Source organism: Saccopteryx leptura, chromosome 2 (genome assembly GCF_036850995.1).
Source record: "Saccopteryx leptura isolate mSacLep1 chromosome 2, mSacLep1_pri_phased_curated, whole genome shotgun sequence".
In the NCBI taxonomy this organism is placed as follows: domain Eukaryota; kingdom Metazoa; phylum Chordata; class Mammalia; order Chiroptera; family Emballonuridae; genus Saccopteryx; species Saccopteryx leptura.
Genome location: NC_089504.1, coordinates 53,035,538 through 53,323,895, shown reverse-complemented (window position 1 = coordinate 53,323,895; position 288,358 = coordinate 53,035,538). Strand labels below are relative to the sequence as shown.

Sequence of the window (288,358 nt, the reverse complement as noted above, 5' to 3'; positions counted from 1 at the left end):
GCCAGGAGTTACAAAGAAAACAGAGACTGCCTGTTGATGATAGCTGCCAAAATTATAAATAAGTCGATTTGTTGTTCCACCTATCCGTGCCATCATTGGTTGGTTCCTGTACGTGCCCTGCCTGACTGGGACCAAACCCGCAGCCTCGGCATGTTGCGACGGCGCTCTGACCAGCTGAGCTCCCCAATCAGGGCCTAAGCTCCTGTCTTTATCTCTTGTGTTGCTTTCCCCTTGCCTCATGGTTTTGCTTTTGTGTATCAGTATCTCCTTCCAGCATCCTTGTCTGGTGTTAGTTTCTGTTTTTATCCTCCGCGGGAGACTCTGAGAGTGTGGAGGGAAGGGAGGAAATCTCGTCATAAGTGGAACAGACTGCTTGCTGCCTGGACTGGGGACTGGGTGGAGGGCTCTCAGGTTTCTGTGCATGTAAATCAGACACCAGCGAGGGCAGTCACAGGACAGCAGAGCGCACAGAAATTGGATCTCAGACCTCAGCACTGTTGCCTGCTTTATGAAGTATCTGCCTTCTCCGGTCACTCTGCCCAAGTGAAAATAAAATTGTCTGAAATGTGACCACCATGTTGTGCCCAATCAGGATGACGTCTTAATAAAAAGGCTGCCTGAGTGGCGGTGCGGGACTCTGGACTCGGGCAGCGTCCTCATACATGTTGGGAACAAAAGCCCGGTATGACACGCCCAAGGCAGCACTGTTTCCAAGTAACTCTCACTTTCTGAATAAAGATTGTCAGGTAATTAAAAAAAAATTATAAATAAGTGACACAAATAACTTTGAGATAAGCAAAGTCACCAAATGAATCCTTAGTCATTACCTTTTTTACTTTTAAACATATGATCCACCAGTTACAGAGTAATGAGGAATATACCAAATATATAACAAATGCTAAAATACTGATTTCACAGTGAAGAATAAACACATCTGGGTCCCTCTTGCTTGCTAAGAAACATATTCTCTCTAGGAACCCATGTCTAAAGAAAACCTACTGAATAACTCTACCAGGGGAATCTGCCCAACTGATCCTACCTACCCAAAGTGCAGCTTTAAATGAATTAACCCCCTTCCAGCAGACCCATTGCCATTGTAACTGTGTGTGTGTGTGCATGATAAAACAGCACAGAAAAAGTGACCAAATTCATTAAATTTCTTCAAAAATTCTAAAAAGTTAGGATGTCTTGGAACAGAACACCGGTTGGGCTTCTTTTTCAGAGAATACAGTTGGGATTCTAGGTTGCAGCCATTCTGATAACATGTACACAGAATAATAATACAGCCACTCTTTACCCTGTCAAATCACCAGGGCTAATTTTAGAGACCCAGATTTCCTGCAGTGAACATTTAGAGACCCCATAACATTTGAAGGCCTTCTGTCACATCTTATTTTTCTTGAAAGAAAAGGTACAAAGAGGAAAGATACATTAACCAAAATAATAATAATAATAATAAATAATAATAATAATGTGTTCTGAAGAATACAAATTGTTATTTAACCAGAGGGTGAAAATCTCCAAGGAAGCTCCTTAAAGGAAATGTTTACATTCATTTTTTTTATATAAAAGGATTCATCTAACAATGTATTACAAACAAAGCCCACAACACTGTTGATGATCTCAGCTGGAGTGAAAGGATAGAATGCAGACCAATTTGTTGCCAACTGGTTTAAAGAAGTTCTAGGCCGAGATCCAGGGGGGAGGAGGAGGGAATGGCTTCAGGGCACACAAGGTAGGAAACACATTTTCTAATCAGCAAATACGAACAAACTTTGTGCTTGACATTTACAGGAAACATCTTATTTAATCCTAAAACTAACTTTCTGGTAAATAAACTGAGTATGTTGTAAAAAAAGAAAAGTGAATCTCAAGGAGTTTAGCAAATTGATGAAGGTGACACAGCTCCTAACAGATAGGCCTTTGTTTTTCTGGCTTCAAAGCCAATGAGAAACGTATAAAGAAATTCACCAGAGCACTTTATACATTTATTTCAAAAACCAAAAAAGCATAAATGGAAGTAGTCATTTTAAGGTTCCGTCTCCTGTTCCTATATAGTCACTCTGATAATCATTTACAAAGGCTAAATACGCCAGTCATATGATTCAATTGAAAGTCAATTTAGATTGTTAGGCTAGTAGGTGCGTTATCTATGGCTCTTTCTGACCCTGATCTATATTTCTGACCTTGAACATTTATTTACACCAAGTTTAACACTGTTAGTAGTTCACAGTCATACAACAGGCTGAGAAAATTAAATTGAAAAAACAAAACAATTGAGTCTGACCAGGCGGTGGCACAGTGGATAGAGCATTAGACTGAGATGCGGAGGACCCAGGTTCGAGACTCCAAGTTCGCCAGCATGAGCACGGGCTCATCTGGTTTGAGCAAAAGCTCACCAGCTTGGACCCAAGGTCACTGGCTTGAACAAGGGGTTACTCGGTCTGCTGTAGTCCCACAGTCAAAGGCACATATGAGAAAGCAATAATGAACAACTAAGGTGTCGCAACAAAAAACTTATGATTGATGCTTCTCATCTCCCTCCATTCCTGTCTGTCTGTCCCTAACAACACAGGTTTTTCACTTCAATCCCACACTGTTTCACTGTGTCCCCTCAGCAGCACACACAATACCAGGCCCTCCAGACGTCTCCCACTGTGCACACACCTTTGTTATAAATGACCAATAGGTTTTAAAGAACGTAAGTCATGTGGTTTAAGACTAAGTTTTGTTAACTGCCATAAAATACTCAAACTTATTTTCGTCAGGTGAGTTAAATATTTCAAACTCCCTGAAGAAAGTGTTAAGGATTACATGCACTAATAGTAAAATTAAAAGATTAGCCTCAGTGTTTATAAACAGGTAGGTAGTAGACCAAATCTAGCCCTCAGACCTGTTTCCTCCAGTCAGAACTGGGTTTGAATTTGACAAATGCTGCCGTCTCGAGTTTGCTATAGGCTTTGCTTTCCTTCTCCCTGTGATCTTAAACCCACTCAGATCCACAGATTCATGTTACCTGCCTGCCCCTTGGAGGCATCCGAGACTGTAATCCCCCGATACAATGCTGCAGAGAGTTTCTTCCAGCCCTCGTAGTCTATGATTATTTGATTTAGAATTACTGAAATATGTACCCAGATTCATTAAAATTCTAACTCACAACTTGCTAGGAGAGAAAAAAAGAACTTTTCCTCCCCGATCTTCAGAAGACATCAATATTGATGGGAAAGGAAAACAGGAATGTGGCATCTCCTTAGCCTTTAACTGTAGTGAAATCTTCATGTACTAATCGCATGCCAAGCAATCATGAACGTGTCTGTTTGACATCCCCCACGTCACGGCACTAAGCTAGACATTGAGAAACGGACAATGGGGCCTAACTCGTTGCTATCATCACCCAAGAGGATGATTTCAGAATTAACAATACCATTAAATTTATTATGTGCCTGGGTCCTGAAAAAGTGGCAAATAGATTTTAAAATGCTAAATCACAATTATGTTCCCCTAATAAATAAATAAAATCAAAGAGATACATTTGGGGAAGTTAAAAAATTGCCAGGTATGTCTCTTTTGGCCACACTAAATTAAATGAACAGCAAAATAAATGGTTTATGAGAAAAAAGGATGCTCTAAGTTTATCTATGAAATAAGGTCATTCACTGTGCCCCAAAGGCTCAGATGAGTTGGGCATGCAGTCATTAACTGTTTTATCCTCCTTCTTCTCTTTGTTATAAGAATTCTTGTCCAGAGAGTCACATTTTCCTCTAGGTTCCAAATGTAGTTTTCTTCTAATGTTGATGGTATCAGGCAAAACTTGTCTCTCCTGTCACAAAGCTAAAGCTTGTGACCAAGGCCTGTAATCTTTTGATAATGTACCTGGTAATTGCTATTCAATCAATTAATTCAAGAACAATGGCAAATACATAATAAGTGCTGAATAAATACTAAATGTTTATAGTTTTTATCATCATCATTATTTTTGTTTAAATTGTAAGAGCCTACTTCTTCATTAGAAGGCTCCCAGTGTTGCTAACCAATATTTTCCAATATGAGTTCACTTTATAGCTAAATACTGGGGAAACCTTAAAGTTCGCAGTGGGGAAAAAAAACAACCTTAGATTATTGAGCAGTATACATGCATCAAAAAAAGTGGATACAGGCCAAGAAGACGGTTTGTGTGACTTACAGGATAGCACTCTACCCGCTTAGTTTGTTCCTGGACAACTGAACTCCATAGCAGCCATAGGTCCTTACATGTTGTAGTACTCAGTTTAAATCTATCGTCTTAAAATTAGCTCACAAAACCACTAGAAAGTGTCCATTTCTCCTTTTATCCTCCAAATAGGAATATTTAAATCTTAAATAAATTGGGAACCAGATATAAAGACAGAAAGTGATTGCAAATATGGAGTGTGGTAGAAGCAGGAGTTTACGAATGAAACTGAGTATCAAAAACAGTTGATGTCTATTGATTGATTCCCATAACCCCACGTGCTTCCATTTGTTATCACCACTGTCATTATTCAAGTTCACCGTCTGCCTTCCCCACTGTTTTGTTAGCAACTTGGCTGTAATTTTGCTCACTGGGAAGCCCCAGACCTTGCAGAGAGGCTAGCACATAATGGGCTAGTGGTACATCATTGTTGAGTAAATAAATAAATAAAATTGCAAGTGGTGTATTCCCTCTTTAACTGTGAATCTGACTGACCTTGTGAAAATTCATCAGGACGAAAATAGTCTCATGAGCTCAAAATCACTATTCAGCAAGAAAGTCCTTGATATTTTTGAGATCTCTCCTTTTATCCAAATCATCAACTATATACCCTGACTCTGAAAAATTCTCTACACTTTAATTTTTTGGAACACATTTATTAAAGATTTTCATTTGGATTACCATAAGCATTAAGACCTATTGTAGTTTCAAAGTCAGAAGGGAGCGTGTGATACAAGCAAGGCTCTTGCTTCATGTGTTACTTTTTCTCACACTTACTATAATACCCTAAGTAAAGCAGTGTGATCCCATTGTGCATATGAGTAAACCGAGGCTCAGAGTGGTCAAGTTAGTCTGAGGTTAAAAAGCTAGTGTGCGGAATAGCTGAACTTCAAACCAGATCTAATTTCAAAGCTCTTCCTCATGTCATTTCAGGCGAAAATATACCAATGCAGGTTTATAAATTTTAAAAAAAGGGAATTCTGGCCCTGGCCAGTTGGCTTAGCAGTAGAGAATCAACTCAGCATGTAGAAGTCCTGGGTTCGATTCCAATCAGGAATCGGCCATCTGCTTCTCCCCCCTCTCCCTCCCCCTTCTTTCTCTATCTCTCTCTTCCCCTCTTGCAGCCATGGCTCCATTGGACACATCAGCCCAGGTGCTAAGGATGGCTCCTTCGAGCCTCTACCTCAGGCCCTAAAAATAACTTGGTTGACAGTGGCCCCAGGGATTGCTGAATAGATTCTGGTCGGGTGTATGCAAGAGTCTCTCTCTCTTCTCCCCTAATCTCAATTATAAACAAACAAACAAACAAACAAATAAATAAGAGAAAATTCTGACAAACATACCATCTAATGACTTAAAATCAAATCCCACCTTAAAATACAAAATTCATTGGCTTTAATTCAAATTATTATTGCTAAATTACCTCATTGCCAATGTGAAAGTATTTTTCCACAATCTGAAAAGTCCAGTTTTGTAATATAAATGAATAGGATGTATTGTTTTTTTTCTACAGTAACTTTAAAATTATTTTCTCCACATTTGTTTTTTGAAAATAATCTCTTCACAAGGATAGCATAGAATGACTTTGTATTATGTTTTCAGGTGTAACAAATCAGCTATCATAATTTTAAACTGCCAATATTTACTTCCCGATAAGGAAAGAAAACAATTTCTTCAAATATGCTTTCCCTAGAACAATCTCCGAATTAGGAAGTATAAAGAGTTTTTAAAAGGTTGGGAGGTGGTAGGTTGAGGAATGACAAGACATTAGAGTTAACTATGTACCCAGTGTTTGGATAAAGATGCTACATCTGCAGAATGATGGGAGTTGCGACTATAATAATTATTGAAAGATGTCCATCACCTTCTACACTGCAGAATCCTCTATTGAAATCCTGTTCAGAGAATTGTCTGTGTTCAACTCCCCCACCCCTGGGAATTCCTGCAGCTATATTTCTACAGAGGCAATATTGTGCTTACCCACGGAAAAGAGGAAGTTAATCTGCTGAGCTGTTGTCCTGTTCTTTAAAAATACCAAATCACTGACAGTATTGATTTTTGGCTCTTTAGAGAACTTTAACTCTTCAGAATTTAATATGGAGACACTAATGTTGAAAAAATAAAGACCCTTCTTTCTGGACAACCTCAGTGCTTGAAGGGTAAACAAGTATTTTGTAAATTGGTCCACTGAATGACAAGCCAACAGATTTGAAGCCAGCTGTCACCTTTTATTAGTTACACCCATAAATCTAGCCCAGTACTAGGATTGTTCCCAGTGTCCCTACATCACAGACAAGTTATTGAAGGGAGCGCACTGAGGGAGGGTGCCATTTCCTTCTTTTTAGAGCATTTTATTTGGAAGTCTGAGGGGACTGCCTGTGTTCTGTTGATTGATCTCCATACAAATTTTCATAAGGGGAAATTGATGACATATATTATTTTTGTTTCTCTCTCTCAAATTGTCCACCTTTCAATCATCTCTTCAGACACCAGTCCTGACTAACATTTTACATCTAAAATTCATCAGCCCCCATCAGTACAATACTCCTCTGTTGTCCCTCCTCCCCAAAAGGAGTTCTACCTTCTATAATAGTTAATAGATCTTACAGGTTCGCAACATTACTAAATAACATATAATAACCATAGCAGAACCTATATGTTCTACCATCAATATGAATTTTAAAAGAGTGTCATCAAGAAAATCATCTTCAAAGATATTTTTCTCCGTGCCTAAGTACCGCTGCAGAGATGATGCTGGAGTGACTGCCACGGCTCTGCCATCCCGGGCGTCTTGGAGTTCAGATTCTTTCCTCACTAGTGGAGCCAGTGAATCTAACACTCGGATTTGCTCTGACAGGCTGACAACCAATATCACACGACCACAGCTAAGGGTGGTTTATTACTTTTAGTGGGATTTATTTAATTCAGCCTCACAGCCCGAGGGTGGGGTAAAGATTTAACTGGAAATTAAATTCCAGCAGGAGACCTTTTAATATAAGAAAAATGGGCAGCAGGATAAATGACATGCTCAATTGCAGTGATTTTTTTTTAAAGCCTATATTTAACATGGAGGAAAAAAAGAGTCCCACAAAATCATTTCAGTTGTTTGACAGATACGGAGAGAAAAAGTGCAGATGAACTGGTAATAATGATATAATGTAAAAGAGAATAATCTAAAGGGAAGTTTTGGACACACTAGAATTTCTTCAATCCATCCAGGAAAAAAAATTTTCCATTTATGAATGCTTTCTGTCAATGTCTAGATAAGTTGATAAGAAGTCCCAAGCATTCTTCTATGGGTTAACATTCAAGTATACAGTAATTCTGGATGAAATAATAGAGTTTAAGCACATCCAGGGCAAGAAATTACTCTGATTTTTAACCTGAACACAGAGAATGTCAACACCCAAAAAGTTGGTACATGAAAGTGCTAGTCATTTGTATTATAAGGCTAAGAATAGTGGAGTTATATCCTAAAAAGTAACTGAGACAGGGCCTTGCCAATTAGAATACTTAAGGCATATTGGATACTTAACTCTCATGGTCATCTGATATCACTTCTAAGGAGAAATGGAGATATTTCATGGTTGATACATAGCTGAACATATTTTTCTTCCTATGGTAATATTTTGTTGGCTTAGACTTCCTATAAGGAAAAATAACTTTCATACAAGTGAGGCTTTGGGGAAATCAATGCCAAAGAAAGGGTAAAATAAAATAAACAGAATAGCCATTTGCCTTACTATGTATTTAAAGACATTCCAATTCAGTCCAAGCTTCAGATATGTGATTCCAGATCACACTAGGCCCAGGGTCAATCAGCACAGTAACAAGCATAGCCTTGGAAAAAATTATTAAGGTCATGACCTTTTTGTTCACTAATCTCATTTCACTGTTTTGCTTCCTCTTCCCTTCCGGAATCGGAAGGTTTCCATAGCTCTCCAAGGAGGCCTTCTTGAAACCTATACCTACTTCTAAAAAGTTGATCTGCTTCTGGGTTCCTCATGAAAATTTGTGCTGTGTTAATAATATCTAAGTGATTAAAGTATTGTTAAATGATTTACAAATAAGTGATAATAGCTTAATGCAGGAGTTCTTATATTATCTTGGTTTATGGCAGCCTTGGGCGAATTTAATAAATAAATAAATAAAGACCCTTCTAGTCCCACTTATTAAATACTTCTGCCCAAACAACTTAACAAGATTTATGTTTTAAAAACTTAGCACCTATTATTACATAAACTTCTCAAATCATGAAATCAGATTGGACTGCACTACTCTTATTGAAAGGAACAAAAAAAAAGTTAGAAATATTAACTACCTTGAGCTGATAGGTCACATGATGTCCAACAGATATTACTGTACTTTTCCTGAATTTTAAAATACCTTGCAGTTCCCCTTTGTATTTGCAATGGGATCCCAGGTGACCTCAGAGCTCAGTTTGAGAGCTATAGGCTTAATATGCTATCTCTGTTAATTCTGCATTTCAACAGAGATGTTTATTCTTCATGAACTGACAGTGGTGCCAATTTCATATAAGATGGTAGACTCAGCTAGGAAATATGGAGACAGCAATTCTTTTGGTACCTCTATCTCACCACTCACAAACTTCTTAATCCATAGAATGATGATTAAACCCTGGTCAGACTCTATCACATTTTTATTGGTTTATCCGAACACCTAAGACCTCAATAATTTGAAAGACTTTCAATTATTGACACTATTATTTATAATCCTACTGTAATTTCTCAATGACTTTTTCTTTAGAAAGAGTCTAAGCAATGATAGTCAAACCTCTTACCCAATGTATTAATAAGCCCTCCTTAATAATTAAACCACAAAAATGGCCATGACCATTTGGAGGACAGATATTAACATCTCTGGCTCCCAATATTTCTCTTCCTCTTTTTGCCTATCCATTTTATCTGGAAGAGATAGGATACAATGCAATAAACATTTTCTTTTGCTAGAATGTGTTTCTATGGGGCTTTTTATCCCTCAGTTTCCCCAGTATGATTCCTCTACCAGTGGCTTTATCTAGAATTTTGTTTGTGTGAATTAAAATTCCTTTGGCTCCATGTAACCTGCTACAAAGTTGCCTCAATCCAATGGCTCTTCATCCTTGCATGAGCTTTTGTCTTGTCTTCCTAGGTGAGCTTCAGCATCACAGTGGTATCTGCAATGCCTATTGTGGCACTAAACGTCATGACCATGATCAATATTTCCCACAAGAAGAGAGAAAGGGTCATTTCCAAAAGCTCTCCCAGAAAAATGAGTAAGAACTTTCTCAAAAGCCCCTAGCAAACTTCTTATATCTCACTTTATTTTTTCGGCACAATGATTTTTCCACCCAAAAACACACTAAGTAAATTCATTCAGTGATATTTCAGACAAAAGGTGTTTTTTTGTTTACTAATATTTTTAAGTGCATGTTAAAAGTAGGATAACCATCAGCCAGTCCCCAAAATGAATAAAGAACTAGTAACTAAAATGGTGCAGAAAGAAAAATGGCCTTTGAAAGAAGGATTCTTTCCGTCTCTACTCACCGACCACCAACCACTTGGAAGTCTCATTTCTTTGATGAATTATTACATTACATTTAATATACAAACTATATTTGCTTGCTTTTAAGTGATTTTCTACTATATAAAATTGGTTTCATTGTTCAAGGAGATTTGTTTCTATTTGTGGTTTGAGATGAAAATTCTCATAAATATTCCTATCATTCCTATCATAATTAATAGAATATAATTTCATTTAATAGCTTTGTACTTAGTGAGAGTTGGGATTTTTGTTTGTTTTTTGATTTTTTTTTGTTTTTCAGAAAATATTTGAAGTTATTAAAGGAATAGGTATATATTCAAAGCAATTTACTTCTTAGGTGACTTGATAATTGAGATATCACCATAGTTTTTTCCTACAGTGAAGTTAAACTGAAGGTCCATCTGCTGATGATTAGCATAAACAGATTTTAGGTTAATTAGCTCCCAAGTGCCCTATATGCATTTATACCATCAAAAGATCAAAAGGTATACATTTGAGTGTACCTGAAACCAGAACTTCCTTCTATTGAAATCAAGTGTATGCATGTTACTGAGCCCCCCTCTCTGCCATGTACTAGCCAAATGGTAAGGTGTGATTTCAGAAATACGGTACGTACCTTCTATGGAAATTTTTGTGTTGAAAGTTATAATAAAGAGTGTGTTCAACATGTTTTCTTATCCTCAAATTCCTGATGATAAATAATTATGTCTTCTAAAAATCTTTATATTGAAACACCCTAGAACATAAGCTATTTGAATGAAAGCAATGAATCTTATATACAGAATATGAATTTCAGACCAAAAATTATAATACACAAAAAATGATTTTTGATTTATAGTTCAACTCAACTTTAATTGTATTTCAAGGCCCTTTGCATTCAAGCAGGAAATAAATTAAATTTTATTTATATCTCCAGGAGTGTGTCAGGATGGGGGGGGGGCAGTATTCATTGCCAAGATATTGAGTGGAAGGGACAGATTGTGTCCTTGTATTTTCTAACCATACATTTCTGCTAACATCACCATCATCCCAATACAGGAGCTTTACTGTGCCATGCTGAGGGGCAGAGGAATCTTTTTGCAAGCACTGTATATGACATCCTGAGTCCCCTTGCTATTGACTGAAAATAATCTTATCTTTTCCATGCCATGGCTGATGCATGAAAGTGCCTCTGTGGAAGGTTTGCCACATAGCTTAAGACTGAGCTCTTATTAGAATGCAAATATACTTAATAGAAGAAAGAGCTGTAAAAAAGATAGCCATTTTCTTATGGTGTGAGACAGTGCTAGTGTTTTTCTTAGGAACATGCTCAGGCAAGGAAAGAATGCAGTACCAGGTTTCTAAACATAAAACAAGCTGCCCCAAAGTGCTGGGCTTCCCACATACCACAATTCTCATCCTCCTGGTTTTTTAATATACAACTTAGGATTTTTATTTAAAGCCTAATTAACTGCTGAATGGGGATTGTTTTATGTCCTTTTGTCTTTTTTTGAGTGTGAGGGAAACAGATAAGGACAGAGAGAGGAACAGATAAGGACAGACAGACAGGAAGGGAGAGAGATGAGAAGCATCAATTCTTCGCTGCGGCACCTTAGTTGTTCATTGATTACTTTCTTATATGTGCCTTGACCAGGGAGCTACAGCAGACCAAATGAGCCCCTGCTCAGGCCAGGAACCTTGAGCTCAAGCTGGTGAGCCTTCCTCAAACCAGATGAGTCTGCGCTTAAGTTGGCAACCTCGAGATTTCGAACCTGGGTCCTCCACATCCCAGTCCGATGCTCTATTCACTGTGCTACTGCCTGGTCAGGCTCCTTTTGTCTTTTTTTTTTTTTAATAAATTTTTATTTTAATGGGGTTACATCAATAAATCAGGGTACATACATTCAAAGAAAACATTTCCAGGTTATCTTGTCATTTAGTTCTGTTGCATACCCATCACCGGAAGAGAGATAGTCCTCCGCCACCCTCCATCCAGTTCTCTCTGTACCCCTCCCCCTCCCCCTCTCCCTCCTTCCCTCCCCCTACCCCCCGTAACCACCACACTCCCGTCCATGCCTCTTAGTCTCACTTCTATGTCCCACCAATGTATGGAATCCTGCAGTTCCTGTTTTTTTTCTGATTTGCCCATTTCACCCCACACAATGCTACCAAGACTCCACTATTCTGCTGCAAGTGATCTGATGTCATCATTTCTCCTAGCTGAATAGTATACCATAGTGTATATGTGCCCCATCTTCTTCATCCAGTCCTCTATATTATTTTTTACAGTGATTAAAAGCCTTTAAGCAAACTCTTGGCCAATACAGCAAGAATCCCTAAAAGAGTAGTGTCCTTAACATGTTCACCAAGTCCAAGTTGGCCCCATCACCATGCCAAATCCCTGAAAAATGCAACCCAACCACAGTTCAGTCTGTTAGGAGCTGTCACAGGGAGCAGGAGTCCAGGAAAGTTCCCCACAGGAAAAGTCCGCATGGCACTGGAATTGTTGTCACCATTCTATACTTTGCAGCTCATGTCCAAGTCCCAATGACCGCTGCTTCCAGCTGGTAATGATTCAGGTAGACTGGAAAAAGCCATTTGCAGCATGCGTGGATATGGAGCTTCTGTTCTCCTCTGCCTGGAGAGTTGAGACCAGGTTGCTTTTCCCTGGAGCTCTGCGACTGTGGCATGATAAAGAGAACCTTGGGATACACTAAGCTGGGTGGCAAAGGTAAATTCATAATACAAGTTGGCAAAAGGAGGAAAGAGAGCTTTAAATTAGGAGTAGGTCCCAGCCTGAAATATGAGTGGGGCATTGAGGTAGGAGGGATAAAGGAAACACTATATATTAAGCAAAGCAGCAGAAAATAGGACTATCAACACCCACAACAGAGATCTTTGAGGGAAGAATAAAAAACCTGACTATTCAGGCAAAACATAGTTAAGTGGCCCTTGTGCGAATGAGATCAGTTTACCTGCTTCTTGGAATAAATACCCTAGGCTCATCCACAGTGTCGTAGATGGGGCCGACGGCCCTGGGCACCTTCAGCCTTCAGTGGCAAACCCCAGCTTTCTGGGCAAGGTTAGGTCATAGGTGGCTGGAGCAGGGCTGGAAAAGACTGAACCCTCCCTTAGAGGAGCGAGGGGGAAGCCCACCTTCCAGTGTCCCTGTTTCCTCACAACAGAGGTGTGTAAGCCTGGCAGGTTTTAGCTCAATGACCTTCCTTTCCACTATTGAAGCAGGACCCAGATGGCATCCTATGAGACCCCTTTGGGGCGTTGGAGGCTCCTTTTGTCTTTATGTATGTTTTTAACAGAAAGTTCTTAACATAGAAGTTTCTACATTTAATTTATATGGCTATTGTGGTGTAATCAATTCTTAAGGAAACCCAGTCATTCAAATAATAAATAATGAGCCTCATTAATACTAATTTCAGTAGAATGTCGTTTCTAAATTTTTCAAATGTTTAAGTTTGTTTTCCTTATGAAATGGCCTACCCATGTATAAGATGCATCCTTTTGTGAAAAATTTGAAGTCTAAAACCTGGGTGGGTCTTATACAGTGGTTGTGGCATTTCAAATGCCATAGATGGAACTGAGGATGAGACAACATATGAAGGCAGTGATTCATCATCAGAGACAGATGAGGACAAGCTAATAGATGGGAGTTTTGACAGTGATGAGGAGTTGTATGAATTTTATGATGAATAAAACTTGAGTTCAATAACTTTATGTAATACATTTTTTTTTCAAATTTCGGGCCCCAAAATTAAGGTGCATCTTATACATAGGGAAATACGGTAATTCTTAACACACACACACACACACACACACACACACACACACACATTCTCTCTCTCTCTCTCTCTCTCTCTCTCTCTCTGACTCTCTCTCTCTCCTCCCCAACACTTTTTCTCTCACTCAGAAGCCATAAACTAAGAGGTTAAGAATTAACCATGTGGAGATAAATGTGAACATGTTTGTTTTTATAAAGGAACTGAAGCAAAGAGAGTAAGTTATGTATTGCAACTTGCTTTCACTAATGGAGTATTTTTGACTGAAACAGAAAGCAAATCATCTAGGGTACCAGTTGCAATTGGAATACAGTGGAAATCCATTTTGAATAAGTCATCAGAAAAAGTAAAACAATGTGCAAAAATAATTCATGTTTTAATGTAATATTGCATTTACCTATTTTTTGCAATTCATACCAGTTATATATATTTTTGCTATACCCTGAAAAGACTCATTAAGTCCTATGATTCTCCCTGCCATAAGTTATCTACGTTCAATGCAGCACGTGGCTGGAATACATCTGCCAGAGGGTGGGCAACCTCAGTGTGAGCAGCAAGGGAGATCCACCTTATCACAGTGCTGTAAGCATCACTATTGATTTCACGTTTTTTTCCTTCTCTTGCCTCATTTTTGCAGCCCAAAGATTCTTTACACCTTCTGAGCTACTTGCTTATAAGCTTTAAATTAAAGTTAAGTCAATAATTATTTTCTTCATTTCTGTTATACACCCCTACTAGAATTTTGTCTCAAGTTTCTCTATTTTTCTTAAGATTAGGAAAAACAAGTAAAGTCTGTGGAACTATGTGAGAAAGTAATCTTGAAATTAGCTACTCTCTGATTTGGGCTCCACCATGGTGCTGAGCAAGCCCAGCCCACAGCTGTAATAAAATCATAGGCAACAACACTCCCTAGTGAGGGATAGGTTGGCTAAGAACCAGGTTCAGAATCATCTGGGGGACATGATGCATTGTAACATTCCAGTTACATGAGTGTGTGTTCTAGAGTTATAGCTTGAAAGTGTCATTACCTTATTGGCCAATTAAAATTTAAATATTCCAGGAACATAAAGGCAATAGCCAAAACAGGCAAATTTTATTTTCAACATGAAGCTAGGTAAAAGGATGGCTCTATCTACAAAAATGTTGATGAAAAAAGGATGTGCTATAACTCAAGGACATATTGAGGAAAGGCATGTCCAGATAAAAGGCTAGAATACAGAGCTATGTACAAGGCTCCAAGGTCAAGAATGGGGAAGTAGAGAAGAAAATGATGGATAAGCTTGACTGAGGGGGCTGTGGTGTCACAAGATAAAAGTCTGTATCTATGCCATTTCTTCATTGAAGCATTGTTCTTTCTGAGCATGCCTGGTACCATTGATGGTCTTCATTGGAACTTTTATTAGCTGGATCTTGATACAGCCCTTGCCCCAACCCACCAGCTTGCTGTGCCAAATACAGTGAATTAACTTCGCTTTCAATCTCCTTCCCAGTGTATAACAGCAAAGTATTTGTCATTTCAAACTGAATATACCACTGTAGTAAACTCAGACTGTGTAAATCTAAACTTACAAAGAGAAGCAGGATTTGAAGACCAGAAGGAATTTCAGGGATACTCTTTTCCTTCAATCTAACTTTTACTCAGAACTTTTCTAATAATGACATTCTTCCAGTAACCTAGGAAAGAAACTTTGTAGTTCTCACTATTCTTTCTTTCTCACCATCCAAATCAGTTGTTATGTTTCAAGTCTTTTTGCATCTGACTCCCCAATATCTCTTACTATTGTCATTGTTTTGCCATTCCCAGTGAATCTACTCTGGTTTAATTAACTCATTCTTGCATACGTACCTAACTTAGTAAAAGATTAAGTTTTTTTCGAATTAAGTAAATTGGAGTCAAATCCCAACTCTTACACTTGCTAAGTGTATGATCCTGGGAAAGTTTGTTCATTGGTCCAAAGTTAAATATTCTCATCTATAAAATGGAAATGATATGTTCCTATAGCATTGTTAAATAGGTTATAAAAACTATTTGAGATATAGTCTGTATTCATGTTAAATAGCTTCTGGAGTGGATCTTAAAATACTGTATTAATTTTATTACTTCATTTTTCAAATAGATGACATTATTCCCAAATTACTTTGAAATAGCCTCCCAGCTTCCTCCCTTGCCATCCTAGCTCCTTCACAAAATGTTCCCACTTTCCTAGTTAAGGTAAACTTTCTTTATTCTTCCATACCAGCCTTCAGCTACAGCCAAAGTAGAGTTCTTGTTCTCTCCAGTGTTCAACAGCCTCAATCTGTGAAAGCCCAATCATTTTTTATCTCTAGAAAAAGAAAACTTTCTCTTTCTTTCTCCACTGCCAATTTCTAGTACACATTGCAAAACTTAGTACTTCCAGAAGTTTTATTTCTAGATTAAATGTTGTTTCAATCACTGTAGACTCAAGAATAGTCTTTCTTGGCCCTGGCCAAGTGTCTCAGTGGATACAATGTTGACCTGATGCACCTGAGGTAATGGGTTTGACCCCTGGTCAGGGCACATATGAGAGGCAATCAATGAGTGCACAACTAAATGGAAGAACTAAGTGAAACTACAAGTTGATGCTTTTCTCAATCTTTCTCTCCCTTTTCCCCTCTTTTTTCTTTATTTTCCTGCCCTCTCTCAAATCAATGGAAACAAATCTTAAAGAATATTTTTTCTTTAGTAACTAAATTTTCAATCCAGTGTAATAATCATATGACACTCAGTTTGCTTATCTATTTGAAAAAGTTCTCCCAGTTACCTCTAGTTCAAACCTGACTAAAACTAAAATATAAAAATTCTATGATACAGAAGGGAGAACCCCAATCATTCTGTCTGAATTATGAGAAAGACTGATTGGCAAGTCCTCAATCATTCTTCAACATCTGAGACCCTTAGTTTATTTAGTTGTAACTCTAAGACAAGATGTGAGATACATTGTCATTGGAAATACAATTGTATTGGTTCCTGGGTGTGTGTGTGTGTGAAATTCACACTGAAACCAAATGGATACTACCAGGGCTTTCCAGTTTCAGGAGGAATCCACTGCCTCCAGAGACAGCAGCATTCATTCTCCACTGGAAGGTGAGTACAAGGCTCTCCAGGGCTGTTACCTGGCATGAACGTGTAGCCTGAGCATTAACAATATTACAGCAGCCCCAGTAAGAACTGTAAGACATATAGACTCTGGTAAATTTGGAAGTCAAAGTTACCTCATAGGTCATGGTTAGAAATCCAAGACCACTGAATTTATAGTAGAAGGACAAATCAATCATCTACAAATTTAGTTTACAATACATCTGTAATCTTTCATCAACACTAGTTCAAATCTTTAGTTTTTGCCCAAATATTAGTGGTACCTCTACATTCACAAACTCTGAATATCTTGTCTAAAGGTAATCTGTGAACTTTTTATTTAAGGAAATAATAGCCATCAAGGTTGTGAAAGTGCTAAGCCATGTTCCAGATACTGCACCAAAATATTGTTTTTCAAACCGTAAAAGATACTATTTCTCAACCTAGACCTCCTGTTATACCAAAAACTGAAGGATAAGCCATCATTTGCCTCATTCCCAGAAGCTGGCTCAATTCTGGATAATCAACTACTATATCCCATGCTTTGTGTCTTTGTGTTATACAGCCAGTCTCCAACATGCCCCAGAGAATCTCTGGGGATTACAAGTTTTTAATAGAAAGAAAGGGTGGTTATTGCTTACGGCTATTGACAGAAATTTAATTTAAATCAAAGAAAGAAACTGTCACATGGCATGTCACATTTTCATTCATTTTCTCTCAGAAGGTTTACAATAGCTTAGACTTTATTTCTTTCAAAAAATAAACTCTCTGACTTCCATGTTGGGTTCTTTGACTCTCCCTAGGGGTTTGCATAGCCTTCCATTAAAAACTCTAATTTAGAAAACAATAGTGTAGATTGTAAATATTTGTTTATTTATCACAATCTCTGAGACTTTCTATCTTTTCTGACTAGCATTTGAAACTATAATCTTTGGGGGACTGCTCCAGTTAGCTATAATTATGTATTAACAACTATATTGTATATATAATTAGCTGTATAATAAAACACTCCAAAATTTAGCAACTTAAAATTATAACCATATTATTTTCTCACTATGACATGTGTCAAGAGTTTGGACAAAGGTCATCTAGGCTATTTTATTTATTTATTTATTTATTTATTTATTTATTTATTTATTTAGGCTCTATGTACGAGAGCTGAACTCTTGCTGGTATTGACTGGTGGGTGATAGGCTAGTCTCGAGAATCCAAGCTAACCTCTTCTTTTTCCTTTTTTTTTTTTTTTTTGTATTTTTCTGAAGTGAGAAGTGGGGTGGGGGAAGGCAGAGAGACAGACTCCCACATGTGCGCCACCGGGATTCTCCCAGCATGCCCACCAGAGGGTGATGTTCAGCCCCTCTGGGGTGTTGCTCCACTGCAGGGAGCCTTTCTAGCGCCTGAAGCGGAGGCCATGGAGCCATCCTCAGCACCCGGGCCAACTTTGCTGTAATGGATTCTTGGCTGCAAGAAAGGAAGAGAGATATTTAGAGAAGAAGGAAAGGGGGAAGGGTGGAAAAGCAGATGGGCGCTTCTCCTGTGTGCCAAGGCCAGGAATCAAACCTGGAACTTCCACACGCAGGGCCAACACTCTACCGCTGAGCCAACTGGCCAGGGTTGGCTGGCCTCTTATTTGTCTGATGTCTTGGAAAGGATGGTTGAAAGCCTAGTTTCAGCCTCAGGAGTACTTATAAATGGCCTCTCTGCACAGTGGTCTTAGGCCACGAGGATGTCTCAGGGCTCCCAGAATAACTGCTTAAACAAGCAGAAGGAAAAAATCCATGGCTTGTTATGACTTAACCTCATCAATCCCAGACCACCAGTTCCATCTCATTGTCTTGTTCAAGCAAGGCACTAAGTCCAGGCCAGGTTCAAGGGGAAGAAACTCAGACTACACCTCTCAAAGGGTAGAAAATAAAGAATCTATGATCATTTTTAAGAACTTTCCTTTATTTATTGAAGTCCCATATAGTTACTTATTGGAACCCCCTTTGTGCCACGCATTGAGTTAAGCAATGGGGATAGAATAGTGAACAAGAATAAAAAAATAAAAAAGAGCTGCTCCCCCATTGCTCTTCTGAAATTCTCTGCACTCTAGCACCAAGAAAAATTTATGGAATATTATAGATGCTCAATAAAATTTTGAAACATGTAACAGGGGTTGTATAGCTACAGGGATGAACAGCTCTTCCCTTCAGGAGTATTGAGAGTGAGGTGACAGAGAGGGAAGAATAATCCCAACTTTATCATTTTGACCCTTTCCAGACAGTTGGCACATCTTTTTTTTTTCTTTTTTTTTTTTTTTAACAGAGACAGATAGAGAGTCAGCGAGATGGATAGATAGGGACAGAAAGACAAAAACGAAGAGAGATGAGAAGCATCAATCATTAGTTTTTCATTGCAACACCGTAGTTGTTCATTGATTGCTTTCTCATATGTGCCTTGACCAGGAGGCTACAGCAGACCAAGTAACCCCTTGCTCAAGCCAGCGACCTTGGGTCCAAGCTGGTGAGCTTTTGCTCAAACCAGATGAGCCCGCGCTCAAGCTGGCGACCTCCGGGTCTCAAACCTAGGTCCTCCACATCCCAGTCTAATGCTCTATCCACTGCGCCACTGTCTGGTCAGGCAGTTGTCACATCTTTTAATGTGTTTAACATTAAAACCCAACCATGTCCACGCTGAAAGTTTGCCATTCCCAATTTATTACCTATTATAGAGTAATGTATATCTTAAAAACATCTTTGTGCTTTAGATAGAAGGAACATTTGACATCCAATTCTACTCTCATTTTTCCAAGACTTAACTACCTTTGTTTTAGTGATTACATTCAGAATGTTTATGAAACCTCTCCTCTTCAGGACAAAATCACCAGAGTATTAAATCATAATGATAGCATTCCTATCTACCTGAGAGAATAAACTGTACAAATAGCCTATTTTAGGGTGTTCTTGGTGTTTTATTTGTTTTATTTGTGAGACTTATCTTAGAATGACTTGGGATAATTACATACAGTTTGGGGAACAAGCTCTCAGTTCAGGTTCCTTCCATATTTTTCTGAAATTATATATTTCAGTGATAATACAGTCCCCCCCCCCAAAAAAAAAACCAATTGCTATGACAGCATGGACTCAAGACACAACTTTAACCATTTTGCAGGGTATGATGGGATGTATAATATAATGATAGTAAATTACAAACCTTTTCATAAATGTCACATCATCATTGTAAAAGATTATTTTGAGTAAAACTCTTTCAAAAGGAATTTAAAAAAAGCAATCTTTTTATTACAGTAGGGTTTCTTTATATAGGCAGTTTTTTTCCATATAGTGAGCTGTTACCACCAAAGTAACACTCAGTTCAATCTAGCTCCTCATTTATATATTTAAGACACACTTGCAAATAATAATAAATGTTGACAAGGTCAGTATATATACTTTTTTTTTAAGTTGCTAGTAGATTATCTAGTATGATGGACCTTGACATGTCTTCTTGATTTCTTTTTTCTTCAAAAAGCATATGAATCTAACCAAATTAATTTTTCTAAGAAAAATATTTGGGCATTTAAACAGTTTGTCAAGTAGTGATGCACTTTTCCAAGAGAAAATAATATTCTATTTTCTAAATATGCTCTTTAAAGAATGCAAAGAGAAAAATCTAGTGTTAAAAGCAAGCTCTGCAAAAATGGATGTTCAAAGAGCTTTGATTTATAAAACCATATGAACAAGATTGCTTCAGAGCCATTCAGACTTGTAGTAAATGAAACTGTATATATATTTTTTCTCTATTTTAACAACTCCATTTTACTTTTTATCAGCTTTATAGAAATATTTTAGTAGGTTAATAACTTCAAAGAAGAAAAAATGATTATTTTCAGAAGTTATAATTAACTAGAACCAAATGTAATGCAACAATATAATATATTATCATTCATAACCTCTATTACTTTACCTCTGAAAAAAATGGAAGTAAAATAAAGTTCTGTTCATTTTATTTCAGTTTTGTTTTGTAAGTTTGCAGCAACCTAGAAGCCTCGTATAAATACTATGAAACTTATTAGGTTAATTCCCACTATACATTTGGCATGAAAATTGTAGACAGTAACAGATAAAATAAAAAAGAATTTGAACTTTTGTTTATGAAGAATTAAAATACATGTTCAACTTTACAGAAATACTAAAATTAAGGTCTTGTCACCCATAAACGTTCCAAAAGTATCAATAAAGTTTGTCCATCAGCAGAATATAAAATGAACACAAAGAAGAAAATAAAATAATAATGTATAATCACAGAACTTTTTAAAAATGTGTTGGTAAATTTAGTCAAACGTTCACTATAAGGAACAAATATGTTCGTAATTAAAACATTTGTTCTTATAAAACATGTGGAGAAAGTCTAAATAAGATATAACATGTTATTTATTTAGTAGTTAAAACATAGAACATTTCTTATATTATTCAAAAAGATGAAGATAATTAATAATTTTGGACCTTGTTAAAAGTGTAATAGCTAATTGTGTATGCAAAAAAAATTAAAGTACTCAGTTAAAATATAAACTATCTGATTTCCAAATTAGCAAGTAAATGGAAAAGAAAAAGTATCCATCCAAATTAACTATGAAGATATTATATATCTTAAATATTATTATAAAACAATTATTTGGTAGAAATAAATTCAAATATGCATCAGGAATCTCAACATATTTAAATGGATTAACTCATTAATAAAAATCATAAAATGATAAGACTATCAGCTTCATTTTATAAAAATCTAGTTAAATTTTTATAAGAATCTTACATAAAACAACAATGTTAAAATTTAATGTGGTATAATAAGTTATAAAAAGCAAATGTCAACCAAAAGAAGATTTATGTAACAAGAATTACAGAAAAATGGAGTCTTTTTAATTTTTTTTAGACAATTAAATTTAAAGGGGTGACACTTATCAATAAGAGTACAAAGGTTTCAGGCAAACATCTATAACATTTGAACTCTTTATCATGTTGTGTACCCATTACCCAAAGTCAAATCATTTTCTGTCACTGTATATATGTCCCTCTTTATTCCTCCCCACTTTTCTCCCCCTGGTAACCACTTCAGTTTTATCTATGTCTGTGAGTCTTAATTTTATATCCCACCTATGTATAAAATCATATAGTTCTTAACATTTCTGATTTACTTATCTCATTCAGTATAATGTTCTCAAGGTCCATCCATATTGTTGTAAATAGTAATATGTCATCATATCTTATAGTTGAGTAGTTTTCCATTTTTATATATGTGCCACATCTTCTTTATCCAATCTTCTATAGAGGGATACTTTGATTGTTTCTATACCTTGGTCCCTATGAATAATGCTGCAATGAATAGGTGGTTGTATGTGTCTTCACATACCAACGTTTTTGAGTTTGAGGGGGGGGGGGGTAAGTACCCAGTAGAGAAATTGCTGAGTCATATGGTAGTTCTATTCTTAATTTTTTGAGGAATCAACATACTGTCTTCTACAATGGTTCTTCCAGTTTACATTCTCACCAGCAGTGAATGAGGGTTCATTTTTGTCCACAACCTCTCTGACATATGTTATTATCTGTCTTGTTGATAATAGCCAATCTAACAGGTGTGAGATAGTATCTCATTGTAGTTTTGATTTGCATTTCCCTAATAGCTAGTGAAGATGAGCATATTTTCATATGTCTGTATAGCTAGCCTGAAGAGGCTTGCTTTTCTGCATTGTGTGTTTTTAGCTCTTTTGTTGAAAATTTGTATGTCCTCTTGGGAGAAGGGTCTGTTCAGGTCCTCTCCCCATTTTTTAATTGGATTGTTTGCTTATTTGTGCTGATCTTTGTGAGTTCTTTATATATATTTAGATATTAACCCCTTATTGGAGCTATTGTTTATAAATATCACCTCCCATTTGATTGGCTGCCTTTTTGTTTTGTTGTCAATTTCTTTTGCTTTGTAGAAGTTTTTTAGTTTGATACAGTCTCGTTCATTTATTGTTGCCTTTACTTCCCTTGCTTTTGGGGTCAAATTCATAAATTATTCTCTATAGCCAAGATCCATAAGTTTAGTACTGGTGTTTTCTACTATGTAATTTATTGTGTCAGATCTTATATTTAGGTCTTTGATCCATTCTGAATTAATTTTTGTGCAGGGGGTTAAACTATAGTCAAGTTTTATTTATTTATTTATTTTGGCATGTGGATTTTAAATTTCCCCAGTACCATGTATTGAAGAGGCTTGCTTTTCTGCATTGTGTGTTTTTAGCTCTTTTGTTGAAAATTATTTTGTCCATATCTATGTGGTTTTATTTCTGGGCTCTTAATTCTGTTCCATTGGTCTTTATATCTGTTTTTCTGTCAACACCATGCTGTTTTGATTATTGTGGATCTGTGTTATAATTTAAAGCCAAGTAGTGTGATACCTCTGGCTTTTTTTATTTTTCTCAGGAATACTTTAGCTATTGAGAGGTTTTTATGGTTCTGTAAACCTGGGGACTTTTTGTTTTATTTCTTTAAAAATGACATTGGAATTTTGGTGGGGATTGCACTAAATTTGTACATTGCTTTGTGTAACTATGTTGATTTTTCTAATCCATGAACCTAGAATATTTTTCTATTTCTTTGTGTCTCTTTTAATTTCTTTCAATAATACTTTGTAGTTTTCAGTATTTAGGTCCTTCACAGTCTTTGTTAAGTTTATTCCTGGGTATTTTATTTTTCTTTTGTAATTATAAAAGCAATTGTTTTTTTGAGTTCATTTTCTGAAGTTTCCTCATTTGCATATAGAAAAAGAGTAGACGTCTGTATATCCATTATGTATCCTGTGATTTTACTACATTGGTTTATTGTTTCTAATAAGTTTTTGGTAGAGTTTTGGGGTTTTCTATATACAGGATCATGCCATCTGCAAAAATGTGATACCTTTACTCCTTCTTTCCCAATATAGATGCCTTTTATTTCTTTCTCTTCAATGATTGCCCTGGATTAAAGCTTCCAGAATCAGGTTGAATAGAAGTGTAGTGCCTGACCAGGTAGTGGTACAGTGGATACAGTAATGGCCTGGGACACTGAGGACCCAGGTTGGAAACCCTTAAGATCACTGGGTTGAGCATGGGGACATAGTCATAACCTCATGTTTGCTGGATTGAGCCCAAAGGTCACTTTCTTGAAGCTCAAGGTTGTTGGATTGAGCCCAAGGACACTGGCTTTAGCAAGAAGTCCCTGGCTTGGCTGTAGCCCATCATCTCTGGTCAAGGCACATATGAGAAAGCAACGAATGAACAACTAAAGTGCTGCAACTATGAGTTGATGCTTCTCATCTCTCTCCCTTCCTGTCTGTCTGTCCCTGCCCGTACCTCTCTTTTTCGCAAGAAAAAAATTGGCAATAGTGGGCATCCTAGTCTTATTCCTGATTTTGGAGGAAAAGCCTTGATTTTTTCACCATTTAGTATGATATTAGCTGATGGTTTGTCATATATGGCCTTTGTTATGTTGAAGTACTTTCCTTTTAAACCCACTTTATTGAGTGTTTTAAACATAAAGGCGTGTATCTTATCAAATGCCTTTTCTGTATCTATTGATAGAATTGTATAATTTTTGTTCTGTTTTTTTGATGTGGTGTATTATGTTGATCAATTTACATATGTTGAATCATCCTTGTGCTTCTGGAATGAATCCCACTTGATTGTGATGTATTATTTCTTTAATGTGTTGTTGTATTCAATTTGCTAGTATTTTGGTTAGAATTTTACATCTCTATTTATTAGAGATATTGATCTGTAGTTTTCTTTTTATGTGTTGCCCTTGCCAGGTTTTGGTATCTGGATTATGTTCGCCTCATAAAATCTGTTAGTAAGTATTGCTTCTTCTATTTTCTATAAGACTTTGAGAAGAAAAGAAACCAACTCTTCTTTGAATGTGTGGTAGAATTCACTAATGTAACCAACTGGTTCTGGACTTTTGGGGGGAGATTTTTGATAGTCGTTTCTATTTTTCCCTGCTTATGGGTACATTTAGGTTTGGTTTTTTTTTGTTTGTTTGTTTGTTTTTTTTTTTGTGACTCGGTCTAGGAAGATTGTATAGTTCTAGGAATTTATTTATTTCTTCTAGATTGTTGTGGGTGGCATATAATTTTTCGTAGTATTTTATTATGATCCTTTATATATCTATGATGTCTGTGGTAATTTGTCTTTCATTTCGGATTTTATGTATGAGTCCTTTTTCTTTCTTCCTTAGTCAGTCTAGCCAAGGATTTGTCAATTTTACTGATCTTTTTTAAAGAATCACCTCTCTGTTCTATTAATTTATTCTGTAGCTTTTTTTGTTCTCTATTTCATTTAATTATGCTCTAATTATTACTGTTTCCTTTCTTCTGCTGACTTTGGGTTGCCTTTTTCTTCTTTTTCTAGTTCTTTACTATGTGATATTAGGTTGTTTACTTGAGATCTCTCTTGTTCCTTGACCTAAGCCTGTAATGATATAAACTTCCTCTAATTATTGCTTTCACTGCATCCCAGAAATTTTGTTATGTCACATTGTCAATCTCATTTGTCTATATATATATCTTTTGATCTTTGTTTTAATTTCTCCTTTTACTCAGTCATTTTTTAGAAATATGTTCTTTAATTTCCACATTATTGTGGGTTTCTTTACTTCTTTTTTACAGTTGAATTCTAATTTCAAAGGCCTATGGTAAAAACAATATGCTTGGTATAATTTCAAATTTCCTGAATTTGTTGATTTTAGTTTGTGGCCCAACATATGACTTGTCCTTAAGGATGTTCCTTGGGCCTGACCAAGTGGTGACGCAGTGGATAGAGCATCAGACTGAGACACAGAGAACCCAGGTTCAAAATCCTAAGGTGGTAAGCTTGAGTGCGGGCTCAGCTGGTTTGAGCAAGGCTCACCAGTTTGATCCCAAGGTCGCTGGCTTGAGCAAGGGGTCACTCGGTCTGCTGTAGCTCCATGGTCAGGGCATATATGAGAAAGCAATCAATGAACAACAAAGATGCTGCAACAAAGAATTGATGTTTCTCATCTCTCTTCCTATCTGTCTGTCCCTATCTATCCCTCTCTCTGTCTCTCTCTGTTTCTGTCCCCCCCAAAAAGGGGGGAATGTTCCATGGGAAAAGAATGTATAATCTGATTTCTGGGATGAAATGTCCTGTAAATATCTATTATGTCCATTTGGTCTAATGTGTCATTTAAGGCTGATATTTCTTTATTGATTTTCTGTTTGGATGATCTATCTAAAGCCATCAATGGTGTGTTGAAATCTCCAAGTATGATTGTGTTTTTGTCTGTTTCTGTTTTTAGATCAGTTAGTAGGTGTTTTATATATTTTGGTGTTCCCTGTTTTGGTGCACATATATTAAGAAATGTTATATCTTTGTGTGTGTGTGTAATGCCCTCTTGATAAAATATCCCCTTTATCATTATAAAATGTCTATCTTTGTCCCTTGTTATCTTCATCATCTTGAATTCAGCATTGTCAGACATTAGTATGTCAACACCTGCTTTTCTTTGGATATTATTTGCTTGAAGAATCATTTTCCAACATTTTCACTTTAAGCTTACTTTTGTCCTTGAAGCTTAGATGTGTCTCTTGAAGGTAGCATACAGGTGGATTTTACTTTTTGATCCAGTCTGCTACTCTGTGCCTCTTATTGGTGAGTTCAGTCAATTTACATTTTGGGTAATTATTGATGTTTAAAGATTTCCTACAGCCATTTTATCTTTTGTTTTCTGGTAGCTCTGTGTCTTGTTTGGTTCTTCTCTTTAGTGTTTCTGTCAGTTGTTGTTTTTTATAATATTCCATACTTTTTTCCCTTGTTTCTTCTTTGTTTAAACTATGTGTTTTAGAAGTGGGTATTTTGTGGGTGGTTGCCATTTGGTTATTAGGAGAAAAACTGTCATATGTACAAAAGTCATTTGTCTTATGAGTGCTTTGGCACTCCATCCTTCTTTGCTGCTATAGCTTTTTATCCTCTTCTTTTTGTTATTGTCACAGATTCTTCTTGTTTTTATTGTGATCTTCTTGGAGCTTTTATTTATATAAGGTCTACCAGAAAGTTCTGTCCATTTTTATCACAACAAATTTTGACACATAAGCACATGTTTAGTTGGCGCATGTGTGTCTCTCTATTTTTATCACTTAATGTATACATACTGACATAGCAAATTAACTAAAACAAAGTTGATTCACATTAGTCTTATGTGTGAAATGATACTGTACCCATGGCTACTGATAAAGTTCATTTACACTACTGTAATTTTTATGAATTTCAACAAGGAAGAAATGCTACAGAAGCATGTAGAAATTTATTGAAAGTGTTTGGTGAAGGAATAATACTGACTATCACTTGTTTTTGTCCTTACAAAATTTTTTGAAGGGCAAAAAATTCAAAAATGAAGAAGATATCAAACAAGCACTAGTTCAATTTTTTTGCATCAAAAGATAAAACATTTTTCAAAAATGGGATATACAAATTGCCCTTACGCTGGCAAGAAATCATTAATAATAATGGCAATTATATTATTTAATAAAGTTTATTGACAGTAAGAAAAATTTGTGGGCCTGACCTGTGGTGGCGTAGTGGATAAAGCGTCGACCTGGAAATGCTGAGGTCGCCGGTTCGAAACCCTGGGCTTGCCTGGTCAAGGCACATATAGGAGTTGATGCTTCCAGCTCCTCCCCCATTCTCTCTCTCTGTCTCTCTCTCTCCTCTCTAAAATGAATAAATAAAAAAAAATTAAAAAAAAAGAAAGAAAAATTTGTATTTTGTTTTATTCCAAAAATGGATAGAACTTTCTGGTAGACCTTATAGTTTTGATTTGTTTTGTTCTTTGTATCTGGTCAAATAACCCTCTTGAGTATTCCTGCAGTGGGGGTTTTCTGGTGATAAATTTCCTCAGCTCTGTATGTCTGCAAAAGTTCTTATTTCTACTTTATATTTCAAGGATAATTTTTATGGCTATCATATTCTTACTGGTAATTCCTCTCTTTCAATACTTTGAATATTTGGGTCCGCACTCCTCTGGCTTATATAGTTTCTGCTCAGAAGTGCAATGACAACCTAATGGGTCTTCTTTTATATGTTCTGTTCTTCTTTTCCTTAGCTGCCTTAAGGATTCTTTCTTTGTCATTGATTTTTGACAATTTTATTACTATGTGCCTTGGAGAAGGTCTATTTGGGTTGAGGTAATTCAGTATTCAATTTGCTTCTTGGATTTGAGGCTCTAGCTCTTTCTATATGCTTGGGAAGTTCTTGTCAATTATTTGTTTGAATAAGCTCTTCTTTCCCTTCTCCTGCTTTTCTTCTTCTGATCTACACATTATTTTTATATTGCTTTCTAATGAAGTCATATATTTCTTATAGAGCTCTCTCATTTTTTAATCTGTGAGTCTCTCTCCTCTTCTCTCTGAGGTATCTCTTATTATCTGTCTTTAATGTCACTGATTCTCTTCTCTATCTGGCTTGTTTTATTAGCTGAACTTGCTACCTTAGTTTTCAATCCATAAATTAAGTCCCTCATCTCTGTTTTTAAAGTTTCAGTCTATTTTGGTGAAGTACTCATTTTGCTTATTAATTCATTTTTTGAGCTTAATAAATTGCCTATTAGTGTTTTCTCACATCTCACTGAGTATATTTAGAACTTCAGTTTTGAATATTCTATCATTTAACTCCAAGGTTTTCATATAATTGAGCTTGCTTTCTGGTGATTTTTAATTTTTTTTTGAACTATGTCTCTTTTTTGGGTAACCATGGTATTTGATTTCTTCTTTATTGTTGGCATTTGAGAGTCATATTGTTAAGAATTCTAACAAAAAAAACTTTAGTCCATTTAGTGCATGGATTTTCAGGCAGGCCTGTGAGCCCAGCTGGAGTTGCTTTGCTACATTATAGTTGTTCACTTTGTTGAAATTTCAAGGGGAAAGATTGGGGTATCTTTCATGTGGCCATTATTCTGATGCCATCTGGATTTGTTTTTAAAAGCAATAAAGATAAGGAGAGACAGTAGGTTGGGCAAACAAATGGGGTATAATTGTGTTAGGCTTGCTCACTTGTACTTTGACTAATTGACGTATGAGCATGCCCCAGCACCATCTATGTATAGTCTATGTAAGATTCCAGTTGCTTGGCTTCAGGGCAGCAGATTGTAAATTGTGGATTTTCTGATGCTGTGGGAAGGGACCATTGTTTGCTACTATTTGCTACAGAAGGGTTTTTTTCCCCTGGCCTGTTTTGATTGTGAGTCCTAAGAGAGAGAGAAACAGTTTGCCCCACCTGCTTGCTTGTTCATTGTGAAACTCTAAAACAAAAGGCCCACAATCCTCAGGCTCCAGGGTTCCTTTACCATCTTCCCAAATCAAATGGGAAATTGCATGGTCACAACCACCAGCTTTACAAAGTATTAATAAAAAAGAGAACAATCTACCAAAAAGGTGTAACCATTATGAATTCATGTATACCTAAAAAAATTGATTTAAGATATTAAATTGGTTTAAAATATTTTTTAAAAATGATAAACAATAATATTGTAACAGTACCAAGAATTTATATATAAAGCAAAAAGTAAATAAATAAAAATATAGAAGATTGAAACAACCCAATTAATAAATTTTATTTACTGTGTACATAACAACATAGCAAACAATTAAGAATATAGCTGTTGTTTTTAAACTTACACGAACAATTATAAAACATGAGTATAAATCAAGACTTAACAAAATCTAGCCTGAACTGTGGTGGTGCAGTGGGTAAAGTGTTCACTTGGAAGGTTGAGGTCACTGGTTCAAAACCCTGGGCTTGCCTGATCAAGGCACATATGGGAGTTGATGCTTCCTGTTCCTCCTCCCCCCCCCTCTGTGTGTGTGTGTGTGTGTGTGTATCTTTATCCTCTATAAAATGAATAAATAAAATCTTTTTTAAAAAAAAGTCCAGAGCCCTGGCGGGTTGGCTCAGCGGTAGAGCGTCGGCCTGGCGTGAGGGGGACCCGGGTTCGATTCCCGGCCAGGGCATATAGGAGAAGCGCCCATTTGCTTCTCCACCCCCCCTCCTTCCTCTCTGTCTCTCTCTTCCCCTCCAGCAGCCAAGGCTCCATTGGAGCAAAGATGGCCTGGGCGCTGGGGATGGCTCCTTGGCCTCTGCCCCAGGCGATAGAGTGGCTCTGGTCGTGGCAGAGTGACCCCCCGGAGGGGCAGAGCATCACCCCCTGGTGGGCAGAGCGTCACCCCTGGTGGGCGCGCCGGGTGGATCCCGGTCGGGCGCATGCGGGAGTCTGTCTGACTGTCTCTCCCCGTTTCCAGCTTCGGAAAATAAAAAAATAAATAAAATAAAAAAATTAAAAAGTCCAGAGGATCACTATCATATAGATCACATTCTCTTATTTTCAATTTTAAAACAATTAAAATAGCTGAACTTGCCAATTAAATACAGGACATCTAGTAACATCTGAACTTCAGATAAGCTACTGCTTCAGATAAGCTACTGTTAGGATAAGCATGTTCTATGTGGTATTTGAGATATGTTGTAGTAAAAAAAAAAAGGTCTTTGTTTATCTGAAATTCATATTTCATTGGGAGTCCTGTGCTTTTATTTTTTTTATCTGGTAATCCTAGAAGTATTTATTAATAAAAAACCAAAACAATGTTAAAAGGAGACTTTTTTAAACTAAGAAAATTACTCCCAATTAGCAATTAGCATAGGGCCAAAAGAAAATAACAAAGAAAAAATAAAGTATCTGAAGGTAAAGAAAATGGGGTGGAAGGAGAAAATATTGTCTTTACCAGATATCCTAACCATTGTAAGGTTATTTGTTTTTTTTAAATAAAAAAAAAGGAGAAATGGTAGTATTGTTGCAAAAATAGCCACTTACGAAAGTGGAGAAAAATTCACAAAAGATGTATTCCTTTTGTGAAGGTTTGATTCTTAGAGAGAGGGTATTACAAATCAAAGTCAATAGATGAGGTATTCAGTTAAACTCATATTGACAGTTAACATTCTAAATGAAAAATAAGGCTAGGTTATTTCTCAATGCTATATAAAAAATTTTTTAGGAATACTGAAAAGAAATTTTAAAAATTAAAACTTAGAATATATAAAATATATATTTGAACATAGGTTAAGAAAGAATTGTCTTATGTAAATTACAAAAATAATAAGCATAGAAAAAATATTAATAACATCTATACTGAAATATATTTATAAAAATTAAATTAAAAACTAGCAACTGACTTTCATTATCTATAATCAACTACTTTCATTATATATAATCAACAAGAAATGATTAGTATCTGAAGTATATAATGAACACCTACAAAAAAACAAAAGCAAGTAACTCAGTTAAAAAATAGGCATATATCAAAAAACAATTCAATGGAAAGGAACTTAAATTGCTAGTAACTGAAAAGATGTTCAATCTCACTAATGTTTAGGAAAATGCAAGATAACACCTATGTTATAGACAAAGACAAAATTTTTTTTTCCGAAGTTAGAAGCAGGGTGGCAGTCAGACAGATTCCTGCATGCACCAGATTGGGATCCACCCAGCATGCCCACCAGGGGGTGATGCTCTGCCCATCTGGGCCATTGCTTTGTTGCAGCTGGAGCCATTCTAGCACCTGAGGCAGAAGCCATGGATCCGTCCTCAGCACCCAGGCCAACTTTGCTCCAATGGAGCCTTGGCTGCAAGAAAGGAAGGGAGAGAGAGAGAGGAAGGAAAGGAGAAAGGATGGAAAAGCAGATGGGTGCTTCTGCTGTGTGCTCTGGATGGGAATCGAACCTGGGACTTTCACATGTGGGGTTGACACTCTACCACTGAGCCAACTGGCCAGGGCCAAAATAAATTTTTAATAAAAACCTGCAAATAAGTATTGTCTCATTTCAAAATCTAACTTTACCACTTATTAGTTATTAGACTGTAATAAATCATGTAACCTTGGTGTCAGTTTTCTTATCAGTAAAATGGAAATATTATGTATGCCAAAGAATTATGATAATGAAATGTGTTAATATTTCAAAATTTTTAGAACAGAACCTGAACACTCTATTATATAAATTTTTGTTAAATAAAATAAATATTGGCATGGATGTAAGCAATCAGAACTCTCTATTACTGTGAGCAAAGGTATGTATGGAACCCCTATATTGCAGAGCAACTCGGCAACATCTAGTAAAGGTTGAAATGTGTATATGCAATTTGCATTTTTAACAAGCAGAATGTGTCACAAAATAACTATGTTTTCTCTCTTGTGACAAGTTTCATAACTCAACTAAACATTCCTGATAAAACTAAAGTCTGCTGGTTAATTTAAGAAACAGAGACGATGACATTTTGTATTTAATACTTGAATACTGTACACTTTCTACAAAGTTATTTATCTCTTTTATCTGAACTCCAACTCTAGCCTATTGTACGGGAGGAGACTGCAATGGAAAAAGAAGAACTTGACCCTTAACTTCTTTTTCTTTGTTATTTTCTTTGTTATTTTGTTTCTATGCTTCCTCCCTCACTACCCAAATGACAAGGGTATTTTTTCTGGGAAATAGCTTTGTACTATTGGGGTTGAAGGGAAGAGAGACTGACATTTTGGGTCCCATGGGAAAGAGAATCCAAGATAGAGTTGGAAATCCCAAAGATGTATTGGGAATAACCCTTGTGAAAGATTAAAAAAGAGAAGAAGAAGGGGTAGGCATAAAAAAAATGTTTAGACTTTAATGTTAAAAAATATTTTTAAAAGACAAGGAAGAGAAAAAAGATTGAGAAGGAAGCGATTCAAACCCTGGTGGGGATCTAAAAACATCTTGGCAAGCCCAGTAGAATGCTCTAGCAAAAACCTGGCTGTTGATGAGTTCCTCTATAGCAGGGGTCAGGAACCTATGCTTCACGAGCCAGATGTGGCTCTTTTGATGGCTGCATCTGGCTCACAGACAAATCTTTAATAATAAAAAAAAACCGTTAAAAATATAAAACATTCTCATGTATTACAATGTGGGTGGAGTGCAGAGCACATTCCTAGCAGCTGTGGCTGATGCAATGCTGTGAGAATACTCCAGCTCCCAGAAGCCTCCTGGGCATACCCAGGAGGAAGCTCGCTCACTATAAGGAAGTGACTCAGCACCAACCATACAGCTCCCTGATCTTTTCAGCCATTGGCTATGAAGGACATGCTGTTAACATCCTATTGGCTGAAACCATGTATATAAGCTAGCTTACTTCCTGAATAAAGTGGATCTGCATCACTGAACCTGGTCCCCAGAGTCAGGTCTTTGCGGCTCCATCGTCCTCACCCCCGGCAGGACTTGTCCACATTACAATCCATTCATTTCCTACTACTCATGTCCATGGTTGCGGGTGGCTGGAACCAATCACAGCTGTCCTTTGGGACAACACCAAATTTTTTCGAATAATGCCCCTCACATGGGTTGTTGTGAGGTCATGAAGTAAACTTCCTTCCTTTTAATCAAGTAGTCAGCAAGCTAATTGCAGAAACCCTTTTGACAAAGAAGATAGCTAAAAGAAAAAAAGATGAGTATCATACTTTTCAGCAGAAATGGACAGAGAAATTAGCCTTTGTGGAAAGAGCAGGTTCTGCAGTGTGTCTAATATGCAATGATAAAATTGCATCAGTGAAACAGTCAAATATAAAGCGGCACATCAACACACAGCATACTACATTTGCATCAAAATGTCCAGCAGGGGACAGCAGGAAGAAAGCATGTCAACAGCTACTGTACAGAGTGCAAGCTAGTCAGCAGGAACTCTGTGTTTGGACACAACAAAGTGACTGGAATTCGGCTAACTTTGCTGGTGCTTTAGTAATTGTAAGAAACGGAAAGCCATTCACAGATGAGGAGTATGCCAAAACATTCATGCTTGATTTTGCCAGTGAACTTTTTGACAACTTTTCAGATAAAGACAAGATAATCAAACGAATAAAAGACATGCCTCTGTGGGCAAGAACTGTTCACGATCGTACCATCATGATGGCAAATCAAATTGAGGCAACACAAGGGAAGGACATAAAAGCAGCACCATTCCTTTCTCTCGCTTTGGATGAGTCAACAGACGTAAGCCATTTATCCCAGTTCAGCGTGATTGCAAGGTATGCTGTCAGTGACACACTATGTGAGGAAAGTCTTGCTGTTTTGCCTAGGAATGAGACAACAAGAGAGGAAGATTTATTCAAGTCTTTCACTGAGTTCACTAAAGAAAAAAATCTACCGATGGAAAAACTTATTTTGGTGTGTACTGATGGTGCTCCGTTCATGGTGGGGAGAAACAGAAGATTCATAGTGCTTCTTCGTGAACATGAATAGAGACCCATCCTAAGTTTTCACTGCATTCTACATCAGGAGGGGTTTTGTGCTCAGATGTGTGGTGATGTCGCTGGTCATTCAGGTGGTCAATTTTATTGTTGCCTGAGCTTTAAATGATCACCAGTTTAAAACACTGCTGGATGAAGTTGAGAATAACTATCCTGGTCTGCTTCTGCACAGCAATGTGCGTTGGGTGTCAAGAAGGAAGGTGCTCAGCCATTTCCCAGCTTGTCTGGGTGAAATCCAGACTTTTCTTGAAATGAAAAACATTGAGCATCCTGAGTTAGCTAACATTGAGTGGCTCCTGAAGTTCTACTATCCGTTGACATGACTGAATATCTGAACCAGCTCAATGTGAAAATGCAAGGCATCGGAAATACAGTCTTATCCCTTCAACAAGCAGTGTTTGCATTTGAAAACAAGCTGGAACTCTTCATGGCATTGAAACAGGTCATTTACTATGCTTTGAAAAACTGGGAGAGTAAAGATGCATGCACAGAAAGTGACCCTGCTCAACATCTTGATCTGCAGCAGCTAGCGGGCTTTACATCTAATCTCCTGCAGTCATTTAAAGCACACTTTGGAGAATTTCGTGAGCGCACTCATCTTTTTAAGTTCATCACCCATCCACACAAGTGTGCAGTGGACAGCGCCAACCTGAGTTACATCCCTGGTGTCTCTGTCAGAGATTTTGAGCTACAAGCTGCTGAACTCAACGCCTCAGACACGTGGGTGAATAAGTTCAAGTCACTGAATGAAGATTTGGAAAGACTTGCAAGACAGCAAGCAGAGTTGGCGAGCAAACACAAATGGGGAGAAATGAAAAAACTTCAACCCGCAGACCAGCTGATTGTCAAAACTTGGAATGTGCTTCCTGTCACATACCACACACTGCAGCATGTGAGTATTGCTGTACTGACAATGTTTGGCTCTATATATGCATGTGAGCAGTCTTTCTCACATCTAAAGAATGTTAAGACCAACCTATGATCATGTTTAATGGACAGAAGTCTCAATACCTGCATGAAGCTTAACCTCACCATGTATCAACCAGACTACAAAGCCATCAGCAAAACCATGCAGCACCAGAAGTCACATTAATGGTATGAAGTACTTTATTCATCATTGGTTAGCAGCAGCATAACAACGTTATTAAAAAGAATTCAGAGACTTATTGTACTTTAAAAGTGTCAATCTTACATAAAATGCACACATTTACTTGTATTTAGTGTTAAACATATTGTATGGCTCTCACGGAATTACAGTTTAAAATATGTGGCATTCATGGCTCTCTCAGCCAAAAAAGGTTCCCGACCCCTGCTCTACAGCAAGGCTTCAGCTCAGATGCTGTGGGAATTCTGAAGACAGTGCAGCTCAAGGCTGTCATCTAACTGTGCTTCTCACACCAAGTTTCTCTGGAAAAAAGATCTGAGGAGACAGATCTCTATCATGACTCCAAAGAGGGGCCAGAATTGGACTTACTTTACTAGTACCATCATGCGTTGTCATCCATGCTCTCTAGTCTACACAAGCAATTAAAGTTAACTCTGGTTTTTTGGGTTTTTTTTGCATTTTTTTGAAATTGGAAACGGGGAGGCCGTCAGACAGACTCCCGCATGCGCCCGACCGGGATCCACCTGGCATGCCCACCAGGGGGCGATGCTCTGCCCATCCAGGGCATCGCTCTGCCGCAATCAGAGTCATTCTAACGCCTGAGGTAGAGGCCACAGAGCCATCCTCAGTGCCCGGGCAAACTTTGCTCCAATGGAGCCTTGGCTGTGGGAGGGGAAGAGAGAGACAGAGAGAAAGGAGAGGGGGAGGGGTGGAAAAGCAGATGGGTGCTTCTCCTGTGTGCCCTGGCCAGGGATTGAACCTGGGACTCCTGCACTCCAGGCTGACGCTCTGCCACTGAGCTAACCGGCCAGGGCCGTTAACTCTATTTTTCATGGGAGCTTTTGTGAGTTCATCAGAGACCCTCATGATGGTACTGTTCATCAGCAAGTCTGTTGTCTTGGGACTTCATCCTATGCTGAGATAGCAAAAAGTCCCATTTAACATCCTCTTCCATCTATGCTTCTTACACCTAGTAATTTTATTTCCAGAGAAAACATGTCCAAGAGTGTTCATTAAAGCATTACTTGTAATATTGATAAAATGGAAATAATCTAGTCATGAATATGAGTGAATAAATAAATATATATGATAGAATAGTATGTAGTAGTGGTCCTTTAATTTGAACATACACATCACCTGGAAGGTTTATCAAAACACAGATAACTGGGCCCCAGCCCCTGAAGTTTTTGATTTAGTAGGTCTGGGATAGGATCTGAGAATTTGTACTTCTAACCAGCTCCCAGTGATGTTAATATTGTTGATTCAGGGTCCATATTTTGAAAACCACTGTTATATGGCAATTGAATAGAAAAATGAGATCCCTCTGTACCATTATGAATAAATATTAAAGCCAACAGGTTTCAAAATGATGCATTTAGTCTAACACTAATTATTTAAAGTTTAGAAACAAAGTAGTTTTATAGGCACACAAACATATAGCAAAATAAAAAACACAGTCAAGAAGGACACATGCCAGCTTCATAATAGTAGTTATCTGAAGGGATAGGATATTGGATTAGAGACAAGTTGAAAATATCGAAGGTTTTACATCATTTGTAACTATATGCAAAGGTTAATATTTGATAATACTGAGTACAAAGGAACTTGTTACATTCTTTCTCTGTGGTTTTCTCCACATTTGAAATATGTCATTAAAAATAACAAAAAAGATATGAATTTATTTTTTAAAAAACAACCTATTTTATTCACAATTTCTTCATTTACTCATTCATGTATTCACACCCTATCTTGTTCAAAAGGGATTTAATGCAGTTGATACATAATGAAAGTGTATAACAGCAAAAAATCATTTAGTATTTTGTGAAATAAATAATTACCAATTATGTGGAATCTTATTTAATTTGAAGGAAAATTCAATAAAACAGGCCAACTGAGTTTATTATGGAAATATTTACAATCGTATTTAAGTAATTGAAAATAATGATGATATTGCCATCATTACTAATATTAATATTAATAATATATATCATTAGTTATCCTTTTAAAACAGTTCCATAGAGATGGGGCTGGGGCGGGGGAAGCAGCAAGTATCACAAGTGGAATGCCTAAACTTTAAATTACTTTGTTCATACAGAGATAAGTTTAAAGAGTCTTTCAAAATATGAAGTTGTTCATGGTTTCTTTAGATTATTTATTTTAATGGACAATTGCTGAATGGCAACTCTGTCAACAGGAAAATTAAACTTAAAATCACTGACATTTATTACTTGAAGCACATATTTTTATCAGTGACTGCAGGAAGATCTGGGAGTATCAATGGCAAACAGGCTTGTTTGCTCTAAAACTGTTATGTCTTTACCTTAATGTTATGGATGGTGAGAAGTAGGGGGATCAAATTTCTGAAGAGATGGGTATATTTTCTAATTTTCCTAATGATACTGAAGCCTTTAATATTTCTTTAGAAAGGGGTAAATGTACAACCTCTTTCTGACTAGGAGTGTGTATCTGAGAAAGCTAATCTACATCAATCTAATAATGGCTGTGACACTAAACTGCATATGCTGTTATTCATAGCCCTTTTAAAATATGAATAAGAATTCATTAACTTTTTCAGTTATAGCTATATCTATTGCATTATGTCAATTTCACTTGAGAATACAATTTAGTGGACGAGTCTATCAGAATCAGTGGTTCACCACAATGTATTTAGTTATTTGTATCAAACAATTTGTTTACTGGCATCCTGGAGACCTAGTCAATTAGAGATTTTTTAGTGTTAGGTATCTACTTTTCCCATGGAAAAGAAAAAACAAACTCATCAGACATAGCAATTTAATTAAACACTATTAAGTACTAATTCTTTCTAACTGAAAAAGTAATTTTTAGAAAAAAAATGTTTATAAATAGATGACTTCTCACTTAGCTTGCAATGAAGCCACATTCAGTACTAATAACAAAAATCACTGTTTAACTTCATTAAAGACCATTTACCTTCATATTATATTCTGAATCAACTGTTTTCATTGTGTTGTCTTGTTTTAAACATCTGGGATATTGCTGGTAACATTCATCAACTATATTTTTTTAGTGTTTTCCACAATTTATAATTACACTTCCTTTTTTTCCTATCCAGAAAGTAGTAGGACATTTCTGTTGCTTTTGCCTTTTTACTCCAAGACTCTAACTCAGCAAAAAGCAAGGCGGAGCCACAGTAGGGTATTTAACTCAAACTGAAAATGGAGATGGGAAGGCAGTTTGGATTGGAAGTAAAAACATGAAAATGTTTCACTGGCTTTTATATTAACTTCTCCATTAATTAAATTCAGCTTCTTTCTACGAATTTACTTCCTTGTTGCAAGTGCAGAGATATTACCAGACAGAAACCAGTGTAAAGCCCATGCAAATGACTTTTATTGAACATGAATTGTGCACATTGTAGGATCTATATTCTACCTAAATAATGCAGGAGCATGTGATGCCTGCCAAATCCCACACAATGTAGAAACTCCAGTTAGTGTTTTATCTTTAAAGAGAGAGCTCCGCGCTCTTTTAGCAGCTGATGAATTCAGATAGAAAACATGGCAGCAGTGTGGACTGATCCATTATTACACACACACCCCTGCCTCCTCAGATGCCATAACATTGGCAAGCAGAGCCCAGAGCTCTTTAAGAACAAGAAGCTCATAAATAATGGTTGAATCACACAAGAGATAATTAAATGAGACAACTGAATGCCAGTGGACTCCCCAGCAGAAAATACTCTTCAATGAGGATTATCTCCACCTCTTTTTCCTTTCTTTTTTTTTATTTTCTTTTTCAGTTTTAGTTATGACTATAAGTTCATTACTATTGATACTTCTCAACTGGAAGTGTTTTTAAAAATTGTGAAACTCTAAAAAACATTTTAGACATGTTCATATTTAGGAGCATATCTTCAATGTATATAAACATGTAGGCATTGTCTTGTTTAAAAATTTTTCAGCTTTAATTTCATCATTCTAATGGCATATACCTTTCCGACAAACCAACAACAGCTAACACTCCTGAAAAGCAAAAGGAGAAAATTCCAAAATGTGCAGAATCTCACTGAGCTGTGCATCCTACAATGTGAGAGGAATTCATTCATTCTTTTCATTTAGGATAAATACACATCAATGTTATAGCTGCCTCCTCCTTCTTAAAAAAAATGAGATTCACAATGAATTTCAATGTTTCTTCACCAACCTCCTCCAAATTCTTTTACAGAAATGCTTAATGTTTCTGGCTTGACTGCTTTGTGCTCAAGGTTGATGGGATATTTTTAGCATCCCAAATATTTTAAAGATTCGAAAAAAAAATCTAGCACTGGTTTGCTTGTTTATGAAATACATTTAGCAGACAATTACAGTTGGTTTAATATGCATTTATTGCTGTCTGAGGGGAAAATGCCTTCAGCTTTACTATCAAAATAAAGAGAAATGTGCATTCTGCTACACTGAAGCCCCTCAGAGTAGGGCATGCTCACTGCTCACTGAGGACTGTACATGTCGCAGCAATAAAAGGAAGGAACTAAACCTAGGATAGAGGAAAACCTAGCTTAGCTATACTCTTTGATCAATACAAGGAGTCTGGGGTCCCTATCTTGACCCATTTTAATTTAGTAGCGACAGGATAATCTTGCCTACCAATGAGAAGTTGCACCTTACTTTCAGGAAAGGCTCTGAAAACTTATGTGAAAATCTACTGTGTCACTTCAGTCAGTCATCCAATATTTATTTAGCATCTACAATGTACCAAGCCCAGTAGTCAGTTCTGGAGCTAAAAATATTAAGTCAAATGATGCTTGTCTTTGCCCTCTGGGTGATTAGTATCCATCAAGGAGAACAGACAAAGAAATAATTCAAAGATCAAAGATATCCCTGACATGACATAGTGTCACTTCTGCATTATTCCAGCCTGAAATACAGAACATAGATCGTTATAACTATGATAAAACACCAGACAAAAGCAAAATAGATATGCATTTTATTTAAAAGGAAGATATAGACTGTACTCTATAAAAATTTTAATTACTTCATAGACAAAAGAAAGGCTGTGGGAATTTTCTGAGTTAAAGAAGATTAAAAAGACCCTGGCTGGTTAGCTCAGTGGATAAAACGTTGGCCAGCGTATGGGCATCCTGGGTTTGATTGCGGTGTGGGCAACAGGAAAGACCATCTGCTTCTCTCTTTCACTCTCTCTATCTTCTCTCCTTCTTCCCACTCCCACAGCCTGTGGCTTGATTGGTCCTAGCATCAGCCTCAGGCACTGAGGATAGCTCTGTTGATTTGAGCACCAGCCCCAACAGAAGTTGTTGAGTGGATCCTGCTCAGGGCATATGCAGAAGTCTGTCTCACTATCTCTCCTCCTCTCACTTAAAAAAAAGAAGAAGAAGACTAAACAGAATGAAATGGGCCTAGATTGCATCCTATCCTAGTAGATGAATTAACAAAAAAGATAGATAGATAGTAAAATGGAAAAAAATTTAGTCTACTGCATTCTGTATAAGGAAAAACAGAGTTCTTCCCTACTTTGTCTTTCTTTCCTGTGAGTCTCCTTTACTATTCATACAAAACACTTCTTGTAGGTCACCAAATATATGAAGGTTTCCCTATACCACCAAGCAATCCTTGGATATCAGCTGGATGTCCAAGAATTCAACTAAATGTTGACACTATCTACCCAGAGATAACATCAGATTCCACAAGTCGAGGGCTCACCAGAAGGTTCCCCAAATTCTATCCCCTACACACACATACTTCAGACACAAGTAGCAAGCCCAAGATATCATCACCTGTGCTTTTGATCAACTGGCTATAGATTGGGGGTTCCAACAACCCCCTCCTTGGGTTCAGTTAATTTGCCTGTCGCACAGAACTTAGAACACACTTACCAGTTTACTAAAGGATATGACAAAGAATTCAGATGAAGAACCAGGTGGAAGAGCAGCGTAGGGCAAGATGTGGGGGAGGGGGAAGGGTCTCTTACCCCTTGGCTGGTATGCCACTCTCCCAGTACCTCTATATGTTCATCAACCTGAAAGTTCTCCAAACCATGTACTTTGGAGATTTTATTTTTTTGAAGTTTATTAACTTTTTAGAGAGAGAAGAAGGGAGAAAAAAAGAGACAAAAACATTGATCTGTTCCTGCATGTGCCCTGACTGGGGATCGAACTGCAACCTTTGTGCTTTGGATGATGCTCTAACCAACCGAACTATCCAGCCAGGAGGAAAGCATGTACTTTGGGGATTTTAAAAAGGCTTCATCATGTAGGCATGATTGATTATACATTCCATTTTCAGTTCTTTTAGGGAGATTTCAAAAGAATGAAGCTAGGGCTGAAAATTCTAAGCTAATTATGGCTTAGTCTTTCCAGTGACTAGCCTTCATCGAAGAGCTCACCCTGAATAACCTAATAAAACAAAAGACACTCCTATCACCTAGGAAATTATAAGGGTTTCAGGAACTCTGTATCAGGAACAGAGGTCAAGACCATATTAGAACAAAAGATGCTCCTGGTGTTCTGATCATTTAGGAAATTACCAAAGGTTTTAGAACTCTGTGCCAAGAACTAAGGGAAAAGACCAATTTCTATTTTCCATTATTTCCCAGATGATAATTAGATAAAAGTAATATAGCAAGGTTAAGTTTACTGAAGCAGTAGCTCTGCTGTGCTTATAAAAGAGAGTATCCTTATTCTTAGAAAAGACATTCTGATGTATTTAGAAATAAAAAGCTATGGTACATACAACTTACACTCAAGTGGTTCAAAAAAATAATATATTTGTTTGTGTAGTTTTTGTGTGTGTATGTGTGTGTGTGAAAGAGAAAATGTAAATGATAAATAAAGCTAATGGTATAAAATATTGACAATAGGTAAATCTGAGTAAAGAATGTTCTGTTTACTATTCTTGAAATTTTGAGTAAGTTCAAAATGATAAATTATATTGTGCTTGCTTTGCCAACACATATACTTAAATTAGAACAAAGAAGATTAGCCTCTCCTTTGAACAAAATGATAAACTTTTAATAAAATAATAAAACTTACAATAAAAGGCTTTTTAAAAGATCTTTGATGCAAAGGAGTTGCATATGATGCAATGAACATGTACAGGGTAATAAAGCTTAATCTCTAAGATAGTTTGCCTCAGAAAGTAATATTTAAGATGATTCCTGTAAGAGAAAGAGAGATCCAGGGTGAAGTAAGGAGATGTTAGGAAAACATTCTAGACACAAACATTGATGAAGCCTATGAGGTAATTAACTATTCAAAACTAGTGAAGTCTAATATAGCTAGAGCCCTGAGTGGCAGGAAATGAATGAGTTAAGAGGAAAATGGAAGGGTTAGAGGAACCTGATTAAATAGGGTCTCATAAACCATGTCATGAGAACTGAGAAGTCTAGGAATGGCATGATAAGTAGTGTGATATAAGTCAAGCCTGAAGAAAAAAACAAAACAATTTTTTAGTGTAATAAAGAATAGGAAAAATAAAGGTGAAGATCTTCAAAGAGTAAAGGTTTGTTTTAGTAAATCTAGCCTGACATCCCAAATGGTGAGGGTCCAAGCGTACCCCCTCCCTCCTATCTCAGGATCCAAAGCACTCAACTCTTTCCACTGCATCTTTCAGTGAAAGTAAAAGTAAGAAAAGCTCCTATGCTAGAGTTGTTTGGAAGGGTCATGGGAGGAGGGGATACAAATGAACAGGTGATTGGAACCGACTGGCTGAGCAAGAGGAAGGAGCAGGGAGAAGCTACAAGAAGGATGCTCTCAACAAACCTCCCCATGATATCCTCAAAGAATGAAGGTTTATGGTTACAAGCCCACTTGTTTGTCTTAGGGAAAATTCGGAAAGAAAAATGAAGCTATCTCTTAAATTTCTGTGAGCCTGAATTTGACTGCATCACTTGAATGTGAAAGACTGATTTAAACCCTCTCTAGTGTTCCTGCGTGTTTCACCGCCTAGATGTAAGACCTCTGTATGTGTTGCTTTTTACTTCCGTGGATAACAGGTTTAATGTGAGATTACAAGTATTTTACAAAGATATCTTGACCATAGTGAGGAAAATGCATTGTAATGGAGGTATAGAGATGAAAGGGGAAGGATGATTTCTGGAAAACAAGTTAGAGAGGTGCTGAATTATCCAGATGACAGTTATCCATGGATATCTTAGTTGCACCCATTGTGACATTCCGTTGTGATTACTTTGTAAGTCTTACTCATTTAAATATTTATGAGAATAATCTGCTTTCATATTTTGAAGTTGCTTAAAATAAGATACACTTAATTAACTTCTTAACCTCTTAGATTTTAATACCCTGTGACAACTTCACTTAGGTACCATGTTATATAAGTAATCTAGATCCCAAGAGCATTCTGCTAACTAGGATTTCCTCCTTACTGAAGTAAAACTGAATAGAATTAATGATTCCAGCAGTTATGCTGTCAAGCACCAAATCTTCTAAAACCTACTTCATACCTATATTGCTTTTCCTTAAAGATACAGAAGGGACCTCAAGATAAAGAAGTTCCCATGGAATTGCTACAAATTAAAATTACCCTGACATCTTTTAAAATTTTCTATGCATTTCACAAGGTATGGGCTCTAGACAAAGCTCACTAAACCCAAAACAGGTACTAGATTGACAGTCCCTTTCTTTGATTGTTCATAGAGTTATTAATTTATTTGTCTGCAATAAAAATTAATTCACTTAAAATGTGTTTTGAGTTATAAAACCAAAGAAACTATACATCTTTTTTGAAATCAAAGTCAATGCTTAAATCATACATAAATGGAAGTGCTTTATGTTCTCCAAAGTTAAATCTAAGAAACTTAGTAAATTTTGTACTGTTATCCTCATGACAAGGATAAAATGTTAGCAAAATTGGGGGAAAATAATTTTAATAATGGTACTCTAAGACTCATACTAATTGTTAATTAGCAAACACACAAAACAGATACTTAAATCATTAGTATATCTTTATATTGTCTTCAATTTGCCATTACCTCTAAAGGACTATCACACTTGCATTAAATAAAAAAACACAACCTAAAAACTTATTTCAAAAGGTCAAGAATTTTTCTATTACACATATGAAATGGCCTGCAAATTGTTCAATTCATCCTCATACCTTGCCATTGAGACAGAGATAAGCTAGATAATTTTGATCATAAGGACAGAAGGCACAATGTGATAGAGAAACTGGAAACAGAATAGCAGAGTTGTCACTGAACAAAGGTAAAAACCCAACTCTACACATTTTCCTCTTTAATTTCTAATCACTGGGCTTTGATAACACTCACACAAAGAATCAATCTTTTAACTAGAACCTCACCTCTGCCCTGTCTTGAAAGAAGACCACAACCATTACACGTAGGCTAACCACCTTCTCCTACCTGTCACCAGACTAGCTCAACCTTTCCCTTGGAAATATTTGAGTTACTCCATCTGCCTTCTCTTGAGTGCTTGCTTCTAGCCTGAGTAACTGAGATAATCTGAAGCTGGTGAGCAACGTTAGGGTTCAGCAAGAAGAGGCTAGACTGAAGAGCTATTCTACATGTATCTGTGGGAATCTATGTTTTGAAGGGAAAAAACTATTTAAATTTTTTTAAACAATGAATAGAATTTACTAGTTCACTTAACTCAATATTCTGCAGAAGGCTGGCCTCAGTTCCTATAGGTCCAGAGCTGTCTCTCTGCATAACTTTGTTCTGCCTTCTATGGTGTTGCCTACACTCTCAGGTTCCATAGGCTATTTCCATAGCTCAGAAGTCTCGCCATCAGTTGCACACCTCATATCAGGATGGCTGTATTAGATTGCTAGGGCTGCCATAACAAAGTACTACAGACTGGGTGGCTAAAACAAAATAAATCTTGATTCTGAAGACTAGAAGTCTGAGATTAGGGTGTCAGCAAGGTTGGTTTCTTCTTTGGCCTCTCTCCTTGGCTCATAGATGACTGCCTTTTTCCTTTGTCTTTGTATGGTCATTCTTCTGTGTTGTATCTTCCTCTTTTTATAAGGACACCACTCATATTCAATTAGGGCCTGCCCATATGACCTCACTTTACCTTCACTACCTTTTTAAAGTCTTATCTCCAAATATAGTTACATTCTGAATTATTACTAGGGGTCAGAACTCTAACATATGAATTTTGAGAGCACACAATTCAGTCTATGACAATGGTACTTGTGATCAAATGAGAAATTAACACACATAGTATGAAGTTCCTGGAAAAAAAGTGATGATTACCTCTGGCAATTCTTACGAAAGAGGAAGTTTCACTTTTTCAGAAGTCACAGCAATCACGAGATCACTGATCTCATCGATGGTTTGGTATGATGGGCTTCTTGAAGCACACATTATGGCAGAGAGGTGAGACTAAACTGCCATCTGGCCCATCCTTAGAACTGAGAAGGAGCTACAAACCAGATGGAGGATTATAGGAGAATAGTGATTTTTCCAAAGGAAATTTGGAATACTGGTAGGAAGGGGTAGGTATATCAAACAACCCTAAACAAAACATATATACAATATTAACTAAACATAAGAATAATGGCAAAATACTGCAGACAATACAAATAGAAAATCATTGTATTGCATCCACCATAATAACTATTAGCTCAGGCAAAAAAACCAATGGGTATGAAAATGTTGGGAAACAAGATATTCACTGTGTCAAAATATTATTTTATAAACTATAAAATAATTGCAATGGAAAAGTCCGGTAGATATTACCTGAACCAAAATGACTGAATTTAGCACAGAAATCATAATACCACCTATATAGTATTTCTTCCCAAAAAATGTTCAACTTAAATTTAATTATGAGGATATAATCCAAAATAAGGGCATTTGTCAACACAATTAGCCAGATGTTTTTTAAAATGCCAATAAGTAAAGAACTCAAAAAGGCTGGGTAACTATTCTAGATTAAAGAGATTTAGAGAATTGAGATTAAACTGTCATGTTACATGACAAGGGAAATGTAACATGATTCTTGGTTGGATCTTGAATCAAGTAAAATAACAACTGTCCTTATTGGGACAATTGGGGAAATTTGCATATGAACTACAGATATAAAAGATGATAAAATTGTCAGTGTTAAATTTACATAGCATAGTATTTTATTCTGTTTATGAAATAAAAAGTCCTTGTTCTTGGCCAATATTTGCTGAAAGATATTGGCGTATATTTAAATGCTAAAAATCTCATGTGTCCTAGTCTTGGCTTATTTAAGAAGTGAGATAGATGCTATTCTATCAAAAATAATAAAGGCTTTGATGTTTATATTCTTGAAAGTTTCAGTCTTTTATGATGTCAAAAAGCTATTGATACTGCTTTGGTTCCTTGAATTTTTCTTCTCTTTAACATGAAAAGTATATAAAATATGAAGGATCTGTCACTGTTAAAAAGTGCACTATTTTCACATCATAGAGAAAATAAAAATTGGGAGAACCTGTTTTTAACCTCCTCAACAAAATTTATATTTTTTTATGCCTAAAGTAGATATAGAAGTGAAGAAAATTGAAGCATACTACAAAAAGAGATCTAGATTTTTTTTAAATGCTAGAGACTTAGTATTTATTTCGCTTGTCTCCTTTTTAATATATGTATATTTTGTTTCTTTTCCTCCTTAAAAAAACAAAAATTCTCTGTTTTGGCAATTTTTTAAACAATAGTTGCTGACATCTTCTTTGTAATTGACAAGAAATCTTTTCTATTTTTATAAAATATAAACAAAGGAAATGACCTTAATAGATAGAGAGGTATAAACTATGTTTAAAGAACTAGTTGTCAGATTAAATGCCAGTTTAAGAAGTCTCACTTCTTGGAAAAAAAGGTATAATGACCATCTCCTATAGATATTTTGGGTATGTACTCAGGAAAGGTGAAAGAGGATTTTAACCAAATAGTTTCCTACTTTGCTTTGAAAATCTATAGGTATGTGACAACTGATAAGGAGAGGGAAAGGGGGAGGGGAAGGGGCACAAAGAAAACTAGATAGAAGGTGACAGAGGACAATCTGACTTTGGGTGATGGGTATGCAACATAAGTGAACGACAAGATAACTTGGAGTTGTTATCTTTGAATATATGTATCCTGATTTATTGATGTTGCCCCATTAAAAATAAAATTATTAAAAAAAATAAAAAATAAAAAAAATAAAATTAATGTTGCAACTATAAAAAAAAAAAGATCCTGACATGTTTCCTGAAGTTGTAAAGGCATTTTGTTTTTTGAGAAATTTAACAAAAATAGACTCAAAAGTATACCTAAACTATATAAAATACAATGTCCTCCCATGTTTCCTTCTGATTTTATAGTATATGTCAGTTTTATAAGTCCAATTCACTAATATAGCATTTACCTTACCTTCTTACATGAAATAGTAAAGGTATTTGTTATAAGTCTATATTTACATGAAAGCCCCATATCCAGAGAAGTGTATAATTGCATTAGAGAGCTCACAATGTTTCCAGGGGGTTTCAATTCTTTTACAAACACCAAATAATTTTAATCCATTGTTACTTTCATCAATCAATATTTGACTTTTTTTCTTCTTAATATAATAAGAATTAACAGAACCTTATCCAGTTATTCAGCATTATATTTCATCACTATTTTAAAAAAGAGGGGCCATTCATGTATTTATTAACCCACTCATTTCTTGAATGCCAGCTACTGTTTTAATGAACTATATAGTATTACAAACTACATCAAAACTTTGTGGCTCATCCTAAGAATCCTAAAACACTAATTAAAGAAGATATGCACCCCATGTTCATTGTAACGTTGTTTACAATAGCCAAGATCAAAAAATGGCCCAAGTGTTCATCAGTGAATGAGTAGATAAAGAAGCGGTGGTACATTAACACAATGGAATACTACACAGCTGTAAAAAGAAGGGAATCTTACCTTTTGTGATAGCATGGATGGACCTGGAGATTATTATGCTAAGTGAAATAAACCAGGCAGGGAAAACAAATACCATATGATCTCATTTACAATGTATGTGGAATCTAACACAATAAACTGAGGAAAAAAATAGAAACAGAAGCAGGGTCACAGAAATAGAAGAACAGCTGTCAGAGGGAAGGGGAAGAGGGTATGGAATTGAAGAAGGTGAAGAGATTAGCCAAAATCATATACACATATATACAAACAACAGGGTAGCAATAGCCAGAGGGAAAGGGGGGTGGAACATAGTAGAAAGCAAAATGAGGGAGAATGGAGGTGAAAAGAAACTTTACGTGGAGCATGGGGGACACGATGCAGAGTGTAGAGGGTGTTATATTGAGTGGGAAACTTGAAACCATGTCAACACAATAAATTAAAAGTAGAAATTTTTAAAATAGCTTTGTGGATCAAACAAAAACAACCTTTTATTGTCTCTCACAGTTATGCAATATAAGCTGGGCTAAATTGGGTGGTTCCTGCATTCCACGTGGTACCAGCTGGTAATGTAGTCATTATGATCAACTGCACCATGCTCAGAATGGCCCATTCACGTGACTAGCAGGACATACTTCTTGTGAACTGAAAGTTCGGATAGGACCGTGAACTGAAATACCTCTATTCTCCTCCAGTTAGGCTCTCCAAGGAGTTTGGGCTCATGGCATAATGGCTGCCTTCAGCAAATTCCTTTATTCTAGCCTTGGATGTATACATTTTTTTTGTGTGTGTGACAGAGACAGAGAAAGACAGAGAGAGAGAAAGACAGGGAGGGAGAGAGATAAGAAGCATCAATTCTTTATTGTGGTACCTTAGTTGTTTATTGATTGCTTTCTCATATGTGCCTTGACCCAGAGGGGCCACAGCAGACTGAGTGACCCGTTGCTCAAGCCAGCAACCTTAGGCTTAAGCTGGTGAGCCTTGCTCAAACCAGATGAGCCCACGCTCAAGCCATCAACCCCAGGGTTTCAAAACTGAGTCCTCTGTGTCCCAGTCGATGCTCTATCCACTGCACCACCACATGATCAGGCTAGCCTTGGATGTATACAATGTCACTCTGTTAGTCAAAACAAATCATAAGCATAGCCCAAAACAGAGGGAATTACAGAAACAAAAAAGCATAGTATTTACTATCATATATATTTGTATTCCTCCTAACTCAATATATACAATACACAATAATAGCATAAAAGAAGTCAGAAGGTAGATATATATATAATATATACTATATATATAAAATAGTAAATACTATATTTTCTGTTCCTGTAATTATCTGTGTATCTCATGACAAACACACACACACATATATAACTATAGATCAACGCATAAACACAATAGTATATATGAAGTCAGAAAGGATATAAATGTAGTTAAAATGTCTTATGTTCCTTACATTATGAGTTAGCTCAAGAAAAAAGGCTGAAAATAAACTACCTAAGCATCCATCTCAAAAGATTTTTTTTCTTTTTTTTTTACAGAGACAGAGAGAATCAGAGAGAAGAACAGATGGGGACTGACAGACGGTAACGGAGAAAGATGAGAAGCATCAATCATTAGTTTTTCATTGTGACACCTTAGTTGTTCATTGATTGCTTCCTCATATGTGCCTTGACCGTGGGGTTACAGCAGACTGAGTAAACCCTTGCTTAAGCCAGCGACCTTGGGTCCAAGCTGGTGAGCTTTGCTCAAACCAGATGAGCCCGCACTCAAGCTGGCGACCTCGGGGTCTCGAACCTGGGTCCTCTGCATCCCAGTCCAACACTCTATGCACTGCACCACCGCCTGGTCAGGCCATCTCAAAAGATTTTAAAGATCAGTAAGTTACATCCAAAGCAATAGAAGAAAAGGAAAAATAAAGAGCAGATAGTAAATAAATAAACAAACATAAGACAGAGATGATAAAAGCTGGTTCGTTAAAAAATATGTAAATAAATAAATTTCTGAAGAAACTTATTATCAAGAGAAAAGAGAAGAGTCATAGATAACCAAGAAAAAAAATGAAGAGGGTGCAAAGTCATAATTCTAAAGGCATTACATAGCCAGTGGTCGGCAAACCATGACTCGTGAGCCACATGTGGCTCTTTGGCCCCTTGAGTGTGGCTCTTCCATAAAATACCATGTGCGGGCACTACCTTGATAAGGGATGTACCTACCTATATAGTTTCAGTTTTAAAAATTTGGCTCCCAAAAGAAATTTTAATTGTTGTACTGTTGATATTTGGCTCTGTTGACTAATGAGTTTGCCGACCACTAACATAAACTAATAAGATAATATTATAATATCAGCACATTGGAAAAGTTATGGTAAATACATATACCCAGACAAACACAACATACTAAAATTAACCCTCTAAAAGCAGGAAATCTGATTAGTCATATGTTTACTACAGTTCATGAATCTATTTTTATAAACATCACCACACTCATGCAAATACATAAAACTTTCATAAAATTCAGATGGCTTTACTAGTTAATTTTGAACTTGTGAAATATATAATAAAAGAATAATACTAATCAATAAAACACTTTCAGAGAATTTTAAAAACCAGGAATAGTTTCCCATTTATTTTATGAGGCCACAATAACCTTTACAAAACTCCTGACAAGACTTCTTAAAAAAAATGTTATTGATTGATTCATTTTAAGGACAGAGAAAAGAGAAGGAGAAGCATATATTTGTTGATCCACTTATCCATGTATTCATTGGTTGATTGTTATATGTGCCCTGACCACACAATCTAGCATATCTAGATGATGCTCCATACATCTGAGCTATCCAGCCAGAACCTGACAAAGACTTTTGAAAAAGAAATGTTCCAAGTTAATCACATTCATAAATATAGATTCAAAAATACTGAAAAAAGTTTCAGCATGTTGAATTAACATATAGAACTCACATGGTTAATATATTAACACTGAGTATATACATGTAATTGTATGCATATGTGTGTATGTGTGTTGTTATAATTTAAAGGGACCAAGTGTAATTTATTCCAGAAATGCAAGAATATATGTCAAGTTTAACATTAGAAAATTAATCATTGTGTCACACTACATTAACAGAAAAAAATCTAAAAATCATATATTTACCTATTTATTATATTAACAAAACAAACAGAAAAGCTCAAAATTTTACAAATTTTTATATGACTTCATGATTTAAAAAAGTCTTAGACACATGCAGCCCCATGTTCATTGCAGCATTGTTCACAGTGGCCAGGACATGGAAATAACCAAAAAGCCCGTCAATAGATGACTGGATAAAGAAGATGTGGCACATATACACTATGGAATACTACTCAGCCATAAGAAATGATGACATTGGATCATTTACAGCAAAATGGTGGGAACTTGATAACATTATACGGAGTGAAATAAGTAAATCAGAAAAAACCAGGAACTGCATTATTCCATACATAGGTGGGACATAAAAGTGAGACTAAGAGACATTGATAAGAGTGTGGTGGTTACGGGGGGAGGGGGGAGAGGGAGAGAGAAAGGGGGAAGGGGAGAGGCACAAAGAAAACTAGATAGAAGGTGACAGAGGACAATCTGACTTTGGGTGATGGGTATGCAACATAATTGAACGACAAGATAACCTGGACATGTTTTCTTTGAATATATATATCCTGATTTATTGATGTCACCCCATTAAAAAAATAAAGTTATTAAAAAAAAGTCTTAGAAAACTAAGAAAGAAAGGAGAATTGGTTAATCTGATAGAGTGTGATTTTTTTTTTTTTTTTTTTTGTATTTTTCCGAAGCTGGAAATGGGGAGGCAGTCAGACAGACTCTGGCATGTGCCCCACCGGGATCCACCCAGCACGCCCACCAGGGGACGATGCTCTGTCCATCTTGGGGCGTCGCTCTGCCACAATCAGAGCCATTCTAGTGCCTGAGGCAGAGGCCACAGAGCCATCCTCAGTGCCCCTGCAAACGCTGCTCCAGTGGAGCCTTGGCTGCGGGAGGGGAAGAGAGAGACAGAGAGGAAGGAGAGCGGGAGGGGTGGAGAAGCAGATGGGCGCTTCTCCTGTGTGCCCTGGCCGGTAATCGAACCTGGGACTCCTGCACGCCAGGCCGACGCTCTACCACTGAGCCAACCGGCCAGGGCCTGATTTTTTTTTTTTTTAAGTACAGCAAACACTGAATGGTGAAATGGTGAAAGCCTCCTTTCTGAGCCTGGGTATAACACAGAGATACTCACTATTGCCACTTCATTTAACAATGTATTGAAGATCTCAGACAATGAAATTAGATAAACAGTACAGAATTTAAAAATGAAGATTTGTAATATTTGCAAATTGTTTGATGCTTTACGTAGAATATGTAAGACAATCTATAGAAAAAATATTAAATTACTGAAAGAGTTTATCCAGACACCAAGATATAAGGCCAATATCAAAAATCAATTTATTCCTACATATCTACTAAAGAATTTGAAAAATAAATTTTATGATTATGCCATTTATAATAACATCAAAGATATTAAATATCTGGAAGTAAATCTAACAAAAATGTTAATACCCTAACAAAACTATAAAACATTATTTTAAAAAGCTCAGTCCTGGCTGGCTAGCTCAGAGCATTGTCCTGAAACACCAAGATTGAGAGTTCTAGCCTTGGTCTTGGTATGTATAGAAACAACAAATGAACATACAACTAAGTATAATAACAAATAAATGCCTCTCCCTCTCTCTCTCTCTTTCTCTCCTTCCTTTTCTCTGCTTCTCTAAAATCAATCAATAAAAATAAAAATAAATAATAAAAAAGCTAAATGAACAAATGGAGAAATATATCATGTTTATGGATTACAAAACAATAGTGTAAAATACCAACTCACCAAATTGATCTATTCAATTACAAACAAAATCCCAGCATACACAAGTGTGTGCGTATGTGTGGAAATTGACAAGTGAGTCCTAGAATTTGTATGTAAATGTAAAAAGCCAAAAATAGGTAAATCAAAACTGAAAAAGAAGAGAAGAGAGGTAAAAATTGCTATACCACACATTAAGATGTACTTATAAAGCTACAGTAATTAAGAGTGTGGGATTTGTGCAAGGATAGCTAAACCCATAACAAAAGAAAAGAGTTCAGAAACATATGAACACATATATGGACAGCTGAATTATGATAATAGTGGCACTGAAAAGCAATACAGAAAGACAGTCTTTTCAATAAATGGTGCTGAATTAATAGTATCTACATATGGGAAATAAAATCTTAATCTCTTACTTCACACTATGCATATAATCAATCTCTGATGAACTGTAGAATTAAAAGTAAAAGGTAAAGAGAAAATCACCTAGAATACAACCTGTTAAAGCCTGAAAAAGCTTGTACCCACTATATATAAGGAACTTCAGTAAAAGACTAATATTGTAAAGAAAAAATGAGCAAAAGACTTGAAGAGGCACTTCACAAAAGAAGATATAAAAATGACCTGTAAACACGTGAAAGAGTACTTCACTTTAACAATCATCATGGAATTGCAAATTAAAACCACAAAAAGATGACAGTACACCTCCACCAGAATAGTTAAAATTAGGAAGACAGACAGACTGACACTGCCAAGTGTTGTTGAGAATGAGAAACACCGAGCACTGGAACTATCATAAAGGGCTGATGCAGAATAAATTGATACAACCACTTGGAAAATTGTTTAGTATTTTATATATATATATATATACACACACACTAAGGTTAAAAAGTAAAGCATACTTAATGACTCAGCAACTCCACTCCTAAATATATGCCCATATAAATGCATACATACAGGAGTAGGCATAAGAAGGTTTACAATTGTCCAGATGGCAAACAACACAATAATTAATAAATAATAATACAAGATTAAACTCTGGGCCTGACCTGTGGTGGCACAGGGGATCAAGCGTTGACCTGGAATGCTGAGGTTGCCATTTGGAATCCCTGGGCTTGCCTGGTCAAGGCACATATGATGCTTCCTTCTCCTCCCCCCTTTCTCTCTCTCTCTCTCCTCTCTGAAATGAATAAATAAATAAATAATTTTTAAAAAAGAATAAGCCCTGTTTTGCATACTCACAACTGTAAACTTACTTTTGCCCACTTTTTATGTCTGACAACAGACATGTACAAGACTTTCATAGCTGCATTAATTTGTAATTGTCCCAAATGGAAAATAACTCTAATATTCATCAACAGTAGAATTGTTAAATAAGTTCTTTAATATTCATTCAACGGAATACTTTATAGAAAAGGAAATAAACAAGCTAACATGCCACATATGGCAACTGTGGTGAATAGTGAAACAACAGGACTACTTAAAGATCACATGAAGATTAAATGAGATTTTTCCCTGTAAAGGGCCTATTCTATAGATTCTACCTCAATTTACCAATTACATGTTACTGAACAAGTATATCTCAATTACATTTCTTTTCCTTCTTTAATGAAATGGTCTTCCTTGATGTTCAGTCTTGTCATTACTTTATAGCAACCTGATGCCTTTCTCACCTACTGTCCTTACACGAAGGTGGTCTGGGGAAAGGACAAAGAACCCCATTAACTTTGATTATGCAGCAGCTCTGAGTTAGGATCTGCAGTCCAGGACCAATCACAGGCTATAGGAAGTTTCTTGGAAGCTGCAGACTTAGCAAGCTAAAGATCCATCCCACTGAATAGCCAAAGGGCATAGGTACAAGGCATGAGTACCAGAGAGAACCCTAAATGAAGAATGTGTGATACACACAACATGCTTTCCTATTTCAGAGTGGAAACGAAAGTACAGAAAAGTGTTGGAAATGTACAGACAGACAGCTGGAAAAGAAGAGACCTTTCACACACAGATTTGTATGGGGTGTCAACAGCTCCTTTAAATGTGACTCAGACTACGAGTGCCAACTGCAAATGTTCTTTGATTCACATCTGGGGAAGTAAGAGTCACGCACAAGTAACTCAAATTCTAGTCAGACTACTTTTTTTAAAATAATTGAGAGTTTAATAGTTAAGAATATATGCCTTGAAGTCAGAGTTACATTTGTTGCCAGCTGAACATTTCTCTAGTTGTGATGTGACTAGGTTAACTAATTTTTTTAGATCAAGTTTTATTTCCAAAAAGTATAATAATATCTACCAAACAGGATTATTATAAAAATTAAGCGATAATATGTGTAAAGTATATATCACAAATATCAAATAACGGTTACTATTATCCAAAAGACAAACATATTCACACACACACACACACACACACACACACACACACACACACACACCTCAAATAGCCCTAAAATCTCAGGAGAGAAGTTAGCACTTAGTCAATGAGAAATAAAAGCAGAATTTTACATTTAATCGAGGCCAGGGACTAGTCATCAATAAATTGTTGTATTGAAGAGAATGGACATATTTGTGGCTCAGGTGGACATATGCTAGAAGCCAATACATGCTACGGTATATCATAATTGTTTTTCCAAATGGATCATGCCAATTCACAATGTCATTGGCAATGTACAAGTTAACAAGTTTCACAAAAAATACATGCTTGCATAAGGTATCATTTGAGGGGAGTTATCTAATTTTCTGTCTTTTAGGATATATTTAGTTAATTTGTAGGATTTAGAGAAATGTTTGATTAATTTTCATGATTTTTAGAAAAATTTTAACTAACAGGAGCTGTCCAACTAAACCAATCAGTTTTCATCACTATCATAAATTGATGAGATTCATTAAACAAAGAGTGAAACAGCACAAGAAAAGTATTTTGTTCTCTAAAATCATATGTACTTAATGCAGAAGCCAAGTAGTTCTGAAGCTCTTTCACAAAGCATTTGCAATTATCTACAAAATATGCTTCCCAAAAGCATTCTGAAAACTCAAAATTGGGGGTTATTTTCCCCTTCCCAGTGTTTTCAGGCTTCCACTGGTTTTTAACTTAATAGAAAAAGTGTGACAAAACAAACAGAATTTTTTCTTATGAGAACCTATTTGAGAGCCCATTGTGCTTTTTGACAATAAATACCACATAGGAAATCCAAGGTTTTTTTCATGTCAACACATATTTACTTATTTACTCTTAAAGAGTAACTTTTTAAGAAGGTTCATTTTTGTAGTAATGAAATATATCTAATCCTCTCAAAAATAGAATAATCATTATGAGTGACAATTATTCACAAAAAGATTAGGTCTTGAGAGAGGAAAAAGGGAGTTTAAATAGCTAGTGCTAAACTATTTTGGAAGTGACACTGCATATATATTGAAGTATATGTGGGTGTATGTGTGTATATTATTGCTACTGTCTGCTGACCATAATATCTGTGATTGTGGTTTTGATATCACAGACATATATAATCATACTGTGATAGTATCTGTCATTTCTTCCATTGTATAGAAGGGGCGTAACAAGGACCCCCTATGTAGCTAATAACTTCCAAGTATCAAGAAACCCATCACAACACTGAATTGCTTTCATTTTCTGTTTAAAAAAAGATGAGAATAAAGAACGGATACATGAAGTATATCATCATGCCCTCTACAATTTATGTGCAACAGCTCAACACTTGAATAATGCATGACCCTCTCTACCACTCTTAAAATAAGTCAATTTCTTATACAGTTATTTCTATTCTGTGGTAACTTACCTACCATTCTTGAGAGAGTAGCACTGAAGATAAGTTGTGTTTTTAAGGCATCTACATGCCTTGTGCTCTAAGTATGGTATTTACTACATCAGACAGAATCCCCTCATAAAGACATCTTAGAAAAATTTCCTTCAAGTTTTGTGCCAGTAAATATTGACTACTCATTAATAACTTACATATTTTTATCTTATAAATGTTGGATATACTGTAAATAAATCATTGAATTTCTCTCTTTGCCTTGGCTCACCATCAAATTAATAACCCTTCTTTGATTGACATATAAATAGACCGTACTTCATGGTTACTGTGACCCAACCCTACATATAAATTTTATTTTTTCTATCTTTACTCTTATTTCATTTTTAAATATTTATTAAAAATATTGTAAGTTCTCTTAAGTCCTTTTTGACAATTCAGGATAGGCATAAATAAAACAGAACTACTCAATATGTTACTAATATATTAATATTTCACTTGTGCATCCATATGATTGAGCAGCTACCTTTCTCAAAGAACTATGAGAGATATTAAGATGAATTAAATAAAACTTATGCTTTAGTTTTGTAAGAGACACATTTACATAAATATATAATAACAATATTAATGTGTAACAAACATAAGAAAATTAATATGTTGTTATAAAAGTAAATGAGATCAAGTATTTGGCATAGATTCTACCATAAATGCTCACTATATTTGATCTGAATTCAATAGAGATTATATTAGAACTAGAATTTTGTGGATAAATATTATTTGGATAATTTGATATGAGAAAAAATGTATATACAGTAGTGCATGGAGAAAGAACAGGGGCAGGAAATCATTATACATACATAAATAAAGGATGTATAAAAGGATTGGACCAGAAATTATAGCACCCAAAGAAAGTCGATTTGAAATAAGTTTGGAATAGTAGGTCTTGATGAAAGAGTTTGAATATAAAAGAACAAAGAGTCACAAGATATCCAAAGACTAAAGATGCCTGAGAACATGGCAACCTTTTGGCATGGGTGTGCAAAATGGGAGAAGTCAAAGACTGTAGCTTTAAATGTAGTTGGTAATCAGCATTCAAATGTTATCAAAACAGATAGAAAGCTAAGGGAAAAGGAAAGAAATGAAGGTGAATTGATTCAGATTGAATGGATGGTGTTTGAGATGCCAATAGGATGTGACAGCTGAAGTCTTAAGAAAGTCAGAAATGGGAAGTACTCAGAAGAGGGATAGAAGTAAAGGTAAAAGAAAATGGCAATCATTTGCATTGTTAAACCAGTAGATTAGATGATATTTTATATGAATTCAAAAATAGGTGGAATATAACACTGAAACTCACGGATATAGATAAAAGCGAAGTGGTTACCAGAGGGAAAAGATTGTGGGGGAGGGGGCTGAGGGAGTGGCATAAAGAATGAATGTGAAATAGGGTGATGGAAAATGATTTGACTTTAGGTGATGGGTACACAGTATAACAAACAGTTCAAATGTTATAAAAATATTTACCTGATGGCTTGACCTGTGGTGGCGCAGTGGATAAAGCGTCAACCTGGAAATGCTGAGGTTGCCGGTTCGAAACCCTGGGCTTTCCTGGTCCAGGCACATATGGGAGTTGATGCTTCCAGCTCCTCTCCCCTTCTCTCTCTCTCTCTCTCTGTCTGTCTCTCCCTCTCCTCTCTAAAATGAATAAATTTAAAAAAATTTTAAAAATATTTACCTGAAACCTATATACTATGTCATTCATTACATTTAATTTTCTAAATAGTTTTTTTAAAGTGAAAAGAAAAAAAGAAAAACTAAGAGAAGTAAGGATGAACTGTTGAAGAGCATTTACATTTATGCTCAGTGGCAGAAGAGCACCAAAAAAGAAGTTGTTAATGAAGAAAGAAGAAAACCAAATTCATTTGGTGCAACCCAAAGGATGAGACAGCTCCATTCAAATGATTCAGTTTTTCTTCATCTTTAGTTATTTTTATTTTAATTAAAATGATGTAACTGGGGTAAATTTTTCTTCCAAGAATAATATTATTTGAATTTTTCCTGAATATAGTAATTATTATATTCTGAAGTAGTTGGTTTTTTTTTTTTTCAGCATGGAAAATTTAACAGAAAATATCTGATTTCATAAGGTATGTTTCAAGTTCCATTTGCCATAAATATTACTGCAATAATGAATTAAAAATTTTAAGAGAAACTAAATTAAATCATGACATGTATAGTGTAATTTAAAAAAAAAAAAAAAGCCCACACATTTTGGATAATATATTCTTCTTCTCCACTGATTCATTCTCTATTGCATTTGTAGATAAGTACATTGTACTTGTTATCAGACTGTTTTTGCTTCTGTTTGTACATTTTGGTTTTAGAATTTCCTCACTTCTAAAAACTTACTGTTCTCATTTGCATTAGGTAATTCATTGCTGTTAAGATCATCCCTCTAACAGTCTTTCTCTCTTTTTATATTTAACTTCTAGAATTCAGTTAAAAATTTTAAGGAACATTGGTAGTAAATAATTCCTTATTAATGAGACTTAAAAGCTTAATACACCAGCCAATGGGGACCAATAAGCTCATATAAATATTAAAACTCTGATTTCATTGTTCACCTCTCCCAACCAAGTCCCCTACATTATTTTTGTCTCTGTGCTGCTCTTGGGCTCACAGTCCTCTTGTGCTCTTTTCCCTCCTCTCCTCCATTGCCTGAAACTCCATAATGGCTCCCAAAGTAGTTGCAGGGGTCTAAGAAAGGGAAGGTCTGCCATACCTCTGATGGCCTAAGCTCAAAACTAGCGCATTGTCACTTTGCCACATCTTCTGACCAAAACTGTCAAGATCGGTCCAGATTCAAGGGATGGGGAAATAGACCTCACCTCTTGATGATAGGAGATGTTAAATCACATTGTAAAGATTTAATCAACCACAAGGGTTATAAAACATTATTAAAGCTGATGAGTGAAAACTGTATTGAGGTGAGCAAGAGAACAGATAAGGTCACAAGACAGGCCTCCCCATTGGGATGTCTTGGCTGCATAATGAGAGGTGAGAATTCCTGAAAGACATTTCAAGATTGAATGCAATGACTGGCAAAAGAAAATCATTAATAACTGTTCATTGAGTAAATAAATTATTCTGGAAAATGAACTTTCATGGTAGCTAAAAAATGGTCAATGTCTAGCATATTTTAAAAAATTGATTGTATCCCCAAGATGCCTACCATTGATCAGAACAAAAAAGAAATAAATTATACCAGGTTATAAGAGTTCAAGAGTATAAATAATTTTTCAAAAGTTAAATGATATACTAAAATGAGTAATATATCTTGCATTTGTTAGAAAGGAATAGGGTTACCTTGCCTTCAAGTCCTCTTGAGTATATCTGCATCAAAGGACAGAATATAGTTAACAGTATTGTCCTATATAATTGAAAGTTACCAAAAAAAGCAATACAAGAAAAAAATGTGTAACTATGTGTGGTAATGTGTGTTAACTGAATTTATTGTGTTAATCTTTTTGCAACATATACATATATCAAAGCATTATGTTGTTCACATAAAACAAATACAAAGTTATATGTCAATTATCTCTCAATTTCAAAATTTAAATAAAATAAAGCAGGCACACAGAATCAAGCAGTTCAGAACTATAAGCAAAGAGCAAAGCTGAAAAATCGATCCAGGCATCTGACTGCATTACATCATGCAGAAAAGAATAATATAGATTCCTACTTACACCATACCAAATAATAGAGTTCAGTTTCTGGGCTAAACCTAAATCCAAACTATAAAGTATTTAAATAAAATAGGGAGAACATTCTTATAATCATAGGGTTAGGGAAACCTTTTAAAAGACACAAAACTCAGAAGTTGAAAAAAAATTTTTTAAGTCATTACATAAAAGTTAAATCTTTTACAAGAAAAAAGATAACATAGTAAATTAAAAGGTAAATTAAAAAAAAAAAAAGGTAAATTAGAGGCCCTGGCCGGTTGGCTCAGTGGATAAAGCATTGGCCAGACATGCAGACATCCTGGGTTTGATCCCTGGTCAAGGCACACATGAGAAACAGCCATCTGTTTCTCTTCCCTCCTTCTCTCCACTCTTTCTCTCTACCTCTCTTGCGTTAGTGGCTCTGTTAGTTTGAGCATCAGACAGGCACCTCAGGCGGTCCAAGTGTCAGCCTCAGGCACTGAGGATAGCTCAGTTGATTCAAGCACTGGCCTCAGATGGCGGTTGCTGGGTTGATCCTGGTCCAGGCACATACAGGCATCTGTCTCACTATCTCCTCTCCTCTCAATTAAAAAGAAAAAAAGAAAAAACTGCAGACAGAAAGAAAACGTTTGCAAGTTACGTTTCCAACAAAGAATTAATATCCATACTATCTGATATAATATTACATCTCAGCAAAAGGATGTTAAAATAAACATAGAACAAGAATCTCTAAGCCCATAAACATAGGAAAGGGTTCTCAACATCAGTAGTAATCAAGGAAATGTAAGTTAAAATAGTAGATACCAAGTGCTAAACTGAAGAATAATTTTGTGTTGGTGAGGGTAGAGGAAATGAGTACTTTCATATACCACTTGTAGCAATAAAAATTGGAAAAAACATTTGGATTTTGGCATTTTCACCAAATGTTAAATGTTAAACATTAGGCCTAGCATTTTCATTTGCTACGGAAAAAAAGACAATATATTATATTATATTATATTATATTATATTATATTATATTATATATTACAAATAGTATATATATGTATGTATATACAGACATACATATATACATATATACAGAACAAAAATAAATTACGAGTATGAATGTAAAGTGAAATGTTTTATAATCAATGCATTAATATTTAAATAGTGACTCCTGCCAATGGAAGAGAAAGGAGATTGTAATTTTTATCCTATACATTTTTATAATATTTGCATTTTTTATAATGCATATGTGTTTATGTATCACTTGTGTTATTTTATTTTTTAAAGAATCAATCTTGGTTATTTAAGAAAATGTCAAAATGAGGTTCTCCTGTTTGCAAATATACCTATTTTAGTTTTGCCATTTGCTTTCTTAGTTTGCTTTTCCTGAGACTATTTACATAATCCAGACAGAGAGCTAATTTAACTTTTTTGCCATATTTACAGTGAACCACTTGGGTGGTATATTGCGAAGTAAGGTCAAATCTAACCCAGCTTGTGAATAGTCAAAGGTTTGTGGGGGGGTTTTTCTTGCCTCTTTTCTCTGCAACCCTTTCTATAATTCTGGTATCTCTAGTGCTGTCCCTTCAGTTGTCGAGGCCTGTCTGTGAGTGCCAGGCCAGCTCCTAGCAACACCAAGGCCCATTGACAGCACCAGGCCAGCTCTTTGCTCACAAGGACTCCTTTCTCTCTCTCTGGGAGGACCGTTAGCTGGCATGCACCTTTTGCCCTCTGCCTTTCACTTGCTCCTGATGTAATGCAGTTGGTGGAGAAAATATCTTAAGATCTCCAGGGAAATGGCATCAGGACAAAAGCTATAACCTGTAGGTGTCTAAGGAACAGATAGAAGACACATGTGTCCCTGATGGAATCATGAAGATACCATACTGGCCTGCCTGCCTCTGGCATTCCCTTAATGTTGAAAGAAAGGAAAAAAAAAGAAAGAATGAAAGAAGAAAGAAAGAAAGAGAGAGAGAGGGAAAGAAGGAAGGAGGGAAGGAAGGAAGAAAAGAAGGAAGAGGAAAAGGAAAGAGAAAAGGAAGGAAAAAAGAAGGGAAAAAAAGACCCCCCTATTTAATTCATTCATAGTTAAATTAACCTTTCTGTGATTCCCAAACATTGTTCTCATTTATACAAAGTTCCAAATCAAAATTCAAGAAAATGGGTTGGACTGGACCAGGTGGTCAGCTGGGGAGGGAAGGCTGTGACGACTCCTTCCCACAAGGGTGGCTCTCTTATAACTTGTGTGGCAGCAGCAGCTGGTTCAGGAGCTCTCATTCATCTCAGGGGAGAACAAGTTGAAATAAATGTGGTTTGCTTACTCTCCTTCCCTTTTGCAGTGTTCTTTGGAAAGGGCCACAAGAGGCATCCCTACAGGAATGGGTACTATACATATGCTATTTTGCCTGCCAAACTTGTTTTTCTTTAGGATAAATTCTCCTCCCACATAATTCCAGGAGGGCTGAACCCTCCCGGGTTTCTAAGGATACTCTCCAGACCTACCAATGAGGCCCATATCATTGGTTCCAGGGTTAGAACATGATGCAATCCAAGATCTGGGACTTTAAATGAACTGTTAGAAGAGATAGACTGTTTGCAGTGAGTTCACATAAGTGGTAGAATGAAAGCTAGAATGTCTGGTCTCTGTCTTCACCACCTCCTAGGTACTCGAGAGGGAAATCAACACAGAGTAAGGCGGTTTGGAAAGATCTGAAAGTGACAAGCCTGATGATACTCTGTGAGGTCCTAGATCCAGCTGTGCTACTTCTGGTCATACACCAAGGAATTTTCTGGGTTTTTTTTTTCTAATTTGTACTATTTCTTAAGTGTTTGAGTGCTATTTCTATCACTTATAACCCACAGAACCCTGATCATACAGATATACCACAGAATGGCCTTTCCTCAACCATTATAGTTTCAGTAAACCATCAACAGGGAGGAACAGGGTGAGAGGAGTTGTGCCAAGAAACAGATGAAGACTCAGATAATAACAACTGAATGCTGGGTGCTTTCATATATGCTTGCATTAAATTCTCAGAGTCCTGTCTGATTGGTACAACAGATGAGGAACAGGGAAGAGAAGAAGTGAACGATGGGCCTCTGACTCTAAGTCCTTACTCTTTTCCTGACCTAATCCTTCCTCTGGCTGAGACCTCGATCCTCACCTGGTTCTTCCAGCACAGGGAAGTGGTTACAGACTGACATGAGATTTTTGATAAATCATAAGCATTAAGATTCAAATTAGAAACACCAAGATCACAGAAAACATCAATACCTCCAAAGCTCAAAACTGTGCCACTTTTGTGAAGATCATCAGGGGAGTGGCTAGCATTGGAGTTCCTGTGCGAGGCAGAGTTGTATCCCTACTTGCTGGGTTCTGCAAAACCACCAATTTAAGTACATTGGAGGCCCCACCATGGGAGAAAACCTTTTCAGCATTTCATTATATGTTACAATAATCTCTATCTATGTGTCTATAATCTCCTATTGACGTCAAGTGTTCTCATGGCAGCAGCTCCGTTATAAAAAGTCTTCTATACAGACATTTCTACAAAATAGTTCCGCATTTCAATATTGGTAATTTTAGTCTATAAAAAGTAATTTGCAATATTTGCATTTTCAATTCAAAAATAAATGTTTAAGTTTATTTTGTTAAGAAAACTTTTTAGCTTACCAACTGGTGGCACAGTGTTCACCTGGAATGCTGAGGACCCAGGTTTGAAACACAGAGTTTGCCAGCTTGAACATGGGATCATTGACATGACCCCATGGTCACTGGCTTAAGCCCAAACATTGTTGGCTTGAGCAAGGGGTCACTGGCTTGGCTGGAGCCCACCCCGACTCCAGGTCAAGGCACATATGAGAAAGTTATCAATGAACAACTTAGGTGCCACAATTATGAGCTGATGCTTCTCATTTCTCTCCCTCCTTGTCTGTCTGTCCCTGTCTTTCCGTCTCTCTCTCTCTCTAAAAAAAAGAGAGAAAGAAAGAAAGAAGAAAGAAAGAAAGAAAGAAAGAGAGAGAGAGAAAGAAAACTTTTTAAAACATAGCATACTTTCATAAATGGAAGTAATTTAAATATTCAATATAGGAAAATGATTACATAAATGATAATATATAGTTATTTATAATAAATTACATTAAAAACTATAAAATATGTTATAATATTAAACAAAACCAGTGTATAAAATTATATGTATATAATGATAATTATGTGAAAACCTTGCACAATTGAAAATGAAAGAGAATATTGGAATAAAACTAATAGAAAAGTGATAATATTTGTGTGGTTAAATATAATTAGGAGAAACTTGATCCTTTTTTTCCAAGCTTTCTCTGCTGATAGTTAGTTATATGAGTTTTATAAATTAAAAATCACTTTTGGTGGTCAAAAGAGCTGAACAGACACCTCCCCAGTTAGATAAACATAATGTAAGGAGGAGGTATATGAAAAGATGTTCAACATCATATGTCATTAGGGACATGAAAATTAAAACAACAATGAAATACCACTACACACTATTAGAATAGTCGAAACCCAGAAAAGCAGCAATACCAAGTGCTGGGAGGGGGTGCAGGAACCGGAACTTTCATTCATCGCTGGTGGGAGTGCAACATGGTACAGCCGCTTGGTAAGATGGTTTGGCAGGTTCTTACAAAACTAAACATCCTCTTACCATATGATCCAGCAATTACACTCCTTCATATTTACTCAAATGAAATGAAAACATGGAATACTCAACTGAATTGAAAACCTGAAAGCAACTAAAGATATACTTCTTCATTAAGAGAATGAATAAATAAACTGGTATGTTCAGACAATGAAATATTATTCTGTACTAAAAAAAAAATCAGTTATCAAGCCATGCAAAAACATGGAGGAAACTTAAACATATATCATTAAATTAAAAAAGCCAAACTGAAAAGACTACGTGATGTATGATTTCAACTGTACGACTTTTTGCAAAAAACAAACTATGGAGACAATAAAAAGATCAATGTTTGCCAGGAATTTGTGGTGGGAAAGAGGGAAGGAGAAATGAACAGATGAGACACAAGAGATTTTTAGGATAGTGAAAATATTCTGTACTAGTGGATACATGTCACTATAAATGTGATAAAACTAATAGAGTGCACAACACAGAGTGAACCCTAATGTGATCTATGGATTTAGTTAATAATAATGTATTAATATTAGTTCATTAATTTTACATGCACACACTAATGCAAAATGTTATTAGAAAGGAAGATTGTTGTGGGAGTAGAGGGCAGGGGTATGGGAACTGGGTACATTCTGCTCAATTCTTCTGTAAACTTGAACTGCTTCAAAAGGATGAAGTCCATTAAAATAATTTTAATGTGATTCACAAAATCATCTTAATAATTTCTATTTGTGTTTTTTACTTTAGTTTGCATAAATTTTTAGTTTTGGGGTATTCCGTTTCATTTGTAAATGAATTACAAATTTTCTACGTACATTTTAAAGCAAAATTATATAAAGTAATGAGGCTTTAGGCTTATGCATATCTTGGAATATTTTATTGAAGCATTTCTAGTTAAGCAAATATTTTATTTTTAAATATTTTTTGTTTTCTTTATTACAGATTTACTCAAGGTTTGATTTCTGTTGAAAGATATTGGTTATTGAAATGTCAGATTTTATTTAAATTTACATTTACTGAACTTTTAAATGAATGAGAAACCTACTTATAAATATAGCAATAGCTTCACAATGTCTGCTTTTTAAAAATAATCCTCTTTCTCCCTTGAGTTTCATCTCAATCATTTATAACTATATGATATCATCAACATTTTTCTATCAAGTCCAAAATCCTTGCTGGCATGACGTTGCCCACTCATCACAGTCCACAGGGTGAAAACTTGCTCCTTTTTTTTTTAGGCCTTTTAATGTTTCCATTTACTATCCTTTCATTATTGCCAAATTCCATAGTTCTTTAGGGAAAATAATCTTTCTTTGAAGACTGAGAACTTTCTGAAAACTAATATAAGGATCTATTATTGCCCAGACTGGTTAGCTACCAAAGGTAAAAAGATCAATGTGCAACCAGGTTGCTAAAGACTTAGCTATTCCAACATTTAAATGAAACAACCATAGAATGAACCAGAAAAACAACAGAATCTATGGACAGGTAACATATGAGAAATAAAAGACATATTATAATATACTGACCTTGATTGAAGGCAACAATGAAAAGTAATATCTTATCAGTGTTTCTCTGATAGCTTCTCATTCATAATACTCTAATATAAAACTAAATTGAACAACAACTATTAAAGGAGATAAGTATGGTTGTTTTTGTACATTTAATTTTGAGCTCAATGGGCTTAAAGTTAAAATATTGACTTTGTGGTCTATAATTAGCTCCCTAAGTATGGGAAGGTGCTGGCCCCTTTTATTACCATCACTTCAGTGTGGTTAGGTTCTTTGGCTCCTTCTACTCAGTAGATTTAAGGTAGTTGCTAAACCAGGTCCAGTGCTCCTGACACTAGCAGTGCACCCTCTGCTGGACACTGTTCTTCCATTTCCAAATCTGTCGGGACAGGAAGTGAATGCAACCCCACACTTTGAAATGGGTCAGAAAACACATGCTTATTTGTTGCCCTGAATCCTTCCACTAACTCATTTTATTTATATCCTCCCGTATCTCCAAAAGCAAAGACAGTAAGGAAAAAGATCTAAGCAAATCTCTACAACTATTTATCTACTTACCTCATGTTTAAATACATGAAATAATCATAACCTTCTCAGGGAACACACTTTTACATGTATTCAAATATGACATGACCAATAGTTTTCAAAGTCATACTTTTCTGCCTCAATTTTGTTGATATAACCATTTGATACTTGAGACCAGCAAAAATTAATTATTTTTTTTAAATATTTTTGTTTCTATTTCTACTATACTTTGAGTGTGACAAAGCTATTAAATGGAAAAACCAATGATCCACTTGTATGTATATTATGTCTTTTGTCAGTTCACCGGTATTTGGAAGAAATTTTTTTCCATTTTTAAGATAATTGTATAGCATTATTTTTATTATTAAAGATTTTCCAAATGAACAATATTAACTTTATCAAAATTAAAAAAATACTCTCATAAAACAACTTAGGTAATGGCTATATGTTTACTTTGCAGTAAACAAAAATGGTCCTTTCTGAAACTTCTATTTAGAGACTTTGGATGTCATTCTGTATTAATGGTTTCATATTTGCATGTTGTTAATAAACTTAAGCAGAAAAGCCCATCACTCCCTTTTCCTATGGTAGACCAAAGTAGCCAAGCTAGGTACTGGTAGCTAACGAGTGCTACTGTGAGAATAGACTTGGGACTAAAGTGCCAAAAATACAATAAAAAAAACAATACTATTCCTCAGGGAACCAATCAACTCCTATCCTAAAGAAAGTTTTGGCCCTGGCCTGTTGGCTCAGCGGTAGAGCATCAGCCTGGCATGTGAAAGTCCCAGGTTCAATTTCCTGTCAGGGCATACACAAGAAGAGACCATCTGCTTCTCCAACCCTCCCCCTTCTCTTTTCCCCTCTCTCTCTTCCTCTCCCACAACCATGGCTCAATTTAAGCAAGTTGTCCCCCCGGTGCTGAGGATGGCTCTATGGCCTCACCTTTGGCTCTGAAATAGCTCAGTTGCCAAGCAACAAAGCAACAGCCCCAGATGGGCAAAGCATCACCTTGCAAGGGCTTGCAGGGAGGATCTTAGTCTGGCACATGCGAGAGACTGTCTCTCTGCCTTCCTGCTTCTCTCTTAATAAAAGAGAAAAAAGAAAGTTTCTCCTGTCCCTTGCCCTCTTCTCCTTTTTTAAAATTTCTTTTCCTTCATTTTTTATTCTCTGTCTTTATACCTAAGCCCAATTTTTTTCTTAATCATCATAGAATAACTAACTAAGCTGAAATATGTCCCACTAAATATACAATGCACATTAGTTCGCTGTCCATTAAGGACATACCTATACCTTCTCCTTTCTCTCAAGGGTTTTTTAATCCCTGAATTCTCATTACTCTTCTCACACTTTATTTCCATCTCTGATTTTACTCTCATATTGTTTTTCTCTCTTTTTCCTCTAAGTGCTGGCTATTGGGTTGAAAAAAAATTTATATTCAAATAAAACATAAAATCTTTTCTCCAGATTTTCATGCCAGCTAACTGAAATTATAAGTGTCCCACAAAGGAGTTGAAGATATACTTGATTAAAATTTTTAAAAAACAAGGAGATTTTATCTCTTACTTCCAGTATCTCTCCAGAGAGAAGGATGGACTATTCAAAACTGGTTTGGACTTAGACTTTTTCCTTATTAAAATGCTCATCTTGAACCAACCTCTTTTCATTTACTAAGTAAACTCTTTAGCCCTTATCTGAGAGAATTAGGTCTCCCTTGTCTGCTTCAATCCAGAAAATCACACTTTCATTAACACAGACATCTCCTGATCTCTGCCAATGCATTTAGGATTTTCAAATTGTGTATGTACATCATTTAGCAAAGTGTTGTCAGGTCCCAGGTCTGCCAAACATTCAGACTGGGCAATCCCATGGTATATATGTGGATTCATTCTAAGGAAGGCACAGTGATTGCAATCTTGGTCCCTAAAGGAGCTGCCTTTAGCTGTATATTCTTTATTGCAAGGAAAGAAATATTTTAGTAAGTTACAAAAATGAGATCTCACATCTTAAAAAGCAAAATTTAGATTCCAATCTATTCCTTTGAGCAATAGAAAAGATATAAACAAAATATTGTACTGAAAAAATGGTTTAATTTTGGCAAGTGAGTTGAAAAGAAGATAGTGTCTTAGTGATGTTGTAAACTTACAGCAATATACCAGTAACAATGTTGTTTGTGTGGTGGAAACACATAAGAAGTTCTTAAATTTTAATGAAAAGTGCCCTGGGTAATGGTCCATGTATACGCCTTTCAACAACTTTTTTTCAAACTCATATCTTCAAAAAATCTTCTCCTCTGTTTCCTCTGTTTATTCCAATCTCCTCTAAAACAAAGAAAGATAAACACCACCATAAAAAGTAGCAGTTAAGCCATCCAGATAGTCTATAATTACAAAATGTGTCAGAATTCAAAATAAGTAAAAATTCTAAAAAATAAATATAACTAACAGATGACATAAATATTGAACAGATGACAAAAATATTGAATCTCTCAAACATGGACTTTAAAATAAATATACATTTATATGTTCAAGAAAATAGATGACAAGGTAGGAGATTTTTACCAGGTAACTAGAACTTATAGAAAAATGAAAATTCTAGGACTAAAAAATATGAAAACTGAAATGTATATCTTAATAGACAGGTTGAACAACAGACTGGAGGACTAGATACAGCTGAGGAAAGAATCAGTGAACTGTAAGTTAGGTAAGAATAACATATCCTGATGAAAGCCGGGAGAGCAAAAAGGCTAAAATCTACATATAAGAGTGAAAGTGCCACATGAGGCACAGTAGAAAATTCTAACATACACATAAGACCATCTCCTTTCAGAAGGGAAAAGAGGGTCAATAAATGGGGACAGGGGCAATATGTAAGTGTAAATGTCAAGAAATTTCCAATTGAGGAAAGATATCAAGTCTAGATTCAAGAAGTGCTCTAAATTCCAGACCGACAATTGAAAAGAAGCCACACTTACCCACGCCACAGAAAAACAGCCAAAAAGTAATACAGAGAAAATCACAAAAGATCCCAAAAAATGAGGATATATTATTTTCAAAGGATCAATCATAAAAATAAGAACTAACTCTTCAATAGAAAAGATATAAGACAGAAGACAATGGATGGTATGAATAAGATATGGGAGAAAAAATAAGAGAGAGAATCTGGCCGCCAATGAAATGATCTTTCAAAAATGAAGCAACATAGACATTTCTAGACCACCAAAGCTTAAGCATAGTCATCAGCAGCAGCCTACATGAAAGGTCATGCTAAAGGCAGTTCTGCTGGTAGAGGTAAAATCATCCCAAAGGGAAATATTAAAATGCAAAAATATTATATAGACTAAATTGGGTGCAAATTTGAATAAATGCTAATTATAAATAATAATAATATTTTAAAGGATTTAAATATATGTTGAATTAAAATGCATAACAATAATAACACTAATAGCACCTGGAGGGTAGGGGAATGTTAATAGATTTCAATGTCCTGAAGTCTTAGCATTGACTGAAATGAGGTAAGAGTACTGACATTTATTAATTCTAATAATCCAAGGACTCGTGGTCGATCTGTACAGGAATTTTACTAAAAGAATAGTGAGAATATGTGTAACCATCATGCCAATAGAAGAAAAATAAATGAAACAAACCAAATTAATTAACTCAAAAAGACAAAGAAAAAAAAAGAGCAGGTCATAAAGCAATAGGGAAAAATCAAACTGAAAAGAACTAATAATATGGTAAATATTAAATTAGTTTATGTTTTGTGCATCCATTGATTGTTTAGAAATAGCTGGAAAATGTGATGGACAAATAAAGTCTTATTAATCTTAACTGAAAATCTTAGCAGTTGAATTAAAAAATATATAGCTATTGCTAATTCATTGGACAAATTTTCCACAAGCATATAATAACAATTATCAATAGTTCATGATTTTTGCATGATTATCAAGTGCTAAGCATTGTGTTAGTATATTTCATTTTATCCTTTTGAGTTTGTTTATTAGCCCTATTTTATATATTTTTTAAGTGGTTGTCAGGCAGATTAAGTAACTGCTTACATTAAGAATAGCAGAAAGTGGGGGGAAAAGATGACGATGAAGTAGGTGGACATTCCAACTGGCACCTCCCAGGACCAAACTGGATTACAACTTAATTAAGAACAATCATCCTGAAAAATCAACTTTGAACTAAACTAAGAGGAATTTATAACCAAGGATCACCCAAGAAGCCACACCAAAACTTGTAGGGAGGGCGGAGACATAGAAAGGGCTGCCTGGCTCCAAGGAGCGAGCAGTGGCCTGGAAGGACTCTCACAGTGGTTTGGGTCCTCAGCCCAAGGACTGGATCCCCAGCTTAGAGCCCCAGAGCCTAGAAGAGGCACCCAGACAGCATTTAGCTATGAAAAAAGCTGAGTTTCTGTCTGCAAGAAAGAGACACACCTCTCAGACACAGACTCCGTTTTAAAGACCCTGCACAGAAAAGCTCATTCACAGCCATTTACCTGGAGCTCTGGTGGGGTGAGCTGAGAGGACTGGAGTTGCAGGATAAGAGTGTAAAGTTGGCAGCCCAGGGGGAGACACTATGGGGGATGGCCACCAGAACTCTTGTGCTGAGTCATTCTCCAGTACTGCAGTCACCATCTTCTTTGGGTAAAGCAATCCCCTCTGAGTAGCATCAGCCTGCGGAAAAGCAGCTGTTCCACCCTCAGGAGTCTTTTACCTGAGGGATGGCGATGGGTCATTCCAAGAGACCAGGAAGCAGGGGGCACATCAGTGACTCAGTTTTCTGGTGTTGAGACCAGAGCTCCCCCCCCCCCATATTCTCCTGAGTTTATGACTGGTGCTTCCACCTCACAAAAGACTCAGCTGAAACTGTCCAGAGAGGGGAAAGACCACACCTCTGGGTCTCAGAGGCCACACCCACCAGTCTCCTGGGTCACACCTCACTGAGGTCTGTGGAAAAACTCTGAACAGACTGACACCTGGGGCCAAGGGGCATAGCCACAACCACCACCCTTCCTAATCACTGAATTGCCACAGGGTCTAGACTCTAGAAGAGGTTTTTTTTAGCAGCTGAGCCCAACAAGCAGGCAGCAGGCAGGCTGCAGGAGGTGAAACTCAGGGAAATTTGGCCATTTGAGCAGACTTTCCCCCAGGCCCAGAGTGGGTAAAAGCCAGCTTAGGTATGCAGCTGCTATTTCTATGTACACCTGGGCCCAGAAAAGGCAGCCACAAACCCTGAATTTCTGTAGCTCCAAGAAGGTTGCTGACGGCCAGTCACGGGCAGTGTCTCCCACTGGTCTGCACAGGGTTCCTGCTTGGGAGACCTAGGACTGGCATATCCAGGGGCCAGCTGCAGAAAGCATTGGTTCAGGAACTAAAAACCCTTGCTAGAGTGGTATTCTAAGGAAAAGCTCCTCACAATGGGCCCAGCTGAGGCAAGTTCCACTCTCTGTGATCAGCACCAGCACAGTGACTCATGTGCATTGGATAGGGTGGAGCTACATAGTCAGCCAACCTGGGTGCTAGACATTCTGTCTTGCTAGGCTATATTCCACAGAAAGAAAGGGAGAGAAGCCTGGAGCATGGACATTTAAAGTGTAGGTCCCTGTGAGTCTATTGTTGGATCTGGTCAAGGGGCATAGACATCTTCAGGAGGAACACAGTCAGCCCCAGGAGAGGACTTCTTAGTCTTCCTCCTTGAGACCAGGGTCTCAACAGCTGAAAGAACTTCTGCAGAGGGGACTATCAGCCACACTCGGTCTGAAGCTACTGCTCACCTTGTTGGGGAGAAATAAAATTTGAGTATCCACCAATGGCTGAGGGATCAACCTCTAGAGTAGGGGTCACATTTCCTGTACTGAGCTCCTGACCAAGAGTCTCCTGAAGTAGGGGTCCCACAAATGTTGAATTCACACCCACCTGCCCTAAACCACCAGGCGTGCAACCTGTAGAGGGGTTGGTTGGGTGAGGCCAATCTGTGCCCACACTATAGTCTTACACAGAAGTCTGTGGGAAGACCAGGCAGCTGCAAGAGAAGGAGGAGCTGAAAAGTGGAGACAAATCTTACAGAGCTTGGGCTTTTATGGAGCTGTTGTCTTCTCTAAGCAGGAGGAAGCTGATCCTTATACAAAGGTTGGCCTCTTTCACAGTACCCAGACACAGAAACGCAAACAGAAACAGCAAAAAGTGCAATAGCCACAGACTGGTAGCCCACAGCGGGTTACAAACAACAGCTGACATCAACCCAAGAAGAACTAGAGCCAACATTACTGGTAGTAGGTGGTAGACAGCAACCAACCCTAGACTCAACTACGTACACAAGAAGCACATGCAAAGGCATAGTCTAGTAGGCACCAGACACTGAGGAGAATAAATATGCCCACCAGGACAGACATTGCATAGTATGTAATACACATAAACAAGGTTGACCCTTAGACCCAGCCAGCCTGAAGGGATAAACATACCCATGAAAAGATCACCTGCATCTAATACTCACATACAACAAGAGGGAAAATAATATTTTCAAGAAGCATTCCTAGAAGGGAAATAGGCTGCCTGGAGGACAGTACCACTGAGCCCATCTTCTCATAAAGACCACACAATAATTTCAAAGGCAAACAGAGCTACCTAATACACAGACAAAATGGGCAGACAGAAAAATACGACCCAAATGAATCAACAAGAGAAATCCCCAGAAAAAGAACTGAATAAGATGGAAGTAACCAAAATACCAGATGCAGAGTTTCAAACAATGATTTTTAGGATGCTCAAAGATCTTAGAGCAACAATAGATGGACATAATGAGGACCTAAATAAAGAGATAGCAAGCATCAAAAAGGACATTGAAATCATAAAAAAGAACCAGTCAGAAACGACAAATACAATATCAGAAATGAAGACTGCACTAGAAGAAATTAATACCAGGCTGGATGAAGCAAAGGCTTGAATTACTGATTTAGAGGACAAGATAAACGAAAGCACATAAGTAGAGCAGCAAAAACAAAAGAGGCTCAAAAAGTCTGAGGTAACTCTAAGAGAGCTCTGTGACAACATGAAGATAAACAACATCCACATCATAGGGGATCCTAAAAGAGAAGAGAATAAACAAGGAATAGAGAACCTGTTTGAAGAAATCATAGCTGAAAATTTCCCTAAATTGAGGAAGGAAAAAGTCACACAAATCCAAGAAGCACAGAGAGTTCCAACAAAGAGGAATTCAAGGAATCCTAAAGCAAGACACATCATAATTAAAGTGTCAAAGTAAAGAGACAAAGAAAGAATACTAAAAGCTGCAAGAGAAAAACAGTTAATTACCTACAGAGAAGCCCCCATAAGGATGACATCTGACTTCTCATCAGAAACAATTGAGGCCAGAGGGAATGGCAAGAAATATTCAAAGTGATGCAAAGCAAGAACCTACAACCAAGACTTCTTTATCCAGCAAGGCTATCATTTAAAATGGAAGCAGAAATAAAAAGCTTCCCAGACAAAAAAATAAATAAAACCTCAAGGAATTCATTACAACCAAATCAGTACTGCAAGAAATGTTAAGGGTCTTGCTATAAAAAGAGCAAAGGGAAAAAAATTGAGAAAAAGAGGATTGTAGATTTAAAGAATAAAATTGCAATAAACAATTACATATCAATAATAACTTTAAATGTAAATGGATTAAGTGCTCCAATCAAAAGACATAGGGTAGCTGCATGGATAAGAAAACAGGACCCATTCATATACTGTCTACAAGACACCCACCTCAGAACAAAAGATACACATAGACTAAAAGTGAAGGGATGGAAAAAGGTATTTCAGGCAAATGGAAATGAAAAAAAAAGCTGGGATAACAATACGTATATCTTACAAAATCAACTTTAAAACAAAGGATATAGTAAGGGATAAAGAAGGTCACCACATATGATAAAGGGAGCAATTCAACAGAAGGATATAACCATTGTAAATATGTATGCACTTAATATAGGAGCACCTAAATATATAAAGCAGATTTTGATGGACATAAAGGGTGAGATCAACAGCAATACTATAATAGTAGGGGATTTTAATACCCCACTAACATTAATGAATAGATCTTCGAGACAGAAAATTAATAAAGAAACAGTGGAATAAATGACACACTATATCAACTGGATTTAATAGATATCTTTAGAACCTTTCACCCCAAAGCAACAGAATACACATTCTTTTCAAGTGCTCATGGTACATTCTCTAGGATACACCTCGTGTTAGGACACAAAACAAGTCTCAATAAATTTAAGAAGATTGAAATCATATCAAGCATCTTCTCTGATCATAATGTCATAAAACTAGAAATCAACTACAATAGTAAAACTGAAAAGCATTTCAACACTTGGATATTAAATAGTATGTTATTAAATAACAAATGGGTTAACAATGAGATAAAGGAAAAAATAAAAAAATTTCTTGATACAAATGAAAATGAACATACAACTCAAAATTTATGGAACACAGCAAAAGCAGTCCTTAGAGGAAAGTTCATAGCATTATAGGCATACCTTAGGAAGCTAGAAAAAGTTCAAATAAACAACTTAACCCAGCATCTAAAAGAACTAGAAAAAGAACAACAAATAAAGCCCAGAGAAAATAGAAGGAAGGAAATAATAAAGGTCAGAGTGGAAAAAAATGACATAGAGGCTAAAAAAAAAATACAGAATATCAATGGAACCAAGAGATGGTTTCTGAAAAGGTAAACAAGATTGATGAACCTTTAACCATACTCATCAAGAAAAAAAAGAGAGAGGACTCAAATAAATAAAATTAGAAATGAGAGTGAAGAACTAACAACTGACACCACAAAAATACAAAAGATTGTAAGAATATACAATGAAGATCTATATGCCAAAAAATTGGACAATCTAGGCAAAAATGTATAAATTCCTAGAAATATATAAACTTCCAAAATTCAATTTGGAAGAATTAGAAAACATAAACAGACCACTTACAACAAATGAAATTGAAACATTTATCAAAAAGCTCCCAGTAAACAAAAGTCCTTGACCAGATGGCCGCACAGGTGAATTTCACTAAATATTCAAAGAAGAACTAACATCTGTCCTTCTCAAGCTCTATCAAAAAAGTCAAGAGGAGAGAAGACTTCCAAGCTCCTTTTATAAGGCAAGCATAACCCTCATTCCAAAACCAGGTAAAGACACTACAGAGAAAGAAAACTATAGGCCCCTATCCCTGATAAAGTTAGATATTAAAATTCTCAACAAAATATTAGCAAACAAGATCCAGTAATACATGAAAGAAATTATATATCATGACCAAGTGGATTTATTCTGAGGAGGCAAGACTGGTACAATATTCACAAATCAATCAATGTGTTTCATCTCATAAAGAAAAGGAAGGATAAAAACCACATGATAATATCAATAGATGCAGAAAAATCATTTGATAATATCTAGCACCTATTTATGATCAAAACTCTCAGCAAAGTAGAAATACAGGGAACATACTTCAACATGATAAAGGCCACTATGACAAACCCACAGCCAACACCATACTCAAGGGGCAAAAATTAAAAACAATCCCCTTTAGGTCAGGAACAAGGCAGTTGTTCACCACTCTTATTCAACATGTTGCTGGAAGTCCTAGCCATAGCAATCAGACAAGAAGAAGAAATAAAAGGAATTCAAATTGAAAAAGAAGTAAAACTATCATTATTTGCTCATAACATGATACTGTACATAGAAAACCCTAAAGTCTCAGTCAAAAAACTACAACACCGGATAAATGAATTCAGCAAAGTGGCAGGATATAAAATTAATATTCAGAAATCAATGGAATTTTTATACACCAACAACAAACTGTCTGAAAAAGTAATTAAGGAAACAATCCCCTTCACTATTGCAACAAAAAAAGTAAAGTACCTACAAATAAATTTAACCAAGGAGGTAAAGGACTTGTACTCAGAACATTATGAATCACTGATAAAAGAAATCAAGGAAGATACAAAGAAGTGGAAACATATTCTGTGTTCATGAATAGGAAGAATAAACATCATTAAAATGTCTATATTACCCAAAGCAATCTATAAAGTCAATACAATTTCTATTAAAATACCAATGGCAGACTGACCTATGGTGGCACAGTGGATAAAGCATTGTCCTGGAACACTGAGGTCACCGGTTCAAAACTCTGCACTTGTGTGGTCAAGGCACATATGGGAGTTGATGCTTCCTGCTCCTTCCCCCACCCCCTCTCTCTCCACTCTAAAAAAAATGAATAAATAATTTTTTAAAATTTTATTTTAAATAAAAAATAAAATACCAATGGTATACTTCAAAGATATAAAACAAATATTCCAAAAATTTATATGGAACCAAAAAGAACATGAATAGCATCAGCAGTCTTGAAAATGAAGAATAACATGGGTGGTATCACACTTCCTGATATCAAGTTATACTACAAGGCCATTGTACTCAAAACAGCTTGGTACTGACATAAGAATAGGCATACAGATCAATGGAATAGAACAGACAGCTGAGAAATAAACCCATGCCTTTATGGTCAATTGACATTTGACAAAGGAGGTAAGAGCATACAATGGAGTAAAGACAGTCTCTTTAATAAATGGTGTTGGGAGAATTGGACAGTTACATGCAAAAAAAAATGAAATGACCACCAACTTATACCATTCACAAAAATAAACTCAAAATTGACAAAAGATTTAATTGTAAGTCATGAAACCATTATCATCTCGGAAGAAAACATAGGCAATAAGCTCTTCAATATCTCTCGCAGCAATATATTTGCTGATTTATCTCCACAGGCAAATGAAATAAAAGACAGGATGAACAAATGGAACTATATCAAACTAAAAAATTTTGCACAGCGAAAGACACCATGAACAAAATAAAAAGACAACCCAAACAATGGGAGAACATATTGTCAATACATCTGATAAGGGGCTAATAACCAAAATTTATAGAGAACTTCTAAAACTCAATACCAGGAAGGTAAACAATACAATTAAAAAATGGGCAAAAGAACTGAATAGGTACTTCTCCAAAGAGGACATACAGATGGCCAACAGGCATATGAAAAAATGCTCAACATCACTAATCATTAGAGAAATGCAAATTAAAACCACAATGAGATACCACCTCACACCAGTCAGAATGGCACTCATCAACAAAACAACACAGAATAAGTGCTGGAGAGGATGTGGAGAAAAGGAAACCCACCTGCACTGCTGGTAGGAATGCAGACTGGTGCAGCCACTGTGGAAAACAGTATGGAGATTCCTCAAAAAATTAAAAATCGAACTGCCTTTTGACCCAGCTATCCCACTTTTAGGAATATATCCTAAAAATACCAAATTACTGATTCAAAAGAAGATATTCACCCCCATGTTTATTGCAGCATTGTTTACAATAGCCAAGATCTGGAAAGAGCTCAAATGTCTGTCAGAGGACAAATGAATTAAAAAGCAGTAGTATATATACACAATGGAATACTACGCAGCTGTGAAAAAGAAGGAAATTGTACCTTTTGTGACAACATGGATGGACCTGGAGAATATTATGCTAAGTTAAATAAGCCAGGCAAAGAAAGAAAAATATCATATGATCTCACATATATGTGGAATCTAATGAACAAAGTGAACTGAGGAACAGAATAGAGGCAGAGGCAGGATCACAGGGACCAGAGGGACCAGAGGGACAGCTGTCAGAGGGAAGGGGGATGAGGTGATGGGATCAGAGAAGGTGAAGGGATTAGTGAAACTATATATACATAACAGAGATATAGATAATAGGACAGCACATCCTAGAGGGAGGGAGGGAGGGAGTTAGGGATAGAGGGGTAAAGGGGGTATAAAAAGGGACACAGGGGTGAGGCATGAGGGAGTTATATTAAGTGGGACACTTGAATCCATGTAAACACAATAAATTAAAAAGTAATTTTAAAAAGAAAAAAATAGCAGATCTACAAACAGAAAAAAATTTTTGTTTTTGTTGTTTTGTTTTACTAATAAACTATCATAACTATATATGTCAACTGTCTTGGAAAGAAAAACTTAATATTCTGTGCATTTTTTAATGTGGCAATAATGAGACACGGAGTCATCTTAGCCAATGTGTGAAACAAGTTTTCAGAAAGAAAATAAAAGGAGCTATTTACATTGCTCAAATACTAGCAATTAATCCAAGTTATCAAATTATTGAACAAACTTTTATTAAGCACGTGTTACATGTCAGGCCTCACACTTGGTTCTGAAGACATAATACAAGTAACAGAGATGTGATCCATGACTTATGGGGCAAATAACAATATTAATTATAAATTAATTTATTTTTATTAGATAGCAAGACAAGCAAATAAATAATCATAAATTGTAATATGTGCTGTATAGACCACAAAGCAATGCTCTGATAAATATAAATGAGTGTTCTTTCAGGTGGTATCATAAAGACAAGTTCTCTGAGAACCTAACCTTAAAGCCAGCAGAGCTTTATGATCGGTTAACTATATTATATACTGTTCAGACTGAAACAGTTTTTAGAATGAAAGCGAGCACTCTTAATAGTTTTGCCTGGTGTCAGGACAAACCAGAATAGGTATTCACCCTCCTAAGCCAAAACATGTGTGGGAATGTTTTCTAAATGCAACAGTAAGACGTTAAAGTGTTTTAGCAGGGAATAATTATTGTCCAGTTTACATTTTTAACATACATCTCTAACTGCCAATTGGAAAATATATGAGGTAATGGGGCAAACATGAAGGTAGAAAGACAAATTATGAGAACATGGTACCGCTCTGGATAGAAAAAAGAGAGTAGCTTGGATTGTTGAAGGAAGGATGTAGAGAAAAGTTACCAATGCAAGATAAAATTTGCAGTGTACACGAAAGTGTTTCTAGACTGCATGATGGACCTGAATTAGGCATTAGATAATTATCACGTACACTTTTCACAATATCCATTTTATTTTCAAGGTCAAAATTTCTTGTTCTTTATATAATGGCATTTAGCAAACAACTACCTTCAGTCATAGACAGTGTGGCATTTAGACTGTGTAGACAGGAGTTCAAATGTCTATTGATTTATTCGCAAGTGAATTTTAGGCACCTACTATTTACCAGGTAAGATTTTAGGTTCTGTGGGTTCAACACTGAAAAAAATAAAATCAAGATAGTTCCTGTACTAGTGGAATTTAAATTTCAGTGCTACATCTTGGTTTGAATCTTGAATCTAAATTTTTAGATTTATGACCTTATATAAGTTACTTAACCTTTCTAAATCTTTGTTTCTTTATCCGTTTAGAAGGGGGAAATGGTTGGGGAAGGGGAGGTGTGATATATATTTATATACCATGCTGGCTCTATCAAGAAATAGAAATTAGATAGGCTGATAGTTTATATGAATCATCCAATACATGTTAGCTCTCTTTTCCCTGACATGTATTCTTTGTCCTTTCATAGAGCTTGCCTTACTTGTCTCTTATCCTACATATTGGGGCTCATTTTGTTTTGCCGCATAACCCTATTTCCAATGTATTACGTAAAGCACAAAGCTACACTTTTTTAGTATTTTCTTTTTTCATTCTGAAAATTTGTTAAATTTGCATCCATACTTAAAAAGAAAGCAGAACTTAAATTACTAGAACATATAAAGACTCTTCATCTGGGAATAAATTAAGAATAGTAATAAATATGAAAATAACTAGATTTTCCTTTCCTTTGTAATTATGTAACCAAACTCAAATAGTTTTTCCCCAAATTAGAAGGGTTTAAAAATGCAAAAAAATATCCCTCTCTCCTTCTCCCTCCCTCTCTCCCTCTCCTTCTTTCTCTTTCTTTCTCTCGCTCTTTTTATTCATTAGAAACTAAGAAAGAAGAGATCTTATTCAGGTTTTTGCTATATTTCTGGTTTATATCCAGTGGACAAAAGAGAGGAAAGCACTCATTCAACAAATAATTATCAAGCATCTATTAAGTACCAGGAGATCTTCCAAACTCTAGGGAAGTCCTAGCTCCTGCTCTCATGGAGCTTGCATTCTGAAATATGAAGCACTAGTTCTGCTGCAGCTACTGGGATAATGACAGTAGCCATGTGAATACACTTAGAATTACAGAGGATACTGTAGGTCAGTGGTCCCCAACCTTTTTTGGGCCACGGGCCGGTTTAATGTCAGAAAATATTTTCATGGAACAGCCTTTAAGGGGGGGGGGGGGCAGATAAATGCACAAAATAAAGTTATGTGACCAGCGTAAAAACTGTGGTATTTTTAAAAATAATTGTCAAACTTACAAGACAAGCGTCGAGAGTGAGTCTTAGACAGATGTAACAGGGAATTTGGTCATTTTTTAAAAATAAAACATAGTTCAGACTTAAATATAAATAAAACAGAAATAATGTAAGTTATTTATTCTTTCTCTGCGGACCGGTTCCAAATGGCCCACGGACTGGTACTGGTTCGCGGCGGGGGGGTTGGGGACCACTGCTGTAGGAAACCTAGACAATGTACAGCCTAGTTGAGAAATCTGTATACTTGTCTTTCATTCCACCTTTTCTTGGATTCCTTGAGTAACCAGGAGTTTAGTATTTCACCCTTTCCATTTTTTTAAAAAAAGTTATTATTTTTTTCTTTGTATTTTTCCAAAGTGAGAAGCAAGAGGCAGGCAGACAGGCAGATTCCCGCATCTGCCCAACCAGGATTCACTTGGCATGCCCACCAGGGGGCGATGCTTGGCCCCTCTGGGGCATTGCTCTGCTGCAATTGGAGCCGTTTTAGCGCCTGAGGCAGAGGCCATGGAGTCATCCTCAGCGCCTGAGCCAACTTTGCTCCAATGGAGCCTTGGCTGCAGGAGGGGAAGAGAGAGACAGAGAGGAAGGAGAGGGGGAAGGGTGGAGAAGCAGAAGGGTGCTTCTCCTGTGTGCCCTGGCTAGGAATCAAACCTGGGACTTCCACATGTGGGGCTGACACTCTACCCCTGAGCCAGGTCTCACCCTTTCCACTTTTAATAAGTTACAATATTAAAAGTTCTCATATTTTTCTAGCTTTTCCAATATTTAAAGGCAGCTTTATACCTCTTTTTCAACTTTCACAGCCATACAGCTCCTTAAAACAGGCTAAAAACACACAACTTTTAAGTCACTCTAAATGTAATATTGTCAGTCAGTATTGCCAATGTGCCTCCAAGATTTAGAACCATTTTATTTTTTATTTATTGATTGATTTATTGATTGATTGATTTTGTATTTTTCCAAAGTTAGAAGCAGGGAGGCAGTCAGGCAGACTCCCACATGCACCTGACCGGGATCTACCCAGCATGCCCACCAGAGGGCGATGCTCTGCCCTTCTGGGGCACTGCTCTGTTGCCACGGGAGCCATTCTAGCGCCTGAAGCAGAGGCCATGGAGCCGTCCACAGCGCTGGGGCCAACTTTGCTCCAGTGAAGCTTTGGCTGGGAGCCTTGGCTGCAGGAGGTTAAGAGACAGATAAAGAAGAAGGAAAGGTAGAAAGGTGGAGAAGCAGAAGCAGATAGGCACTTTTCCTATGTTCTCTGACTGGGAATCGAACCTGGGAGTTCCACATGCCAGGCCAATGCTCTACTGCTGAGCCAACCAGCCAGAACCCCATAACTATTTTAAATGATTGCTATATATAAACTGACCAGCACAGAATATAGTGAACCATTTCTTTCTATTTTGATTCAAGCATTTTTGGGTTGAAATAATTCTAAATACCTTGGTTACCTCAAGTGGTTAGTTTATATTAAACCTTTGTGTCCCATAGAATGTTTCTTGTCATTATTACTCTGTGGCCTTACAGCTAAACTTGAGGATGGTGACATGTGGAGAAAGCAGGTAAGCAGGCATGCCTAAGTGTTTTGTATCATTTCTTGAGATTACCTAACTTCATGACTCTCATTTTAATTTATCAAAATTTATGTATCAATTTAGAACATCCTTCAGGCCCAGAGCCAAAAGTGGAGTTTAAAGCTTACAGGAAACAAAATAGTTCCATGATCATTCAAATAAATTTGCTGACACTGTACTCATGTGAATAAAAGTATTATATTAATATATTATTTTTATGCCACTTGAAATATGGATGTTTCCTGGAAGATGAGTTACAAAAACAACAGGCTATACCTAAGTATTTTATGACTTTAAGCTGATTTCTTTCATTTAAATCCTGAATATTTGTTTTATATAAACAAAATTTTTATTTCATTCAATGAAAATAATTTGGAAGTTATTAGAAATGCTTAAGAACTCAGGTTTTCAATTTTTAAGATCCAAAAAGTACCAAATCAATATAATCAATAATCAACATTTATTCACTCTAAAAGAGAAAAGAACTACTTTGTACCACTATATACATATATATGTATATAGTGTGTATATATATGTATGCGTATATATATAAAACATTATATACATATATGCAACTTTAAAAATGATAAAACATAGTAAGTCTTTATTTCTAATTACAAAATTGTTTAAAGTAGGGGGATTAGTAAATATGTGATAAAGTTTTAAGAAAAATTATGCATTATTGAACCCACAAAGCAAAGGACATAAAAATGTATAAAAGAAAGAAAAAGCACTTTTCATATATATGTTGACTACCCATTTTAAGAATTACAGCAGCAGTAAAAAGAAATTTTAGAATTAAATAAATGTTTAGAAATTTAAGACAGAGTTAAAAGTTTTGAATTAGTGAGAAATAGAAATCTAAAGTAATGACAATAATAATTATAGTGTTTACAAAGGCTTTGGAATTTTCAATATTCCTGGGTCTCTGCTTGAAGCACATAAAATTAAAATGATTCAGTTACAATTTGTTTCTTAACTGTTTTATATTCAGTAATTTTTAATGAAGTAACTAAATTAGGCATAAACTTAGTACAGTTTTAATGTAGTTATGATGAATCTATTTTATTTGATTAAAAATGATAAAGCCAGGAAGCCTTAAATATTGTCTTAAAAGATTAACTACTGTGTCAATTACAAATCTAGGAGAAAGGTATTTATAAAGGAATAACTATTCTGAACAGTAACTTCCTTTTGTTCATTTAATTTAATTAAAGAGTCAATCAACTTTCATTCTTAATACTAAAATTTTTCTAAATTGCACATTGGCTTGCAAGGAAGGGCATAGAGCAGTCTAAGTCAATTTAACACTAGTAAAGTTTCAGCAAGTAATCCATTTTTTATTTAATGGTGAGGGAGACTATTTGGCAGTGTAGAGTGGTCTAATTAACTAAATAATCACCAATTCTACATTGCATTTTGCATTACATGACATAATATTTATAAATACCAGTAAAAAAAAATCAAATTATTTGTATACCTAAATGATAATGAGGCCTGCTCTGACAAAAGGTACAATACATTAATGAGTAGAAGCCTGAGTCTATGAGGCAAATATTTTTACCTGTCTTTTAGGGCAACCAATTAACCAAGGTATTAACAAGGTTTCCTACTGTGGAAAGTAGATGTGATCATCAGTATATGTTTATTTTGTCCAGTGAAAGGGGAAAACTTGCAAAGCAACAGTTTTGATCTACACATTATATTTTTATAAAAATACAAATAAATGGTCATAGGTAACAACTTTCACTTAAAAATACAAATAGCTTTACCTATGTTTAATTGCCAATCTCTTCTAAATTGGTAAATGTTTTCTCTGAGCAACTAGAATTAACCCTGCATCTTGATCAAATAAACATTACTACCCAATCAGACCCTCTGGTCTCAGCCCTTTTTGCCTTATCACTAAAGTAGCCACACTGCCATTTAGAGCTATTATCGGTGAGTTATGCAGCCCAACGCCAGGAGATTCTCCAAATGCTAATAAAAATCTATTTCTTTGACAAAAGGAAGCATTAAACATTTTTAAATAATCTTAAAAACAGAAGAGATCTCAGTGTTCTGTTTTTGGTTGGGTTTTTGTTTGTTTGTTTGTTTGTTTTGGGTTTTTTTTTTAGGTTTGGAAGCAGGAAGCATTTTAAAAAGGGTTTTAAAGGAAGCAGACGGGTACTTGCATGGGACTGCTTTTTGATTGAGCTCAAAGTGACGGAAGTTGATTTATTCTGCCACTAAAATTGAAGCGTCCTGCCCAGGGAAAGCCCCGCCAGACTTCAGGACTTCACCGAAAAAGGACTTTGAAGAGCGCTACCATTAATCCAAAACTCACTATCCGGGGCCCACAGACTTTGTCAATGAGGAACACAACTTGGGACGCCGAGAGCCCCGCGTCTCTCGCCTCTGAAAGATTGGTCAGTGTCCTTTCCCTCCTCCTGGAATAGTGAGTATCACCTGCACATCTGCTCAACTGTCTCGGTCCTTCTCGTCCTTTGCATATAGTTAGGACCGTCTCGAATCCCCACTTCCAGCCCTGGCCGCCTTCAGCTCCCGAGCCCTTAGCCCCCGCCCCTCGCCTCCACTCGGGTCCCCTCCCCCGTGGTCCTGGCCCTCCCAAGCGCTGCCGGGCGCTGATTGGCGGCGGCGCTGACAGGAGGAGGGGCCTGGGAGTCCCGGCCAAACCCGCCCAGTGTATAAGCCCCTTCTCGGCTCTCTCTTTCCATCTCTCTCCTCTCTCTTTCTCTCTCGCTCCCATCCTCCCTGTAACTGAACAGTGAAAATTCACATTGTGGATCCGCTAACAGGCACAGATGTCATGTGAAAACGCACATGCTCTGCCATCCACATGCCTTTCTTTTCTGCTTTCTCTTTTATTTTTTTCGTTGCTCCTTCTCCTTCTTCTTTGTAACTAACAAAACCACCACCAACTCCTCCTCCTACTGCTGCCCTTCCTCCTCCTCCTCAGTCCAAGTGATCACAAAAGAAATCTTCTGAGCCGGAGGCGGTGGCATATTTAAAAAGCAAGCACATTGGAAAGAAAGAAAAAGAAAAGCAAAACAAAACCCAGGCACCAGACAGCCAACACATTTTTTTTTCCACGCTTCCTGAAAACAAACAAACAAACAACCCAACAACCATCAAAACAGTCACCACCACCATCATCAAAACTGTTAACATAGCAGCGGCGACGGCGGCAAACGTCACCCTCCGGCCACGGCGTCCGCCTAAAGGGATGGTTTTCTCAGCGGAGCAGTTCATCGCCGACCACCTTCTTCACTTGGGCTGAGCGGGATTTGGGGGCTCTCCGGGGTTCGGACTGGGAGCAGCTTCATGACTACGCGGAGCGGGAGAGCGGCCCCACCATGCGAGGTAAGCGAGCCCGCGGCACCGCGGTTCCATGGGCACTGAGGTTCCGCGGGTCCGGCCAACTCCAGCCCGATGGGAAGCTGGGGGAGGGGAGCGCACCAGCCCAAGGGGAAAAGGTTGCCGGGACGCCGTGGCCGACTTCGCGTTCTCAGGTGGGCTACAAATGGCCTGGGCGTGGAAAGTTGTAGGGAGGTGTTGATGCCTCTTGGGAATTCAGGAGGGAGGCGGGAGGGCGCTTTTTGGAGAGAGCAAAGACGTAGTTGCTTCTTCCCAGTCCTTGAGTTGCGTTGAACCTTTCTGCTTGTAACTCTGGGGTGCCGAAGCGGACGCGGGATGGAGGGAGAGCCGGGAAAGATGCCTCTCGGCAGGAGCAGCTGGAAGCGCCCCGCGCGCGGTGGTCGCCAGCAAGGGTTGGATGCACTGGGCGCACCCGCGGGCAGTGGGGCGGGAGCGCGCCGGCTCACACTCTCCAGGTTACAAGGCCCACCAGTTTACCGGGCTGGAGACGCGTGCCCTTCGTGGGAGTGGTAGGCAAAGGGACGGTGTCGCCAGGCAGGACGCGAATTCCGGGATCGTCCCCTGCGTGCGTCTGTCGCTCGGACGCTGCGCCCAGGCCAGGTCCGCGTGCCCAAGCCCGCGCAGACTTGGGACGAGCGCCACCAGGACAAAGTTGTGCAGAGAAAGTTCAGAGGATAGGAGAGCCCGCGCTTCCCGCTATAGGGAACGTTCTTTTGTCAAAAGGCCACCTGCAGGAGGCGGTGCTGCGTGAGCGTTGGGACCGAGACCCCCCGCGGCTACCGCGGCTGCAGGATCCCTGGGCGAGCTGGCGGCCGTTGAGCCGCGCGACGGGGACAGAGACGAGACACCTGCTCCTGCTGCACTTAGGGCTGCTGGGGCGGCTGGGCTGACCGGCTTTAGGGAGTCACTTTGTTCGTATCTTCCCCTACAGTACCGGGACCTTCAGGTTTTTTTGCGCAGGCTTTCCCACTTTCCTCTTAGTCACAACTTCACTCTTTGAGAGCAGGCTGGGTGCCCACAAGCTATGCGGATCTGTGCAAGCTTTTGGGCACCCACCTCCATTACCCAGATTTTCTTTCTGGTCAGTCTGCAGCTCTTTTGAGAAGGGGAGGTAATCGCCTCTTCCCTTAGCACGTCCCTTCTGGTCCTGGCAGCAGAAAGTTGGAAAGGGCCAGCTCGGGACCTTCCTACATCCTTGACCCCGCGACAGGTAGTTCGGCAGGAATATCTTTGGGAGAGTTAGGCTGCAAACATTGATCGCTTCACGCTCGGCTGTGTTCGCCTGCCACCCACTGCCCCAACACCTCTCTAGGAGAGCGCTGAGGGTGCAACCTGCCTGCTCCCTCTCCCCCTGCTCCGCAAGCTCTGAGCCTCGATCCTGGACGCCTAAGGCAGAGACTGGGGTAGCCAGCGAGACTCTGGGATGTGGCAAGAAAGGAAAAGAGGAGGAGGAACGGAGAGACTGTGCAGGGAGGTAGCTGAAGATAAGAAACAGGGACGTCCGGTGGGATGGTCATGACTGACCCCTGCACTGGAAGGGGGTTGGTCCATGAGTGCGAGCTGGTTCCAGTTTAATGTTCCAGTTGGGGACTTGGTCACATTTATTTTAGAAAACAAGTCTTTGTTTATTTTGGGGTTTTATCTAATTTTTTTTTTCTTTTTCTGTCCCACCTCACCAACACACCCTCTCCTTCAGATTTCCTCTACTTGCGCCTGGGACTGCTAGTTTACCCTTCCATTACTTCTCCCCTTCCCACACTCTTCCCAGGGCTTAGTTCTTATGTTTGGAAGGTTTGAAACCACTAGCCACCTCAGCTCCGACTGGGCCTTAGGACTCGGAGTATATAAAAGCCACACTCCCTTTAAACAGTTGGAAGCAGAGGCGTGCCAGGGAGGAGTGGGTGCAGCTGGATCGCGCTGCTCCTGAAGGAGCAGTTTGCCAGAGACATCTGGGTCCTACAGGGCCCTCGCTTTGGGGACTGGAGCAGCTTGAAAGGTTGAAAGTGCAGTGTTCCCCCCCATGCTCACCATGAGAAGTCAGTCCAAGCCCACACCCACGTTCTAGAGGGTGCCACCCTGGCCTGGCTACTCAGGAGCGCTTACAAGTTGTCATTTAAGGCAGCTCTCAGGCGGCCTGGTGGGACGCTCTGGAGAAAAAGCAAGCTTCAAAGGTGGTGGGGCTCCTTCTCTCACGCTTCTGATCTTTCCTTCCTTGACCCCTTACTGTCTTTCCTCTGCCATTCCTATGTGTTTCCTACAGACCTTGCCTTTTTATAAGGATGTGTTGAGAAAAGAGCCAGACTACTCAGACGTCTTATGGGAATCAGGGTTTGAACTTGAGTGTGAACTTGAGAAGTGAGAGCGGAAACAAATCAGCTTTCTCTTGTGCTTGGGCTGCTAAGCAGCCTGAACTGGGAGAAGGACAGTTTTTGAGTTCAGCTTTCTAGTGTGCACACTCCATTTCTCTAATACAACACACACACACACACACACACACACACACACACACACACACACACACGCTCCACCCCCCCAGGGAGTCCCCATCCCCAGTCAGTACCTCGGCCTGGCACAGTTTGCACTTGGCAACTATTCTGAGTCAGGCAGGGAGTCGCAAACTTGGTCCAGGATTGAGTGGTCGCCCTCAGGACCAATCCAGCAAATGCCCTCCCTCCCCATCTCCACCTGCCACCGCCAGGTCTAGGATATTTAAGAGACTTTATTCCGAGGGAAACTCTGGAGTAAGAAAGGGGTTAAAGGGCTCTGATCTTTGAGGTCATTGTCCTACTCCACAGCCAGCAGAACTGAGTCCGGGCTGAGCGCAGTGGCTTACGTTGAACTGGCCTGGGGCGGAGGACATTGTATTTGGTGGCGCACAAAGCATTTCACCCTTTGTCTGCTAGAGGGTACCACATCAGTTTCATAGACGCTTCTTTGTAGATTGCATTATTGAAGAGAATAACTTAAGAAGGCTAAGGGAGGACTTGTAATTGGGTCCATCCATTGCTGAGAAATGAGTGAGGCAAAGTGTGGGTTTCAAGACTCCTTCCTAAGAGTCCTGTCAGCTGTTCATGCCACAGGGGCACCGAAATGGTCGGACTTTTCAGCCCTGCCTCCGCAGAAAACCCAGCTTCCAAAAAACAGGGGCACAGATGTCGTGGCAATCAATAGGTGATTGTGGCTCCGCGGGTTAGAAATCTGGTTTTCTGCTTGCTGTAAACAAGGATAGGCTTGGGTTCCTAAAGCCCAGTTTTCATTTATGATTTTCAGGTAGTTAATTTTTATTAATTGCTAACTTTGGGGGGTGGGAGAGTGATTGCTTTCAGAGGTATGGCGACCCTTACGAAATCTGGAGCCGGGAATGTCCTGCTGGCCAGGCCTTCAGATTCCCTGAACAAATTTTCTATCTTAATTTCCTCCACAAATTCCAATGAAATATTTCTAACAAACATTTCGCCTTCCACAATTAAAAAACATTGTTGGAAGAAGATCTCTGTCAGTAGTCCATTACTGATAGTTCATTAAGTAATTATCAGTAAGCTGTCTTTGTTCCAAGAAAAGTAAACATTCAGTTTAAAGAAAAATCTTAAAGCTGTATTTCAAGTATTGTTGAAAAAATATATAGCCCCCCAATTTTTTTTCTTAAGTGGTTACATCTTGGCCTGCTCTCCTCACCTTCTTGGGTGAATTTGTAACAAATAGGTATTGTGACACAGAGGTGCTTGACAATCTGAGCTCTGGAATACATATTAGAATCACCAAGCCTTCTGACTATTCTGTGTTTTCAGAAAATCAGGAATTGGGAAACCAAGATAGAAATATAATGAAAGATATTTCGAACAGCAGGCCTCATAAACATGAAGAATAAAGATTAAAACTCTTTTGTTAGCATTTATTTAAAACTTAGATGTGGATTTTCTGTCAACAAGATAGGTTTTGCTCATTAGGAAACCCTTAGTTTCTTTCATCAGTATTAAAGTGATTTATGTGAAGTTTTACTTTAACATAAATGACACATTTACTTTATATTCTTAATCAAATAATGAATATTAACATTTATTTTGGTACCAATTTGTTAAATACTAAGTCGTTAACAGACTTAAAAGCAATCATCCAGGTGTGTATTTGCATATATTGTATTTTAAGCTTAAGTGTTTCAGAGTCATTAAACCTAATTTTACAGCACTAAAGATTTTATAGCACCCAAACAATATGAAGTTTCAAAGTCTGTCTTCATGAGCATAACATTCAAACTGTGTAATAGTAGCTACTTTTTCTCTAAAACTAGCATACGCAGAATGGTCACCAGGATTTTTAAATGATTCAATACAGGAAATTTTTCTAGATAAAAATACAAGTAAAACTTTTTTCAGCTATTGTTTTGCATTTTATAAACTTGTATCCACCTTTTAGGAAAGTCATGTGCTATCTAGTTTTTATACTTTCACTACAATAGTCCTAAAAATAAAAGCGTGACTCACAACACATTGACTAGATTTTTTTCATTGTAATAATGAAATACTTCTAACTTAAAGGACATTTCATGGCATTCAACTAATACAGAGTTAGAAATTATTACAGTAAAGTATTAAGTTTATAAAAATCCTATATGTGTGGGTCTGCTGTTCTGCAAATTTGTAAATAAAGTGAGGTTTAAAATTATGAGTAATAACATCAATGCCACTATACATTGGTGAAATCCAAGCCTTGAAGATAATTATATGAGGAAATAGGAGAATTAATGCCAAAGTAAAGACCATCAAATTCTGAACAGATTGAAAAAAATAAAAGGTTATGAACAGGTATGTTATTAGTGCTAAAGTTATTAGTGATTGAGGTGACTTAAAAATATTTTTATTAATCTGCTAGTATAAAGAGAATTTTGAAGAATAAATTATTTCCATATTTATCTTATAAAAACAAAAATATAAAGGCTAAATTTTATTTCCATTAATTTAATGTGAATGACCTTAACAAATATTGTTATGATAAAATATACAGAAAAGTAAGTATTAGGAATGGGTATTGTGCTTAATAATTAATCTGGCTTTTTAAATTCTACACGTAGTTTTACAATATATTTCATTCATTCTTATCTAAAGATTAGAAATTAAGTAAATGAATGAAATGTCTTTTTGTAATGTGATAACCTTTGATAAAATGAACACTTTGTTCATAAATTATTATTGTAATTTTGTAATCATCTTCCAATTACAGCTTCTTAAAAATATTTGTCTTACTTTAAATAGAATTTCTGACTTAACAGAATCTCCAGCAGATAATAGCAGTCTTTGGAGGCGTCTGTTGATACACACTGATACATAATATGTATATGTATGTGCCTATAACCACCCACTCAGTCAAGAAGAATGAATATTTGAGAGAGGAAATCATTCTTATCTTGCTTTCACAATCCAGACTTTCAAATTCAAACATATTTAGAGAAACACATGCAACTTTCCAGAGCATTCAAAAAGAAGAAATGAATGCATGTAGTACTTGAGTCACATAAAAAAGAAACCGTTAATAGCACCTATTTATAAATAATCTACACAAAACTCCATTATACTACCTAATGGTAATTAGAGGAAAAAGTAATCAAAGAATTCGGGTCTGCCAAATAAATAAAATATTCCCTCCCAAATGAAGCAACAAATTCATAGATAACAAGGTTTATGACATGAATTTGAAGGATGTCTCCTTTGTAGTACAAGACAAAGGGAGCATAGAGGAATAAATATTGATTGAACTAATCATCTGATGAATAGAAATGAGATTTACCAGTGCACCAATATAATAGGCTATGTTAACTAGTTCTTTTATAGCGCATATGCTGCCCTTTCAACCCCTGACCCCATCCATTCACTTCTTAATGAGGGAAACCACAGGTGTTATAACGGCATTTATAGTGAATCAAGCTAAATATAATAACCATGTGGTTAACTAATGGCATTGGAGGAGGAGGGGTGGATTCTCATGAAAGGAAATATTGTGATCATAGTGTCACAAAATTATTATGCATTGCAATCCACTTAGAATTGTAGCCTACTCTGTTCATCTTTTAAAATACAGCTATGAGGCCATTAATAAATTTCAAGTCCTAGATTTGTTAGTCTCCATAAGAACAATTTTGTTAGTGCTTATATGAGGAGTTAAAATGCTATTCAACATATGTTTTATCTACATTGTTTAATTCAAAAGTAAGCATCAAAATTGCATAGTAAGCATCAAAAACATTTAAAAATAACACAGAAGGTATAATATTTTATACTTAATATAACATGTACTATTCTTGGTTAATGGTTATTTATATTAACTGGAAGTAAAATATAACTTTGTAATAATTGCGTGATAAATTTTGTTTTAAAATTAAATTGGGTAACTCTTGAATTAAGCAAGTTTTTACAAAGGCCAAACGAATGTGTCTTCTTTTGCCAAAATATGAGACTAAACACTTACTTGTTCAAAGCTTGCTCAGATAAAAGAGCAAAGGCTTTGACTTACATGTGTTCACTTCTGTTTAGTGAATACTTTATTAACTGGTTAAGTATGCTGACTTTGCAAATTACTAGACACGGTATTCATTGATGACATTTTTTATGTGATTAGTTATCATATCATGTGGTCCTGAGTTATATTTTTCTAATTCACAAAAATCATATACATAAACAAAGAAAGAAAATTAATCTTGTTGTTTACAGAGTTATGTTTTTTGCTAGTAGCCTATTAACTATTTGGTACTTATGTAAACCCAATATCCAGGCATCGTGGCACATATGAAAGATTTGGGATGTTTATAGGAAAATGTTAGATAGATTTTAGTACATAGCAAAGCTTTTTTCCCATGCATATTGCAATAAGTCCATTTTAAATCATATTTAAAATTTTTTAAACATTCTCCTTTTTATATGAATTTTATTAGGATGTTATCATGTGACAATGACAGATATACACTATTTTAATTTCAAATTAGAAGTGCAAAGGGTATTCTCTGATATGGGCACAAAATTATCTTTAAAAAAAGAAACATCAAAAGCTTTTTATAAAGGCCTTGACATTTTTAAGCACTACTTGGCATGAAATAAATGAGTGTTAGTGCTAGAAAAAGAATTTGTAAAATATTGCTATGTTTTAGTTTTCTGGATGGTTTATAATAATATTTTTTCAAATACAAACTTTCTCCTTATTTGGAACCACATTTAATTCTCCCCTATTATGAAAACTTTGTCAAATTCATCAATCAACTTATTTCTAGGAGCTCAAATTAAAATATAGTCTTGAATATAAGAATAAGGTAATCTTCACAAATGTTTTCATTTTCAGTTTTAATTTAGAAAGGGACAAACTCAAAGATTCATCCTTTACAGTTATATATTTATACAAGTAGTAATGTGTGTGTGTCACATTTATTTATTCCTGATGATTTATTTATATACTCAAAGCCAGACATAGAACTGGGCCCTGAAGATGCTCAAGAAAAGGGTAGTTACCTGGTGAGGCTAAGATAGTCATGATCAAAGCAAAAGCAGAGCAAAATAGTGGGATGCTGTTAGAATGTCAGAACAGCTCTCCCAGAGAGTGACATCTGAGATGGGCCTTTAAGGGTAAGTAGAAGTTCATCTTTTGGTTAATCTGCTCATCATAAATGAGGTTGCTTAAATGATCAGTTGTTGTATTCCTCAGCTGCCATTTATAGTTGGCACTTCATAAAAGTTTGTGTACTGACATAGAATCATGCCGAAAAGAGCATATTTGGACTTAAAGAACGTAGTAGTATTGTTCTCAAATAAAACTTATACTAGTAAAGTGATTTTAAAGCCACACTTTTAAAACACCTCTAAGGTAATTCTTAAATTACAGAAAGAAAATATACTGAAGGAGACAAATATTGGTGTGAGGAAGAGAGTAATTTGGAAAAAATTTTTTTAAAGTATAACCAGCAGAAAAAAAATGGGAAAATACTTTATAATATTCTATATGTTTGTTTTTTATTATTAAAGAAATTCTTAGTTTTGTAAAATAAGGAAGCGCTGATACGTATTGAGTTTCATGTTCTTTAACCTTTAATGTATTACTTGAAAATAGCAATATCTGCTCAAGAGAGTATTTTAGATTACTAGATATCAGGGAGAATAAAATCCGTTAAGTAAAAGGGTGTGCCAGCAGTGTCTGAGGGCCACATTAATATTCTTCAAACTCTTACATTCCAATAACTTGGATATAAGATTGAATTATGAAAATTAAACTATAGCATCAACCCATAATGGTTTAACAGACATTTGAGCTATTCTCTCTCTTAAGCATATTTAAAGAAGGAAAATCCCGGACTCCTACACAGTAACAAAAATGTGAGTGTGAGCGGTAACTATTGGCTGTGTTCATCCCAGCTTTATCTATCGGTAAATCACTGATCAGGCTGGAGGAAAAAAAACACAAAATTCACAATTAGTCTCTTCATTTTGAAGTGATAATTTGGCATTCTACTTTTGTACATTAGTTCTTGTGAGCTTAGTTAATTTGAATCCTCCTACTAATGTCTAATTCACTCTGAAACACTGGCCAGATCAAGTTTCTGACCCTACGAAGCTGAAAAACAGACCTTGGGCTGGGCAGAATTCACAAAAGTAAATGCCACCATCTCAGACATTCAGGCAGCCAAATTGTCACGCTTGGTCATAATCCTCAGCAAAACTTCATCTTCAAATTTCTACATGGTGAGCATGATCCTGAGCCATGTACTTTTAGTCTTAAGAAGGAGATACATTTTAAAATGATGATTATTAATTAAAATTTATTGTAACACATCCTGATAATAAAATGGCTTTGGTACTTAATCTGTTTATTTTTTGAAATTATTGAGTTTATGAAATGGCTGAATGATCTCATTTCTTGGGGCTTTTCTTAACAGGTGAAAGGTTGGAAGAGAGGGTACTAACTTCTAGAAGCTTTGATTGAACCATTATTTGATAAGGCAACTGGTTTTCTGGATATGCCTTTCCTCACCTCTTACTGTAATTCCTCTGCTGCTCATACGTTATATGACAATGAATACATGTACCACTTCATGTTATGCCTGGGCCAGAGTGCTTTTCTGAGTAGTAAATGTAGAATGAACCTTCGGAGAACAGTGGTTTTATTTGAAGTGCTGTACATAATATGTCTAGATTTCTATATACTTTAGTTGTTAATGAAAATATGCCTACTACTTAGTAAACATAAAACCATTATTTTAACCTTTCCAATTAAAATGTCTTTTTAAAAATAGTCTTGTTAAATAGAATAAGAATGTGTTGTTACCTTCAATTAATTCTGAGAGTATACAATTCAGAAAGTATTACTATTCTTATTTGCCTAAATAGTGGAATAGGAATAATTAAAACTAATTACTTTAAAAATATTTAATTACATTTAAAATCTGTTTAATTTCATCTGTCCAAGGCCTGGTTCTCAAAAGTGCTTCAGATGGGTTCTGTATGATTGACATGAAAACCTATATTCTGAGTTTCTCAAGTAAAAATTTCATGTTATAGCTGAGACAAAATGAATACTCAAGCCATATTTTACCATCTATCAGCTGCTGGTTTCTAGATTCCATAACCAAACAATAACACACAAGATTAAAGAACTTGTACATGTTGACTTTCTAAAGTATAATTGGCTGTGATTATCATTGTCGAGTTAATAAAATTACTATATAGAACATTTTCTATTAACTTGTACATAGGTTGTGCCTGGTACATAGTAGAGGGATTACAGACCTTTCTATAAAAAAGAGAAAGAGAGAGAAGAAACCTTCTTCCAAATGTCTACAATTTTTGAATATGAGTAAATGCTACAATCTGGTTAAATATAATTTGTTCAGAAAAACACGTCGCATCATTTAGGTGCAGTGTTTCATGGCAATAATTTGTTTTTGTTTTACAGAAACAAAATATTTCAGATAAACTTATTAAGAAATTTTAAGATCCTAACCTATATATCAGTTTGCTCTCAAACAGGCCAATATTCTGGCTTTTTTGTTTTGTTTTGTTTTAATTCTGACTACCTGATAAAAGGCTTAATTCTAAACACTTTTACTCTTGAATATATTTTTTCATTTTTGTGATTAAAAAAAATTAAAGTAAAAATAACGGGGCTTTTGGAATATACTTCCAAGCAAAGCTCAGAAATATCTAATAAGGTAGTGTTAATATCATCCAGTTGTGTTTTTGTTTCCTTTTATTTACTAATGTAACTAAAGGTCATTGTGGACTGCCACTCATTTTAAAATAAATGGAAGTTTATTTTATTGATTTTAGAAAGTGTTCTTTGGTAATGAAATAAGTTAATTCTGACTTTCTTTCCACCAAAATGTCATTAATGATTTTGGAAGGGTTATCTAACATGGTTGACGTGAGCATTGATTTAGAGTCAAAAATAGACATTATAATTTTTCAATGACCAAAAAAGTATTTAAAAATCTATGGCAAATTTGCAGGTGACACCCCCCATAATGAATAAAATTTAGATGTGATTCAACAAATCTTGATTATTGAGGACTTACAATGGTGATTCCTTCTAAGAAAACAGTGTCACACACACAAAAGTGGCTTCTTATAAAATTCCTAAGGCATTGTTTAGATAATTTTTGTTTTAGTTGAATTTCTGAAGTGTCCAGTGTTTTTATTTCTTTTTTCTTAAATGAGAGAAATAAATGACTTGCCCAGAATTATTTGTTAAAAGAAGTGGCTTCTGACTTTGAGTCCAGTTCTATTTTCATTACTCTATGTTTTCTCTCTTAGGCAGTACTGTATTTTGTCACCTTGCATGAACAGCAGATATCACTAATCAATCACGACATTAATACTTGTTAAGTCCAGATGCTGCCTCCATTATCATTTGACCAGTATTGGAACTTGGATAAAATTTTTTACCAAAACTCTCATGAGTGTTTTGAGCATATAAAGAATAAATAATATTGTAAAGCTATTTATTCAGTAACATGATCCCCTTGAGCAAACCATAGTTCTCCATAGTTTTCACTCCTAAAACAATAACGATATTTACCAATCTCATTAAAAAAAATAAAATAAATATAACATAAAAATCTACAGATCCTAAATAAAAACTGTCCAGTAAAAATAATAATAAAGTCAAGTATATACAGTAATACTTTTGTTACCATAATTATCCTTTCAAAGATTCTAAAATATAATTTTATAAACTCAAATATATCTTCTTTTACAGATATTTCAATTCCAGTAAAATTGAGTAATTATATCCAAATCAATCTGCATCTACTTTAAGGAAGGAAACAATTTTGTGAGAAATAGCTGTGAAGACTGTTGATGTCTCCATAGGACATTTCTCTTTATTAAGTAACTAACATCCACTTGCTAATAGTTTATAATGTTTATCCACTCATTTGTCTCTCAGCTTGTCAATTCTTTCCTCTGGATTTTATGTTTGCTGAGAGGAGGATTATCTATTTTTGACCATAAGCATTTCAAGCAAAAGAATGGGTTGAACAACCTAGCATGCCACCATTTACCTACCTGAATTCAATTAATTTTGTCTGATGACCGGGTTTGAAAGTCTCCTCAGCACACCATTTTATCAAAGGCTTATTATCATCCTGTCCAATTCTATGTTTTGTAGAAACATAAGATATTTTCTTAAGGAAAGAACCCTGACAACATTAAAAAGGTACCATGTCTAATTGTGCCTAGCAGTATAAAAAAAATCAATTAAATTTGACATTAATTCTAAATAAATACAGAATTCTGCTCCTTCTTAACAATATTGCAATTTAATGTGTTTTGCATTTTGGCTGAAACATAATATTCCTTGCATTGAGCTATTATTTTTATGATTAATTTTTATGCTTTCATATTAAGTCCATTCACATTTCTTTAAAAGCATATTTATTAGTTCACTGGTATTGAATTTTTCAGACCTCTTCGGTGTATGCTGTGTTATACAAACATAGCTAGAAACACTGACCTACCCCATCATTTATTCTCCAACACTCAAATTGATCTTATTATGTAATGGTCCTGACTTCCACAACTCAGCTAAATTTGACCACAAACACTATTAGAAAGAAAATGGACTGACCAGGATCTGCATTGGATTGTCTTCCTCTTCTACTTAGCTATCTAGTATGTTGAATACCACGTTGGAAAAAATTGTGAGCTTATCTCAGATGATACTCTTTGTTTTACTTCATGTCAAATGCCTTCTTCGCTTGCTCTGTCTTTTAGAAATGGCAGTTTATTTCTTCACACTCATTAATTCTGTCAGTCTTTGTACTGTGGCTGCTCTTAAGGAAAATTCAGAAAACATGTTAAAGGGGAACTCTGTGAACTTGAGAGGAGCTGACAGGTGAATCTCCTCTTTTTACAAATGTAATAGCAGGTAAAATTAATAATAATATCCGTCTGTGTTTAGTATTCTATAGTTCTCGGGGAGCTGCTATAGACACCATCTGGGTGATCCACAGAGCAATCTTGGGAGATGTGCAGGACAGGTCTGAATAGGAGTGTGCCCTGGGTAGCTAAGCCAAGGACTCCAAAATGTAAAGAGTGTTTTTTAAAAGTTTAAAATGCAGTCTTAACACCCCTTAAAACTCAGTCACCAAACAAAACACACACACTTGTTTTATAAAAGAAGGAAATATAAGTGACTAGTAAACGATTGGAATGGAAGAGCTCCACTTCACTTATTAAAGAAATGAAAATATGAGTGGTATCTTCACCTGTCAAATTAAAGAATGGTGTGAAAAAAATGGACACCCTTGTATTCTAAAGTAGATTTTTATATTGAAACAATCATTGAGCCTACACCCTTAAAAAGGATCACACTCAAAGATCACCTTCTGGGAATCTTTCCAAAGGAAATGAACTAAAGTAGCAAAAGACTGTACCTATAGACCTTGTAGTCTCATTATGATACAACAATATAGGAAAACTTTCCTGTAATGCTCTTTATGGCACACTTTGACTTAATAGGTACTATTAAACCGCTATGTATTCATTGTATTCATTTAATATATGTCACTAGTATTAAGTGTTTACAAGAACCTGACACTGTAGTTCAGGTTCTAGGGATAGAAAGGGGAGCAAGAAAGATATCATCTTTGATCTCATTAAACTTAAAGACTAATAAAAAGTTAGAATGCAAAATTGTATATACTATATGATCTAAATGATATATAATGCACAAAACAGAAGTTGAAGAAAACAGAAAAATGTTAAAAATTACCTTGGGATATTAAGATATAAGGTAATTGATTTTTTATTTATTGCCATTACTGTACTTTCAAAATGTCCCACAAAGCCTGACCAGATGGTGGTGCAGTGCATAGGGCGTTGACCCGGGACACTGAGAACCCAGGGCTGAACCCTGAGGTTACCGGCTTGAACACAGACTCACCAGCTTGAGCGCAGGATCATAGAAATGACCAAGGTCTCTGGCTTGAACAAGGGATCATAGGCTCAGTTGGAACCCCCTGGTCAAGGCACATATGGGAAAGAAACCAGTGAATGATTAAAGTGCTCTCCCTTCCTGTCTGTCTGTCTCTTTCTTTTGCTAAGAGAAAAAAAAAGTCCCATACATTCTCTGTAGATAATTCCAAAGTACCAGAGTGAATGCTTGGGCATAGTGATAAAAGGCTGTTCCTTATCAACAACTTTTTGTATTTTAACTCATTCATTTGCCTAAGGTCAGCTAGTATTATAATGCGGTTAAGATTGAAAGTTTAATAGCTCCTGAGTATTTTCTTTTTTTTTTTCTTTCTTTTTCTTTATGATGATTGGCGGAGAGGAGGAAGATATAGGGGGAATAAATGATGATGGAAGGAGATTTGACTTAGGGTGATGAACACACAATACACGGTACAGATGATGTGTTGTGGAATTGTGCACCTGAAACCTGTATAATTTTGTTACCCAGTGTCACCTCCAATAACTCAATTAAAAAAGTAAATAAGAAAAAAGAAAGTTTAATGGCTCATTGAGAAAACTAACTTATTTAATATTTATACAGTTTAGAGTTAGTCTTTTTGGAAGCCATAACTATAATTCACAACAAATAATGGAAATAGCAATAATAATAAAAATAATAATATGCAGTTTTTAAACTTTCTCCTTAATTAGAAAAAAAAAGCATTCTGCTTTATTAATTTTTTACTAAGAGTAGATTAATATTGCCCCTTTGGCTCTGAAGGCTCATATTAATTTGAGAAAAATATTACTCCAAATGTTGAAGATAAGGATAGAATACTCATAAAGAGAAATTAATCAACTTGACTATTTTACCTTTGTTAAACTAGCCTATATCTATCCCCTGACAACACTGTGGGTTTTCCAATTCTTAGAGACGTTAAAGAACACCAACACAGACACACTCAGTTGTCAAAATATAAGAATCTGGAGAATGTGTTTTTTTCTTTTGGTGGGATTGTGGGAAATTTTTGAATATTTCTATACTCTAAGATAGATGAAGAATCTAATTTGCCCTTAAGGTTATTAGAAAGTCATTGATACTTAGAAGGGCAGAATTCAAATATGATGTTCACTACTCAGGTGGTCTTCAATCATGGGCACTCATACCCCTAAGACATTGATTCAAAACAGGTGTTGATTTTGTCCCCATCAATTTGACATTTTTATTAAATTTATTGGGTTACATCAATTAATAAAATTATATAGGTTTTAGGTGAACAACCCTATAATATATCAACTGCTTATTGTATTGTGTGTTCACCACCTCAAGCCAAGTCTTTTTTCATCCCCATTTATACCCCCTTTAACCTCTTCTACCTCTGCCAACTCCTCTTCCCCTCTGATAATCATCATGCTGTTGTTTGTGTCTATGAGATTTTTTAGTTTTTTGGGGTTCTTTTTGTCGGTTTGTTGTTGTTGTTTTGCTTAATTTCTTCACCATTTCCACCCAGCCCAATACTTCTCCCTTCTATGTTTTCTGTGTCTATGAGTCTTTCTATTTCGTTTGTTAGTTTATTTTGTTCATTAGTTTTCACATATGAATAAAGTCCTACGGTACTTGTCTTTTCCTGATTGGCTTATTTCACTCAGCATAATAAACGCCAGGTCCATGCATGTTATCACAAAGGGTAACATTTCCTTCATTTTTATGCCCAAGTAGTATTACATTGTATAAATTTACCAGAGCTTTTTAAACCACTCATCTTCTGATAGACACTTGGATGGCTTTTAAATCTTGGGTATTTTTTAATGCTGCAATGGTGCAAATATTCATTTGATTTAGTATTTCAGGTTTCTTGGGATATATTCCCAGAAGTGGACTTGCTGGTTCATAAGGCCATTTTGACACATTTGGCAATGTCAAGAGCCATTTTTGCTTGTTGCAGTTAGGACAATGCTACAGCATCTAGTAGATGAAGTTAGGAATGATGCTAAACATTCCACAATGTACAGGACAACCCCCCCGAAACCAATTCTTCTGCCCAAAAATATCTGTAGTGTTAAGAGTAAGAAATACTGTCCTAGGAGTATCTGAAGGCTTTCTAAATGGAAACATATAGATCCTCAATTTCCCTCTGTATTCTCTGAGAAACCTGCTTCATTTTTCCACCTCCTCTTGGACAATAATCCCACTTCCACTTCACTAAAGAGCGACTAAGCTCTCATTCATTTTAAATGATTTTACTATGGACATGGTTCCTAAGATGGAAAAATTTTCATTGCACTAAAACAAAAGGACAATTTGAAATATTTATGTTAATGCTGAGAAGGTGAATGATTCTAATGAATGGGCAAAACATTTGCAAATCAGGTAGTTTCTATTTCTTTACTTTCAGTAAAAAATTCAAGAAAGACCTAATCAAATAGTCAGTTATAAATCTTTAAAAATAGTTTTGATGATAGATTCTATGTGATTTGAGACATATACTTCAGAAGGAGTTTTAAAAAGTGAGTTAATTGCTATGGCAAAATTAGTTTCACTTTCATCTACATAGTTATGAAAATAAGTTTTTCCACACTTAAAATTTTAATAACAAAAATAGGAAAAGAAGTGATGCCAAACTCCATTACAGCCTACTAGTAAATAATAGAGAAGCATAGGTAGCAGAACTAGCTAGAAGAAAAGGAAATCCCCATCTGGCTTATTAAAAGATAAATTTTCTTCAAATTTATTTTTATATTTAGTAAATATGCAATTTTTTTTTTTTTTGTATTTTTCCGAAGCTGGAAACGGGGAGAGACAGTCAAGACAGACTCCCGCATGCACCCAACTGGGATCCACCCGGCACGCCCACCAGGGGCGATGCTCTGCCCACCAGGGGGCGATGCTCTGCCCCTCCGGGACATCGCTCTGCCGCGACCAGAGCCACTCTAGTGCCTGGGGCAGAGGCCAAGGAGCCATCCCCAGCGCCCGGGCCATCTTGGCTCCAATGGAGCCTTGGCTGCGGGAGGGGAAGAGAGAGACAGAGAGGAAGGAGAGGGGGAGGGGTGGAGAAGCAAATGGGCGCTTCTCCTGTGTGCCCTGGCTGGGAATCGAACCCAGGTCCCCACCGCTGAGCCAACCAGCCAGGGCCTAAATATGCAATTTTTAATAGATGAATGGATTAAGCAAATGAAAAAAGTCATAGATACAGACAGCAGTATGGGGATTTCAAGAGGGAAAGGGGGGCAGGGGGAGATAGAAGGGGTTAAGGGGGAATAAATGGTGATGGAAGGACACTTGACTTGGCATGGTGAACACACAATACAATATACAGATGATGCATATAGACTTGTACTCCTGAGACCTATATAATTTATTAACCACTGTCATCTCAATAAATTCAATAAAAATAAAAAATAATTTGTAATATATTTGTGTAATTCTATCAATTGTGATTTAGTGATAACAATAACGATAGATCAATCCAGAGGAAATGTTAACACTGAGAACTCACATTCATGGAGGGGGGGGAGGGAGGATGTTAAATTTAAATATAAATACATATTTTGTAGCAGAAAAGTATAAATAAGTGGCTAATAAAAGACTTTCCAATATGAAAACTTTAACATTAGAATAAAATTGTGTGAAGTGAAATGAAAGTAAGAATTTAAGGAGAAAATATACGTTGTAATATTTGTTTTAGAGAAGCACTTATTTATGATTTTCTGCTCAAGTGTATCGTATGGATATCAAAACATTTTGATATTTAAATTTTATTAATATTATATATTTAAAAAGTGATTCATCCGTTTTGTTATAGGATGTATAATCTAAAATGCCTCAGAAATTGCATCCTTTGCAGTGAGATAGTATGTACTATGGTCTGCTTTTACACTAGCTCTAGGTTGAAGAGGAATGCTCCAGAATGCATGGTCCCTAATCCATGGTTGTGTGCCATGTTTTATTCAGGTCCATATTAACCTGGCATTCTAACTGCTTGCGAAATGCATTATTTTGAGTCCCAGGCAAAATATTTTCCAAACTCTAAGAAGAACCAAGAATAATAACCTGTTCTCTGTGAACTTTTCTGAGATGACCAGGCACAATCATACCTGAGAGGCTTTAGACAATAACCAACTGCTCATTTCACCCAAGTTTCTGAAGTCCCAGTGGTCTGTAGAAGTTCTGGATGACCACCCCAGAATCAGCAAGCAGGATATAAAAACAATATCCTCCTCCAAAAAAGAGATACTTTAGGACATTACCCTAAAGCAGGAGTCTGAAATTTTTTTTCTGTAAAGCCCTGGAGAGTAATATTTTAGACTTTATGGTCCATGTGGTTGGTCTCTGTCACAACTACCCAACTTGACATTTTAGCACAAAAGCAGCCCTAGTCAGTATGTAAATGAATGATCCTGGCTGTGTTCCAATAAAACTTCATTTACAGAAACAGCTGGCAAGCTAAATTGTGGTAGACAGTTGTTTGCTGACCTCAATACTGGACTGTCAAGTCTCTGAAGATGGGATTCATGTCTTATTACACTTAGTATTCCCATCACCCAGCACAAAATCTGACACTCTATGAATGTTGAATAAATGAGTAAAAGTATTCAAGCTTTAAGAGGATAATAATATATTAAAAATATGTCAAAATACAATGCACTACAGAGGAAAATAAGAAAAGAATTGTAAACCTTATATACAGCTTAGGTATTAACCAAGGAGATCTGTTTCTAGAAGTAGTAGGCAGCTTGGCCACAATTAATAGAATGAGGTAGCAATCTGTTATTTATATACATCCTTATATTGAAAATTAATTAAATATAAGTATAACTTATATTTTTATATTATGAATTCCTTGAGGTCAGACATCTTTGAAGATCAAACTCGAAATTCTATACCTTATCCACACATAATAGGTCATTGAAACTTCGAGTTAATTGTTTAAGAGGAAAGGAAATAAAAAATTTCCAATTAACTAACTAATCAGCAAATATTTGGTGTGTCCAATATGCTCTAAACATTATGTAGTTGTTGGAGAAGATGCAATGAATAAAATTTATTTATTAAAAAAGTAAATACTAGCCATGGCCGGTTTGCTCAGTGGTAGAGCATCAGCCCGGCGTGTGGAAGTCCTGGGTTCAATTCCCAGCCAGGGCACACAGGAGAAGTGCCCATCTGCATCTCCACCCTTCCCCTCTCCTTCCTCTCTGTCTCTCTCTTCCCTTCGTGCAGCCAAGGCTCCATTGGAGCAAAGTTGGCCTGGGCACTGAGGACTGCTGCATGGCCCCCGCCTCAGGCTCTAGAATTGCTCTGGCCACAATGGAGCAACGCCCCAGATGAGCAGAGCATTGCCCCCTGGTGGGCATGCTGGGTAGGTCCCAGTCCAGCACATGCAGGAGTCTGTCTGACTGCCTTTCCACTTCTCACGTCAGAAAAATAAAAAACCTGTTAGATTAGCTATTATTAACAAGACAGGTAATAGCAAATGTTGGAGAGGCTGTGGAGAAAAAGGAACCCTCATCCACTGTTGGTGGGAATGTAAAGTAGTACAACCATTATGAAAGAAAGTATGGTGGTTTCTCAAAAAACTGAAAATAGAACTACCTTATGATCCAGCAATCCCTCTACTGGGTATATACCCCCAAAACTCAGGAAACATTGATACATGCAGCCCCATGTAAAGACACATGCAGCCCCATGTTCATTGCAGCATTGTTCACAGTGGCCAGGACATGGAAGCAACCAAAAAGCCCGTCAATAGATGACTGGATAAAGAAGATGTGGCACATATACACTATGGAATACTACTCAGCCATAAGAAATGATGACATCGGATCATTTACAGCAAAATGGTGGGATCTTGATAACATTATACGAAGTGAAATAAGTAAATCAGAAAAAAACAGGAACTGCATTATTCCATATGTAGGTGGGACATAAAAGTGAAACTAAGAAACATTGATAAGAGTGTGGTGTTTACGGGGGGAAGGGGGAGAGGGAGAGGGAAAGGGGAAGGGGAGGGGCACAAAGAAAACTAGATAGAAGGTGACAGAGAACAATCTGACTTTGGGTGATGGGTATTCAACATAATTGAACGACAAGATAACCTGGACTTGTTATCTCTGAATATATGTATCCTGATTTATTGATGTCGCCCCATTAAAAAAATAAAATTATTTAAAAAAAAAAAGAAAAATAAAAAAATAAAAAATAATAAAGTAAATACTATATAGTGTTTATTATGTGTCCTAGCCAGGTTTAATTCCTAATAAATGTAACTCAATCTTTGCAGAAAACTTGTGATAAAATAGTATTTATTATTAAGTTTATTTGATAGATGAGGAAACTAAGGATACAGAAAGGTTAAGGAACTTGTCCAAAATCACACATCAAGTAAACAGCGAAACTGGGGTTCAGACCCAGAAGTCTGTGTTCTTAACCGTTGCAGAATGCTGTCACTTTTCTTAAGCACTGAACTCCTGAGGTCTCTAAAGGACAGATGTGAATGGTTAACTAAGAATACAACACAATATGGCATTGCCTGAGGGCTTCTGTAACAGGTAAAATCCGGATGAGTTAAGAAGTGAGAATGTCAATGTTACTGTGATAGGATGAACTTTGTGGGAATTCACTTGAACTAAACTTTCAAATAGTGTAGAATTTGATCAGCAAGGAATCAGAAGAAGCTCTTCAGGTTGAAGGAGAGAGTGAACAGAAGCTTGGGGTCAGAACTATAAGGCAGAAATTGTATGTGTATTTCACCCCAAATGAAATAAAATGTGACAAGAAACTAACTTTTACTCCACACTTACTATGTGTCAGATACTGCGGTAGGTCCTTGAACTCATACGGGACTATTTACAATCTTGGCATTAAAGTGGGAGGGTCAGGTTCCAGTCCAGCCTCCACAACTGTATGGGTGGCCCTTGGATAAATTACTTACCTTCTCTGAGTCTCAATTTTTTTGTAAAATGAAGATACATACCTGCATCATGGGGTCATTGTAAGGGCCGCATTACATAACAGTATGAAGTCCTTACATAGTGCCTTGGTATTTAGTCTTCATTGAGTGTTTTATTTTTTGTTCTTGAACATATATTGTCACAAAAAGAAATGTGAAGTGTTTTTGTTTCCATATTGCAGATGAAAAAGCTAAGGTCCAGAGAATCTCAGACCAACATCTACAACATATGTTTAATTTTTCAAGTAGAACAGGCTTCCCAGAGAGTTCTCATTAGGGAGTAGAGATTTGGTTAGATAGATGAAAGAAGTGAGATATACTAAAATGTCAAATTAAAACCTTTGTTATACTAAGATGAATTGAGAATGTTGAGAGTTTAGTGTGTGAGCTTTTGAAGTACTGAAATATATGATGAATTTTTTTTTAAAAACTGATTCTTAATAATATAGGAGTCACTGGATATAAAGAGGAGTCAGACAGTAAAGCAAAGAGGGGGTACGGACAGTTGGTCTGGCAGATGCCAGTATAACAGGTGTAGCTGATCTCTCAACTGCCCCCTTAAACCTGTCTCATAGTTCATTGTTCTCACTTTCACCTAACAAGTCTTAATATACCCGTCAACTTAATTTCAAAACATTGACTGAGTATATAGCATTGAATCCAATGACAGAGAAGAAATTCAAGACTGTTATGATAATTTGGTATTTATCTTTTTTATACTTATTTACATTTGGTCAGCACAATCTGGTTAAAAAAGCTTATAGATACAACATTTACCAGATATCAATTGCAATGTTACCCCACATTTCATCTCACTGAATGGTATTATACTCATTATGTTTTTTTTTTCTCTTTTTTGTAGCTATGGAGGGTTGAGCTATTCTTTCGGGAGAGTGTTCTATGAGGGAGCTCACTACTTTTTCAGTGGCAGCTATCCGCTATTTTATTTTACTATACTTAAATGCAATCTTTAAAGATTCCCACCAAGTAGCTAAAATAGTTGAATCTTTCCTCTTCTTCCTGCTAAAAATTTGGTATCCATCAGAAAAACTCCTCAAAAATTTCATCTGAGTCCACCTCAAAATATCCACCTGCAAATTGTATGTATGATTTTTTTAAAAATACCTCAATTTTTTTATTATTTTATCATACAACAAATTCTTGTATTCATCATATCATTTTTAGGATTTTTACTGAGGGGTTCCTAATTCCAATGCTGCTTTCTGCCATAACGGAAGGTGCTGACATCAGGAGTTCTAAATTGTGAAACTTATGTAACTTGTACTATACTCAGCCCAGCATCTTATGGTCTAATTAAATACAAACCAAGTCAGTTGGCAGCCAAATAGTGTTATGGTGCAGATATTAACACCTTGTTAGCAGTCCAAAACCTTCTTTCTCAGGCACAACCTATTTCTGAACACAAAGTTTTATATAGATAAAAGCTGTAAGTTTGGAAGGTATATGATGAACTTATATTTGACGGGAAAAAAAAGTATTTTCTACTGGACATTTGTAATTAAAAAAAAAAGCGCTAGATTAGTATTCTTAAACACAATGGGTATATTCCAAAACCATTATTTCACTTTTTAGGGTTCGACTTCTAGAAAAAGTAATTTATTTATTAATGCCACTACAAGATAACTGATTATGTGAAATATGTTATCAATATATAAATGTATTTTAAGGTCCACATTCCCTTAGCATTAATCTATATTTCTTTATCATCATCATCATTGCTAATTTTTATTGATCACTTACTGTATGTTGGGCACTGTTTAGAGCACTTAATTATCTCAGTTAATAATTAAAATAAGTCCTTGAAATTAGTAATAGGTTTTTACATACATATTAAGGATGAGGAAAATGAAGCATAGAAAGGTTAAGTAACTTTTTCAAGGTCACCCCAGCTAGCACCTGGTGGAGCCAGTTGACTCTAGATTTTTAACAGCTGGGCTGCGTCCTCTTCCCAGCACTCACTTATGGTCAGAGGATGCCACAAACTCATTTCCTCCTCTTGTTCTGTCCTGTCTATCTCAGAGGCCCTTCCTGGGGTAGACAACCTTTAGACACCTCCCTGACTCTAACCAACCTAAAGCTAGGTGATTGATCTGGGGAAACAATCTGGTTACCTTTCTTTTGAAATCATGCACAATATTAAAACATCCCTCCTTGGCACCGTTAATGAAACATCTGGAACGAGAGGGTGATTATTCAAAATTACTCAGAAACATGCCTTTCTGTTTTAAATGTACATTTAGAAAAAATGCCATCAACGACCATACATTGCATCTGACTCCGAGGCAACCTGTCTTAATTTGAATATGTGTGGCTCACACCCAAGTACAAGCAATATTCAACACGTTGGTAATTTGCTGTCTCCCAGAAGACAGACTATCTTTTGGAGATTCAGTGGAAAGAGTGCTAGATTTTAAATCCGGAGGCAATTCACTGCCCCTAACTTACTGTGTACCTTGGCAAGTCATCTCTGTGGCCCTGCCACCTCATCTCTAAACAAGACTTTCTGTAGGGCCCTCCAGCTCTCAGAGTCCATGGGTGCATGCTTTTAAGGATACTACTTAGATACATTGTTACCAGAGTTGTTTTTAACATATTTTTATTGACTTATTTTAGGGAGACAGAGAAAGGACAGGGGAGAGAGGAGAGAGAGAGAAAGAGAGAGAGAGAGAGAGAAGAAAGAAAGAGAGAGGTTTGTTGTTCCACTTGTACATTCATTGGTCATGTCCCATATGTGCCCTGACCAAGGATCGGACCACAATCTTGGTGCCTCCAGATGATGCTCAAATGGACTGAGTTAACCAACTGAGCTAACTGGCCAAGGCTTTTCTCAATTGTTTTAGTTATTAAGGAAACAGGCTTATACAGATTAGGTAACCAGTCCAAAACTAGATATAAGGTGTGCACCCTGGGATTCCAGTTCAGAACCATAGGACTCCAAAATCCTGAACTTGGTTGTCCTTTGTGACTCTAAAACCAATAATAGATCTGTCTCCAACAACACACCTGGTTTCCAATTTACTAGAATTAGAGTGAATGTCCACACAGTCCCATAATCTCACAGTACACCAAATAATATAATATTCATTAGGACTATAGTAAGGGTCACAGATATTAAAAGAAGAGTCTGGTTGTTCTTGAATCCTATTGTAAGGCATCTCACTGAGAAATTTAGCCTCAATATCATTTATGCCCTAGTAATTGAATCTACTGAATCCTTTTCCCTGAGATACAGGGAGAGACCTTAAGGCCCTGAAAGCATGAAAGCCCCATCTCCTGGAGACAAAACTGAGATGGGGCGGGCACAGAAGCCCCGTGTTGATTTCAGATGAATATCGTACCTACTGCACAGTTCTGCTGAGGGTTCATGGGGATGCACGCGCGCATGTGTGTCTGTGTATGTGTGTGTGTGCCACACACGGAAAGTATTTAGAGAAGACAGGGCAGATAGCTTGCATGGGAGATCAGGGAATTCAATGGAGGGAGATGCTTTAGCCTTTCCTTCAAGTACATCTCCCTCCTGAGTGCATTTACTTCCATCACAATGGACTAGAAGAGATCCTTGCTTAGTGGTGCAGAACTCTTGAGACCTAATTTAGCTTTTATAGGAAATTCAAAAAGAGAGAGACGGCACCAGAGCAAGAGAACAGAACAAAGATATGAGTTTGTACAGGGAATATTGATACTTCTGACCTGCTACTGTAACTCTTTTTACAAAGAAATTTTCTAAGTAAATGCTGACTTGAACGTTTCTGTTAGTGGAAGGCCCGCGCTGCTCCCGCAGAACAATGTGCCGCCCGAATCAGCGTCACAATTCCCGACAGTCCACTATCTCAGGAGCTCGGCTTCCTTGGTTTTTATGTTATGAAGGTCAACAAACATTTTTGGAAAAAAATAATTTTCCCCCTTTTAATTTCTTAAATGTGCCCTCACAAGGATGCCCAGAAATAGGAAAGTTACATAAATGCAAATTTAAAATATGCCCGACAAGCTGTGCTTGTTGGTCCTGTTGATCATTTTTATACTCACATTTCACAGAAATTTCCAAGGACTTCACCACATCCTTTGTTAAAACATATCAATTAAAATAGCTCTGAGAGGCAGGTACAATAATGCACTATTTGTTATCCTTCTCCAACAGCGAAAGGCTCACTTTTTACTAACTGCTCTCCGGGAGCACAGGGAGAGGTAGAAGGGTGGGGAAGCCTGCCTTCAGGGATTTCAGAGAAGATGAAGAAAGACATTTTTTTCCAGTGCTGTAGGAGAGGGGAACAAAACCCAGAGGCTTTTAACTAGTCAGTCAGTGGAAGGATAAGACCAGAGTACAGATATTCTTTTTTGTGTGTGTGACAGAGACAGAGAGAGGGACAGACAGACCGGAAGGGAGACAGATGAGAAGCATCAATTCTTAGTTGCGACACCTTTTTTGTTCTTTGATTGCTTTCTCATATGTGCCTTGACCAGGGGGCTACAGCAGATTGAGTGACCCCTTGCTCGAGCCAGCGACCTTGGGCTCAAACTGGTGAGCCTTGCTCAAACCAGATAAGCGTGCGCTCAAGCTGACCTCGGGTTCGAACCTGGAACCTCCTGTGTCCCAGTCCGACACTCAGTCTATCCACTGCGCCACCTCCTGGTAGTGCAGATATTCTTATTCCTTCTCATCTATTGCAGCCATGAAATCTAATAAATTGTCATTCAGAAGCAATTTTGCCACACAAATATAAAAATTTTAATGCAAAGAGAACAAATACTTTTGTGGATGGCTCTGATAGTGTACCAGTGGAAGGCAGACTGATTTTTAAAAAGAAAAACACTGATCTTTGAAATTAAGTGTCTTTCTATCCTATTTACTTTGAGTCAGTTGGGATCATTTTCCTACCTCTTTGGGTCTGTTTTCTCACCTGTTTAATAGGAGAATGCTACCTGCTTCATGAAATAGATATAAGAATTAAAATGGCAATAAATGTAAAATATACCAGATACTTAAATAGTAATAATATCACTATTTTCTGATAGCAATCATATATTATGTTTGCACTTTTAAAAGTTAACTTTGCCTGACCTGTGGTGGCGCAGTGGATAAAGTGTCGACCTGGAATGCTGAGGTCGCAGGTTTAAATCCCTGGTCTTGCCTGGTCAAGGAACATATGAGAAGCAACTACTATCTAGTTTATGCTTCCCACTCTCTGCCCCACCCCATGCCTCTCTCTCTCTCAAATCAATAAATAAAATCTTTTTTAAAAAGCCTTTTAAAAATAATAAAATAAAAGTTAGCTTTAGGTAACTCCACTGCATTTACCATGCCACTCATATTTGTAGGATTGGCTTAGTTTCTGCATACTATGAACTATCTATGGTTATGTTGATGTTACATCCTGTCTGATAACAAGTGCAAACAGTATCATTAACCTTAGAGTCTTTCATATCCTTTAGTCTATTTACATCCATAGTTCCACACCATTTTAGGTCCATTAGATATGAATACAAAATAAATTGTATAGGAAAATATATCAAGATAACTTCATAGTTTCAAATATCGGCTGTCAACTAAAACTTGATTTACCACTGCATTAATCACCAATCTTAGACATCTGGAAGCTGAAAGAGGGAAGAGGGGTTGGGCAGGGAGGCCATCTTGTTTTTATTCTGGGAAAATGACTTATTCAAAATAATGTTTTCAGTTAGGGGTCTGATCATAAGCTCACGATGATTCAGATGGTGAGGTTCAGCTGTAACAACAGCAGTATCATGCAGAAAAATAACCACATGGATGCTGAATCCCTTGAAAGTTTTCCATAACAGATCTAGAGATGATAAATCATGCAAACTCATCCTATAATTAACTAAAGTGTTCTTTTTCTTTCACCATAATCCAAGAAGATTAGCCCATGACCTTTAGTTGGATAAATCAGGGGGCCATAATTTACTCTGCTGTGCAAAATTAAATTCAGATTGTAAAACCTGACAAAAAAGAATTTCTAAACACATGCAAAAGTGGGCCTTTTCCAAAACTTTAGAACAAATCTTCACAGCAAATAAAAAATTCCACAATGGACAATATCTCTATACTAAACAGCAGATTTCAATAATCTACTTTAGAACATTTTCATAGGAATCTCCTGTAACCTCCTGGTCATGTTGTGTGGTTATTAAGTTAATAACATGGGTAAACAAAGAGATCCAGCTTTCTACAGTTTATCTTAATCTCAGATTGACACAAGACTGATTTTTTTTTATCATTTTATCCCTATTGTCCAACACAGTACCAGTCACTTGGGTATCTACTGAATAAAGGCACCCAGAACATGAACCATACTTCATTTTGTTATCTGTAATAGTATGACAGTAGTTTTAACATCCTTTGGATGGCTTACTATGAAATTATAAGGACTGGGAAAGCAACATTGTGCAATACTCCAATTTATTAATATGCAGCTTGTGTATTACTTGCAATGTTTCTACTCCTGGCTGCAAAAGACCTTGGTTCTATTCCTGTTTGGCTTTTTTTTCTATTGTCATTCTACTGATACATTCAATAAAAATTTATTGAGCAGACACTTAAGACCTTTTTTCTCAAGAAAGCAGAAAATGGATGAATGAATGGATAAATAAATGGACAGATAACTTCCTTTTCAGAGAACATTTTAGAAGCATACTTTTAATTTCAGTTTTATATTTTCAGCTCTCTTAAAATATTGATTATCCTTGGAGAACTGCATTGTGCTGAACTTGCTGATTTCCAATGAGCATGTTGAATATGCCCATTACTTGATACATCATTAATACAAAAATTAAGATCAAGCATTTTTAGATCCAAAGTAACTTGGCATCAAAAATTCACAAGCATTAGAAAACTAGAAGGTACAATTCACATGCTCTGTATGAAATACCAAAATGATTCTATACAGTGATTTTATGGCATTATTTTCTGAATTATCAGTACATAGTTCCAATAAAGGCCAGGAAGTTGTGTTCACATTATTAGCCCAGGCACAGATCACGAATTGGTAACACAGCAGTGAACTTGGTGTTTACCTCGATAAAAATAAAGCCTCATTCTTTGATTTTGCCAAGATAAATCATGTAATTCGGAGCATTGTCTGTGACTTGTTTCCCAAGAGGATGGTGTTGATATTCAGTTCTTTAAACTGTTTTCTAAAAGGAGGAATGGCATAAATCAGAATCTGTGTAGGTTATTCTTCACTAGAAACAGCCTGTAAGCTGAAGTCATTGTTTCGCTTTCCGTTGTACCCAGATAATAAACTACAGAATGGAAGGAAACATTTTGATGAATAGGGGCATCACAGCAAATCACTATTAGCCTATAAACAGAAAGAAAGGAGGAGAATGTAAAATGCACGTGAGCACATCTTTTCTAGCTTCCAGATCTGTCTTATCCTTATGAACCTGACACATCACACTGCTTTATAGAGTAAGGATGGTGCCATTTGAGTTGAGATGTTTAACAAGTAACAAGCATTTGATAGGTATTTCTTAAGGTTTCACTTGAGTTGTTAACTATGGACTCAAATTTTCTTTTCTCTAATCATCTTTTAATTTGCTGTCATCTTATCTTTTCACCTCACATTATCTTACAAATTTTTATCTTTTTGTTCCATGTCATTTCTAGGTTTTTCATAGCTGCCCCCCTGGGAATTGATTTGTTTGCTCTCTTCATTTGTCATGTTCCTTCCCATCCTCTCTTCTTTTTGTTTTCTATTTCTATTCACTTTATCTCAATAGTCTTTTAGTTTTTTTCCCCACTTTCTTTTTTAGTTTGCTTAACTCATATGCTCCTCCTTGTTCCCTTAATCTGCCCATTTTCATTCATTGCTTTAAACATCTCTATCTTTGGCAAAAGTTTTCTCAAAAGTGCCATTAAATTACAGAAGAAAAGATCTCAAGATTGCCTTCTTATCCTTTTTCAAGGTCAGATACAACACACGAATCCATATTTACAGGTCATGGATCTGAACTTTAAAGTATGCTTGTCACAGGTCTGTGTTGTTAACATATCACAGCTAGAAAGGTCCAGCCAGAGTTTTCAAAAATTAAAAAAAAAAAAAAATCTTTAGCCTAATTGTTAGTTTCATAATCCTGTCGGCCCTGGCCAGTTGGCTCAGCGGTAGAGCGTCGGCCTGGCGTGCGGGGAACCCGGGTTCGATTCCCGGCCAGGGCACACAGGAGAAGCACCCATCTGCTTCTCCACCCCCTCCCCTCCTTCCTCTCTGTCTCTCTCTTCCCCTCCTGCAGCCAGGGCTCCATTGGAGCAAAGATGGCCCGGGCGCTGGGGATGGCTCCTTGGCCTCTGCCCCAGGCGCTAGAGTGGCTCTGGTCGCGGCAGAGTGACCCCCCGGAGGGGCAGAGCATCGCCCCCTGGTGGGCAGAGCATGGCCCCTGGTGGGCGTGCCGGGTAGATCCCGGTCGGGCGCATGCGGGAGTCTGTCTGACTGTCTCTCCCCGTTTCCAGCTTCAGGAAAAAAAAAAAAAAAAAAAATGTCACCTGTGATGTTGTTTTCCAAACTAGCTTTCCAGCTAGACTCTTCTTCTAGAGGACTTTGAAACCAAACACTTTTTAAACTTAATTATCTCATTAAGGACAAGAAATCTATTTTTTCCTGTTGAATCTTCCTTCTACAATCAGTATTAGGTGTGGTCTGACAGTTTTGATGAATTGATTATGCATCAGAAGCTGTTTGGGTTTATGTTCAGTCTTTAACTCCTGAGCTATGAAAAACTCAAGAGTACCTGAATGATATTCCACATCAGAGCTTGCAGCATGAAAATTATTGTCACAATTTGTTGATTGGGTCAACTACAAATTTTTTTTAGCAAATATTGTGTGCCAAGACCTGTGCTAGATTCTGAAAGAGTAATAAAGTGAAAATCTCATCATATACAGAGATCCAGAGATACAACCAAGCAATAATCACCGCGCAGTGTGACATGTCAGTGTAGGGTTAGCAGAAAAGGGTCCAAGGTCATAGAGAGGGGACTTAATCTGCCTTGGTCCGGGAGGGCCTGAAGAAAGGTGGGATTTTTTCCATCGGGAGAAACAATTAAGGTACCCAAGCTAAAACAATGTCTGAAAAAAGATTCAGCTTTACTAGACATGATGGATAATGAAATTGGGGGAAAGCTGGCGGTAATGATTGATACTATGGCTGTAACATTATTATCTCACAGATATTAATCTAAAGACATCTTGAAAGAAATCTAAGGGTCTTGACTTCTGTTGAAAAGCTAATTAGCTTTATTTTTTGCTGACTTTTTCATTTCCTTCTCGTAAGATGAGCTGGTAATTTAAATACATGCATGAAAAGGTTCAACTAATTTACAGACGATAATGTTTAAATATTTATTCTATTGTTTGCTCAAACTATTCCTGTGGTCTCTTCTCTATTTGCATAATGTAAATACTCTTTTTTAAACCACAGGATTCTTCCCATGCCTGATAATCAAAGTTTAGATCAACCATCATAGTTCAAATATGAAAACTCAAATTAAAAAATTGTATTTGTCTTTGTTTTATATTTAAATAATAAAAAAGAAAAATAGTATTATATCTCCTATAAAGATCACATCTGAAAACCTAATGATGTTTTTAAAAACTTTTTTGGGAAAATATGTGTTTGATTCTAATTACATATAATAAGGAAAATTATTATTTTTACTTTGGAATTGCTATAGCACAAAGCTAAGGGTATACAAGGTATTCAAATAATGCCCATTAAATTATATTTAATTTTACTTAAAGCTGAGTCTACTTAGTGATCTACATGCTGAATGCTAATAAATAAATACAAAAGATTACCCGAACCATATCACTTTTAGATCAAGAATGAGAATGTTAAACTCCTGGTTTTCAGAAAACAAGCAATATTTCATTTTGTCAACTGAATAGAGAAAGAACAGTGTGCCTATGTTCCATAACCCCTACTGTGACTGATTAAATCCTTTGTAAGTAAAGTGTAGACGTTATAAAGAGTTGCAGGTTATATTGGTTTTTCATTTGTAGCTAAAGGCTTGCATGCCCTGTAAAATGAGTTCTAACATCAAGACAGGGAGAAGTTGTGTTTCTGAGATCCTTTTAAAGACATCTATAGGAAACCAAACCGTTGTATAGTCTAGTTTATAAAGTCAGGCGATAGGATAATGAAACTGTATTTTTACTCTTTGTTAGGGAAAGCTAGAAATTTATCTTTATATTTGGTCAACTGATCCTTAGTTTCCCATCTTGCATTTCACATGTTATTAAAACCAGTAAGACAAGAGGATACCACACCCACACATTAGAATTTTCTCTCTATCAACACAGCAGGTTGGCAGATATGTAAGAAACATAATTTAAGTTCAGACATTTCCATGAAAGGATAAATAAATGCACCTGTTTTCAATTTTTATAATAAGTATAGAATTCTACTGTTTTTACTTTCCATCCCCATTCTAGCAGCACCCTCGAGACTGTTCACTTTTGGTTCCCGAAACCCACAACTAAATCAGAATCTCATTAAAAATATCCCAGGTAATTCCAACATAGAGCCAGGGCTGAGAGACACTGAGGACACAAATGCAAACATACTGTAGTTGATCAGTACATTTCAAAACTAAAGAAAATATAATTGCAAAAAGACATGTTAGAAAAAACAAGATGTAATACAGCAAGTTTAAGAAAAAATCATTGCTTCTAATGTACAACTTCTCCAATGTTTGTTGACATAATGGATGATCAAATAACTAATTTGCAACCACCCAAATCATGATTAGAACCTGGCTTATTTCAGAACTACCAGGTAATTTATTTAAAATTCAGATTACTAAATCAAAATCTCTAACTGAGAGGCCCATCAATATAACAAATATCTACTTTAACAAAGACCCTCAAATAATTTTACACTACAGCTTGAGATTCATTACTTTAGCTAACTCACACTATTTCCCCTTAAGAAAACAAAAGCTTGCATTTAATTTTGCACTTCAAGCAATCGATGAGAAAAAGCCTAAAGACTTACCCAGAATCAACTAGACAGTTGGTGACAGTGATTCTTGCTTGGGTGGAGCTTGCATTTCTTCGGCATAGTGCCTCCTTCATCAGATGGCTTCTCTTTTCTCACCTCCACATATCAAGGGCTGTCACAGTTCCATTGGTCTATTTTCTTTTAACACTTGTATCTCATAATTTCTCATGACTTTTCCAAACTACTAAAGATATATATATGCCATATCTAATATAAACTTTCTGTCATCTACTAAAAATTAGTTCAAAAAATTGGAGAAATTATATTTTATTAGGTGTGTAAATGAAGTGTTAGCTATAATTTGTGGTCTTACTGCCATGATTTCTGGGTGTTTTTTTAAATTATGTAACTATAATCAATTTCAGAATATACATTTGTATTAATAGAAAAGAGGCAGTTAGGGCAAAGTAGGGGATTCATGGCTAACTAGGAAAAAAGCAGGTAAATATGCATTTCAAAAAGTTATGCTGTAACACTCCCCTCAAAAACAAGGCAATAAGAAACAAATAATAATAACCAACTTTCTCCCTCCCCCCCTCAAAAAACAAACGCAATAAAGACTAAGTGTTAAAGAAGAGACATTCTGCAACACACTGGTAGAACGAGGGCTGATGAGTCAATTATTAGAAAGCAAAATTTCAGCCCTGGCTGGTTGGCTCAGTGGTAGAGCATTGTCAGCCTGGCATGTGGAAGTCCCTGGTTTGATTCCTGTCTGGGGCACACAGGAGAAGTGCCCATCTGCTTCTCCACCCTCCCCCCTCTCCTTTCTCTCTAACTCTCTCTTACCCACCTGCAACAAAGGCTCCATTGGAGCAAAGTTGGCCCAGGCACTGAGGATGGCTCCATGGCCTCTGCTTCAGGTGCTAGAATGGTTCTGGTTGCAGCAGAGCAATGCCCCAGATGGGCAGAGCACCGCCCCCTGGTGAGCATGTCGGATGTATCCCGGTCAGTCACATGCAGGAGTCTGTCTGCCTCCCTCCCTCCTGGCTTCTCACTTCGGAAAATACACACAAACACACACACACACAAAAGCAAAATTTTCATTCATAATAAGGAATACTTGTCTAAGAGAGCTATGTTGGGCTCTATTCTTGACATACTCAAACAGAGCTTAGCATGGTTGACTTTTACAAACCTAAACCTAACTGAATGGAAGATTGGGATTAACAATCGAAATTCCATTTCAGTGATAATATTCTATGTTGATATATTTATAGCTGTTCACAAAAGGCAATTTGGGAAAGACACCTTAATTAACCAAAGATAACCATACAACTTACCACTAAGGTCTAGAAACCATAAGCATGAGCTGTTTACCACTATCTGTTACTAACAATATATCTTTCAGTGTGAAAAGACTTTGATTATTACTCAACTTTTAAATTAGATATTTATTCTCAAAGATTTGTTAGATAGGATGTAAGAAGAAGCTTTAATTACAGTACTCTACTAGAGAAAACAGAATACTAAATTATGAACAGTTGTAAGACTTGTTCATTCTATGAGTATTTATTGAGCATCTATAATATGTCAGTCACTGTTGCAAGATCTGGGAATACAGCCATGAACAAAAGAGACCAAAATGGCTGCCCCAATGGAACCTACAGTTCAGAAGGAGATACAGACAACAATTTAAAAAGAACAAAATCTATAACATTCGTAATTGTTTTAAGTTCTACAAGAGAAAATAAAGTAAGGAATGTGAATAGAAGGACTAGCATAATAAGTTGCAGGGAATTGCTGTTTTTATGTCTATATAATAAAGCATAGAATTCATAGATACAGTATCTAAGAATTCAGTCCCCTGGTTTTACGGAAGACAGAACAGAGCCCATGGAAGTTTATGTTTTGTCTAAGATTTCCAAGGCCTGAATTCAAATCCCTCACACATACGCCAGTTTTTCGCAGTGTATCATGTGCACTTCCTAAAAGTTTAGAAATTGTCCTTCAAATCCATTTTGTCACTCCAAATGAGGCCAGACTTTGACTAAGAATATTTTTACTCTTCCAAAATATTTCTCTGTGTGTATATCTCTCCAGCAGCATGTTTATAAGGGAGCCAGTTGACTTCATACACTTGAATATAGATATCTGTTAACACCCTGTTGTGAGTGATGACGTAATTTCACATGATTTCCAAATAGAGTTTCAGAGCTACTCTTCCAAGACTAAGATCTATGTAGACTATCAACAGATGACCATAAATATAGTTTGCTATATTTTATTTTTAAACTATCTGCTTTTAAAAGACACTCCAAATCTGTCCCTTCCTTTTCCCTAAACTTCAGTGACATAAAATGAGGGAAGATCATTGCTCTACGAAGAAAGAACTTAAAGGAAGAAGAAGTAAGCAAGAAATTACCCTACCTGAGTAAACTGGTAATCTATATAAAGAAAGTGGGGGATTCTTATAGTACAAGTGTTAAAACACTTTTAAAGTGCAGTTATTACCAGAAGTAACTGTGAAAATACTATTCTCTTCGTGCAGCTGTTCCCTTCATATTTTCTTTACTGGAAAAGAAAAATGTTTGTTATGGTTAGTAATGCAAGCCTCAGGCATCAATGTCTCAAGTGTCTCCTAACCTCTCCTCCCACGGGCTTGTGTCTGCCAGTGGGAAAGGCAGCAGCCCTCGCTGTTTCAATCCAGGATGTAGTGTGTCGGGCTAATGTCGGTTTCCCTTTCTACCTGTAAACTGTGAACAAAGGAGAGAATGAAAAAGACAGACTGGCTGCACCTAAAGTAGTTTTTACAGACTAATTATGGGTATAATTGGGTTTTCAATATTATTTAGGGACAAACTGAAACTTATTTTTTCTGAACGTAATGAGTTGTGTTTTGTTTTGTTTTTGTTTTTTTTCTTTTTTTCTGGGTTTTTTTTTTTTTTTTTTTTTGGTAATATGACTGAGTTTTTCTTCCTCATTAGTCATGCTGTATTAGCACCTATTGAAGAGCTACTAGGGACTGGTTTGATGTCTATGTTCTATGCTTTGGTCCAGGTTCTTGTGCACTAGAGAGAATAGCATGAATATTTCTTATGTGCCTACTCTATCCTGGCACTGTGCTAAGAGATTTACATCTGTTATCTAATTTCAGTCTCACAACAATCTCATGAAGTGGATACTGTTATTACTGCCATGCTTTAGAAGAGGAAATGAAGCTAAGGGACATTAAATATCATTCCCAAGGTTACTTACTTACTGAGTGGTGGAACTAGGACTCCAGATCAACAGAATTCACCATCATGAAGGTTCTTTTATCAAAATGTTGACCTAACTATTTGACCATTTTTTTCAAAGGCGAGTGCCATGTTTTCTATCCATGAAGATGGTTAAGGACTGGAGGAGGTATTTTTGCAATTTTTAAATACTTCAGAATTAAGGAAAAATTCTCGTGCTGTGAGAGAATTTGGAAGCATTGGCTTTTAGACAATAAATTTTCTCATAAAGGGAAAAAAATATTGACACCCAAGAACTTCTGAAGGTTGACTTGTTATTGGAAAATTGAGGAAGGATGGAAAGAAGGGCAGTGTATAGTGTCAAGAGGTCTGAATGGAAGAATAAAGAAGGTAAATGAGCTAATAAATAAGATAGTAAAGGCAAAGCTAGAAAAAATATAAAACTGAGATTATTTTAACTATTTAGTTGTTAACCATTTAAAAAAAATTCTCTGTAGTCTTGTTAACAAAAACTGAGTCGAAAAGTCATACTGAAAGAACGAGTTTCTTGAGCCATATGCTAGCCAGAAAAATGGCCAGGTCCTGGAGCATACAATCTAAACCTCCAACAGCGGGGCTAGATGGAGCAGATATGGAGCTGATGGAGCTCCTTTATAGAATGGGTTGGAAAATAAGCTGTAAGTACTTTTGAAGGAATTTACATTGGCTATAAATAAAGAGGGTGGGAAAAGGTAAAGCAGTACCCATTCTTAGATAGGTACACAGCCAGTAAGAAAGTAGTATTTCTATTTCTTTCTTCCGATTGGTTCTGGCCAAGTCCAGAAAGTTCATGCAAAAGCAAGATGCTGTGGTGTCTGGTGGTCAGCTGTTTTGTTTTGTTTTGTTTTTTTCATTTTTTTAATAGCCACCTGGAAGTCGATTCAGTTTTAACACACATTCAAATTTGTGAGCCATCATTTGTTGGTTTAAACCAGCGGTTCTGTTAAATGACTAACCTCCTATCTCTTCCTCCCACCCTCCAGCTGGCTATAATTTAATTTAGGACATCTCAGATTTTTCTCTTCTTGTTCTCTGCTCCTTGTCAAATCACTACATATTTCTTCAATATTTAAATCTTTGGAAGTTGAGATTTTCTTTCTTTCTTTCTTTCTTTCTTTCTTTGTATTTTTCCGAAGTGAGAAGCGGAAGTGGGAGGAGACAGACAGATAGATTGCCACATGCACCTGACAGGGATCTACCCAGCATGCCCACCAGGGGACAATGCTCCACTGCAGCCTGAGCCATTCTAGCCCTGAGGTGAAGGCCATGGAGCAGTACTCAGTGCCCAGGCCAACTTTGCTCCAATAGAGCCTTGGCTGCGGGAAAAGAAGAGAGAGATAGAAAAAAAGGACAGGGAGAAGAGTGGAGAAGCAGATGGGTTCTTCTTCTGTGTGCCCTGGCCCAGAATCAAGCCCCAGACTTCCACTCACCAGGCCGATGCTCTACCGCTGAGCCAACCTGCCAGGGCGAGGCTTTCTTTGATGCAATTTCTCATCTATAAAATAGGCGTAATAATAGTAGTAACTGATTCAATGGCTAGTTGTGAGAATTAATATACATAGTAAATGCCTTTAAAAGAACAAATATAAAGTATTTTTAAAAGTGCTTTGAATAGTCTCAGTACATACCATGTGACAATGTCTTATATTAATTTTTGCTTTTGAAGACACGCTAGGTCTTATTTTCAAGGGATGTCTTATTTTTCCATGAACAAGAATTTACACTTATTGTTGAATAAAAAAATCAGCATTTATTAATATACTGTAGTCATGTCATCACAAATATCAGCAAAACCAGCCAAACTCTGAATTTCATCAAGAATTTCTTGTGATTCTATTTCCATGTACAACAATCCACCCTGTTTCCCCAAAAATAAGACAGTGTCTTATATTAATTTTTGCTCCTAAAACACACTAGGTCTTATTTTCAGGGGAGGCCTTACATACTTTTTTTTTTCTACAGAGACAGAGAGTCAGAGAGAGGGATAGATAGGGACAGACAAGAACAGAGAGAGATGAGAAGCATCAATCATTAGTTTTTTGTTGCAACACTTTAGTTCATTGATCGCTTTCTCATATGTGCCTTGACCGTGGGCCTTCAGCAGACTGAGTGACCCCTTGCTCGAGATAGTGACCTTCGGTTCAAGCTGGTGAGCTTTGCTCAAATCAGGTGAGCCTGCACTCAAGCTGGTGACCTCGGGGTCTCGAACCTGGGTCCTCCACATCCCAGTCTGACACTCTATCCACTGCGCCACCACCTGGTCAGGTGGCCTTATATTTCTAAGCTTGAAAAAAAATTGCACTAAGTCTTATTTTCATGGAAACAGGGTAGCAAACACTTAAATAGTGGATACTGTGAGATTTAATTAGTATATATCAATATGTAAAAAACGTGATACAAGAATTAAAACTAATTCACAAATTTCTGTCTTAAATATGAAGCCATATTATTAACTTGAATATTATTTAATTTAGCCACACTCTAGAGCTATATCAGATGGAAGTGTATCAGACCATAAGTGTGCCCAGACCATGGGCTGTAATGTAAACATTCTCTCAACCCAAATATAGGAGCATCCTTATCTTTCCTGAAAATTGATCATTCCTTTCTGTTTCTGCAAATCTTTGAAATAAATCCAAGTTCCAGCCCAAATATGATGAAAGATTGTACACATAACCAAAATATTTTTCAAATAGAAATAAAATTGTATTCCCTATTATATTTCAGTGGTTGGAGAAGAAAACATGATTCTAGTTAAGTCTTTTGAAAGTGGACTAAAAATTCTCTACTTTTTCTTTAGAGTAGTAAAATCAAAGCAGCCATACCTGATATACACTGAATTTGAAGCCAAATAAAGCTTCAACAATTAAAGTGAAACCCATATCTTTAAAAGTGGTACCAACTCAGTTAGGAGGCCACTGTGAAATCTTCACATAATTTTCTGCAAGTGAAAGTGGCCATGTGGCCACCTGAAATGGAAATTTGATGTTTCTTGTCATGTAAATCCAGGGACTTTGAATTAAACAGAGGAGAATTTATCTAAACATGTCCATGTATGCTTGGCATCAAAAGGCACTCATCTACAAATCAGACAGCATCACTCATGGTTTGTGGCCTGAAGTCAGTCATTTTCTTTTATCACACTGCTCCCTGTAGGTATAAATTAAAGACACCAGCCCTTCCACCCTGGCCTCAAGGTGATTTGTTTCTAATGCAGGCTAATTGTTTATTTCCCAGTGAATACTTTGAACATTTAAAAAAAAATTTATTGAATATTTTGGTTGACATCAGTTAATAAAATTACACAGGTTTAAGGGGCACTATCCTACGTCATCCGTAATATTGCATTGTGTGTTCACCACCCTAAGTCAGAGAAAAATTTTAATGCCATCTTCTTTCTTATCATTCCCATTTATTAAATGTGACCCTTATCTCAGATATTGATTTATTATATAGTACTTCATTTCTCTTTATTGTTTCATAAGATATCAGACTATTATATTGTTAATTTCAACATTTTCTGCAACATGAGAATAGTGCTCCCTAATAACACTATCTCAGGAAGAGACCCTGAATATCTGAGAATGCTTTGTTAGGGAAGCAGTTTACTAGGAAGCAGAGATGACAGTTGGCATGAGTGAGTTCACACCTTGTTAAAGATATAAACTGACAACCTAAACCCTGGGGTTTCTCTGATTATTGCATCAACATGACAATGACTGATGGAGGTAAAATGCTAATTTTAAGCTTTCTGCTTTTTAAAAAGCAGCCATAACCCCAAAGCTACCCAGCTTCAAATGGGTGCAGAACTCTACCTTCAGACTAGGGCCATGTGCACAGCCTAATCAAAAGTACACCCAAAGCTCCCAGTTGTCAAAATATTACATTTAAGTATACAGTGAAGACGCGGAGATACCGGCGCGGCTGAATTTCCCTCCGTAAATGAACGACATTCCCGTTTCAGAAATACCAAGCTTGTGGTTTACAAAATTTATCGCCCCAGAGAGTATAATTCTATATGTGAGATCAACTTAAAAGGCTCAGACATCTTAGGTTCAGACATTTAAACTTCATATATGCATAACCACTGCAAAGTGGCCTTCTTTAAATAGAATAACAATAGTATTTTATTGTTATTTGATTTCTTTAATACACAAGAGAAAAATAAGCCCTACATTCTTTATGATATCTTGTTTTGAAAGAAAAGTAAATATAAGTCAACTCAGAATAGCTTTTCTCTTTCTAACCTTTCCCACTAAAATTTGAGTGTAAACATGCTAAATCTTTCATGAGAATTATTTTTTGTAAAGACTGCAAAGTTTTCTTGCAGGTGGGGTGCAGTTTATATGGAGGGGTAATGAAATCCACAGTGTCAAAATTATTGCCATTTAAAGCCATGTCTTGAATATCTTTTTCATCAGAATTAATGCTATGTGATGTTTGAAGTCCATGAAAAACCTTCAGTTTCTTTTCATCTAAGCTGACACACTGTCACTGTGAATAAAAATTTTAAAAAATATATAATACTGTGAATTGTTTGCAACCAGAAATTTGCTTTCAAGCTTTCCTATCCTTGATCAGCTACCCATGACCTCTACAGTCAATATTAGTTTCTAAAAATCATAACCTGAATGTTTCTGTAGGCAGCCGAAAAAGTGTTGGTTTAAACCAGTGGAGTCAGACCAGACTTTGGTTCAGTAACCTTGGTACTTGAATTCTGGCTAAGAATTCAGAGCCAAGACTCAAGCTGTAAGTGTTTATTTAGAAAGTCAAAGAGGTAGAAGAAGTGATCTGTAGAAGAAGAGATGGGCTCAGGAAACAAGTGTACAGAGGCAAAAAAAAAAATAAATAAATAAATAAATAAAAAAAAAGAAAGAAAAAGAAAGAAAGAAAGAAAAAAGCTCTAGGAGCTTAGGAGAGAGAGAAAGAGGCACGGAAAATGCCCCGAAGGAAGGGGTGAGGGAAGGCCTGCGTGTGCTTTATGGAGAGCACCGCACTGCGTTCTCTGTCTTGAGGGTCTTTATCTGGAGGTCTCAGGGAGGAATCTCAATAGGATATTCATCAGCTTTGCAAATGTGTCCTTTCATGGTCGTGGTCTCCACTGATTGGTCAGCACCAGGGCAGGGGGTCTTTAGTCTGTGCAGCTGGTTCTGACGTTAACCAAGACATCCTTGTCTGGATTTGCTTCTTTCTTAAGCCTGGAGCTGAAACACAACCGAAACCTAGAAGTATTTGATGCAGGTCGGAACCTCATTGTCTTGGGAGCCTAATACTTAAGGGCTATTCTCTGGCCCCCAGATTGTTCCCTGTCTCAGGCAGTCTAACCCTCATGACTGTCAACATGCCAAGGGAAGAAAGGTCAGGGGGTCTAAACTGCAGGACCAGCTACGTGTTAAGGGGGGAAAGGTTCCCCTGGGGGCAAGTCCTTGTTTTCCCAGTTTTGCTGATTGCTAGGCACCCAGGGCTTTCTGCCCTGGTGTCATTCTATACCTGGCCTATTGTACTGCTGAGCTCATGCTTGTCTGACTGCCTACCATATTTCTATAATTCTTTCTTGTGCTAGTCTACACATAAGGGAAATGACCAAATGTAAATTCAATCCTATTTCATTTACTGTAAAGATCATACAAAATCTTACAGATTCTCCACCCTACCCCCTTGTTTCCCTTTGTCTTGCTGATCAGGTCTAATATTCATCCCCAAAGCACCACTCTAAGCTCAGTTTTTATTTTCTGTCTTCACTCTCATTGACTCCTCCCGGTCTTTATTCCTCAAAATGTGTAATTCTCTCTTGTTTGTACTCTGTAAACGAAAGAGCACCAGGCAGTGCAGTACTCCGACAGGACAGTGAAGAGCTGCTTTATTTACTTAGTGCCGATCCCCAGGTAAATGTAACAGCCTTTAAGAGTAAAATCCTTGTCCTCAATATTCCAGTGTTTTTCAGGGCATCAACACTGAACTTTTATATTCAGAAAACTCTCAATAAATATGGATAGTACAATGACAAATTCCATTCATTACAAATGGCAGTTGAGGTGATAAAACCCACCAACATTTTTTGTTTGTTTGTTTGTTCAGTTTATGCTTTGAGCTCAATTTGAATAAGTGTCCTTACTTTAAAAGCAGGACCACTGGCCCTGGCCTTGTGGTTCAGTGGTAGAGTGTTGGCCCAGCATGTGGATGTCCTGGGTTGGATTCCTGGTCAGGGCACACTGGAGAAGCGCCCATCTGCTTCTATACCCCTCACCCTCTCTTCTCTCTCACTCCCTCTCTCTCTCTTCTCCTCCCCTCCTCCAGCCATGGCTCAATTTGAGTGAGGATGGCTCCAGGGACTCCGCCTCAAGCGCTAAAAAATGGCTCTTTTTTGCAACCAAGCAAGGGCCCCAGATGGGCAGAGCATCGCCCCCTAGTGAGCTTGCCGGGTGATCCTGGTGGGAGCACACGCTGGAGTCTGTCTCTGCCTTCCCTCCTCTCACTAAATAAAATAAATAAATAAAAATAAAATAAAAGCAGGACACTTTACAAAAAACCCAGATTTCTAGTTTCTCTGTAAAAAGAAAAAAAAATGTTGGGAGCTTTAGGCCTCCATTCCCACAGGGCAACAGCTGGAACCCAGAAGTGGCTTCCGCCTTTGGCTGGGTGTTGACTCCATTCTCTGTGCCTTGACTTGCTTCATATGAGCCATGACCTGCCTAGCCTTTTGAGTTTGCTACCTCTGCTCTGCACAAACACTGTTCAGAGACTTTCTAATCTATTTTATAGAACTGTCTCATAAATGCAGTTTCCCCATGAGGCAAAATGATAGGTGCTTTCCTCTGATCAGATCCAGCCAGTGTCAAAATGTTGTTCCTGTGGCTTTCCTTATATTTCTGCAGGCTTTTGCAGTACTTTTCTTTATAGTTCTACAGGAGTTCTCATTCAGCTGCCCCTACCCTTGGAATATGATGAGATCTGCATTTTTTAAAGTAATGTAAAATAGAAGTTCTGTAAAATGTACTGAAAAATTACTAACAGTGGCAGTGACAGCAACATCTCTACCTAGAAAAATACTAACAGCGATAAGATGTAAACAATTCGACACCTTTGTTTTTAATCACAATGCAATTCTCCAAGGGTTAACAAGCTTTGGTGCTTATTATTTTAGTTTTTTTTTTTAATCTATCCCCTAACTTTTAAAAAATTAATTTAATCTGGATGAGCCTGTCAAGCTTACTTAAATTGATTATAGGGCTGAATGTCAGTCCGGGGAGATAATGGTGCCAGTTCTCTCAAGTTTGGCTTTGTTTTTATATCCATGAGCCCCAATGGCTATGACTCTTTTATTAGAAGGAACCTGGAGAAATGATTTTACCTTTTTCTCAATGTATGAATTGCTGTTGAAATAATAGACTTTTAGGTCCTGGCCGGTTGGCTCAGTGGTAGAGCGTCGGCCTGGCGTGTAGAAGTCCCGGGTTCGATTCCCAGCCAGGGCACACAGGAGAAGTGCCCATTGCTTCTCCACCTCTCCCCCTCTCCTTCCTCTCTGTCTCTCTCTTCCCCTTCTGCAGCGCAGGCTCCATTGGAGCAAAGATGGCCCGGGCGCTGGGGATGGCTCCTTGGCCTCTGCCCCAGGCGCTAGAGTGGCTCTGGTCACAACAGAGCGACACCCCGGAGGGGCAGAGCATCGCCCCCGGTGGGCATGCTGGGTGGATCCCGGTCGGGCGCATGCGGGAGTCTGTCTGACTGTCTCTCCTGGTTTCTAGCTTCAGAAAAATACAAAAAAAAAAAAAAAAGAAGAAGAAATAATAGACTTTTAAGAATATTGATTTTGTTCTCTTTCTGAAAGAAGATGATGACATTCTGGGAAAAAAAATTTTTTTTGCCCAATGAGTTTAGTAGAGAACCCATTAGAAATGGACACTTAACATTTGATTCAATGATTTAGTCATGTAATGGGGAGAACAGCAATCTATCCAAATAGTGGATGGCTGCTATGGCACCCAGATTACCGTTCTGTTGACAAAATTATTCATTTCTCTCTTAGGTGTTCTGCAACAGACTGAATCGACATATAACTTTTCTAATAAAGCTCTTCCTTCTAGTTCCTAAAGGTCCCTTTTTTTACATCTGCTGCTTTTGTCCTAATGTTAAAATGGCCAGGTTCTAAGAGGATAAAACATCAACAAAATGCCTTTTAGCACTCTCTTAGGGTGTAATGAGCATTCTGAGAAAGAAGTTTCTCTCAAATTTGGAACAGTGAATGGAGGTTGATTGTCAAATGGCACCAGTTAAATATGATTGATAATGGCTTGATATTACTTCTTTGATCTTATTTCTTTTTCCTCTCTTTAATCCACATGAATAGTCATGAACACAGCTGAGTGAGTGAATACAAAAGCAGATAAGCTACTGTGCACATTTTATACGCTCCAATCTAATAAGTTCATTGTCTTTCACATCATTAATGAGTTTTGCAAAATCTGTAATATTTTTATACAACACTATTGGCAGCTTGTTTAAGGGTCATTTGACCATAGTTTGCCCCTGGCACCAAAGTGATGGCTTAATTTTTAATGACAAATGCTAATTCTAGCAGGCTTGAAAAAAGTTGGATTGAGTTCTGTGCGAGCCTGTCTACCTCCTTATATCCCAATGCTAATTGAACCCCAAAACCACAGTATATGAACCCTCTGGGTGGTGGTGCCTGAGAAAAGATACTGAAGTCACTGCTGCCCCCCACTGTGGTGGATATGGTGTCAGAGAATATTTTGATGTAATGATTACAGTAATATTTTCACTCTGCAGTTACTGTACCCAAAAGTGGCTATGTCAGGACATCATTTCTTCTTTCTCTGTTTTCTCAACCACAAAACCAGTCTCACAATTGGATTTGGCAGCTGCCGAGCTACCCTAATATAGCAGCAGACGAATCCAGGCAAAGAACAGATCTATCACTGTATCTGACTGATCTTTCTGCTTATGCACAGTGACAAATTCTCACCTCTCCATATAGATCAGCAGGCTCTGTAACCAGTCAGTCACGCATAAGTTGTGACAGCGCATCACAAGATTGGCATTTGGGAGCCTTGAGAACAAGGTGAAACATGCAGTTATTTTACATGGAAACTGCAGTCTTTTTCAGAGCAACATAGGACTGTGTGTGTGTGTATATGTTGTGTACATATTATAGAAAAAGACATACTATTCTATTCACTTTATTTCAATAGATAAAGAAAGAAGATGAAAAAAATAAATCTTTGTACTACAAAAAAAGAATCTGCATTGTCTTTGTATTGAAGATTACCTAGGTTTCTTGTTCCACCTGCTTTTAAGTTACTCAGTGGCTAAGGCACGGGAGCCTCTGGCTAATGATAATATGCGTTCATGTCTCTGGGATTCCAGGGCAATGCTCAGTCTTGGGATAAATTTTTCAATCTTTCCTCTTTAATTCCCAGTGAAATACTGGAAGCTTGTGTTTACCTTCACAAACTCAAAACCTCCCACTTTTATCTCTCCACTTAAAAACTTTTAAAAAATAGTTTGGACATTTACACAGATTTGAGAGAAAGCCCTCTGTCATTTTATGATAAACATATTCATGAAATAAAACTGGCTGTTTCTAAAATGGTTCCAGGCATAAGGCAGAAATCACTCCCAATGGCTACCTAAATTCAGAAGGTGGCAACCAGCTAATAAGTCTATTAATGATATGTATACATTGGAATTTATAGGTAAAACGTGTACAAATGAAATTATCTTAACATTAGTCATTTATAGGCAACTAAATCTGAGGAAAAATGGCTCAATAAAACAATGTAGGTTTTTAGAATTGTTGATGATAATCTATACATTACAGCTATAAAAGATAGTGAATCATAGTTTTAGGACAATCTCAGGTCATTGACTCAACAGATATTCCCAACATGGAAGCAACCAGAACCTTATCTAAAAACTCAATTTATTGCAAAATCTCATAAAATATAACAAATTTTCCTGCTTACATAAAGTATTAAATTTACTTCCACTAAGAAAAGATAAAACCTTATTCAGTCTGTGCTTAGTCTGGTTTAGGTACTTAAAAAGAACATCTTGTTTTTAGGCTTAAAAAAGGGGGAGTGAGTTGCTATACTTCCTGTGCTTGACAGAAATTAAGACACTACATTAAATTTGAGTAGGAATTCAGTATTTGATTATGACAATATGATGATGATAGTGATGGTGGTGGTGATAGAAGAGGAAGAGAAGGAAGACAAAAGGAAGTAGAAGAGGAGATTAAGGAAGTTGTATTAACTGACAATTCTGTGGGATAATGTATAGAGAGGACACTGTTAACAAAGTAGTTCTGTAGTTCATCTAAATTCTTGGAAATACATTGACTAAAACCCTTCACCTCTTTTGGGGACAGTAAAGTACCATTGGTTCAAATATTTGGTCAATTAAGATTATAAACAACTCAAAATCTCCCTTTCTCTCACTCTTTGCAGCAAACCCAATAAATTATATTATTTAAAACCAATTACTCCTTCTGACTGTCCTGACCAAGTCAATAACTTAAAGTTTCCAAAAATGGATTGAGTAGCTGGTGTCATTTATTGAATTTTTCTCAGAACATAAAAAAAAGAAAAGGAAAAACTCTGAAATTTCAAAGTTGTGAAATCTACAAAAAGGAAATATCAGCTGACTAGCCCAAGGTCACCTCGAGAGATAATGATAGAGACAGCAGTTTAATATCTGTCATTCAAAAGCTTTTAACTGGCATAGAAAAGGAAGAATTTTTAAGCTTTCCTAAAATGTGTGAACATTCCTATCACCCACATAAAGAAGAAGTATCTCTTATGTTGATACTGAACTTGTATTCTCTGCACATGCAGTTCACTTATTTTGAATGGATTCTCAACCATCTGCTGTTATCTATGAAACATCCATTATACAAGTGCGGAAACTGAACCCTAAGAGTTTAGAAACAGAACTGGAAGTCAAATGCTGACCTTTATCCTCCAATCTAAAGTTTCCTAGAATGTCACAACACCTCCTTTTCTGCATGCTTTCTGGCACAAAAATCTGTTTTTGCTTGGGGTGTTTGAAGAATAAAGACTGTACATTAGCCTGTACAGGTTCGCAGTGGATAGAGCATTGGGCTAGGATGTGGAGGACCCAGGTTCAAGACCCCGAAGTTGCGGGCTTGAGTGTAGGCTCATCTGGTTTGAGCAAGGCTTACCAGATTGAGCCCAAGGTCCCCGGCTCAAGTAAGCGGTCACTCAGTTTACTGTAGCCCCCCAGTCAAGGCACATATGAGAAAGCAATCAATGAACAACTAAGGTGCCACAACAAAGAATTGACGCTTTTCATCTTTCTCCCTTCCTGTCTGTCTGTCCCTATCTGTCCCTCTCTCTGACTCTCTCTCTGTCAAAAAAATAAAAAAGACTGTACATTATTTTACTTATGTAGTAAACAGAGGTGCATGAAGAATTAATGTATTAAACATCTGAGGCAAGCAAAGACTTTTTTTAAAGCACATGGCTTTCTAGTTCATAAAGCGTTTATTTTTTTTTCTATTACTTTTTGTCTACTCAAAAGCAAGTCCCCATAGCGTCTCATGAAACTTGAAAAGCCGAATTTGTTACCTCCACAGGAAACCCTCAACTGTGTTTAAATATAAGAAATCTTCAAGCAGGTGTTTGTTTTCTTAAAAACAAGAAATGACATTTTAACTTTATTCACTGTACTTCAAAAGTAAGCATTTTATTCATTAGTTCAAAATGAAACATTTTCAAAGAGCTTCATTGCTGATTAGTTTTATGCCATTTGAAGTTTTAAATGTCATTTGATGAGTTTTAGCAGGGCAGACTAGAAATAATAAAAAGACTGGATGACTGAGAAACACACAATATTTTTTTAAAGAACACTTGGATGATTTTAAAATAGTGAAAAAGTTATCACTGTAGAAATTTAAGTGCATTTGCTCACTGTTCAGCCCTCAATTAAAATATTAAAGATGAAAAAAAAAAACTCTACGATTTCAAAAGCAGAAAAAACATTTTCATGAGACCAACTATTTGACACAACTTATTATAAAAATGTTTCTTCTGTTAATGTTTTACTTCAGCAATACTATTATTAATACTTGGAACTTAATTATTATTTCAATTATATATTTAACATTAATAATTATTCAATTAGTATCTAAGTAAAATTATAGAATTTTGGGAAGCATTTGTATACATATATATTTGTATTTATTTATTTATTTGTAATGCATGATCTATTTCATAAAATAATTTGGGTGGCTTACTATAAAAAACAAGATACAATCAGTAACTAAATAGGGTTAAAGAAAGAGTTAAATAATAAAAGTGAAATAGTAGACTCCAGTAATAATTAAGTGCATGGAGTTCAGAGTCAGATAAAACTGGGTTTGAATCCCAGCTTAGCTAATGATAGTATGACCTTGGACAATTTACCCAAACTCCATGGTTTCCAGTTTTTTAATTTTAATCTATAAAGCAGAGATAATAATGACCACCTCAATGAAAAGAATGATGACTACTGTTGTTTCTGTTTCTGTAATATCTTTACTAGTAGGTTTTATAGAAATTAAACACAAAAACAAAATTCTGACCTACACTCTCTGCCTCTATCCATGATTATATAGAAATGTAAAAACAAATGCTGAACTGAGGTTTATTTTTCTATGAAGTTAGAAAGATCAAACTGTAAAACAAATTCTGTAGAATGACATTCATGAATACGTTTCATATGTTAATGCCTAAGAAAGTAAGCAATCAATTAAGAACAGCAGCAGAAAATGTTAGCAAACTTCAGAGATACCCACATATGTTTATTCTTGAAGTCTAGGTGTGTTTTGCATTAGATTTAATTTAGACGTTGCTGGTTGCTCTTTGCAACACCCCCTGAAATGCAATGTTTTCAGAGAAACTAAATCTATAATATGTTGAAAATGAACGTACAGTATCTCACAATTAATTGCTGTTTGGATGAGAATAAATAAAGAAAACAGAAAATGATGTAAAAAACTGCTCAGTTTGAATATATATTTATATAGAGATTAAATTGGAACTTTTTCTATTAATAACTTCAATAATATCTATTGAAAGGGGTCCACTGTTTCTAAGTGCAATGGGCTACAGCATCAGTGAGCCAGATGAGGTTCTTGCTCTCATAAAGCATTTTATTCATTAGTTCAGTAAGAGAAACAGACCATAATCAAATAAACATGACAACAGAAATTATACAAATGGCAGTTATTGATAAATGTCATGAATTAAAATAAAACAGGGTAAAGGAATAAAGGGTGGCCAGAATCCAGAGGCAGTGGGATAAGGCCATCAATTACTATGAATTCCATGTGTACATAAAAATAAAATACATTTTAAGAACAATTCCAGGAAACCTTAAGTTTTGTGATTAAATTACATGATCATCTAATTAATCCCTAAAAATAAAAAAGAAGTTTATTAAGAAAAACAAAGTATAAATAAATTTGCTTTCTGTTTTAGCCCTTAAATCTTCTCCCAGATACAAAATGAGTTTTCATTTTCTAGTTTAAAATGGTAAAAGAAAGAGCAATTTATTTGAACAAAATGATTTTTTTTTCTCAATGTGACAAAAAGGCAAGGCTGGAATAAAGAAGGTTTATAAAATACCTTTTGCAACTTCCTCTTTCAGCAAAAAAAAATCCCACAACAACACAAAACCTTACCTTGGAAATAACTAAAAATGTTGGACTCTTAAATATATAAATATATCTATATATATAAAACCATATATTTATATGTTTGTATACATAAAAATATATATCAATATTTATATGAGGTAAATTTATATGCCTATATATATTTATATATAAAACAGGGTATACACAGAGATCCTTTGCTTCTTCCTGCCCTATCAACTCCTCTAGTTTATCATTTTTATTAATTTCCTATATATCTTTCTACTTTCGAGCTCTGTGACCTTGGACATGTTACTTAACCTCTCTATGCTTTAATTTCTTCATCTACAAAAGTGGGCATAAAATCCACCTATTGGGTTTTAGGGATGAATTGGATTGATATTCATAAAAATCCAAAGGATCTCACTTACAATGGTTTGAGTTAAAATTTTTTGACTTCACGATGGTGACTTTAGGAGAGTGCGAAAATGTGATGCCTTCAGTAGAAACTGTAGTTCAAATTTTGGATTTGGATCTTTCCCCAGGCTAGCAATAGGCATCGATACTCTCTCTCTCGGATGATGCTACGCTGCAGCAGGAAGTGCCACCCCAATCAGACACAGTCAGGAGTGTGAACCACCAGTACTCCACAGTGTGCTACTAGATGCATTTTCAACTTAAGATATTTTCAGTTTAAGATGTGTTTTGGGGGGGAACATAGCCTCATTGTAAGTCAAGGATCGTCTGTACATAGAAGAGTTCCTGACAAATGAAAAGTATTAGAAACATGTCTGTTAAGTAATAAATAAATCAATACATACAGCAAATAAAATATATTAGTGATTTTTTTATTGTACAATAGGTGGAATACAACATTCTCTATTGTGTAATTTTTTTTAACTTAGTGCATCTTAAAATATTTCATTATTAGTACAGAGAATTTTTTCACTTTTTTTAGCTGCACAGTGTTCCACTGAATAGATGTACCATGCTTGGTTTAACTATTTTTTCATTGATGATTATTTGGGATGCTTGCAGCTCTTGCTTTTATAAATGCTACTTCAGTGAACAGCCTCATAAATATATATCACTTTGTGGTGTTCAGGTAAATCTGCAAGACAAATTTCCAGAAATGCTCTGGCCAAATTACTACATTGGTTGGAGTGTGTCCTAAGGAGCAGAGGTTGCTAGTTCAATCCCTGGTTGGGCACATGCAGAAAAGATGGATATTCCTGTCTCTCTGGTTCTCTCTGGCTCTGTCTCTCCGCCCTCGTCCACCCCTCCCCCGCCCGCTTCTCTCTCAAGTCAATAAATAATGTTTTTAAATTTGTCAGAAATGATATTGCTGAATCCAGAGAGTAATTGCATTTGTTATTTTTTAAATGTTCTCATAGTGTACCCCCACCAACAATCTATGAGAGTGCCTGAGAAAACATCTATTTAAAATATTTTGTTGAGTCAAAAACAAAAGATTTCTGAGAGGAAAAGAAAATGAAAGTGAGACTGAAAAGTATTGGAGTTGATTATTATACTATTATATTTTAAAAGATAGTTTAAAATGATAAAATATTTTTATAATGAAAACTTAACATGGGATACATAGTAAAGAGAGCAATCTCCTCTTTAAGTAACTATCTTATCCTCTAACCTGCCTTACGTTTTTTAAACTGAATCTATTCAACCTATAATTTACTATTTTTTAAAACTATGTATTGGAGCAATGATGTTTGTTCTAAGAAAAGGATATTTTTAATTTTAAAATATAAAGCTTTGTGTAGGAAATATACCTTCCCTTCAATAAATTTATAAGCATACCTAATTCAGAATGAGAGAGAGAGTAGGGAGAAGCATTTAAGCTGACTTTTATCCCTGAGCCATCTGCCAACCCTCATGAGCCTCCATTTTGATGACCATGGGCTGAGGGTGGGGGTAGGAGTGTTGAGAGTTCAGGAGACAGGACACTGATCTTCCCAGAACAGAGACTTGAACGAGAGACCTGCACAAAAAAACTGGAAATGCCCAGCGATGCCTCAACCTTGACATTAGAAGACAAAACATTTTTCTTGTGATTGAGTGACCACAAAGTAGTCTCCTGTGGATTTGAAGCCCAAATTTATATTTATACTATCTATGTGGGAAGGGGGAAGCCCAATCATCTAATCCAAAATGTATTTGCAGTAATGAGTGGTACTCTCAGATACCTAAAAGAAGAAAAAGTTGTCCTCTCTGGTAAAGTGAAACTTAATCCACACCTCAAAAGATTCACACAGATAGAATGCAAAGGAACATAATTTAACCATCAAAAATGACCAAAACACTAAAGAAAAGAAAATATTCTGACATAAACACTTGACTTCAGTTATTAGAATTATGATGTTCAAAATATAAAATAAGTAAGTTAACTATGTTTCAGGAGATAAAAAGTGATGCAAAATATGAGAGTAATGAATAGGATACAATAAATAAGACCAGCATATTTGAAATAAAACAAAAAACTTATAGGAATGAAATATATGTTGATTCAGAAGTACAAGGAATTCTGGTTAAAAATTTTAAAAAAAACCACACATTAGTTTGATGGAAGAGGAAGCAAAAAAGGCACTTTTGAAATGATGCATATATGTTCAAATAAAAACAAATTGAGTCAGTAAAGAATATCTCTCTAATCACTTATATCAAAAGCTAATATAATCCTCTATCAGTGCTCTTTAAAAGAGAGTTGGGGGATGTTTTCCTTTGTAGTAATGTAAAGGAAATTAATATCACTTCATCAGAGCATGAAAGGAAATTACTGAGAAACACAGTTTCAGCTAAATGCATATACTATGAAGCCTGGTTTCTTCTGTATATATAAACTAGGATGTGATGTGGGTTTGCAATTTAATTGAACACCTTGAAGCTAGATTTACACTGCTAGTGAGTTTTGTTTTCAGTCCCTTAACCTAAAGCTTAAATTGGATGAAATCTTACAGGATATTTTGCTAGTGACTCCCTTTAGTGGAGAAGAACTAGTGAAATGCACTGTCAGCAGACATAATACCTTTTCACTTTCTTATTTTGTCTTCATTACTCGGCCTCCACCCCCTGCCTCCTGCCAACACTCTCAGGTTTGCCATTTGCCTCTGTGCTTCTGTTTGCTCCATTCTCTATCGTTAACCTTCTGATTTGAGGATAAAGCTATTGATGTTGATTGCTACCTGGTCACCTACTGGAGGCAAAAAAGGCCGACTCTCGACACTCGTACTGCAGCACGCTCTCTCTCTCTCTCTCTCTCTCTCTCTCTCTCTCTCTCTCACTGTTCTTTACTTTCCAGCAACCCCAGAATATCTATGCACAATTGCACAGTTCCATACTGTAAATTGTTAAAACCAAAGATAGGGGGAAGGAATTTGCTCCATTGATTGCTTTATAATTTTTAAATTTGCATACAGTGGATCTAAATATATAAATCTACTAAGAATGTAGTCCTTATTTAGAGGGCTAGTTCTGTGCTAAATCACCACTCATCTTCAGAGCTGGAAACCCTCTCTTACCTCCCTCCATGCTTACTTTTTCCTTTGCCCTTCACCAGTTCTCCTCCAGGTTTTTGGGTTTTTTTTACCATGCTTATCCTGGCAAAGGCAGGCACAGAGATTCCTCTCCTCAATGTGCACAGGGAAGAAAGCTTCCCCACTCAGCCAACTTGATCAGCTGAGTCAACCCCAGCCCGCAGAAAGATGACAGATGTCACAGCCAGAGCGCCATCATCTGGAGGAGTAGACATAAGCTTTGAAAATAGAGCTTTAAGATTTGCAATCAGCACGACCACTAACTAGCTATGTGCAAAGGGTTGGAGGAGGTGATGAGAGGGGCATTTAATTCTTCAGAAGCTCATTTACTTCATCTTAAAATTCATGCACTCCCATGTTCATCACAGCATTATTCACAGTGGCCAAGACATGGAAACAACCAAAGTGTCCCTTGATAACAAATTGGATAAAGAAGATGTGGTACATATATACAATGGAATACTTCTCAGCCATAAGAAATGATGACATATTGCCATTTACAACATGGATGGACCTTGAGAACATTATACTGTGTGAAAAAAGTAAATCAGAAAAAGCTAAGAACTATATGATTTTATACATAAATGGAATACAAAACTGAGACTCCTGGACATAGATAAAAATGGTGTGGTTACCAGGGAGAGAGGGTTAGAGGAGAGAGGAGTAAAGAAAGACAATATATGGTGACAGAAAATGATTTGACTTTGGGTGATGAGTATACAACTAAATCAACTGTTCAAATGCTATAGAGATATTCACCTGAAACCTACGTACTCTTATTAATCAATGTCTTCTCATTAAATTGAATTTCTAAACACAAAATAAATAAGTAAATTGGGGTTAATAAAACAAGATATGTGGTACTTAAATGTGGCACTGTATTAAAAGTTCTTTGGAAATTGTGATGCACTACACAAATGCGAATTGTTCCTCTTCCACATCCATTGCCACAGGATTCTTTGCAGCACTAATTTTAAGAGTCCTTCCCACTGCTTTCAAAGTGATAACCAGCAAGTGTTAGGTTGGATGGAACTCATAGTTGCAATTACTTTTTCCATTAAATGGCATTACCCATATTAAGGTAACAAGTTACTTTAATATTTAGAAAATATTTTCACAACTTCTGCTTGAAACAGCAGTTTCTTTTGGCTGAGATGTGTAAAAAACATATAATTTTAAGGTAATATAGGGACCAACTCTGTACTGGAAATAAACTCTCCAGTTAGAATGCCAACTCTGGGCTCTGTACTTACTTCCTTGTTCCTTCTCACCCTAAACAAGCTGGGCTATGTGACTCCAGCCAATCAGATGCTATCTATTTTGTTTTCTAGTCTATTTTTTTTAAGCTTTCATAAATGAAGACCAACTTTTTAAAAATTAATTTCAGAGAGAGAGACAGGAAAGGAGAGAGAATGGGCAAGGAGAGTGAGGAACATCAATTCATAGTTTCTTCACTTGAGTTGTTTATTGACTGCTTTCTCATATGTGCCCTGACGGGGTGGGGGGGAGTTAAACAGCCAAACCCATTACCCCTTGTAATCAAGCCAGTAACCTTGGACTCATGTCAATGATTCCAAGCTCAAGCTAGCCACCCTGCATTCAAGCTGGCAAACCCATGCTCAGGCTGCCAACCTCTGAGGTTTAGATCCAGGGACCTCAGCATCTTGGGTCAGTGCTCTATCCACTGCGCAACCACCTGTCAGGCTGCTTTGTATTCTTTATCTTATAAAAATTTCCTGCTCCTGCCCCATTTTTCAGTTGTCCACTTCATGAAGTGTTAAATACAGTTTGCTTGTGTCACTGAAGTTGTCTTCTTTAACCATTTTTTAAACATCAACCTGTCAGTTAACGAAGGACAAAAGCTCCTCTGCTAACAGTGGAGGAGACAGAATTAGGATTGGAAAAACAAGACTGGAGAAAGTTTATCACAGCTGACTTGGGAAATTTTAATAGTGGACACAAGAGGCTTATGATTTTAAATAGAATTGTCAGGGAGACCTCACCAAAATGGTGACATTTGTGCCAAGATTTCAAGTTGGTAAGGGAGTGAGGGAAGTGAATATCTACTGAAAAGCATATTAATCAGAGGGAGCAGTGAGTGCAAAGGCCCTGAGGTAGGAGAGCACATGATGTGTTAAGTGAACAGCAGTGTGCAAGGAGAAGTAATAATTTTTATAATCCATGATTATATAGGACCTTTTAAAGAATTTAGTTTTATCTTGTATGAAAGGGGAATCCATTCTACAGAGAGACAAGTGACATGATCTGACTTACATTCTGAAAGGATCCCTCTGGCTGCTGAGAACAGGGGGAAAGAAGGCATATAAGGAAGCAGGGGGATTAGCTGGTAGGCTACTGTGATGATCCAGGCTACTAAGTAGAATGACTTGGACCAAAAATGTACCTCTGAGAATGGTTTAATTAATTTTATGGTGAGCTTTCAATATACTTTTTAAATAAATAATGAGAAAGATTGCTGGTGAATTGAATATAGGATATGTGACATCAGGCAAGGATGACTCAACACTTTTTTTTAGCATGACCACTCAACAATGGTGGGATGACAATGGTGGAGAGGATAGGGGAGGGGACACATCAAATAGCATATCTGGGTTAGCTGTTGTTACTGTGATTTTTCTTCTTATCATCTTCTCTGTTTCCAGACATTCCTTAATAAATAGTATTACCTTTATTGAGATAACAGGTTACTTTTGTTCTTTTATATTTAGAAAATATTCTACCAACTTCAGCTTCTCTGAGACAGCAGTTTCTGTTTGCTTAGAAGTGTAAAATACATACAATTCCAAGATAATACGGGGATAAACCGTATACCGGAAAAGAGCTTTCTGGTTAGAAAAGATTTTCTTTATCCCATGGAATTCAGTATTTTATCGTCTAGATTAATTCTTTTTAGTGTTTCTTATTTTGCAAATTATTTTTTTAGAATAAGTGGATTTACAACATAATCTGAACGGCTGCTGGCTGCTTAGAGCTACACAAACAGCACAAGGCACAACTCCAGGGCCCAGCATTTGCCAGGAAGCCTCCTGCTCCCTGGAAGGGCACAAAGCAACTCTCCTGGGAGCAGCTGAGCTTCACAAGGAGCACCTACTCAATGCAGAGTGTAAACAACGCAGAAACACATAGAGAACAAAGTTAATTAACACAATGTTAATTAACACTTTGAAATATATTGGTGAATTTTTTTCCATAAATACATACTTTTATTTTTCAAATTTGAGATCATCCTGTAAACAAATAGTATTCTACTTACTATCTTCTTTCTCATTTAAGATATTCTAAGGATTTTTCCATGACCTTAATTTTTTTTATAAACTTGCATTATGGCCCATAATAAAGAAAATGAAATATTATATTTGTTTAATAATTACACCATTATTGGATATTTATGTTTTTTCAAATAAAATTCTGTTACAAAAAAAACATTGTTTCAGGCCATTATTTAAATTTCAAATTCTTTATTTAAAGATTTAACTTGATTTATAGGATCACCTGAACTCTATCTCCAGAAATTCTCATTTAGCAGCTGAGGGTTGAGGCTTGGGTAACTAAATTTTAAAAGCTTCACCAGAGGCCTGTTAGCCTAACCAGAGTTGAGAACTACTTTTCTATTAGTTTCCAATGGAAAAGAAGTTTTTATTTCTAGTTCTTTAAATTTCCTCATAATTAGACAATGCTAACTTTTTTCTCTTCCATCTTTCAATTACCACTTGATAGTATATTTGACAGAAAAGGATATCACTTCAACCCATTTTCTTTTCTCTTCTTTTCTTATATAGCTACTCTGGAAGAAAGCAATGATCAGGTCAGTCTCATAGGCTGGAAGTCATAACAGCAAAATCTAAAGGGCAGCCCAAAGAATAAATATCTGTTGGACATTATCTCTTCTATAAACTTTTAGAAGTGTACTCTTCAATATGGCAGCCACTAGCCAAATGTGGCTGTTTATCAGTTGAATGTGGCTAGTCCAGACTTATATGTGTTCCAAGAATAAAATAAACAATGGGTTTTGAAGATTACCCCCAAAAAAGTAAAATATCTCATTAACAATTTTCATATTGTTTGCATGTTAAAATGATAGTTTTAGAAATATTGGGTTAACTAAAATAAATTATAAAAATTTTACCTTTTTTCTACTTTAAAAAAAATAAATTTATTAGAGTTATGTTGTTTAATAACATTAGATAAATCTCAGGTGTACAACTTTAAAGTACAACATCTGTATACTGTACTCTTTTGTATCCCCTTTGGTAACCACCGTTCTATTGTCTGTAGCTATGAATTTGTTCTGCTGCTTTTTGTTTTCTGTGTTACATATGAGTGAAATCATACTGTTCTTGTCCTTTTCCATCTGACTTATTTTCACTTAGCATAATGTTCTCAATATCCTTCATGTTGTCACAATGGCAATACTTCATCTTTGTCATGGTTGAGTAGTATTCCATTGAGTATATAGAACCTTTATCTATTCATTATTGCACTTTTTTTAATGTGGCTACCAGACATTTTTAATTACCTGCAAAGTTTGCATTCTATTCTATTGGACAACACTGATCTAGAGATAAAATATGCCCACTGAGGCAAATTGAATTTATTTTCACATTACTGAAAATTTAGACATCTATAATTATACAATATAATTAGAGGTTTAGAGTAGATCATTTAGTTTGGTGTAATCTGAGGCATATTCACAGTGTATATAAAAATCCCTCAAAATAATTGCAACACAGAAAGTTTGTCCTGGAAAAAAATGATAATAGTTACCTTTTATTTGATTTTCAAATTTCTACTGTGGAGTGATTTTCAAGCATGCATATTTTTAATTGATTTGGTAGAACTAATGAAGTTTTTAAGCACAGAACTTGTTGTTGTTCAAACTACCTTTCAGCTAAAACTTTTTCTCTTATTCTGTTCCTTGTTATGAAGAGTGGGACAAAGGGTGGCACAGTTTCAGCCCAGGAAGTGGGACTACTGTGAAAAAAATATTAAAGTACTGTTTCTGAAATAGAATTTCAGTGAAGTTGGATGTGCAGGCAAACAAGCCAGCCTGAATGCAATAAGCCAGGCAGGGTGGTTATTACAAAACCAGCTTTGGATGAAGCATGAACCTGACAACTGGAGTTAGCAGCAAACTCTGCAAGCAGTGAGAGCATGGCAGTGTGGGCAGGCCGTCTGGTTGGACAGGATGTTCCAGGGCCCGCACCTTGATGATCACCATCTGCAAGATGTCCCCAACTCATGGTTACTGTCTCAATGCACAGGATAACCGAGGGTGCAACGCTGGAAGAAAGCAATCTCTTTGAGGTATAAATGTCACAAGCATATTTATTTGATCTTCTTCACAGGTTTTTTTCTCCAATAAAGCAATGCCTTTCCAATATAAGAACCTCAACTCTTCAGTTTCATACCATTTCGGACCACAGAATTACGCAGATCATTAGAACTGAAAGGAGATTTACTGAGATCATCCAGAGATATTGCTTAGTGTTATAAAAGAAAAAAGTTGAGGAGGAAGGGCAGTTTTAAATATTAAAAGGAACTCTCTTCTTCTTGAATCTTCTTAAATGCTAATAACGCATTAGAAGTTTTTAAGTTGAGCATATGGGTCTATGACATTTTCCACTAAGGAGAGCCATTGTTCTCAACATCACAATTTAGAAAACTTGAGCTAGTTCTATGCAGTTATTTTTCAGAGGAGGTAACTGAGGCAGAGGAATGTGTAGTGATTCGTCTGTAACTACAAACCTTCCACCAACTCCTTTCCTGCGTGCAACACCCATACTGTTGTCTGTGTTTTTTTTTCTTTGCTTAATTCTTTCACCTTTAAAACAGACAAACTGAGTTTAAATCCTGACCATGAACTTACTGGTTTTCTGACTTTAAACAAGTCAATTAAGTTCTCTTGTGTTCTGTTTCCTCAATTCTAAAATATAGAATATGATGATGGTACTACATCTTAAGTTTATTATGAAGAAGTAAATGTTAATATATTAATAAATAAAGCACTTTGACAATTACCTACCTTGTAGTATACATAATATAAGTGTTTAGCTAAGTTTAGTGTAGACTCATGTTTCTATACAAAGTGAAAGGATTTCTCCCATATCATGTTTATAATATCATTCATTCATTCAGCAAATGTACATATTAAGTACATTTTAAGAAAAAGAGCCAATATTAAGTCCTATGCATTTGACATAAGATGAAGTGATAGAGTGATTGGGCAGTCATGGAAGATCTTTCTGAAAATCAGAATCAAAAAGTACTTGGTCCAGAGAGCATTTTAGACAGAAGGTGTTAGTGGTGCAAAGGCCCTGAGGAGGAAGCCACCCTGGCCAAGGATCAGATATGCAAGGATTAAAAAGAAGATCACTGTAGAGTTTAGGGAGCCATAGAGAGACTATCTAGAAGAGATAGAGTTGTGGAAGAGAGGGAACCTTGAAATGGAATTTGGCTTTTATTCTGAAGACAATGAGAAGGCATTGGAGGCTTGTACACAGAGGTGAGCAGAAGCAGGAAGACCAATTTTGGGCAGCCCTCACAAGACAAGATGGTTTAAGCAATTGTTTTTTTTTTCTTCTTCTATATCTAGAGTTACTAAATGCGATGTAAGTAGTTTCCCCCCTTTTTTTTCTTTATATTTTGGTTCTGAAAAAGATCTACATTTTATGTACTTACCTATTGGGAAATTTAGAATCATAAACAGATGTTGTTAACTCTAGACAGGAATGCCCGCATGTTACAGATAAGAATTTTGAGACTCAGAGTAGAGAACTGACTCTTCTACAGTCACGTTTCTTCAATAACAGAACTGGAACCAGAAATACTGTCACATGATTTATCAGTGACTATACAGACCTGTACTTTATTTAACAAGAACTAGAGTCCCATTCTTAAATGTGAGGTGAAATTTATATATATAATAAACATGATTTTCTCGGACATATGTGATACAAAATATTGTACAGGTTTAAAGTGAACAATGAGTTGATTTTAATACACTTATGTAGTGCAAAATGATTACCACTATAGCATTGGCCAACACCTGCATCAGATCGCATAATTACTATTTCTTTTTTACAGTAGAAACATTTAAGATCTACACTTTTAGCAACTTTCAAGTACATATGAAACTATTATTAATGATAATCACTATGCTGAAATATGTATAAAAGACATTATTTTATATGCAAGCAATAAACAGATACAAAGAGAAAGCACAAATTTTATTAATGGGAATTTATCAACTGATGAATTTCCAACCATATCTTATGGGTCAATTTGTCCAACAATTGATAGATTTTCATGTTGATACTTGTCATCACATTCTGAAATGAAAGATTTCAGAGATAACTGGAATCTTGTAATTTTTTTTTCTAAAAAAATAGAAGACTGAGTCACAGCCACTCCTCAGTTCTCTGGACCTAGACATCTAGACATAAACAAAATACAATAGTTTAAGCTGAAGTAAAATGCTGTATAGCACTTTAGAACTCACAAATCCTTTGAAAATCAAGTTCAGTAGTGCTCACTGAGTGTTCCCTGACCCGCAGTGTCAGCATCACCTGAGAAATGGTTAGAAATGCAAATTCCCAGGCAGCACCCCAGACCTGCTGTATCAGAAACCCTGGAGGTGTTTGATCTTGACTTATGCCTAGGTTTGAGAATCACTGATGTAGTTCCAATTCTTTATTTTACCGGTGAGGTAACTGAGAACAAGAAGAGTCAAGTGATTTACTTGAGATGACGCTGGTTAGCATCACCACCAGGACTAGGACTTGGGCCTCCCGACACCTGGTGTGGAGCAGTGGCATCTTGAACTGGACTTCCTTCCATTCTCTGCAGGTGCAACCTGAGAAGCTCAGGTTGGGCCCAGTCGTCACTGCTTTTTGTCCCTGCCCTCTATCCTACATCAGGGAAAGGTATGCTTCACCGAAGCGCCTGGGCTCTTTCGTTTCTTTTTGGACGGTTGCAGAAGTTTGTTGTTTGGAAGCTGCATAAATAATGAGCAGGCACAGCCAGCCCTGTTTAGCCACAGCTAAACCTTAGAAGGGAGTGTAGAGCTACCCAGAGTCCAGCCTCTTGCAGATGCAATTTGAATAACTTAAAAAAAAAAAAGAATAGAGGTTCATTATCTATTTTCACAAGCATTTATCTGATCATAGCTTCAATACAAGCTTTCTGTTTGTTTGTTTGTTGAGGAATGAATTAATACAAAGGTCCCAGTACAAGTGGAAAGATAGTTGAAATACTAGCCTGAAAATTCAGATGAGCAGTGACTATTTGGTAGCACCCAGCCATAGCAGTGTACCCCCTGCTTTCTTTACTAGTAAGATGGTATTACAAATTCAGTCCCGGCTAAAAAGATCTTGTCATCCTAGAACTTTACCTGGCATCTTCTTTCTATAGTTGTTAATATAGCCAAATACGATACTGTTACCCCAACTGTGGGGTGGTGTTTCTGGCGGGTGTGATTGTGAGTGTGTCTGCGTGCAGAAGAGGTGAGCAAAGGAATTAGAGAGAATGGGCAGAGAAGCAAATCAACACTGGAAATCAGCTATCTGAGGAAATCAGTCATTAAAACGAGGCACATGCTAATTGCACAGCCTGGCCCCCCACTCATCCTCCCTCATGGCCCCTTCCCAATTGCGTTTATTCTCCTAAGCACTGAGGCCACAGCCTGCTGGCCTCTTATGTAAGTCTGAAATCAGTTCTGGCGTGCAATTTGCTTTAGCCTGTCACAGACGCAGGGCACTCTGCTGCCCTGACAAGGCTGTTCAGGGTAGCATATGACTATAAATCTTCTTTTTCATGCACCACAGTGGGGACCTTTGTCCTAGCAGTGATTTAGCAGCTTTTACTAGCCTGAGAAGTAGCCAGTAATCAGGAAACATTTCAAGTGGGAGCTTGCTTATTGCGATGGAGAAGAATCCAGAAACCAACAGCTTTTTAAAAATTACTTTTGATTTAAGAAACGTAAGACCTAAAAAAATAAAAATCTAAGTCTATGGTAGATTTCCATTTTAAATCTATTATTGCTCCAACTGATCCACACCTAATTTAGCAAAGCCTTGAACTCACAGCTGTTAAAGCATCTTTAAAACTGCATTTGTCAGTGGGGCAAGTGGGAGTTTAACTTTTGATTTTTCAGAATTATGCATTTTGAAAGGATGTCGTTCTTGCATGGCAGCTCTGTGTATGTTATTCGGATTCTGGAAGGTCCACTACTTTTAAATTCACTGTATTTCCAATTACAGTTTGGGCTCACGGGTTGGCAGCAGCTGCAAATAAGTACTAATAACGTTTCATTCCTCTACTTACGTATTCTGCAAATGCGTTCTTGACATGGTAGTTTGCATATGATGTCAGCGTGGGAAAATAAGAAGGTATTAGCATCTTTAAGCCCAGCAGAAATTTCTCAGAGAAGTCACTTCTCAAGCTTTTACAGCTGATTCCACAATTTAGGCAGGCAGTGTTTGCATTTTTTAAAATGTATTTGGTGATTTTTTTTCTTATTAGTTGAGCCATAAAATATCAATGGCTCTTTATTTGCATGTATTTGCAAATATTTATTTCACTTTTCATTGAGATCGTTTTCCACTCAAATTGATGGTCTTTATTACTATCTGCCATTGTAATTTTTATACGCATATAAAATAATTATTCTCAGAAATTTAAATATATGTATGGCCACATAAATGTGAAGGCTTTTGTTGAAGTGATTTCTGTAAGTTTTGGAAACTATCTGTGGGAAGACAGAAGCATTATAGGAATTTAATTCATTTATATCTTATACTTATTCTTGATATATACTATTGTAGAAACACAAGGGCCTCTGCTGTAGGTCTTAGGACCCTCTGGGATAGTGAAAGAGTGTCATATGACACTAAAAGAGGAAAATGCGCTTTTCAAAAGGAACCCTTGCTTTTAAAATGTGGCATAAATGATCTTATCTCTGTAGCAAGGAGTTTGATCCTGATTCACAAAGAGCTGGAGTTATGCAGCCAAAGAAAAATGGAGGCCAATCCATTTATCTGAGAATTTGGGGACCATCCACAGCGACCAGGCAGGTTGTTCAGGAAACAAAGCCCACCCTTCCCTGCATTATCTGATGGCATAGATGGTCTTATATTTCCCAGATAATTGCACCACTCACTGTTTTGCTTTGCTGGGTCATAGCAATTGGCTGATGTGCCATGAGATAAACGGGGGGCGGGAGGGGGGGGGAATCACCAGGAAAGTCATTCCTTTAAAAGTATTTACCTATATGCTGTTGTGGGTGCTTTGTGTGCTGGGAACAGGCGGCCAGGATGGGGGAGGGAGGGAATGAGTAACAATCTGATAATGGAGCTGAATGGGACCATAGAATTATTTTTACACCAGCTTGCTATTGCTAAAATAACTGAAACCCAGAAATTCTGTGCCTTTCTTCACAGTTAAACTGCTTGTTAATGCCAACCACTGGAATAGATTCTTGGTGTCTTAACTTATGTCTTGATGATTTTTCTCCACTATGAATCTACCATATAGTAGATACTGTTTCTTGCTAATAATATTTATTGCTTCCTTTTCTTCTGTTTACTAGAACATGGCCCTACCCAACTTCTCAACCTTTTTCCCCTAGAAACAAATTCTTTCCATGTAGTGCATAGGACCCAGGGACAATTAATCCTATTCCCAGCCAGAACCTAAATCAAAGTAGTCCCCTCTACCTTGCTTTGAATTGGTTCTGGGAACCAAGCTCATCACAGGGTGTTCTCTAACATCATTACTGACCCAAACAAACTGATGGGAAGCACTTTTATTCCGTACTTTGTCAGAGATTCTCGTGTCCTTTCACAGACATCAATAAGGAGGCAGGGAGCCCCAATTGCTGCTGGCAGCCATCTTGAAACCATGCAGAAAGCCAACTTCAGACACATGCCTTATAAACAGAGGAAGGCAGTCAAAATGCTAACGGTGTTGTGCCTTGTACTTGTCTTGCCTCTAGATGTTTTAAGTGACTTAAATTTTTAATCAATTCAGCCAGTTTGAGTAGTAGTTTCTGTGAATTGCAGTTGAAAACATCCCACCTAATAGGCACTAATGTGTTTAGATGTGTGAATACACCCCTATAGGTAATTTGGCCTAAGGAAAGGATTGGGTTTTGATGGAAGTTCTCACTGTCATTGTTTAGATGACCTTCTAGAACTACGGCCTTAATGGTGGTAATTGCAGAGAACTCTCTGTGGCATTCCTCACAACTCAAGTTGCATGGAATTTTGTCTTTTTCCTTTATTTTAGTTTAGGTTTTGATTTCTTAACAGGGAGAAAACACTATGTTTGATTTCTTTTGGGTTGCTCATATGAAGAACATTTGTTGGTTTATGTTGTATTTTCCTATAAATTTTAACTTTCTAAAACTTAAGATTGATAACTGACTATATATGAAATTGAAAAATATTAAAACAGGAAGAAAATAAAAAAAGAATTTATCTTACTCCCACCCTACAAATCAAACTATTGTTGGGTGATGATCCCATTTGCTTCTATTCTCTTATCAAAAAATATTTTTTTCTTTAATATCTGTATGTGTTATTTATATAAATATGTATATGTGTTATTTTATTTTTATATGATGTGACATCGTGACTAATGTTCTGTTTCATTTGGACTATAACACCCCACAAAGCTACGTTTCCTTTTGTAACTGCTCCTCAGGTAGTGGCATGGCTCCTGGGTGCTGGGGATTGAATGAACAGTGAGTTAGGCCTAAGCAGGAATGGGTGACTCTCAGAGCTTGGGAGTGCTGTTGCTCAGCATTGAGAATCTGCTGTTCTTGGAGGTATGCCCATCACCTCTGTCAGTTTTCCCGCTTTCTCTACCTTCTTATCTTAGCTCTCATCCCCACTTTAAAACTACTACATTTAAATATAAAATAAAGCCTGATCTGTGGTGGCACAGTGGATAAAGCATCGAACTGGAAATGCTGAGATCACCGGTTCAAAACCCCGGTTAAGGCACATATGGGAGTTGATGCTTCCTGCTCCTCCCCCCTTCTCTCTCTCTGTCTCTCTCTCCTTTCTAAAATGAATAAATTAAAAAAATAAATATAAAATAGATATGTGTTGATTTTAGAATTCTAATGTAAAAAAGAGTGACTTTTTATCATAAACATCATTCACTCACTCACTCTGCCTATCCTAGTCTAGAGTGAATGGATCAGAGTATCTGACCTCCATGGTTCCCAGTCTCCTGGGGGAGAAACAGCAAAAATACCATGTGTGGCAATCCAATGTGAGAAAAGTAAGAGCACAGTACTGAGAAGAAATAGAAGAGGAAACAACTAGATTCGGCAAACTCCACTTCCTATTAGGAGCTGTTCAAGTTTGCATTATAATGTCATTTAAGACTAATTCATTGTCAGTTATCCTGGGACTTCACCCCTAGAAAGATAGAGACAGAAAAAGATAAATACCATGTAGATCTCACTTATATGTAGAATCTAAAACAAAACAAAACAACAAACAAACAAAAAAAGCCTCAAGCTCAAACATACAGAAAACAAATTAGTGGTTGCCAGAGGTGGGGGGTGGAAAGTGTGAGAAATGGGTGAAGGGGTCAAAACATACAAACTCACAGTTATAAAATAAATAACCCATGGGGATGTAATGTACAGCTTGGTGATTATAGTTAACAATAGGGTATTGCATATTTAAAAGTTGCTAAGGGAATAAATCTTAAAAGTCCTCATCACAAGAAAAAAAAACTGAGTAACTATGTATAGTGATAGATGTTAACCAGATTTATGGTGGTGATCATTTTGCATTATATACAAATATTGAATAACTGTGTTGTACACCTGATGTTAATATGTTTTATGCAAATTATACCTCAATTAAAAAAGAAAAAAAAGACTGGTTACTTGGCAGTTATCCTGGGCCTTTAGCTCTAGAAAAGATCTGAATACTTGTATGCTATAATAACAATCCCCCTTGGAGAGAGTTCATTAAATGCAGACACATGTAAATGGTCATTAATAGCAACAATTATGAAAAAAAATTCTAGGGAGAGTATGACTGACCCATTTAATTAAGACTTTAGTCTCTTGAATCAGAGTGTGGTTGTCAACTTCAAAATGTCATATTTGGTAGGCATATTTTCCAAACTCAGGCTATGGGATTTGATAACCACCATAGGCTAGAGGGGCAGAATGTATGAAATCACTACTATATTGACAAATCAAAGGCACTAGATCTCTCTGCAAACCATATTTCCTTGAATATTTGTGCATATTGAACAAGTCATTTTATTTACCTTCTATACTACGTGCCAAATAGTGGCTTCTAAAACTCTGAAAAAGGCAGAATGACTCCTCAGACATTGGCTCCTGGCTCCAAGGTACAGACATTAATGAGAGACAGACAGAGCTGCTGCTGCCAGAATAGAAGCACAAGGTTGTGTTGTGTGCAGTGACTGGGTGCCTACGACCCCTGAAGCCTTTCCCAGAATCCCCAGCCACCATCTTTCCCAGCCTGTTCTTCTGTCTGGGAATTTATATTTTCTTTTTAAAGTAGACATTTTGAGTGGGATAAAGCGTCAACCTGGAACACTGAGGTTGCCGGTTCGAAACCCTGGGCTTGCCTGGTCGAGGCACGTATGGGAGTTGATGCTTCCTGCTTCTCCCCTTTCTCTCTCTCTCTCTCTCTCCCCCCTCTCTCTAAAAATCAATAAAGTAGACACTTTGATTTTGCATATTATAAATAGAAAATGAATAAAATTTGAAAACAAATTCATATTTTTCATACTAAAATTTTATATACAAAGATAAAAACTTTGGGCTTTAAAGTTAACTCAGGCTAGATGGGGAAATAATGGTAATATTCTGGTTTTCTATGACATCTTTCTACCAAAAAGATGAATGCACCTTGATAGCAGTATTGAAATATTCATAAAATTTCCATAGAATAGATGTCATGCTGTTATCCTACCTTATTTGTAAGGAAACCAAGGCCTGCTTCTTCCTCCCCCCCAAGTGAGAAGGGGGCAGTAGTCAGACAGACTCCCGCATGCACCCCACTGGGATCCAGCTGGCATGCCCACCAGGGGGCGATGCTCTACCCCTCTGGGACATTGCTCCACAGCAATCGGAGGCATTCCAGCGCATGAAGCAGAGCCCATGGAGCCATTTTCAGTGCCCGGGGCCAACTTTGCTCCACTGGAACCTTAGCTGCGGAAAGTGAAGAGAGAGATAGAGAGGAAGGAGAGGGGGAGGGGTGGAGAAGCAGGTGGGTGCTTTACTTGCCTGTGTGCCCTGGCGGGGAATCAAACCCCCGGGACTTCCACACACCAGGCCCACATTCTACCGCTGAGCCAACCAGCCAGGGCAAGGCCTGTTTATTTTTAAAGCATAGTTCAAGGTTGCACAGAAAGTGGCTTAAGTTGGAACTTTCAGGTTCTTTAATGCAGGGACACTGAGGAAAGACTTAAGAATTTTGTGTTATTGTCATGTCACGTTGCAAACCATTTACGAAATCTCATTTAAACTTATTGACACTGAATAGTCATATGGAACAAATCCTGCTTGAATCACATGCCTCAAAAAACTATAGCAAACGTTTTGAAAAAATGTTAAGAGAAGTGGAGCATTTGTTTCCTCTACAATTTACCCATTTCTATTTACTGTTCTTCTGTGACATATGGAAACCTCATGGTTCTCATACAATGTGTAATTTAAGGGTAAAAATCTATCTCTAGAGGCATCCTTTGGCTATTTCTCTCTACAAAGTTTAAATTGCAGTTCACAACTTCAAGTGCAAGATCTTTTTAATCTATTGTGTGCTTCTAGTGCAGTGTAATGAAAGCATTCAGAATCCAAGGTAGGGCATAAGGCACACACAGTCCCTTAAGTCCTCCAGCAACGTAAGAATGTTATCCCACACAAAGCAAATCAAAGAGCACTGTGGCTCCGTGTATTAACAATTGCTGTGCCCTGATCACCCCCAACTCTAAAGCAGCTTATTGAACTGAAAACATTATGGGGAAATGTATGACTAGGGTTGTTTATTCATAGATGTGAGAAAATACATATATTCTCAGAAATTTGGGGCTTTAGTAAAAATATTTGAGACTCCAAAGAAAGACTGAGGTTGTTGGGTTCAATCTTAAAGCAGAATCAAAAGATTTTGGTCAACCTTTCATAATTTATCAAATAATAAATGAATTTAACCTAAATATCTCTCAGTATTGATAAGATGGTGTTAATGATTACCACAACTCACCTATAATTTCAGAATTACTATACTTGCTCTGCTAAAAGTCAAAAGCAAGAGGCATAAATGGTTTTTTCCTCCAACCATGTGGACTTCGGTTTCTCTCACATGATCTTCACGGAGTCATGGCAATGTGCATTGTTTGCCGCAGTGGTGGGATTCAGCCTGTTCGCACCAGTTCAACAGAACTGATACCTAATTTTTTGTTGAGTTCAGTGAACTGGTTGTTAAAATGGCACTTGTAATCAGGGTTTGCTCTAAGGTGGGCACCCAGGTAGCCACCTAATGTGGAAATCACAAATTTACATTCCTTACTCTTTTTTAACGTTCATTTGCACAACAGTGTATTCTGAGAACCCATAGTAATGTTCATTCCATCCACAGATGAAAAAAATTTGATGGGACTATGCTTGTAATATTTATTTTTATTCATTCCATGAAACTCATTATACCTTTGATGAGATACTACATTTTAATTCCCTCACATTTGTTACTTAAATAAAAAAACATATAACATAAAGAGAAAAAATGCCAAACAACCAGGGGATGACAAGCTGTCATTGAAAATATTTTAACAGATTTATTGGTTTTTGTCAGGTATTATTTAACATTTTTTTCATTAATATTTTAAAACTCATAATTCAGTTTTTTGTACATCTTTTATTGTCCTTATTTAAGTATTAAATGTGTGAAATAATAAACTACCTTCCAGTATATCGGTTTTTTTATACTTAAAATGGTCAGTAGGGCAGAGAACTGGTGTTTAAATTATTTCAGTCCCACCACAGGTTTGTCAGGATTCTTTCTAAAATACATATTATCAAGAATAAGCCCTGAGAATGCAGACTGGTGCAGCCACTGTGAAAAACAGTATGGAGATTCCTCAAAAAAATTAAAATGAAACTGCCTTTTGACCCAGCCATCCCACTTTTAGGAATATATCCCAAGAACACCATATCACTGATTCAAAAAAAGAAATGCACCCCTATGTTTATGGCAGCATTGTTCACAATAGCGAAGATCTGGAAACAGCCCAAGTGTCCGTCAGTGGACGAGTGGATTAAAAAGCTGTGGTACATATATACAATGGAATACTATGGGGCCATAAAAAAGAAGGAAATATTTCCTTTTGCAACAACATGGATGGACCTGGAGAAATAAGTAATTAAGCCAGGCAGAGAAAGAAAAATATCATATGACCTCACTCATTTGAGGAATCCAGGAAACAATGTAAACTGAGGAACAGAATTAAACCTGAAGGGAAGAGGGGAAGGAGCTATTGGGAGGAGGGCAAGGGAGATGTTGAGGGGAATATGGGGCAGGGGGGATTCAATTGGGGCGACACTAGAATCTATGTAAACACAATAAATTAAAAAGAAAAAAAGAGTAAGCCTAAAACTTAGTATGAGACAGTGGTCTTAGCTTTTAATATATGGAGTAGATATGAAGCTGTTATTCCTCAATCCCTGAATCAAATTAAAGATGATGTTGCCTTACAACAGAAGCAACTTCCCCTTCATTCTTGTGTAAGAGAATAAGTCATGCTCTTCAACATATGCCCAGTGTATAGAACCAGAAGAAGAAATACTAGATCCAAATTGTAGCAATGAAAATTCTCAACTCCTTGGGATGCCTTCACTGAGTTTTATCTAGAAACATAAGAAATAAAATATTTTTTCTAAATTACTATTCCCAGAATATATGTTTCTCTAGCTCTTGTCTTAAATGGCAAACACAAAGGGAATTAAAATATCAGGAGAAATCTTGAATAAAGTGCCACATTCCTTTAAAAATACTGAAAGTAAATATCTTATTTTTGCATAAATGCTATGAGACTAAAGATTCATACTTTGACATCTGTCTATAAGTACCAGTTTAAAATTTGAAACTTTTTATAGTTGGTATAAAATAACATGTTAGAACTTAATGTGTATGTCTATGCACAAGATTGGAAACATTCAAGGCAGAATTGTAATAGTTCTATTTCTTAGAATGAATTCTTGGTGATGTTTTATTTTCTATTTTTTAAAAATTTTAGAATTAAAGAAAGGTGCAAAAATAGTACAGAAAGTTCACCGATAACCTTTACCCAGCTTCTTCCAATGTTAACAATTTATGTAACCACAGTACTGTGATCAAAAGCAGCACATTTATATTGGTGCAATATTATTAACTAAATTACAGACTTTATTCAGATTTTACCAACTTGTCCGCTAATATCCTTTTTCTCTTCCAAGATCCAATCCGGAATACCTCATGTTATTTTATTGATGTACCTCTTATCTGTGAGTCTCTCACTCTTTCAATGACTCCTGGTGGGGTATTATATAAAATGTCATTTGACTCAGTTTGGCTTTGTCTTAAATTTTCTCTTGAATAGGTTGATAATATGATATGCAATTTTGGCCAGCACATCATAAAAGTGATGTTGTGTCCTTCTTAATGCATTACATCAGAGGCTGGTACATGATGTCAGCGTGCCATATTGCTCATGGTGATTCCCTGGATTATTTGGTTAAGATGGTATCTTCTAAATCAATAAATAGTAATCTTGACTCTGCTACCTTAAGCCAGTTGGGTAATCTGTACCCAACTTCAAACCTTCTATATACTGCATATTCAAATCTGCTCTCCTGTTGTATACCCAGTTATATGTTAGGTGTGACTCCATATACTGCCTGTAAGACTATGCTAAAATATTATTACTCTTGGGATATCTCAAAGTTAGATCCAGGGGAGTAGAAATTTAAGTCAAGGACTTCATCCTATACTCTGACCCTTGAAAACTTCTCAGTATATGTGTGTATATATTTTTATAGACTGACTATATAACATTATATTATACATTTTATGTTAAGATTATCAGGAATCTTATAAACTTGCATTTGTTTGTGAATCTCATCTGAGAGCAGAGCTAGGGCTCTGAATGCCTGGGAGAAACCTTGATCACTCTCCTGCTGGTTTACCCCATTAGACCTTACGGTCTAGGTGGTCATCTTCTCTCCTCCCCAGCCCTTACCACAATGCCTTCTGTGGCTCTTAAGCAATGAAAGGGTGAATAGTGGAATCATCATCCTTAGTAGATGGCAGTTAACATGGATATTCAAATTCTTATCAGTGAGAGACCTGGCAGGAATTAGTGCACTCAGCTAGAATTTTTGGACATTCTTTTAAAATTATTTTAATTGTTATTTGAAAAAGTTTCCAATTTATAGAAAAATTGCAACAATAGTACAAAATACTCCTTATATATACTTCACCCAGATTTCCCAATTGCTAACACTTTATCACTATTGCTTTCTCATTCTCTCTCTCTCCCCACTTGACTTCTTCTCTCCCCTCTCTATATATACATGTATTTTTTCTGTTCCATTTGAAAATCAGGCAAAGGCATGATGTTTCTTTACTTTCCTAAATATTTTTGGAGGGGTTCACATTTTCTCATACCCTGATAACAGTCATTATTATCATAGCTTTGTATAGTCAATGCTTGCTTAGATTTGTCACATAATTACCAAGTTTTTGGTTCACTTTTGTTTCTTGCTTCCCATTCTTTCTTTTAAATAAATTTTTCCTTACTTCTCTAAATACTTTATTGTCTACTTTCTAGCAATAAAGACATCATCTCATTTAACCACAATGCAGTCATCAAAACCAAGAGATTAACAATGATACATCATCATTAATTACCTAATGCAGAGACCTTATTTATATTTCACCTATTCTCCCAATAGTGTTCTTTATAAAAAGATAAATAAAAACAATAATCTTCTCTGGAGTCAAATCCAGGGTCACACATTACATTGAGGTGCCATGTCTCTTTAATCTCCCTTCATCTGGACTTTTCCTCAGTCTGCTTTTTTCCTTTATGGCATTGACATTTTGAAGTATAAAGGTCAATTAGTTTGTAGTCCCTCAATTTTGTTTTGTCTGACAATTCCTCCTGATTAAACTGAAGTGCATTTTTGTCAGTGATGCGTGTTGAAGAGATTCATAATGAAAGGACAATGTACATAGGAATGGGAAGGATTAAAGAAACCAACAAGGGATATAGAGGCACTTAGAACTAGCAAAAGTGGAAATGGTTACACTCCTGGAGGAGACTGTTATGAGACTGAACTGAAACCTTTTGGCGATAGGGTCAGAGGGAACTTGAGACAAGCAGTTGTCTCAGAGGGAGGTAGACACTACGAGAGCTGTGCCAAAGCATGATAGGAGTGGAAGTGGGTGCCTCCTAATGACTGAATTTCCCAACAAGCTGGAAGGTAATCATGCCAAGTGATATAGTTCATAAAATGCCAGCCCCCTGTGGCTCAAAATAAGCCAAGAAAAACAGAGAATGGATCTGGTAGGCAAATAGAAAATGGTCACAGCAGAATTTAGGACTCGTTTGACCAGGCGGTGGCGCACTGGATAGAGCATCAGACTGGGATGCAGAGGACCCACGTTCGAGACCCCGAGGTCACCAGCTTGAGCGTGGGCTCATCTGGTTTGAGCAAAGCTCACCAGCTTGGACCCAAGGTTGCTGGCTTGAGCAAAGGGTTACTCAATCTGCTGAAGGCCCACAGTCAAGGCACATATGAGAAAGCAATCAATGAACAACTAAGGTGTCGCTACAAAAAACTGATAATTGATGCTTCTCATCTCTCTCTTTCCTGTCTGTCTCTATCTATCCCTCTCTCTGACTCTCTCTCAGTAAAAAAAAAAAGAAAAAGAAAAAGAATTTAGGACTCGTATTTCTCATTCCTCCTCTTATAATCAACACATTCCATCAAATTGCAATTCATAATGTTCTAGACAATGAAATACAAAGGATTTTAAGGTATGAATCAGAAAACTTAGGCTCAATTGCTAGCACCCTCTCCTTCTGGCCACGTCACCCTAGGCCAGAAGCTTATCTCCTCTGAGTCTTCATAAAATCAACATCTTAACATCTGTCCCACTCTTTCACAGTGTCATTGCAAAGATTATCATCAAAATATATTATCAGCGTAGGCCTATAAGGTTAGCCACAATTTTTTAACTTAGATAAAAAGTAAATGAAGCATAATAATGTTTTTTATGCCTCGTGTTCAAAGTGAGAAAGCCTTCCTTCTTTAATACACTTGTTTTCCAAGAAAACCATTTTCTTTTGTAGTGTGCCTGCCTTTATTGCATATAACATATTACTATTCCCCTTGAGTGGAATAAATTATAAACTTACTCTAACTTGGCAGCCCACTATTTTCTCCCATGTGGAGATATTGCTGAAAAGAATTGAACTTGTTTTGACTGTTCCATCTCTTGTTTTCTGTTTTTCTTGCTCTTTTGCATTTCTGCAGTCATTTCTTTGTATAGTTGACTATGGTTCTTTCAATAGTCAGTAGACATACAACTGGTAGAAGGTAGAGAGAATGACTATAACCATGGTTTTTTATAAGTATCATTTGAAAAAAATAACATCAACTAGGATTTTAAAAGAGTACTTAGAAATGAAAAAGATTTCTAGAAATGAAATAAAAAAAAACAATTAAAATGGAATGGGACAAAGCACTAATAAGTTGAGTTTTAAAGGATCTCAATCTCAGGTCTAGTGCCTTTTTTAAAAGTGTAAAGATGTTAGAAATTTAGACGTGGATTGGTGACATTGAAGTGTAGCTTTTTGACTGGCAGCAAACATTCAGAAAAACTTTCCACTTAGCATTTTCTCAGGATGGATTAAGTAAATATTGGTTCTCTGACATCTTTGAGCAGTGGTGACTCTCAAAAGAATGTATCTTTAGAATAATTGGCACTTGTCAAATAAATGAAAAGAAAATAAGGCATCTCTGTAAATTTTCTTATTTTGTTGTTAAATGTCTTTCAGTGGTGCTTTCTATTTTCTGTTACTTGAATTTGGTGTTCAAGGACTAATAACATAAACATCAGATATCAGTATAAGTCTCAGCGGAAAGCACGCACCCTTTGAAAAAACACACCACAATATATACACTCAGAAAAGAGCTTCCCATTTATTCACAAATTTGTACAAATAAAATTACTGTTTGAGAATTTCTGGAGAGAATAAATGGGTTGATTTTACCTGTTTCTTCTTTGGTTTATTGTTTAGCAACCTTGAATTGCTAGTAGAAAAGGAATGAATTTTTGAGACATACCCATTTCAAAATCAAAAAGTTAATTAAAATCACTTAAATGAATTTAGTCACTGTTCATTGCTCAGCTTTCACTTTAGATGGTTAACATCAGCATCATAAACAACCTGTATCTCAGACATCAGTGTGATTTTATTTTAAAAGACACTCCACTCTTTGGGCACTAACATGACTTTTCAGCATTAAAATTTAGAGAATGTAGGCCCTGGCCGGTTGGCTCAGCAGTAGAGCATCGGCCTGGTGTGCGGGGGACCCGGGTTCGATTCCTGGCCAGGGCACATAGGAGAAGTGCCTATTTGCTTCTCCACCCCCACCCCCTCCTTCCTCTCTGTCTCTCTCTTCCCCTCCCGCAGCCAAGGCTCCATTGGAGCAAAAATGGCCCGGGCGCTGGGGATGGCTCCTTGGCCTCTGCCCCAGGCACTAGAGTAGCTCTGGTCGTGGCAGAGCATCGCCCCCTGGTGGGAAGAGCGTCGCCCCTGGTGGGCGTGCCATCCCGGTTGGGCGCATGCGGGAGTCTGTCTGTCTCTCCCCGTTTCCAGCTTCAGAAAAATACAAAAAAATACAAAAAAAAAAAAATTTAGAGAATGTGAAGTCAATCTGAAGATTACTTATCTTTACATTTCTTCAGAAATGGAATGTAGAAAATGGTCTATATTTTAGAAACATGTCTTTCCTTAAAAAACTCTGCTTGTTTATAGAATAATATTTTTTGCTTGAGTGTTAGTAAAACAAGTCTCCTTCAGGTCATATGTGATTGACCTTTAGACATTCTGTCAATGAGATTTGTTTTATCATTTATACTTAGGCATAAGTCACAGTTGCCTTCATGACATTCTCTAACATGAATATCACAGTTGCCTAATTCGAATAAAACTGCCCTGATTAGTGACAAGTGCTTTTTGACTAAGATGTTCTGATGATCTCTAATCCTAAAATTTCACATTAACAAGGTCCTGTAAGAATACTTCACACATCATAATCTTGCTGTCAAGCACTGACAGAGTATTAGTGACAAACGAACTATAGAAATGATCCCTGAAAGTATAGTATTAAGTATTAGTGAAAAAGACTGTAGTCATCTATCTGTTACCTACTGAGAGATGTAGAATAATGCCCTATCCAAGGGTAAACCTGTTTGTTCCCTTTCTCTTCTGTCCTCGACCAACCTATCACCTCAAACACTGAAAGTAGGAGTGAAGAAATGATAAAATTCAAGACCAGGAAAATGTATTATCTAAATATTCTCTCCATCAATGTCTTTCATCAAAAGTTTTTATAACTCTTTGACTTTTCCTGGCTTTAAGAAATCTAAACTTTTTAAGTTAGAATCCCAAAATAATTCTGCTTCTTACATCTGTTGGAAAGTTATGAAATAATGCATGTGTATTTCCTGTCGTGTTTTGAGAACATATTATTTATGTTATTTCCCATTCTTTTATTGTATTATTAGTTTTATTAATTTGTTGATACTATTATCAACAGTTTTATATTTCTATAGTGATTCCTTATCACTTCACCCACATATTCATCTTTTATAAGCCTTCCAGGCTTCTGAGAACCCCTTCCTAAGTTAACTGGAGGAAGGGGGATAAGATGGAAGGCTACTAACCACAATTAAATCAGAGAAACCATGAGTATTTCAGTAAATTGGTCACATGGATATTATCATTTGATAAGAATTCTCTTCCTATGTGAGAACCTAAAATTTTCCAGAAGCTTCTGCTTAAAGGATTATGGTCTAGGAGTTATTTTGATTTTCCCAAAGCTATTGCTCACTTGCATTATTTAGGACAAGGAGACCGTCTATCTGACAGGACACTCTTGTCCTACGAAAGTTGGGTCGGTTCCAATGAAAATAAAGCAAAGATTAGTCTGAGACAAAATTAAATTGGACCTTCACACATTTTTTTCTTGGTAATTAAGCCCATATAACCAAGATAAGAAAAAAGAGAAGTTAGAGTAGTAATGGCAAGAAGTGAAAAGTAGTTTTCCTCAATGTCATAGCTCTCAGGAACAGGAACTTGATAAGTGTGGGGGGAAATAATGATGAGGATCTCCACAGAAGCCATCATGTTGATGGGCACCATCTTTTCCAAAGTAATGTCACATACTGAATGTCATTCAACACCATAACTTTCCCCATTCTGAAACTTTGCAGCTAGTTTCAAAGAAAAAACATTTCCTCTCATGAAATAGATATAAAGACTCAGCAGTCTTATTTTCAATACTCTAAAACAGCATATCCCTTTCCTTGAGTGAGTGTATGCTTTTATTCAAATGCATTTCAAATGTCTGTGCTTCCTTTGGAGTGGAGTGTCATTAAAGAAACACATTTTGACCAATTACAGAGAAACATCAGGAACTGTCAAATGACCTGTCATAGAACTTTTAAGCCTAGTATCATTTTATTTTTACAACCCAGAGTTTTCACAACTCAGAAGGCTTTCTGTGCATTTGTTAACCATAAATCCGTAATTTAAACACACGAACTCTCCTGTTTAATAATCGATTACATCATTTCCATTAGTTTTCTTTCTTCCTGCTCTCAATACCCCAGAAAGAGTCTAAATATACCAAACTCTTATAACACCTTTCACATGTTAGAAGTGTGAGGTTTTGCCAAACAAAACAAAATAAAATAAAATTCAGCACTGGACAGCACTCTCCAAAGCTGCTTGATTCTGGTGAAAAGTATTGTTTCCACATTGGCCTGCAGCATATATTTATGTAAATGTTCTGAAAATAGAATCCCAGCAATATTTTTGAGAGTTTTTATTAGGTCATTACATTTGGGATAGACAGAGGTCACCTAAGAATAATAAAAATTAACAAAAAAAATTTATATATATACAGTCTATATATATGAAAGTAGCAATAACTTTTTCTCCCCCCAAAATAAACCAGAAACTTGTTTTTAAAAATGTTAAAATAATTTTAATTAGTATTTTTACCTAGAATAAGTGACCAATTAAAATATAAAATTTCACTTTAAATATAAATATATATTAAAAATAAATTTTAGTTTTCTCAGAATATTTATAGTATGACAACTCTACAGCTATGAAAATATTTCATCTTTTACCAAATATTAAAAATTATAAACCTCAAGAAAATCCTCATTACAAGACATATTCTCTTAAAAACACATAAGAGATACAGCCCCAGCCAGACATTACAGCAAATGTACCAATATTAAGGATTTTGTTAGTTGAAGAGATTGTTCCTAGAATGAATGTAAATTATTAAGATGTTACTGTGTGAATAAAGCATATACCAACTTATTTCAGTCACAGCACACAAGTGGAAAAAAATTTTAATGGACCACAATAAAATGAAATTACTGTAATAGTCCAATATTTCTTGATTTTATCAATGAATACAATTACTTATTCATCATTATTTCAAGCTTTAGCTTATAAAGCTTGTTCATGTGTTCTTAGTTTTTATAAATATGTAAGACTCATTTTTTGTAGTTCAAAGGTATGAAGAATGTTTATATATTAAAGTTAATCATATAGCCCTAGTCAAGGTTTATTAGTAATAACATTATTATGAAAAAAATGTTAATGCCATTAATCATCAGAGATGTAAATTAAAACCACAATGTAATATCACCTCATACCTGTTAGAATGACTCTCATCAATATATCAAAAAATAACAAGTGCTGGTGAGGATGGTGTAAAAAAAGGAACCCTCATGCACTGCTGATGGGAGTGCAGACTAGAGCAGCCACTGTGGAAAACAATATGGAGATTCCTCAAAAAATTAAGTGGGCCCTGGCCAAGTACCTCAGTTGGTTAGAGTGTTGTTCCAATACTGCAAGTGCAGGTTTGATCCTTAGGGCATATACAGGAGTCAACAAGTAAAGTCATGGATGAGTGGAACAATAAATTAAAGCCTTGCCCTTTCTCTTTCTCTTTCAATCTTTTTCTCCCTTCTTCTATTTCCAAGATCAATAAATTTTAATATATATATATATATATATATATATATATATATATATATATATATATATATTTAATTAAAAGTAGAACTACCTTCTGACCCAATGATTCCACTTCTGGAATATATTCAAAGAAACCCAAAACACTAATTCAAAATAGTAAATGCACCTTTGTGTTTATTGCAGCACTATTTACAATAGCCAAGATCTGGAAATAGCTCACATGCCCATCAGTAAATGAGTGAATAAAAAGCTGCAAGACATTTATACAATGAAATGCTATTTGGCCAAAAAAAAAGAAAAAAAGAAAGAAAAAGAAATTTTTTGGGACAGCATAGAAGGACTCGGAGAGTATTATACTAAGTGAAATAATCTAGTCAGAGAAAGAAAAATGCCATATGATTTCACTTATATTTGAAATCCAATGAACAAAATAAACTGACAAACAATATAGAAACAGAGGCATGAATACAGGGAATGGATGACAGCTGTCAGAGGGGAGGGGTATTGAAGAGCTAGATGAAAAAAGGTGAAGGGATTAAGCAAGAAACATATATACATAACAAAAAGACACAGACAACAGTGCGGTGATGGCCAGAGGAGAAAGAAAGTGGGGGTAAGTAGAGGTGGGCAAAGGAGGGGAAAATGGAGACAGAAAGAGACTTGGCTTGGGACAATGAGCACACAATGCAGTGTGCAGAAGGTGTTTTATTGAGTTGTATGTACACTTGAAAACTGTTCAGTTCTATGAACAATATCATCCAATAAATTCAATTTATAAAAACAAAAACTTCATCTGGATATAGCTTTACAAAATAAAAAAAAAGGAAAATGTCAATGCTATTATTTGTTAAAGTTAATTCTAATGACAATTTAAAAAATGAAACCAATGCAAGAGTGTTTATTAAATGCAAAAATGGTAATAACTTTTTAAGTATATAACATTGTACTTTCTGGTGTCTCTGGGGATACGACTATTTTATAAAAATTGATAGAGCTACATTAAAATAGCATGCAAACGCCAGTTAGAGATACCTCACCTCAAAGGTAAAATGTTGCTATTATTGTGAGCCCCTGATCATCCTTAAAATAACTTGGAGACTTCAAAGAAATGGTTTGCAAAATTAAGAAATTATAATATTTTGTTTATAAATAATTTAAAATACCTCAGGGAACTTATAAAGAGAAAACTATGTACTACATTTTTTACATAGGACTCTGACAATTGTAATACAAATGCAAGTGTCTCTTTCTTTGGCTGTAGATACTAAAGAAAGCCAAACAGCCAGCATATTCAATCAAAAGTTCAGCTCTATGTTTTCTCTGCCAAATATTTGGAAACATTCAAAATTTTTATTCCTTTTTTTTCAGGCCTCATTTAAAGTATTTATTAAGATCTTCCCTCTCCCATAGACCTTAGGAAGGAAGAGCATCTACATTCCAATAGTATAAAATTTCAGTTGATAATAAATCTATATCAATCTTATAATACTAAACTTTTTTGGGAATGACAGAATAATCAACAAGAATTATATAAATATAATTCTTTAGAAGTTAATGTTATTTTTAATAAAAGGAATTTCTATATAAGCTTTTGCTAGATAGCTTTGTTTTACACTTTCTCACTTTATAACGCAGCATTACATGCTACTATATGTTAAATTAATAGAACTCTGCATCTGAGCATATATGTGCTGAATGTGTAAATAAATATGTATTTGTCATCTTTAATGTATTTGAATTTGGCTGATGTACCATAAATAAGCTTCCAGCATTTTGCATAATTAAGCATACTATTGTGATAAACCATTTCAAGAAAATAAGTTGATCTTATCATAATAATATGTTTATATTTTTTACCCTTGTATATTCAGAGTACAACTGAGAAAGAAATTGAAAGTAGAAAAGATTGGCTTTGGTTCATGAAGAGAGGTGAAATGTTGTTTTAATTAATCTTGTGTTATGCCAAAAAGAGTAATTATATAATAAATATTAAACATGATTGGTATAATTTTGAAAGGCAAGATTATCTTATCCTTATCCTTTTTAACTTTCACTTAAAATTTCTAGAAGGCAGTATTGATTGGGACCGCGGTGTATTACAGCTGTGTGTGTGTGTGTGTGTGTTTGTGTAAGTTTGTGTTTTATAAATGTATCTATTTCTTCAATTGACAATGAGGCCTCACAAATATTGTTCCATATATATTCTTTGATTAATTCTCACTCTCCCTCTGAATTAAACCACCATAACATATGTAAAGGTAAATAAGCAAGTGGATTTTTTGGAAGGATATTTAAATTTTTTATTATTAATATTCTAAAAAATAAACTTAGAAGTGTGTAAAGTCTGGGAATCATACTATAGTTGTGAACTAATAAGTAATAATATAGGCATAAATTAATGTTAATGTTAATTTTTTTACCTTGATGGATAGAAAGAAGATTCATGAACAAAATAAAAAATAATTTAACCTACGGGTAAGTGAATGCATTAAATTTCTTCCCCAAGGCTCTAAATCAGTACTGTAGTTATTGGTGACATCGTGTGGTTGATGTTGGTATTGACAACAAAGGCAGAGAGTTTTCCTGTTAAATTTCTCTCTTAATAAATTTCAATTCTACAGTGCAATGTTGCTATAGTCACTACATTATACATTAGATCCTCAGATGTTACTTATCTAATAAATTAATGATTGTACCCTTTTTGCAACCTCTCCCCTTTGCCATCCCATTTGTCCCCACCAGGCTCTTCAACATCTGGCAACCACTCTTCTACTCTTTGTTTCTGATTCATCTTAAATGTTCTCACCTAAATAAATAAATAAATAAATAAGTGAGGTAATGGATGTGTTAATTCAATGCAGGGAACCTTTTCACAGTGTATACGTATATCAAATGATCAGGTCATACAAGTTAAATATCTTACTATTTTATTTGTCATTTATACCACAAAAAAGCTGGGAAAAAATACATTTCAGTAAAATAAGAGATATTAAATATAGAGTCTAAATTTAGTTTGAAACAAAGTACTTCATCTGTGTCAGGACTAATAATGTGTCCCTCAGGTTTTATAAACTTATTTTAGAGTAATATACAAACACTTGTGAGAATTGATGAGTCACAGTATTCCATGCAGAATGCACAGGAGTAATTTCCACTATAGCACTTGCTCCTTTTCATTTGAGAAAAAGTAACATTTATAATTACTAGAGTTGGGTAGTAGATCTTCTTAAAAGAGGGTAGAATTCTCTATTTACTGTCTCAGACTTCTATGAGAAAAATCAGGTGCCTCTATTAAAATCATTTTAAAACTTTTATCCTTTTTTTTTTTTTTTTGCTTAAATTACCTATGATATTTTCATCAAATACTACCATTTCTGGAAAATACTTAAGATCACCCAAAGTTTAAAAGTGTTTTGTCATAATTCCCTTTTCCTTTAATAATAGACAAAAAGTAAAAACTATTTTAAACTTGGAACTTAAAATGTTCTGAAATAAGAGGGCTTGTGTCTAAAATAACTGTCACCTCTGTAATGTCACGCTGCTGTAGGTAGTTTGATGAAATGGGAGCACCCTGGCACTGATGTAACCCCATTCTCCTGAAGGAAAGGAAAGGCCAAAGGGTGGTCAGCACAGGGGTCAGAAGGGCTCGCTGAACCGTCTTCCTGCTGCAGAGTGAAGAGGTGAGGATTCCCTCAGTCAACATTCCGGGGGTTGTTCCCATCTCTGCACCTCTTCCTCCCACCTGTGGGTCTTACCTGGCTTCCACCTTACATTATATTGTACAATACAGAGCCCTCTGGGGGACATCTGTCCCTACCTGGGGAAGGACTTCTAAATTCTACCATCTCTTCACCTGAGGTATCAATTTGCGACTTTTGCCAGGGTTTAGTGAATGCACGTTCCCTAGAGGAACTCTTACTGTGCCACATGATACTAAATGAAAAGCTTTCTTTTTCTCTTTCTCTCTTTCAAATTCTGGCCTCTAAATTCAATGGGATGGGGAAGCACTGATAACATTTATTTATATAAGTGATTGTCACTGGCTGTAAAGGAAAATGGACGTGATGGCTACTGGTATTAAAGAAAATGGTATTGTCAGTTATGTCTCAAGTCCAAAGTCACAGAAACACAATCTTTAGTTGGCTGTGAGAGTTTCTTACAGAAAGCACAGGGATGAAAAGTCTTTTTCCTGCACTTGTCTGACTGAGGAAATCTGGGATGTGCCTGGTCCTGTGGTGCAGGCTATTTTTGGATATAGCCAAGACCTGTAGTTGCTTCTCATTGTGAACGATGCCCCACACTGATAGCCGGTTATTGAACTGGCGGCATTGGCAATTGATGAGGTGATGGTATCATCCTTTAAGTGCAGGTCACAGGAGGAAAAAAGGGTGATCATGAGGGCAATGAGATACAAAACCAGCGGAATCACACTGCCATTGCCCAGAGCTAAATTAAAACCGGTAAGGAAAAACCCCTTGGAAGATTTTTCCTTCCACACTTGTGGCCAGCCTTGGGACCAACTAGCTAAATTCTGCTGAAATCCCCTTTTCTTCTCACCAAGTTTCGCTTAATTACTTCATACATTGCCTCATCTAGGTGTGACATGACAATGCTAAGTTCAAACAAGTTCCAATGCCACTTTCTAAAATATATTACCAATTTTCCCCTCATGTATGTAACACAATGGATGAGAACTTCTAGAATGTGAGGAAATTACTTATCGAAGGACTATTCAAAATTAACAAATTATAGCTGAATTTGAAAGAGTAATTTTAACCCTTCAGAATCTTTTGATTATAGATAACAAACATCTCACCTCTTTTATATTAAATGATTTGGGTAATTCAGCCAGGAGTTCCACTTTCTCAACCTATAAAATATTTAACAAGAGGTGAAAGTAACAAATGTTTTGTGTGTATTTTGATTACTGAAAAGATCGATAAGTTTTAAAATGTGGTTTTCCCACATTTTAACTCTATTGGTTTTACTTTTCCAAACAGAGTATAGGTGCCATTTGGGACATTTAATTAACTGGTACATCTTGCAAAGAATTCAAGCATGATGTGCAACCTTTTTGTAAGGGCTAAAACATCAGACACTGACAAAGGGCCAATCAGCCTCTTGTGAGTGTCATTTGTACAAGCGGATTTTCTCATGACCAGTGCCTCAGTTCACCTTATGGAAGGCCAGGAAAGCACCATGTTCTCTGAGCTCGATGTGACAACCTTCAACCAAAGGCTGAGCTTCTGTTGTGAGAAAAAACTGGGCTTAATGATTGTGGCAAACAAGCCTGGGATTTTATTGGTGTACTCTATGTGACTGTGACAGTGTTGACATTAAATCAAATTCAATTAGCATGGGCTTGCTAATGACTTACACTGCTTCAAAAAGTAGCAAGGACAAAGCACTTGGCAAAATATCTGGTTACAGCCTGGTCTCTAACTCCTTTTGCTTGTTTTTCAGAGCAGTAACTAATGACCAGCTTGTCCCTGTAGATGAGTGTTAAAGAACTTCACTAATGAAATACTTACTATCTGTGTGTGACAGAGGGACAGAGTAGGGAGGGCAGGGGGACTTCTGTCCTCAGGTGCTCTCAAAGCAATTTCAACAACCACAGTGGAGCGCATCGAAAGAAACAGCAACTACATCCCTAGAGGGTAACTTGGCTGGACAAGGTATCAAAGCTGCGAGGGGAAATAAGGTCTGTGGTCAGGATAGTGTTTCAGTAAAGCTAGAGGCACCCTCTCGGAATGCGTGGGAGGCCAGGCCATTATCTAAACAGCATTTTAAAGGAACAGAGGAGCCATTATGATACCTGCACCACCCCAGCAAGACCAAGACGATGTCCATTCTAGATAGCCACAGCTTTGATTGACTGCTTCCCCATTGTTTCTTCCCTGATAGTCTGGCACTCTCATTATCATACCCTCCCCACCCCCAAACGGAGCAAGGGCAGCTTGGAGTCACATGTGCACCTCCCACTATGCTATCAGTGAATAAGCCGGCACTGAGTCAGTTTTAGAAGTGCTCTGCAAACACCATACTGAATAAATAAAGTTTGATCTTCATTTAGAGAAAGAGTTTATGAGAGAAAAAGCTAATATCCTGCCATATTGTTATGTCATTTCAATATTTCAAGCTGGTTTCTTGAATGTTGATCCTCAAATTTTCCTCTCCTTTTCACCTACTTCATAGATGTTTTCCCTCAATCTCTTTTTCTATTCACTTAAATATACTGTTATAACAATTGCATGAAGAAGTAGTATTAAAAAGCTCCAAAAAGGAAATAAAATAGAGCATGGTTTCTGGTGAGAACATGCATTTTGTTCAGTTTTTAGGGACATGACAACACGTCATAGTGCCACCAGGTTATTGTAAAAGAACAAAGCTTATGGAGTTGGAATTGGGCAAAACTTTCAGCTTTCCTGAAACTTTTGTGTCTCATAGAGAAGTTTATGTTGTGAAACTGGGACTTAGAAACCCCAGCAAAAAGGCCCAGACTAGCCATACAGTTGAGAACCCAAGCCTACAGTGAGGTGATTTTGACATTGGCGAGAATGGGAGGACTCTGTCAATTCTAGTGATATATGAGCTTATAAACAAAGAGAAGAAGATAAGGAATGATGCTCCAGAAAGAAGTATTTATGTTAAGGAATGCACCCCCCAGATCACCAGTCAGTGATGCTCTTCGGGACTAAGCTTATCTGGGGCTGAAGCCTGGACTGGTTGGGGGCAAAGGAGTGTTTTGTTCAGGAGAAATTGAACATCAAGAACTATAAGAACTTCAAATTTTGCTGGGTGTCCCAATGCCTCTAAAATTTGCTTGAACCACATGAGAATTGAGTCTGGAAGCCTCAAATATACGGACTGAGGCAGGAAGGGCAGAATATGCCTCTCTCTTGAAAACAACTGCAAGATTACCTTTTTTATGCCTCTACTATGAAAGAATCACCTTAATGACTCTTTCAAATTACCCTTAAAATAGGTATTATTCCTCTCACTTTACAAATGAGGAAACTGAGCCTGACCTGTGGTGCGCAATGGGTAAAGCGTTGACCTGGAACGCTGAGGTTGCCAGTTCAAACCCCTGGACTTGTCTGGTCAAGACACATATGGGGGTTGATGCTTCTTGCTCCCCCCTCCTTTTTTTCTCTCTTTCTGTCTCTCTCCCTACTCTCTAAATTGAATAAATAAAATCTTAAAAAAATAAATGAGGAAACTGAGAATCAGCCCCCAGGGCTTCTCTAGAATTTCTCAATGGAACGGCCACTTGTAAGAGGCAGTTCCAGGAGAAAGGGAAAGCTGGGGGAACAGTTAGGGCTGTGGTTGCTTAGCAGGTACCCTCTTCCTACTTATATTGATTGTGCATCCTTACTGCTCAGACCTGCTACTCTCTAAACCAGAGAAGGTGAAAAACTCTTTTGAAGTCCGCCCAGTATTGGTCAAACCAGGATGACTGGAATCCATCTGCCTGACATCAAAACTTGTGTTCTTGTAGACTGCTTACACAATGTTCCAACAGTGGTACCTTTATTCACTATTACAAGCTTCTAAAACCATTGTACATGGCTGGACATTCACCCAGGAAATGACTACTGCTCTTCAGAAAAAGAAAAAAATAGTCAAAAAGGCAAGGAATAAAGAGCAGCCTCTCGACAGAATGGAACAAGGAATATTATACTCTATAGAGGAGGAAGGACAAATTGGACACAGAATTTTGTGAAGATCAAATGAGATAATGTATACGAAAGCACTTTAAATAAAAAGGCACTATGAAATGTAAGCTTGTGTTGTTAATAATATCACACAGGATTTCTCTGCCTCCATTCTTAATGAAATAATGGTCTTCTTCAAGGTCCCTAGAAGCCAAGCAAAAGAAACGTGTTTCCACAGAAACGAAATGTAAAGATAATTGTGGATGTTCAATAAATATTAAACAGCCTCGCTATTTGTGGGAAGCTTCAAGTGCATGATTAAGTTGCAGGTGATGGTAAAGGAAACCAGCATGATCTTTAATTATAAAATACTTGTTAGGTTTGATTCCAGTGAAATGCAATTACCTTGAGACTTCCGGTTATATCACACAAGAGGTTATGTTCTCGAGATGAAAGCTTTTGTGGGTGAATGTTAGACTCTATTGTTTGGGACCATCTACACCGGTCCTAGCTCCTCTCTGTAGCAGCTAATCACCATTAACTTGGCAAGCCTTACAGGAATTCCCAGTTGTATGCCGGCCATTCTGTGGTCCGCCTTGAAGTATGGAAACATCACAGAAGTGGGGATAAGGGCAACAGTGGCAGACTAGAGCATTAGTTAGGCTTAGGGAGAAAGGGACTTAAAGGGAATTCAAGATTTCATGGTGGACAAAAGAAAGCTCAGTAGGAGGGACAAAATGAAATTGTCCTTGTTCATGTCACCATGGTTATAATGCAAACATATATTTTTTAAAGACTAGCAAGGAAACCTCTGGATTTCATTTAGGAAAATGACCCATCAGTCTGTACAGCTTCATTTTAAATTGAAATTTTTAATCAGTGTTTTTTTTTTTTAACCTACCCAGTGGAAGCAATAATAAAAAAAAAAGTTATTTTGAAAGTCTTTTTTAGTTTCATATTAGTAAGGTTCCAAAAGCCTTTTATTAAGAAACTTTTTATATAAGAATAATAGCTAACATTTAAGTTATTATTTGCTACTTGTCATGTACTGACAAGTGCTTTATATATGCTAACTCAATACTCATAATGAACCCACAGGGAAACTGAGGCACACTGATGCTAATTAATTTGTCTCCAGTCACACAGTCTATAACAGGAAGAGTCAGCTGCTGTGTCCCGGTGGTCTGGAGGCAGAATCCTTGCTTGCAGCCACTGACACCTTACAACCTTGCAGACACGTGCCACAGAGGTTTCAGTTGTGTACAGGTTATGAGAACGGCTATGTGTCTGTGTGTCTACACGTTCTGAGTATTGTGTACACTGAAAATTGAATTTTTCTGATTTCTCTCTATGTTCTTTAGTTTCTTCTTGTATAATCGGTTCTACCACGCGGATTTAGTCCCTTTGCCAATGTCAACATGGCTCTTTAGAAGAGCTCCATCTTCCTTTTAAGAATGGAAGAATGGGCTTGATGTTTTTTTCCTTTCCCTTCTAAATTATTACTGCCCTCAGTGAGGGTAAGGAGTTTACATGCAGGACGACCATCTGTCTACTTCTAGAACTCTACCTGGTTTCATATGCCTCATCCTACATTTGCTCTATGGAGCAATAGCAGGCACACTAGTAAATAGGCAAAGTAGCTTCTCTGTTTTATCTGAGAAAAACTGGGTACTATGGATTGTCAGGTGAGTGGTAACTCACCTTCATAACCAAGAGCAAACACTTCCTCAGAGGAAGTTAGTAGGGGGTGACACCTGTTCTGGATATCAAGTGACATTGAGCAGAATCAGAAACCAGACAAACCTGAGTTTAAATCCCAGCTCTCTGACTTTCCAGTTATTTAGCCTGGCTGATCCTCAGTTTCTAACTGTGTAAAATGGGGCAATAATGTTGAATGTAGTTTTACATTCAGAACTGAACAATAGCCTGCATAAAGTGCCTGGCACATAGTAGCTGATTAATTATAATGCCAAACAATAATTGTTTCTCTTTGATTTGGTCCCTGGACTAAAAATAACCTTGTAACCCTTCTTGAGGATGGCCCCACAGCTCCCCAAACTCCAAATTGAAGAATCTTAGAAATCCCCAAATATTATCTGGTCTGGCCAGATAAAGTATTAATCCCTACCCATGCTCCTTTTTTTTTTTTCTTTTACAGAGACAGAGAGAGAGTCAGAGAGAGGGATAGATAGGTACAGACAGACAGGAACGGAGAGAGATGAGAAGCATTAATCATCAGTTTTTTGTTGTGACCCCTTAGTTGTTTATTGATTGCTTTCTCATATGTACCTTGACCATGGACCTTCAGCAGACCGAGTAACCCCGTGTTCAAGCCAGTGACCTTGGGTCCAAGCTGGTGAACTTTGCTCAAACCAGATAAGCTTGTCCTCAAGCTGGCAACCTCAGGGTCTCAAACCTGGGTCCTCCACATCCCAGACTGACGCTCCATCTACTGCGTTACCACCTGGTCAGGCCCATGCTCCTATTATACCAATAAGGAAACTAAGGACTTGAGAAGGTAAGTGACTTGCTCAAGGTCATATATCTAGCTAGTGATAAATATATAATTGTAACTAAACACTCTACCTTCTTCAGGGGCATTTTTTTAATATGCTTGCTACTTTTTTTCCCCTGTACTGAAATCTTAGGCCAGTAGGGGTCAATCTTGAGCAATTCTAGTTGCAAATTTTTACCTTTGTTTTCAATGATCACCAAGATCATAAGATAAAAATAAGGGTTCTAAGAAGGGCAGAGAAAATATAGATTATGGTAGGCCATCAAATGCTCATGTAAAAAAAAAGAACAGTAACAGATTATAGAAAACACGATTAAGATCCAAATTGAACATATTCTATGGGGATGGTCCTTTTATCTCATTATTTGGCTCAGTGAAGTGTGTTCAGGTCCAGGGTACGAAGGACTCTGAGAAGTCAGTTATAACAATCCAGCAACACAGGTGTCTTATCAATGGATTTATAAAATTGTTTTTGCCATAAGATGGAGTTAAAAAGATTTTCTTTTGAATATGAAAAGTTTGCTTAAAGTAGTAGATTCTTTTAGAGATACTTTATCAATGCTTGAGTTCACTGAAATGGTACCAACCCTTTGTCTTTGCTACACCACTATTTCCTTGTGAAATCTATTAGGGTAAAAAAAAATCACCGTTGGAGTTCTGTCTTTCCTCCAAAGGCTGCCTCACTCATTGCACAAGTTCTGATTGCCAGTCAGGATCTCTGCCAGTTGACGTGGAGTTTCAGCATGTCCTTACTCCTTTCCTTCTGCCAGTCCTGCCCCACTTCACTCAGCAGTCAGCGACTGTCTGTCTGCCTGTGAAATGAAAGCACTCGCTGACCTTGATTTTATATATATAAGCGGATGAATACTGCTTTGAAATATATCAGATTATACACTGTATTCATTATACATATCCATAGTATAGATAATGAATACTTTAACTAATAACTAGTTTATCTTTTTGTGATTTTCAAATGATTATTCCATTATTTTCTCAACTAGATTAATAAATAACAATTTAGTACATAATAATTTCATAAGAGATTTTTGGTTTTGGTTTTCAGCAAGTTAAACATATGGACATGAAACTTAAAACTAGATAGATAATAAATCCTGGGCAATATGAAAACTGATATTTATTTATACATTAATAATGATTTACACATTGCAGACTGTACTTTTATTTTTTTTCTTCTTAAGTTTCTTTCTTTTGTTTGCTTTAAGTTGCTGGCAGCATCTTTTAGCATTGTTAAAAGGCTGATTTCCCAAAGGCTTTCCTCCCTGAATAACAGCAGGGCTAACTAAACTCTGAGGGGTAAGCCATCCTTTTCTTATTAAAAGCTACTAAGAGTTGGACTAACACACAAGAGTGACATGTTGATGGTAGATAAATGAAAGATGAAAGAGAAATTTTATTTGCCTAAGGATGTAAATTGCAATCCTGTACACAAGAAGCACTTTTCCTATAGTGTCTAGTTAACCATAGTGGAAGGGGGTACCTTCTAAACCACCAACTGTAAGAATTTGAAAATACTAGATTTTGATTTGAATTTATGCCAGTCAGCCTTGGCTCCCCACGTCAGGGGACAGTTTGTGTTCCCTTTGGATAGACTTACTTGTCCACAGAATATTGGAAGACATTTTGCAATAGCTTTGGAAGGCTTTTATTTAGAAGATAAAATTTGGGAAAAGCCTGTAAAATGTGGTAAGCCTCCATAAAAGTGTAATGAGAAGGATAAGGAAGTCATCAGACAATTTAAGATAATATTCTCTTTAACTAAAGCATTTCTAAAAAATCCATGAAATGCACTTGAATGTTTTCTTGTTTATCAACCAAGCCAATATTACCTCTTGACAAAATCTGCATGAATATAAAAAAAAGTGGAATTATTCTCATGTCTTACTCTTTTTTCACCCCAGTTTTATTGAGATATAAGTGACACATAGCATTATGCAAGTTTCAGATGTACAGTGTAATGATCATATACATATATTATAAAATGATTACCATAATAAGGTTAGTTATCACATCCCTCACTTGAGATAAATACCATTTTGTTGTTGTTGTTGTTATTGTTCTGGTGAGAACATTTAAGACCTACTCTTTTAGCAACTTTCCAGTGTACCATAGAGTACTATTAACTATAGTCACTAGGCTGTACATTTAATCCCCAAACTCATTCATTTTATAACTGGAAGTCAGTACCTTTTCTTCCACCCCCAGCTCTTGGTAACTACCATTCTACTCTCTGCTTCTATGAGTTTGGCTTTTTTTATGTAAGTGAGATGATATTTGTCTTTCTCTGACTCATTTCTTGGATTTTTTCCCTTGATTCAGATATAGTATTATCTTTCCAAGAATTGCCCAGCAAACAGTGTAAGAGCAACACTGAGTGTCTTCAGTATACTAATTCATGGTGGTTGTGGGAAGATTAGAGCTTCTGTCACTTCTCTTACCTTTTACTGCAGCTCCCCCCAAAATAATTCTATAATGATTTTTAAGGTACATACTATTTTTCCAAGAAAGGAATTAAAGCCACCAAAATTTATTCTTCAGAGATGGTAGATCAAGCAGCTGGTTGTATGTTCTTCTTGGGACCCAAGGAAGCTATTGGTTCCAAATAGTTTACAGAAATCAGCCCAGTCATGTTGCAAGAACACTCTAGGTACCTAAGATTCATAATGATATCATCTTACCTTGAGGAAGCTGATAAAATAAACCATGCCTCAGTTACTTTCACTGTATAATGGGAATTTCTATAACAGCAAAACTTCTCTAGTAACTCCACACATCATGGCATTTTTAGTCAAATATTCCACTGAATCTTCAGCTGTGAATAAAGTTTTGCCCCATCAAGCTGTGGAAAGGAGCCAGAATTGGGTGGGAAAACAGCCAGACTCCTTCCCTTTACCCTAAAGGTTCAAGTTCCTGGTGTTGGTAGCACAAAACTGCAGAGACCTCCACATACCTCCTCTAGGTCCCCAATTGGAATTTAAAATATATTCACTAGCTCTCCTTTTCCCTCCTAAAAATTCACTGGCATCTTGAGAAAATCAGCCTGTAGCTTTTTGTTTTTCCAGATTATATTTATTCATTTACTTATTCATTCATTTATTTATTTTAACTAAATTTACTTTTATTAAGGTGACACTCACAGCTTTTGAAGATCTGAAACCCAGAGAAAGGGCTCATGTAGTCTCAGGCACCCAAGATGTTGCCATGCCGTATAAAACTATTTGTGGCCAATGATGAGGCCATGAAATAGGACCCAAAGTTCTGCTCTTTCTTGAGCTATAAACAAACATTTCCTATGTGCTCCACTCCTACATCAGCTGATTAACAAAACTAAGACTAGTTTCAGGATAGAGATGGGAAGAAATCATTTACTAAGGAAATGAGACTTATTTTGTTTTTTTATCACATGTCCCAGGAACTTAAGATCAAAGGAAGGCTTCTATTAGCGAGCAAAGTTATCCATCAATGAATTGATTGTTTTCACAACCTCACTGAAATGACAGGAAATATCTCCATCTGCTTGAAAGGGAAAAGTTGGTAGACCTCAATGTAAAACACAAAACAACAAAAGTCATTGACCATAAAATAGAGCCTACCCTCTCTTTGGCATTCCACTGTCCCTACAAGTTTATCTGCATCAATCTATCCAAAGGCCCCAGTCTGTGCAATGTGCAATGAAATTCTCTCTTAATGCAGTAATCCTCCCCCCAAGATCCAAACATTAGTTGATATTAAATGCATGACTACCAGTAGGCATTAGAACATGGGCATTCTTCTGATGGATTAGCTCATTATATATTTTATGCCATTATTATTCTAGAGCTTTAGAAACTCAAAAATACCTGCTATACACTTTACACATGTGTGAGTTACTTTACATGAAAAGAAATAGCATTGTTGTTTCAATTTTAAAGTCTGTAGTCATGAAATGAAATAAAGTATTCTCACCCATATCAATCAGTTCAAAGGAAAAACAGATTCCTTGGATTTGTGGTGACAATATAAATATTCCATCTTCTATTCAGAGTCTGCTTGTATCTGTTCTTGAACTCAGCAGCATAGATAAAATATTGCATTCCATCAGAAGAAATAACACCCAAAATAGCATTATACTTTAGGTGGAATGGAAGAAGCTTGCAACTGGTTTTCTTAGTTGATTAGACTATGATATTATTATGACCAAGGTTTAGGATTGAAATTATGAGTCTGTTAGCCTTTGTAGGGTAATTTTCTCTGTATTTGTCTCTAATATTAATAGAGAGCTGGCTTCTGCTATGTGTTCAAAGAAGAATTTAGCCAAGAGGGAAAATGGACCAGAGAAAGTTGTCATGATGATATTGGAAAAACTGGCTCTGAGAATGGCAGTTAAAGAATGCCAGTGTCACTTAAAAATATGAGCAAATTATTAAATTGAAGAGGCCTACAAAGGTTACAGACTCGCAGCCTGCATGCTAAACACCCTATCAATACTGCCTTTTTTAGACCCCACAGTGTTTTTAAAAAGCACTGAATTAGTTACCTTCATTAAAAGATTGGAAGATACCACACAAAAATCTGGGTTGCCCTTAGCACCTACATTCTTGCCTAGCAACAGTCATCTGGATCTAAGCAGCTGCTGCTCCTTTGGACAGGCCTGTGCTTACGAGGTCACCACAGTTCCCACAACAGCCTTTACCCATGTCTGTTACCCACCCACGCCTCAGAAGACACTTGCTTGAGCTTACAACCTTCAAAAACTTCTTATCTGCACAAGATTAAGAGATACAGGATCTGAATAGTTTACCTTTTTAATATAAAAGATCCACTCATTTGATAGATGTCAAAATTTTCTTTGAAGGGATAAAAAAGTGAGAGCTGCTATATCTTCAAGAGAAGACTCAGAACTGGTACCACTGTGGCTCCCTTGCTCCGGTCTCTGCATGGCATTGTATGTCCTGAGGGCTCTGCTCATGCATAAGGCAGCCAGCTGTGTGGCATGTGGTCTGGCTCAGTTGTGTACAGATGGGAGGGTGGGAAATGCATATCTAGTTTCCTGCACCCATTCTCTTCCCCCAAGAACCTTCCCTTCCACTACCCACTTCCAAGACTAATACAAACCTACTTTCCAATCCATAAAAGTGAATCTAGGGCTCATGTAAGCATTTCTCTCTGGTTGTTTATTACTGCCTCAGTAGATAGTTTATAAAGCAGTTAAAGGACCAAAGAAAAACTGGCATGCATCCACGCAGGCAATTCCCAAAGCTGGGTGTGCCTCAGTCATCTTCCCTGCACATCCAGACTCCCCCGACTCATCCACTGAAATATTTCCTGTACTTGGTCCTGGTAGTTCTGCTTCTCTTCCTTTTCCAGAATTGCTTATATAGCCGGACCAGGTGGTGGCGCAGTGGATAAAGCGTTGGACTGGGATGCGGAAGACCCAAGTTCGAGACCCCAAGGTTGCCAGCTTGAGCGCAGGCTCATCTGGTTTGAGCAAAAGCACACCAGCTTGGACCCAAGCTCGTTGGCTTGAGCAAGGAGTTACTCGGTCTGCTGAAGGCCCACGGTCAAGGCACATATGAGAAAGCAATCAATGAACAACTAAGGTCTCGCAACGAAAAACTTATGATTGATGCTTCTCATCTCTCCGTTCCTGTCTGTCTGTCCCTATCTATCCTTCTCTCTGACTCTCTCTCTGTCCCTGAAAACAAACAAACAAACAAACAAAAACAGAATTGCTTATATTTCCAAAATTAGTGGTACCTAATTGTACAGGTAATTATTGATTTGCCCAACAGTTGTTTTATCTAGCCAAACAGAGTTTCATTTGAAGTTGCCCCCAGGTTGATGATCTGCTAGTTACAGAAAACAAGCACAAACCAGCTCACCTTTCCTAGATGTGAGGGCCTTTAGATGAGGTATAGCATCTAAGAAGTCAATACAACTTAGCACCAAAACCTACTTTATGAAACCCTGATGGTGAATCCAAATATGTTCCATGTTGGTCCTGGTTTGCAGTCGACAAGTTAAAGATGTCTTTTCCCTCTAAAAGGCAGACTTCAGCATTTGCCTAGCCAAAAATTAAGCTCACTGTGAAGCCACTCGTGGTGTTTCTTAAGTTTATGCACAATTTTTCTTTACGTGGAACTGGTACAAATTGAAACTTTTCTGTGAGGACTCTTATGAGGGTGAGGAAGCATTTCAAAGGACTTGGCTTATGCTGTCCCTGTGTGTGTTATTCTTGACAGTCATAAACACTCTCCCTCCCCACACTTGAGGCTCTATCTGGACAGGCTGAGAGTTAAAGGCCACTAAAATCACTAAATAGCCTATTACTGGCATGCTCAGTGTAGCAAATCATTCATTATTTTATTTTCTCCCCTGTGCAGTCTTAACAATTATGTAAGTTTTGTCTTTTTTTTTTTAATACTGCTGTGTCATTTAAGCAGCACTATGGGATGTAATGGTGGAAAGATTTTTATGGAGCTTGCCTGTCTGGAGTTGTACAGACTATGTAACCTTGGACAAAAAGTTATCCTCTCTGTGCCTTAGTTTCCTCATGTAAAACAGGTATGATGAACACTTATAGGGTTATATATAATATAACCACTTATAGGGTTATATCAGTACTATATATAGTTACAAAGGTTGGATAGTAAAGAAAACTGGTAGAAAAAAAATTGATTCATTTGAAATATCATGTTGGAAGACAGCTCGACTGATACCCTAGACTACCAGGAAAATGTTCAAGTGGATCTTAAAGCAAAGTAAGTCTGAAATACTGTTAGAGGCAAAAATGACAAAATTAAAGCTGTTCTACTTTAGACATTTCATGAGAAGGCAGGGTTCTTAGGAAAAGACAATGATGCTGGGAAAATAGAAGGCAGCAGGAACAGAGGAAGACCAAATATGAGATGGATTGATTCCATGAAAGAAGCCAGAGGCATGAGTTTACAGGCCCTGAGCCAGGCTGTTGAGGATAAGATGTTGTAAATATCACTTATTCATAAAGTCACCAAGAGTTAGAGCCAACCTAGTGGAATGTAACACACAAGATTGTTGTGAAAATTAAGTGAGGTAATATATAAAACAAGACAAAGACAATGATTGACATGTAGTAAGCACTCATTTAAATGTTGATTTCTTATTATTTTTCCAGACAGAGTAGTGTACTAGGCTCTGAAGAACAATCTGAAACTTTCACAGTGCCATGCATTGCATTAGAAAACTTATCTATTGATTCAAGAGTCTACACTCTTTACATCGGGTCAATATCACAAAAGACCAGAGCCATTAAGAACATGCTCAGCTATACATTCGTTTACTTAAAGTCATTTTTCGGTAGTAATAAAGACACATCTTTGCAAAAGTTTCATTTCACTCTTCAGTGACTATTGCCAGAGTCCCTCAGACAAATGTGACTGAAAGTAAAAGAAGGCAGGAACAGAGGCTGCCTTCAGAGTGAGATCCCTGCTGGCACCGGGACTGGCTATCAATGGCTATGAAGTTTGGTTTTGGCATAGGGAAAAATCCATGTATAAAAAATTGCTATGGAATGTGCTGAGAGTGGTGATATACTTAGGGTGCTGGTGGACTAGGTTTTACCCCCTTTCAATCTCAACACAAATGCAGAGATCCAACCAGAGACCCTCAGGGTAACAGCAGATTCACCCAACTTATATGTGCACAGAGTGTTGCCTGAACACTGAAAAATATTATCTAGTGCAGATAAACGCGACTGTTTTTTAAATGTAGATATTTTACTGTAGGCATTGGTAGCATTTTATTATTATGACTACTCCCCATCAACAGAGTCCAAAAGTACAACTTAGGATGAATCTGAAAATCCGCCTACCCTAAGCAAGTCTTTTTAGTCCACATTTTTTAAACCATGCACCCTAGGCTGATTTTTATTAATATATTATATATCAGAAACCAAAAGAATAATCTATGGGGCCCTGGCCAGTGGCTCAGTGGATAGGGCATCAACCTGGCATATGGATGTTCTGGATTCAATTCCCAGTCAGGGCACACAGGAGAAGTGACCATCTGATTCCTCTCTCTTTCTCCATATTTTCTCCCTTTTCCCCTCCAACAACCAGTGGCTCAATTGGTTTGAGCGTGGCTCCAGATGCTGAAGATGGTTTCACTGCAGCCTCAGACGCTAAAAGTAGCTTGGTACTCAAATATCAAACTTAGATGGGGTTGCTGGGTAGAGCATACACAGTAGTCTTCTTACTATTTTCCCTCCTCTCACCTAAAAAATAAAAGAGTCTATGAAAATATAAAAGTGAATGGGTCCTTCAAAAAACCTACATTGACACATCATAATCACCCAAAGTCCATAGTTTACCTTAGGGTTCACTCTTGATGTTATACATTCTATGGGTTTGGACAATGTATAATGACATGTATACACCATTATAGTATCATACAGAGTATTTTCAGAAACCTAAAAATTTTTATCCCTCTCTTCCCCCTACCACATACACAGTACTCCTTTTCACAAAGACTATTAGCATAAAAGATGTTCATAATTTATCAAAGTATTAATGATTTACAGATGCCAAAGGCATATGAAATTCTAAAACTAAAAGAGAACTTACATTTTAGACAAATGTATTTCACCTATTTTTATTAATATTATTGATTCAAGTAAATTGTATATGTATGAGTGTGTGTGCGTGTGTGTGTGTGTTCAAGTATTTTATTCAGGGGATACTTTTTCCGCTTCTGTGTTCTATCACTCCACATGAACAAAGTTGGAATCTTTTCTCTAAATCTGGTGCATATTTTTATTTGTGTTTTGCCATTTAGTTGAATTTAGAGTAGAGATTATGAGAGAAACTCTAGTGATATGTGCTAGTATCACTCATGAGATTGATCAATTTAAGCAAAAATTTTAACTTGGGCTTAACCATGGAATTAACAGTATAGCCTCTGTCAACGTAAATGCATTGTTCAATTTCTTTGTCTAATGCTCCATATCCATGTCTGATATCCAGTGTGCTCCTAACCAATGTGTCCACTTATTTTGGTACCAACATTAGCTGATAAACCTGGGAGAATAGATTATTTAACTTTGGCTTTAACTTTCTTCATCAACTACTTCTAAACCAACAGTGGTATAATAAATACAGTAATAAGAATACTTCTGAATTAATAAAGATAAAATAATTAAAAGAGTTCAGCCTAGGTGGAACCATGGTATTCTCAGTGAATGGTTTCAGGATTTAGGTCTGTGTTGGTCAGTGCTTCAATGCCCAAATCTGACACTACTCATATCAACACTTTACTGACCAGTTCTTAGTAAAATAGATCAAATTCTATGTTAAAAGTTACTGTTACATGAGAAAGTCTTATCATCTCTAAGAATTGGAAGATTCAAATGGTTTAAAATTTGAAATGATTCAAGAATTGTCATACTACATGAGTGAACCTGAAATCATCCACTTGCCTATTTTATGTGTTGTTCTCTGTTTTTCAGTCATATGCTTAAACTCCATCATAATGTATGGTCCTCATAATGTATGGCCAAATATATCAGATAGATTATGCCTAACAAACTTCTCCAAAACTTAGAGGTTTCCAAAAATAAACATCTAAGTGGATCTTCTTATCTGATCCAGTTTAGTTGATCTCTAGTGTCAGCTGAAGACTCATCTAGGGGTGGATGGTCCTGGATGACCTTACTAATCTGACTGATGGTTGGCAAGATGCTGGTCAAGGGGGCCTCAGCTAGAATGGCTTACTCTCCCTCTGGTAGATTAGCCTGAGCTCCTTCACATGTTGCCTTTGGGTTCCAAAGACCAACAAGAGAGGGCAAGCCCCAAGGTGTATGCCCATGTCAAGCTTTAGCTACTGTCAGATTTGCTTTTGTTCTATTGGCCAAAACAAGTCACAAGACCAAAACCAAAGTCAATATGGAAGGCACTATACAAACCTGTGGATACAGAGAGATGAGAAACATTATAGGCCATTATTACAACACTCTACCAGCCCAAGACAGAATGAGAACTTTCTTCAGTCCCTGGGCCTTCTCTTTTGTTGTTTCACTGAAAAAATCACCCCTGCCCTGGCTGGTTTGCTCAGTAGTAGAGCATCAGCCCAGTTTGTGGAAGTCCCACGTTTGATTACTGATCAGGGCACACAGGAGAAGTGCCCATCTACTTCTCCACCCTTCCCCCTCTCCTTCCTCTCTATCTCTCTCTTCCCCTCCCACAGCCAAGGCTCCATTGGAGCAAAGTTGGCCCAGGCACTGAGGACGGCTCTGTGGCCTCCACCTCAGGTGCTAGAATGGCTCCTGCCACAACGGAGCAATGCCCCAGATCAGCAGAGCATTGCCCCCTGGTGGGCATGCCCGGTGGATCCCAGGCAGGCGCATGCAGGAGTCTGTCTGACTGCCTCTCCACTTCTAACTTCAGAAAAATACAAAAAGAAAAAAAAATCACCCCAATATAATTTTGCTAAACCTGTCACTAGATTCTGGTCATTTCTGCCCCTTCACACAGGGCTCTTAGGTTACAGTATACTTTGTTGCTCATGGAATTTTATTTAAAATAAGGTTTCTCTGGATTTAGAAGACAATGTTCATAATAGCTGAGGGCAAGGGGTACAGCGGGAAAAACATTAGACTAGACCTAAGCAGTCATGCTTTTTCACCAGCATGGTGTGGGCAAATGGGATAATTAAGGCAAGTACCTTCCTTTCAGCAAGAATAAATTTCCAACCTGGCAAGTGGCACTGTAGATCGAGCAACACTCCAGAGCACCAGGGTCGCCAACTGGAACCCTCAGTCACCAATCCTACGGTCACCAGCTTGATCCTAAGGTGCCGGCTTGACCCTGAGGTCTCAGGTTCAAGTCCCAGTCAGGGCACATGTAAGAAGCAATCAATGGCACAACTAGTAAAATGAGTTGATGCTTCTCTCTGTTCTCTCTCTCTTTCTCTCTTAGAATCAATTTCCTCAACCTGGAAAATGAGGAATTTGGGCTAAGCCGTCTCCTGACTCTGATATCCTACAACTAGTAGAATACAATTTATAAGATGTCTACAGTACAAAAATGATATAAATATATTGCTCTATGAGGAAAATATTAACCTTGGCAAACTCAGGTCAATAAGAAATCAATAGCCACTTTTTTATCTACACATAAAATAATGCTCTTAAGAGACAAAGCCAGTGATGGAAATGTGTTTACCTTTCATTCTAATAAATGTGTCATATACAGTGTAATAGTATTATAGATCATCATTCATTAGAGTTGAGTATTCTTTGATTTAGAACAAGGGTATAATAATCTTAATTCATCATTCAGTTAGCTTTTCCTCTGAAGCAAAGATTTAAAAAAAAAACATTTCTCACTCTTTTCAGGCCATTAGTACATGAAATAGTATATTCATTACATAAGAACACTTGGAGCTTTTAAGCTATCAATGGAATCTTGTTTAGTCAGCTAAAGTACATGTATTACCTTGTTGTATGGGTACAAAGTGATTCAAAGCAAGATATCTTTTAATCCTCTGAGGAAAACAGTTGTATATTTTTCTGGCCTGCCTTCTCTGTTAGCGTTTCTTATTTCTTCTTGTTTTCCTTTGAATTTTGGCTCTGAGCATTAGATGAGTTTTTTTTTTTTTTTTTTTTTTTTTAGACAAAGAACCGAGAAAGAGGTGAGGGCTTTACATGCATGCTTGGAAAAGAATAATTCTAACTGTAATTTTCCTTTAAAATGAAACAGAGTGTTAACATTCACAGAACAGTACAGGGAGGAATCGGCAGAGCTTGGACATCTCATTAGAGAGCATCTCAAAAGCATCCTTTTCTAAAAAAATTGTCCCTGTTGGAGGTCAGACTATTCCTTGAAATCATTTGGTCCCAGTTAGATTCAATCTAAGGATTTAGCAATTTTGCAAATAGACAAGAAGAACAGAAAGTGTAATTAAGAAAGTGGGGGGCCCTGGCCGGTTGGCTCAGCGGTAGAGCGTCGGCCTGGCGTGTGGGGGACCCGGGTTCGATTCCCGGCCAGGGCACATAGGAGAAGCGCCCATTTGCTTCTCCACCCCACCCCCTCCTTCCTCTCTGTCTCTCTCTTCCCCTCCCGCAGCCAAGGATCCATTGGAGCAAGGATGGCCCGGGCGCTGGGGATGGCTCTTTGGCCTCTGCCCCAGGCGCTAGAGTGGCTCTGGTCGCGGCAGAGCGACGCCCGGAGGGGCAGAGCATCGCCCCCTCGTGGGCAGAGCGTCGCCCCTGGTGGGCGTGCCGGGTGGATCCCGGTCGGGCGCATGCGGGAGTCTGTCTGACTGTCTCTCCCTGTTTCCAGCTTCAGAAAAAAAAAAAAAAAAAAAAAAGAAAGTGGGGGATTTCAGTGATAAAATGAGAGAATTTGTGACCCTAAAGGAATTTTAACTGGGTTTCTATGTTTCTCTAATATTTCTTTCATTACTAGAAACATGACTATACAAGTCCTCCTCCATATTCACCCCCTACCCACCTGTAGACTTAAAGTTTTTTCTTCAAAACAAGGTCCCCATGGCTCAGGGTAAGAGCTCAGACCTGGACTGGATGCAAACCATGACTTTGTCACCTACTTATTATGGGATTTTGGGCAAGTCAATTTGTAACGCTCAATTTTCTCATTCTTTAAATGGTGTCAGGACCTCTCTTGCAGGACACATATGAGAATTGAAAAATCATTTATTGTATGGAATGCATCTGGCAAAGTACCCTAACTCAAAAAAAATGTTAATTTTCTTTTTCATGCCTTCCTTCCTCACCTCCATATCCATGCGACCAAATTTGAAAGGTAATGAAAAAAATCATAGGGGGAAAATATCACATGGGCTCTCACATGCCCTCTTACACATCCTACTCTCTCCTGTCTCAAGGACCTTCTGAGTTGGCCCTCTCTGCCCTTCAGATCAAACTGCGAGCCTCAGGTCCTCCTCAGAAAATACTGTCCGACTCAGAGATTAGGTTGGTTCTCCAGCTATGCATTCCCTCTTCTTTGCTGCAGTTTTCACACTTGCTATGCATTCACTCGTTGTAATGATGGGCTAAGAACATGGACTTTGCAGCAGGCTGTCTAGATTCAATTTCACCTCCGCCACCCACTACTTCTATGTCCTTGGGCAAGTTACATAATAGTTCTGTGCTTCAGTTTTTTCATCTATAACAGGAGGATAATAATATTCTCTGCCTCGCCTGACTAGGTGGTGTCACAGTGGATAGAGTGTTGGCCTGGGACACTGAGGACTCAGGTTTGAAACCCCAAGGTCTCCAGCTTGAGTGCAGGCTCATCCAGCTTCGGCACAGGATCACCAGCTTGAGTACGGGGTGACAGGCTTGAGCGTGGGATCATAGATATGACTCCAAGGTCGCTGGTTTGAACCTAAGGTCACTGGCTTGAGCAAGGGGTCACTGGCTCAGCTGGAGCCCCCCCTCCAGTCAAGGCACATATGAACAACTAAGGTGCCGCAACTATGAGTTGATGCTTCTCATCTCTCTCCCTTCCTGTTTGTTTGTTACTGTCTGTCTGTCTCTCTCTCTCTCACTTGCTAGTATATATATATATTCCCCCCACCTCAAGGAGGTATATACAGAAAGGAAGCATTTAAAATCTTACCTGGCACATAGTAAGCTCCAAGCAGTAGTAGTAATGATAGTCATAGAAGTAGTACTAGTGCTAAGTAATAGTAGTACATCGTAGTAAGAGTACCAGGAGTAGTAGCACTCTTTGTTGAAATGTAATGCACGTCTTTTTTTTACCACTCTATTCTCAGTACTAGGTTTGTGCATGGCACGTAACAGACATTCAAACATGTTTGTTGACATACGGACTACTTTTAGAGAAATTATGAGTCCTTCTAAAATGTAAATTATTTTATTAATGATATATAATATTATTTTCTATTAGTCTGGGTTATAATCTAAGAGTTGTAATGCTTGAGTCTATAGTCTGACATTAGCCAAACCTCAGTTAAAACCACATTGTGTGGCTTCAGAAAATTTACTTAGCCTTCATAATCTTTTGTTTTTTTACCTAAAGTTGAAATTATCATGAGGATTAAATAAGATAACACATATAAAATGCTAAATATATTGACTTACACACGGTAAACTCTTTCCATTTTTAGCTGTCGTGTTGAGGGACACTTCTGGCCCATGCAGCTTTGTATGCTATCTCTCACAGGTCACCAAAGGCTATTTTGTGAGAGTAAATTATTGCTCTTTGGGACTTATTTCTGTTTTCATTTTAGAAAGTTCCTCACCTGAGCAATTGGGTTATTTTAAGGGAAATTTTAGAGCCAAATGAATTTCAGCAAAATGGAGAACAATGAGGGCACCTTCTACAAAATACCAAAAAGCATTTAACTTTCTATCTGAATTGAGTTTTTGTAGAAATCAACTCTAATGTGGATTGAATTTCTAAAATTCAAATAGCCTTAGATTACCTTTAAAACGTGGTCCCACTCTTGAACTGGGGCCATGATATTCTGTACATGTGAATGAATGATTTCCCATGGTATGAGTCAGTCCGTTGAGCAGACAAACATCATGGCTTTCTCATTAGGCTCTTAAGATGAAGACTCTTAGCTTTAAAAATGTTTTAAGAGAACACAAAAGTTATGCACACTCTAGTTACAAAGAAAAGGAAACCAGGTTTATAGCAAATAATTTAATTAAAACAAAGACGTAGACAGTTTAATTTAAGGTGAGTAGCTGATTCTAAGTGGACATAGATCATAAAGTCCTGGTGACTAGTTTAATTGTTCTATTGCTCCCAGAGTGATATGGTTGAGATAATAAATAGTTGCTTTTATGGAATTTGGAATTGTTTTTCACATAGAGCATGTTTTTCTCAAAGCTGGATTTACCTAAATTCACTGACAGCTGGAAGCCAAATATATTCATATTAAATTGTTTACATCACTGAGATTCCAGCCGATAAAGTACATTTCATTTATTAATGCACAACAGGTAGAAGAGACCATAACTCCTGTACTTAACCAAATAGTTCTCTCTCACCATTTTTATTACTTAGAATGTTACAAGAAGGGGTGTGTGTGTGTATGTGTGTGTGTGTGTGTGTGTGTGTGTGTGTTGTGAGATGAGATGATGATTGATTGATTTTTGGTTTTGAAAGTGTATCATCATTTTATGTTTGTTTCCTGTCTGGTTTTGCAAATTATAAAGTGAATTACTCTCTTTAGTGGCCCAGATTTTGATAGCTCAGAAACTGACCACAACTATTCATACTCACTTTCCCTGGAACCCTCAGTCTCCTGTGTCAGCATTCATATATCCCTGAAAAATAAACAGTGGGAACGCAAAACTTCAAGAAGATAAGACAAGGGTTCACTTTATTGGTTGAGAATGTGTAGTACCTGAAGTAGAAGAAATGATTAGAAATGCAGAAATTTTAAAAAGTGATTTGCTTGTACACTAAAGTTTAGGAAGCACTGACCTGGGAAGTGTTTCACACTCTTGGCCACCTCCAACCCCACATTCTTTGTAGTATCCACGTGATATTGCTGTAGAATTTGTAGAATTTGAGAATGAGAAATAGCCAAAGGTGTTGAGAAAATGTTTCTCTTACAACTGATGGTCTAGGTAATTTATTTTAAGATTAGGTGACTTAAGGCTTTGTGAAATTGTGCAAGTAGAGGGCTCAATGGAGAAAGCAGACACTACGTGAGTGTAATCTGAGATGCCAGACCCAGGTTTTTTTTACAGTAGTAGCCAGTAATAGTCTCAAAACCCAATGGATGACAGGAGGCACTGAGACCCTATCAGGGACATAGCAAAAACCAAAATATAGGGGTGAAGAAAGATAGACAACTTGGGGCTGTTGTTAGTAATAACCCTGTGAGGAGTTTCCTGAACCTTAGGAAGGTCTTCATCATGTCTGTAGAGTGTTTCTTCAGTGAATGACAGTCAGAGCAACTTTCTACCCATGGTTTCATAAAGGGCTCTCTCTGCTTCTAACAGTGACCAAATGTAGCCTTTCAACTATCACTCACTATCTGGCAATGTCATTTCCCAGAGAGGCATCGTAAATTAAATTTAATTCAATTTAACAAATATGTGTTGATTGCATGCATCAAGCACCAATAACTATGACTCAATTTTTAAAAATTAAAGAACCTCCAAGTAACCAAAATAGGCAAAGAAGTTCTAAAGCTCATCATTCTTCTATGGAGAATAAGAACAGACCTAATTCTGAATCTATTTTTATTTATCTATTTCATTCTACTTTACACACAATCCCAGCAAGCTTGATTATATGGATTCCCTGTCCTCCATAGGAGTGAACTAGAGAGTGTTGGCACGGAAGGGACAGGACAGTTGAGGCCGTTGCTACAGGAAAATGCATTGATCCTGCCAGAACAGTAATATACTGTCCATAAATAATGGGACAGACACTTATAACTAGAAGACACAAGAGCTTAAGAAGCAATGCCACCTGGAGCCATTTTTGTGTTTTACTAAGACTTTTATGTACCTTACAGGACCTGGGCTTTGGTTTGTTATATCAGTGCAATAGATCCCTATAAGGGAGCTGAGTTTTCACATAAGGTTAAATCATGTTTAGAATAGTATTTTACAGAAAAAGGGAAATTAATTCTGCAGTGTATTTTAGAAAGCTCTCTCTGTTAAGAGCCTCCAGTAGGAAAATCATGGCATGTGAAAGAGCAGTCGCAGCACATAGGGAGAACCTGCAGAGGCTCACTCTATAGCATTCTGGATATGTGAGGCTTTTGTATGAATTTGAAAGAATAAAATTCACTCAGCTTAAGAGCAATAACTTGAAACAAGACACACTCTTTCTGATGGACCCTAATTTATATTATATCCCTTTGACATGAATGAGGCTTCTGCTCCAGCCGTATATTTTATGAACATTCCAGAACATCTGTCAGTGATACAGCTGAGGACGGAACAGCCAGCACATCCTTTTCATATTTCCACCTTCTTTTCCATGTTCTTGAGGGTTATTTCAACTAAACCTCCCAGGAAGCTCCAAACTAAAGAGCCATGACCTTTATTTGCCTGCTCTTTAAGGAATATTCAAAAAATAGGGTTATCTGAGCATAAAGTAGCATGGAAATTATATATACAATCTATGTATAATATGTATATTGATATAGTATACTTAATACAAATATATACTTCATAGTATATTATCACACATATTACTAGAGCAGTGGTTCTCAACTTTTCTAATGCCGTGATCCCACATGTTGCGGTGACCCCAAACCAAAAAATAATTTTGGTGGTTACTTCATAACTGTAATTTTGCTACAGTTATGATTCGGAATGTAAATACCTGATATGTATTATGTATTTTCCGATGGCTTTAGGCGACCCTGCCAGGGTCGCAACCCACAGGTTGAGAACTGCTATACTAGAGAGAGAGAGAAACAGAGAGTTGGGAATATACCATGAAAAAGTTCATAAAACAATACATGCTAAATGCTTAACAGTGGTTTTCCTTTGGGAAATAGAATTATTTGTTCTTTACTTTCTTCTGTATATCTCTGCATTCTATGGACTTTTTGCCAAGAACACACATATATATTTCGCATATATATAATTTTATTTACATACCAATATTTTCATCTGGAAAAAAAGAAGAAGAAAGGAAGGAGGGAAATGTGACAAAAGGTATAAAAAAGGGAGGGAGGACTGAGCGAGTTAGGGAAATGGGTTCTTAACCCATGGCTGCCATTCATCCTTCTTCTTTTTATTGTGCAGTGCTATCTTGTCATCTCCATCAACTAATCTACACACCCTGTGCCTGAAAAGTTCCTTTTTGGTAGATGGTTAAAGCCCAGAACTGAGGCTAAAGGCAGCCTGAAGCCACAAAGCCAATCTTGGGTAGAGCCAAAGATTGGGGACCCTCCACCAGTTGGGTTACTCTCCCAGTTGCATAAGGGTCTCTGTGACTTCTTCTGTTCCATATACAGTCATCCTTTTAACCAGAAGCACATGTAGGAACCAAAAGACAGTTCTTGGCTCAAAATGACAGCCACCCTGTCATGGATTGGTACAAATTAGGACAGCTGGAGAAAGAGAAGACTTTGGATACAGGCAGCCTCTCGTTCGAGAAACCTTTCCTGAAGCCTATTCATTGTTCGCCAAAGTAAGCAGGGCTTAAGTCCTTTAAAGAGGCAGTTTTATTTTTTCTCTCCTGAACATGCCCTGTTTTCATATGCTGTTTAAGACTAAGCAGCATAAAACGGGATTGACATTATGTAATTACTTGCCTTTTACACTGTGCTAACTTAATTTGCTTTTCATTTTCAGGTATTTAAGAGACCATTATTTTCCCATCAGACTTTACTGTCTGCCAATTAAGGCCTGAGATGGATGAAGTAGAGAGATACTATTGTTCGGGAAGGTCTCAGGTAGATACATTGAGAACAGCAGTTTTGTATCACTTTCCTTTTATCAAAGACAGAATTTTTTTTTTGCCAGTTTACCAATTTATAATACTCTCTGTGTGTAATATGGGGGGTTGTTTATTTATTTATTTTTTGATTCACTTACAAATAAAAATGGCATAACCATCCTATAAGTTCTAGCATTTATTGATACAAGTAAGTGTAAACTAAGTCTCCTCTCTATGGGAAAAGTAAGTTGATGGGATCAGGTTTAGAAGTTCTAGTTGTTTTGACCTCACACTTACACCCTGGGATGCAACTAAGTTACACAGAGTGTTGTGATGGGTCCATTGGTTTCACAGAGTTGGGCTGTCCCTCTGTTCTGCCAGGTAAATTTCATCAAGAACCACATCCCACAGAACCCCCTTCATTTGCATAGCTCCTGTCCAGGGAAACATGGGCTTTGAGTTGTTTTAAGTAAGGTGTGATGACCCCGGACAGAAAATGCAGGCCACTTCTCTTCTTATCCACCCTCATGTTAAATAAAAAGGGTGTGGCAATGAGGTTTTTCCACCTCGTACCTTGAAACCCAGTCATTTTCTTTTCCTTTGTGTTATTATAGAAAATGACTGTCTTTTGGAATTGCAAGAAATTGCTCAAGGTCTATGGCTGGAAAAAAAAAGCTCAAGAGAAAGGTAAAAACGTATGTCAGCTGCAGAAAGCACTTTTTAGAAAAGGGAAATAAACAAAATAAACATGAAAAGAAAAGGTCACCATAAACACTGCCAGAGAGCCTGTACCATTAAAAAATTAATAGACTGTCAGTTATAATTCAAGAGCCAAAGGGAGAGAACAGCTTGTGCATTCATTAATTACAAATATGATTATTGTGTGTCATGGCCTCTTTGTCAGAATTCATGGTTCTACTTCTGCCCTGGAAACGTAAATCCCTGGGTTTGATCAGGCAGTGGGTTACAGGTTGTTTTGATTACCCTAATCCTGGGCTTGGACACACACCGGGTCAGTGAATCCACCTCCATCTCTGTTCTGAGAGAGTAGCTCTGGAGAAGACAGGGCTGTCACCTATCAGGTTCCCTCTGAATTAACCCTAAACGCACTCCCAGTTTGCAGCTACAATCCCTGCACAGTTACTGAACCTCATGCCTGTAATTAGATAACCAGTAGCCACATGCAACTTTCTAAATTTAAATTTAAGGTAATTAAAATTAAGTTGAATTTAAAGCAGTTTCTTATTTACACAAGTGGTCAACAGTCATGTGGCTAGTGGCTACCATATTGAATGTTGCGGATGTAGATTATTCCTATTGTCAAAGAAAGCTCTATCGGACAACGCTGGAGAATTAGAAGCTCTTGTTTTCTTGGAATCCCCAACCCTAAGGAAAAACCTTCCAGGGGTCCCCAAACTTTTTACACAGGGGGTCAGTTCACCATCCCTCAGACCGTTGGAGGGCCGCCACATACAGTTCTCTTCTCACTGACCACCAGTGAAAGAAGTGCCCCTTCCGGAAGTGTGGTGGGGGCCAGATAAATGGCCTCAGGGGGCCGTAGTTTGGGGACGCCTGCGACGTTCAGCAGTAGTATCCAAACTTGAGCATGTATAAGAATCACCTGGAGAGTTGCTTAAACAGATTGCAGGGTCCCACCCGCAGAATGCCTGACTCAGATTTATGCGGAATCCAATTTGTGTTTCTAATAAGTTCCCAGGTGCTGTGGATGCTCCCTGTCACAGGACCACATTCTAGGAACCACTGTTCTGCGGGAAGTAGGAGTAATACCAGTATAAGTTCAGGGCTACAAATATCAAGCCTTGACTCTGTAGCTGAATAGGAGTAGAATCTAGCACTGTGCTATCTAATGCAGTAGCCACTGGCCACATGTGGCTAGTAAGCACTAGAAAAATGCACCTAAGGAACTGAATTTTAATACTATTTAATTTTAATAAATTATAATTTAAGTATTAAAGCAGTGTAAAATATTTTTCCATTAATTAGTGTTATATTGTTATGGGCCACCTGTGTTAGGCTTACTCACTGGTTTACCTGCTGCATGCCTGTTGCCTGATTAGTGCATGAGCACGTGGCCACACCACGTGTGTATTACGGCCTATATAAGGCTATGGGTACTTGTGCTCAGGAAGATTGCAGATGCGCAGATTGCCTGCCCGCCCACCACTGTGAGGGGCCATATTGTTGTTTGTTTGCCCGAGAGGCAGTTTACCCTGCCTGTGTGCTTCTCTGCCATTGTGAGACTGTATTAAACGGAATAGTCCAACCCTTTCCTGCTCCATAGTTTCTCTACGGTCCGCCCAAATCCAGTGTGAACTTGCCTGGCCTCAGCCACTGGCATTATAATTGTTTTGGCAGGACTATATTTCACTTGAACCGATTAAATTTTTGGTTTAATTAATATCGAAAATTTAATATCAAAATTGAGATATAAGTGTAAGGTATACATCAAATTTTAAAGATTTAGTATGAAAAAGAATATAAAGTAACTCATTACTAATCTTTATGTTAATTACATGCTGAAATGATAATATTTGATATATATATTAGATTAAACAAAACATCTAATTGCAACTAATATTTTTACTTGTTTCTTTTACTTTTTTTAATATGGCTACTAGAAAATTATAAACTACATATGTGGTTTTCATTATATTTCTCTTGGACTAAGAGAATCTAGAACTTAACTTTCACTCTCTTGACCAGTCCATTTCCCATCAGTCAGTCAGGGTCCAGGGTTTGTAGGGAGGAGTGATAGAATAGAGATCTCTAAAGGCTATATGAGACTATAATAGTCTCTGATTCTTACCAGACAAAATGCTAGGAGAAAACTTGTCTTTTTTCCTCTGCTTTTTATCAAAACATTGGACAAAACTGCCAACATTTCCCTTTGAAGGCCATGACAACCCACTCTTCACCAGCAGTTTAGAGAAAAAGATGATTAAGTCGCACTAAGCCACAGAGGACTACATGTCGGTGCCACATACCAATAACACACTTTTCTAATTAGGCTGCTCTTTTTAAACATATCCCTACATAACTAAATGAGAATGGACTTGTTTTTGTTGTGTGTAGTAAAACACTGGGCTCTGGCTCCAAACATTCTTTCCATCAGACACAAAAATGCTATGAATTGAAATGCCAACAATTACTCAATGGCCTCCAAGGTTAAAATATATATATAAAATTTACTTATACCACATACAAATGAAGTTTTTAAAAGTTAAAACAATATACCCATGTTTATAGCAACATTATTCACTATGGTCAAAAGGTGGAAGTGACCCAAGTATCTATCTCTGGGTGATTGTATAAAGAAAATGTAGAATACTATTTAGCCTTAAAAAATAAGGAAATTTTGACACACTCTGTAATATAGATGGATCTTATAGACATTATGCCAAGTGAAATAAGCCAGTCACAAAAGGACAATGCTGTATGCTTCCACTTATAAAGGTACCTAGAGTGGTCAGATTAAGAGGTACAGAAAGAATAGTGGTTTCCAGAGACTTGAGGGATGGGGGAATGGGAAGGTAGAAAAATTTCAGACACAAGGCAGCCCGGAAATGAAATATTCTCAGACTTTTGGAGGCATTCTTAGTCAAATTGTGGAAACAACTATTTATCTGCAGATTAAGGTCATATTATAAAGTGAATTAAGGTAAATCACCTTGTTCACCACAGAGATGCTTAGATCATCTTGCCAAAAGGATGTAGAAACCTTACCAAAGTCCTTTCTGAGGGCAGTGGGTATACCTTAGGCCATGCAGCCCATTATTTTATATCATCCTCTGAGCCACGGCCGGTCCCAAATCTGTCATTTGGTGCAACATGAGCTAAGGGTCTCATGCTGGCTGTTGTATAGTTGTTCTTCATGAGACAGACTCAGATATGAAGGCAATAAATAATTTCAGTGACTTTGTAGGGTACATAATGTCAAATTACTATGCTGTATACCTGAAACTTATATAATAATGTATATCAACTATATTTTAATTTTAAAAAGATAGATTTCAAAGATGAATTTCAGAGGCAGAAACATTAATTAATTGAAATATTTTATTGAAGTACAATCCTTACTTTATCAATACATTATCTTCTGCATTGACTATAACTCTATCATTCATCCAGTGCAGAACTAAAAGAGGGCAAATTTTACCAAAATCATGGGAAACCTGAAGACTATTTCTACCTAGAGCTGAGCAGATTTCCCTTTAAAATCATAATTTTCTAATAATTCTGGTAATTTTTATTCCACAAACACAAAACATATGAAGCAAAAACTTATGTTAAGTAACAAGTAGAAGCCAATCTGGAATAATTTCTTTTGTAGGAATTTAAACAAAGTAAATAGAAATGTGCATTTTATAATTTAAAAGAAAGAATCTTAGAAACAACTTAAATATTCATTTACAATGAAATTGAATAAATTAAGGCAAACTACATGAGGAAGCATTACATATCTATTAAAAGTAACATTTCTTTGAAAATATTTTAAAAACTTTTTTATTTTTATTTATCTATTTAATTTTTTATTACTTTTAAATTGAATTTATAGGGGAGGGGAATAAATCAGGGCAACACTGGAATCTATGTAAACATAATAAATTAAATATAAATAAATAAATAGATAAATTGAATTTATTGGGTGACATTGGTTAATAAAATTATATAGGTTTCAGGTGTACCACTCTATAATACACCATCTGTATATTGTATTTTGTGTTTACCATCCCCAGTCAAGTCTCCTTCCATCACCGTTTATCCCCCCATACTCTCTTCCACTTCCCCACTCCCAATTTTTATTTTAAATTTTAACTTAGAGGGATCCAGGATGGCAGTGGAATAGGTGGATGTTATACTCACTTCCTCCCAGAACCAAACTCAAGTTAAATTTTAATTTAATTTTGCATAGGGAATATTTGAATAATATATATATATAATATTAATTAGTTCTAAAGGTATTTACTTAAATGTTTCCCTCTCACCTCAAATCATCTGCCCAGAGACAAACAGTGTTGTCAGTTTCCTGTTTATCATATCAGAGATATTTTATACATATCCAAATTCTAACATTTGTGAATAAATGTTTGGGTTTTTTTTTAAGATGCTCGTAATATATTTGTAGTTTTAAAAAAGATTACTACTCAACTCTAAGTATCTCATTTCTTAATGTAAAGCTTCCTATGAGATTTCCAAAATACTCATTACAAAAGAAGGACTTATATCTATGACATTGCCAGAAACTGTATTTGCCCACTTGTCTATAGAAAACTTTAGATTAAGAGCAAAAGAAATAAAGAGTTGTAGCCATGTGGTCACTTACACCCCAAACTCCTAATAACTTACTGTAATTTGGTGGGTGAGTGGGAGTGAATTAGTTTTCCTTTTTCTAAGCCTAGACTATAGTCATTAGAAGACTACACCTACTATAAATGGGCAGAACAAGCCAAGTAACCCCCCCTCCAGTCTTGTCACAAGTTACAGTGAGAAGGAAGAACCACATTCTCACTTTAAAAGCAAGACTACACGTTGAATTTAGCTTAGCTCAGGTTAGCTCATGTTTTCCACCCCCAACAACTCTTCCTGCTCTTCACGCTGAGGCCAGGTGCCTAGCTCTATCATCATGGTGCATCTAACCGCCAACTTGACCCTTCATCAATACGCTTAGAGGAAACCCTCAGTGTGCTAAGAAGGAACATCTCAAGCCTTGAAGAGCAACCCTCACCCGCTGTCTCCCTGGCAGAATGAAATATTGTCCACGTGGCATTTTTGCTGAAATGTGCTTTTCCCCAGATTAAAATTATAAGATATAAATTTTGTTACAGAAAATAGTTCTTGAACTTCTGGATCTGGTACATAACCACTCAATAATTTTTCAAAGAGATACCTAAATGAATGAACTCTGTATTGTTGTTTCAAAGAATATTTTTTAAAGATGCATGTATGATGCGTTGCAGCACTGCATAATTAAACAAAAACAGTGCAGGTGGCAGTTCTGGTGGTGAGAAAAGACCGTTCAGAGTTGTGCTTGAGAAAGGTTGGATGCAACATTTGGTCCTAATGCACTGATGATGACAATACACACAATGACAAGTGGTGTTCTACCCTTTGTGCTGACCTTCCTAACAGATTGTCATGTCCCTAAACCATTTTGTCTGAACTGAGCCATACACACAGAGTAAACAAAAAAAAATGAACGATTCTTGAATTTCATAGCACCTTTTTTTTTCCTGAAGAACTCCACTGTTTGTTTAGTCAGCAATTCTTTCCCCTATATCTGGTTATTTAATACCTTTCCTTCTGTTTTGTCAAGAAATTCTTCACTATGTAAATTGGTTTCATTTATAACTGGCAAACACATTTGAATTTTAAAACGTGCACAGAAATGTACATAAAAATGTGCCATATAAAGAATTGTTATTTATAACTCTTATTGCTGTTATAATTTGTATAAGAATAATAATGTTTATAATGTACTCTCAAAGAAATAGGCAACTGTAGGCTGGATAACACCAGGGAGTAGAAATGAGGATGTGCCCAGGCAGTCAGTGTGTATTTGATAAGAATTTATTGCTGAATTAACTGGTATGTTTAATTTTCCCTGTCATGAAATGATAGGTAGTAAGAACCAGCTTGGGAGATGAGGGCCCCCTGGAGGTAGAAACGCACATGGTAAAGGGGAGAGCTTTTCTTGGCATATGATAATGTCAACTCTTATATAAGAGCTCTAGGTATTCATTCCCAAAACATTGCATCCCTTGTGGTGGGACTCTGGGAGGAGTCTCAGCCTCCAGAGATGAGGAAAATGCAGGAATCCTGTACACCGAAGGTTGTGGCTCTTCGCTGGCATAGTGCAGCTTGCTTAATTATGGAGTGGGTAGTTTTCTTGCTTAATGATGACCACCATATGCTGATAACATTCTGTGTGCCAAGCATGGGCCAGTTATCTCACACGGGATTTCATTTTATTCTTTTGACAACCCTGTGAGATAAGAATCATCACACCAGTTTGATACGTAAGGAAACTGAGATGCAGGGAGATTGATCATCTTGACTAGGGATGCATCTCTTGACTGGACTTAAACATGAGCACAGGTCCAAAGCCCATGACGCAAACCCGTGTTTCTCAAATTGGTATCCCCAGTTCACTGGGATGCTTATAAATTCCTCCAGGCCAGCCACTAATTAAATACTGCAAGTCCTGCCTGACCAGTAGGAGCACAGTGGACAGAGCAATGACTCAGAGTGCCAAAATTGCAGGTTTCAAACCTGAGGTCACCAGCTCAAGCCTGGGATCACTGGCTCAATGCCGGGGTTGCCACTTGGATCCCTGGTCTAGGCACGTATGACAAGCAATCAATATATGCACAGCTAAAGTGGAGCAACAAGTTGATGCCTCTCTCTCTCTCTCTCTTTCTCTCTCTCTCTCTCATCTTTCTTCTCTCTCTCTCCCTCTCAAAAAAAAATTACAAGCTCTTGTTTTTCATTCTTATCCTAGAAAAATAACAATTCTGTGGAGTTTCATTTTCACATACGATTAACAACAAATTCACTAGTAATTCACTTAGTCGACTGCAAGGTATTAGTGAAATAGTTTACTGATGTCTAATTTATTTTTCTATGAAGAATTCAGACTATCCTATTGTAAATTTGCTACTTTACATATGGAAATGCAGTGATAGCTAGAAACCCACTAAAAAGTGGGCATGGTTGGAGTAGGAGCACTGTAAGGTCTTTGCCGTGCTTAAGAGTGCTATAATTTTAAAAGGATGAGCACTACTATCATAACCATTATACCACAATGGAAGAGAAAGAAGGCTGTCTAAGTCCATTCAGGTTGATATAACAAAATACCATAGACTGGGAGGCTTATAAGCAGCAGAAATTTATTTCTAGAAGCTGGAAGTCTGAGATCAAGGTGCCAGCAGGGTTCTGAGGGTTCTGATGAGGTCATCCTTCTGTGTTGCAGACTGCCAACTTTTTATTGTGTCCTTATATGGTAGAAGGAGAGAACTATCTAGCTCTCTGGCCTCTCTTTATAAGAACACTAATTCTATTCACAATAGCTCCATCCTTATGACCTAATTACCTCCTAAGGGACCCAACTCCTAATACTATCACATTAGAGGTTAGAGTTTTAACATATAAATTTTGGGAAAACACAAAGCCCTCATTGCAAAGAGCTCATTATAAAGAGTTTATTCCATTCCATATTAACAAAACAGAGCATGCAATGGGAACTTAAGCACAAAATGTTAATTTGTTCTCCTCATATTTCTATAATGTACATAGAACAAGATCCTTTCAAAATACACCCTTTCATTATTTTCTAAGCTAATCATCTAGAATCTCAAAGGAGGCCAGACATATCCAATGCTGATGATTAGCTTTTCCTTAATTCTCATGTGCATTTATTTTTTGAGTAAATATTATTTGAATCCTTTTCTGAGGTATCCTAAAGATTGTGTCTTTTTCATACCCTAAGCAATATAAACTTCTCAGCAAGGTGATTTTGTCTCTCTTCAGAAAATCAGAATAAGCACTTTTCTGAAACATACCTAAGGCGGCTGCTCCTCCAACACATCACCCATCAATTGCCTTTAGCAAACAAGAGATAATTTTTAGATTCTGAGCATTAACTATTCTTGGACCCATTAGTTGCACGGGCATGGGCAAATTGGGTTATTCACTCTATGAGTGTTTCTGTCAGAGTCAAAGATACATATTATCCTTTATTTATTGAAATGTTCCTGCTGCATTCATGCTTGACTCATCTAAAAAAAATTTCAGCTGATGGGATACAGTTCTTAATTTTCAATTATAATACAATAATTTAATGTTTATTCCTCCAGATCATCCAATTACTATTTGTTAGTAAGTGTAGTGATATTAAATAGCAACTATTTCTACCTGGCAATTATATCTCAGTGCAAATGGGAAAGATGCCTAAGTAAGGAAAGCAATCTTTTAAGTCTTTGACATTTATCACTGAAAATTCCCCAGGCTTTGTTGACCTCCAAAGCAGCAATATTTTGATCATTTTTTTTGAGTGGTTCGAAAATAATTTTAATTTACCACTTAACAGTGCTTAAGAACACCTAATAAGTATTAGGAAGAAAAAACAAAGTATAAATAAAATGGAAGGGCTGGTGCTACTACGTTCACTAAACTGTACCCACATTCAGCATTTTACCCCTTGTTCTGACAAAATAAGGTAAGCCTACGGGTTTTCTATAGGAACCCTTTCATCATAGGACACAAAGGGAGAGATCATGATAAACAGGTGTTTCTCTCTGTTCTTTCTTTCTTTCTTTCTTTCTTTCTTTCTTTCTTTCTTTCTTTCTTTCTTTCTTTCTTTCTTTCTTTCTTCAGGAAAACCACAATTTAAATCTTTCCTTCGGTCCTCGAGTTACTTACAGTCAGCATGAAGTATAGCAAAGGTACTAATGATAATAAGTAAAAATAGCAATAATAAAATGCCAACCCAGTCTCTGTCATGTTTAAAAGGCAAAAAGAGAAAATAAGTGACTTTTTTTCAGACACACAGATTTATGACAGGTAATCAGATTTCATGAGGGTTAAGAGAACCATAGATCGACTTTAGAAGCAAAAGCTCATGGTAATGTTTGTTGGTAAGTGACCCCCAGGAGGGACATGCTGTAGATATTTAACCCCAACCACAGTGGCACGCTCTATTTGACACAGTATGGGCAGTCTGCCCACCACAACCCTCCCCAGACTGCCCCTGGCGAGGAGATAACCCAGTATCTGTCCGCTCCATAGAAACAGAGAGGGAAATGCTTGCATAATGTGTATTTTGTCCTTGTTCGCAGGGACCATCTAGCCCTGCTGAAACCACAGGGGCTAGGAACACAGGCTTTCGGGACTTCTCAAGTAGATGAAGGAAACCTTACTACTCAGTTAAAAAAAATGTGTTTCTTGAAGCATTAAATGTCTCTCACTTTTGTGAACAAGTCTATATATTTTGTATCTAATTTAGAGTATGGTCTTAAATGCCAAAACAGACATAATCAAAGCCATTGTTCTCAGGCTTTAGCAGTCATTAGAATCAGCTGCGGGGCTTATTAAAATACAGATTACTGTCATGTTCGCTCCTAGTGTTTCTGAACCACACCTCAGTAGATCTGAGGTGGGCCGGAGAATTCTCATTATCTAAGCAGCAGGCAGAGCAGGTCATGATACTGGTGTTGCTAGTCTGTGGACCACAGACTGAGATCGCCACTGTAGATTCCATTCGTTAGCCCCTGTTGCGCCTCAGTTTCTTCACCAGTTACTTGAGAGTACAAACACCTCCCTCCCAGAGTTGTGAGAAATAAATGAGGTAATGCCTTAAAGCTTTTAACACAGAGTCTGGCACATACTAAGTTCTCAATCCTGCTACTGCTGTTTAATTCTGTGAACCTTACAGGATTCTGCAAATGAAAACAGTAAATGGCTTGATGTATTTGCTTTGATTGCTTCTCAGAATTTTCTGCTTCTGACTAGATTAAAAGAAACTCCTTTTTTTAAATTTTGAGTTAGAAATAAAAAGATTTTGTTCTTCAGGAATGCTAAATCTACATTGAGTTTGGCAACATGTGATTTGCTTATGTGGTTTTACATTCTCCATTTGTTTCCCACTCTGCTCAGTAAAATTTTCAGTACTTTGGTTGGCTGTAAGATGCTGTAAGATGTCCCAGGGTGAGCGAGGGAAAAAACGTGCCCAGTTCTACCCTGTAAGATACTTCAGAGACAGATTTCTTTCTACTAATGCAAACTCGGCCTGCACACAGAGATAATGCTGCCATTCTTGGACTTTCGACACTTTTAAGTAAATTTACTGTATCTGGTTGTTAAGGTGTCTCTTGGTGAATATGTTCCTTAGAAGATACAAGATGAGAAACTCAATTATTTTATTGAGTTTGTTTAGTACTAATGACTCTACCTGAATTCTTTCTGACAGAATAGCCTGGTTCTCATTAAAATAGGATATGTTGTTGGTGCCTTTATACAGAAAGAAAAAGATAAATTTTAATTAACAGCAATAAATGACACAGCCTAGAGATCTAGGGTTTAAAAATCACTGATGTTGCAGGTAAGGGGGGTGATAAAGAGTGATGAAGGGAGACTTGACTTGGGGTGGTGAATGCGCAGTGCAGTGCACAGATGTTTTATGGAATAGCATACCTGTATTATTCAATGGTACATTTGAATTGGTTAACTTGATTAACCAATAAAGTCAATTTTAAAATAAATTAAAAAATTTGAAAATAGTGATAATTTTAATAGTGACCTACAAAAAATCACTGATGTTACAAAAGAGAAGTTATTATTTTTATTTGATTGCCACAAAGGAAGAAGACCAGGCTTTTGAGAAGTAGAAATAGTTTTGCTGGAAAATTCTGAGCTGGCATGGGTGAAGCCCATGTAAGAGCATGTAATCATATATACTGCTCACAAAAATTAGGGGACATTTCAAAAATGAATATGAAGTGATAAAAAAAGAAGCATTTGACTTTTTTTTTAATTAAACAGGAATATCAGAAAAGCAAACAAGTCAAAGAAAGTTGGTTGATTATGCAAATGAGATGCAAAACCAACTTTAATTTCATTGGTGAAAATGCACTATACAAAAGGCTGAAAGTACTGGAGTATCGGAACGTTCCCAGGTGCAGTAGTTTATAGTCCTGTGTCCTGGATTAACATAATCAAAGTTTATCACATATTCAACATCCTGTGTTATAACACATGCTAAATCACTGCTGTCTCCCATGGTCCCAGATAATAGTGGTCTTATTACACAAGCTTATAAAGGACCTTATCTGAAGCCAACTTCCAAGTCAAGATACCTTGGCAAACATTTTTATGGCTTCGATCGCATTGCATAGTTTTAATAGTGGTATCTCCTCCACTTAGGAGATTGACTTTCAAAGTGGAAGGAGGCACAAGAGTGTGTAATGCAGAGCTGAAGTTCACCTTCAAATAGACGGTTATGAGGGTGAAGCTTGCCACTTTTAGAAAGCAGAATTCTTCGGATGACTGATATAGTGGGGATTACAAATCCTTTCGTCTTTGATGGCAATCTTTGAGATTCCTGGCAAAATGAAAAGCTTCCAGAAGATTAGAAATAACTAAAATGCCCCACATTCAAAAACAAAGAAATAGGAATTTCGTATGGATATATTACATATGTGTACATAATATACATATATAAACACATGCAGTATAGTCAATAGCAAGACTTTAGAATGAATTGGAGACTAGAACCATAGGACTAGGAAGGTAAATGGGTATCACTGGCATCATTTTGGGCACAACAAAAATTAGGTAATGACAAACTAATTCCAAGCATTTTTGATAGTGTTTATTATACTGATAGAACTAATGGAACAATGGAGACATAGTACTTTTATTTCAGCAAGGTTTATGGACATAATATAGACATGCGGGCTAGATGACATCTTAACTGATCAGAAAGAGAATATAATAATGAAATTGGTTGTCTTGCAAAGTGCTAAATGAGGACCAGGAAGATCTCTTACTCTTCTTACACAGTAGACTTACATACAGATAATAGTGGTCTTATTGTACACAGGCCTATGAAGGACCTTAGAGGAAGGTATTGAACTCAGTTACTAGAATATTGTATGCACTCAACAAACATGTATTTGCTGAATGAACAAATGTCAAATTTAACAAGTGACTAGATTTCAACAGTTTCTTAATATTTAAGTCTTAACTCATAAATAGCTTATTTTTTCTGCATAACTAAATATTATTCAGTCAAATAGTGTTTACTGAATATCAAAAGAAATTAAAGGCAAGACAACAGAGACAATAAAAATCAGTAGTTTCTGGGGGAAGTGGGAGAGGAGGAGATGAATAGACAGAGCACAGAGGATTTTTATGGGAGTGAAAATATTCTATATAATGCTATAATGATTAATATATGTCCATTATACATTTGTCCAAACCACCAAGAGAGAACCCTAACATGAACTATGTACTTTGGATGATTATGATGTGTCAATGTAAGCTCATGCTTGTTTATAAAGTGTACCATTCTGGTGAGTCATGATGATAATGGGAGAGGCTGTACATGGTGTGAGCAGGACTTCTGTGGAAAGTCTCTATCTTTCTATTTCATTGTAAAACTGCTTTAAAAAGTGAAGTATTTAAAAATATTTAGCACTTTTTAATGTAAGTAAAAACTGTTCTCCCAAAACTACCTTACATATTTTATCAAACTCACAACTTATATAAGGGAAGGAATCTATTTTACGTGATATTGAGAAGTTATTCCTGTTAATTTTCTTAAAGTTTAAAACTTATGTTAGAAAGAAGCTTTAGGAATGTGTTAGTAAATCTTGAACCAAGATTTCTGCCATTTGAATTTTGGGTTATGTTACTAATGTCAACCAATAAGAAAGTTACTAGTCTCTTTGTTTTCCATTTTATTGTCTGTATAACTTTCCCTTGAGTGGAAAATAAGCAGGAGCACTGTTAAGAAAAATGCTTGTCAATCTAAATGGCTGTTTTGTTTTGTTTCTGAAGTGAGAAGTGGGGAGGCAGAGAGACAGAGTCCCACATGCCCCTGACCGGGATCTACTTGGCAAGCCCGGTAGGGGGTAATGCTCTGCCCATCTGAGGAGTTGCTCCTGTTGCATCCAGAGCCATTCAAATGCCTGAGGCAGAGGCCATGGAGCCATCTTTATCTATCTTTATATATCAAGGATAGCTGACATTTCCTGAATATGTATTGTCTTAATCTGTTCAGACTTATATAATAAAGTAGCCTAGACTGGGTTGCTTATAATCAAACAAACAAACAAAACTTTTTCTCATAGTTCTGGAGACTGGAAGTCCAAAGCAAGGTGCCAGTCTGGTCAGGTTCTGGTGAGAGCCCTCTTCTAGGTTGCAGACTGCTGACTTTTCATTGTATCCTCATTTGGTGAAATGCAATTGAGAGAGCTTTCTGGGGTCCTTTCATAAAGGCACTAATTCTATTCATGATTACTCCACCCTCATGACCTAATCACTTCCTACAGGCCCATCTCTTAATACCATAACATTAGAAGTTAAGATCTCAACATATAAATTTTGAGGGACATAAACATTTAGTTCATAACATTTGCCATTTCCAGATACTGATCTCAGTGTTTTATTTGCTTTTTTATTTTATTTTTCAAATGACATAACAAAACTCTATAAGTATGACTGTTACCTCCATTTCACAGGAGCAGAAACTGAGGCACAGAGGAGTTTCTTTGCTCTACTCATATAGTTGTTAAATAGTAAAGCCTGAATTTGTATCTAGGCACTGAAACTTTAGAAAAAAGAGTTACAAACTGGGGTCCATTTTGCTCCCCACCCCCGGAGCATATTTGGTAATATTTAGAAAACTTTTTGGTTTTCACAACTTGGGTGGGTGGATAGCAGTGATATTGTTCCAAGTGGATAGAGGCCAATGATGTTTACAATGCACATAACAGTTCCCCAGAAAAAAAAGTTATCTAACCCCAAATATCAATAATGGCAAGAATGAAAAACTCTGTTCTAGAACCTATATTTTAACATTTCTCTGTACTATCCCACCATAAAATTGGGGCAATATCATGGAAATAATAAATATGATATCTATAATAACTAATGATTAATTCTTTTTTTTAAGTGAGAGGAGGGGAGATAGAGAGACAGACTCCCTCATGTGCCCTGACCATTATCCACAAATCAACCCTCATCTGGGGCCAATGCTCAAATCAACCAAGCTATCCTTAGCACCTGGGGCTGATGCTTGGACCAACCAAGCCACTGGCTGTGAGAGGGGAAGGGAAAGGCAGGAAGGGGGAAAAAAGGGGAAGAGAAGCAGACAATTACTTCTCATGTGTACTCTGCCCTAGGATCAAACCTGGAACATCGCATGTCAGCCCAACACTCTTATCTACTGTGCCAACTGGCCAGGGCCTGATGATTAATTCTTATATACATTTTATCACATATCTCTTTTTTATGACAATATTGATTTTAATATATAACAACAATATATACATTTTTCTGTACATCAGAATTATTGGTATCTTCTATAAAATAAAAATCCCTGGTCTTGTAAAAATTCTAACTGAATTGGTCTATCAGATTCTTGGTAATCTGATATTTTAAAATCACACTTTAAATTCTTCAACACTTCTATCAGGTCAGTTTTGCAAATGATAAAACTGAGGCATCAGAAGATTAAATATTTGTCTAATCCACACACCCATTGCGTGAGAGCTGCCAGTTAGCTCTAGCTCCTCCTGATTGGAAAACCCACATGGTAAACCAGTGGCTCTAAATGATGAGTGTGCATCAGAATCATCAGAGGGTAGACTGCTGGATACCACACACACATACACACAGAGAGAGAGAGAGAGAGAGAGAGAGAGAGATCAGGTTCTGACTCAGGAGGCCTTGGGCAAGGCCCAGGAATTTACATCCCTAACAAGTTCCCAGGTGATGCTGCTGACCCAGTTGTGCTGGGGAACTACACTTTGAGAACCACAGTGCTGAACAGGGATAGTTTCTTATAAAACCAAGCTATGTCTCTTTTATGACACTTCTTTGTTTAAGAAGCTTCATCTCTCATTTACCTCTCCTTCCTAATATTAGGAGATTTTTTAAAAGAACTTTTTAGTCACATTAGCTTAATGTTTGTGCAGTCTAAGTACCACGCTGGTGTGACGAGTGTAGAGGAGCCACCACCTACAGTGGAACGGGGTCAAGGGAGAGTCATCTGGGGGAGCAATCAACTCCCTCTTGCCTTTAATAATAACACTCCTAACCAGAGAAAAACAAATCTACCAACTGGATTGGGAAAGACCTCAGCCAATGGGACAATAGTCCAAAGTGACAATGAAATGCCAAACAAAGGGGATAAAAGGAAAAGCAGTTGATGAAGGGAAAACAAGAAATAGAAGTTTTTTGTTCTAGCCTCCTTGCTCCTATACTAGGAACCAATTATAATTAAACAAAGAGCAAAAATAGGAAAGAGCTTTTTTTCCTTAACCTCCTCTCATCTCCATTAAGTAGCAGCAAACAAATAAGCCTACACACCCCAAAGATAAGCAATCAAAGTGAAACACAGAGGAAATGGAGGGAGTAGGTGGTGAGACTTGTCTATGGTCCCCAGTGCTGTGCTCAGTCAGCAGATATGCCCTTACCTACTGATCAACTCCATGCATTTCACTGCCTTTTGGTGCTAGACACTGGGAGACACACATAGAGGGCTTTATCCCTAAGGAGCTTAGAGTCAAGGTGAAAGGTAAGCATATAAAGAGGATTAATGAAGAACACCAGGACCAAATGAGTGGTGGGGACACAGGAGCGCAGGGTAATCACTGTGGATGGAGTGGTCAGGGATGCTTTGCGGAGGTGGTAGGAGGCGAGCTGGTCAGATGTGCGTAGTTGGAGCACAGTGGAGCGAGGCCTTCAGGATGACCAAAGAGGAGAGGGATGTGAAGGGGAAAAAACAGAGAAGGGAGGATTTGGGGGCAAAATTTGAAGGTAGATGGATGCCTCTGGCCCTGGATCATAGGATGAGTACCTAAAGACAGAGCTGACCTAGGCTGAAAAACCAGGCCAAGGAGATTAGGTTATCCTATGAATCACGAAGAGCTGAGTTTTTAAGAGGGAAAGTGATATGATAAAACTGTAACTCTAGAGAAATCCCAACTATTTCTTCCTTCTTTCCTGACCATATTGTCTCTTATACAGACTGGGTCCCAACCCAGTGCATGTGCTCCAGTCCCAATCCTGCCCCTTGTTTCTGGGGAAACAAGCATTCTCCGTGCATCGGGATGTCAGTGAGTCTGTTCTGATGTCTTGGAAATCACTTCCTTTGGCCAGAGCAGGAGCTGGATATTTTTCAAGGCTTAGGAGGCATAAAAGATATAACTTTCTAAGCCTGAGATGTGGCTTTCAGCACCCTAAGAATTGTGTCTATAAATTCTCATGCCATACAAGTTAGTATTTAATATCATTTCAATAATTCACAGAGAACAATTCTGTCTACTCATTTAAACTATAACACATGAAGTATTTGGTATCACCCAAGTCTGCTTACTTTCTGACCAAAAAGAGGGTTTTTTGTTTGTTTGTTTGTTTGTTTGTATTTTTCTGAAGTTGGAAACGGGGAGGCAGTCAGACAGACTCCCACATGCGCCCAACCGGGATCCACCCGGCATGCCCACCAGGGGGCAATGTTCTGCCCATCTGGGGCATGGCTCTGTTGCAACCAAGCCATTCTAGCACCTGAGGCAGAGGCCATGGAGCCATCCTCAGCGCCCGGGCCAACTTTGCTCCAATGGAGCCTTGGCTGCAGGAGGGGAAGAGAGAGAGAGAGAGGAAGGAGAGGGGGAGGGGTGGAGAAGCAGATGGGCACTTCTCCTGTGTGCCCTGGCCGGGAATTGAACCTGGGACTCCTGCAAGCCAGGCCAATGCTCTACCATTAAGCCAACTGGCCAGGGCCCAAAAAGAGTTTTTAAATGACTTTCCCATTCCTCACTTCCAAAAGGTCTTCTAAAACCATTATTTTTTCTAGTATTATACATAAAACTGACAATTACAATGAAATAATTTAAGTGGAATTAGATTTACAGGTTTTTAAGACATATGGACTATTGAGCTCCATAATACTTATTTCTCATTGCTTAGTATTTGTAGTATTATTAATTTGTTAATCAATTGTACTCGTTGAAGAAACAAATGATAACCAGAGTCAACAGCCAAAATGCATGTGTTGGAGATAAGCAAAGGTAGGCAGTTTCATTTTTAAATATATTTACTGAATTTTCAATATGTACCAGGCTCTGTGCTAAAGACTTTCACATTTACTCCTCACACAATTCTAGTGGGTAGGCGTTACAATCTTATCTTAGAGATATGAAACCTGAGGCACAGAAAATGTTACGTAACCTACCCAAGAACTCTAAACCAGATGTTTTAATTTGAAGGCCAAGGTTCTTTCCTCAAGCTTTTCCCAAATTTACCTATCACAGCAAACACCTGTGTGCCTTTTATTATAGCTTTCCACGCCCCTCCTCAGAAGTGTTTGACTCAGTTATTGGTGGGAGCACGAATCTACATTTAAAAACATGTCTCTGGTGATTCTGAGAGACATCCCAATAATCTTCAGTCCTGGTTGCCCATTAGAATCACTTTAGAAATGTTTTGAAACCCCAGATACCTTGGCCCTACACCAAATGAATCAGTGGAAGGTAAGAGAGAAATCTCTGGGCATCAGTATTTTTAAATTCTCCAGGTTATTTCAATGGGCATCCTTTGGACTCAGCTCTACAATGCTGACATAATACTTGATGGGTTTACCCATCCTCCTCTAATCATGTCTCCACCCCTTGCTTTTGTTCTCATCAAAAAGCAGCTTCTGTCTCTCTCTAAAATCAATTAATAAGTAAAAAAAAAAGTTCTAATACAATGTGAGCCAGGAAAAGGGAAGATGTTTAAGAGACAAAAGTAACAGAAGGGAAGGAGATCAAGAAATCATTTGTGACAAGGGATTAGTGAAAAGAAAATAAGGGCTGTCAAAGGTGGTAGAGAGGAGAGGGTAAAGAGAAAGATTTGAGGTTTAGCCTCAAAACAATTTAGCAAGTCTAAGCAAAAGTTAAATAAAGCTAACACTCATGTGAGTAGTTTGCTCTCCCATAAAGGTCATGCACTTTTCTATGGAAGTCAAAGCAATTTTTACATATTCATGTGTTTATCCTTCCTAGTGACAGGTATTCAGGATCAGGAATTGCTGTTTGTGTGTCTTCATCATTCTTATTTTATAAGTGCAAGCCCTGAGGCATGCTGGGAGAATAAAGTCACTTTAGACCTCAGGGTTGGGACCCGGTGGCCCATCTATATAGTATGAAGTCCCAAACTTATTCCTAGGCTTTGTTGCCACTGCAGCTGTAAGGCAAGCTTATTTTCTTTGACTTTAAAATACAGGTACTTGTGTTCATTGACAACTTTGATCCAATATTTGGAAGGACAGAATGTGATAATACTTTTATGCTATCCATCATCCCTAGACCTCAACAGAAGGTCCAAAATAAATGGAGCAAACTCATCCTGAAGGATATTAATGTTATATATTTAAAATCACAGAGATGACTCTGTTACATGGCATATGCTTATTCCAACAAGATGAAAATAACGGAGAATTGAAGTGCAGAAATTATATCATATATATACAATTCTGGGGTGAGATGGAGGGGAGTGATGTTTTTAAACTGCTGATTATGATTTAACAAATGCTGCATTCTTTCATGAATAAGTAGTATCAAAGAGCAAAACCAGCATTCTCCCTCCGCCTTCCTTGCCTGGGCAGCCCTTCACCCTTACTTAATGAAATGGAACAGTTGATGCCTTTAACTCCTCTTTCATTTAATCTCATTAATGCAGTCTGTTGGGATTTTAGTTGTGGGGTAACATAGGGGCAGTTGTCAGACCTCTACTGAAAAGTGCAATATTTTTCAGTTAGACTTTTAATTGCAACGTCAAAATGTATGAAAACGAGCTCAAATCTAAAGCTGATGCCACTGGTGAGTTTTACATTTTCTTCTCTGTTATGACGCTTAGCTGTATGAACTGTTCTCCAGACAAGACAGTAAGCATTTATAAGCTCTCGGCAAAATAAATTAATGGCTAGGTGTGGGAACAATAAAATGATTTCTGACTTGAGAATGCATTTAATAAAAAGTCACTCAGGCTTTATTTTACACTGGAGAACATATTTATATATAAATATTATTATATCCTGAAGTGAATTACCAAATGCATAAGTTTCAAGATTGAATTTAAGTAGTCATCTGCCACATTAAACTAACATGAAGTTAACAGTACAAACAACCTTGTCACAAGTTTGCAGTTTTTAGTCGTAGGCATTTTTATCATTGTGATCATTTCTAAGTGTTATTTCTTTTTAATTCAGTTTATAAATATATTATACCAGACACTTTCTCGTATGCAAGAAATCTATTTTCAAAAAAAAAAATCTGTTTTGTCGAATGATGATTAACAATGAGATGAATTAAGTTGGTGTTTGTTGTCTCCTAAGTTTTTTCCAAGTAAGTTAGCGCGTAGTTTCCAAAACACACATTGTTTCATAACAAAGACCGACTCGGAACGTTCGTTTTAAAATATTTCATGGCAATATGATGTATGATTTGTTGCCATTTTTTGCTAGTATTACATAGCAATGAACAGCAGTTGGAAATATTAAAATGTAAATTGATATAATTACTTCTTTCAAATAATATAAACCTTATAATTGTTCAAAAAAGTTACTAATGAAACTAAAACATCTTCAAATATTATATAAACTCAGACGTACATCCTTTCACAATGCTTAGAGCTTCCTAGTGCATGTATTTTCAGAAAAGAATAGATATTGTTTCAATGCAATTATTCACCAGTTTCAATATATATATGTATTTAAAGATTTTATTGGTGAAATAAGTGATGACCAGCAGATTGCAGTTCTGACATTAATTGAGTCTTTAAACAACTCACCTTCCAACTGACAGATTTCCTCGGGATATCGTTGCTATTGTTTAGAAATTAATAACACTGGACATATTAACATCTATGTACCTAATCCTCTTTGGATTTGAATTACAATTAGCAGAGGCTCACAGGTGAACATAAATGTTCTTCTCTCCACTGATTTGGTGCTAAGGGAAAAAAAAAACCCATAAATTTTCCCTCTTTTGTAAAATTAACTAAAATACAGTGTTTGATTTTAGGAGCTTACATTTCTGTGTATATACACACTACTCATTTTTTTAATGAATTGTATGAATAAATGTGTCTTTAAGTTTTGCAAAGAAAAGCAGATATTTTTTAATTTTACTGGATTAAAAAGAATACCCTAAATAAAGGTATAGCTCTTTTTAAGTTACGACAGTACAATAATTGGCACTATGCTTAGCGATTTCTGGTTTTCATCAGCCTTTTTCCTCTATTATTTTCCTTCATTATTATTTTTACTGAAAATAAATATCTCTGATGTTTTAGAACTAACTTAAACCTCTAAAGAAATTACAAAAAAAAAATGAACAGTTTCTCCTACCAATTCAATCCACCTGATAACATCAAAATGCCTTTGGTAGAAATTTGTGTATAAGAAACACAACTAACAGAGGACAGCCATAAACATCTCCATGCAAATGTTATCAACTATCAAACAATGGTTATTAGTTTTCTGCTTGTAGAAAAAAGTGTTCAAAAGGAGGGAACTTGCTAAAATGGAATTTCAAAAATCACAATATCTATTCTTACTCCTTGGTCATGTTCATACAACTCCCTCACCAGCTTACATAAACGCTGAATAAAGCTGTTAGGGATTACGTGCAGCATGCTGGATCTGATGGGCTCAAAAATAAGATAGCTTGGGACCAATAATATTTAGGATTATACTAGTAATCTCTTTAGGGAAAGTGTGCAGTATCAGCAGAACAGGCACTTCAGTCTTCGAGGAAGCCATGTACTAATAATTCCACATTTGTTGGGTGGCTAAACCTTTGCCTACATTGATATCTGGCCTGTGTCATTTAGCATAGAGTGACATCATAATAGAGAGCTTCCAGACTGACATCTTAACTTATCATTTTACCCCTAAAGTAATTTCTGGTACTGCATGCAGATGAGAATACCTTCCTTGAAGTTCTTTTTGACCCCTTTTTTGAAAAAGGCCATCTATGTAAGGAAGAATAAACCCAAACATCCCTTTCTCCAATCTCTGAACTCATTCTTATCTCGTAAGATGAAGTGAAATTTAAGATTGTCCCTCTAATCCTATAGTTTTTTTTAATTTCAAGATTCAATGTTGAAGCAATGAAGGATGAATTGCAAGTTTAATAGAAAGTAGATGATATAATAATATAATTCTTAATGCAAAAACTTGTGATATATTTTGATATTGTAGCATTGTCTCTGTTAAAAACAAAATCAAGGCTCTTACAGACAGTCTACAAAATGATTTTCTAAAACCTGTGTTCTTTTTTAATAATTACTGGTATCATTATACGTTAATGGTGTTCTCCTATAAGTGAAAACTCCCTAATGTCATGTAGAAGAGCTGCTTCACACAAGTTATTCTCTAAATCAACCCTCTAATGGCAAAGGAAGTCTTTTCCTGGTAGTGATAGTGATTGCTCTTTTCCATTTCTGAGAGAGAGAGAGAGAGAGATAAATATCTCACATACATTCTAAATTTTGTTTAAGTAAATACTTGTTGCTTCCATAGCTAAGGGCTTATTAAAAACAGAAGTGTTTGCCCTAACCAGGTGGTGGTGGTGCAGTGAATAGAGCGTCAAACTGGGATGTAGAGGACTCAGGTTCGAGACCCCAAGGTTGCCAGCTTGAGTGCGGGCTCATCTGGTTTGAGCAAGGCTCACCAGCTTGAGCCCAAGGTCGCTGGCTCGAGCAAGGGGTCACTCAGTCTGCTGTAACCCCCTCCCCCCCCCCCGTCAAGGCACATATGAGAAATCAATCAATGAACAACTGAGGAGCTGCAACGAAGAATTGATGTTTCTCATTTCTCTCCCTTCCTGTCTGTCTGTCCCTATCTGTCCCTCCCTCTAACTTTCTCTGTCTCTGCCACAAAAAAAAAAAAAAACATAAAAACAAAAAACAGAAGTGTTTGTAAATATGACAAAGGACAAATAATAGTACTGTTTAGTTTTAGGCTATCCAAGCAAATTGTAGGATATTATAAACCAGTTAAATAAAGCTATTATTACATTAGGAAAAAATATGTTAATATGATACTAATATTCTCATCTTATGTGGAGATCATCCTCATGGAGAAAATATTATATTCAGGTATCTCATGAGAAGATGAGACCTCACTTTTATTTTACAATTTTTCTCTTTTTAACAACAAAGGGTTTCAAGTTAGATTCTGATCATTATACATATTTTAAAGTATATCTTCATCCTTTCCCCTGTAGTCCTACTTTGTCTCTTTTTTTAACATACTTCCAAGAAATTTAGTCTTTCTTTGTCACCAATCAGAAAGAAACATGTTTTTCATATTTTCATACTTTCTAAACAAGTGCTGAGAACTTCAGGATGGTCTCTACTATTTCTATCAATGAAGAGAATGAAAAGTAGTATTGCATGCTTTCCACCTGAACTTTACTTACTTGGAATTTTATTATATGTGTGTGTTTGTGCATTTAATTAGTGATCCTGTTCCAACCTTTGAATTATCTACTTTAAAATCTATAATTTAATGGCTTTATTTTTATATTTATTAAGTATGTTCTTGTTAATTGGTCAAGTATTCTTGAAAAAGAATATAGTATAGTAACCACATTTTAGAACACAGTGAATGGTAATACTAAGTTGAACTATATGAAATTGCCTTTGTTGACTCTTTCTTTGCATAAAAAGTGGCAATTTCATATGGTTTAAACCTACATATGACTACAGATAAAAACATGGTAGTTTAATAATTCTAAAAGCATTCTGCTACTATTTACTTTTAATTTAACTTCACTAACTAGATTCCCCCAAATAAATTTAAATGCCTAATCTGCAATTTTACTCTCATACTTGAATTTTCCTCTTTAAATCTCTAGTCACCATTTGCAAGTGTGCCTTCTTCTTACGTATTTGTTACTTGAAGCCCTGTTTACTTTCTCATCCGGGCTCATTTAATGCTTATCTCAGTCTGCCTGTATTCAGGTTATTCAGACTCTGTAGGGCTGTACAGTCATTGTTTTCATCCTGAAGCTAGAAATCTGGTTTTGCATATATCTGTGGCCTAAAACAATCAAGTATTTGCTGAATGGATTGATTTTAAAGTATTCATTACTATTCGAAAGAGGCCTTGCATGAGGGCATGAGGGGCACAATGTGGGGAGTGGAGGGTGTTATGCTGAGTGGAACACTTGAAAGCATGCTGACACAATAAATTAAAAATAAAATTTAAAACTAAGTAAATAAAGAAAGTATTCCTTACTTGTCTTTGCTAGGCTGTCTCAGATAAGCCACACTATCTCCAAGAAGCACTTTTGTGTAAATCAAATTTTCAAGTAATTAATAGAATTCTTAGTACCGTTTTAGATTTGCAGAATAATTGAGCAGAGTTGTGTATATCGATCCACCACCACATACACAATGTCCTCTGTCATTAGTATCTTGCATTATTAGGGCCACATATTTGTTATAATTAATAGACCTGTACTGATACATTATTTTTAATTATAGTTCACAGTTCACATTAAGGTTCATTATTTGTGTTGTATTTTATGGGCTTTGACAAATGTACAGATATTTATACATAACTATAATATATATATTATATATTATATATATATTATATATATATTATATATATATTACTGTACAGAATAGTTGCGTTACCCTAACAGTTCTCAGTGTTTCACCTATTTCTCCCACCTTCTCCCCTTGAACTGATGGCAACCACTGATTTTTTACTATCTTTACAGTTTTGCCTTTTCCAAAATTTCATATAATATATAGCTTGTTAAGACTGGCTTCTTTCACCTAGCAATGTGCATATAAATTTCCTCCATGTCTTCTACAACTTGATAGCTCCTTTCTTTATATCACTGAGTAATATTTCATTGTCTGGGTGTATCATTGTTAGTTTATCCACTCACCTATGGAAAGATATCTTGTGTTTCTATTTCCAGTTTGGGGCAATTATGAGTATATCTGCCATACTCATTTATGTGCAGGTTTTCGTGTGGACGTGAGTTTTCACTGGGTTAAAACCTAGGAGCACAATTACTGGGTCATGTGGTAAGATCATGGAGCATTTAGAAACTGCCCAACTGCTTTCTGAAGTACCATTTTGCATTCCCACCAGCAACAAATAAGCATTCCTTTTGCTCTGTATCCTCACCGGCTTTTGGTGGTGTCATTTTTTTTTTAATTTTAGTCATTCTAATAAGTATGTAGTGGCATTGCACTGCTGTTTGAATTTTTAATTCTCTAATGACATGATGTTAAGCATCACTTTATATACTGATTTGCCATCCATAGGTCATTTTTGGTAAGGTGTCTGTTCTGATCTTTTGACCATTACTTTGCATTTAAAGAGCTCTCTGAATATTTTGGCTATAAGTCCTTTAACAGAGATGTATTTTACAATACTTTCTCCCAGTCTGTGACTTGTGTCTTCATTCTCTTCATCCAATTTAATTTTTAACATAAAAACTGTATATTTTTCATCTTCTGAAAAAGAAGCTGTTTTGCTCTTTTTAAATTTTTCTCAAGAGAATGAACCTGCCTGGTCACTCCGATCATCTGTGTGACCTCATGCATGGAGTTCCTCCAATGCTGCTCTACATCAGTGAGGCAGGGCTGCATAACATGAGCCTCCTGTTAAAGGTTTCAGCTAAACAGAGACTAGAGAAAGACATTCAGAAACACATTAAGGAACTAAGGAGAGGCAAGGTGTTCACTGAAGCAAAATCATTTCTGTTTTCTTCTTTTGATGACTGGGAAAAATACCTATCAAGTAGAGTCTATGTCTCCATTTTCATATAACATTCTCTTTCAGAGAGTTGGGTTTGGGGGCAGACACCCTAAGAATTAAACCATAGAATGTCTTCCCTTACTTTCTTCCAGATCATCTCAAACTTTACTATGTATATGCATCACAGAGATATTGTTGCAATGAAGATTGTGATGATGCTGGTCTAGGGTAAGACCTAAGTGCCTGCATTTCTATCAAGCACCCTGTTAATGCCAGTGCTGCTGGTCAGGAACCACACTTTGAATAGCAGGTCTAGGACAGCATTACGATAGATGAGAGGAATGCAATGAGTATCAGCATGATGAATACTCAACTCGGTGTTAACTAATCTGCCCCCACATGAGCTGGAGCAGCTCGCCAAATATTTCATTTCCAGAATTAACATGGATAACTAAAATGAGTTCATTTCTGTTTTAAACATTGCTTGACCTCCTTACCTCCACCAAAAGAAAACTTTGTGCAATTCAGTTTTTAAAATAGGAAAACTATTTTTAAAAATCTTTTCAAGGGAGGCTTTTTCACACTGAGTATCTGTAGACTGAACTAGCGGCTGCAATCCCAGAGTGGTCCACAGAAGAGAGAGGACATACTGCCACACGGTGCTAGAACGTAAAGCAGCTGTAGGCACAGCTGACAATCATCACATCTACAAAGGAAACCTGGTACCGTGGGTGTTAATTACAGTAATGCAAGATGTTTCTGGGAATACAGTGGCTTCTGTTTCTCCTGCCTTGTCAATTAATGACAATAGTTTTTGGGTAACTAATCCTTCAATTGTCTTACTGCCCTTCAAACAAAAGAGAAATGCCTAAAAAACAGTAGCAGAAAGGACTTGTCCAGAATCCTGTGAGATTTTTAATTTTCCCTAATGCCAGAAAACTTAAAAATTTCATCAGGCCTCAAGGTGGCCACACCTGTATTACCTGGGCATCATAGAACAGTTCTCAAATTTGAATGCTATCCTGCGGAGTTCACTAAACAGCAAACACTGGATCAGTTGGTCTTAAATAAATTTCAATCGTCTGCATTTCTAACCCGCAGTGGGTCATGTTCGTGCTGCTAGTCTCCAGACCACACTGTGAGTGATCATAGAACACATTAACTGCTTTCAACCTAGTGATGTCAGATCCTACACACTCATTGTCTCATTACAATGAAAACTTTGACGAGACAAGGTGTATTTATTGGAAATTAATTCATAAATTATGAGTTAAAAACCACTATGACTTATAAAAGTGATTTGCTTTGTTTCCAAAGAAGATATTTAACTTATTATCAGCAGTTGCCACTAATGATACTACTAATCACTGTTGTTGTTCTTTGTGGGTTACATTCCCTGTTATTTCAGTCTTCTGGGGAGTTAGAATAGGCTGGCAGCACATAGGGAGTAAATGTTCCTATGGAAAAGGTAAATCAGCTTCTCTTCATGATAATCTTATAAATCATGCCTTTGAAAAAAGTTATTTTTTTCCATTATTATATGATAGTAATTTTTTTGTTACACTAATTTTGCATGATACATAAATTAGGAAATTATAATATTAAAAAAACAAATGCTAGGTCATTTAGAAGCAATCTACTGAGTGCAATAGAGAGTTCACACAGGCCACCACCCAGAATATTACAGAAAAGAGTTTGAGAACAAAGGGAGACCCAAATGCTGATAGATGTGAGGGCTTTTTAGCAGGAATTAGAGGGCACTGAATTTCATACACTATATTTGGTATTTAAGCAGGAAGCTGGGATTAAAATGTTGTGTGTCTGATGAGATGTACATGAACACAAACCTGACCTGATACCTGGAATCTTTTACAATCTCTATATACCACGATATAGAGGCAAAAGCTCAAAGACTTACTTCTTCCTGAGGGATTTATTTTTCCACACTTCTATCACACTTCAATCTTGGGGTTATTTTCTGATAAACCAACGTTACAGTGAAACCATATCTTAGGAATACTGGCTTCGTCTTTTGGGTTTGTCGTCACGTGACATCAGAAGGTATCATATCTAACAGAGAGAGACACTTATCAGTCTGCCAGAGCTTTTAACTTGGATTTGCCAAAAATGATAGATGAGATGCAGTTTGGGTAGAAGAGATGTCACTCAGAATACTGAGACCATGTTCAAAAGGCTTTTTAACCAAAATAGTCATCTTTATTGAAAGTTTTTATATAGGTAAATTGCGCTTTACTCAGACATTAAGAGTTTTTTCTGCACTGTCTACTTTTAGCATAACTATATAATCTGAGAATCAGAAACTGAAAGGCAAACCCGGAATGAAAGTTTCTGTACACTAGGCACGTGTTTCTTATTTTTCTTAAGGAACAAAAGGGGAACAGATAACAAAAGATGCCACAAATATAACCTCAAACTAAAGGTCAAGAAACAGAGAAAGAATTACAGGGCATTCCTTAGTATTTTCAGATTCTAACCTTGTCCCCAGATTTTCTTTTTTGTTACAGATAGTTGACATGCTACAGAGAACTCCTACTTCACCTCATTCATTGAATACTGAATGAAGTCTTATCACATATCTTAATAACCTGGGGGCCTATTCCAAGGTACATATCCACCCCAATCTCATGATTCTGATTTTTTCTCCTCACCCCATCTATGGAAAATCAGTATTGCTTTAAAGCTCCTTTTATAAATGGGAGCATGTCAAATCTCTTGGCTGTACTGAAAGAGAACAATTTTAGGACCACTGCTGTAAAGAGTTATAAAAACCTTCTTTTGGGCATGAACAGGTGATGGCACAATGGCTAGAGTGCCAACCTTGGATGCTGAGGACCCAGGTTCAAAACCCCAAGGTTGTCAGCTTGAGTGAGGGCTCATCCAGCTTGACCGCAGGGTTGCTGGCTTGAGCATGGGATCATAGACATGACCCCATGGTCACTGGCTTGAGCCCAAAGGTTGCTGGCTTGAAGCCCAAGGTTGCTGGCTTGAGTAAGGGGTCACTGGCTCGTCTGGAGCCCCCGGTCAAGGCACGTATGAAAAAGCAATCAATAAACAATTAAGGTGCCACAACAAAGAATTGATGCTTCTCATCTGTCTGTCCCCCTCTATCTCTCTCCCCCTAAAAAAAAAAATAAATTCTCTTTTGGGCTCCATAGAAAATATGAAAAAGAAATAGTGACCTGGACCGTACCCTCAACAGACTTACAATGTCCAGAATCTGAAAACGGCCAGGTTGAGTTGTCAGAGATGGAATGGTAGAAATTGAGAGTCACAAGAGCACACATAGTAAAAATGTTGTCTCCAACCAGAAATGCCTCAACAGCCCAGGATTAACTACCGTTCCTAATGGTTGCTTTTAAAAATTAAAGTATTTTGATGGCTCAAAGTGATACAGTTTTGAGTTAATTCATTAGCCTCGGTTAGTTCATCCAACTTGACACCTGCTTTCACAAGCACAGGTTTCTCAGGGAGCACAACAAAAGATACATTCATTTTGATAAGCAGGAAGAATTCAACACGTGGTGGCTTTGCGCCGTGGCAGCAAGGGGCTCTACGCAAGGAGAGGCCTTCAGGAGGTGCTGGGGGACAAAACTGCCGTCTCCAAAGAGAAGACAGATTTTTCACTACTCTAATTGTTAAAGAGGACCTGCCTGCCAGGTCTTGGGGTATTGAATTAATTGTACTTCATAAATTGTTCTAACAAAAGGTAAAACATGAAATACTTTTAAAATGTTTTATGACTTTTTTGATGTTGTAAGATTAGCATTTCAAAAAAACGATATCTGATTACTTTTATAAACAAAAAAAAATTAATTGGTAAATAAAGTTTTCACTAGAGTTTCCACAAAGAATTACCAATAAAATATATATATATATATATATATATATATATATAAGTGAGAAGGAGATAAAAGAAATGGAAAAGGCCATGGTCAGTTGGCTCAGCAGTAGAGCATCGCCTGGCGTGTGGAAGTCCTGGGTTCAATTTCTGGTCAGGGCACACAGGAGAAGCGATCATCCGCTTCTCCAACCCTACCCCTACTCCTCCCTTCCACAACCATGGCTCACTAGAGCAAGTTGGCCCCAGGCACTGAGGATGGCACCATGGCCCCGCCTCAGGTGCTAAAATAACTCGGTTGCTGAGCAATGGAGTAACGGCCCCAGATGGGCAGAGAATCGCCTGATAGAGGGCTTGCTGGGTGGATCCTGGTCTGGGCGCATGTGGGAGTCTGTTTCTCTGCCTACCTGCCTCTCACTTAATAAAAATTTTTTAAAAAAGAAAAAAGAAATGGAAAGACTTGAGAAATAAGCAGATCTCAAGCCATTTCTCAGGGTATTGCTGTGCCTCTGGGTTTTTCTCGCAGCGCATGCTATTTTTTATTTAATCCATGAGTCAATCAAAAGTATTAAAGTTGAACTCTCTCCCCAGTTTTCTTACACACCATCATTATACAGGTGGTGAGGTCCAAGCCACCAAATCCTCCCTTGATGTTCAGTTTAAAACCATGACAGATAGCATGTCACCAGATCTGTAGTCACTGCAAGGCAATTGCACATGAGACTATGGCTGATGTTGTGGTACAACATTTAAAAATGGAAAATATTGGAGTGTTTATGTAACCTATTGTCCTAATCAGTGTCTGAGATTCTCTGTCTTAAAGATGTGCTTTATAAAATACATAGCATGAATTATGTCGTTGTAGCTCAGAAGCAGTTTATTTTAAACAAGAGAAACGGATTAGTATTTTAAATTATTTAAGTTTATCTTCATCTATAATAAGCCTCACATGTTCTATTTTGCCATAAGAAGTAAAAATGGTCATAAGTTTTCTAAACCAATAATCCCTTTCTACACACAGCAACACACATAGACTCTTTTAAGTGGCTTCTTTCTCTTTAAAAATAACTGTCATAATGTTTATGGTTCTTCAGGATTACATGTTGAGCTAGGATTATAAATATGTATAAATATGCAGGTGCTCTATCGAATCATTTTTTATCCCATTTGTATTTCCGAAGTTGTGCAAGATAACCTTTGTGGCTTTCAAAAACATCTTCTCACATCCCAGGAGGCAAATTACCTCTATTTTCATTTCCTTTAGAGTTAGATCATTTTATAATTAAGAACTTATTGAAGCAGATTCTCCCCATGTGTAAGTTACTCCCTGAGGAGTAATTTATGCAAAGAGCCACTCTGACTTAATATCGTATAAGCCTAACAACTGTACAATAGATACCTGGGATTCTTAGTCAATTTTATAATCATTGTAAAGAATTTACTGTTTGAAAGGTTAGCCCTTTAAAAAATAGTACAAATATCTTGTAGTTTTACACATTTGGTATTTTTAAAATAAGATTTTTAAGAAAGAAATAATAATATGGTTTATTATATTTCCTGTCCATAAGCATTAGAAATACCAGCTAGCCATGGTGCTGTTGCTGCTGCTGATGAAGAGTGACATTTTGTAACTCTGCTATTTACAAGGCACTTCTACATGAAATAGCTCATTGAATCCTCACGAGTCTATGAAGTCTGTCAGCTGAGCTTTATAAACCAGAAAACAAAATTGGAGATCTTATCTTTGCCCTGACCCCAGTCATTAACAGATTAGGGACTGAAATCAAGGGGAACAGAACTGCATAACCTGACATCAAATCTCTTAGGGGGGGTTTCATATCACAAAATCTTGAAAGCAAATACTAGTTCATATAATCTGAAAGCTAAAAGTATAGAAGAAAATAGAAATAGTTTAATAAGAATTTGAGTTGACTTTGTCTCTTCTGATTTTTTCTTTCATTATCTCTATAGCTGGTGCTACTGGAATAAGAGAGAAATTTAAAACTGTATTCATATTGCATCTTTGCAGGAGGCAGAGCTGAATGAAGTATCAGGAAAATTGGCTAATTTCTGGTTTCCATCCCCCAAGTCAACTCAAGGACATCATTAGCCACCTCAACCCTGTTTTCTCATAGGACATAACACTGAGTTTTTTGCTTATAAAGATGATTTAAACTCACTATGAAATATTTAATTTCAAAAAATTTAATGTGCTCCTAAAGCAAAGTATTATCTTTTTTAAATCTAGAACAATAAGAAAAAGAGGGTGATGTCTTGCATTTATTTGTTTCATATATTTAAGGGTTAGAAACTGCAGAAAAGCATCCAGGTGGCATGTTTATATACAAACATTTTGAAGTATATCTTGCATATTTTAAATTGAGAGTGAGAAAAGTTCATCTTCCTAGTGTATATAATTGTAACAACACTTAGAATAGGAATTACTACAATGTAAGTAAAGTTTATCTCATGAATTCATCTATAACCTCAATGCCACTGATTTAAAATCATCTTTTGAAGAGTAGCAATATACATATGCCTACAAAATATCACACCAAAGTATACACACCCAAAATGGAAATCCCATACCCCATCATAATCCACAAAGTAGTTGCCCCACCAACATTCCCATTTTTGTCAAACCTACTTAATCTCTCTCTCCAGGCTAGAAAGCTAAAAGTCACAATCTTCTTCAATTTCCACCTCTGTGTCTTTTCTGTCATTTATCTTCTGAGCTCTACCTTGGAACCATCTTCCTATTTGCCTCTGTCTTTCCTTTTATCCTGCTACCACTGTAACCTATGCTCACGTCTCCTAACACCCAGGTTAGGCATAGCCGTTTGTTTCCAGTTAGCCTGCCAAACTCAACTTTGTAAAGTATTAAGACCCCCACTTTCATCATTTCTTTCTGCTGTTCACTTCCTTGATTCCTTATGACCAGTAATATCAGCTGAGAATTTCTCTGAATGGCTCCCAGTAGCTACATAATCTGATACCACTTCCTCCTTCAACCATGTGGCCCAGGTTTCCATTAGAGTCACATTGATTGTCTCAATGATCACAACCCACAATCATTCCAGACCTTCTTCTTTCATTCAAGGCCTTCTTCAATCTATTCTGCTTGCTGAAATACCCTTTGCCTTCTCTTCCGCCTAACCAAATCTGCACAATCAGCTTCCCAATCAGCCAATCTGTCTTCATGTCCAGTGAAACGAGTACCCACCTGCTTTATTATTTTTTTCTCCAATATCCCCATATATCAATTTTCCTTTTAATTAGGTTATTGATGTCATTAGTATATTATATCTTATGTCAACAACACTTATTATTTTAGTGGACATATAGAGTATACTCAATAAATATTTGACTGATTTATCACTGGCATTTGCACAAGGAAACATTCAGCCACATACTGTATAAAATCACCACCACCCCCTCCAGTTTTGCTTTATTTACCTATTGGAAGAATTATTGGAATAAGCCAACGTGATAGCTCTCCTCCACTTAATGTTTAAAGTACAAAATAAAAATTAAAATAAAATAAAATAAAAACCAAAGCTTTAGTTCCCAGGGATTTTTGATGCACATTATTTCAAGGCCAAGTTTATAAAACAGGAAATGGTGAAGGCAAAAATTTACAAAACTTCTGGTCCTGGATTATATTTTTTAGTTTGAGAAAAAGAAAGTAAACAAGATGGACCCCCTTTCAAATAGAAGAAACTTAGGACAGCCATTCAAATAGTAGTGAATGATCCCATACCACACCCCTACCTTGATGCCAGGGTCTTTGAACACTGAGGTCATGGCCTGAGAGGTGGAGAGGGAGAAAGAAGAGTGAAAGTAAGAAGATAATAACTCTGTGAACTCAATTTATCTGCTTTTTCCTTTCAGCACAAATTGAAGTGATACCATGCAAAATTTGTGGCGATAAATCCTCCGGGATCCACTACGGAGTCATCACGTGTGAAGGCTGTAAGGTATGGGACTTTAACACAGCACTGCCCACAGCACCCATGCTTGCCTCAGGCATCTGTGTACCACATGATGCATGTGGTGACATCTTTTTAAAGAAGGCCTGCTATAGGATTCTTGTGCCTGCTGCTGACATTTGGGAATTCTTGCTTGATAGGTGGGTGGGTTGATTTTCCAGTGCCTTGGCCTTTCACCTTTTTCCTGTTGTCTAACAGGTCAGCAGATGCTTAAAAATGGATTGTTATGTAGAAGTTTGAATTATTCACATTTACAGAGGTATAAATGCTGATTCTTCCTTTTTCCACAGTATTGTCTCCAGTAAACTCCAGGGCATTTATTACTGTATGAAGGAACTCAAGGTTAAAATAAAGATTATAAGCTAGTGGACCTATATTTATTTGTTTGCCTCAGAAGAAAGCCAGTGTAACAGTTGCAATATGCATATGGCCACCCTTTATTCTCACATTCCAGAAAAATTTAAAATAAAGAAGAAAGAAACTGGAAGCATGAAATGTTACAAGGAAACCAGATAATCTCTAAATTAATTAAAAAACATCTGCCCAACCTCCTCATTTTTCAATGAGGTCCTGAGGTATAAACAAGATTATGTCATTTGGCCAATGTCACTGATCTAGTTAGTGAGAGAAAATGGACAACAACATGGGTTATTTTACTCTTGGTTCAGTGTTCCCCTCCAGGACAGATTCAACCAATCCTTCCAAAACAAATTAATTCCTATGGGCAGGCTGCTTTTAAAATATAAAGCTGAGATAGACAGACAGACAGATAGATGATAACAAAAACAAAGTTGTGATAGTAGTTAACTAGACCTAAAGTGAAATAAGAGCAATTTGAAACTTACCATTTTTTTTTAATTAATACTTAGAAAGAAAGAAAGAGAGAGAGACTAAACATCAAGAGAGAAATAAAGACAGTTCCACAACTAATTTTAAAAGGCAGTGTGTGACCAGAACAAATAAAACACGACTTCAGCTTAGTTGGGAAAAGAGATATGCAGGTAAAGTTACTGGTAAAAGCAATTATGTTTTTGATCAAAAATGCAAGAGAGTAAATCATTAATTTATGATCAGTAAGCTGAAAGTGTATATCACAAAGCTATATGCACAATTATAGAGTCTAAGAACCAACCTTAATTTTAAGAGTCTTTCAAATATAAGTAAAAAAAACATACTATATCTGTCGAGTAGTAGTGCTCTGTGAAAACTTGGCAATGTCTTATCAGAGTCAAAAAAAAAACAAAAAAAAACAAAAAACAAAACATGATTCCTGGAATTAAAATTGGAGAAAAAAAAAAGAAATGAATGAAAATAAAATTGGGGGCCCTGGCCAGCTGGCTCAGTGGTAGAGTGTTGGCCCAGAGTGCTGATGTTCGGGGTTCAATTCCCAGTCAGGGCACACAGGAGAAACACCTATCTGCTTCTCTGCCCCTCCTCTTCTCACCTCTCTCTCTCTCTCTCTCTCTCCCCCCCCCTTCTTACAACCATGGCTCAATTGGAGCAAGTTGGTCCTGAGAGCTGAGTATGGTTCCATGGCCTTGGCTTCAAGCTCTAAGAAGAGCTTAGTTGCTGAGCAATAGAGCAACAGTCCAGATGGGAAGAGCATTGCCTCCTAGTGGGCTTGCTGGGTGGATCTCAGTCAGGGCACGTGCAGGAGTCTGTCTCTCTGCCTCCTCTCCTCTCACTGAATAAAAACCAAAAAGAAAAAAAAAAATTGAGAAGGGATGCAGAGAGAGGAGAATAACATTAATGTACTAACCCATCAACATATTAACCTGCTTTAGAAGTGATTTGCAATAATTCATTATTGAACATCATGAGATGTGCCTTTTGTTCTGTTCTTTACAGGCCCACAATTAAGAATTGCATGTTATCCTCTTTAATGCAATTCTTCTAACATCAGAAAGAACAATAAAGCCAAATTACAAATCAGCAATCTCTTACCCTCCCAAAATAAGTTATTACTACCACTGGGCAGGTAGATAAATAGTTTTCTTCATAAACATTAATAATTTCAGAATCAGAACCTTCTAAAGTTAAAGCATTTCCATCACTGTTTTGGTTTATTGTGTAATTTTAAGAGCTCTAGTCTAGTTTACATAGTAGTCACACACCCACACACAAATGTTTTCTGGACTAGAGTCAAAGTAGAGATGTACTGTGTTTCATTGCATAAGCTCTATTGGAAAATATATGATTTCAAAAGATGAGGATACATTTATGTTAAGGAGCAAAACATTTAAAATAATAATTTCCAAAATATTTAACTACTGAACAAATATTTTCCAACAGGTCAATCACCAAAAACAAGTATCTAGGCTCCTGTCATTTTTTCTCTTTAAAGGAGGAATCCATAACCAAGGAAATGATGCTGTTATTCTGAAACATACTCTGAGGTTTTAGTTAAAATGACATTGTACACCACACTATTTTTTTCACTTCATGGAGAAACTCACATTTGTGAATACACTATATTTTTCTCCAAATAGAAAACTCAAGAAATGTTGTTTCAAATAAGATGTCAATGTCAGCAATTTAGTATCAACCTCTCAGTGTTCATAATACTGTTTTCCAGTCAACATACACAACCCTTTTTAAATAACATCAGTTCAGTTCAGCTTGTGCACATCCAAATTTCCATTCATTCAATAAAATTTGAAACAGAATTTCTTTTTCATGCCAAAGCCTCATTTGCAATAATGAACAACAGATAAACAAGTAATACTCCATAATTAATGTCAAATTGGCCTTAAATTAGGGTTGTAGATATGACTCCAGAAGTCTTTTCTGTCAATTCTTTTTTAGGTAAGTGGCACTAGAGTATCCAAATATTAAAAACTACCCAATTCTTTCCTAAAATGTTAATTCCAAATTATCTTTAATCAATACCAATGGACTGAGATTATGCTTTTCTGACAGTTTTCATGGTATGTGAAATACATCATTTTGATCCCTGGGGGCTTGGTTGGATATGATCTCTATTTTGAGGAACTCCATGAATTCATTAGAACTGGACAATCAGATATTGGAGTCTGCCACCACTGCTCCTTAAATAAATAATACACATGTATTTGTGTGGATGAAACTAGACCTGTTGTTGAATGGCTTGGGGATTACAACCTCAAAACCAGTTGGCACTTTTTCTCTCTAAGAAGATACTTGGCCACACATCCATTCCTGAAGTTCTTCACAAGTTTGGCTACGCTCTCTTTACAGTACTGTGCCAAGCCACATGGGAGCCTGAAACAGAGGGAAATCACTAATTTTGATTCTGTCTTTAAACTCTTGAGAGTTGTTTGCATTAGCATTGATTTGTAACATATTGTGTTAAAGTATTATTTATCCTAATTACCAAGTCTTTTGTTGACCCTTACATTTTCTGACCAAGGAGATTGACTCATTAGCCTCACCTGAGTCCCAGCCTTACTCTATCTCCTGTTGATAGTTGAGGAAACACAGAAGCTGTTTGATGGAAGTAAACTGACCTATCTCATGCCTCTCAGCAAATTGAATATTAGGCTTACCACCTGGAACTTTTCTAGTTTTCTTCTTGGAAAAGTTGCTACTGTTGGTTACCTTTCTCTAAAATTTCTCTCAGTAAATCTGTAGGCTTTCACTTTGTTGGTAGCATTTTGTTCTTTTGCTGTATTGCAATTCAAGAGCAATGCGTGAGCTTGACCTGTGGTGGCTCAGTGGATAAAGTATTGACCTGGAACACTGAGGTCACTGGATTGAAAACCTAGGCTTGCCTGGTCAAGGCACATATGGGAGTTGATGCTTCCTGCTCCTCCCACCTTATCTCTCTCTCTCTTGTCTCTCTAAAAAAAAAGAATATATAAAATCTTTAAAAAGAAAAAGAATAATGAGTGACTAGGGAAATTAGTTAAATAGGTGAATGATACTTCCCTATCTCTGGAGAAAATGTGTATTTTCCCTAGTAGGGTTTTCTGTAAGATAACTAAGGTGAGTGATATCCAAAGATTAAAAAAATAATAAACTCAGCTGTTGGTTTATTCATAAAGCTAATGTATGGTCCATGGCCATTCATTTTGTACCAGAAGGATCCAAACTGATTCAAACTGATTCACATGAAAACTGCCTACATCACTATAGCCTGAGCCCAGGCAGAGAGCACTAATTCAACTTTTACTTATTGTATATTTTTTATTGAACAGTTTATACACCATATTTTTTAACTCAAAGATTTGATTGATTATGACAGACATCATTGGTTCTAAAAACAGCTTTCTGGATGCATTCTGGCCAAATTAAAGTTTTTTTCAAATGGGTAAAATGCATCTTAGAAACTAGGAGGATAGCGAACATACTGAGCCAAAACTTCTCAGTACTGGTTCTGTGACCAAGCCGACAGTCCCCCACCCCCACAGCTCCTGACACAAGCCTGTGTTCTTGTCCCCATCAACTTCTGTCATATTTGGCATAGCAGTGACAATTTTTTCTGCCGCTCTTTACCCACTTCCCTTCAAGGCAGGAACCCAGCAGGTTTTCCTTTAGATAGAAGAGCATAGCTCACAACTGTCTTCAGTGAAACTGGATTGAATGAATTAATAAATGAATGAATGAATTAATGAATGAATGAATGATACCTTCTGTAGATAGTATGTATTTTTCCTAGTAGAAACATCTGTAAGTATTCCAAGGAAAGGTATCCAAAGAATTTTAAAAATTAAACTCAGTTATGTTCACTGTAGAAAATGTAGCAAACATATGTGTTAATGGTCTCTGTTCCCACTCTTATAAATCTATCTCTCTCCCATTTTTTTTTCCCTCTAGGGATTCTTTAGGAGGAGCCAGCAGAACAATGCCTCTTACTCCTGCCCAAGGCAGAGAAACTGTTTAATTGACAGAACCAACAGAAACCGTTGCCAACACTGCCGACTGCAGAAGTGTCTTGCCCTAGGAATGTCAAGAGATGGTAAGGCATTGCCTTCTTATTTCTTACATAAAGGCTTTCAAACGGATGCTTTGCTGGAGTCTATTTTAGCCTATGGAAGAATTCTAGACAAAGGGAATTGAAGATAAGAAGGAAAAAAAGCACGTGCTGATAGTGCATTAAGAGAAAAGTAAAAACGTACAAAAATATAGTACTGTGTATGAAATAGGAAGAAAGGAAAGACTTCACTGTAGCTTATGGAGCAACCATGTTAACTAGGTTAGGTGAAAGCCACAAAGGCCTAGATTAAAAGGTAACCACCTGTCCAGTTTGCCTGAAAATGAGAGGTTGGCTCTATGGAAACTGGAACCATTCAGTCTCTGAGTAAATATGACTAGTGCATAAGTTGCTCAGTATGTGGAGGGAGGTGTTAAAGAACTGAACACAGTTCTATGAGAAGCCCAGAAGCTCCACTGTCTGGTCACAGCCACACAGATAAGGAAGTAGACTATTCTGAGTCACAATGAAGATCCCAAACAATATAGCAGCACTCCAAGGTTTAGAAGGGTTATGTACATAGTGTCCTTCTCAGAATATGACTCAAATGTGTGCTTCACCTTCATGCCTCAACCAACTAACTGGGTAGCTTGACTCACAACTGCACTTCTTAAATTAATGAAAGAGGACAAATAACTCAAACAAAGAATTTCTTCCATCTTTTCTTTCATTTTTAAGCATTCCTCTAAACCAGGGGTAGTCAACCTTTTTATACCTACTGCCCACTTTTGTATCTCTGTTAGTAGTAAAATTTTCTAACTGCCCACTGGTTCTACAGTAATGGTGATTTATAAAGTTCAGAAGTAACTTTACTTTATAAAATGTATAAAGCAGAGTTACAGCAAAGTAAAGCATATAATAATAATTACTTACCAAGTACTTTATGTCAGATTTTTACTATGTTTGGCAGAATAAATCTTTATAACAACTTACTATAGTTAAATCTATCTTTTTATTTACACTTTGGTTGCTCCGCTACCACCCACCATGAAAGCTGGAACACCCACTAGTGGATGGTAGGGACCAGGTTGATTACCACTGCTCTAAACTAATTATTTTTCCCTCCTGACATTGGCACAGCACCCCTGTATCAGATTATTAGCAGTCTTGAGTCTTGGGGCCATTTCTGCCTTGTCCCCAGGGTCTGGTTAAAAGCAGACACCTAAATGTTTGTTTAATGAACCATGGCATTCTCTTTTACCTAGAGCATGAGACCGAGACAGTGTTCCTGATACTTATTCTCTTTATATGGCACTGTGGATTTTGTGCCTCTGGCCACACTGCCTCTAATGAATAATTGGCATGGACAGTATCTTGATATAAAGGGATTTTATGAGTTATTAAATTAAATATGGGCCTTTTAGTCATTTGGATAAATTCAAGTCCACATTAGTCTTGATATCCAAACATACAAACTACTTAATTCTTTTTTTTCATTCTCCAAATAGTTATATCTTGAATTTTTGTTTACCTTTTCTCTAATCCTTTATCCACTTAAAGTTGTTGACACAAAAGTATACTTATGAGATAAATTTAACTTTGTGCCCTTAATAGCTTATAGGGAGCTTCTAAAGGTACAGAGATGTAAGTTTCTATAACTTTTTATTTACTACCTGTTTATTATTTTTCTAGACTTGGTAACTACATAAATTTACTCCTAGGGTAAACTTATAGCACTGTATATGTCCACATAACTAAAGTGAAGAAAGTGGAGGATGGGAGTTAAGTGGTTTTCAAGATTTATTCAGTATAATTTTATGGGAAATTGAGTTGATGATTTTGTACTTTATTTTTACCATACAGAGGTAGCAGAGTAATTGATAGTATCTGTAAAGCTCCATTAATAATTGTGCAAAAGGAATAAGCCATTGGGTATTTGTTTTTATTAATTCTTTCTACAATAAAAGGAAATATCTCTTTTGAAAGTTCAGATCTTGTGGGTCTGTGCTGGTGAACAGAATCATGGATGAGGGATAGTCATTATGGTCCCAGGCAGAATCAGAAGATTGCCTGAATCCCATGACAGAAAAGAAATGTGTTGGAGAAGGTGGGAGAGAGTGGGTGTCACTCAATGGATAGAACCATAATCTATTCTCAAAGGCGGAGAAATATACTACAGCATATAAATCTCTATGTGAATAAAAGCAATACAGTGTCTGAGAATGAAGGCTAATGATCCATCTTAATTTCGGTTCAGAAACCATTTTGAGGCTGCCAGGAACATCTTCCAAAATGCCTCCTGGGCATGTCTTATGTCATACTAGTGAGGAGAAATGCTCAGAGATGGGAGTGGTGGTTGGGAATGAGGAAAAGAGGCTCCAGCAGAAGAAAAAAAATTACTTTCTTTAAGAGAAAACAAATTCTTCTTTACTATGTTACATAGAAGAAGTGTGCTCTGAACCTTGATTATAAACAGTAATTTATACCAAATAAATCATTCTAATACCAGGGAAGCTAAATAAGTAATGCCGAATATGTGGTATTAAAGGATTAGAAAGCCCTAAAATTATGGTCATTTAGCTATGTCTAGTAAGGACTCAAGAATGAGAGGTGGGATTTCTCCTGCCACTAATTTATTATAACCACCTTCTGCTAATTAAGCAAATATTTTCAAAGTCCTTTAGCAGTAATGCCAGTAGCCAGGGTAAAATGTCCTCACACCTAACTTATTTCTACATGCATTCTACCTACCTTCCCTCAGACATGAAGTGGCATCTTCATTTTGGTATTTGCATTTTCTCTCTGTATTATTTATACCTGGCTCCAAGAATGCTTACTTTACCACACCTGGCCACTGAAACAACATGGCTGCTAGTAGATAGTTTGATGTAACTGTTAAAATCACTGAGCTTTTATTCTCTCCTGAATTATTACTTCTGTAGTAGCTTATTAGCCATAGCACATATATGAATAAACAACAAACTTGGCCATAACATTTTGTTCAAATTTAGTTCAGGCAAAGACTCAAAAATCAAGTCTACTTGGAATACATACATATGTGTTTATGTTTATGTGTATAATAAGGTGAAGGTATGCAGGTATATGTGTATAAATCAATACCATGTATATGCAGACTGAATCTTCTCCACTTCTCCACCATCTTACTTTTTTTTCTTTTTAACTGGACATTTCAAAAATGTTAGTTGCAGGAATCTTCCATGTAAACTATTTCCAGTTGTATTACTACAAGCAACAGAAAAATACTTAGCATCAGTAGAAAGATATTGCTAAACCATGATACCCACTTTCCAGCAGTCAAGTACGTGTCCTCCTTAGTGACATGCCTCTATGGAAAACTAAAATCTGCCTTCCAAGGACAGGTTTCACTGATCAGGCTTCTTGTTCAGAATGGCATTATCCAATATGGTATTCAAATGTCACTACTTATACTGAAATTTGTTAATTAAAATTAAATAAAGTTTAAAATTCAGTTTTTAAGTCATACTAGTTATATTTCACATGCTCAATAGCCATGTGTGGCTTGTGGCTATCCTCTTGGAAAGTACAGAGAGCACGCAATCATCACAGGGAGTTCTGTTGGACAATACTTAAGGAAGAGGATGAGAAAGAATATTTTTAAATTATCAATAGCTTTGAGTAGATTGAATCAGATTTTTTTTCTACAAAGCTTAAAGCACTGTAAAAAAAAAAAGGCATATCCTTGAAACTTAAGAGTTAAATTAAGACTAGTTTCCTTAGTAAACAGCGAGAGATAAATAGAGAACTTTACAACCAAAAATAAGAGAAGATAGTTTACAGAATGACTATGGAAAGTCATAGGTGACAGTTATACAATTGGGTTATATTGAAACCAAAAACTAGTGTCTAGCTGTCATGTGGTAGTAAATAGAAGTCTTTTAAGAAGCAATGACTTTGTTTCATTGTTACTCCAAAAACTCATTCCAGTTAGAATCCCACAATCCAAATAAATATAAAAAGATTTCCAATATTTTGTGGGAAACTGTTCTTTGCTAGTTTGAGATCAAAATGAGGGTCAAGAGCTTATCATGAGCAAATACCATCATCACTGAATATTTATAAAGCTCTTGCAATGTATACAGAATTGTGCTAGTTTCTCTGAGAGCTAGCTGTTTAACATAAGACTGCCTCTATACTCAAATGAATCTCATTAACAGAATAATTCAAGTTTGAGAGGGGCAAACACTTAAAATATGTGCGATTGTGGTTAATGGTTAGTGGTAAGAAGAATGCTAATATTTGAAAATATAATAGTAATAGAGCTCTTGTTGAAATAGGCTTGTGATTACAATAAATGTATGTATTTACAAATAGTGACAAGGAATTATTTATGATGTTAAGAAAGTTAAGTAACTTTACTTTGCCATGCACTATAATTTTTTCCCAAATATGTCATTATATTTATTATAGAAAGGGGCATAAAACTGAAACACTGGCTAGTCAGTATCTCTGAAATAAATGGAAAATTTATTCTAAAATAGTATTAGAATAATTGTTAGTGAAGTCTGTGACTTAGGATGGAGCCTGATAACCCCAAAAGGTAGCAGTGCTTTAAGTTGTTTCTCTGAAAATATTTTAGTTTGCTCAGTGACCTGATAAGTTAATTTCTTAGAAAGGCATAATTATTCACCATTGAGTTTTCAGACATTCACCAGCGCACAGTTCTTGACAGCACACTTATTTGACATTGTTAGCTTTGATTTTGAGATCAATGGTTAACAGCAGAATACTGAACTGAAAATTGTTAAATACAGGGTTTTCATTGGGCTCATTCATTCATCTGCCAACAACTATAGGTCAGTCTGTGTCTCTCCTGATTAGAGATGGCCTTGTCCAGATGATTGAGGTGGCTCAGCTCTACTTCACGTAGCTTATCCTCCAGCAAGCTAGGTTAGGCATTTCCTTCTCCTGGTGAGACAGTCACACAGGTACTTTGGAAGCCTCTGTTTGTGTTACATATGTCAATACCCCATTGGCCCAGAGCAGGCCACATGACCTGTCAAGGGGTGGAGTAAGAATGCCTACACGGATGAAAGGGCACTGAAAATTTACACAGGGAAGAAATGGGAGTATGTAAGAAAAATCAGGGTCATTAATAAAATCAATCCACCACAATGTATATTTTAGCTAAATATAGAATGGATAGAAATCTAAAACAAGGATTCAATGGAAAGGAGCTTTTTTAAAAGGCACTGCAGGCCCTGGCCGGTGGCTCAGCGGTAGAGCGTCGGCCTAGCGTGAGGAAGACCCGGGTTCGATTCCCGGCCAGGGCACACAGGAGAAGCGCCCATTTGCTTCTCTACCCCTCCGCAGCGCTTTCCTCTCTGTCTCTCTCTTCCCCTCCCGCAGCCAAGGCTCCATTGGAGCAAAGATGGCCCGGGCGCTGGGGATGGCTCTGTGGCCGCTGCCTCAGGCGCTAGAGTGGCTCTGGTCGCAACAGAGTGACGCCCTGGAGGGGCAGAGCATCGCCCCCTGGTGGGCAGAGCATCGCCCCATGGTGGGCGTGCCGGGTGGATCCCAGTCGGGCGCATGCGGGAGTCTGTCTGACTGTCTCTCCCTGTTTCCAGCTTCAGAAAAATGGAAAAAAAAAAAAAAAAAGGCACTGCAATTTTGTCTTTGTTAGAAGAATTTCTCGTTATCAATATTTTCTCTGTATACATTCAAAACTAACAAATGCAAAACTATTCTACTAAAGAAAGTCAGAAAGTAGAGATACTTGAGCCAAAACAAAAATCTTAATCTATAGCCATAGATACAAATTTGGTATTCATCACCATAGCTCTGTAACAAAGAGCTGGTCTAAGCCAAAATGGATGTAACAAACAAAGAGTCAGCAAAAAAAGAAGCATGCCACATTACTTTGTTGGGGGGAGGGTATTCTGAATCCAAATGTATCGTAGTTTTGTGTTTTTTTTTACACAAAGAGGTTTCTTCCACTAGAGAATTATATGTAGTAAGTTATTTATAAATATATAATAAAAAGGTACTGAGAATACTTTCCCTAAAAGTTATTATGGAATTCTATTCATCTATACAAATATCACAGGAATTAGTAAGCAAATAAATTTTTCTTTGAGAAACAGAGTTAATAAAGTCAGTGACTCTACAAAGTTAAATATAAATATATAAATGATTCAAGACCTTGTAGAAATGACAGCTGAGGTAGAAAGAGGAACTTGGTCTGAATTAACCAGATCAATTGTCTTCATTCAGAAAAATTACCAGATAATTTCCTCTTGTTTTCCAAAGTAGACAGTGTCAGAAAGTAAGAACATAGGCTTTGAAGAAGGATTGAAGAGAAACAGGAGGAGTTGTGGCTGCTCTAAGTCCACCCCTCACCTCCACAATCAGGTAGGCATGAAGGAGGAAAGTGCATGCCCAACAATGCAAAGTATAACGCGGTTACCCAGAACTAATCTCATAGCCACACCTGTCAGTGACAGAGGCTGGGAAATGTAGTCTCCATTCTGAACAGCTGATGCTTAGATAAAATTTGGTAGCCCTGTAACCAATAGAAAGAGAAAATGAATACTGAAGGAATATGGGGGGGGGGGGGTGAGATGGGAGCTCTTTCACAGAAAGAATCTCTTCTGTGGGTTCTGCATGCTGGAGAGTTCTTCAGCACTTCATCATTCTGTTATCCTCAGAAGTTATTCTCATCAACCTTAATGATGAAAACAGGGATTGAACCTGTTTCTACTCTCCACATTTTTGCCTTCTACATTCTCTGAGTTCTCAACACCAACAGGTGATGGAAACATTGTCACTAAAGAAAATAGAAACTCAGAGAAGAACCCCCCAGTTTGTCATAGTTCCCACTATCAACATGAGTTGAATGACATACTGCTTGATGATTCAGACAAGGTAGCCCCTTGACTGGATTTTCACATCCTAAAGTGGAGTTGACAGCTTGTGGGGAAAAATGTCAATATCCACAACAGTTCAAGAGATTAAGCTCTACAAGTTAAGAAACAATGCATTCAGATGATAGCATCCTATTACTCTCTTGACTACTCACAGAGCCTCTTCCTCCTTTTTCTTCAGAATGGCTAAGGATTTGTCCAGAAGAGATGGGCAATGTAGAACTTGGGGGTGGTAGAATGAGAGAGGAGGGGTTACTGTTTATTTACTTGCTGGCCACTGAATACACAAAATTACTATTATTTGATCCCAAAAGCCAACTGAAGGCAAATGGATGTGGTTTAGTTAAAATTGTATTTATCACCCTGCCTTGATCTTACCCAACACACTATAGAAAATAGTGAAATAATATGATCCTGTGCAACAATCTAGTAATTCTAATGCTTAGGAGGGAAAGCTAAAAATGAGTTTTGGTTATTTGAATAGCAGGCACTATTTGGTAGGGTGTTTTTTTTTATGATTGTTTTCCCCACAAGTAAAAAAAGAACAAGAAAGAATGCTTTCTAACTTCATGTCAACAAGAAATATGTAAGTTTTCACATTTCTTCCTAGCTTAGACTTAGTTCTCACTGTGCGCATAAACCAGTACAGACACCCACAAATACAACCTTTCACCAGGTATGGAGTGCAAGTGACTGGACTTTTGGGTTATGGTGCTAGGAGTTTGTGCATTTGATGGTTTAGAAGACAACTATTCCTGACCCTTTGGACTTCAAATGGTTAATGAGAATGATAACCACAAGGGCTGTTTTCTGCTTTTCTCTCCAACCCAGCTGTGAAGTTTGGAAGGATGTCCAAGAAGCAAAGGGACAGCCTATATGCAGAGGTGCAGAAGCACCAGCAGCGGCTGCAGGAGCAGCGGCAGCAGCAGAGTGGGGAGGCAGAAGCCCTTGCTAGGGTGTATAGCAGCAGCATCAGCAACAGCCTCAGCAACCTGAACAATGAGGCCAGCGGCACTTATACCAATGGACATGTCATTGACCTGCCCAAGTCCGAGGGTTACTACAGCGTGGATTCTGGCCAGCCATCCCCTGATCAGTCAGGACTTGACATGACTGGAATCAAACAGATAAAGCAAGAACCCATCTATGACCTCACATCTGTACCCAACTTGTTTACCTATAGCTCTTTCAACAACGGGCAGTTAGCACCAGGGATAACAATAACTGAGATTGGTAAGTGAAGTCTCCTCCAGCTCACTTTTGGATATTCTGCTTTGAAATTGCCTTGTTCCTATTTAGAATGGTCATTTTCTTAGGTCTATTTTGAATTCACTTGCATTCATGTCTTCTAGCAGGAAAACTAATTGATTTTAAAATATTGTCTAATAACTGCAAAGGAAGAAAGAAAATATAAATAGAAAGATGCTATCTGTAAAGAACAGATGCTATCTATTAAATTTGGGTTCGTGACTATAAAAAAGTTTATTGATATAAACAGGAAAATTTTAGCAAGGATTCACAATGGTTTAATGTAAAATAATCTACTGTTTAATGTGAAATAATTAAGGGATATAGAAATAGTATGTAAAATTGAATGAACAAGGCTGTTCATTCTATCTGTTCCTCTAAGATAACTGGGGACAAACCATAAGCAAATGGTACTTCAGTTTTCTTCTTAGTAAAGGCAGAGGAGTAGACCAGAAGACCACTAAGTCTCTTAAAAATCTTAATTCAAGAATTCTACATGGAATAAAGTCTTAATTATGGGCAATGAAAGAGCATAGTCTGAAATGTTACTGAACCTCAGAGCAACAAATAGGCTCTGGTGGGTAGGGCTAGTCACAGGCATGATTATGTCAGCAACTCAGTCCTCTTTCTGCTGTAAATGTCCTTTGATTCCTAAGGAGGGGACTTTACGGGTGTCCTATCCTAGGATGTTCTCTTCTGACCTGTCATGACTATGTTTTACCCTATGAAGCTCAGAAGCCTATTAACCACTGATCTTATTAATTTAATTACCATAAAAATGTTAATGTAGATTTAATACATTACCCTCTTGGGTGACAGAGATGCATGCGTGTTAGCAGTAGCCCAGAAGAGCTAAACAAACAGTGGTTATGCCAGGCTTTGTTGCAGTAGTCAGTGTAGTTGGGAAGGCAGTGTAGCACTCAGGAAACTTTGAGGCCCCTCGCACCCTATCCTGAGAGGTGGCAGAGAAGGAGTGTTTAAGAACCAGGTCACCAGAGTTCAAATCCTGACTCTGTGGCTTATTATTTGAGGTGGAGCAAGTTTCTAAATCCCAGTTTACTCATCTTTTTTGTTTGTTTATTTTTTATTGTTCATGTTTAAAAAGAAGAAGTTATTAGTTCCTAGATCAAATGGCGGTTGTAAGACTTGAATGAGTTAATACTTGGAAAACAGAGAAATGTTTGGAACTCATCTAGCACTCACTAACTCCCGGCTGATATTGCTTGCATACCATGTGCTCAGGCACCTTCTATGTCTACACTGAGTAGAAGCCTAAAGACTATGAGTGTTTCAAATAAAGTTGATGTGAGCACATAATGAGTACATGCCATATGCATCTTGGCCACTTTCACCATCTGGTTGAGAAAGAAGCAATGTTATACAACTATAAAACCTGAAATGTTATTTCTCTCTTTTAGCCATTCAAGATGTGACAGTGAGTATAGAAGTTGTTGACAAAACACCTGTAAAAACATTCACATCTGAGAGACATAGAAAACTGAACATCAGCTATAATACAAAAACTAGCTATTTTTACTGCTATCCTTAACCTTGCTTTTAAACTACGTCACAGGCACTTCACATACATTTAATTTTCACAAGCATCTAATAAGATAAGTCAAAATATTATTCCCACTTTATATATGAGGAAACAGAGGCTTAGAGATATCTCATGACCTTTCCAGGGTCCTTTGGTTACTAAGTGACAGAGCCAGGTTCCACTCCAGGAAGTCTTGATTCCAGAGTTTTTTTCTTATCCATCACTCTGCTACCTGTTGTGGGTTTAATATCCACAGACTACATTGTCAACCAGTAGAAATGGCCTTTTTAAGAGTCACTTAATCTTTCTAAGAGAACATGTTACAAGAAAGAAGGGAAGAAAAAAAGAAGAAAGAAAGAAAGAAAGAAAGAAAGAAAGAAAGAAAGAAAGAAAGAAAGAAAGAAAGAAAGAAAGAAAGAAAGAAAGGAAGGAAGGAAGGAAGGAAGGAAGGAAGGGAGAGAGGGAGGGAGGGGAGGGGAGGGGAGGGGAGGAAGGGAGGGAGGGAAGAAGGAAGGAAGGAGGAAGGAAGGAAGGAAGGAAGGAAGGAAGGAAGGAAGGAAGGAAGGAAGGAAGGAAGGAATTGGCACCATATTTTGTTTTTATCCTACTAAATATCTGAGTACAGGAGTGCTATTGATTTGGAACACATTTAGGAACACATATTCAAAACCTAATGAAACAAAACTCACAATTGTTTGGCCACCTTCTGCCCCATATCCAAAAAATAAGGGATTGTAGGAATTCAAAAATCAGTTTCCTTATCATTTAGAATCATTAGGAAGCACGGAAAAGAGATACAGCCCGAACTATCAGGTCTGGGTAACCCTAGGCAAGTCACTTTTCCTCTCTGGCTGTCAGTCTGTTCATCTCTGAACTGATGCCTTTCAACTAAATAATCTCAAAATACACCGAGATTTTCTACACAGTGATACTCAAAGTGGACTAGCATATATATTTTTAATTCTTTCAAGATACCATTAGTCTTTAGAATCTCTAGTTATTCTCTAAACTTTGGAGACTGCTTTCATCAGATGTTTAGGTATGTAATTAAAATGTCCTGCTAGTGCTCCCATATCTAGCAGGCTCTTAAACCTAAATATTGACTCAAGTCACATTTTGGTTAAAACAGCAATGCCATCTAGTGGACACAGACTCCTTCTATGGGCGTCAAATATAGGTACCTATGACAAACCACAATAGTGGGACCTGCTATTCTTTCCTGCATCATTCAAAAAACTGCCCTTCATTTCACGGAAACACTAAGTCCCTAACAGTGTCATTGGTTGGGAAGCACCAAAGGTATAGCACTAGTGGTTAAAAACTTTGGTTCTGGAGTCAGATTGCCTGAATTAAGACCCGGTGGGCCTCTTCCCTTAAGCAATTTACCTAACCTCTGAATCTCAGTTGTAAACCTGGGACAATAATTGTCCCTACCTGTGTGTGTTGATGAAATAAGTTAATATTTGTAAGTTCTTAAGACAACGGTCATGTATAAGCCTCATTATTATTAATATAATTAGTATTATGATGTTATTAATTTCATTATTATTTAATAACATTAATAGTGCTCACAGACCATATAATCACCTTCCATTGAGCACCTACATTGTGCTGAGCAAGGCCCTATGTTTAATTTTCATAGCAATCCTATTATGCCTGTTATGTAAGTATTTGTATATCCATTTTGTAGATGAAAAATTGAGGCTCAGAAGTTATAAAATTTGTAAAATGCAAAGTAAGCATGTAATCCCAGGTCTGAATACCATCAAAACCCATTTTTTTAATCATCATACTATATTTTTGCTCATCAACAAAGGGAATGCTCATTCGCATTCTCACTGCAAAAAATGTTTGTTGCCACTCGATGACCTTCTAGGCCTGTGCTACAGAGGCACTTACAGCGTGAGCACACTGACATTTTGACTTAACTTGATTAACAAGCATCTGTACTAATCAGGCTGGTGGCAAGCTGTCATAAAGAGAACCCTGTACACACAAAATACAAGATCTGAACCAATTCACCAGGTGAATTCAAGGCTATCTCATACGAAAGAATTTTTTTGACACCATTCTTGGCCTTTAGAAATTCAGATCTTCTTCCTCTGGTTTCTGGCACAATGAAATGTGTACAACCAGGTCATTATTCTGATATTGGGTCATTTTCAAGGAGTTGTGTTTTAAAACCAGTTTTTTAATTAGTCCGTGTAAATTATAATCTTACAATTTGGAAACTCTTAATAAAATCACATTTAAGAACAAATAAACAGCTATTTAAGTAGCAATTAGAAGATTCCCAAAAGTCAGTTATATGAATGTTATTCGAGTCAGGAATATTCTTCCAGAAAAACCAAACATGTCTTTCTAAAAGTACACCAAAGAAACTCAGACATTTTAGGTTAAGGAACCAAATGATGATACTTTCTGTATGAAGAAAGAGGTGGACAGACCCTTCGTGCATGTTAACCAGTCTGAGCCTTACCATCACCTTCGGGTGGGGGGTGAAGAAATCATCCCCTTGTTCAGAGGAAGAAATTAAGGCTCAGAAACAGTGAGCGATTTTCCTAGACCACAGAGTTAGGTAAGTGGTGAAGCCAAAATTCTAATGTGGGGTTATTGTACTACCTTAGATTGCTAGGCATTCTTTCAAAAACATATTTTTGAAATGTGCCAGGCACTCAAGGCAAGCAGACTGCGATTCCTGACCTCATGATCTAGGAGCCAGGCATGAAAAGAAATAATTGCAATCTGGTGTCATATAAATTCTGGGCCTGATGGTATCTCAAACCCTCCTAGGGGGTGAAGGAGAGGGGGGCCATTGCTCACTCTAAGCCATGTCTCTTATGAGTATTAAGTGTTTCCCATCGTTTTAGAAATAAAAAGTAAAATGTGACTAAGCAAACAGAAAAATATTAAAACATTTTAAGAATTATATCCTCAGGTTTCTCAAAATCCCATAGGAGAAAAAGACATGAAGTAAGAGAAGGGCAAAAGAAAGCTTCAAATTAATATGTAGGCAGCAGAACTAACTGGGTTTACCTGGAATTTTCCAAGTTAGCATGGTGGATGTGCTATATCTCTGGAAATAAAAATTTTTCAGTCGTTTTTAAAGGGTGGGAGGCTGGCAAATGGACGCCTGGCAAACAGGCAAAGAAGGAAAGTGGAAGCTCATGTTTTTGCTCCCCTACTATGGCCCTCGGAAGAGTTGGGAGATTCTGCAGGAATAAGACTCTTAACGAAAGCTCATTTAAGCTCCGAGATGATTGACAATGTGTCTGTGGGATACCAGCAAACAAGACAATTCAAACTGCCAAACAACACGCTTTTAAAAACAGAAAGGAAAAAATCCATCAAATTAGCTGTGATGCTAAGGGGATAAATTGCCTTTTACACACATCACCTGCTCTATTCGGTAACTTCATCTCCAGATAAAGGCAATCATTGATCTCTCCCCTGTAATCTTAAAACAGATTTACTTTCATATTGCTTTTGTGTTCTATTTATCGAACCTGGAATTTTAAGCATCAAAAACAGAAATAAAAAATTTTATCTATTACAGAAACTGCATATTAATAGTTAGAGGAGATTAAAAAGGAGGATTGTCCCAAAAGTGATATATCCCTTGTAGTGTACTAATTTATTCTATCAAATCAATACAGAAATATAAAGATATGACTAGTGCTCTTTTATTTTGGGGAATTCTATAAAAACCGTTGGCATTTCAATTGTTGCTTATTAAGAACCCCAAGTAGGTGCTATGGTCTTAAGAGAAGACTTTTAATGACACTATTCTGCAAATAAATATTTTATAACTGCTTTACTCTGTCTATGCATATTTATATGTATATTAGATAAATATGCATCTTCCTATCCATATACATTTAACTACTCATTCAGAAATGGTACAGAAAATAGAATTGAACTCTAGCCGTGCACTTTCTACATCCTCTGATTATACCTGTATCAAATATAGGTAGGCATTTGATTTAGGCGTGACTACCTATTCATTAAAATGAATGAAAGTAGACTGAACTATGAAAAAAATCATTAAAGCAGCATGAGGAAAGGTAAATCCAGTATCTTTAGTTCTTCCTTTCTTGCTTTGAATTCACAGCATTTTATGAACTGCCACGGTCATCTGACACCCCCTCCCACCCTCACCCCAACCACCAGTCCTCTGCAGGCAGTTTAGGAAAAGTACATTGAAACTGAGAACCCTGACTGCATGTACTGGCCATGTGAACTGGGTAGAAATTAATTCAGCTTTCTGAGGCTCGGTCCCTTCATCTGAAAAATCAGGTGGTTGAACTAAATGACTTTGAAGGATTATTGTTCTTCCATATTCTGGTAGGAGCTTTGGCCATAGGAACACAGATGGATCGGGTAGTGGAGAGGAGGGGATTTGCAGGCAACCAGGCAATCCTGACCTATGCAGAAGTACTTGCTTATGGCAGTAGCCAGCCGGCCTCCCCTTCCAAGGAGCAGGACCACATTCGACACTTTGCATAGGGCAGAATGACTCTTTCATTATTAATAACCACAATCAAATCATAATTGTACACCAGCCTCTTCTTTCCAACCACCCTCCTGAAAACAAACAAATGAACAAAACAAAAATAAGATATATGATTAAAATGAAAATCAAGGATAATCAGAGGCAGCTCAAGAGGATGGTGACTAATTCCAGAATACCCCAATTCATGGACGATCAATGTAAAAAATTAGCTGCTGTGCAGATACAGTTCCAGGGCAAGTCCACCTGTCCTCTCTGGCCAACTCCAACCTGATTACCTCCCCAAACCCTTTTTAAGAGATAAAAGGAAACTATAAAATGAGGATGTGTTTTGACTTGTAAGGGACCAACCTTAGCCCAGACCTACATAGGTCACTTTGGTCAATGAAGAGGGATTTACCTGATTCCTCTGAAATTTTAACACCACCTTGTTCTTTGCCAGTCACAGAATATCTTTCAAGAGGCTGCTATTTCCAGAATCCTGCCTCTGTCTCAAAAAAAAAATAATAATAATAATTCCCCAAGTACAAGGACTGGGACAATCAACTTGATTTGTCATCAGTCCATGGCCATAAATTATTCTAGAGCATCCTAGCACAAAGAACACTGTAGTTCTTTGCTATGATAATTTAAATCCATCTTTCTAGACATCCTTTAAACACCTCTCAAACATGGTCTAAAAGTCACCTGATGATATGTTGTGATCACCCTACTGTCATGCTCAGGCAGTGATTGCCCATAACTGAAGTCAATTGCACAATGTGGACAAAAGCATTTTGTAACCAGCAAAGCTCTAAACAAATACGAAGTTGTGATACACACATGCATGCTTAATTCAAGTACTTAAACATATCTGTTGATAGTAGTACTTGTATACATATTCGTCACTACATGCTTGTACCTCTGTTAATAAGCTTTTCTAACTAGATTAGGTGAATCTTCTAAATCGCTTTTTTTCTATTTTGAGTTAAAATTGTGCAAAATTGATCTTCCTCAGTGACTTTCCCTAGAGATACTAGTTTGGGATTAATTTTTTACTCAGAATTCAGAATTTCATAAGAAGATTCTAAAATCCATCTACCTAGGGGGGAAAAAAACTATTGAGAAGCTATTGGAAAACCAATTCCATTTTATACACTCAATTTCAAAAGCCATAGCAGATATGAAATATTCTGCAGTAAGAAGGAGGAAAAAAGATTTCAAGAGGTTCTGCTGTGACTTATCGAGGGAAGAAATGTGTATGCTTGTAAGATAGCCTCTAAAACAGCCCCCCCTGTTGATTTTTTTCTTCAAGGCTTGATATTGGCTCTCTGAAAAAGCTCTGAATTGCTTTTCTATTGATTGAGGTGGACAGGTACTCTCTTAGCCTCAGTGTCACGCCTATTTTGGGAAGAGCTGGCTAGGGTTAAAATACCACATGGGCCATGGAATACAGAAATGTTGACTGATGGCCAGGTTGCTGGAGGTCAGCACTTCGTTATTAGCACGGTATTCAATCAAGTTATCAGGCTCCCTCTACCAGCCAATACACTATTTATATGATGTTTACAAAATTGGGGAAACCTGTTGGGATTGTTCCTAACTAGAAAGACTTTTGGTTTATTTATTTTACTTTTATTTTTGGTTATAAAATTTCCTTTGACAATTTACCCTCAAAACTGAGGAGACAGAATTTACTATTTAAATTTGAACCATACTTATGAGGTCTATTATGGCACTACTATTTGGTTTTCAGATAGGTTATTCTAGGAAAATTTTGTGCTAAACTATTTTGAAAACACTTATTTTGAAACATTAGTTCATTAAATGTACTAGTTAAATAATCAAGTTATTTTAAAAATTTTAGATCAAATGTTAGAAAATGTAAAATTGCCTCCAGAGATTTCCTCTGAATTAATTCTTCCTAAAGGTCAGAATTACATTGACTAAATTTCCAAAGAGAGGTTGGGGTGGGGGGAGGAATTGCCTGTGTTTAAATTAACAGTCAATCCATATGTCCGCAAAATCCAAATAGTAAAAGTCAATCCTAATGATGGCCCTGAGCAATTTTCATAATTAGGTTTTCATCATCTGTGACCCACTAATTGTGCTTCAAGTAGTATGCGGAGGTGGAGGGGGTTTTTTTTTTGTTTTTTGTTTTAATTAATTGAATTTATTGGGATGACATTGGTTCACAAAACTATACCAGTTTCAAGAGTACAACTCAGTAAAGCACCATCTGTACACCTCATTATTCAGCCTCCACCCCAAGCGAAGTCCCTTTCCATCCCCATTCCCTCCCCCGCCCCTTCGCCCACCTCCCTGTGGCCGTTCCTCCCCTTTTCCTCTGCTTATCACCACACTGTTGTCTGTGTCTACGTGTTATGTATATATGTTTTTTGGCAAATCTTTTCATTTTCATTCCTCCAGTCCACTCACCCTCCTCCTCTCAGCTAGCTGTCAGTCTGTCTCATGTGTCCATGCCTCTGTTTCTATTTTGTTCATCAGTTTTTAGCCTTCGCTGGATTCCACACATAAGTGAGAGGTGCCGTTTTTGAAAAGAGAGTGGGGAAAGATTTTAATGGGCTCTGGATTATACTATTTTTTGTTTGTTTGTCTGTCCTATCAAGACTCTTCAAGTGCTTTTAGGACTGTGAGCTGTACTGGCAACCTCTGTGAGTCAAAACAGAGAGAAATTTCTGGGTAGACCCTCAGACACAAGTTGTCATGCTTCACAGAGCCCTTAGAAAATGTCTCTGCTGCCAAATCCTTCTGTAGATGGCAAATTAAACCCAAAGAGACTAAGACTTTAAGATGTTAAGTGACTTCCCAAAGAACACAAAATAAAAGCCTGAAGGGGGTCATACTGGCCTCCTCCATCTTATAACTCACCAATTCTAGCGCACTGAAGTAAGTCAATCTTTGCTGATTGTTCTACAAAGGCCGTCTTTTACTAAGAAAGTTACTAAGAAAGTTTTGAGCTGTAATGTCTTCATAATAGATTCTTTCTCAATTTTCTTAACTAGTTTGAAGAAAGAGAACGGTAATTTCCCAAAATTAGGCATGTACTATTGCAATAAAACAAAACACTTGGGAGCCAAAACAGCTTGCCATTATTAAATTATTAAGAGGTCACCCTCTTAGTTCATTTGTTTTGTTGTATGTTATTTTTTCCCCTTTGTATATACTCTGCTTAAACACAAATGCTGTAAAAAAATTTTCAGTTTTTCTTTCAGCTCTCTTACCTTCTATTAAAATGCTCTTACCTAAGCTTTCTGAAATTTGAGAAAATATTGACCTTTCTACTAATTCGTTCACTCGGCCTTTGCCCAGATATTATTATTACTTGTATTAATCTGATTTTTTCATTGTTTTTCTTTATGTTTATATCTCATTGAACTGCATTTTATCACATGGTCATTATTTTGTATAGTTAATATCATAATTTTATATTAATATATTTTACTGAAGAATTCTGAAAACATTTTGGTTTAGGTTTACATGAAGTAAAAGTCGGTTACTTTTTTCTCTGATATAGTAATTGGCAATAGAGTTTGTATGAAAAGGAGACCAGAAGCCACCCTAATTCATTGGTGGGAGAGTAATGAGTGGCTGGACCAGGAAACTGAGTCAACAAATGAGTTATAGTTTATTTTTGAGCCCAACTCTTTCTTCAAAAATTTGAGAAACTTAAATGCTAAAAAGATTACTTTTTTATTGAGTCTGTGTATTATTAAGAGATGGCTGTTTTAAGCTTAAATGTTACTGATGTTTTTATGCTGACAGACAGCACAATTCTATTCATGCTAAAAAATAAAGATCTCTAAATAGAGATTAGAAAAACCAGAAAGGCTTGAAATTGACATTGTCCTCTCTGACATTGTGTTCTATTACGCTTTAACCAGTAGACTTGTTCTATTTAATGAGAGAAAACTTATAAAACTAGTGGTCTATTGTAAAAAAGACAAAATGCACACTTGGTTAAATGTTTCACCTTTCAGCCAGTTGTTCTAATATATTATAGTTACTGCCTCAGAGCGTGGATTCTGAGGAATCTTGCTATTCTGAAAACCTAATACAGGCACTTAAAACTTGCCTTGAGCAAGTCCGTAGAGATATCCTGGCATTAATTCAAAATGAATCCCCTAAGTATTTCACTTTCACACTAGTAGTATAAGCGAAACAGAGAATTGAGCAGTTCTCTAGACGCTTAAGGCAAGTGATAAATTAAAAATTCATTAATCAGGTTGATTGAGGCTGAGATATAGTATTTTAGGAAAAATACTTCCAAGCTAAAAAAAAAAAAAAATCCCTTGTGGAGAAAAATGAATAGGGGGTATATAGTTCAAGAAGAAACCATCGTTTCTCATGAGAAAGAGGAAAGAAAAAAAGAGGGGGAGGAGAAAGAGTTGGAAGGTTCGATGTAACCCCTTCTAATGCTATATATATATATAGCTTTGAGTCTCAGCTTTCTCGCCTTGATAAAGTTGGGCCATGGGTGCTCGTGGTAATAACACTGAAAGCAGCAGTTTTTAAAGATACACTCAACGTTCCCCACTCTCAGGATGTGGGATTCTAATGAAATCACCCATGCAGTCTGTGGCTGTCTGAGGCACGGCAGCCTTTGGAGCGCGCCATTTGCTGAAATGTCTAGTGAGAGCTAAAATAAGCCCCTTTGGTGGAAAAAACCCGCTGAGTGGTTGAAATCAGAGCTGCAGAAGGTCACTTGCTATTTTAGTAGCTGCAAGCTGGTCCTCATTTTATAACATTACAGTTATAAACAAGAAGTTGTCACCTTGCTTGTCAGTTTACTTATTTCTCACTTAAATAATCAGGTGTCGCCTCTTTTTCTACATGGAATTAGGTAATTTGGATGATTTGTTTCTAAACTTTGCTTTACTATGGGGATCAATACATCAGAACAGTGATTATTTGTATATTTCTTTAGACATTACTTCAAAAGATTATCTTTACGTTGTCTGATATGATTGACCGTCAAAACTCGATTTACCACTGTGAATTTTATCATATACATCTCAACCTTCTGTAAATGTCTTAAGGGGGTACTTCTTTTCTACTTATTTAATTTATCCAATAGATTACAATGAAGATTGATGAGGATGGGGGAAGGATGTGGAAGTCTTTTACAATTACAGAGAATGGAGACCCAACTAACTTCCAGAATTATTTGGATGCACTCCATTTGGAAATGGAGGAAGGAAGTTAACTTAGCTTTAGGGTCCTATAATTTTTGCACACACTAATAACAATTACCATTCATTTTATTCCAGCTTTCCCTTCAAAAATTTAATTTCTCTCCTTATTGACCATATTATAAGTGGATATAAAATTACTCCTAATTGAATTTAAGATTACACTTCTAGAGAAATTTGACAATTTGAACACTATTTAAATTTTTATAAAAAAATGATAAAGCATCAGGGGAATGTAAAGTACAGCATAGGGAACATAGTCACTACTATTGTAATAACTTTATATGGTGTCAGTTGGGTGCTGGAAATATCAGAGGCAACACTTTATAAAGTATATGATTGTCTAAACACTATGCTGTACACCTGAAGCTAATACAAAATAATATTGGGGAAAAAATATAGAGCATATTTGCCTATATCAATTACTTTTTAAATTATTTTTAAATTTTTATTTATTGACTTTAGTGAGAGAGAGAGAGAGAGAGAGAGAGGAACATCAAGCTCTTCCTGTATGTGTCCTGACCGGGAATCGAACAAGCAACCTTTGCTCCTCAGGAGGATGCTCTAACTAACTAAGCTATGTATCCAGTGCTATTTTTAAACCTCTTTACTGAGGTGTTAACAGACAAAAAGCTGTCCATACTTAATGTATATAATTTAATGAGTTTGGTCATAAATATATACCTATGGAACCATCACCACCATCTATGCCATAAACACATCCCGTATCAATTATTTTGAAGACTTCTGGGATGAGCCTACCAGGCTGGGCACAGTGGATAGAGGTTCAGATTGAGATACAGAGGACCCAAGTTCAAAACCCCAAGGTTGGCAGCTTGAGCGCGGGCTCACCAGCTTGAGCGCAGGGTTGCAGGCCTGAGCATGGGATCATAGACATGACCTCATGATTGCTGGCTTGAGCCCAAAGGTTTCTGGCTTGAAGCCCAAAGTCTCTGGCCTGAGCCCAAGGTCTCTGGCTTGAGCCCAAGGTCACTGGCTTGAGCAAGGGGTCACTTGCTCTGGGGGTAGCCCCCTAGTCAAGGCACATATGAGAAAGCAGTCAATGAAATACTAAGGTGCCAGAATGAAGAATTGATGCTTCTGATCTCTCTGTCTGTTTATCCCTGTCTGTCCCTCTCTCTGTCTCTCTCTCTCTCTCTCTGTCTCTGTCACACACAAAAAAAAAATTTCTAGAATCATTCTCTCCCTTGAATTCTACATTATCATTTCTAGCTCATAAAAAGTTACTTAAGACATGAAGTTACACATTTTATTAATTTTATAAGTCTTAAGTACCAATAACCTTCCTTCAAGGGTCAAAGTCTAAAAACAAAAAACCAATTTTATTTTTAAAAAGTTATATACATTTACATGTGGAAGAATAAAAAAGAGAAAAAGTGAGAACAAGCTATTGTTTATTAAATTAGCAAACAGAAAATAAGGATCATGGACTTAATATTAACCTGTAATTACACATCCAACTTTCCATTGCCAGCATTAATATTTACGTTCTATCTCATCATGATTGAAAGATTTGCCTGGACTGAGCATACTGAACTGTTTTCCTCATTCCTTGACATCTTTTTATTAACTGTCAAAGCTGCCCGCATACTCTTAGTGAGTTGGACAAACCTGTCTCATTGAATTGACATACAAAATGTTAACTGCTGAGAAGATATTAACTACATTTTATTTCTCACTTAAGAACTCTCTAACCTCATCCCTGGTTTTAGGAAGAGCAGAATGTAGGGTCCATGAGCATCACCTCTGCAGGTGGTAGGATGTGGGCCATAGTCCGGCTGGACCCATTATCCCAGAACAGCGCCTGCTGACTTCAACATGTGCCTCCTGCAGAACCAAGTTAAAGAATCCAACAAAAACCAGGCTCTGAGAGCAACTGCAATCCAAGTCAGGGAAACGGATGAAGGATATGTGATTGCCCAGAAAGATTCCAGATCCTCTGCTCTTTTACCTCAGTCTCTTTGTTTTGACTTTCTCATGTGGTTGGTCCCTAGAGATGATAGCGTTTACTATTACCTTTTCTATTTTTCCAGGCAAGGACTCTTGGAAGTTCCTTTGGCTCTCAGCAGGACCTTTGCATACTGTATTCATTGTCTCCCTCTTTGTCCCTTCTTTTTTTAAATCTTCCTCTGTTCAAGCAAATCATCCTCTCGGTTGTGCACTTTTCTAATCGAGAGAATGAGCCCTCGGGCCTCACTCCTATGGGACCAAGTCTAGCTTTACCTTGTGGTTTATTGACCTGAGGTTTGAGGGGGTCAAGTCAGGTATTTGCACATGGCTCACCTTTGCACAGCAGACTCATTGAAGGAAGTGGAGGGAGACTGCTTCTGCAACTGTGTCTGAGCTTTCATTGATATTTACAAGTCTTCTATCAAAAAGAGATTTGCCTTTTATTTCCCCCCACGAGAATATGGGCAGTAATTATGCATGTTCCATGTTTGACTTCAAAACTTGTGAGTGCTTAGGCTTTGAAAGAATTAAACAAAGGCTAAACTAAGCTTTCTAAAATCCTTTGGGAAATAAAGAAGAAAATTGAAGGATAGATGAATGGATGGACAGACAGATGAACAGACGAATGGATGGATGGATAAATGAATGGACATTTTTAACATTATTTTTACTAACTCATCACTTCCTGAGCACCTACTATATTGAATGTTCTCTCGTGTTCACATGCTCTCTTGTTTGAAGTTTCTATGTATTCTCCTTCAGAATGGTCTTTATCTCTACAGTTTTTACCTAGTCCAGAATCTCAGATCTTGCCTGGATTTTCACAACAGCCTGATTTATTTCACATACTCTCTAATGCCATCTCATCTTTGCCACAAACAGGACCACATTTCTAAAACAAAAACCCAAACTCATCATTCTCCTACTTCATGGCTTCCGCAAGCTCCCAGTCATCTGCAAGAGAAGATCCAAAATCCTTTCTCAACTATTCAGTCTCTTGTCAACGTTTCCATCCCTACCTAGTCTTATTTCTCCTATCTCCTCTAGGCACTCTGTGTTGCAAACACTATGCTAGAAAAGACAAACTCGGCCCCCTGGCAGGTTGGTTCAGTGGATAGAGCATCGGCCCAGCATGCGGACGTCCCAGATTCGATCCCCGGTCAGGGCATATAGGAGAAACGACCATCTGCTTCCCCTCTCTCTCTTTTTCTCTCTGGCAGCCAGTGGCTCTATTGGTCCATCTGCCCCAGGTGCTAAGGATAGCTCAGTCCAAGCATTGGCCCCACACAGGGGGTTACTGGGTAGATCTCGATTGGGGTGCACACAGAAGTCTGTCTCACTATCTCCTGTCCTCTTACTTAGAAAAAAAAAAAAGACAGACACAATTTAAAAATACCATTTGCTAGCTCTGTAAAAATGAGTCTAGAGTCACTCATTTTCTTTTTTCAGTAAAAGCAAAATTAGTTCTAAAAGGTAAGGTTGTAAAGATGTAAAATTTAATGTTAGAAATTATCAGGTTTATAACTAGTTTTTCTATCTGTGCCTTTGTACTGTCATTCCCTCTCCCTCTACCTGAGGTTCGTCTTTCTCTTCTCCATGTGACAAGCTCCTGCTCAGTCCCAGGTCAACAAGCCTCTTCTCCATGATTATTCTTCTGCTTCCCCCAGATTGACTTAGATACTTTCTTCTTTGGGATCCCACAATAACTCAGGGTAGTTATTACATCATGATACAATATGATTGTAAGACCCTAAAGAGAATGTATTTTTTAAAAATCTGTACCTTAACCTGGTTGATAATAGTTTCTCAAAAACTGTTTGTTGAATGAATATATGAGAGCATTATGCTGGGCTCTCCAGCCTAGTTCTTGAAGAGCTCACAACCTTGAAAGACATGGTACAAACAGAATCCACACAAATGACCATAGTGCAAGCGTGACTAGAATAAGAGTAAATTGGAGGTAGCATCAAAGTGTAAGAGCCACTGACTGTGCTACCTGAGGACACAGGAAACTAGGAGAGGATTTCTGAGTTGAGTCAGGAAACATGCATGTGGATTTAACTTCTAGTTTTGCTTAACCTGCTCATGTGTTTATTATGCCCACTTATCCTCATACCCCATAAAACCCTAAGCTTTGGTGGCAGATGACCAGAGAATTCTAAAACTTTGGCCAACATTTTCCAAGATGTGCCATAAAGGAACAGATAAAGAGTTTCTCCTACTGCAATTTTGAGCAGCAATCATTGTTTTGCTTATAAACCTGGGAACCTGTAAAGTACTGACAAATCAGCATGTCTGTGAAAATGAAAACAAACGATGCCAAGAAGCTAAAGGTTTAGAACTATAGAGCTATAAAAATCTATGTTTTCATTATATACCTACTGAGGAATAGATATGTGTTTTTTTAGATTCTAAGTAATTAGACTGCCCGAGTAAAATTGAAAAATGATGAACCATGACATACCAATCTATTTCAATATGATGTATAGGTTAGTTCTTGTCCTTTTTCACAATAGAGGAGAATATTCAATAAAATTTTGAATATAGGATTTTTTTAAAGAAAGTATTTTATAAGATAATAAGCAATGAAAGTCTAGAAATCCTCAGTGCTGAATCCAACAGAGCATAACTATAATCATAAGTTAGCATGTGTAACCCCTTCTGCATCTATTGCTTTATAGTTCTGATTGAAAAACCCTCGTAAATATTGAAATACTGTCTTTCAGTGCAGCAGTGATTCCAAAATTAAATTTCTCTGTTGGATTGCCATTGGAGTCATCACATTGCTTCCCTGATGACAAACTAAATATAATATCCTAATAATAGTAATTTATGTAGTCTGTGTTTCTAATGTGTCAGGTAATGGGCTCAATGAGAATTTGGGGGGGAGAGTTCATTAGAAGTTTAATAAAATCACATTTTTTTATTCTTTCCGTCACTAAACTCAATTTATTTTATACAATATATACCAGAAGCTTAGCAAGGTAAAAAGAAGTTACCTAAGTACTGCTTTGAGTTATCTTAGAGAAATGAAATATGGCGATTTAGAAAAAACTGCCATAAAAGAAATTACATTTGAAATGGCATAACCTGAAACACAAGAAAAATTCCATTTCTGTCTGAGCCAAGAATAGTCATGAGGCTGAAAACCAGTCATCTTCATTCTTCTCACACCCACGTACAGAATTCTTGTGTACTTTGGTTTCCTAAACTATTGCCTTGTTTATGTGTACAATGGCAAATGGGATTATGAAGTGACCTCCTACCAGTTCTGTTCAACATAAGGGGATTCACAGCAGGTTTTTAAGGACAGCTCTTCTGTCTGATTCTTTTGCTCAAATTTCATACCTCCAAACTCAAAATCATCAGTATTTAAGATACAATACCAAATACAACTCATCTGGGATAAATGGCCCCAAAAGACTAATTATGTTTGTTGCTACTGTTTTTATGAATATAATCACTTTCTCTTTTTTAACTCTTTTAAAGAAAAATTTCATCATATAAAAAATTAGAAAGGAGAATATAATGCCCCCATGACTCCACTTCAATAATTATCAACTCATGAGTCCTATTATTTCATCTATAACACCTCTCCTGTTATTAATTACGAACGACATCTACATGGTTCCAAAGTCAAATCTATTGTACAAAAATAATATCGTCAAAGAAGTCTAGTTTCTAACTCTGTCCCTCTATCTTCTCCTTTCATATAGAAAACTATATTTTTGATTATTACTCAATCTTCCTTTTTAAAAAATATGAGCAAATACATTTATATTTTAATTCTCCCTTTCTGAGATAAACAATAGGGGTCTGTGATTTTCAAATATTTTAAAGAATTTGGATTACAAATGTCAAGACTGTTAGTGAAATTTGGCTAAAAGCAAGAGACTTAGTAATTTGTATTTATTTTTTAAATAACTAATTATTTGAACACTTTACAACTTGTAAGACCCAGGTATGTGATCAATCAGAGAAGGAAAAGGCAGTAAATGTTTACTAAAAGAGTAAAAATTGAGTATGATCGACAGTGACACAGTGGATAGAGCATCGAACTGAGATACAGAGGACCCAGATTCAAAATCCAAAGGTCACCAGCTTGAGCGTAGGCTCATCCGGCTTGAGCACAGGCTCACTGGCTTGAGCGTGGGGTCATTGACATGACCCCATAGTCGTTGGCTTGAGCCCAAAGGTCACTGGCTTGTCGCTGCCTTGAGTACAAAGTTGCTGGCTTGAACAAGGGGTCACTCACTCTGCTATAGCTCCCCAGTCGAGGCACATATGAGAAATCAATCAATGAACAACTAAGGAGCTGCAACAAAGAATTGATGCTTCTCATCTCTCTCCCTTCCTGTCTGTCCATCCCTATCTGTCCCTCTCTCTGTCTCTCTCTCTTGCTCGCTAAAAAAAATAATAATAATAAAAAGAGTGAAAATTGAAACTAGGCAATAAAGACTTTGATGATTTAAAAATAGATAGTAATGTTTTAAAAAAAAAACCTCTAATACAATTGAAGTACCTTCAAAAGACATTCCCATAGTAAACATACGATGAACAGGTTTCTTTGAGCAGAGTGGGATTTCATTCACAACCCTCAAATTGATTGATATTCTTTCTCATAGATCGGATTGCACAGAACATCATTAAGTCCCATTTGGAGACATGTCAGTACACCATGGAGGAGCTACACCAGCTGGCATGGCAGACCCATACCTATGAAGAAATTAAAGCGTATCAAAGCAAGGTACTCCAGAAAACTACGGGAAAGTTTTCCTGTGCTTTCTCTGTTTCTGGCTTTCTCAGCCTCAGAAGCATTGACACTTTGGCCTGGACAATTCTTTGCAGTAGGGCTGTCCTATGCATTGTAAGATGTTGAGCAACATCCCTGGTCTCTACTCACTAGATGCCTATAGTGTCCCACTCACACGCAATTATGACAATCAAAATGTCTTTGGGATTGAGGATAAGATTTACCAATAAATGAAATTTTAATAAGAAGGTACAAATGTGTCTGTGTCTAAATATATGATTACAATATATAGTGGAACAATTAAATCTTATCACCTTTATATAAGTAAGGAAACAAAAGCATAGTTATGGTCAATGAAAACCAAAATCAACACAGTTGGATTTATGTTTCCCATTCCAAAGAAAATAACCCAAAGATCAAAGTACATTTGAGGGAATTTGTATTATTTAAGACAGCAATCTGATTTGATATCTTTTCCCTTGAAATTCATTTTATACCAAAATAAAAAAAAATCTCTTTAATTTCTGGAAAAAGAACACAAAATAAAAATATTACAATTACTGTCCATCAGATACATATGACAATAATAACCTTATGAAAGCCTGTGAATGAAATTAGTATCCCTTACTGCAAGAGTTTATTTTCACAAAATGGACTAAGAGCTTGAGTTTATATAGGGGAGGAGATGGGAGAAAAGGAGGGGAAAAGAATAAAGAAACTACAACTATATTTACATGCTATTGCACTGTTTCCATTATGCTAGCCTCAGAACCTTTATAATTGCGGTGTATCAAAGTTCAAACAGGTCAAAACAACATCTTAGAAAATATTGTCAACCTCTTTTAAAGGAATCAGGTAAATTCCCACCTTGGTCCCTAAGTGACAGGTTAGCACCAGTAGGACAACACTGAGTATTTCATTGACTCTCCAAGTTGTTCTTTGTTCCATGTACATTCTGTCTTTTCTCTCTTGAAGTCCAGGGAAGCATTATGGCAGCAATGTGCCATCCAGATCACTCATGCCATCCAATATGTGGTAGAGTTTGCAAAGCGGATAACAGGCTTCATGGAACTCTGTCAAAATGATCAGATTCTACTTCTAAAGTCAGGTAAGCAAAGAGAGGATTCATGAGGTGGGCCTGTTTTAGACCAGGATGTTGTCAACCCTGAGCTGAGCATTGGTTCTAGAAAATTCTCCTTCCAACATATAGCTGATTTTTGCCACCCACACTGTCAACCAACTCCCAAAGGAAACTCTCAGCAGTAAAAATGCCCTGATACTCATTCAGTTCCCCTTTGAAGTCAAATACAATTTTGCTTATTGAAAGTGGAGCTATTACTTGTGAAGGTTGAGATACCCAGCTTGACAGGCAGTGCAAGTAATTAGCGTGTCAAGGTGGCTGAATTGCTGAGCTGGCTCTAAAATGTACTACTTGCCTTCTGTTGAGGGGTGGTGGGGGGGGAGTAAAAAAAATCCAGGCTAGCTGAGCTCCGACTCTGTGGTCATTTCCAATCATTTTAATGAGGATAGCCTGCAGCCAGAATACACTGGGAGAAACTCTACTATGCTCTCATCTTTCCCTCCCCTTCTCTCACACATACTCTGACACACACACAATTAGGAAGTATCTCAAGAAACCTCACATGATTGGATTTGCTGATGCTATTCCCCAAACTGAAACAACAATTATTTGTCTTTCTTGGCCCCATTTGAAAATAGAAGATAAGCATCACTATGGTGTACATGTTAACCTTCATGGTCCTGGGTCATATTAATAATAATAGTATACTCCTATCTATAATAGCATACATATTATTTATGTTTACCAATGACATCTCATTTAATCTTGTGAGATTGGTATTATTTCCATTTTATAGAAGAGGAAGTGAAGAGTCAGAGAAGTGAAAGGGTGTGTTCAATATCACAAAGCCAATATATAGCAAAGCTGGCATTTGAACTTGGACCACATAGAATTCTAAGTTATTCTAGTTACTGTTGCTTCTTTACCAAATGATACAGGTGGCTACAAATCTTGACTCAAACATTAACTTAATGTACCAGTTACCTATGCAGGGTAAAAACAACTTAGTTCAAACAACAATAATCATTTCTTTTGCTCCCAAAGCTACAATTTGAGCAAGGCTCAGCAGGAATTGCTTGTCCTGCTCATTGAGGCAAGTTGATGGGGCAGACAGTTGGGAGTGGGGGTGGGGGCAAAAGGATGCATTTTCAAATTGGCTCACTCACACGGCTGGCAGTTCGTCCTGGTTGACAACCCAGAATTCAGCCAAGGCTCTGGGCTGGGCGCCTCAGTTCTTACTCACCTGAGCTTCTCCACAGACTGCTTGGACTTCCTCACAGCACTGTTAACTACATTTCAAAAGTTAGCATTCCAGGAGAACAAAGCAGAAATACATAGCATTTTTCTGACTTAGCTACAGAAGATACATAGTGTTATTATTACTGAAGGCAGTCATGAAGACCCACCTGGGGTCAAGGGTAGGAGATATGGACTCTAATTTTTGATGGGGGAGTAGTAAGGTTCTAAAAAAGCATGTGAAATGAAAGATATTTTTGTGATTTTCTTTGAAAAATGAAATCTGCCACACTTGACATGTGACCTTAAGGTAACCTCTCTAGGTGAAAGTTTCCTTGTTTGTAAAAGACATGGACTAAAAATAATAAATTCTAAAGTTGGAATGCATCAGTAGCACCAGAAGAGCTTACTGACTGTTCTGAGTTGTGGACATCACTTGAGACCCATGGATTCTGAATATCCTAGAGGGGAACCCAGTTCATTGTATTGCTAACTGAGTCTCAGATATAACCAGTCCATGGACTGACATTTGGGAACTATGAGACGATACAATCTTTATCATCTCTGCCTGCTGTAGAAATGTTGGCTCTAATATAAAAGACAGAATATTTAACCTCTTTAAGCCTCTATAACTCACCCATAGAAAGGGGCCAATAAAACTCACCTGACATGGTATTGTAAGGAACAAATAAAATAATGACTGTAAGAAGCCAAGGAAAGTGCCTTTCATATTGTAGATACTCAATAAATGGTACCTATTGTTTTTGTTAGAAAAGCATTGCTTTAGTTAATATTTGCAACCCCCCTCCTATACATAAGCCCCTATTCTAGGTGACATATAGGGAGAGCAAAGAGAAATCAGCAGAACAAAAAAATAAAATAAAACAGACATAAATATAAAGTAGTAGTATAAGAAAGGCACCATAGGTACCTTCGGGTACACCACAAGTGTGACCAAATTACCCATAGGATGTCTTCCTACAAACCTTCTCAGTCTGGCTGTCACCCTCCAACACTCCATGGGGCAGAATTCCATTTCTCCAAAATGTGAAGAAACTGTGCAGCCATAGTTCCTCAGGAGGTCAAACTGTTCAGGGGGAAAAACAAAAGTAGTAAACTGATTCAGTCAATAAATATTTATTAAGCATCTACTATGTGCCAGGGACTTTTTGGGTCATGGAAATATATGAGTGAATAAAATAACCACAGCTGCCTATGGCTACAGACAAGGGTCCTGTCCTCACTGGGTTGGCGGTGAATGCAGAGCTATGCTAGGTGTCTTGAGGTTGAACAAGTTCCTCATGTCAGGGCTTTTTCAAGCCTTTGATCTATGATTGTTGAAACTCATTCTTCCATAACCCATTTATCTCTGAAAAAAGATCATCTTCAGCACTTTGCCAAAACTTATTTGCTCAAGAAACCCTCATTTCAAAGAACATCAGATATAATGGTACCCCAAGAAACACACTAAGGGAGTCCCTATTCAAAATCATCGTGGCTAAAATATACATGGAATATGTGAGAAACAGAAGCAGACAGCTAATTTTCCCAATATCAAAACTTCCACAAAAGTTAACGGACTGGGCTTGCCTGCTGCAAAGCTCCTTTCTGGGTCCCTTACCATCACTTGTGAATTCAAGAATTGAAACTAATATTAGCCAAAAAGTGGAAAGAAAAATAACTTTTAAAACATGTTGTTTTGTCCTACCATCATAACCACCCTTAAAGTATATTTTATTTTTAATCCTTCACATAAGTGTCGAGAGCTTTATTTCTAAAATAGGTATTTTTTACTGGAGAAAGAATCTTGAAGAATTTCTGTATGTGTGTATCTATAGATGTCTGTGTGCATGTTTTAAAGTTTTTGAAAGTCTCTTGACTATATGCAGTAATAACCTCTTTATGACTGCATATATTTTACATAGTTGGGTGTTATTTTTTACTCATAGGTTGCTTGGAAGTGGTTTTAGTGAGAATGTGCCGTGCCTTCAACCCATTAAACAACACTGTTCTGTTTGAAGGAAAATATGGAGGAATGCAAATGTTCAAAGCCTTAGGTAAGTTTACATTTGATGATATAATTTTATTAACTACCATCAGTTTCTCTACTCAGCTTGAAATTAGTAAATGAAATAGCGTGATTTTTCAATGTGAACTAGTATCTCACTTTCTATAAGGGTTGGACTAGGTGAGCCTCCAACATGTTATCTAACTCTTTTGAACTTATAATTGTACATCCAAATATTAAAGGAAGAAGAGACCCATAGACTCAATTGAGACTAAATATGATTCATTTGGAAATTAATGAAGACTGTTTCAAAAAGATCCGGGATACATAATATGTCATTCTTTGTAGGGCCAGCTTTTTTTTTTTTTTACCTTCTAGCTTACTGCTTTATAAAGTATATTATGTAGAATACTGGTGATCCATGGGGTGACCTCTTACATTTTTTATATAAATTCATGATCATTTCTTAAGATACTTAAAAGAGGAATTCCTTCATTTGTTTCTCACTGAGTGAAATGACTGTTTCCCTGTTAATTTATGAAGTCTGAGATCACAGACAGAGTGGGTGTCAACCTGCCCAAAATAATCCCCAGACCACGCTCGTGAGAGAGCACGATCCGAGTCGATCTCTGGAAGTATGTATCGTTCACATCCCGTCACCGGTGCAGGGTGTGGATAAGAAAAATGTTAGCAAAGATGGGCTGATGCCAGGAAAGGTTTTAACGACTGACAGTACAGTACCATTTGTTCCATACCCTGCCCACGGATATCCAAGAAGGCCACTGTCCTTTGACCTCTTGTGCTGTTAGGTGATATGGTAGCCAACAGCACCATCAGGGCTAGCGGTGTTTCCTTCTGCAGTTGATACACATCCACATCATCTCCGAGGCTAGATTTTCAAGAAAGAAGGAAAAGCCTTGGCAAGTAACTTGGGTATATTTCCAGCTTCATAAAATAAACATTTACTAGGGATCAGTGTGGGGATAAACGATTATTTTGCCAAAATTCACAATGACTAAGCAACTGACCTGCAAATCATTTATTAGAAGGTAAAAATAGATGAATGCTTGTTTCTTAATCAAATTTCTAGGTAAGTTACCAAATTGAAAGCTCTCTTCTCAGTTTGAGGGCCCTGGACACCCTCCATTATCAGGTTCAAGTGCCACCAAAACTGATAGCCCTCGGCCCGTTATACACAAGATTTTCGGTTTTGTATGAATGCTATTTCTATACTAAAGAATCCCTAACTCACTTATTTAAATTTCTTTAGTTGGAACTAATTTCAAACTTAAATAATTAGATTCAGGATATGTATTCCACCTGGATATTACAGTAGACACACACTATTCTCATCTGTCCCTCATTGGTAATATTAATTTCCATTAGCTGGTCAAGATATTCCCTGATTTCCTCATTGTATAATTACTATTAAATAACTTTTTTATGAATAGAAACTTGGAAATATTTTTTCTATATGCTTAGTAGGTAACACCTTGAATAACTTTTCAATTATGAGACTTTTTTTTACTGTTGCCCATTCTGATCAAGTATTTTCATTTACTTTGCCTTCTTTTATAGGTTCTGATGACCTAGTGAATGAAGCATTTGACTTTGCAAAGAATTTGTGTACCTTACAGCTGACTGAGGAGGAGATTGCTTTATTCTCATCTGCTGTTCTGATATCTCCAGGTACAGAAGTCAGAGATTTTTACTTTTTCTCTTTAACCTGTTTTACTGTCTTTCACATGGATCACACCTAACCTGGCCAAGGTTCTCAAGAAAAACTTCAAAAGAACTCTAGTTTCTTTAGTAAGTTTGTGATCATTTTGGACAATTCAAAAGAAAGTAGTTAAATTAAATGGCCACGTTAAATTAAATGGCCAATTTTGTCTCAAAAACAAAAGTAGAGCATATGATAAGGGTCACCCCAGATTCAAAGAAGCAAAACTATTCCTTAACAGATAAATAAAAACTGATAGTGACTTGTTCTAAATTCCACTTTGATTTTAAAAATAAAAGACACAGGGGAAAAAATGTCCAGTAAAGTGAAACTTAGTAGAAATATACCTGAATGGAAGATCCGGCATAGGGACCAAAGTAACTAAACAAACACTTTTTCCTCTTTAAATATCCCTTTCTCTGGCTTGTCCATCCAGATTCTTGTCAGTATGCTCATTTCAGGCAAATCAAACGCAGGTGCCTCTACTTTTTTTTTTTTTTTTTTAGCCACATTAGAGCCTTAAAATGAGGTGAGGACAGCAAAGGAAAATACAGCTTCTAGTAACACCAGAAAAAAAAGAATTTCTGGTATGGCAGTAGACATTCTAGTACAGGCTCTGTCACCCTTGATCTGTGTGACCTTAAACACTTGACCCCTCAGAGCCTCTGTTTTATCATCTATAAAATAGGAGGGTTGGGCTTCATAATAATAAAGATCTCGTCTAGCTCTAAAATGCAATAAAATAGCCAGATAGCTTTCAAAGAAGGTAAGGTCTGACATTTATAGATCAAATAGAACTGCAGCAAATGAGATTCTTTGTAAAAATACATGACAGCTTGAAAATGTATAGAATCCTAACACATGTGGCTCTTTCTTCAACCACAGTGAAAACTCAGAGCCACTCACTTAGCTGTCTGTACAGACAGATTTTGGGTCCATGGATAGCAGTGTCATTAACAGTTCTCTGCTAAAAGAAAGACACAATTTTTACTGTCAAGAGACTCATTCCTTCCATAACTCATTTATCTCTAGAGATTAAATCTCTTTTCTTATACCCTAACATATTTTTTATGGAAACTGAAAGAAATTAGTCCTTCCTATGATGGTACAGTTTGACGTAGCATTCCAGCTCCACCTACCTATAATACCAGCCTCCATACATTTTATCTATCAGGTTTTTTTTTTTTTAATCTTATGATGATTTTTTTATTGGCTTCTGATTTTTTTTTTTTTTACTCAGCTACTTTATCAAAAGTGGAAATTTGTTTATCATTTGGAGTATTATAACTAATAGGGTTTTTTTTGTAGCTCTAAATATCAAATTGTTTCTTTCTTTTTCTCTTTTAACCCTAGAATGTTTCCCAAACCCAGAAGCACAAAGATAAATGGAAGAAGTGACAAGGAACATTTATTTCTGTTAGCAACGAAATGCTAAATAATTTCCTCTTTTCATTTTATCACTTTATTGAACTGTTCCTATAAAGGATAGTTCAATAGACTACTACTTCTAAGCTTGTAGGCATATGACAAGGGAGGTGCTTTCACTCTGGTTCCTACTTGCTCAAAGGAAGTGTTGCAAAATTCACTGTCCTCTTTAGGTATGTTTGTGGCAAGCCAGGACATTCCTAATAGCAAATTTAAGACATATTATATCAAGTCTAAACAATCCTTAAAGGTGACTACTCCAGAAAGAAGGCAAGCCTGTAACTTATGAGTTAGAAATCAACTGAATTATGAGTCTTTCTCTAGAAAGGATATGCTATGGTCATCAAATTCTGCAGAGTATGGAAGCACTATGTTTGGCTTACTCTACCTAGTGAGGAATCTTCCAACCCTGATAACAGACCTAAACTCAAAGGCTTTAGCTAATCCAAATACCTTGTTTGCCACTCTGGCCTAGTGCCATATTCAAAAAGAGAGATAGATTTCCAGACTATGTAGGCTCCATCTCATGCCAGACCCCACCTTTCCCCCAGGTTCCTGCCATAATGACCACTGTCTATTCAGCTCCAGATAGTTTAGAGAAGGGAGAGGGAGGGAAACTTAATTTATTCTAACTGACAATTGTCAACTGAAGGCTTTTGTGCTCACTTACGTAAGGGTTTGCTTAAATGTTGGCTAGACTTGTTCTTGCCCTGTCTAGGATTACAGAATTGAGTTTCTTACCTGACCTGAACTGTGTTCAGAAGGATCACATCCAGGTTCTTTTCCATGAGCATTTGTTCAACATTTGGAGACTCCAGGTGTCTCTCCGTTGAAGTTCCAACCTAAAGCATTGATGCTGGGCTCAATTATGTCACCGTGGTGTCTAAATCTTTTAGGAAGAAAGAGAGGCAAAGAAGGTGGAAAGAAGAGAATGAAGAGAAGGGGGAGAAAAAAGAGGAAAGAAAAGAGGAAAGGAGAAAAGAATAGAAGGCTTCTTCTATTCACCATTTTAAACTACATTACAGAAAGAAATTAATCAGGATTAAGTTTTTTAAATTGATTTATGTTTATGCTATATAAATGATAACATAGCTTATAGAAGGGAAGGGGGATCCCGAATTCCAGACCTATTCCTGTACAATAAATTTTCTTCACTTCTATCATTCATGTCTTCACAAATCATTAACCTCCTCTTTGAAAGAAAACTTCAGCATATGTCCAGAATAAGCTTAAGAGATATAAATTGTTGCAGACAATAACAAATGTGAAGGAATTTATTTAACCATCGGGTCCTTACCTCCATCCAGAATACCTGTGTCAGTGTATTGTGCAATCATGTCATTGTGGAATTGCTTATAAAACACTTGTGTTTTCTATAAGAAATTACATGACTTAAGAAGCATTTTAGAACAAATCTGAAATAGGTCTAAAACTCAGCAGTTGAATATGTAGGTAAAATAAAACAAAGCTCACGTTCCCTCCCCTAATCTTACCCATTCTTTTCCTTTGTCAGACCGAGCCTGGCTGATAGAACCAAGGAAGGTCCAGAAGCTTCAGGAAAAGATTTATTTTGCACTTCAACACGTGATTCAGAAGAATCACCTGGACGATGAGACCTTGGCAAAGGTAGGTCCTTAGACCACAGACCCATTGTCACTGAAGGAGGGGGCCAGGAGCAAAAGAGGGCTGCTGTCTAAAGCAAGAGATATTTCTCAGCAACAACAATTTCTGAAAGTTACTAAAGGTGCAACAATATTGAGGTGCACATTTTAAAAGGGGGAGTAATGATTATAATAGATTGATTGGAGACTGATGTCCTTAGGGAAGGATGATATTGACAGATCTGAACCCCAGGTATAGGAAAACAAATTGAAGAGACTGAGGTATTTCATCTGAAAAACAAAAGTTTGAAATAAGGAATCAAGTCTTCAGAATTCATATGTGATACAAGAGGAGACTTTATGGCACTTAGGAGTCAGGTCCGGGAAAAGAGTTAGGAGGAGGTAGATTTTTACACAAAATAAGGAATGACTATAAAATGATGAGGGTTGCTGAACAGAAGGGTAGACCTTTGTGTGAAGTAATGAGCTCCTGTCATTGGCCATATCCTAATAGATACTGCTTGGTGTTCTCTCGGGTATATTGTAAATGATAGTACTACCCAGAATAGAAGATTAGACTGATTCCTTGTAAAGTTCCCTTCAATTCTAATCTCTTCACTCAAGATTTGCCCTGAGGTTCTTTCAAAATGACAAGTGTCTCGTGGGCAAAAGCAAGCAACATACCATCAGTTTCTTGATTCAGTTTAAGAATAGCGATATTGAAGAAGAGCACTGAGAAAAGTTGTTTACCCAAGTAAAATGATCTTAAAAAGAAACAAAGAATTTTCTAGTAATTTATAGTTAGCAATATTTTAGAGTTTCAAACATCTCTGATCTTTTAAGAATTGGGATATTTTTGAAAGCCAAAATTATTTTGGATTTTTAAGTATCTTTGCTCTCTTAAAAACTGGAGTTTTTTACAGGGCAAGCAACGAGGAAATGGAACTTATTTGTGGTAATGATGTTAGGAATTCTACTCTTTGTTTTTCTTATTATTAAAACCCTCTCACTCTGCCCTTGAAGATTTTTATTGTGAAAAAAATAGAAAGACTCTTGGAGATGCTATCAGACAGTAAAATTGAAGAATAAAAGGTATTTAATGACAAGAAAAATAATTAAAACATTGACTATAAGTCAGTTTAATTCTCCTTTTCCCATCTTTAGTGGGAAAAGTATATAAGTCAACTTTTAAGTTTTTTAGATATAATTGACATTAACATTATATAGTTTTGGGTGTATAGCATAATGATATAATATTTGTATACAGTATATCACAAACTGATCACCACATTAAGGCTAGTTAACATCCACTCAGTTCTTTTCATACAGAAATAATGTTACAAAGCTGGGGACCAGAGAAAACATTAGAGGAAGGTAATTTCTTGTATAATATTCACTGGATCCAGATGACAAAGTCTTGCTTCCATAGGTCATGTGTACATATTGGGTTTTTTGTGGAACTTTCCTTGCAACAGTAATCATTTTAATAGGATGTTATTTGAACTAATGTGAAGGGATTGTGAAACAGGATGAAAACTGGGCTCTCATTTATCCCAGCTGTGAACAGTGTAACTTTGGGTAAATCACTACATTTGTCTAAGACTCAGATTCATCAACTCTTAGTCACTGGGGTAGAGATGGGTAAATCGCTCAAGTTCCTTACTGCTTAAATGCTTTAAAAACAATGGCACCATCGACATATAGGGATATCTTCTCATCAAACCCACACTCTCCAGAAAGAATAAATGTTTTCTTTAAATCCAGGAAAACTAGTCTACCTTAGCACAGAGTCTTCTCATCTTTTCAGATATGCCCCTTTGCCTTCATGGTCATGGAGCTCTTTGGTCTCCACAACACTTCTGAAACAGTGATGGGGATTCTGTTTTGTTTTGTTTTTCTTAAGTGAAAAATGGGGAGGCAGAAAGACAGACTCCCACATGCGCCCTGAGCAGGATCCACCAGGCAAGCCCCATGGGACAATGCTGAGCCCATCTGGGGCCATTGCTTCGTTGCTCAGCAACTGAGCTACTTTAGCACCTGAGGCAAGGCCATGGAGCCATCCTCAGTGTCCAGAGTCAACTTGCTCCAACCAAGCTATGGCTGCGTGAGGGAATGAGAGAGACAGAGAGAGTGAAGCAAGAGGAGGAGGGGTGGAGAAGCAGATGATTGCTTCTTATTTGATTGGGAATCAAACCTGGAACATCCACATGCCAGGCCAATGCTCTACCACTAAGCCTACAAGCTAGGGCATTCTTAATGTATTTATAGACCTCTTAGAGAATCCAGCAAACATTATAAAACCTATCTCTAGAAAAATACACACATACCCAACTGTTCTATTCAAGTCCAGGGGCTCAGGTTAAATGCCCAGTAGTTTGGGATAAATCTGCCTCTGTGTAATGTGCAAAGACTATTTATACTGCCTACCAGTTTGACCCTGAACAAGTATGGCAGGTGCAAGACTCACACGTAGTCAGTGGACTTGGTCCTGAAAAAACAGTTTCCTACACACTATCTTATCCAAGAGATCATATGTTTGAGGTAATCACCCATTTTGAAACTACTTCAAAAGATGCAAGTTGGCCAGAGGGGTGGGAAGTGAAGAAGTGGAATACAGCATTCTAAATGATAGGGACATGATATGGAGGCAAGAAAGTATAAGGTATATTCAAGCTATGAATAATAGTTAGATTTGGCTGGATCCTGGACTTGAGAATCCAGGAAATGAGATAACACTGGTCACTTTCACTAAAGCTCCTGAAAACACAGGCACACACACAGAGACACACACACACAGATACACACACACACAGATACACACACATTTTTAAGCCCCCTCTGACTAGGGGAGGCAGCCCATCAGTTCTCTGGATTTTATTTTTCTTGTCTTAGAAATGAATAGGTTGCACTAGATGATCATTAAAGTCCTTTTAGCATAATAATCTTTGACTCAAAAAGAGAAAATCAAGATCTTCTACTGCCCTCCAATGTTCTGTCCAGTGTGGTAGTTTTAAGGACCCTTTAGACATTGTATTATTACGTAAATAAAGAAACAGAATGATTTTACCAAGTCTGGTAGGTTCAAATCAGCAGTCCCTGCACTGTGTCATTTAGTCTAGGATGATAGTCTGGCCCAAAGCGGCAAAATGTACAGTGTTTCTAACGCCTGTGTCCAGAAGTCAACATTCCTGTCAGGCTTTCTAGTGGGGATCTATCACCTTGAGATGCAGGTGCTTCGCTGACTCGCTTTGAGGACTGCTCGGGGGCTTAGGAATTTGAAGTGCTCATTCTCCTCTCAGTTGAGAATAGCATGAGCATTGACTGCTGTGAGAGGGGCAGGTGGGGAGTAAAGCAGTGAATGTTTGAACTGCAAAGACTAGCAACAATTCTGTTGCTTGGCCCGTGGGCCTCCTTACTGCAAGTCACTAAATCTTCCATTCTTGTTGCCCTGCACAGAGCAGCAGAAAGTGGAGAAAAGGAGTCAATCCAGCTCATGCCAGGTTGAGGCAATGGCCTCATGGCCAAGGGCTAAGCATAGGTCTACACATCTGCTCACATCCTAGCTTCAGGGGCACATTCCCAGCCCTTCCCTAAGTGCAGCTTCTGGGTGGGGCCATCACTGGAGCCTTCTTTGATGCAATGTTCTCCAGCCCATCAACTCCAGCTCTGTCTCCTGGTGAACCAGAGTGGTAGAATATTGTTAGATAACATATATATATAATATTTTTCCAGCACTTCTACAAATATATGCAACACTCCTGAAGGTGTGTTCTTTCCCAAAGCTGGACTGAGAAGTTTGAAGGTAGCACACTCCATAACAACACCTATGTGTATCCAACAGGAAGGCACGGAGAACTCCTGGTGTCACTGGGACCCCAAACCCTCCCCCCTCACCATATGCAGAGCCTGGAGGGAGAGTCGTTTTTATGTTAGGACAACTAGAACACTTCAGTGAGTGCCACACCTTTAATTCACTGCTAAAAACAGCATGCAAATGCTTATGCATTGACATGTACCTACAGATGTTGCCTCTCCAGGAGTCGCAAGCCACTTGACCCTTCTGGGTGTTTTTAGACCCATAGTCCTATGCTGATAAACTCCTAATTCTCCCAGGATGTGGCTATATCTGTGTGGAGGAGGTATTTTGCTGAAGGTCAGAATTTCTGTCACTCCTCTCTTTTCCCCTACTCCTGGCTGGCCAGAAAGTTACTTGCTTTACACTGGGCTCTCTCTTTTCTACTATTATAAAAAAACATTATTCCTTTAAGAAGAGATAACAACAGTGGTATTATTCTCTTTTTCTATTATTATTAAATAGTCAAGACTTTTTAAGCTCTTGCTGCCCAATGAAGATGCCACACAGTGTCCCTTCCTCCACAGGGACTAGCCTAAAGTTAGGCCATGTTAATGAAAATGCAATGGAGACCACAGGTTAGCCACGGGAAGAAAATGACCTGGCCGAGAAGAATGGCTGCACCATCTGGTGAGAAGTCTGTTCCTTTGAGGCTCATCTCCCCCTCAGATCTGGAAGGCTTCAGCCTTCCCAGGGAAACTGTGACAGGTCACACTGGGAGAGGTACAAGCCAACAGGCTCACTAACTTCTTATTTTCCAAGTCCATCTCTAGCAGAGCAATAACAAAACTGTATCGTCAACATCGAGATGGAAGTTTGTCTTTCTATTATTACAGTGCCAGGTTACTGAATAAAAGCTTAAAAGTGAATGGACTAGTAAAATGGATGTGTTTAGCCTCACTTGTGCCCTGTTTTTATCAGTGCTTCTGAAGTTTCTTATGCTTTGATCAGACTCTTGTTGGTTTCCTGTGTTAGGTTGGAAGGCATCTCGGTGGCCTGGAAGCTCGTAGGAGCAAGATCACTAGTTTTACATTTGTATTTCATTTTTTTCAACATCAAATGTACCAGTCAAAATTATGGATTTTTCTTATAAGACTACCCTCTGGAAAGAGGCATAGGATTATTATCTCTTCTCAAACAGCTGTTTTTTCTTCTTGTAGATCCCTGTAGGTATAAGCTAAAGCTTCCTTCTTATAAAAATGCTTGTATAAGAAAGAGATGAGTGTGAAAATGCCTTTTTATGAACCCTCTGTCTACTTCTGCTATGGGGATTATTTAAACATGAAGAAATTTCATGATGATTTGAAAGTGACTACCCCCTCCATCTCCAAGTGCTTCTGGTTCACCTCCCCAGCTGTTTAAAAAGTTATTGAGCCATTAACTGCTGCTGAGGCTGCTCTGAGCTCCCTTTGAAATGGGGGTCCCCCAGCAGTAGTACATAATAATGAGCAGTAAGTGTCTGCCTGCTGCTTGCTCCACCAAGCCCTTCTGGGCTCTGACAAGTGCTGTTGCTGTTTCCAAGTGGCCCTCTGGCCCACCATGCCTCCAGAGTGACGGATGCCCCCATCAGCACTTCTATTTCCACAGCTGATTGGATGCCTTTAAATCAGCCTCTTCTGAGAACACAGAGATGGGGAAGCTCTATGCCTTTCTCCATATTCCTTGTTCAGGGGGTCCCAGTGCTCTTTAACAAAGAGCTCTTCTCACCATTCAGCCCATTCTACAGATGGGCAACAGGAGCAGAATCTAAATCCCATAAAACAGGAAAGAATGAGTTTCTGAATGAGATGCCTCTTAAACTCAGTTTAGGCAATAAAGAAGCAAGAGTCCATATTCCTTTTCCAAAACCAAACACACAGTTATCTAGTTCTGCTGCAAATGAACAAATGTTGAAGCGTTTCAGTCCTCCTCTCACACATTTAATTTCCCACACCACTGGTCTCTAAAGGAACAGGAAAAGCTGTTTGAATTCTAGTATCTAGGAGTCTACTTTATGAACCACATTTATTAAAAGAACAACTTATTTTAACTGCTATAAGAAAATGAAAATCATTTTGTTGCTTTTTTATTTCAATAAAGGTAAACGGCTGATTTTGTATTCACACAGTACACAGAAACTCAATTTTTGGTGCTTGGTAAAGGACTTAGTTGGTTTTTCGCCCTATATCCTCTTTGGCTAACCAAGAACAGCCTTGACTACACTTTTCTCTCCTTGAAGGAAGCATTATCGGTTTCCTGAAAAGGAACTAACTCAGCTACCAGGACTGTTTCAAATAGGATAAAGAATTTACTTTACACTTCTGAAAAACAATTGTCAGTTTGTAAGATTTGATTTTCTGAAGCAGTGTTTCTCAAACTCTATTGAATGGACCTACTACATTCGTATGCTCACGAGATGTTCATTTCAAATGTGGAGTCTGAGCTCCACCTACACTTCCTGAAACAGAATCCTTAGGGGTAGGTCCAGTAATCTGAATTTGTAGGAAGCACTCTGGTGGTTCTCATGCACACTAAAGATTGACAAGCATTCTAGAGTTCTTTCTGGAAGTTTCAGGAGCTCTGCTCATCAATTCAACTGCAGATGATTATAGAAATCTTTCAAAGCCTGTCTGCACTCAATAGCCATTTCAGGGAGAATAGTAATGTATAACAGTGGTACCCAACCTTTTTTGGGCCACGGACCTGTTTAATGTCAGAAAATATTTTCACAGACCGGCCTTTAAGGTGGGACGGATAAATGTATCACATGACCGAGACAAGCGTCAAGAGTGAGTCTTAGACGGATATAACAGAGGGAATCTGGTCATTTTTTAAAAAGTAAAACATTGTTCAGACTTAAATATAAATAAAATGGAAATAATGTAAGTTATTTATTCTTTCTCTGCGGACCGGTACCAAATGGCCCATGGACCGGTACCAGTCCATGGCCTGGGGGTTGGGAACTGCTGATGTATAAGAAGTGTTCTGAAATGGTTATAGTCCCCTTCTGTGTGAACCAGCTGATTAAGGGAGCTTGAATAATTTCCCAAGGAACTCTAGTGAAGTAGATACTTGTACATTCTTTATCTACAGAAATATTAAAAAGATGCAATTTTCCACCCTGGACCCAAAGTGAATCTTTCAGAATGGGATTCTGATCATCTTTCTTAAAATCCTCACAAAGACCATAATGTAACTGAGACCATGTGTAATCTGGCCATGCCCACCTCTCCGGCTTTATCCTGGAACATGCTCGCCCACTGTTCACCCACTTCCTTCAGTTCCTCCCAGTGCCCCAAGCTAGTACCATGGCATCTTTGCATATAGTCCTGGGGCATATTATTAACTCCTGCCCTAGAATCTACTTAGCCCTTACTCTTCCTTCAGAGCCCAGTATAAATGGTATCTTCTGGGGAAGACTTTCCTGGCTGCCAAAAGAAGTCAGAACCACTTCAAGCACCATTCTTCTACAGCACTAACCACAGGTTTTCCATCTGCTTCTGACTGTGTGGTAGCTTTATTCCTATCTGTCTCTCCAAGTTGATTATTAGCAAAAGCAATACCATTTTGTGTCTTCTGCTGTTTATCAGAATGCCTGCTACAAGTCCAAGTAACTCAAAATGTTGAACAGAAAACTTTCTTCTCATTCTAAAATTTGACATCCATTTGATAGACAAAGGTTCCACACTTTTTTATTTCTGTCCCTATCAGTAAATAGCAGTGGAAATGGAAAGTTTGAACAGCAAACTTCCTTATGTGTTCTAGATTCCTTAATGAATATGTGAACAGCTTTAATCATAATGTTAATGAAAGAGTGGAAATTTCTGATTTCGAAAAGCCATAAAGTAACTAATTACCTATTTCCTCTTTTACTTCAAAGACGGAAATGGATCCTTATTACTAAGTAGGGCAGGGAGCACAGTGAACCTAATTGGTGATAAGATGGGTTTTATTAAATTTAACTTTATCATCACTTTCAAGAGTACGTTTTGGTGAGCTGTATGATCTATCAAGCTTATCATTTGTAAATCTAGTCTCTATATGAGAATATATCTTATTCCCACAGTAATTGTATCACAATGACATTTTATTCTAAGCCAATTTTGACACTAAATGATGGGTTCTAAGTGTCTCCAAATTAGAAATGTGTTAGAAGTTAGATTTGTTCATCTCCTAAGACCTATATAGCATTTGACAAACTGGACATTTTAAAGTATGACAAAACATTGTCTTCTGGGCATTTGAACTCAATATTACATCCTACATGAAATATTATGCATCACTGCAGGAAAGAATTTGAGAGGTGGAGGCAGGCTAGTGAGTTTAACAGCAAAATAGACCAGGCAATTATGAATTATACCTCATATGGTTTAGGTTACACCTTCCTAACATCATCACCTTCCAAAATGAAAAAACCTAATATCCATATCATAACAATCTGTGGGAAATAATAGATAATAATAATATTAGATGACAATTGTGTTTCATGCCTGCAGTGTTCTCAACACTTCCAGACAAATTACCTCATTCAGCCCACACAACAACCCAATGAAGTAGGTACTGTGACTAAGCCCATTTTACAAATGAGAACACTGAAACACTGCACGTGTAGTAGCCACACAGCCATGTTGCTGCTTTAGAACCATGATGCCAACTCCATCAGCCTGCCTGTAGAGCACCCACTCCTAATGCTTAAACCAGACTACCTCCCATGCAAACTTTATTTAAGAACAATGAATCAGGAAGCTTGGTCCAGCTTTCTTTCTCTGTCTTTCCTTTTAAAGGATGGGGAGGAGGATGAGCATTTTATTTTGTTTGGTTTGGTTCTAAAGGAAAACCTGAAAGTAAGCCTTCTTTCCTTCTGAACATCTGTTTCCAAAGCCATTTCCCTTCATCTGGGGCCAAGGAGGACACTGATTCAGAAGACAGAGCACTAACGAGCTTACCCCCTTTGTTTCCTTCCCTGTCCCTCCATTCTGCAGTTAATAGCCAAGATACCAACCATCACGGCAGTCTGCAACTTGCACGGGGAGAAGCTGCAGGTATTTAAGCAATCGCATCCAGACATAGTGAATACACTCTTTCCTCCACTTTACAAGGAGCTCTTTAATCCTGACTGTGCCACCGTCTGCAAATGAAGGCAACGACAGAACTGTCTCATAGTCATGGAATGCATCACCATTAAGACAAAAGCAATGTGTTCATGAAGACTTAAGAAAAATGTCACTACTGCAACATTAGGAATGTCCTACACTTAATAGAATTATTTTTCACCGCTACAGTTTGAAGAATGTAAATATGCACCTGAGTGGGACTCCTTTATTTGTTTGTTTGTTTTTGAAATGACCATAAATATACAAATATAGGACACTGGGTGTTATCTTTTTTTTTTTTTTATTTGGGTATGTTTTGGGAGACAACTGTTTATAGAATTTTATTGTAGATATATATGAGAACAGAGCGGTACTTTACATGATTACATTTCCTGTTGATTGTTCAAATATAATTTAAGAAAACTCCATTTAATAGGCTTACCTATTTCTATGTTTTTAGATAGTTGATGCATGTGTAAATGTGTAGCTTTCTTGGAAAGCACTGTGCATGTATGTAATAAGTATATAATATCTGAGAATATTATATATGACAATTACTTATACATGCACTTGTACTATGGCTTAAAATATCATACCCACTAGCAAAGGAGGTTCAGTCAGGCTCTCTTCTATTATTTCCCTACTGTGTTATATGTTACTTTTATGTTAGACAATCAGAATTTTGATTCCCCAACCAGAGTTTTTATCTATACTCAACGACAGGATGGTACCAATTCAGAACTAAATCTACAAAGGAATAATAATAATGCATGGCCTCTGTATAAAAACTCTGTTTCTATCAATGGCATCAAAGCCTTGTCAAGATGGTATATATTGGAGGAAAATTTAAGTATTTGGAGCCATTTTCCTGTTTTCAGAATTAGGCCCCAGATAATACTTTTGGACAAAAAAGTCCAGGACTTTTTTGACCAAACAAAAGATTTTTACCAGGACACACAAAACACTTTTTCTCTTTGGATTTCAGGTTGTGAAAGGAACTTGATTTTGGTGCTTACTGTGTTTTCAACAGAGAAATACAGTCTGTAGAATATGACCACCAGCAATTTTTTCTAAGAAAATTAGAGTAAAAAAGTAAATCAGGGGCTAGGGTCCCAATTCCATTTCATGTAAACATTTTCTCTCTAACCATTTCTTTTGGCAAAGAAGACGTAGAAAGAAAATATACAAAGTAAATAAGTAGTTTTTTATAGTGATTCCTTTTCATAAGTTTGTTAGAAGAAAGCAACAATAAAGGGGGAGGCAGGACTTTGTATGTCCTTTAATGTGGAGGATAATTTTTTTCCAACTTCAAAATACTGTAGTCAGAAACTATAGCAAAAACTTCTCAGATTAGAAAGAGAGAGTTGAGTTATTCTATGAAACAATGCACCTAAAACCCAAACTATTTCTTATGCAGTTTGACATTACATTCTCCATCCAGCTTAGAATTTATTTTCTTAGCAACTTTTAAAAGTACAGATTGAAACAGGTGAGATAAGGATTAGAGAATTTAGACTTCCCAATACAAATTCTCATTTCTCCACGTACTCTTCAGTCAAACTGATCACCAAAAGAAGCATAAAGTCTAAGGAATTTGTTCTGCCTGTGCTCTGAGACCTTATGTCTTGGTTTTATTTGATCTAAAATATGATTTTTAAAAAGGAAGGTAAAGGAAAGCTTCGTATATAAAACAATGAAAATTATGGTCCCCTTTAAGTGTTGCCCCACCATCTACTCATGAAGACCAGCCCCTTGTCAAACACACACACATGTGCACACACGCACACCTGCTTTGTAAAGTTTCCATCAGTGGAAACTTTGAGTTCTTGGTCATCTCTTGTGCTAGCCTGAAGTGACATGGTTGAGAGCCGTCTCCACGATGCCGTGGAACGCCTCACTGATGATCAAACAGCAGTGCTAGTCTTTTCTTTTAGAAAACAGAGCCTTTTCCCACCTCATGATTGATGAATTCCAAACCAATGGGGAAAAACAAAAAATGCTTTAAAATAATGAATCTCTTTCTCAACTACTGTTATATTCAATTAATTTAACTACATTGAAGCAAATTAACTTCAGTGTCTGTCTAAGAAGACAGCTGTAGACTGCTTATTATGCTGCTACAGGGACTCAATTCTTTTTGGTGTAAATGTCACTCCTGCTAGCTCTTTGTATAAAGAATTAATTCCAAGAGTCATATTTCCTTCTAATGGAAAGATTACTTTACTGATTGCTAGGAAAACAGGGTAATGGAAGGCACTCAATTAAACCAAGCCGTTTCCAAATGCAATGTATGTTTTATAATTGGCTTGTGATAGGCGACGTTTAATGTGTCTACTTGGTGTTTCCCTTTGAGCTTTGAACTTATGTCAAACTTTGTTTTCATTGTTCTGTTGGCCTAGTGTTTTCCATCATCAGCCTGTTATTCCTGCTCAGTTGCAAAGGGGATCATTTGTTTCCTCCAGTTTACCCTAGGGGATTTAAATCGGCTCCATTGATGAAGTGGCTGAGAATTTTTTTTCCTCCCTTGTCCCATGGGTGATATAGGAAAAAGATTGTCCCCCACATTTGCCACAGGAGGTACTGGATTTGAATTTGTGTCATTTCCACTAGTGCAAGCATTTAATTGGGAGAGCACAAACCTTTTGAAGCTAGGGGACAGGAAACGGCTAGCGACTAAACTAGAACAGAACAGTGGAGATCAGTTCACACACAGCCCTCTTCAGTTGAGAAAAGAGATTTCCGGTTTGGGGTTTTTTCTTTGCCACAGTTGCCAAATCTGTCCATTAAAAGAGAACCACATCATATTTTCAATGGTAGCAAAGCACTTTTAAAAGCCGCCCTTTAAACATCTGCTGTGACTCCATCTCGAGTATTTTGAAATTTTGGTGAGAACAACTCTCTTTACCACGTGCAATCTTTGTCCCTTCCCCATGAACACTCGCAAATGTTCACAACACATTCATGAGAAAGTGTGCACTGGAAATAATAACCCATGGTCTGTACTTTTCACATTGTGCTTCGTAAATGACAATCACTGCTCGATGCAGATGTTGCACTGTATCCACTCAGGGATGTTTTATTTAAAAAAAAATAATAAAAGGGTACATTCAGAAAGAGGGGGAAAAAAACAGGAACATGACAACAAAATGTAAAATGGCATAAATTATGCCAAAGAGATAACCCCTCTGACAAGGCTTTCAGCCCGACGAGGAGTAACTTCATGTTGTAAACTGAATTTACTTGTAATGTTTGGATTGCTGACAGGTTGCTCATGAGTAAGGTCAACTCAGTCTTGTTTTCTAAAATCTTCTAAGAGCCCAATAATCCAGACGCTCCATTTACAAAACTATTTATCTCTCCATGAACCCTAGCTTCCTATACAAGGCCCCAGCAAGAAAAAGACAGCAATCTCAGCAGTATTACATTAACCTGACAAGGGAGGTGAGGCTGTACTTGTGGCCTGCAAAAGACAGCTAATTTTGGAAGGAATATGGGTGGCGGGGGGATCACAAATTCACCTAACATCTCACATAGACCCCTCCTGTCCATAGCCCGGATCATCCTTGTGTCCCTTTTTTTTGCAGCTCCCTTACCCCCAAAGACTAAAAGCTGAAGCTGGAGATGTACTCTACAAACATACCCTTCCTGGATTTCTTTTGTTTTAATACTGTCTTTAGGTTCCTGGACTAAAAGACCACTGATTTTTTTTTTAGGGGGAGAGGAACAGAGAATACAGTGGTCTCTTGGGTAATTAGACTCTTTTGACAGAATCTAAGAGACCCTAAATTATAATGAACTCTGAATATTAGCAAGAGGTACCAGGGAGACATCAGTAGTGTTTCCTATCATCGCCGCCTTGTTCAACACATAACTTCACAGCAGTCAAGCTAAACTGTTTGTAGAAAATCATGCCCATGGATAGTCATCTCACGCTTCCTCTCTCCAATCCCATGTGTACCAGGCTTGAATAAAAAAATAATTCTTGTATCCCAATGTAACCAGCATTTTTTTAAAAATGTCAGATGCAAATCATGTGAGTGTTTTCCATATTCTTTGTGTTCGTTTATTATAGATGCAAGAAAAACTCTACTTCTATTGGAAATGAGACGAAATAATGGTTCCTCTCTTTTTCTCTATAAACTTTCGTTTCCAAGGAAGTTAGAGCAATTGACAATACACTCAGGCAAGGATGTCTGTGCCCTGACTGAACCACCATTCAATAGACCAGCAATAAGTCTAAAGTGTGCATCTGTAGTGAAACTTTGCACTAAGTCCCCTGTATAAAGAGGAGAAAGAAGCCCACCATCTGCTTTAGATGATGTGGTATTTGATTTTCTATTTCTAACTGTTAGGACAAGCAGCAACCTGATATAGGAAAACCATGTAGGTCTTTAGTTAAGAGCTGACAACCATTTGGGTGAGGAGGTTGGGGGAGGGGTGAATAATCTGCTAAAGCTGCAGTGTGGCCGAAGCTTCTGAACCTTATAGTCTCTTGAGCTGTAAATGATGTCAGTTGATTTCAGAGCTTAGTGCAGTCCCAACAAACTTACCTCTGCGTAGAAGAGGGCTCACAGTTTGCAACCTCTGGTTTAAAGCATAGTTGAATTTGGGGGCCTGTTTATGGCTGGAGAAGTCTGGCCAGATATAATTCTGAATGATATTAGGGTGGGGAGTGGAGATTTTGCCCTCTTGATAACCCATTTGGCTCCTATATTTGACTATCACTACTAGAGGGTACAGTAAGAGGTTAGTTGATAAAACAGCAATCCAAAAATGAAAACAATTTAATGATGGCTTATAAAAGACACTTCTATTTTTCTTGCCCAGACTCCCAGCTCATAGAGCCAAGTGGCTAGATTTCTTGCCACTTTTGTTCCGAAAGTCAAATGCATGATTTTCATGCTTTAGGGTTTCAATGTATTTCTTTAAATGTGTGGCTTCAGTACCTGCAACCAGTTTTTATTTTCCCTTGTCTGTATCTAAAGAACTTACTCTAGAGTCATGACAATTAGTCCTCCCTTGTTCTGAAGTGCGGGACCATGGATTCCTATGCAGCAGATGGAGGCTGTCTGTTTGTGCACTTTTTTTCCTACGCTGCTGAAATTCCTCCGAAGTGAATTGGCCATAGTGAATATGCCTCCTGCATGACTGTGAGCATGACCTCCAGTGGATCAGAAAAAGCAGCTCAGTGATTGTTCTTATGGCCAGAAATAAAGCACAAGGTTACGGGAATTGAATGAACCCAGTTGAGAGAAGTGCAGCATGTCTGCGCCGCAGCTGGGCAGCACGATCCTTGTATGAAACTCGTCTGTTCCGGCAGAGCTGATGGAGAGCGTTTGCATGCCTCCGTCGCGGCCGAATGCAGACACACTCTAGGTATGTCTGGAAAGCTACAGATCCCACATCCAAGCACAGTACCGACCGCTCCATCTGATTACCACACACACGAGAATGAAAACTACGCCCACAGAAAACTGAGTATGTATTGTAGAAATGTAGAGGAAAAATAAACATATTTTTTCAAATGTAATTACTTTTAATATATGCTTGTGGAAGGTCTAATACGATGTATGCTGTCTCTGTAATTTTTGCTGTAAATAACCGGAGACAGTGGGATACACTGATTTTTCTACGTCTCTGTTTAAGCATAAGACTTTGTAACAATTTTTTTAGAGGGGGAAGAAAAACAACAAAGAGCAAATATGTACTTGCTTCCTTTCTGCGTGTTGTGTATGTACTTCTCAGAAAGTGGTTGTAACAGTTTAAGCATCTGGACGGGTCATTGGTGTTAACTGTATGCTTCTTTGTGTAATACAGCAGAGAAAGGGACAGGGATGTCAATTAAATCTGCTCCAAAGAATTTGCATTGAAGATTGGCCTAACACCTGCAAACTCTACCTGAACTAGACAATATGAAAAAGGAAGTTAAAAAAAAATGTTGCCTGAGTAAGTCATCTTTCCTTGTAGCAATGGCTTTGTCTAAATCCTCCTCTGCATGAAATAGCTTAAGGAAAACAAACTCTGCTTTCTGATGAACAAAATATTTTTGTACATGTTTATTTCTTATTAATAACCTGAGGTCAGACTACTGATTCGCTGAAGCCATAACTGACCTTCACCAAATAAATGCTGTAAAGAACGGGGGAGGGTCAGGAGACTGAGAGGGAGGAAATCAAAGGTGTCGTGAGCTGTAACAACACAGGTAGGAGCAAGTCTGATGGACCTGATGCTTTTCCTGCATCCCAAATGTGACTTTAAAAGGCTAGTATTTTATGATGATCGATTTATAATAATAATAATAATAAAAAGATATTTAGATTTAAATGAGACTTTCCAGTATTTTTGAAATCCCTGACAATGCTTCCTTGCTTTTAGGATTGAGAGAAATGATTTTCATATACTCCCAACTTTCAGAGGTTTAATGTTTTTACCTTAGCTCCGGCCTACATGTATAAAGTGAAGAGCTACTCCAAGTCCTCCAGCGGTTAAAACCACAGGCTGTGGGGACTTGGCTATACCTACCAACCATGACTGCACCCTGCGGAGCCACGTGCAAGTGTGCAGGGGGCCTCTCTTACTAGTCTGCACATTATTGTTGGCGATGCACAGAAGTTGCATTGCCAAATGTATGTAACGTAAAAAGTATTCACTCTAAAAATCATAATAATTATACTTTTTTTAAAGAATAATGCCTTCTAGAGTCACCACTGACTTTTCTGGAGCTTAATTACATTATTACAGTGTATTATGATTGCCCTGTAGAGGCGAAAGGCAAACTACAAATAAACCCAGTGACATCTATAGTTTTAAGATCTACAATTTTCTGATCTCTCTCTCCTTGTTTAATATATAAGCCCTAATTTCTGTGTACGTGAGTTAAACTGCAGCCTGAGTCATTTAGGAAGTAAGCATTGAGTTTGTTTTTTGTTTTTTTAATTATAAATATACTAGAATAAAACAGCACTCCCTAACAATTAAAAAAAATTTTATATTACTTTAGAATGTAATAGGTTTTGTCTTTATTTTATGTCCTGTAAATTATTAGTTGAATACTGTTAGCATTTCCTGATAATGCACACATGATTTCTGAATGTTTTCTGTAAATGACAATCAATGTTTATGAAGTTCCCTCTAATGCTGAAAAAAATTAAAAGAAGAAAAAAAACGACTTGCCTAATTGTTTTCTTTTCCCCCTACACAGAACAAGGAGGGGATGTAGAAGATAGGTATAGACTGAGCTTTGAAATACATTAAACTACGGATACGTACCTACACAGTTGCCCCTTTCCCAGTATATAATGGAATTTTTTTTCTGAAAATTCTTCTTTCCTCATGGACCTGGTTTTAGTTAGAAATGCTTATTGAGAAAAGAAGCAGACTTCCTTCTAGCCAAAGAGCTTACCAAGTTGCAATTAAAATGAGAGCAGCATCTCTCAAAGATAATAGCTCTTCTTCTCTAGAGCTTTCATAAAAGGCAGCCCCAGCTAGCAGAGCCATAAGCAACACCTCTGCAAAAACTTTGCTTAAATAAATTCCAGCAGGTTTGAAATAGGCGTGACAAGCCTGAGCAGGCGGTGACGCAGTGGATAGAGCATCAGATTGGGATGTGAAGGACCCAGGTTTGAGACCCCAAGGTCGCCAGCTTGAGCACGGGCTCATCTGGTTTGAGCAGGGCTCACCAGCTTGAGCCCAAGGTCGCTGGCTTGAACAAGGGGTCACTAGGTCTGCTGGAGTCCCCCAGTCAAAGCACATATGAGAAAGCAGTCAATGAACAATTAAGGAGCCACAACAAAGAATTGATGTTTCTCATCTATCTCCCTTCCTATCTGTCTGTCCCTCTCTCTGACTCTCTCTGTCTCTGCCACAAAAAAAAAAGAAAAGAAAAGAAATAGGTGTGACAACCCCTTCATCAGATGAAAGCTTTCAAGTAATAATTAATGATTAAGTCTTTAGGTCTGATTTTTTTTTTTAAACAAAGCATCACCAAGCTGCTCCACCACTATAATCAATGCCCACCAACAGTGGTGGGATTCAAATAATTTAACAACTGGTTCTCGGCCCTACTGACTGTTTTAAGTATAAAAAAAGATATACCAAAAGGTAGTTTATTATTTCATGCATTTAATACTTAAATAAGAACAACAAAAGAGGTAAACAAAACTAGATTATATAAGAGTTTTAAAATATAAAATAATATCTGGCAAAAAATAATAAAACTGTTATTTAAGATTTCTCCATATTTCTTTTTGATTGGAATCCTCACTTGCAATGTTTTTCACCTATGAATGGATTGAACATTACTACAGACAATTTGAATACGCTGTTGCACATTTGAACATTAAAAAAGAGTAAGGAATGTAAATTTGTGATTTCCACATTGGGCGACTGCCCAGGTGCCCACCTTAGAGAGAGCACTGATTACAAGTGCCATTTTAACAACCAGTTTGCCCAAATCAACAAAAAATTAGGTATCTGTTTTGCCAAATTGGTGCAAACTGGCTGAATCCCACCACTGCTCACCAACATATGAATACTCTGTCTTATTTGAAACTGTCGTAGGAAACAATTGAGAACAATCATAGTTTTAGAGTGGTGTTGGCCTGACCAGGCAGTGGCGCAGTGGATAGAGCATTGGACTGGGATGCCTAGGACCCAGGTTCGAGACCCCAAGGTCACCAGTTTGAGCGCGGGCTCATCTGGTTCAAGCAAAAGCTCATCAGCTTGGACCCAAGGTCTCTGGCTCAAGCAAGGGGTTATTCCATCTGCTGAAGGCCCACAATCAAGGCACATATGAGAAAACAATCAATGAACAACTAAGGTGTCACAACAAAAAACTGATGATTGATGCTTCTCATCTCTCTCTGTTCTTGTCTGTCCCTATCTATCCCTCTCTCTGACTCTCTATCTGTAAAAAATAAAAATAAATAAAAAATAGAGTGGTGTTGACAAAGGCAGGAGAGACCAGCAGTTTTTCAGGTGCTTGGAAGTTGTTGTAGATTGGAGTCCCTAGAGATGAAATGATTCATGAATAGAAATTCAACCCATTCATTCTACCATGTGAAGACACAGCAAGAAGACAGCCTTCTGTGAACCAGGAAGCAGGCTCCCACCAGACACTGAATTGGCTTCTCCCTTAATCTTGGACTTCCCAGTCTCCAGAGCGTGGTTTGGCCAGTGACTTCCATGCAATACCACATGGTCTCCCTCTCCACAGAGCACACAAAACACAGTCGGGAGAGAGTGGAAAAAGTCATGTATGTGCCAAGGTGGGAGTTCACAATCCCTGGAAATCTTGCAGACACATTCTTTATAGCTTTTACCAAAGAGCTGCATGCCAGCCACAGCAAAAATGAAGATGATGATGGCCAACACCAATATCCATAGCTTTCCATGAAGACTAGGGGCGAAAACTCACAGCTCTAAGGATCTCAACTTAAACGTGAACTTTGAAAGTGGTAAGGGAAATTCTCAACAGACTGCACAACAATGTCTTAAAACTAATCATATTTAAGATAACTTACCTAGGGGCCCTGGCCAGTTGGCTCAGTGGTAGAGCATCAGCAGGGCATGTGGAAGTCCTGGGTTTGATTCCTGGCCAGGGCACAAAGAAGAAGTGCCCATCTGCTTCTCCACCCTTCCCCCTCTCCTTTCTCTCTACCTCTCTCTTCCTCTCCCACAGCCAAGGCTCCATTGGAGCAAATTAGACCAGGCACTTAGGATGACTCCATGGCCTCCACCTCAGGCACTAGAATGGCTCTGGTTACAATGGAGCAATGCCCCAGATGGGCAGAGCATCACCCCCATGTGGGCTTGCTGGATGGATCCCAGTCAGGCACATGCAAGAGTCTGTCTCTCTGCCTCCAACTTCTCACTTCAGGGAAAAAAAATTTTATATATATATATATATATATATATATCTCATAGGAACATGCCTTTGGTAACTATCCTCTGGTATTTGACAATAAATCACAAAAAGTTGGAGCTAATTTAAAATAATAACACAATAAAGCATATTAAACTTTAAATGGGAAAAAAGAGAATAGAAGATTAAAGCAAAATTTAACACATTTTAAAACTAGAAGCACTAACCCATGTGACAGAATGAGCCTTAGAAAGCCTTCCATAAAGTGTCTTCCAACTTCAGTCTTTAGAAATAGTGAAACCCTTCTAGTATATTTTGAGTGACATCTGTACTCAAGTCATTCATATCCCATGAGACCCTGTTCAGAGGACACAGAAAGAGAGAACTGCACTGATCTGTCTGTTAGAGCACCATTTATGTCCTTTGGTTTCTAACTGAGCCTTCAAATAACTAATCAGAGACAGTAAATACATTATAACAATCAATCCTGGGCTCATGTCAATTGTCACCAACAACTGACCATGGAATTCCATACTGCAAAATCATCTAACATTTTCTTTCAGAAACCCAGATCTAGGCAGCCTTGAAGCACAAGATGAAACTTACAATTTTTTAGTTCAGGTTGGACTATATAAGATGACAATTACTAACCTTTGATAACTTGAATTACCAATTGTGAATGAAACAATTCTTATGCACAAAGCTTTGTTCTTCTTTTGGAGAAAGAACTGGCAACATGATCCCACAATCACACCAGGCTAATGTGATAAGGCATTTCTAGTTATTGAAGAAGTCACCAGGGTTTGACCTCATACTCCAAGTGGCAGCAGCTCCTTGACCCAATTAGAGAAAAGGTAAAAGTGAAGCAAACCCTGTAATGCCATCTTGGTATAGAGGTATCTCAGATTACCAAGGTGCCATGCTATAAAGTTTTTTCTCAATGTTTTCAGAACTTGAACTTACTAAGCTTAACCGGTTGAATAAATATTAGTCTAAGAAATGATAAAATTCCTGACAACTATGTCTCATAGATCTTTAACTCGCTCAAGTTCATGGAGCAAGCATGACACAGTGTAAGCATTCAGTAAATGTCTCAACTACATGTATTGGAGTCCATTCTCCTTTTGTAATTTGAGCTGCCCAACTATCTACATGCTATCATTTCCCTGATTTTTCCCTTGAGCAAATCATCTTTTGACCAGAAACAATGAGAAATGGAAATAACAGTCCATTGGCAAAGATGTTGAAGGTATGCTCTTTCCCTTCCTTTCTCTAAAGATTTAATCAAAAGCAATAAGACAGCCTGACCAGGTGGTGGCGCAGTGGATAGAGCATCGGACTGGGATGTGGAAGGACCCAGGTTCGAGACCCCGAGGTCGCCAGCTTGAGCGCGGGCTCATCTGGCTTGAGCAAAGAGCTCACCAGCTTAGACTCAAGGTCGCTGGCTCCAGCAGGGGGTTACTTGGTCTGCTGAAGGCCCGCGGTCAAGGCACATGTGAGAAAGCAATCAATGAACAACTAAGAAGTCGCAACGTGCAATGAGAAACTGATGATTGATGCTTCTCATCTCTCTCCATTCCTGTCTGTCTGTTCCTGTCTATCTCTGCCTCTGTAAAAAAAAAAAAAAAAAAAGCAATAAGACAGGGAGCTGGAGTGGCTATCAGAGGTTACATATTTTCACAGAAGACTCAGCTGAGCAGGAAACACAAAAACAGAGAGACCAGGGGGCCTACTTTGTAAAATAAATTGGATGTAACAATCTGGTCTTGGCATGTCCCACTCCAATTCCTCAATCTGAATTGATCAAATCTCAAAGTCTCAGTCAAAAAGAAGAGAATCTGACCTGATAAAAATAAGTAAATAAACTAACAAACAAAATAGAAACAGACTCATAGCTACTGAGAACAGACTGACAGCTGTCAGAGGAGAGGGGACTTTGGGAGCTGGGTGGAAAAAGTGACGGGATTAAGCAAAGGAAAAGAACAAACTCATAGACGCAGACAAGGGCATATTGATTACCAGAGAGAAAGGGTGTGGGGGAGTTGATGAGGGTAAAAGGGGGATAGCGATGGAAAGAGACTTGGCTTTTGGTGGTAAACACACAATATACAGACGATACATGGTAGAATTGTACACCTAGACTTATGATTTTATTAACCAATGTCACCCCAACAAATTTAATTTAAGAAAAAGAATTTGGACAACTTATTACTTCTGAGCTATATCATCACACAAGTCCTACTGTTTAAAGGATGGAAACCATGATAGCTGTGATCATGTGTTCCTGATGCAGCAGTCAAAACAGAAGGGGAAATGTCATCTAAAATGTCATTTTAATCACTGGACACTTGGCATGTGACCAAAGATGGGGGTTGTGAGAGAGAGCAGGTCAAGTTTACAGGGCAGGTCAAGTTTACAGAGTAGGTTTGCATTCCACCAATCAGAATCAATTCCATAGAACCACATAACACTAGAGGTGATAGGAGATGTAGTCTACATGTGTGCCCCCAGGGAAAAGAAAACTGGTTTGGGAAACACTTAGCATTATTGACACAAATGTGAAAGAACTCCAAGAAAGTCTCTTAATTTGATTTCTCATCAGATACTGCGACAAATATTTATTCAGCAAATATTTATTTTCACTACTATATGCCAGACATTGTTTACTGGGAATACAATAGTAAAATATGTTAGATATGAAGTCTGCACTAGGAATCTATGGTCTCAGTTCAAGAAAGATGAATGCACAAGAAGACAAAAACATGACACAAATAATTATAAATTATAAACTTTATTATACCTGTTACACGAGCTACAAAAAATTTCAAGATGCTCCTACAAAGGGTCATTTATTTTCTGTGTAACTCAACTCTTGAACTCATTATCACCCATCATAGGTCAATTTTTAAACAACATTACTTGTTCAATCAATTTCTTAGTAGTGAAACAAACTATTTCTTTTCATATCTTTTAGCTCTGGTGATCGCTAGTTCTGGCTCACTGAGATTAAGCATAACAAGTGTATGTCCCCAAAGCTATCTTTGTCATCAACACCTTAAATAAAATAAATACATCTTTCACTCCTCACTCCCAGTCTTATTTTATTTCCCACACTAAAAATTCTTAATTATTCCAAATATTTCTTACAATACAATCTGCTCATAAAGTCAAGTGTTGTTTATTTGAAGAATCTCATCAGAACAACCAGTAACACAGATCAGTGACAGGAGGGTGAATGAGAGACCCTGTCTATACCAATGTTGTCAATAATATATGCATTCAGAACATGGCTTTTACAAATGCTTGTGTTACAGACAGCAGCATGGTGATTATCAGAGGGGAAGGGGAGTCAGGGAAAGTGGAAGAGGGTAAAGGGGGGTAAATGGTGATGGAAGAAGACTTGTCTTGTGGTTGTGAACACACAATACAATATACAGATGATGTGTTATAGAATTGTACACCTGAAACCTGTATAATTTATTAAACAATGTCACCCCAGTAAATCCAATAAAAAAGAAAAAAATCAAATAAGTGAAATAAAATGTAGGTTTTATTATTATTCAAGTATGATGAGGCCAACAGATCAGGGGACGATTACCATGAAAAAGAGAGTTTGTTCCTGACAGCTCCTAAGAGGAGAGTGCACAGCAGGTCATGCCACACAGAGCCACATGGAAAGCACCAGAGCCGGTCAAGATGCAGGAGCAGAGGAAACCTGGCAAGAGCTTTCACTGTGGTGTCCATGAGAAAAAAGAGGTGAGGCTGGGTGAGCAGACTTAGAATTGGTTAGTTTGTAAAAACAACCTCTAGTTGTGTGGTACCTGGCCTTGGGGTAATTAAGCTGGGGAGATAGTGATATATAGTGTGAGAGCCCAATACAGGAGGTGGTTGGAACACAGGCTCTGCATTGGTTGGTTTGCATTTGAAATGTGCACTCCCAGGCTGGTCTTTACTATCTACAGAAATTGGATAGCCTTGGGAGGGGTAGTACTTAGTCTTTCCAAGTTTAGCAGTCCCCAGGTGTCAAGGCACCAGAATAAAAAGACATGCTTAATACACATGGGTTTTGTGCATATTGACCCATGGAGAAAAATACCTGGTCTGAAAACTGATGTGTGAAGAATAGAGCCATGCCTGTCGTGGAAGACACATTTTTTTAGCTATTCATCTAGTTTTCCCTCTCTACTTTTCC

The 288,358-nt window shown here is 37.1% G+C and overlaps 1 protein-coding gene across 2 annotated transcripts; it reads left to right on the top strand.

Moving 5' to 3' along the window:
• The first annotated feature begins 85,501 nt into the window (after positions 1-85,501).
• RORB (RAR related orphan receptor B) lies at positions 85,502-278,291 on the top strand. Of its 2 annotated transcripts, none has more exons than XM_066367984.1 (10): positions 85,502-86,201; positions 225,204-225,289; positions 230,096-230,237; positions 237,926-238,327; positions 256,181-256,302; positions 257,284-257,416; positions 260,575-260,682; positions 262,212-262,322; positions 265,292-265,404; positions 274,194-278,291. In XM_066367984.1, exons 1-10 carry the CDS (start codon positions 86,195-86,197, stop codon positions 274,347-274,349), a joined length of 1,380 nt encoding a protein of 459 aa, XP_066224081.1. In that variant the 5' UTR covers positions 85,502-86,194; the 3' UTR covers positions 274,350-278,291. The 2 variants fall into 2 exon arrangements, with proteins under 2 accessions (XP_066224081.1, XP_066224080.1); XM_066367983.1 differs by lacking the exon at positions 85,502-86,201 and adding an exon at positions 211,426-211,541.
• The last annotated feature ends 10,067 nt before the right edge of the window (positions 278,292-288,358 follow it).

Bases quoted from the DNA above. Each gene is read 5' to 3' on its own strand.
- RORB (XM_066367983.1), top strand. From the start codon at position 211,502: ATGTATGAAAACGAGCTCAAATCTAAAGCTGATGCCACTG. The intron at 230,238-237,925 runs GTAAGGCATTGC...TCTCCAACCCAG, and splicing joins CCTAGGAATGTCAAGAGATG to CTGTGAAGTTTGGAAGGATG. The intron at 238,328-256,180 runs GTAAGTGAAGTC...TCTTTCTCATAG, and splicing joins GATAACAATAACTGAGATTG to ATCGGATTGCACAGAACATC.